Raw genomic sequence first — 288,358 nt, 5'->3', positions numbered from 1 at the left:
ATCTATTCAGCCAATATGAGGCTCTGCCTGGAATTTTAAGGTCAGGAGGAGAGAATTCAGGGTATTTATTCCTGCAGTTTATCCCTGATCTGTCAAGAGTTGGCTAAGGCTGTGTTCTTTGACCAAAACTTGAGCTTCTGTTAGATGGGTCTTTTCTATACTTGGAGGTCTTAAAAGGTTCCAGAACACATTCACCTTCTTTCAAGCCTGCAGGTGATGGCAGCTGCTTTGCAAGCTCTTTAGTATTTTACCATTCTTCATTAGTATTGTTTAAACCTGCCACATATTTGTAAAAAAACAAAACAAAACAAAACAACAACAACAACAAACAACCACCACAAACTGGTTTATTAAACTATTTCCAATAACCCCTAGGACCTTGCTTTTCCCTGCTAATTTCATGTCTGATACAGTAATTGATATCAGGTCTGGTCCCTGGAAAAATAAACACCTTCAAAATGTAATTCTGTAATTGAGTTGTTCTCATATTGGATGGCTAAACTAACCCTACTGTGGAGATGGGAGGATGGGCCTTATTGTTCCCAATGCTTCCTTTTCCTGCAATGGAATTATGCAACAACAATCTTGCATGGACTCAAGGTGGGCAGAGTAAAGTGCCTCGTTCCTTTATGGAAGTAGATGATGTTTCAAAAGCATGGGCCAAATGCCTCTGCGGCCACAGTGGTTTTGTGGGTTCCACGTCCATAATCTTTAGTCAAAGTAAGCACTACCCGAGGGCTTTCATCTCTATGGGTCTTTAGCCAACAGAATAATTAAACATCAATTCCGCAGAGCAAAAAATTAAAGAAATAAATGACTGCCTTTGCTCTAGGTGGAGAGTATCTAAATACTCAAAGCAAGTTGAAATTTTCCAATGACCAATTAGGTAAAAAATGTGAGTAAATTACTTGAGTTAGAAAGTGTTTGATGAAATATGTTTACCTTCTCTGGTAATGAGAGGGCAGTGATGTGAGGTGGGGAAAAGCTTTAAATCAGGCATAATGTGAACTTTGTTAGAATTTTCACCTTTATATTTAGTATAATTTTTGTTGAGCAGATCATTTAATCTGTGTTATGTCAATTTAGCATTTTAAAATGAGAGTTCAAGAGACCTCTAATTTTGCTTCAGCCTTTTAGTTCTTTTTGAAATGTCTGGCTTCCAAGAGGTCTTCCAAAGCCTCAGCAACTTAGTGAAGTCAATTGGGACTTTCAATACAGTGTTCCAAGTAGGAAATGGGATATAAACACAGACGGAGTGTCTCAGTGACCTTTCAAATAGTGGCACCGTGATGGTTGCAAAGTAGTATCATAGCCTAGCACTGTCAAAACCATGAAACAAACCATTTAAACTAAATGCCAACAAATTCAAAAAACAAAAAAAAGGAAAAGAAAAGAAAGAGTACCACTGAATAACCTCCTGCATGTCAATCCATTCAGAATCCACGTAGAAATTTTGGGTAGTTACAAACTTCTCATAAACAATTTAAATCTTATGTACAAGGGAAGTATGAGCAGTGTATTGGCAGGATTGGAGAACAGCAAAACATTTCCTCTAGCATCAAGTAGTTCCCAACATTATCTCCAGGCTAACAGAGAAAAGACTGCAAAAACATAAAAAAGGCTCACAGAGGTGTGCCAGGGCAGCTGGTGCTGGCCTTCCTTTGCTGGAGGATGTGCCAACCTCTCGCTTCAGGGGGAAGGTTTAGTGAGGGCAAGTGTGGTGGTCATCTGGGATCCTTCAGGGCTGGTATCGGGGTGGGTGCTTTCTTCCTCAAAGTTAAAATGCATGGAGTGGAGCTACCAAATGGGTTATTAACAGGAAAGGTGGCTTGAAATGAGTACTGGGTACCAATTATAGACAAAAACTGGGGCCAGAGACCCAGAAATACAGGAATGAAGAAGAGTAAGTTAAAATGGAGAATAGAGGTGGGCTTGGGGGAATGTGAATAAATACTGGATGGAGCAAAAGGGTCATTGTTTGGGATAGAACTTTTAGACACTGCCAACATATGTGTGTAGAATTCTGGGGTAAAAGAGGGATAAAGCAATAAATACCACATCTCTTCAATGTCCAGGTTCTGAACAAGTTGCGAGAAAAAAAATAGTAGTTATGGAGAGCAAATTATCACTTCTATTATTCAGTGGCTAGGTTGGAGGACTTTCACATGGGATATTGAAGTAGGATTACCACCATTGGAATCCTGAATTAGATAGACTTAGGCAGCCCACAGCAACCAGTGCTGGGCCAGAAGCAGAGGAGAACCTGTCTTATAAGCAGGCTTGGTTCCTGAGAGACAAGTGGAGCTGAGACAAGTCTGTCTAGTTACCCTACCCAAGTTTACACGGGCAGAGGGGGGAGATCTAGGTTTTATTGACTGAGTTCCATTCACAGAAAAGGAACATTAGGAATAGGGAATGGCTCATAGGAAATGGCTAAGTTTGATGGATTGCTAGGGTGGTGGTAAAAGCTCAGTATTATGGAAGGATTAGCCAGGGGAGGTAGAAGTCACAGTGCTGTGCTCCAGGACCTGAAAGGCAGGCAGTGCTCATCAAAACCCAACCTCCATGTAATTCAAACATTTTTAAGAGCCTTAAAAATTGAGTCAAGGTAAGAGGGTATTAATCAACCCCAAAATTTCATCATCACATTCCTGTATTTGTCTGTATACCCTGTAGTTGCTTAGCACTTTATATGTTTCAAAATTCTTCCATGTATTGTCATTTTGTTCACACTCATAATCATCCTTTTGGGGGAGATAAGACTATCATCATTATATCTATTTTACAGAAAAGTACAGAGGGCTAAGATGTCGTGTTCTTGGAAGATATTTAGTAGAACTAAAACAAGAACATAGAATCCCTAAAATTTTTATGATTAGACTATGAAACTTGACATACTTGATGACATAAGTAGAAGCTAAGAAAGAAAGTTATGATATGTTTCTTAACATATTGGCCTCATTCTCAGAATATAAAAATTCAAATACCTGGAGTTTCAGGCTGGGCCAGTTATCAGGAACCACCTTGTATAGAAATCTTTGACCCATTCAATCCATGAGCTAAAATTCTACACAGTACCATATAAAGAAAAATCAGTTGTGTATTTTTTAACAGATATCTTAAAGGTAGGTTTACAGATATCTTATTTCAAATTTCTTTTTTTCCTAAACTCATGGCAATACTGAAAAAAAACTTTCTAATCATTGTTTTTAGGGGAAAATGGGTACTTGTGTGTAAGCCAGTCATTTATTTACTTATGTTAAGTGCAAAATAAATGCTAGACTTTAGGTGCTTGTTTATACAAAGAAGAAAAATACATGTCTTTAGCTGAGTAGACTCAAGTCAGAGAAATAGACAAAAAGGTGAATATAATTACTTACTACAGCTGAAATGATAGGGAGATATAAAGCCTATACTAGTAAAGGAAGCAAAGATGATAAAATAGATAAATGATAAATTAAAGTCTAAACTTTTAGAACTTTTCTTACAGATTTTATATAATACATAAATTCTTTTCTACAAGAATTTTACTTCACAAATTGTATGGGAGCTGGATTTACCCTACTCAGCTTGTAAATACAAATGATTTATCTTTATGGTCTATAAAAATTTTTTTAAACGAAAGTATAAATGATTGATATTAATTATCATTGCATGAATAATCACATTAACATTTGCCTGGTTATCGTACTATCATGAGAGTAGGGATTAGGAGAGAAAAACAGTAGGATCCCAAAGCAGTCAGAATAATATAAGAACTGATCGCTATGTGTCTGAAAGAACCCGTTCCATTATTCTAGCTGAGAATAGTGACATGTCCCTATAGAATCTCTGGACTGACCTAGCAATAAACTAATGATTTAATGAATCCACAGAAAGAACCTACTTTTATGATTTTCTCTGTGCCTGCTGGGATATTTTTAATGAAACACAGTATACCCCTAATCACATAGGATCTTATGGAATGACTGAACCTGTGACTGAAATATCGAGCCATCTTTCAAAAAAATAGAAAATATTTATACGAGCATCCAACTTGTAAGAATCTTTATCTGTGAAAAGTTTTTTAGACAGGCATATCCTGGACAGGAAAGTGAGCCTGTGCTAGTTTGCCTGATAAAACCTTCTAAATCTGCCTTGTCCATTGAATAATTCATTCCATTCAAGTAGAGACGATCTCCTGGGGTCTTGTTAATCTTGGGATGGGAACATAAGCCATAGCTATGACACAACTGCCCTGCCTGAAGCACTCAGTTCTGAAATATTCACCTGTGTCATATTGACGGGTCTCATCTTAGAGGACATACCTGATATAATCATCCGCAGTTCAATAAGTAACTTCTTTGTCCAAATGGGTTTACACACCACCTTTATCTTTTTGAAATGAATAGCTCACCCATTTGTGTGTTTCTCAGAGACAACTGAGATACAAACCACAAATAATTCATCTATCTGATTTCCTGAGTTTAGTAAAATCCTGAGACAATCGCTGGCTTTGGTGCTAACAAATGTACTACAATAGAGGACATGGGAGTAGAGCAAGCCCCAGTGAAGTCATGGGTGGCCCCACAAAGCCTGCTAGGGAAATATCTGTGATACAAAGTCACTAGGCAGCATTTCTAGAAATGATAGGCATTTGTCATCTAGTGAGGAGTAAAACAGCATCAGTCCATAGGTGGGAAACTGGTAGCAGAAATGTAGAGGTCTCAGAGAGGGCAGATAGGGAGGTAAGAATTATGTCACAGACTTCATTTTGGACATTCGGGGACGTAGGAAATATGTCAGAGGCTTGATTTTGGACAGTCACTGACAGTCAGTTTCATAAGGTCAAGCTTCATAGTGCCCCAATAAAGGAAGCTAATAAGCAGACACTTAATCAATGTTAGTTGGTGATGATAATAGGCTTTGAGTCCGGAATCAGCCAAGAGCCTGAGCTAGATAGTATAGGTAAAAGCACTGTTCTAGAGATATTATTGAAGTTAGCACTGGCAGTCCCAATAATGAAATCTCTGAGTCAGGAGGAGGGTGAAGAACTAGATCAGCAAGTGTTACAGACTGCTAGTGATGTACTCTTCCCCGCACCCCGAAAATTCACATAATGAAGCCCTAACCACCAGCGTGGCTGTATGTTAAGTAAGGAATTAATTGAGGTTAAATGAGGTCACAGGATGGGGCCCTGATCCAATAGGATCAGTGAATTTATAAGAAGAGACAACAGAGAGTCTCCTCATGAAGACACTGAGAAAAAGCAATGTGAGCACACGGCAAGCCATGGAGAGAGCACCCCCCAAACACCAACACTGCTGGCACATTGACCGTGAACTGCCTGTCGCCAGAACTGTGAGAAAATAAACTTCTGTTGTTTAGGCCACTTGGTCCGTGATATTTTGTGATAGCAACCCAAGCAAACACATGTAGCGAGCATTGTCAGGCAAAGAACTTTGAAAAGGGAGTGACACCGTTTTAAGTTTTTAGTGGAACCTGTTGCATTGAGGAATCTGCTAGTACAGCATTAGATTTTATATTTTTCAATCGGATGTAAGCTGTAGGAAAGCAGCGACTTAGTCATTCACTGTAACATCGATAGAACACAACAGGTGTTCAATAAATACTGGCTGAATGAGTTTCGTCTTACCAAAATTGGCCAGAGACCTGCAAAAGAGGCAATTGGAAACAAAAGCAGAGAATAAAATAGCTCTCAATACAGCATTTTACACACAATAGACACTGGACTGACGTTATATCCAAAACGGAGCCAGTTGCAGAAGCCATTCACGATACCTTCTCCAAAGTTTCAGAGGAAAAGTCATTCTTTAGACTACTAAACAAACTCCTCTGGGTCAACTTTGTTGTCTTTGGAAAGGCAAGAGGGAGAAAACACTTGAAAGGCAGCACATTCAGAATGAGCATAACGGACTTCCTCATTTTTCTAAAAAAACAGCCAAAGACGGATCATGATCTAACACTGAAAACAACTTACAGAGGCCAAAAGTGTGTGTGTGAGTGTGTGTTTGTGTGTGTAAGTTTGAGTGCATGAAACATTTCATAATTTACATATTGCTCACTGATAAAGCAAATTCAAACAAAATACAGATTATTAACATTGTGGATGCCATATATTACATGGACAGGCATAGGAATGTTGTAGGGAAATGCTGGAGAGCTTAAGAGCAAGCCCCACAGTGTAAGCCCAATTTAAGCCATTGTTTATGTCATGTACACTTACCCATTAGTCAAAACAAATCATAAATTACATAAGCCCAAAGTCAAGGAATGAGGACATTCATTTTATACACCAAGAAGCTATGCAAGGATGCACATGTGTAGTTGTATCACAGAGGAATGAAATGTTAGAACCAACTATGCAATTTAACAGAATAGGTATTTTCTAATTTTAAAATTTTAAAAAATCTTTATGATTAGTACTGTTTTTGCTTTTATAGTATTATTTTGCTTATCCTTGATTATTAAAAGATTAAACATGGTATACTTTTGTCCAGGTATATTTCAGATTTTATGAGATGTAGGAAAGATATATATATATATATATATATATATATATATATATATATATATATCAACACTAATAAAAGAGAAAAATGGTAATTGGCGTACGAGCTACCCTTTTCATTGGCTAATCAGGGCTATATGCAAATTAACTGCCAACTAAGATTGGCAGTTAAGTGCCAACAAGATGGCGGTTAATTTGCACATGTAGGCACAATGCAGGGAGGTGAAAGGGAAAGCAGGAAGAGACCCCCTGACACTGACAGTGATTGGAAACCCAGGGGGGAGCTAAGAGCTGGGGGGCAGGGCAAAGGCAGCCCTGGGGCTGCCTTTGCCCTGCCCCCCAGCCATGATCGGAGAATCAGGGAGAATCAGGTGCCTTTTCTGCCCTGGCCAGTGATAGCAGGAAGTAGGGGTGGAGCCAGCGATGGGAGCTGGGCACGGTCGAAGCTGGCAGTCCCAGGAGCTAGGGGTCCCTTGCCTGGGCCTAAAGCGAAGCTCACGATCGTGGGGCCGCTGCAGCTGCGGCTCCCCGCTGCCCGGGCCGGACTCCTCAGCCAGAGGCATCCTGCAGGGGCAGGGGCGGAGCCCGCGCGATCGCGGCACCCCCCTGCCGCCACTGCAGGTCCCTGCTGCCCAGGCCGGATGCCTAGGCCAGAGGCGTCAGGCCTGGGCAAGGGGCCGATCCTGTGATTGGAGGGTGATGGGGGTCAACGCCTGAGGGCTGCCAGTATGTGAGAGAGGGCAGGCTGGGCTGAGGGACACTCCCCAACCCCCACACACACACACCCAGTGCACGAATTTCATGCACCGGGCCCCTAGTATATATATATTCCCAAATCAAGTTAATTGTCTATTATATGTTTTGTGAGTATCTTTTCTCACATCTTCTAAAGTGGCTTGTCTTCACTTTTTTCTAAAATTAGAGGACCAAAATATTTTATTTTAATGTAACTGAATTTATCTATCACTTCTATAGTGGGTGCTTTTCTATTTTTTTTTTAAGTCTTCCCTGCTTGGCCAGAATGGCTCAGTGGGTAAATATTGACCTATGAACCAGGAGGTCACCATTCGATTCCCAGTCAGGGCACATGCCCGGGCTGTGGGCTCAATCCCCTGATTTGGGGGTGTGCAGAAGGCAGCCAATCAATGATTCTCTCTCATAATTGATGTTTATATCTCTCTCTCCCTCTCCCTTCCTCTCTGAAATCAATAAAAATATTTTTAAAATATAAAGAAGTCTTACCTATTCAAAAACCTAAAATATTATTCTATATTAATTTTTTTAAATAGTAGTTTTGCCTTTAACAATCAAATCTTCAGTGCACCTGGGAATTTGGGGGTGGGGGATATAGTATGAGATAATAGTAGTCTAATTTCATATTTTTCCATATGGATTCCAACTGCACCAGCCCCTTTGATGAAGTCTACAATTCTCCACTGTTATGCCATCTTTCTCATATATTAAGTGTCCACATACACATGCAATATTTTCTGGGCAAATTGTTCTGCCCATTGTTCTATATGCCTGTTACTGAATCATGTTGTTTTACTTATTAGAAAGTAATAATAATCTTGATACTAGTTAAAAAAAGTCTACCTACTTTGGGAATAAGGCAAGTTAACATGTCAAAAAAAAAAAAAGCCAATCATCTTACTGAGATTCATCTGCTGTTCTTGACTAAATACTTCCCAGATTGCTGCAAGCCCTTGGTTAATTTCCATAATTCTGATAAGTTTAATTAGCAGAATTTCTGCTAGCGCTCTATTGTTTCTATGGGCAAAGGATTTCTGGAAGTCTTTTATTCTGCAACTTCTGCTGACATCACTCCAATAATGTTTAAAAATTTAATTGAATTTATATCCAACAACTTTCAACAAATCACCTTGTAATACTAAAAATCTATCAATATATTAAGAATGCAAGCTTTCCTGTCTTTTTAATAATCTCAAAGAAAAAACTTTGTTTTTGCTATTAAGTGTAATGTTATTATAGATATTTTTATATAAGCTATACCAGATTAAGAAACTTTGCTTTTTTCTTCAGTTTTCTAAAATTTCTACCTTATATAAATGTTGGGTTTTTCTGCATATATTGAAACAAAAATATAATTATTTTCCTTTAAACTCTTTTAATACATATTTTTATTGATTTCAGAGAGGAAGGGAAAGGGAGAGATAGAAACATCAATGATGAGAGAGAATCATTGATTGGCTGCCTCCTGCACACCGCACACAGGGGACTGAGCCCACAACCTGGGCATGTGCCCTGACTGGAAATAGAACCGTGACCTCCTGGTTCATAGGTCGATGCTCAACCACTGAGCATGTCTTAAATTCCAGTCATTTTTATCCTTTTGTATTTCCTTAAGTATAACTGCTAATATTTTGTTTAGGATTTTTGCATTTCTATTCATGATTGAAATTGGCCTACAATTTTCCTATTTTATTCTATCCTTTTCAAATAGTAGTGGCATCAATATTATACCACACTAAAAAAAAAAAAAAAAAAAAAGCTAGAAATGTTTTTTCAGATTATCTGGAAAATTTTGTATAAAATTGGAATACTTTCTTCCCTGAGAATTTGGTAATAGTCACCTGTGAAGTCACTGAAACTTTGATTCCACTTGTGGAAAAATTTTTGATTGCTAGTCTAATTCTTTAATTCAAATTCAGTTTTTTTTCTTCTTAGCTGGTTATAGTAGCTTATATTTTTCTAGAAATGTATTCACTCTGCCTAAAATTTCAAAATTATTGTATAAAGTTATCCGTAATACATTGTTAAAAGTTTTAATGTCTATATCATTTATAATGCTGTCACCTTTTTTATTCCTGATATTTGTGCCTCATTGTTTTAAATCAGTGTCAATGAAATTTTGCCAGTCATGTTTGTTTTTCTCAAAGAACCAACTTTTGTCCTCGCCGATCTATTCAATTGCATGTTTATTTTCTATTTTGTTAATTTCTTGTCTTAAGTTAATGTTCTTACTTTTAATATTTTAGTTTTTATCCTAACATCTTGAAAAAGACCTTAGTTCTTTAATTTTTAGCTCCTTTTTAATACTACATGCATCAAGGGCTATATTTTTCTTTAAATACTACCCCCAATGCATTTTTTAATCCTCACCAGAGGATATTTTTCCCATTGATTTTTTAGAGAGAGGGGAAGGAATAGAGAAGAAGGGGGAGAGAGAGGGGAGAGAGAGAGAGCGAGAGAGAGAGAGAGAGAGAGAGAGAGAGAGAGAGAGAAACATCAATTGATTGAGCCCCACACGCCCACACGTGCCCCAACAGGGGCCGGAGACAAACCTACAACCTAGGTACATGCCCTTGGCTGGGAATTGAACCTGTGACCCTACAAGTCCAGTCGTGGGTGATGCTCTAACCACTGAAAAACTGGCCAGAACCATTTAAAAATATACTTACATTTTATCCCATAGCCTGAGTCATTTTCAAACAGAGATCTAATATGAATAATGGGTCCAACATTTGCCAGAAGCAGAAGTCAATACTCCCTTTCTATTGATGAAAACACCACCTGTTCCTAGCTTGTCCCAGTCTTAAAAGCCTTAAATATATAGCATTCTATATCTTTCTCCAACTTGTCTTTATGTTTCCGAATTCTCCTTTAATTTCAATAATTTACTGTATTCTCTCTACAAAGTGAGCCTATTTTACTTCTCTCACTTTTTACAGTAAACTTCCCTCCTGATCAATTCTAACCAGCAGCATGATCATTTGGGATCATTGCATAAAGTTTAGAGGATACTTCTAGATTTCCTTGTACATTTAAATATCTTTAATATATACATATATTTCCAAATCCTTACATCTTTAATGTCATTTGTTCATTTCTTTATTGTAATATTTCATTTAATTTAAAGTATAGATCTTCCTAGATTCTTCTCATTCAGATTTTTCAAAATTTCAAAATTAAGATCTGTGTACTTTATTCCATGTTAACCATATCTCAATTTAAAAGAACTTCTTTGCTTTGGTCCCGTGTTTAAAATAGAGATTGAACCCTATCATTATTTTACTTTTGACATCTTCAATGATCTGATATTCCTCCTTTACTTAGCTTTCTCCCAATCCACTAGCTCTATAAATTTCTTCCCAAATGTGTTTTTCCCTCTCTATAAGCCTTTCCTAAAGCTCTCTGGAATACTGTCCTCCTTGACCTATCTAAATTCTGATCCCTCAAAGCCCAGTTCTACTCCCCCTTAAGTCTTGCCCATCTATTTTTGCCATTATTATTATTATTATTAACTACCATTTTTTGAGCATTTACATGTTATATGCTATGCTGTTTTGCTTGTCTAGTTATCTCTCATAACAACCTCATGGGATAGGTAATATTATCCCTACCCCTATACAAAAAACTAGGTTCAAAAGCAATCTGCAAAATATTAGACGTCTAGAAAGAAGCAGAGCCAAGATTCCCAACCAGGAAGACTAGGCCCTTAAGCCAGTCTACATTCAATATTGCATTCAATCGTGTGCTTTGTTTTGGTCAGTATGAGTAAGCACTTTAATACAGTGGGGGTTTTTGTTGTTGTTGTCACAGTCCCTGAAGAATAGATATCAGGGCTGTCATTTCTCTTACCCCTCCGAAAATACTTTACATATTATAGTCACATAGACAACTAAGGAATTAGTTGCTGATTGATTGAAAATAAAGTTATCTCCAAGTCTCTGAAGCTAGAGCTTTCCCTAGTAAATAAAGGAAGCAGTCACAATAATTATGGCTAAAATAATGAGAGCTTTGTTGACTTATGACTAAATTGTTGCCAATACCATCACTTGTCAGACACATCCTGCATAGGTTATACAATGGTAATGATTAAGGCCAACCTCTAGACCATTAACATGAATATAGGGACAGAGTTATTATCTGCACAAATATTTCGTATCCATTAGAGCTATGATGAAAGCAAAGCTGTCATTTGGGTAAAGAGCTTTGAACACAGAATTAAAGCTGGGGTGTTTTATTCTACTTCCATGTATTTCTAAGTGACAAGTGTTGCTTGCTGTAATCTGAGTTGTCTCTTACTAAATTAGTTAAGTGGCAATCCCTGACATCCTTCGTTTCTTTGCCTTTCTGAGCATCTCTAGGTGTTCTTATTTTATATATCAGTGAATGGTCCTGCCAAGTTTTCTCCACCCCCAGCACTTCTCATTTCAGTATTACGGGGAACTTCATTTATTTGTCTTTTCCTTGCCCTCTGACTCTCCAAGAAGGCATGGCCATTAGAAGGAAATAGCTAAAGATCAGAGGATAAAAGCAGGGTAAAATACAGGGTATTTCCATCCTTCATTCTCTACTTCTGTGACATCTCTGGCAGGGGTCACATATCCTTGTGGCTTTAACTTCCATCACACAGCCTTCCACCTGCCCCCATGATTCTAACTGCAGGGATAGATCTAGCTTCTGAGGCTCTGGCCAGGTAACTCGTTGGTTAGAGCATTTTCCCAATGCACCAAGGTTGTGGGCTGGATCCCCCATCAGGGCACATACAATAATCAACTAATTAAAGCAGGGGTCCTCAATCTTTTTAAACAGGGGGCCAGTTCACTGTCCCTCAGACCGTTGGAGGGCCGGACTATAGTTTAAAAAAAAACTGTGAACAAATTCCTATGCACACTGCACGTATCTTATTTTGAAGTAAAAAAACAAAACGGGAACAAATACAGTATTTGTATTTGCATGTGGCCCACGGGCCGTAGTTTGAGGACCCCTGAATTAAAGCATAAACAAGTGAAACAACAAATCTCTCTCTCTCTCTCTCTCTCTCTCTCTCTCTCTCAAAAGAAAATGAATTACAAAAAAGAAATACGTATCTAGCTTCTGAACTCTGTACTATCACCTCTTCATTTATTCCTCCAACACTGGGGGTTAGTGTACTCCTGCTGTTGCAACCATCCAGATTGCTTCACCTTCTGCTTTTTGGTGTCTCAGCTATTCTTACTATTTTTTTAAAAAAGGATAACCAAGTTCAAAGAATAGTTATCTACATCATTAAATCTCCCCTTTTTTGAAAGACCTGGAAAGGTGTCTGTGTGTGTGTGTGTGTGTTTTTCATTTGAACCTTGACTAATACATTAACCATTTTTTAAACTAATCAGTATGTCCCAGTGCCTGTATGTTACAGTAATATACTTTCAAAAACTTCAAAGGCAATAGAAAAAACTTCTCAGAAAAGTACATAATGTGTACATATCCTTTTATTTTCTGTCCTGCTCATTCAAGATGTGATGACAGCAATTAGCACTGTGGAGTCTCATTCTCCCTAGTTTTAGTGATAATATAGAGAGCCCAAAGTTGCACTGATAAGCGTAACACTAATTTCTCTGTTTTGGTTAGTGTTTTTTCCTTATTTGAATTAGTTAGGTATATTTCAATTTCTGATTGGCTTTGTAGGGACTTTAATTGATATGTTTAACATAATAAATTACCAATTTGTAGCCAGTAAATACAATGAAATAGATATATTTTCTTATAAGAAATGACAATCAAATAGTGCTTCAAAAGAGAAGTAGCCATATTTTTTAAAGATGAGTGCGCCTAACGCAATATCTTTTTTCCAATGGATTTATTAATAAAGTAGCAAGTTTAGTTAATTTTTTAAAGTTTGATATCACAAATGGATATTAAAAATTAATGTTTTTCTAAAGTAATGAATCATTGATCGGTCTTGAGATAAATCAGAACATATATTTTTAAATCAACTGAAATTCAGGACTCAATAAATAGGTCTACGAAGAGACTCACACCAAGATGAGCTCATAAGACAGATATCTGGAGCTACGGCGAGTGATGTTGTCCACTGGCCCTTTGATATACATCCCGGACACTCAGAATTGAAGCTTCCTATATTAGCAACAGCAAACTAAAAAGTGTTGTTTCTGCTTTTCCAGTGTGAATAGATGAGAGTAGGCACATGCCTCACCAAGGCCAGCACCCTCTTTGATAACCTCCCTGATGTATAGTAGTGTTGTTAACCCAAAATTAAGTTAAATGTCCACAAAGTGGGTCAGTCGAAAAAAGGCCTGCACTCACCACTGCTATCACTTTCTTGAACAACTCCACCAATGACCTCTATTGACAACACAAGAAAGGTAGCTTAGCATAGACATATGCGATGACTGGGAAAGCGGATTTACTAAAGTCACTCAAGTAACGTGTGATCTTGGAAAACACAGCTTCATCCACTAGATCTCAGTGTAGTCATCTATAAAGCAAAAAGTCTGTAACAGCTGATCTCCAAGTCCCTTTCACCTCATATCCCTTGTTCTGGAATCTCTCAACTCCCTGGGTCTGACAATATACTCTCTTTAGTAACTGACTACACATGTACAAAGGAATATGGGAAATACGACTCCCATAAGGCTGTGACACAGACAAAATTATGCATACTGTAAGTAAGCTTGAACTAATATCAGTGGAAAATTTAAAAGAAAAAAAAATGCTAACCCATCCAAAAAGGAAAAAAAATATCTACTATCAGGAAGTAAGTCTGGGAGGGGTGAACGTCAACGTTGGGTAGCTCAATTATAACAGAAGCAAGAAGAAAAGCACCAAATAGTAAACAACCAGTAAAACAAACAAACAGACACTAACGAAGTAATGATTTTCTTCTGTTCTCTCCTACTTACAAAGGGCAGTAAAGCACCCACTTCATATTCAGTCTTCTGAGAAGTGCACAGAAGACAATGATCTTTTAAGCTAAAATGTACAGTAGCCCCAACAATGTGGAAAATTCCTTTTCCTATTTAAAAAGTATATACCTCCAGCGAGGGAGCATTTTTTTTTCTTTTCAGCCTATTAGAAAGGAACTGCGTGAGCATCTGACAGGGTCGATCTCTAAAATATTTCCAAACTCCTTTCCCCTCAATTTTCATTTTTTTTTCTTATTCCCAGATAACTGGATGTTAACCAGGAGGAAAATCTATTCTCTTATGTAGTTTCATTTAAAAACAGTAAAGAGTTTATCAATCTGAGTGAGTTCCTTGGTTCATTTTTATTTTATAAACAATTTATTCCTGAGGAGTAATTAAGAAGTAAGTTAGGTGTCAGAATGTCACACAATAGAGACACATCTCTGTACTTGGAGAAGAATTTGTTTTGCAGTAATGAGGGAAAACTGAGTTGCTCAATACTGCAGTCAATGCATACAATTACAAAGGGTTTTACAAAAACACCCAATAGCATCTCACGGTTTAATCTGTAATGCTTTTTATGTATATTCAGAACTGGTTGCCACAGAGTTTGGAGTTTTTACCTTCTCATCATAAGATGGGGCATGACATCCAGTTCTTTTACACATAAACGGAGAACTCAAGACTTTGAAAATAAAGTGAAGCTCCAAGATTTGAGTGGTAAAATGTGACTCTCACCAAATGTGACCACAAAGACAATAGGAACATTATATAGAATAATTTGTTCTTCCCTCCCACCCCTCCCCCAGCTTTTAACCAATCTACTAATCCTGAAGGGAAAGTATCTGACACTTACCGTTCCAGTATCCGAGAGTCCTATAAGGTCAAAGATTGTCAATTCTAGACATGGTCACCAAAATAACAATAACAATACATATATACCAAAAAGCAATAATAACTGTAGTTGTCATAATATCAAACACTTATCTGTGGTCTTACCTGCATTATTACCTAACTTAATTTTCACAATTCTCTGAAGTAGAATTATGTTACACATTTTATAAATAAGGAAGGCAAGACTGGAGAAGTTATATCAAACAGCTTAATGGACATGGTTTACTCCTTTAGGCCTCATGACTGGTAATGCTACGATATTTTATCAATTATATTATGCTAAAAATTATTTTACATTTTTAATTTAATATTGTCTTTCAGAAGAAAATTTCTGAGACTATGGAGCAAATTCTGGATCATGTTTGGAATGATTCACAGAAGTTTCCGTAGGTGTTTATGGTGTTAAGCAAAATAATGCAGTATTTCCATTCCTATTGGTTCAGTTTATGCAAAAAAGTATTCACATTTTGTTTGAAAAAAGTGAGAGTTGTACTGGATATGTATGAATGGAGATATTCATCACTTACATAATGAAGATATTCATGACTTAGTCACCAACTGGCTTATAATTCAACTGAAAGATACCAGACACCACCGTGACTCCTTTTTATACAGCTGTGATTTATAGTTCACATACCATAGAGGTCACCTACTTCAAATGTACAATTTCAACATTTTTATTATATTCACAGGGTTGTGTGATGATTGTCTCAACCTATTTTAAAATACTTTGTCCCCCCTAAAAGAAAGCCCATGCTCATTAACAGTAAATAAACTCTCCAGTGCCCTCCCCATCTACACCAGGTCTGAGGAACCACTAATTTACTTTTTGTCTCATCCTTTTCCTATCTTGGACATTTCATATAGATGGAAATATATAATCCATGGTCTTTTGTGACTGGCTCTTTTTAACTAAGAATAATGCTTAAAGATTTACTTTTGTTGAATATGCAGCAATTCTTAATTTATTTTATTGCATAATAATATTCAATTGAATAGATATCTAGTGTTATATAAACCCATTCATCAGTTCATAAAGATTTGTATTGTTGCCACTTTTTTACTAAAACATATAGATAATCCAGTCAATAATTTTATATATAAAATCTGTGCATATCAAACAATTATACAATAAAATATTTTCATATATTTTCACAGTTCAACTATAATTATACTTCAATCTACATCCTAAAATTTATTCTATTTCTAAGAAAAACTAATAAATCCTTTTAATGTATTTTTCTAATATTTTTCTCCAAAAAAAAGAACTTAAACTAAACTAAAATCCTTTATTTTTTAGCAATATGAAATTAGGCTTTAAGGAAATAGTACTAATTTTTAGTTAAAAATATATATACATAAGCAGGTATAGCATGAATTTCATGCCACTCTGTTCCGAAATTATGTAATATATTTTAGACTTAAATATAAATTTTCCAAATCTTAATTTAAAAAATTTCCAACAGAGAAGAGTGATTTGAGATATATAATTATGATAGATATTTGGGATAAACTTTTCTAAATTTGAGAGGGTTGATTTATGGTATTAGACAATGTAAGCGTTATGGGAACAATCACATTCACAGGTTACTAAACATTATTATATCTAGGTTTTCTTTTCCTGTAAGTGACAAAATGTAATGAGTGGCGTCCTCTCCTTTTCATTCTTTCATGGAGTGTTCTTTTAAGAAATAAAGAAAATGACCCATAAGATATATATTACATGATCAGCCCAGGAATGATTCACATATATAGAGTTTCCATTTACTTTTAAATGGTGTTCTTTATCTTTGTATCCTTCTTTTCTGTATGTTTTCCTTAAAAACAGCACAATGGAGAATAGCAACAAGGCTGCCATTTCTCACTGAATTTGAATTGGGTAACTGAATTTCCACAATGCATGAAACCACTTTCCAAATTAATTTTAAAATCAGCTTCTGAGGTGATTCAATTTTTGTCTCAATAACTAACTATAAGATTATTTTATGCCCTGGAATCAAAGCTTTTTGTTTTCACCTTCATTAAGGAATAGGCTTAGCAGACACTTATGCCTGACCAAACTAAGTTGCTTTATATGTTTTTTGTATGATGCAGTAATGGCGATACTGAATTCTAATTCATTTGGTTGGTGTAACTGATTGAATGTTTGTGTCTCCCCAAAATTCATATGTTGAAAGCCCAATGCCCAAAGAGATAATATTAGGGGATAATATTGGGAGAGGACTAAATCATGGAGGCAGGGCCCAATAAATGGAATTAATGCTCTTATAAAAGAGGCCTGAGAGAGGTCCCCTGCCCTTCCACCATATGAGAACTCAGCTACACATCAGCAGTCTGCAACTCTAAAGTGGGCTTTCACCAGAACCTGACAGTGCCACAACAACCCCGATCGTGGAGTTTCCAGCCTCCAGAACTGTGGGAAATAAACTTTTGTTATTTATAAGCCACCCATTCTGTGGTATTTTGGTATGGAAGCCCAAGCAGGCTAGGACAATTGGAATATTCCCACATCAATTTTCCTTTTCATTTTTGCTCTGTAATGTCATTCTCTTTTCAATAGGTTAAGAAAGAATATTTTCTAAATATTCAGCAAAAACATCTTCTGAAATAGGAGAATCTTACTAATTAAATATCTCTAATAAGTACCATAAATGTAGTGGTCAGAAGCATGGGATTCTGTATTAGGCAGACCTGGGCTTCAAAGAGTTTTCCAATTAGTAGCAGTATCACCATGGAGACACTGCCTCTCTAAGCTTTACTTTCCTAATCTATTAAATAGACAAATTAGGGTGGTTGTAAGGACACATTAAATTATAAATAAGAAAATGAAAATGTACTTAGCAAAATGAATGAAGTGATAATTGTTAGTGTTTGACAAAGGTTAACTTTTCTTCTTAAAAATTATTATTATTTTTATTCTTTTTGTCAGGCCCTAATAATAATAATAATAATATATTTTTATTATTTGATAAACTATTGGAGGACAAAGATAAATTAAGACATCAGAAATGGTCTTGTGCAGTTCACAGCCTATTGGAAAAGACACATTAACAAATTATTATAATACAGTGAAATTATCTCTATCATAGTATGAACAATACACCATCATATTTCAAGGAAAGAAGATATTATAGATTAATTTTACCTCCAAGTGAGAAAAGGTAAAGGCTAACAACTGCTGGAAAGATGAAAGGAAAATCTCCATTAATATTATGACATTTAAGCTTCCTCATATTTCACAATGACTACTTCAGACTTTATCCCAAAGAACTGCATTTATAATGCCTCCTTTCCTCCCCACATTCTCAACAGATAACAATATTTCTTGGAGAAAAGAGAAGCCATTAGGCTGGAATGGCATTTATTTCCTTTTTCCTAATATGCAAACCTGTCAATATGAAAACCTATCTATGTCCCTTCATTCCTGTTAAATTAAGGATCTTAACCTCTGTATGTACTTTGGATGTCATCTCTTCCACCTTCTCAGGAAACTATGATACATATTCCTCCTTCTTTCTAATATGTTTACAATTCCTTTCAATTGGATCCTTCTAATTGGCTTTTAAATATGTTAAGTATTTCCTAAAGGAAAAAAGAAAACAAACACCTCCAGCCACCTCCTGATCTCTTCACAAGCCAACGTCTTTAGAGTTTTCTATACCTAGCATTTTCTTTCTTTCTTTTTTGTTTTTACATTTTTTTTTTATTATTTCAGAGAGGAAGGGAAAAGGAAACATCAAAGATGAGAATTATTGATCAGCTGCCGCTTGCACGCCCCCTACTGGGGATCGACCCTCTATGCATGTGCCCTGGGCATAGTTAGTGTTAATCCTCACCCAAGTATATTATTCCATTGATTTTTTTTTTTTTTAAGAGAGAGTGGAAGGGAGAGGGGAGAGAGAGAGAGAGCGAGACACTGATGCGAGAGAGACACATCAATTGGTTGCCTCCCACATGAGCCCTAACCAGGGCAGGGCACTGGGCCTGCAACCAAGGTATGTGCCCTTGACTGAAATTGAACACGGGACCCTTCAGTCTGCAGGCTGATGCTCTATCCGCTGAGCCAAACCAGCTAGAGCAAAAGACTTGTTTTCTTGGCTTCATGACACAGTGCTTCTTTTTCTTCCATAGAGATTGCCTTTCTGTCTCCCACGTGAGTTTACTGACCTCTACGTGGCCATTAAATGTTAAGATTCTTAAAGTTCCATCCTCTTTTCATGCCATACTCTCCACAGGTGATATAATTCATACCCATGGCTTTATTTATCACCAATACATCAATGACTCATAACCAATTGCTTACTTGGCATCTCCTGTTAATTTCCTCAATGGCACATCAAACTCTACACATGTAAAGCCCAATTCATGTTTTCCACCCCACACAACCACTTTATAATCCACTTAGCATGGAGGTCTTCCAATGTATGACAAACCATGAATCATGACAAACCAGACACCTGCTTTAACTAACCCATCTCCCTTGTCCCCCAATCTGTCACTAAGTCATATCAATTTGAGCTTCAGAATATCTTTTACTTCTGCCTATTTTTCCTCTATGTCCACTGCCGCCACCATAGTCCACACTATATTATCTCTCACTCCAATAACTACAATGTCCTCTGTATTCATTCCCTATTGTCCAATAACAAGTTATCACAAACTGAATGCCTTAAAACACCAATTTATAAATTCAAAAGCCCATCATGGGGCAGCCATAGCAAGGTTCTCTACTCAGGGCATCAAAAGGCTGAAACCAAGGTGTTAGGAAGGCTGAGTTCTTGTCTGTAGGCTCTGGAAGAAAATCTGTTTCTAAGCCCATTCTTGTTACTGGCATAATTAAGTTCCTTGTAGCTATAGGACTAAGGTCTCCATTTCTTTGCTGTCTGTCATCCAGGAACTGCTCTCGGAACCTAGAGGCTTTCTTCATTTCCTCTCTCCATCTTTAAGCCATCAGTGACATCCCAAATCTTTCTTGTGGTTTGAATCTCTGGCTTCCTGTTCTGTAATCTTCTAAAGAAAATTCTCTGTTTTTAAGTAATTTTAAGGTCAGGTCAGATCCACACAAATAATCTGCCTATCTTACATTTAACAGATTTGGGATCTTAATTCATCTGTAAAGTATCTTCAAAGGAGTACCAAGATTAGTATTTAATTGAACAAGTGCGAGAGGGTATTTGTACATCAAGAGAACAGGAGTCGTGGGGGCAATCTTAAAAATCCTGCCTATCATAGTCTCCAAACTTATTCTTTCCTCCTACAGTTAATTCATGCTTCAGCCAAAGTAATCCCATCCTTGACACTGAATACACTCCATGGCTTTTTTGTTGGCCTCTATATAAGATAAAATGGAAAGTAAATTATCGGGCTCTTTGAATAATTTTTATCAAAGAAGCATATCACGGAATTGGGTATAATCACCTAGTATAAGGATTATCAGCAACAAAGAACTGCATGGGGTCTAAATGAAAGAGCTTCAGATATTAGACAACTCCTTATTTTATAATGACATGATAGTTCAATGATCTCAATTATAAACCTGATTATGGAAACAGGCAGTTCTGGGAACTATCTTGGGGAACAGTTTGTATAGAAAACCCAATGAAAGCTGAATGAAAACATGGTAGAATAAAAAGGAAAACAAAGAGAGGCTTGAAGTTCTGTACAAGTATGAAAATCCAAACATACATATTTAGCACTCTGTAATACCATAGACCTATTTCTTCTCCCACTGACACTGTTGTCTCTGTCTGGGTAAATAAGTCATATGTTCATGGCTAAACAATAACCGATTGATATGTTTACAAAGACAGCTTTCTAGATGAGGAAATAAACAACAACAGAGTTTGCTTCCTTGGAAGAATAATGAATGGAAATGGGACTTTAGTGAAGTAGATAGCCAATAGATATAGAACAGCTCTGTTTCATTGTTACGGTGGCCAAGGACAGTAGGACTACCCGGCAAATGGGCTAGAAAAGATACTGTCAACAGAAATAGTGAAGATATGAATGTGTAACATATGGGAGAAACAGCAAACAGCTTGGGATAAACAGGGCGAGGGGAGAGGAGGAATATTGGGAGGCTAGAAGGCATATTGGAAGTATATGGTGAAGAATCTCCTTTTTCTTTAGTACTGCAAAGGATCTGATACTGGCTGAAACCAGTGGGCAGAAGTGCAATGGTTTCAAAGATTCTCCGTCTCTCAGCGTCCTATGGCATCCTTGGGAGGGCTCCCTGGGAACAAGGTGAAGCAGGACACACCAGGTTGCTGTGCTTTAGTAGAGAAACCACACCACTTCCTATGTGACAATTCCCACATTGACTGTTTTTCTTCTTACGGGGCTAGCTGAGCTAGTCTTTGCAGAGTTTGGGTTGAAATACATTGCTTTGTCATAAAAAAAAAAAGTCTGAGCATAAGTGACAACTGCTCAGAAAAGTACCAGAAAACCCAGCTGCCTACCACCTGGAGACACTGGCAGTCTCACTAGGAACAGGAGACCTTAGTCCTTTTGGCAACCTAGAAAGACCATCCAAGGTTACACATCAGAGAAATTCTGCCTGCATTTCCCTGCCATGCTAACCATTACACTTTATTCTCCAGGGTGGGAAAAGTGTCAAAAGTTTCCAAACAGATGACTGGCATGATCAGGTTGGTGCTTAAAAGGATGATTAGCAACAATGTAAGAGACGAATTTGGTAAGAAAATGTACACAAGAAGTAGAGACACCATTAAGAAAACTATAGAATAAGCCAGACCATGAAGTAGGCAGATATTCTGGGAAAAAGGGATGGATTCCAGTGACATTCGGATATCTGATAAAACTTTAACTCAATCATCCTGATTTTTACTAAACCACCACTGGATCACTCAGTAAGTTTTCCCTTATATTCTCTTTTTGTAACTACATTTAGGCTTGTTGCTAGGACATTAGTATCATCAAAGAACCAAGTAATCTTCTGGAGCTTTCTCAACCTTAATTTCTTAGATATCAACCTAGCCATGAAATAATTAAATGGAACATAGGTTTCATAGAAAATGAACCCCTAAACAAAATATGTATTAGTTAAAACATTTTGAAAACTGTAAGGTATTAAGCAAATATAACACATTCCTAATGCCTAACCTTCCTTAGGACGATTCAACCTCACTCCCATCTATCTGATCACCCAATTCTGAAAACCTCAGGGAATAAAATTAATCTACCCAGGTCTTTTAATCCGCCCAAGCCTTTGAGGCATCCCAGAATATCTCTACTGACTGATATCCTGATCAGGAGTCATGTCCTTTGGCCACTTCAACTTCCTCAATAATAGGGGCCTTCTCACTTTTTCTGATCTATTGGCAGCTTCTGAGGATACTACTAGTAGAATCATAGAATCATTTTATTTAATCCAAAGAATTTTTACTAAGCATTTACTATCTATGCAGCATGACACGGTAGACACTGTGAGAGAAATCAATGCAAGTACGCACCTATTATGATGCTCAAGTAGTCCATAATCCAGTAGGAAGATGGACATAATCAATTAATATGTAGCATCAAAAGTGAAAAATGAGGGTACATATAAAGTGCTATGGGGCATAGAGTGGATAGCAAATTGTTATGCTTTGTTTTTTTCCTATAGGATTTTGCAGGAACCTTACCAAAAACTGAAATCTGGATTGATTTTTAGCAACCCATATTGAAATTAAAAATATAGAAGAAAGTAGTGTAAGATCAGTTATTTCTAACATTATCAAAAACTAAAATTTCCAACTATCCCTATATGAGAATCATCTTTACTAGTAATCATACATTATTTAGAAGATTCAGAATAACAAGAAAAAACTTTTGCCTTTAGTTATAGGTCAATAAATCACAAATTAAATTTGACATATACCTATTAGGAAAAAATGCACTGTAAACATTTTTTTAATCACTAAGGAATTTTCCTTTAATTTAACAGACATTTAAAATTAATTATTTTAATATTGGTAAGCATAGGAGTACCTATATTTAAAAAATCAAAGTGCATACATATGAACCACTTTCAGTCCACAGAAAATATTTCATACCGTTAAGGACTTACAAGGACTTCAGGTTCTCAGAGATCTGAAGTACTTAATTTGAGAGTCACTTATACAGGTTATCTATAGCTCAGAAAAGGAATAAGAACAATCTGGATCTTTGGGGGCTGGAGAAAGAATTAGAAAGTGTGTGGAAGCTAGAATGGAACTAAGAATTGTCATAAGTGTTTTAAATTCAGTACATCCCTAATACAAAATATCAAAATTAGTAGGGTCATTAATGATTTTCTTTCTTGGTCCTTCTCATTTCACAATGAGGAAACAAACTCAGGGAAGTTAAAATACTGAATACCAAACAAATTATCAAAAGTAGGATCTAGGTTCTTGAATCTAAGTATATGATTTTATCTAATCCATTAAAGGAAAATACCTTAATGATTAAAAATATTTTTGCAGTGCATTTTTTATAAGTCATATGTAAAGATTGATTTGTGAATTCTTGACCAAGCTAAAGGATAATTTTGATATTAATTGCATACAGAAGATGACAGATAATAAAGAATATAAAATCTATATTGATAGTAATTTATATACAGGTATGTTTCATTGGAAATTTGAAAATACAAATGGACACAATTTCCTTTCCAAGAATGGGAACCAGAAATAAACCACAAACAACTTAAAGCTTATTTTCTGCAAAAAAGACTTGTGCCTGTAGCTCTTTGAGCATCCTAGGTCAGAATAATTATGTAGGAGAAGAAATATTAGACAATATATGGACTGGCACTTCATCACTATTCCTACAATAATTACTTGGCTTCATTTGCCAAAGTCTTAGATGAGGAGCTAATTTCCTTTTTGTTGTTCTGACTATAAATGAGATTGTCACTTGCTTCTGTTTAACTTTGATTAAAAGTAATAACCACTTATGTATGACTATTTAATCTAGTTTGGATCAAAACCACCTGTCACTACAAATAATAGAATTTAAAACATGTGTTATATATTTATTCAGAATTCTACTTGTCACTCAAACAAGGAAACAAGTCCTGCATGGTATCTCTTTAAAGAGCACTCAGATTCTTCTGCAGAGTGGACCAGTGCTGGGTTTTGTCACCAACAGGCTTGTAGCTCCAAGTCCAGGAAGGAACAAGGCTTTTGCATCATTCAAAGAAGGAAGTTAGAACTGAAGGCCCTGCATAAAGATGAATCACTTGTCACAACAACAGGGGATGAGACCTTCCCTCCAAAGCTATCAGACATTATAACTATTGAATCGAAATGGCAAAAAAAAATGTAAATTAAAGATATAAAATAAGAATTTGAAACAGAAAAATGTAACAAAATTTAAAACATAAAAAGTTAAACCACAAATAGATACAGCTAAAGTTTTACGAGTTATTAGATTGAAAGCTAGATATTGAATTAGTCAGGAATAGAACATATTTTTTAAAAGAGGAAGTATAGAATGTGTAAAAATAAAATCTATTACAAGTTAGTAGAAGTTCCCGAAGAAGAGAAATAAGAAAATGGCAGCAGAAAAAAGAAAGCACAACTTTACCAAGTAAAAGTTCCACAAATTAGAGTTCAGATCTGGGAAAGAAGCCGGAAGTATAGGGGGAAATTGTGGCAGTCTAAGAACCAAATAAAAGTGAAACCAAGATTCAGAGTATAAACTGACTATACTATGCATAGTGGGATACATCGTGGAGACACAGGGAAAATTCTAACAGAGACCACAAAGAAATCCGATCTTGGAAAGTAGAGAAATATAAAGCCATATTTGGAGTCTGGTGATTTTCTCTACTGATTTCAAGATCCGAGAACCTCAATCAACTCCAAGCAAGATTAAAATATAAAAATAAAAGCTCCTCTAGACACACCATACTCATTTAGGCTTCATCATGCTGCTGAAAGGCAAAAATAAAGAGAAAACCTTGAAAACAGCCAGAGAAAAATGGTATAATACATGTAGAATAACAAGATTAAATAATAGGTAACCTAGAAACTCTTCAAGCCACAGGACATTGAACTGCGTATTCATGAGACTGAAAGAAAAATGTTGTCAACTAAGAATTCTATATCCAGTGAACATATACTCCAAATATGAAAGTGAAATGAAGAAATTTTCATATACACAAAAATTAATGGAATGTATACCTCACAAAATTGCACTATAAGAAATACTAAAGAAAAACACTTTTAGAGGGCAACTTGAATCTATTGAAAGAAATTTAAAAAACTAAAATGGTAAAGATAGAAATATATATCAGTGCGACACAGAAAAATGACATTAATAACCTCATTAACCTAAATGGTAACTATGTTAGGTGATGGATATGTTAACTAACCTTATTGTGGTAATCATTCTGTAATATATAGAAATATCAAATTATCACACTGGCCCAACCTGGTTTGGCTCAGTAGATAGAGCGTTGGCCTGTGGACTGAAGGCTCCTGGGTTTGATTCTGGTCAAGGGCACATGCCCAGAGCTGTGGGCTCAATCCCCAGTGGCGGGGGGGCAGGGGGGGAGAGGGAGCTACAGGAGGCAGCCAATCAACGATTCTCTCATCATTGATGTTTCTATCTCTCTTTCCCTTTCCCCCTCTGAAATCAATAATATATATATATATATATATATATATATATATATATATATATATATATATTTAAAAAATTATCACACTGTATATCTTAAATTCAACAATATTATATGCCAATTATATCTACAAAAAGCTGGAAAAAATAACCACAGTAACTTTTTGCCAATGATAGAGCACTACACCCAACAACTGAAGATGCAGATTCTTTTTAAACACTTATAAAATATACATGAAGATAGACCATAAAACAAACCTTAAAAATATCTGAAAAGATTGAAATTTTACACAATATTTTCCCTTGACCAAAATGGAATTAAAATATAAATCACCAATATAATACATCTAGAAAAGCCCCAGATATCTGGAAATTCAACAACTTACACTTAAACAACTCATAGGTCAAAGAAGAAATCACAAAGAAAGTGACAAAATGTTTTTAACCATTGATAATAAAAAACACAACACATCAATATTTTTGGATGCAACTACAGCAGTACTTTGAAGGAATTTTCAGTCATTAAATGCTTATATAAGAAAAGAAGGCCGAAGCCGGTTTGGCTCAGTGGATAGAGCGTCGGCCTGCGGACTGAGGGGTCCCGGGTTCAATTCCGGTCAAGGGCATGTACCTGGGTTGCAGGCACATTCCCCAGTGGGGGATGTGCAGGAGGCAGCTGATCGATGTTTCTCTCTCATCGATGTTTCTAACTCTCTCTCTCCCTTCCTCTCTGTAAAAAATCAATAAAAATATATTTTAAAAAAAAAGAAAGAAAGAAAAGAAGGCCTCAAATCAAAGATCTAATCTTCTCCACTAGAAACCAGAAAAACAATAGCCAATTATACTCAAAGCAAGCAAAAGGAAGACAATAAAAAATGCAAAGGCAGAAATCAATAAAATTGAAAACAGAAAACCAATATAGAAAATCAATAAAACCAATGTTTGTTCTTTAAAAAGATCAATGAAATTAGAGATCTCTGAAGAGGAAAAATATACACAAATCTTAGCACCACACATGAAAGAAAGGAAGCCACTACAGACCTTACAGATGAATAACTTTATATCAATAAATTGGAAAACTTAGATTAATGAACAAATTCCTTGAAAAACACAAATTATTAAAGCTCACCTAAGGAAATATTAAAGTGGGAGAGAGAGTCTGTAAATCTATAAGAACAAAGTCAAACAACCAAATAGGAAAAAACAAGAACAAACAATTTTTCAGAAAAGCAAAACCTACTATTAAATAAACATAGAACAAAATGCTGGCCATCATGTAAATGTAAAATAAAACCATAATATGATACAATTTCACACACCTAAACTGGCAAAAAATAATAATAAAAAATATATATTTATACACATACATACACACACACAAAGAAAGTCTAATAATACCAAGTGTTGATGACATTGTTGAATAATAAAAACTCTTATATATGGCTGGAGAAAGTGTACGTTTGAGAACAATTTGGGAATATCTGATAAATTTGAAGATGCATTTCCTATGATCTAGTAATTCCCTGTTAGAGACCCTCTCACACATGTACACAAGGAGACATATATACAAATGCTCACTATAGCATTGTCTGTAATAGAGACAAATTATAAGCAACCTGCACCTCCTTCAACTGAAGGATGGATAAATGAATCTATGTAAGAGTTGCATCAATTCCATTTGAACAAAACAAATTATTAGAGGAAACACTGAGTATGAGACCATTTATTATAAAACAGGCAGAACAATATATGAAGTAAAAAAATGTATGTGGGAAGATAAACACAAAATTCTGGAGTATAGCTGGAGAAAGATAAATAGGAATGAGATCAGGATGGTACATGTAGGGATTTTCAGGAATAGTTTCTTTAAAAATAAAAAAATGAATATGACAAAATTTTTTTACTGACAAACCTAAAAGAAGGATGAATGATGATGTTTAGATAAAAAAGACAAAATTTATCATAATGTAAAAAATCATGAAATATTCTAAAAATGTATCTTCCAAACTTCTGCTAAGAATAATTTTTTAAATGGGAATATGTATAAAATTACCTGGCACACATTAGCTAATAGTCTTACTTTATTTTACTAAGCGAGGATAATCTATTATTACTAAGCTGTCAAAGTTCTATTAGGGGTCACTTGTTCCATCATAATTTCATGAGGAACAATTTTCTAACACTGGATCTATACCTAACCAAGGTACAGTTAAACCAGTCATTTCAACTCTCTTCAAGATCAATGCCAATCACTACAATATTGATTGGAATACAAGGCCAGATATAGATTGTGAAGCCGAAGAAAATGATTGGCTTAACCTGATTTTGTCACTAGTGTAGAGTGGCTAGAGGAAGTCAAATAGAAAAATCCCTTCAATGTGTCAGACTACATTATTTTTGAGGATTTCCTATACCCATTTTTCAAAGAGCAGGTCTGATCTATTTTGACAAGAGAGTAATGGGAATAGAACTTCCCCTGTGCCTAATTAAGAATCAGAATGTAAAATCCAGAGGAGGAAAATTTGGTAGACTCAACGTGTTACATGAGAGGGGACAAGATTATAATAAACTGAAATTTCTATAACATAACCCATAATATTACTATCTAATATACATATTCCTGAAAATTTTAGGCTCTTATGATAAATGGATACCCTGTCATATGAAAATGTTGGTTTACTTCCGTATGATTATGATCAATACTAGAATTACAATGCATCAACAGTATGACAGTGATATACGCATAGAGGCGAGAGAGAGCTTTTGTGGGCATTTAAAATGCAGTAGGTAAAGACATTATTCAGGTTTCCTTTATTACCTTCTTAAACCAGTTCCCATAAAGACATATTGGAATTATGGAATGCTGTAAAGTGTGGTCAGCTAAAGAGAGTAAAATAACATAATCTGGGTACTCAAAGTAGCAGCATTCTGAATATCCAGCAAAGCAACTATCTCTAATAATAATCTGCTTACAAGTAATTCCTTCCTGTTCATAAAGTAGAGTAATGCATAATAGCTGCTGCTAGATATAACATATAGCAAACCTTCAGAATAAGGAAGGGAAAATTCTATTTCAAACTTTTCCTCCCAAGTTAGGGGAAATATGTAGGAAAAAATATCCCTATAGAACGCTCAGCAGCTAAGCCTCCGCACAGCAGTGTGGGAGAGATAATCTAATGATGCCTGCAAAGGAAAAGATGTAGATCAAATTATTCATGGATACCACCTGCTGGTAGACATGCAGCGTTGCTACACAGAGAGGGGCACAGAGGGGAAATGTGTACACAGAGAAGTGGAAAAGACCAGACTATACTAAAGAGAGAAATACGACATTTTTAAAAGGGTGATGAAATCAGCAAAGCTTTATAACAAGCTGGTAACAACACCTCAATTTTTCCAAAACTTTTCTAACGAATTTCTGAGTTTTGACTTTGAAATGTCTGCAGTAGTAGTGACAAGTAGCAATTGACTCCACTTTATAACTTTGTCATTACTAATAATTGTACATAAACCCAAGATTTCTAGGCTACTGATTTTTATATCTAGAGCAAGATTCTCGCTGGGAATGATTTTGCCACACACACCTAGCCCCATTGGGAAATCTGTCAATGTCTGGGGACTATTTTAGTTGTCACTATGGGGGGGTACTGACATCTAGTGGGTAGAGGCCAAGGTGCTGCTAAGCATCCTGCACTATACAGGACAGCCCCACAACAAAGTATAATCCAGCCCCAGGTACAAATAGCGTCAAACTTGAGGAACTTTGACCTAGAGGAACCAATTCAAAGATGAAAATACACAAAATTAAAATTAAACCATGACACTTACTCCTTCTGGCTTTTATTTTATTTTATAAACACTTATGTAGTATTTACTATGTGTCCACTGCTCTTCTAAGACCTTTACAAACATTAACATGTTTCATTTTCATAACAACTCTAGGAGACATATATTGCCGGGAGCCGGTCCATCCTTGCTGTTTCAAGGGACCTGGCATATATGGCATACGGTTCTTAATATGTTTGCTCACCTTCTTGGCGCTGTGTTTTAACCAAGGTCACCTCTCCGAGAAAGGTTGAATCCCCAGGTAGGGATTTTCCCCTGAAGTTAGGGAGGGAATAAAACCCCTCAACTAAGTGCCAGGCGGGTAATTAATCCCTTTAACTATGAACAATCATGCTTAAACTACATAATCTTTTCTCCCTGGAATGGAGATAAGAAACGCCCTAACCTTTGTAATAGAGATTGATAGGATTGAATCAACTGGTATAAATACAGTTGTAACAAGACAGAAACACTCAGAACTCAGAACTCAGAACTTAGAACAGAATCAAGAAGACAGAACCTACACGGAGCCTAGAGACAGAAGAACTTTGCTGGAGAGAGCATGCCGGAGGATCCTGGAGAGGGACTGGCCTTGGAGCCTAGAGACAGAGCCTAGCGGGAGAACATGGCAAGGAATCCTGGACTGAACCTGACTACAGAGATTGGCAGGAGAACCTGACTGGAACCTGGACACTGAACCTGACTGGAGAGCCTGGACAGAACCTGGCTGGAGAACCTAGCGAGGGAACATGGCTACAGAACCTTGCTGGAGATCCGAAGCAGAACCTCTCTGGAGATCCAGACCAGAACTTGGCTGGAGATCTGGGCTAGAGATCCTGGCAAAGCTGCTGATCAACAGAACGCTGTCTCCCTGTCATTCCCTCTTTGCCGACTCCGTCTACACCTTTGGGGACCCCTGGACCCGCTGGGGCTGGACCCTGGCAATATATTATTAATAGCCCCATTTCAATAGCAGGAAAACTGAAACACGAAGAGGTTAAATAGCTTGCCTGAGGTGTTACAACTAGCAAGTGCTGGAGCCATGATTTGAACCGTGGAGCCAGGGAGACTGGCTCCATAATCCATTCCCTAAACTATGAAACTATGCTCATCACCTTTCTTGTCTATTTTTATTTTTTCCCATCACCATCTTTCAGTAGACATATTCTTTTAATCTAAGAATTTATCCAAAAGTAGGACTACCATTTCAATAATTTTTCTGCACAACTTAGCATCATCTTCTGCTAGAACCTGATGAAGTCAATGTAGTGTCAGTCGCTGCACTCTGGTATCCTTGCATCAAGATAGCAAGTTGGTATTGTGGGAAAAACAAAAACACTGGGTTTTAAATTTCAAAAGATATGAGCTCAAAAGCAACCAAATGGAAGAAGATATTTGCAAGCAATATCTCTGACAAGGGGCTATTATCCAAAATGTATAAAGGACTCAAGAAATAATAAGTGTTGGAAAGGATGTGACGAAAAGGGAAAGTTTTCACACTGCTAATGATAATGCAAATTGGTACAGCCAATATGGAAAACAGTACGGAGGCTCCACAAAAAAATTAAGAATAAGCTACCATATGACCCAGCAATTCCTCTTCTGGGCAACTAACCCCAAAATTTGAAAATACTTATTTATAAATATATATGTACCCCTATGTTCATGGTGCCTTTTGTCACAAATTGCCAACACATGGAAACAACCTAAGGGACCTTTGACGGATGACTGGGTAATGAAGACGGGTTATAGATATACAATGGAATACTACCTGGCCGTGAAAAAGATGAAATCTTGCCATTTGTGACACCATGGTTGGATCTTGAGAGTGTTATGCTAAGTGAAATAAGACAGACAGGAAAGGACAAGAACCATATGACTTCACTCATATGTGGAATATGAAACAAAAATTAACAAATGAACAAACAAACAAAAAATCAGGGGGGAAAAATAACCCTCATTGATACAACAGAATAGTGATTACCAGAGGGGAAGGAGGAGAGGGGACAGAGAGAGTAAAGGGGATCAAATACATGTGATGAAAGGAGACTACAGGAAGCAAGCACACAATAGAATGCAGGTCGTATTGTAAAGTTGTACACCTGAAACTTATATGACATTATAACCAATGTTACCTCCATAAATTTAATTAAAAAAATTTTAATGAAAGAGAAAAAAAATTTTAAAAAAGGTATGAGTTCAAACTCTATCCCTATTCTTTAACTCTGTGGCCTTTCTAAGTGTCGGTTTCTGTCTTATAAAATAGAGATATTAATACTTGAAGACTAGTTGCAAGGAATGAAGATAAGGTATGTTGTGGCCATACCACATAAAAGACATTGAAAATCATAATAGTCAATAAAAAATGGTCATTTGTTCCTACTTAACTGACTGGAATTTCTTACCAATACCCAATTGGTTCCATATTCCCTCTTCCTTGTACATCTCTACATCCCTTCCCATTTAAGTCTGAATATTTAGTTCTAGAACAATTCTGACTCTCCCCATTGGGCCCAGTAAATTAGGTTAGTTATTTCATTTTCCAGGCAATGTAATAAGTAAAATCACTAGGATAATAAATATAAAAATAAAAAATTTTGTGATTGTAGTTCAAGGATCTTGAAAAAAAATATTTACCCCTTTGGAGGCAATAGATTGAGTCTCATTGTTTCTTTGGGAGAGCCTTCCCATATTAATGAAGTGTTGCTTTATTCACCTCTTGCTATGTTGATTTATTTGTCTTAGCCAGTTCAGATATTAATTCATGTCTCCTATATTATTCCTTTATCTGAAGCAAGACAACTCCCTGGTCTCAGATAGAAAATAACACTATAAATGTTTCAGTTTTTGTTTACAATGTCAAATTTGACTCCTTAGCTTGGGAAGACCCACTCAAGCTTGGGAAGAAAATGAGTTTATGTGTTAAATTCATACCACTGGGAAATTTGAAAATGTTGCTAGGTCCTGAGGTTTCACGGAGGGCTAGACAGAAGATACTGTCTTTTTGGCCATATGTTTTCAGGGTTCATTTGTTTGGTTGTGTAGTTTTGTTTTTAGAACCTTCCCTGACATCTCTGGCTGAAATATCCCTAGAGCAGTGGTTCTCAACCTTCCTAATGTCGCGACCCTTTAATACAGTTCCTCATGTTGTGGTGACCCTCAACCATAAAATTATTTTCGTGGCTACTTCATAACTGTAATTTTGCTACTGTTATGAATCATAATGTAAATATCTGATATGCAGGATGTATTTTCATTGTTTGCAACCCACAGGTTGAGAACCGCTGCCTAGAGGCTCTGGTTAGCCATGACTAGGTCACATGCTCATCAATGAACAATCACAATGACCAGTGAGATAGGTTACCCTGACTTATCTGGCCTATACCATGTTCCCTGTTCCTCAGTGGCCAGAAAGAGGAGAGCTAGGCTCACTTATTCACACAAAGGAAGTCTCCAACAAGAAGGAAAAGTTTTATCAACAGAAGATATTGCAGACATGTGCTATCCACTACAGCCACCAAAGATACCAAGCTTTGATTATAAGGAAACAAGTTTTGGTTCCTTATTTGCGTGCAGTAGATGCCTAAATCATGGTTATTTTTATGGTTCTCATTCTCTTATTTTGAGAACGTATCTTGATCCAAAAGATTAAATGTTATATAGAAGTCCCCGAAGAATCATTACTGAGGAAAATATATGCAACCTGTAGGATAGGGCTAAAACTAATAGCAGGACTGGGAAAAACTGGAACCTAGTTATAGGGAAGGGAAGCCCAGCCAAGCAAAGCATAGGATTTGGGAAATATGATAATAGGTAAAAAGTTGTACTTAGATAAGCAGTTGCCTTCAATAAAACTAAACAAATCCAAAAAACTATTCCAGTCCTATAGTCTGAGCCACCAGGCTAAAGTAATAGAGGAGAAAAAAAGGAAGACCTATGTAATACTTCCAACAATAAAGATCTCTTAAAATTTTTTAAAAATTAAGTAATAGAGGGAAACCTATAGTACAGAGATCAAGGTTATAAAAGTTGGTTATAGAAGGGGCTTTTTGCAATGGAACCCAGTGCAGACTAGAAGACATTCTTTTAACTACAGACTACTCTTTTAACATACAAAGACTTCGGAGATGAGCTCCCTAAGAGAAGCTATCTTGTTAATGCTATAGCATCAGCTCTTTCATAAACACAATAAAGAAAGTAATGACAAGCCTTATTTCCAATACCAAAGGGATAATAGTCTTTCAGATTCCCCACTCTAACACAATGCCATCATGGAGGCTTCTGCTCCTCCTCCCTGTACTTTCAAGATCTGAAAACCCTCTCCATCCCCCAGTGGAGTCTGACTGTGTTGGAATATGACATTTGAACTTAAGGAAGGAAACTAGACATTCTTCAGGATCCTGTGCATATATTTATCTAAGAGTAAGGTGGTTTTATTATGAATTTGACTACCCTCGTCTTCTATAAGGGAACATAGATCTAGAATGACACATTCATTTGCAAAAGTTTATTGAAAACCTGGTATATAAATATGCCAGGATCTATGTCAGCATCGGGAATATAAAATTAGTGCAATATATTCCTGGCATAAGATAGTAATAGGCTCTGTTACAGTGGAATGAACAAAATTTCATGGAAACAAAGAAAGCGGGGATGAAACAGGACAGAGAGAGCCTGGAGATGGGTAACTGGAAAGTAAAACATGGACCTTATCCTTTCAGAGCTGGGAAAACTTTAAATAAAGGACTCAGGCAATTAAAAATAAAACAAGAATTTGTTTAAAGTCTAAGAACAAAGCAGAAGGCCAGGTACTGGAACTAAGGAGCCAGGGTCAAATCAGAACTGACAATAAATACTGATTTGATCTGTTGTGCCCCAGGCATAGATCTGTATTCCTGATATCTCTTCCTTCATAAGATGTCACAGATCTTAAAACCCTCAGATGCAGAATGGACCCATATTCAGGAGAAATAAAGTTGCAGAGACAGTTACTAAGAAGTCTATTATTATTAGAGAGTGAATAGATAGCCATTCACTTGGGTTCTTCTTTTTTGATACTTTGTATTTAGGATATCGAAAATTTTTTAAATATTAGCCCTGGCAATCATAAGAATGAAACTACTCAATTATTCAAATTCTTATTTTTCTTAAAATGTCATTCCAAAAGCGTTTCAATGGGAATAACAGAAATGGCAGAGAATATGAATAGACACAGGAATGGCCCAGCCCCGAGTGGCTGGCCTTAGGCATGAGAATTGTGCATTCCCATTAGTACTTATCCATAGTGATACTGTTGTGTTGTTATTAAAAGGTTTACTCCCAACACTTTAGTAACAGACATTACAAGAAGATGTACACTGTTTATCAAACAGCTATGGGTACTACAGGAATCCTGCCATATGTCACCAAGGAAACAGACTCAATTTGAAAAGCGCAGTTTAAGAGCGAAAGAAAAATGTTTTGATCTTCAGGAGAAATGGTGCAATGGCTAAATTTGCATAAAATTACTCCATGAGGCTCCCTCTTTCCCTCCCCCACCACCTGATACAAACACTCTTAATATTCTTTGGAAATCCATGTCATGTATAGTTGTACCGAATACTGACTGATTCCAGAAAAGACTTAAATCTATTCTGATAATAAGAAAAATCTTTCCTGTTAGTCATTTGGCAAATTTAAAGCATAACCCAGTAAAACAAACAAACAAACAAAACTATCATTTAATCTTGAAGGACACATGGTTTATGAAGACCATTTTTATGAGAAACGCTTTGAGGAAAAAATTTTCAAATGTGTTGCCAATCACTAATTTACAAAGCTGACTTCCATCTTGTATGTCAAACTATTGAAAGACTGTAACTGATACTCTGTAATCTCAAGGCACTTTGCCTCTAGCACCTAAATATACCATAATGTTTGGCGCTCAATGTCATGTTTATCATCAAGATTCCCAGAAGCCAAGAGAGGAGAACCATTTTGACAGATGCTGGGCTTTGTTTTAACAAATGTTCAATGGCATGTTCTCTCAAGGTGGTTCTACTGCTTGCAAAATTTGCCCTTCACTTTCTTGACTCTACATATTATTGGAGGCTAAGAGATAACAACAGATCTCTTAAATAATACCCACAAATGTTAATTGTGAAAAATTGCAAAGATATATTAAGCATGTAGCCATACTCTTATCAGCTTATTGTTTTTATTTATGAAACTTATCTCTCCAAGTAAAGATTCATGGATAGACTCCCTTAATAAAACAATCATATTATTATGAGTCCTGGTCATGAAGAAAGTTAGGACATGGAATCCATAATCTGATGAACTTTTCCTCACAATTTGTCACAGTTTTTCCCTTCCCCTACTTGCTTTAGAAATAAATACTCCTCTGTCAAAGATTCACAAGAAACAAAGATTAGCATTACAATTGTCATCAGATACCAGTATGATCAGTTTTCAGGTAGAATGCCTTCAATTAAGAGATCTATGAGCTTCTAGTTCAAGATGGTGACATAAGAGGATTCTAACTTGCCCCTCCTCCCACAAACACATAAAATCTCTAGGTACATAGAGAATACATTCCTCTAAGAAAACCTAAAACTAGCTGAGCCACTTCCAGCATCCGCCAAACAAGAGAGGGTGCACATTGAAGTGGGTAGGAGAGGCTGGGACACAATCTCGCCATAAATCACTCCCCACCCATGTGGAGACCCTGAAAGGGGAAAAAACTCAAAACCTGTGTCTTCCCCAATCTCATCAGCAGTCCTTGACTTCTTCATTGGCGCCATGTTGCAGTCACTGTCCACTTCATTTTCAGAATCTGTATGGATTTTTATCTTTTGGTATGGTATTGTAATTTTAAAATACAGTATTTGTTTTATAAAAGATCACTCTTTAAAATCTATGCACCTGGCTGGGTAGTTCTGTCGATTAGAGCATCATCCCCAAACCCCAAGGTTGTCGGTTTGATCCCCAGTCAGGGCACATACAAAAAAAATGCCTAAGATCTAACCATAAGCTCTACCAAACATGACATTAGATTCTACATATATGTCATGAATAACTTTCTGAATATCAGAGGTTAACCTCGTTGTGTTTCTTTTTTCTCCTTAAATCTTTCATAAACTGACTTTGCTAATCAGTGCCTGTCAAAAGAAATATTTTCCATTCTTCTTTTCCATTCATGCTTATTAAACTTCACAAATATAGTTAGTGGTTACCCATGATATGTTATTAAGACAAAACAATTAACTTGTCAAATTATTTTTTTAAAAAAACACAAATTTCTAACTTCAAAACCTCTGCATGCATTTACGATAACTATTAGAGGATCTTTTTAAAGCACCTTTTTAATCTTTTGAGTTCTTTCTCTAATTTACCAAATACAGTATTAATAAACTTCTCAATATGTAAATTAGACAAATTTGCTTAAATTTTAAAACAAGTTTCAATGTTTTATTTAAGAACTTTTAGAAATGTAAAATGATATTGGGCATACTTGAAAGTAAATTTTTTAAAAACTGACCTAATAAATTCTCTGATGCATGAACTTTGTATTAGTACTCATATAAATGCATACTACTACCTCTTCTATTACTGTAGGGCTTAATGATTATGGTCTTAGGGTGACATTAAAGATTTTCTTTAAGTAAGTAGTACCCGTATCTTTTGTGAATATTTAATTTTTCATTTTTTTTACTTGGAGGCAGAGTGAGGAATTGGTTACTCTGTGATCATTTACATCAGATTGGTTTAATGTGCATCCTTCCTTAAAGTAAATCAAACTTATCATTAAGTATTATTTTGTTTTTAATGCACTTTGTGGTCTTGACTATTTGAATTACACATATCCCATTATAGCACATTAGAAACCTCAAAAGAACAAAAATAATCTTCCATACTCCCACCAGCAATCTTTGACTTTTTCATTTATGCTATCCTTCAGTCCTTGTCCACATTAATTTTAAGTAGTTATAGAAGTGTGAGCATTTCAGGCTCTTATAGCAGAAATGTAAGGAACTCATATTCCATCTGATATCTTTGTGTCATTCTGCTCAAAGTTTATGAGTACATCACTTAATTATCTCTGTTTCTAATCTTGTTTTTACTTAGAGAAAATATGTTCCCATTAATGAAGCTTACCCAGCACAGGTTTCACCACTGGTTAACCTCTACCCATCCAATGGTGTCCTATTTTCCTGGCCCTGCATTTGACATCCTATTTAGATTTTGACCAAGTTCCTCTATAACTCTATGCTATGCCAGCCTTAAAAATCATATAGCTGAAGAAACTATCCCCTCAAAATTATTCAGACAAGATACAATCCTAAGAGTTGGTCACTAAAATACTTTCTTGGCATCTTGTCCCACATTTCTGAGGAATGGAAAGTTCAACCAGATGGGAAACAAAACAGAATATAATATTAAGTACTAGCTTAATTATTTCTCACATATTTAAACTTTACTGATATTCACAACAATCCAATGATGTAGATACTCTGGCTCCAGAGTCTGTGGGTTTAATCATTGATATATTGCTTCTTAATGTGATTAACGTTATCCACCTTCTTCTTGATTTTTAACTTACACATCCACTGGACTTAGCTGTATTTGAGAGTAGCTAAATATAGATAAGCAATTCCAACTTAAAATTTTCTAATAATCTTGAGCTCAAAAAAAATTCAAAAATTACAATCTTGATATTTTCTATTTAAAAAAGAATTTCAGGCAATTGTGATTCAACCTCAAAAGTATTTGAGAAAAGATCAAGGATATTGTTGAAGTATAGAATAACAATTTTCATTTAAATATAGACCTATATAATATGGTACAATAGACAAAGAATTAAACTAGGACCTAGAAGACCCAGCTCTAGTCTTGGCACTGCCTCTAGGTATGTTAGTTTAGATAAGTTACTTTCTTTTCAAATTAGTTTCTTCATCTGATTAAAAAAAAAAATCTTAAAAATATATGTTTTGCTTATCTCACTGAATTGTGTTAAATACAAATAGGATAATGGATTTGGGGTTTAGTGCAGACTCTAGTGTTTTTTCATATATACTCTCTAGCTATCTGGTCTTGGCCAAGTTCTTTAACCTCTCTAATATTCCATTTCCTTGACTATATACAGTGTTTATAAAGTGTGCAGTAATGTCCTAGGCTTTCACATTCACTCACCACTCAATCACTGGCCTACCAGAGCAACTTTCCAGTCCTGCAGGCTCCATTCTTGGTAAGTGCTTTATACGTGTATACCATTTTTTTATCTTTTATGCTGTATGTTTAACTACTTTTTCTATATTTAGATATATTGAGGAACACAAATACATGCCATTGTATTATAGCTGCCTACCGTATCCAGCACAGTGCTGTACAGACTTGTAACCTAAGAGCCATAGGCTTTATGATATAGCCTAAGTGTGTGGTTGGCTATGCCATCTAGGTTTGTGTAAGTTCACACAATGACAGAATCACCTAAGACACATTTCTCAGAACGTATCTTCATTATTAAGTGGTGTAGGATTGTATGTAATCTGACAGCACACTCCTGGTGCAAGGTTGTAAATGTCTATTTTCGTTCATCCCAAGTGAATGTGAAATTTTCTGATTATCTTTCTTGATTGGGTTTGAAAGGAACACTCTTGTGAGATTAACAGTCTCATATGTGCTGGAAATTTTATTGATCTGTATAATAAATATATCACATCTGGCATAGCAGCTGCAATTGGGGCTACCACTTTGTTAAGTTTTTGGAAGAGTACCCTTATCCACCATAGTCCATCTGGTTTTTGCCAGATGGCATATGCAGATGCAATATCTGTATTCTTTAGTTTTTTAAAGTGGCACTAATCTCTGCCACTCTACCTAGAATGCTCCTGATTCTACACCTATAGTTGTTTAGCATCCTAGCACTCACTACATTTCCCATATGATTGGCCACATTATTGATTCATACCACTAAGTTGTAGGGCCCTTAATCCACAGCTGCCTTCGCTTTGCCTATAGAAGAAGCAATGCCTGGAACTCTGTGGAGCCTCTGCTGAACTCCCCATGAGAATACCCACTTGCTATAACCAAGGGTGCATTGTTGATACCTGTAGAGGCAGTGATAGTTAGAAAAGGAGAAGTTCTCAGCATTGTATTTGGGAAGCAACAGACAATGGTGAAAACCATCTCTGTTTTTTGCTACCTTTCTGCTAACCAATATAACTAGTTATTAAAATTCTCCAGGTCCCACACCATGCTTGATATCTGAAAATGTGTTATATTGAGGAAATAAGTGTGTCAAACTTCTTATAATCCCATTCATTTCCATCACTACTGGTAGAGTATCTTTCAAATGAAATGTGAAGTGAAGACCCAGACTTTCTGTGGTTATTACAGATTTCATCACTTTCTTTGAGATTGACATTGCTAATCCCAGTGCCTTGCTCAATTCAAATGAAAGTAATTATATTTTCTCTCAGTCACCTTTTTGAATTTGTAAATCTCACACATTGGGCTATGATTTTGTGCACATTTAGAGTTACTAAGTTTGCCCATCACTTCAAATTTCATATAGAATTCCTGACTTAACCAAGAAAAGAGGGGGGGAAAGATGGGGAACACTGCTTTAATGTTAATGTTGCCAAATTACATCAACATATTCAGCACTGTGTTTTGTATGACTAGATGGATATTACAAGTCTCCACATCACCATAGAAATAATCATCAATATACAGTAAAGACGGCACATTTCACTGATACAGGAAAGTGGGAACATTAGGTCTGGCAGGTCCAGGCCAGATTTTCCTCCAATCAAAACAAAATTAAATCTCTGAAACAAAGTAACGTGGCTGGCAGAAGACAGATAATTTTTAACCAACTACTTCATGACTTACCTCATAATTTTTTAGGTCTGTCCAACTAGAAATGTCCTCTATTGAGAGGAAACTTCTTTCTGAGGAAGCAAAAGTCACTTTCAATATTACACATCAGATCATAATTTCGTTTTCTAATTTATGATCTATGACACACAAAGAAGAGATAAGTATGGAGATTGGATATAAAACACAGAAATTTTGCTTTTCTATGTCATTAAATTTACTTTTTATTTACATTATATTGAGAGGTCTTCTCTTTTCTCTGTTTCCTGAAAACCTTCCTGAGTGCAGAGCTGTTTAGGAATATAATTTGGTGATGGTTTTCTAAAAGTGGTTCTAGAGCTCTTGTAGAAGATATTGTAAATGTGCCTTACATGAATCAACTTATTTTTCAAAAAGTTTGTAGTGAGAATGAGAGCACAGTAAAGGAGGATAATGAAAATGTATGATAAGCAACACAGCTTGGGCTCTGACCAATCAGAATGAAATCACTAAGAACATTGGCCATAAATTAGTCCATCTATATCTATGCCTACTGCATTATTATACAATCTGAAGATAGGGGTTGCCAGCAGAAATTATAGGAATTCCTATAGAAATTCTATAGGAATATTATAGAAATTCTAGGAAAATGTAGGAATAATATGAAAGCATGTGTGTATTTTTTTTTAATAATAGGTACAGTGAAAGATATCATTCTCATTCTCTTGCCAAAAAGAAAAAACAAAACAGTGAAGAAATTTTAAGATAATAAGCCCCCTGACTGATTGGAATGTTTTGTAATTACTAACATGGATTAATGGTCACCATTTCTAGTTCTCTAAATTTATGTTAAAAATATTTTATTTTGTATGGAATGCATACACCAAATGAATTCATGTCCCATCAGTAGTCTTTTCTCTGTCAGATAATGGGGTTTACTTAGAGATGAGTTACAAGTGAAAACTGGTTTTGTTTTTTGCTAGCAATAGAGAATTTGGTGAGGTCTTCAACTGTGCAAAGGGCTTCCCACAATGAAAAGGACCCATTAATGCCCCCTGAACAGTGTGCAGGATGCTTAGTAATCCAATAAACTACCCACAGTTCAAAATGGGAAATACAGGGTGACTGTGGAGGAACAAGATATATTTTTAAGTTATTTCAAAGGAGTAAATGCCCTAAGTTTTATCTTGTATGCTCAAAATAGAAAGAATCTAAAGAATTGTTTAAGCTTTACATTATATAAAACCAAGTCATGAAATTGCAAATCAAAAATGAATAAGAAATGAAAATGGTCTCTCTGTGAATCCTCAAGCGGTTTAAATCCTTGTTTGAGAAAGTAACCACAATTTCTTATTTGACCTTCCATCACTCCCCATAACTCTCTAGACACCTACAAGGAGAGGATGTGTTTTGTCTAAAAAATAATTTCTCTTTGTGAGATCCCAAGAAACCCATACTGTATGTAATAGGCCTGTAGAAGACTATATTCTGAAATAACGGTGTATTTCCTTTTCTTCCCTTCCTGTTAACTTTTATTGCATCCTTTTGTGAACCAAACTCTTTACAAACAGGAAACTAATATTTACAACTATCTTGCGACTTAGGTATGTGTCTATCCAGTTAAGATGACAATTTTCTTGAGTTGGTTGAATCATAAAACCTTTCTAAAGTATAACATTTAAGAAACTTATTTTCACAGATCACTGTTTTTCAAGACTTTTTTCACCACACGTCAGTAAAAAACCATTTTTTCACCATGATCTGGTAAATACATTTATATGCTTGCATACATATGTCATAGAAACAAAGGTCCTTACTATCCAGCGAAAGCTAATAGTCTCTATTCTATTGTAGTTGAGTCACTCTTAAGCTGCTATGTAGTATGTTTTTATTGTTATTGCGTGTCTAGAGATCTACAAAATTGATACTACAATCCTTCTATCGCTTGTGTTTTTCAGTTTGGGAAACACTACTGTAAAGATCTCAAAAGATTGTCTAGACCTTTGTTACAAATGGGAAGAAGTCAAGAAAAGGTGCTCTGTCCTAGAGATGATGAGTTCTCTAAAATAAAAAAGCACTCTTCTCTGAGATAACATACAAAGCCAAGAGGGTAGGAATCTGTTTCAGGCACAAGGACTGGTCTAGCTCAATGCCTTTAAAGAATCTCTGAAGCTTGATGGCAAAAGTCCAGAACCTCACAACACAGTGGAAACGCCATAGTACTTGTGCTTGAATTCACCGGGCAGTCCCCCTTTATTTCACCCAGAGATAAAGTTATACATTAGATGTAGAAGGATCAAAAGAACATGTGGCATCTTAGGGGCTATAAAATGCCAATATGAACCTGATATTGTGACATGATTATCAACATTGTGCTATCAACACGAGTGTCAAATAGGATGGGTGTTACAATAGTTAGCTGATGCAGACAGGAACCACACAAAATGATCTCATGGTTATATAAGCCTATCAGAACATACTTAGTACTATCTTTTTGATATGACAAAACAGTACCTGAAGCATTTTCCTAGTGTTGAAAATTGTTTAACATTTATTTCATTTGAATTTGCCTTTGCTTCTTTTCTAATGTTCCACTGTATTCTTATACCACAAGATCCCAGGCATGCTTCCTCTCTCTGTGTGTGTGTGTATGTGTGTGTGTGTGTATTCTTATGTTTTACAAAATGTATATGTTCTTTTTTGTTAAAATTAAAGTTTTATGCCCCTTGAAGCCCTCCAAAAAAAACCATACACACCATGTTTTCCTTCTTTTCCTAAAGAGAAGGCAACAAAACAGCATGGCTGAAAGATTTTCCCACATATAATACAGTTTTTCTGAGAAAAGATATTATTTGTAGGGTCAGCAAAAGGGTTCAGTAGGATGAGTTACTCACTATGGTCCATTATCTGGCATTAAGCATTACCTGACTATGGACTATATTCTAGTAAAAAGAGAGTAAAAGGATCACTTTTTAGAACCACATTATCTTATTTGTGCTATTGAAGTGTTGGTGCATATTAAAGAGAAAGCTTTGGATCCCCAAAGGTTTAATGCACCCACATTAAATAAAAAAGAGAGTGTCTTCCTAGTAGGCTTAATGTGGAGAGAAGAAAGACCAGGAGATAAGAAAATTCAATAACACAAACTACACTGCATTTAATAGGAAAATGTTCAGTCATTCCAAACAAATACATTTTGATACACCTTATCATTATAATGAACTGAAAATAGCTATGCGAACACTAGGATCATTTTGTTGCACAACGTTTTATGTTCACTTGGACATACAATAGAAAAGTATGAAAAAGAAGGCATGTATAGTGATATCCCTATATGAATGTACCCTCATCTCTCAGCAAGATGCAGAAACAAACAGGTAATTTTGCTGGTTTTTTTAAACTATTTTAGTAGATTATCTCAGAATTATGGTTGACTTGCAATTAAATTTTTATATTTAAATAGGCTATAATTTGTTCAAATCAACCCAAAGCACCTTTTAAATAATTACTTATTCAACAAGTAACTTGCTCTTTATCTTATATCCTTTCACATCCAAATTTTTTTATACATTTGAATAAAAGCTACTTGTTATTATAGTAATATTGGGATTTTTAGATGTATAATTACTGCTTCTAGAAACAAAGACATAAGTAAAATTAATCTGGATAATAAAAATATGTATTTGATGTGACTTTATACTTTAAATTTATACCCATGGTTGCGTGTATGTGTGTGTGTGTGTGTGTGTGTGTGTGTGTGTGTGTGTGCGCGCGCACGCGTGCTTATAGTGGCACCATTAATTTCCTTTTTAGCATAAAATAGGCAATCTTTAGTTAAAGATAGCATTAGCAATTATTGCTGAAGTTAGATCTTCCCAATAGTAATATTGAGAGTCATAGAGTTAACTGGATATTGAAAACAAACTTAATTGCTTTAGTCTTAAAAGAGACCCTGCATCATTTCTCATATAGACATTTCAAGTCATGTGTGACTTGGTTCCAAATACTACAGGTCTATATTATTAATCTTTGAATGCCAGGGCAAAAATTAGAATTAAAAACCTCCCAACTGCAAAACTTTGCCTTTAATCATTAGCAAATATTTATGATATAAGCTTGATAGGATACCTGAGTTTGCTACTTGTTAAAATGGCTATTTTTAGTTTTATACGTTTTGCTCATTTTCCTAGTATCATGTAAAGGCATCCATTGAGAGGGCAGGAGGCATTAATATCCATGTGCCATTTGCCACAAATGATTCATGGTGAGCATCTCTATTCAGACACTTTCACGTGAACTCTAAGAAGGCCTGTTAGAATCTAGGAAAGTCCAAGTCAGTAGGTATTAGAGTAAATTCTAAGGCCTTATTTTGCCCAGAAGTTGTGGCTCAGTATTTGAGCATGGACCTATGAACCAGGAGGTCACGGTTTGATTCCCCGTCATGGCACATGCTCAGGTTACAGGCTCGATCCCCAGTAGTGGGCATGCAGAAGGCAGCCAATCAATGATTCTCTCTCTACATTGTTGTTTCTATCTCTCTGCCCCTCCTTTCCTCACTGAAAGCAATAAAAATATATTTTAAAAAAATAAAATTCTACTTTACCTGATTTGTCTTTTTTAGAGGCAGTAAGAGTGGCCATTCAGCACACCAGAGTGGTAAATTTTGGGGAGATGGAGGAAATGACTAAAATAGGACCCTTAGCCTGCTTTAGGTTGAAGCTATATGGCCAAAAGAATTAAGAAAAAGGACTCTTTCACACAGCACACCCAGAATTCTTGGATTTTGAGACAAAACCCCAGTTGATAAAAATATTGCATTACCTCGTTTGTCTCCTTTGCGCATGGATTTCTTTGGGAGCCAAATGCAGACTAGGGGTATTTGAACTAAAAATACTATGTTTTGCATTTGGCCTGACCATTATGCATCTGACATCGGTTCAGCAAGCTAGCAAGTAAAGGCTTAGGAATGGACATTTGGAGAACAAGTTACAATGTGGACAGAGTCCTGTATCAAATGCGGGCTCTTCCTTTAAAACCTCAAAATGAAAGTGCACTTTGCTATTAATGGCACCAGGGATCCAGAAAATTCTGGATAATCGATATAATGCTATTTAGAAACCTGCCGAATGAGAGTCCCCTGAAGGGAACAGGCATCTGGCCATGGCCAGAACTAAGATTTGTTTGGGTGAGTAGAGAAGACTTATTCTTAGGCCTCAGGCCAAAGGGAAAGACAGTCTTTCTTATGGCCTGAATCTCACAAGGAGTCAGCAGAGCTCTTGCTAAACCCTCAGTGGGTATCAAAGGCTGGAATTTGTTTCTATGACCAAGGAAGCCTCAATCCTAAATAGAGACATGGCCATTGACTGTCCCTATTTATTGGTATTTTTAAACCAAATCAGTAGTGAGAACTTTCATATCTATGCGTGGGAAGTCAGGCTGTGTTCCAATTAGAAGGAAAAAAAGATGTAGCAGAAAAATAATATTGTGTTCTAATAAAAACGGCTTCCTTTTATTTACTCAATAAATATTTATTGAGCACCTAGTATGTGCTAAAGTAGTGAAGCTCATTCACAGCCTACGAGGGCTGAAATGAGTTCAGGAAATGAGAAGGCAGGAGCTTAGGAGAGGTGAAGGAGTAGCATTACAGCATGAGGCCTGGGCAGAGGATACAATGCTTCTTATTTGCTCCTGAGGAGCCAGTCTCCTGAGGGCAGCAGCATCAGCAAGCACCTCTTCTGGCAGCGGGCACTTGACAAGCTCCGTTAGGGTTCCAAAAGATAGCAGGGAACGGAAGACTACCGCAAGGTTAACCTCTTCTTGTGAGATTTCTCTCATATGTCTCTTCACATTTAGAAGATTGAGTGATCATCTGGAAAAGCTGAAACCATGAGACTTCATCTCTCTCTCTATATATATTTTTCCCTCTGTATTTCCCCTGTCTACTTGTTTCCTCAAATAATGCTAATGCTCATTAGCTAGCATCTTCATCTGGACCTAGATTTTAATAAGAAATTATTTGGAGAACTTGCTTTGTTTGGGAATTATTATTGTCTAAGAGAGTCAGTATTTTTTTTTTAAATATATTTTATTGATTTTTTGCAGAGAGGAAGGGAGAGAGATAGAGAGTCAGAAACATCGATGAGAGAGAAACATCGATCAGTTGCCTCCTGCACATCCCCCACTGGGGATGTGCCCGCAACCCAGGTACATGCCCTTGACCGGAATCGAACCTGGGACCCTTCAGTCCGCAGGCCGACGCTCTATCCACTGAGCCAAACCGGTTTTGGCAAGAGAGTCAGTATTTTTAGTCTAAGTTGCTCCTTTTAGATTTGGGGGCCTTATTGGATTCTGGCAATATTTTTATTTATAGTCCCATAAGTATTATTCCAACGCTATAGTCCCGTGTTGTGTTGACATTCTGGAACCTCAAAAAGAATATATGAGAAACTGGTCACATTAGTTAACTATTGCTGCACAACCAACAAATCCCAAACAACTTCTATTTGCTCGTGACTTTGGCAGTCTAGGCAGGGCTCTCTGGGGCAGACAGCTTGTTTCTATTCCATGCAATGACAGCTGGCTCATTCATGTGTTTGTAGCCAGTCAGCAGGTGGGCCAAGATCTAGGTGGTCCCAGCTGGCCTCACTCACGTGTACAGCCGTTGGCCCGGGCTTCCAGTAGAGGCTCCTCAATTCTTTCACACATGACCTTTTCTTGTGTCTAATTCAGATGTTCTCACCCAGGGCCTAGGTTTTAAGATGTTATGGCCCAATGCACAAATGCTCCTCAAATCTCTGCTTGAAGTGCATATGCTGGTACTTAATGGATAAAGTAAGTCCCAAAGACAACCCCAGAATCAATATGGAGAGGGGCACACAGGGAGTGACTGGTTAAGAGGCATGACTCATTGGGAACCATCAACATAACAATACACTGCCTTTGTCTGAAGAATAATCCCTCTTTAGTAAAGAAAGCATACTAGTAGTTCTGTGCAAAATGACTTGGGCTAAACCCATAGTATGTGCACAAACACACACTCATTCACTTGAGTGAGAGAGACTCCTTTAGGCAGGGCCAAAAGGAATAAGAGAAATGTTAAATGGTAGACCTTTGAATTATCATTCTGTTGTAAGAAAAGACGCGATCCATTGGTGAGCAAATAATTTCACCTTAGCAGAAAAAAATGTAAGAAAGTTAATTTGCCCTTCTCTGTGGAAATAAGCATTTTTCTTGACCGTTAAGGAAATTGATTGCATTATTAGACTTATATTATCCATATCACAATGTATAACACTGTCTGGTGAGTGTGACTGAACAACAAGAAATTAGTCAAGATAGGAAATAAAAGAGATGGCAAATTCTTGACTTGATGGGACCTTAGAGTCACATAGCACTGTATTTGGACTGATTGCAGAAACTTCTGGAGGGATTATCAAGGCATTGAGGGTATAGTGGTTTTAGAATATGTCTACAAATTCTTCAATAGCACTTCCTTCAAGTGGCAGAGTCTCATTTCCCTCTTCCTGAGTATGGTCTGAATTCAGCGACTCACTTCTGACAGTGTGTGTCTTTGTGATGGACAAGAGCAGGACATAAAAGGCAATTTGGCTTCCTCTTGGATCACACACTTGAAGGAAGTTTCATGTCATAAGGACAATCAAGGAGCTCTATAGAAAGGTCCAAGGGATGCGAATTGAGCATTCAGCCAACAACTATGTGAGTGACCATCATGGAAGCAGATTCTCCCAGACCCCAGCAAGCCTTCAAATAACTATAGCCCCACCTGATACTTTGAGTGCAACCCTGGGAGAAACTCTGAACCAGAACCATCCAGTTTAGCCATTCCCAGATTCCGACCCCTCAGAAACTGTGTGAGATGATAAAAGTTTGTTGATTCGCACTGCTAAATTTTGAAGTAGTTTACTATACAAGAGAGTTCAGAGGAGCCGAACTACCTCCTCTATCATTAATCCCAGATGCACAAAACAGAGTCTGGAAAGTGCTCGGAAAAATCACCTTACTGATGCAGGTAGGGTTACTGATGTTTGCTGTCCTCTTCCCCCTCACCCTCAGCTGATCATAGACCTGACCTTTAACTCCAGGGGGTTAACAAAAGAACTAATACAAAGAAAGAAATGAAAACTCCTCCTCAACCCCTCTCCTCCTTACAATGGCTCAAGGATAGATAAGAATCAGGTGAAAACTACCAGCAAGAAAGAGCATTTGCTACACTGAATTTTGGGGGAAGGAGCCACTGGTTAACACATCTGGCACACAGAGTTGTGGCTCCATTTAGACTAGAGGATTCCATGACACCTAGGTGACAGAGTAAGGCCACACACACACTTCACTCATTCTTTCCATTCTTTTTCTCTTCTATCCACAAGGATGAGAGAAGCCCAGAACTTAGTGTCCCTCAAAACAAAAAACAAAAATGCTAGCTTTCTCTTTTTCTCTCCTCCCTCTCTTCTCCTTCCAACACCTGGAAACTAGCACAGGTGTTGCCATCAGAGGTGAAATACTAGATTCTGACGAGGTCTTGAGGGGAAATTGCCTAGTGTATATAGGGAAAAGGAGCTTTTTCCACTGCCTTCCAGAGCAAAGACCCCAGCTAAGAATGAAACAACGCTTTGCCTTCTTTGTGCTTCTTCATGCATATGTCTTTGAGGCTTTCAAGAAAGAAGGCAGGAGTAGGGTTCAGATGTTAGTTGGTTTAATTGACCACTGATTTAAAAAAAAATTAATATACAATTATTAAGGAAAATGTGGGAATTGTTTGCTTGCATTAATTGGGGGATCAAGTTAAAAAAGGAATACAATGACATCAGCCTGTCTGATTGTCAAATTGTCAGGCAAAAGTTCTGAGGGATGTGAGGAAATGCAGAATTACTCCGAGCAGGAATCGAGCACTGTCATAGCAAGCAAAATTCCAGAGTGTCAAGTTCACAGTAAGGCACATTGGAAATAGCAATTTAACATCCTTTGTCCTGGTTTTGTAGTTTCTGTACCCAACTCCCATTATTTCAGGAAGCAGTTTTGTCTGAGTATGAACTGTGGAACTGGATCACAGCTGATAAGCTGTGAAATAATTTAACCACTTGGAGAAGGAAGAATAAAAAAAGACCCAAGAGTTATCACTGTTGTGACAGCTTAACAAAATCTTCTGTTTGGTGTGAAAAGAACTTTAAAAAGCAAAAACTCTAGTCAGGCTAGAGAAGTGAATATTATATATTAAAATTATGCATTGAGTGTCTGCTATATGCCAAATTAATTATATGATTATCTCATTTAATTTTCATTAAAAATGCCTGTGAGGGCAGTACTATTATCATTCCTATTTTACAGATAAGAAAACAGAGGCTTAAAGAATTTAAATGTGTTGGTGATGATCACAAAAAAAAAAAAATGTGAGGAGGCAAATGTAGGTAGGCTAACACCAAAATGTTCAATCCCAACCACCTCACTATAGTATTTCCAACAGAAAAGAATCCTGAGAATAATGAAGCATTATTAAGTGCCACCAGCAAATTCTTTAGACCTGATGGCTACAAGGGAGAGAAATGAAGAATATTTACTTACTGTCTTTTCCTGGCTACCCAGTCTGGTAATATTATAGTCTCTCTGTCTGTCTGTCTGTCTCTTATTTTAACATTGTGGATAATGGGAACTTCCATTCTTTCTCTCTAATTCAAAGCTGAGTATACAGGAGAGATTCATTTTGTAGTTCAAAATTGCTACCTTCTTCACATTCAAAACACAGTACTGAGACCCAGTGCTCATTGTTCCAACAGCTCCGAGCTTCCTAGAGAACTCTATATGCTGCACCCATCGTAGTTGCCCAATGAAGCTATTCTGAAATGCTCTACTCCTACCTGCATCACTGAACAGATGATTTTCCTATTCACTGCAACTTTCCTGGAACTGAATTCACAAGATAATATTGTTCCAAGCCCTTGGTTTTGTACAGGAATATCAGCGACATCTGCTGTTTGACCATCTACATCAGTGGTTCTCAACCTTCCTAATGCCGCAACCCTTTAATACAGTTCCTCATGTTGTGGTGACCCCCAACCATAAAATTATTTTCGTTGCTACTTCATAACTGTAATTTTGCTACTGTTATGAATCGTCATGTAAATATCTGATATGCAGGATGTATTTTCATTGTTACAAATTGAATATAATTAAAGCATAGTGATTAATCACAAAAACAATATGTAATTATATATGCATTTTCCGATGGTCTTAGGCAACCCCTGTGAAAGGGTCATTCGACCCCCAAAGGGGTCGAGACCCACAGGTTGAGAACCGCTGATCTACATAATCTCTTCTTACTTTGGAACTCGATTGAGCCTGTGGGAGCTAGCTAGACCATCTGAGTATCACTTCACCATGACGAAATGAAAGGGTGCTTTCCTCATGTCATAAAAAATGGTGTGAAAATATTTCCCAGGCCTTCTGAGAATCGGGGAGCGCTGACTGGGGCTGGCTGTCAGCCCCCAGAGCGGGCACTTGTTTTATCTCCACTGGGCTCCTTGGTTCCTCAGGAGAATATCCTCTGGCTGGTCCACTAGCCAACCCTCAGGACATACCCATATAAACTATGACGCTGCGCGAAACAGAGTGTGTTATCCTAGCATCTGGACATGTCAGAAACTCATCATCAGTCAGCCACAGGATGGGCAGTATATTACAACCTACTCAAGTGTCCATTTTACAAACACATGTTCAAGCTTGGGATCAAATCGTGTGTGACAATACTGTTATGTATTTTATTTATGATTAAAGGAAAAGCATAACAATTCTGTATAAATTATAATTTTTATGTTTAGTAAAACTTCCAATTTCATTACTCTATGAAAATAGTATAGAAAATTACAATACTACTAGAGGCCCGATGCATGAAATTCATGCAAGAGTAGGCCTTCCTTCCCCTGGCTGCCAGCACCGGCTTCCCTCTGGCACCCGGGGCCTGGGCTTCCCTCGCAGCCCCAGCTTCGTCCGGAAGGACATCCGGTCTAATTAGCATATTATGCTTTTATTATTATAGATTATCAATGTATTTGTATGTCAAAAAAAGCATACATATTATGCCAGTTGAGGCCATGTGTAATTAAACTGGCAGCATTGATATGATCATGATAAGATCTTGGTTCTGAAAGAAGCCACTAGAACAAACCTTTGTTATGCAAACAAAAGGTTATAATTAGGCATATATTTGCAGGGCCAGTTTCTGTGGAAAAGGTGTAAAATAAATTTCTTTTAATCAATTCAGGCTGTCTTCTCTGACGTCCCTGGTATACAAAACTCACCAACACAAAGAATAAACAATAAACAGAAGAAATGAAAGAACTTGGGTGAGAATAACCTCTGCTCTCCAATAATCTAAATGAAGGCAACCTGGAAGAACAGCCTGAGGTGCTGTCTCTCAGGTCCACCTTCAGGAGTGAACTCCGAAGGTCCCCACAGGGAATGGACCAAGTGGGAAAGTGCAGTTTGGTTTGTTGACAGGGAGCCTCATGTTTACCGGCAACAAACAAGGGCTGGTTATAGTACAGTGAGTCTGGGACTGGAAGCACTTTGGGACCCGGCCAGCCTGCTTTGGGAAACAGTATCAATTATTCTGTTTGCTTGATACTGTGGTGACTATGGAGCTGGCAAGGGCATCTCTACAGAGTTGAGCTAGCATTCTTAGTCTTGCATGTAACCTATTTTCAACAATGCCATCAGGTGAACCAAGAAGCAGCAACAAAACTGATGTATGCCCTGTTATCTCTCAGTAAAAATAAAACTGAAATTTCACTCTGTTATTACTGTGTAAATCCTGGGGGTTTTAGGAAGATTTAAGGTAAAAGAATGCAAGAAACATCTAACAGACTTCCAGCAATTAAGAGCACTTGGAAGCATTACTTATTAATTCAATATATAATAAAATTATATATATTAATTGAAATATGTTGAGTTATTGACACAATGCCTAGCAGATATCCTCATCCTCATCCTCATCATTAATCATCAACTCAACATACAAAGTTTCAAAATACTCAAAGATAAAGCTAATATTTTTATTTTGTCAAAAAGAAGTGCATTTTTTTCAGAGCACTACCTCAGAATAGTAAAATGTAAAGTTATTCTTGCATATATCTTCTCCCAGAAAAACTTGAAGTCAAGTGTTATCATTCCAGTTGAGATTGATATAGATGTAATGACTTGCCTAAGGTCATACAGGCTGCAAGTTGCAGGACTCACATTTCAATCATGATTTCTTAATGCCAGTGTCATGTCTTGATCCACTAACCAGATATGCCCCTAAGTATCAGCATGGCCATGTACAAAAGGATATGTGAAGTAAGTTTCCTTCATACAGTAGCCATTCATGAAGAGCCTACTCAATTACCAGGAAGTCTTCTTGACTTCATAGAGGACACTGTCTTATATATGTCATTAAATCAGACATTGTACCTGCTCTGAAGGTGATCACAGCAATGACTGGGATAGGGAAGCACTGAACATTACAGTTCCTCATGATAGCTTGGTTAATTCTCTCAGCAACTCAGTTTCATTTTCCAAATTAAAAAAAATCTAGGGGCGAGAAATTAATCGACTTATCCATAGTCATTGCTAATTTTCTTCCTCAAAACCCCTTCTGTTCACTTGCCCTTAGTATCAGAACCCAATTTTATTTGGTTGACAATGTTATTAACTAAAAAAAAACGACATTTTACACTTTTTTGTGTGAAAAGGTATAGCTCAAATCAATGAGATGCTAAGCAGAAGACTTGTGAGACTTCTAAAAAAGTGTAGTTTGACTCTGAAGACTCTAAGGATGGCAGAGAAGCAAGATAAAGGGGGGCTGGATCCTTGATTATCTTAGAGTCTTCACAATAGCTATCTCTAGACTCCTTAATGAGGGAGTTAAGACTTTCCTTATATTTTAACCTCCTATGACTTTGGATTTTCCCATTTTATATGGCCAAATCTGATCCTAACCAATCTAGTACTAATTAGATTTAGGTTGTTGTTAAATGTTAGATTATCTTAAAGTAAATGACATGTAAATAATTCCAGTAATTTGAAACTTAATGGAGTTTGTAGCTGAGTTTGGCCCATGAGCATTAAATATAATTATCTGAAAGCTGATCTAAGAGAAATGACTCAAAGTTAATAATAGGAAAAAAAAATCACCTTTAATTTCTTCCACATTTCCAGTATTTCACACACAGAGCATAAGCAACAGGGACAATAAAGTGTTTGGGCTATTTCTATAAATAATTAATGTTCTTCTGCTAAAAGGAAAATTATCAACTCAACAGAAATGCAGGAATTCATGTTAATCTCCAATATTCCCTTAAGTATCTATACTTTTCCATTAAATTATGTTGTTGAAGAAAATGTGCTATTTTGAAAGGTAATATAATTCTTAAATATAAGTTAATGATAGTCCTATGTACATTACATTAATAATAAAAAATATAGCAGATTGGAAGAGTCATAAATATGCTTGCTAAAATCTCTTCCCAATTTTTCACTAAAATTGGCTATGACTTTTCTGGTTCATCATCTTTTTAGAGTTCTTCACTTTAATCAGCCTAATTCCAGACTGAGAGAAGACATCAGGAGGTACTGATCACAGGATAGGGGACTTTCAGAAGGCAGGAGAAGAGGGAAAAGGGGACCGCAGAATGACACTGAGTGGGACACCATACATACTTGAACACTTTTCTTGTTAACTGGGAGAATGAAAAAGGGATAATTAATGAGAGAGAGGATGTGACAATCAAGCCCAGTTTCTGTCCGGGAGTGATGATGGGAACTGCACAAGCAGTCTCCTTTCTTCAAAAGGAACAGGTCCATGGAAAGTTTCACACTCATCAGAAAGTGTCCCTTTCACCCTCATTTTATCTCATTTTACATCTTATTCCATAGTAATTTCTCTAGCCGCAAGACCCCCATCATTGCTTATTTACAGATGAATCCCCAATGTCTATATCAGGTCTCACTTCTGTCCTGAATTCCAGGTCTGAATACTGTCATTCTCATATGGACATCCAATAGTCATCAGTCACCAAAGACATTGAAAACTAAAAATAACTATTTTTCCCTGCCTTGCCCCCAATTCACATGTTCTTCGCCTTGGTTAATACCATTTACTTTACTACCCATTTTTACCTACACTCTCTCATCCCCAAAAGGACTTACCTCTGCAAGTTTCCTTTTATTTATCTCCTCCTTATTTTCTCTGCTAATGATCTAAACTAGCTACCAGTACCCACATCTTTCACTAGAACCACTGGACATCCTTCCAAGTGGTCTCCATCCTTCCTGTCCCTTTCTCCTTTAATTGAAGATGATTTATTTTCTAAAATTCATCTCTGAGGATACTTACGCTCTCCTTAAAAGCCTAACCACCTTTACAGTTTCACATCATGTCATTTATTTCCCTTGACCTTAGTCTCCAGTGACATGAAGCAATTCACCTTTCTTCGAACATGACAGGCACTTGGGGCCTGTATGCCTTTCCTGGTGCTCTTTCCTCCGCCTGAGATGCCCTCTTTACCTTCCTTCTCTGCCTGTGCATGTCACCTGTATGTGTACATCGTTGGCACCTTCTTTGTGCTTCCCTGTCAAAATAAATTGTTCTCTCTTCTTTGTGCTCTTAAAACATTTAGTACACACTTCTATTAAAGCAATTATATTTTGTGTGGTACTTAATTTTTTTACTTTCCTTCCCAACACTAGTCTTTTGAGTTCTTTGAGAAGAGAGATGATAATTTATCCATTTTTAAAAACATATTTAAATCAATTCTCTGTCTTTCTTCCCCCCATTGATCTTAGAAAGAGGAAGGGAGGAAGAGAGAGAGAGAGAGAGAGAGAGAGAGAGAGAGAGAGAGAGAGAGAGAGAGAGAGAGAGAGAAACATTGCCTTCCGCATGCCACTGACCTGGGTTTAAAGCCACAATCTCTGTATGTGCCCTGACTGAGAATCAAACCCACCACCTTTTTGGTGTATGGGATGACACTCCAATCAACGGAGCCACATCTGCCAGGGTTATTTACCCATTTTTCTATCCTTAATATATAACACCCTATCTTGTACATAGTGAGTGTTTGGTTTTTCTGAATTGATATAAAATGTACTATCACGTTACCCAAGTAAAGGTTGTTTTTTGTTTTATACATTCATCTTTCTCCCTGGAAAAAAATTTATCTATTTCTTTAGTTTTATTCTCAAAAGGTAATGACTTGAAATGCTCGGGGAATCAAACCAGGGAGGTACTGATACTCTATTGCCTTTACACAGCACATTGTAAGTGCACCATAGTGCTTAATAATCACCCTGACTGTTTATTAAAGTTTAACTCTCCCTTTCAGTTAATTAAATTTGCATTTGGTAAAGCTATCCAATCTTGGCAGATAAGCAGCTTTGTCTCTGTGTATGTATATGTGTTAAAGGCTGACTAGATCTGATTTTTAGAGCAGTAGAAGTTTTCAAATTTCTCTCCCTATTAAAACACATGGCAACATCACTTCTTTACTATCAGAAGGCTCTCCCAAAGAAACGATGAGACTCAATCTATTGCCTGCAAAGGGGTAAATCTTGAATAATTTAGAGAGTTATTTTTTTCCTTTACATGTCTACATGCTTACAGATTAAAAAGACCTCTTTTTAAAAGAAATAAATATTAGAAGAGTCTATAGCGTGGTTTTTGGTCTTCCTAAATAATGTATCCTACTATGAGTAAATGATCTGCATTTTGTGCCAACAAAACAATGCGGAGCCCTGATTACATCAGACATGCTCATCTCAAACGTGGGCCGATGCCAACCCAGCATGTTCTCGTTCTAGGAGACATTGGCCCTCCTCTCTGTTTTGGATGCAGGTGCTATTTTTGGAGAACAGAAGCAGAAGCAGACACATTTTACAGATGTGCACCAGCTCTGGAACTGCGCATACGACTCTGGAGTTTCAACCACAAAAACTATCACACTCCACCGATGGGAGTCACGCTGCTCCTGGCACCGCTCCCGCGGGGCTCCTCTTGGACATCCAAATTGGATCACACCAAAACTCGAGTACAACGTGCTCAAAGGGAGGGCTGTAATTGTTTCCCTTTAAACATATTTTTTGATTAATTAATTATCAAATATTTTAAACATACCAGAGAAATAGAGAAGATGACTTAACAGCCTTCCATATACCCATCACCCGGATTTGACAAGTGTGAATATTTTGTCACAATTTAATTCTGGATTTTTTAAAGAAATAAAACTATATCAATATTTCCTAAGTCTCACTTCCATCTTTCCTCCCTCCCTCTCATCTAAATGATAATACAAAGAGTAGTATATCTGATTTATGGGTGCACCTAAATATTACTAATAATATAAAGGGTTTCTTTTACCTAGGGACTTGACAATTACAAAATAAAGGATTCATTAAAATTTGTGAAACCATACTTTAAAACCTAGAGCAGAAATTGGAAAATTTTTAGAAAAGGCAAGATAGTAAATATTTGTAACTATTCAACCCTGCTTTTGCAGTGCAAAAGTGGCCATCCACAATATACAGATGAATGAGCATGGCTGTATTCCCATATAACTTTATTGACAAATACAGGCGGCATACCAGATTTGGCCCACAGGTTGTTGTTTGCTGAACCCTGTGCTACACAGTCTAGACTGAACTCTTTCTTTTATTAAAGAATTACCTGAAACACAATTATATATAGAACTAGGGGCCCAGTGCACGAAATTCGTGCACTGGGTGTGTGTGTGTGTGTGTGGGGGGAGTGTCCCTCAGCGCAGCCTGCCCCCTCTCACATACTGGGAGCCCTCAGGCGTTGACCCCCATCACCCTCCAATCGCAGGATCAGCCCCTTGCCCAGGCCTGACGCCTCTGGCCTAGGTGTCCGGCCCGGGCAGCGGGGACCTGCAGTGGCAGCGGGGGGCCTCCGCGATCGTGCGGGCTCCGCCCCTGCCCCTGCAGGATGCCTCTGGCCTAGGCGTCCGGCCCGGGCAGCGGGGACCCGCAGCTGCAGCGGCCCCACGATCATGGGCTTCGCTTTAGGCCCATGCAAGGGACCCCTAGCTCCTGGGACTGCCAGCTTCGACCGTGCCCAGCTCCCATCGCTGGCTCCACCCCTACTTCCTGCTATCACTGGCCAGGGCGGAAAAGGCACCTGATTCTCCGGTCATGGCTGGGGGGCAGGGCAAAGGCGGCCCCAGGGCCGCCTTTGCCCTGCCCCCCAGCTCTTAGCTCCCCCCTGGGTTTCCAATCACTGTCAGTGGCAGGGGGCTTCTTCCTGCTTTCCCTTTCACCTCCCTGCATTGTGCCTACATATGCAAATTAACCGCCATCTTGTTGGCAGTTAACTGCCAATCTTAGTTGGCAGTTAATTTGCATATAGCCCTGATTAGCCAATGAAAAGGGTAGCTCGCACGCCAATTACCATTTTTCTCTTTTATTAGTGTTGATAAGCTATAAAAAACTCATTGTGGTTCTTCTAAATAACTCTTCTAGAAAAGGTCAAAATTGTCCATCCATCCTCCCCTTCTTTTATATTGATACAATTTTTAGCACATGCCAGGCTGGCATAAAAATTGATTTTCCCATAATATTTTCACATACTCATTGTGCCAATGAGCTATAAGCACATTGGTCACTTGGCAGCTTCGGTGAACTTTCCTTAAAAGAAAGCTGGCACAAATCCTTTGATGCTTTATTCTTGCTTCCTGCATCCTGTTGTTTGCAATGTGGTTGCAGGCACTGGAACTCTGTCTTAGCTCACATGAGCCTCATTCTAGGAACGGAATAGCAACAAGATGGAAGGAGCCCAGGTCTTTAGGGACTTAGTAGGAACATATCCTATTAGCCATATTATTCCTCAAATGCCCATCTCAATCTTTTTCTTGACTAGAGACCTAAAGTTTAATATAATGAATTCACGGCTGTTTGGGTTCTTGCAGCCATACCTAATTCCTACTAATATAACTTGCAGGCCTACTCAGGAAGCAATAGGCAAAACCCTCAGGCCCACCTAGCATCAATATTCTTGTCCAACAGAGTCTCCTCCTTCCTCATTCAGATTCTGCATTGCTCACTTCTCTTCATCATGGAACGTGCTGGGGGAGGATCATCTTTACACACCTACATTAGGAAGTTACACAGTAGGTCCAGAAGTATCAATTGCCTCTCTACAACTGTTCAAAGCATAGACTTAAAATGCTGCACATACACTTTATCCCTTTCATTTACCTAATTTTGATTTATACTAATGCCAAAGCAGGTGCATGCAAATGCTAAAACTTTCAATGTGCTTTGTTCTAAATGTTTGTGCCTGTTTTTTAAAAAAATATATTTTTATTGATTTCAGAGAGGAAGGGAGAGGGAGAGAAAGATAGAAACATCAATGATCAGAGAGAAATCTTGATTAGCTGCCTCCTGCACGCCCCACATGGGGACTGAGCCCGCAACTTGGTCGACACTCAACCACTGAGCCATGCTGGCTGGGCTGTGCCTCTTACTCTGGATAACGAACTCTCTCTACTGCACTGACAAGCATTGTTTCTACACAGGCACCGCTGTAACGGTGGTTGATGTTATTTGTGCTGTTGTAGTTGTGCCTGGAAGAAAACAGATTCCAGGCTGGGTAAAAGCTGCAAAGAGTTTTCCTGATACATGAAAATCATGCAACCTATACCTCGAAATTCTTATCATATGCCCCCCTAAGTGTATGTGCAACTTACCTTTTCTAGGTTCCAGATGATGACTGACAGAGGTAGGTTGCAAAGAAAATTATAATCTCATTTAAATGTAATTTAAAATAGGAGAAAGATAAGAAGATACAATTAATATCTCTAACACGGCAAAACTGGAGAAGAAAAGAACCAGAATGTTAATGTTGCTTATCTCTGACTGGTGAAGTCATAGGTGATTTATTTCTTCCTTTTTGATTTCTAAATATTCTACAACAAATTTTACTTTTGGAAACTTAAAAACATATAATTCGAGTTCCCCAAAATCTCTATTAAATAAAGAAAACACAGAGAATGGAAAATATGAGGAAAATCAACATGGCACAGACATTAAAAGCAAATAATAGATCAACAGTTCTCATTTGTTTAAATTAAAAGAAGACAATGAAGATTTAGCTGCCCAAAACACAAATAACACACTGTTCAATTTCACTTTGGTTGGTTTTAGATCACCTGTGCAATTAACCTTCTAGTCTCTTCTCTGAGTCATTCTCTATCTCCTCCTCTGTGTAACTGTACCCATCCCACAGAGCTGCTGAGAGGACTGAAAATGGATGGGAAAGCACCTGGATTTCAATTTCTTGCAGATGAATAATCAATTCCTATCATTGTAATAGCAGATGTTCAATCAATTCATGAACTGCTATGTGAGTGCACACGGTGAGCATCAGCGCTGTGTGGGAAACAAAGATGAATGCGGAAGCCGCCCAGCACCCAAAGACATCACAACTGAGTTGGAGGGAAAAGACATACCCAGATCGTTACAATGCAATGTTCCTTGTCTGAGAAGAACAAAGTACAAGGAAGTTCAGAGGCAAGTTGAGAAAGGTTTTACAGGGTGGAGTATTCCAATGTAAAAATGTAGAAGAAGTGAAAATCCTGCATTCTAGAGCTGGCTGTCCCAGCAACTATGTGACACAGGACAGAGTTACAAAGCCTTATGAGTTTCAGATTCATCATTTTCCAATTAGGAGGATTTTCCCAGATGATCGCTAAGGTAACTTCTGCTTTTACGACAAATACTGATATAGTGTTTTGTGCAGGAACTGATTTAACTTCTTCATAGCCACAAAGATAAAGATTGTGTGTGTGTGTGTGTGTGTGTGTGTGTGTGTGAGAGAGAGAGAGAGAGAGAGAGAGAGAGAGAGAGAGAGAGAGAGAGAGAGAATATAAAGGCATACATATGGTTAATCACTCCCATTTTTCAGCTAAGGAACTGAAGTACAGAGAAAGAAAGTGAACTGCCTAACATCACAAGACTAGGACTCAAATTCAGGCACTCCCCAGTCAATACCATTTGGGTAGAGCCTTGAAAGATTTTTAGGATTTTATGAGCAATAACAATTTTCAAAAAGATAACTTTGCAGAATGGAAACTCACCAAGAACAAAAGCAGAGAAGCAGGTGAGCAAGAGAGTTTGAGGGAGGCTACACATGATCCTGCTAAGAGCAGGTCTTTGAATATAAATACAAGAGCTGAAACATTTATTTATTTTGTGACAGTGATAATTAAGAATAATAACATGCTCCTTTCAGGGTTAAAGTGAGATTAAATAAGATAGTGCATGTAAAAGGCTGCACACTGTCTGGCACGTGGTGGGTTCCTAACACATCGAAGCTATTACTCCCAATGGGAGAATAGCCTAGTTTGACACAAACATGTCATGCTGAGGTGATAACTGGACAATAATTGGCTACAAAGGTAGTTACAAGTTGGGAAGATCTTGAATACTTGGCCAGGAAGTTTGGACTTTTTTTTTTTACTTAAAGTTTTCAAAGAGGGAATTTTGTATGTCTACAGCCAATATTAAACTTGTTCACATTTTCTGATCACTCCCTTGGTGGACAGGAGGAGGATGGTACTGAAGGAAGATCCTGGATTAAAATATAAGAAAATGTATAGAAAATTACATATCCATTAATTAGAACACTGGCTCTAACCTCCCAGTTTATAGGATTGTTAAAGATATATTGGATGGAAAGATATATTGTTATATTCTAGAAGTGTCAATTTCTAAAAAGTTAAAATTATAGAGAGGAATTTTTAAGTAGGATATGATTGAACTGACTTTATTCACTTACCATCCAAAGTTTAATGTCAAATCTATGGCTTCTCATTCTGAGCAAATAAGGATGAGTTCAGGAAAGAAAGAAAGACAGAAAGAAAGCATAAACTAAATTAAAAAGTCTGCATTCAACCTAGCCGCACACTTACAAGTTAAGAATGAATTGACATCCTGGTGAGGGACGTTGCTGACGGAGGAGGCTATGTATGTGTGCAGGCAGGGAGTATATGGGAAATCTCTGAACCTTCCTCTCAATTTTGAATCTGAAAATGCTCTAAAAATGTAAAGACAATAAAAAAGCTTTAACAGTGAAATATAAGTTTACCTCTAAAAAAAGGAATGAATTAAAATCAGTTTTACCAATAAATACTCAAACACAGTTATTAAACAGCAGCTGTGTGCCTTACACTGTGTGAAGGGCTTCACATACTGTATTTCAATTGACCCTCACAGCATACTCATAGCTAAGCATTTTATCATCCCATTCTTCAAATGAGAAAACTGAGACTCAGAGACATTAAGGAAGCTGCCCAAGTCCACAGAGAGGTTAAATGGCTTGAACCAGGATCGAAACCAATCTTGGCAGCACAAACTGCTCAAACTACCATTACTACCACCTTTATCCACATGTCGACCGCCACCACGGTGCCACCAGAGCAACTAGTGCAACCACCCGCACTGTTCTGACTACCACACCTACCCCTCCCACACTATCATCACTGTCATAATTAGCACCACCACCAAATCACCCAGATACCGACACTACCGTCACCAGCATCACCCCTAACAACAAGCATTTCCACCACCGACACTCCCTTTGGCCTCGAAGGAAGACTAGTTTTCTTTAACCAACTATCCTTCCAGGAAAAATAACTGATGTGCATAAAATCCAAGAATAAAATTCTTTCCCAACTTCCTGCTACGCAAGGGGCATGTCTTCACGTCCCCATCAACAACAATTCCCCTCCCAGGACCACTGTCCTCAATATCTGCACCACTGACAATTGCTAAGATACTGTTGAGATCAAAAGGACCAGAATTCGTGGTCTTTCCCCTGGCCATGCAGTAATGCAGTTTATAGATAAAGTCTATTTCTAAATTTTAAAAGAATAATATTTATAAGATGAAGTACATATTTGAAGGAATGATTCTGCAAAATCATGCTCAAAAAGGAACTTGTTGGAAATGCAGAGTCCCAGGCCTTGCCCCTGATCAGATCCATCAGAATCTGCATTTAAATTCGATATTCAGGTGATCTGCAGCACTTTAAAATGTGAGAAGCAATGCTTTAAATCCTTTCATCAAATCTATCATTCTGCATAAACGCAGTGGGTGTTTGTTTGTCTACAGTTTTTTTTTTTTTTTTGAAGAGCTCGACTCCGACGCATAAGAAACAACATTTCCTGTTAAATAATAGTACGGAGCTGTTTTCAGAAATCTAAGAATCTGGCTGGTTCATCACTGAGCCACGGAAACAAAAACAGGTATTCTTTCCGAGAAAGCAGAAAGCAGGCTGCAATGGTAGGGGGAGAAATGCGGCGTAGATGGGAAAAGAATGTCAGAAAAAGGGTTAAAAATGAGGTGGAATATGAACAGACATTTGAAAGAAACAATAACAGAGTGAAAACATTCTTTAAATAGAACAGGAATAAAGAGGACATGGAAAAGTGCTGCCCCCCTTTGAGGTAGAGAGGGGAAAGCTGGTAAAAGCTGACGCTAAGTGGCAGAGGCTGTTAATGAAGTTCTAAAGATGTGTTTTCAGCCCCTCCCCTTCATATAGTAATCTGTAATCAATTTAGTCCTCCGCAGTCAATTTTTAAGAACCACAGTGACAAGAGGAATTTAAGCATCACCCCAGGGAGGAAACACCGGTCCCTCCTAGCCCCTTGCCCTCTTTCAATCCTCACCCCTACTCATGCTCTTTCCCTGTTTGCAGAAAGTCTCCTGTCCCTTGTCAGTTTCCCCTTGGAAACACATGTGCATCATCACCTTCCTCTCTGATGAACATACGCAATTAAAATCAATTTCTGAAGTACTGACAGATGCCCACCACGGGCCTGTCGTGTCATGGAGACTCACAGGATGTTAAGGAATTGGAGAAGCCTACCTTGAGAGCAGTCCGTCTGTATACTGGAGTCTCTGCTCGCTCCTTCTGTCTCCTCCCGACAGCCAAGATTAGTGCTGGTTGATTCCAAAGGCTACAAAAACATTTTCATGTGTGTAAGTCCTCAGTTTTAGCGCTGGGGTCAATTGCTTCTCTTCCTGTTTTTATTTTGCCTTTCAAATGTGTGTATGTGTTTTTTCTTTGTGTTTTCTACTTATTGCATTTTATTTCCCATCCTTGAAAGGCCCTGCCCATGAAACATTACCATCCAAATCATTTTTTTTTCTTTTTGCTTAAATTATGAACTGGAAACAATGTTATAAAGTGTTTAAAACACAATATCCAAAGGAAAGTTGTATGGACAATATATTCTACTGTTATACGATTTCATTCATGGTATATTTACCATGTAATTGAAAATGTCACCTCTTATTTTATGCTAAAAAAGGATAATTCTATTTCTGGGGCACGTAAAGCTCCACGTTTGTAACACTCGCCCACCCACACCAGAGTCTGTTAGTGCCAAAGTATTAGATTTCAGAGAGACGATAACTAGTAAAAACAAATCTCTTCCCAGGCAGAATTAATCCCCTCTCTTCTGAGCTCCCAGGGCACTGGAACACACTTCTGCTGTAGTTCTTTGAATTGTTATTAATTGTTTAAATGGTTTGACTCCTCCATTAGACTATTCTATGCCTGGCAGGTAAAAATTCACTGCAATTCGGATGACAAGGTGTTCAGTTTTTCGTTGGCTGAAACAGAAATTATTTTTTGAAAGATTTCTTTGGCTGTCATTTAGACATCCGTGAAACTGTATAGAAGTGCCAATGAAAATAATCTTACGCCTCACTATTTTTTGTCTATAATATATATATATATACATATACATATTTGTGCTGAGTAATTCCTGAACCAAGGTTCTTTACATATGTACACACACAGAGAATCTAAGAGGCAGCCTAATAATCTGGGCTTCTTTTCTGGTCATTTAACTCATTGAGCACCAGTCGCTGCCTCTTTGCAATAATAACCGTACCTACTTCATAGACTTACAATGAGATAATACATTAAAGTGCCTAGTATAATGCATAACATATAGTAGGTGATCGGAGTTCAATAAAGGCATTGATTTTTCATCAGAAAAGGGAAAACTGAGAGTCCTAGGTATTAAAGACAAGTTTTACATTAGTTCTGAGTAATGCTGTAAATTGTCTTGCATTTCAGCACTCTGCCATCATAGTCCGAGATAACCCAAGCCGAGAAGCTAATGCGATGTGAGCGTTCTCTCCTAATTTAACTGCACATGGACCAGAGTCCTTACAATTACCACTACCTGTCTCGCTTACTGCAAACCAAATACCTCCCCTCTCCCTGATTCCTGAGCACAGACTAAAGTGCAGAAAGCCTTGCACAAATACACACAATCGCAAAAAAGAGTAGGTACCTGAGCCAAGTGACATTTGTTTTCATGTAACGGTGGGTGAAGTGGCCCGGTAGGAGATTTTTACGAGGAAGCTCAGAACGGCTGGCTCCTTCTCATTCCCATCTCAGCTCCAGGGGGACCTTCCCCGAGCATCCTAGCACGGCACTACCCATGCCTGCCTGCCTCTCCGTCCTCTGTCCATGGTTGCATGTCACTGTCATTATCTGAGATTAACACCTTATTTTCTTACTATATTATCTGTTTCCATCCTCCCGGTAGAATGCAAACTTTGAAAACTCAGTCGTTATTTATTTCATGAATTAATAAATGAATGCATGCATCAATTTGCTCCTGCGTTTTTCTCCCGGCTCCTGGATTTTCACCTAGAATTCTCTCTAGGAGCTTAGGAAAATATCTGGATATTTCCCAATTTTATCAGAGAGGGAGCAATTAGTTTCCACTGCTACTTACCGGCATATGCCTCTGCCATCGCCTCCTGCCCGGACTTATTTTATTTATAAAGTTAGCAGTTAACCCAAGTGTCGTGTATGGACGTATAATCTGGAAGGACACTTGCTTGCTAGTTTAAGTGGAGTTTGTGGTTTTTTTTCCCCCTGCTAGGAGATATTCTGTAGAGAAACACAACTGTGTTACACGCTTTGAAAGATGATGAGAGAAGAGAGACCTACAAGTGCACCGGCCCCTATTTCTGTAAAAGAGGTGGAAAGTAGAAGCCGGAGACTACCCTCAGGAGAGCTTGATCTATCAGGTGGAAGTTCAAATTGTTTCAAGATGAAAATATTCATTTTTCACCACGGTGGATTATTATTCTCTCTGTCATGATGAGGTCTGTAAATCTGTGAAGGGTAATTATATACAGGATAATCACCAGCTGTTGTCTATTTGGAAGGAGGTTACAATAGGAAAAAAACAAATGTCCTCAAATAGATGGTGGGCTTCTTGAGGGTAGGGGCTGCATTTTAAATGTTTTGAGTCCCCTTTGGGGGGCTAGGACAGCTCAGGGTGACATAACGTAATGTGAAATATGCATTAAATTGCTAACAGATACGTACGAAGGACTGAGCTGAATTTCAATGTAAGGGAAACTTTGCTGATCGGGGAGTTAACTAAAGGTGGATATTGGCTTTTCTCTAAAATTGCTTTCCAAGGAAAGCAAGGTAACTCATTAAACCTGATAAATGATATTGTTTCTAAATAGAATTAAATGACTTTTTTTAGTCCCTCCAAAAGGTGACCTTCTTTTATATTATCATATATAACAAGCACAAGTTTTAGCAGAGTTCATTTTTAATAGCAGACAATTTTCCTTCCACTCACTGCAATTCAAAAAGTCACTGCATTCTAGCATCATAAATGGCATTAATATGAGATGGTCTAAATCCTGGTTTTGCAGATGTAAACCTTGCTCTGGAGAGTCGGAGCTGGGAGGTCACTCAACCTTCCTATTGTTAGTGGCAGAACTTCACATTCTCTTCCTCGGCCACGGGAACCAGGGTTTGAGCGTCGCAGTGGAGTTTGCATCAGAAGGCTGTGTTTTAGTAGCCAAATGTGGAAGACAAGATACACAATTCTCTTTAAATTAATATCTGCCCCAAGGCAACATTTTTAAAGATGAAAAGGGGCATAGTCTCCTAAAGACGGGGAATTTTTTCAGTCTCATAAGAAACCTGAAAATATCACAAATGTGTGATTGCCGCATGTTAAGATGCTTATCTTCTAAGGACCCCTTTGACCAACTAGTTTCATTCAAAGGTTTATTTGCAAATGCAAGGTATTCTACTTGAAGCGTGGCTTGTTATAACCGAGCTGTGTTGAGATACTTTTGATTGAGTCACAGAAAGAAATATACTGTACTGTTCATCTCGGTGCACGTCTATACCTACACCGCAGAAACACAAGTTCCAAGAAACCGGGCTCACAACTGTCACAAAAAATGAACTTTGCTATTTTCTATTCTACTCCACTCCACTTCACTTTTTTTTTTTGTAAGCGTAACCCGTATCCACCGAATTGATCGCAGAACCCACGGCTGGGTCTTCTGCGTTTCCAAACATGCTGCCGATTCCTCTTCCCAGACCATCCCCGAGGTCACTGCCCACGCCCCCGGGAGCAACCTGCAAGGCCGTTTCTACATAGACAATATTTTGACCATGTTCAGACAGCAAGAGTTAAATGTCTGCAAACGCCAAGTGCTTCTAACAGGTGCAAACCTCTTTCGTGTGCAATAAACCTCGACTGCTGGCAAAGTTCACCGAGCGACCAGAGAGCCGGTCCTCCATCCCACAGCCGGCCAGGATGTCACCTTCCCCGAAGCCTTTTGCCTCCCGAGATTTCCCTCCGATGTGATGTCTCTCACACAATTAGCACTTTCATCAGCCTGGGTCTCTCCTGCTTAAACACACACATTTAAGGTTTATCATACCCCCATGCCTGTGTGCTCCCTGATTTTGAAACTTTGTCTACATTAAGGTCAAGGGCTGAGTCCTCACACACCTTTAGTAGCTTTATGGAACCAAGTCCATCCTGCTCTCAGGTAACTGCTGGTCTGTCGGGGATGCAGGGTGCCCTAGGATTAACCTCCAACCAAAAAATCTCCCCCGGTGCTATTTCTACCACACCGTGCAGAGCACAGCAGCAACCTCCACCCGGCAAAAATCTCCCGGCTCAATGTTATGTCCATGATTTGGGGCTACAACCGGGAAATTCTCAATGTTTGACCCCAGCAGTTGACCCTAGGGAGGTACTCAAAGAACTTTAATAATTCTCTGCTTGTTTAGCCCCCAAAAGGGTAATTAATGTTCTGAAAGAGAATTCTTAAAAGAGAGCATGGTCAGGTGTCGGCTGGTCAGCAGCAGCTGAGAAGCCGGGAGCTATCGAACCCGGGACGGATGTCAAAGCCGAGTGAATATTCATATCTAAATCTTAGATGCTCCTAGAGGTTTCTCCTATAGATTTTGTGTGTGTGTGCCTTTGCAAGACCCCTTTCCTCCTTGCCCAGATTCCTTTCCTAGTCCCATTTTTTGCTGCTAATAACTACATTCCCGGGAATAACGGGGCTGGAGCATATTCCCCTGCAGTGGGGTAATGCCGTAGGGGTTGAATGCAGGGTGAGCCGATGCAGCCCTCTAAGTCACCAGACTGCAGGTGGCAGGAAAGGGGCAAGGGCTATGGAGGGGAGACAGAGCCGGAAAAACAAAACCCCTGCCTTTGCCCCTTGTCTGTCCTCTATTGGGTCCCCTGAAAGCCCCCAATCACACAAATTAGGGGGTCCCTGAGATCCCCCTGGGGTGGGGAGTGGGGAACTCCCCTTTGGGCAGACAGTCATGCACCTTTTGCCTCTATCGGTAATTTCTCTCTCCAGGGAAGCAGCAGAGACCCGATGGGTGCAAGTTGCAGTCCCGTTCACCGGGCACCTCTGTCTCCTGAGTGCCTAGGAGACACTCAGCCTGCCCGGGGAAGTGTGCTGTGCTGCCGTCTGCCTTTCTTCTCGTCCTATTATATTGTTATTATTAGTTCTCTTAACCCGCACACCATCAATCAAACAGCAGTTTTGATCATCTGGACGGTGGATAGCCACCTGGCAGTCCCGGGACGCGCGGGATGCTGCAATCTTAGCCCAACAGCCTTGGTACAGAGTTAGGGGAAAAGTGCCCACGGCTGCCTTGCTCTACCCAGCGGTGGGCTACAGGATGCTAAGGGCTGCGGGTCCTTGGAACCAACGTGCCCCCCTCCCAAGGTGCCACGCTCGCCCGGGCTGCACCTGGTCCGGATTCGGATCGTCCCGGGATGCACCAGGCATCCAAGGAATTTAGGCGGAAACAGGGAGATGTCTCGGTCCCCAACACAATTCTGGCACCCCAGACCCCCATCTTCCCAGCCGTCCGCACTGCAATCGCCCACCCTAAGCTCCTGTGCCCACCACCAGACCCCCTACATGGACGGCGCGCCGTTCCCCCAAATCCAGCCTGCGCCCCCAGCTCGGGACAGCTTGCCTAACTCCGGACACTCGCCCAGGGCTTGCTGGACCACCCGTGGCCGCTCTTCTTACCTCCAGCCTCCGGGATCCCTTTCTTGCCTCCTCTCAGCACCCAGCTCCTAGCCGAGCGCTTTCCCACCCATGCCCATCCCACTTTCTCTACCTTGCCCGCTCTTCGGAGGCTCCCAGGTGGTGCCGTCCCCGGAGGAGTGACTGCAGGAGCCAAGGTGGCACGGTCTCCCGGGCTGGGTTCTTTTGGAAACTCCCCTCCCTCTGGAATTGGCGTCCTCCGGAGAGGGGACAGGGCTCCCACAAAGCTGTTTCCGGGGACGGTACGAATCTCCCAGACCCCCGCCCACCCTTCGCGCGCTTACCCAAGCTCTAACTCGGGTCCCTCTCCTGCTTCCTGTGTTTTCGCTGCCTTTTGGTCTCCCGGACTGGTAGGGTGAGTCCCAGCCCGGACTGGAGCGAGACAGCAGTGGGTGCAGCCCCACTCGCGGGTCGGGGGGGGGAAGAGGGGCTGGCGCGGAGGCGCACAGAGCTCTCCTACTCGCCCCTCCCTCTCCTGGGACCGGAAAGGGCTGACGGGGGCGGAGGGGCTGGGGGGTGGGGGGGGCTGGCGCTCATCAATTCCGCATCCACCTCCTCTGCAGCAAGGGGGGGGAAGGGGGTGGAGGGAGGAGGCGGGAGGGGTGGGGCAAGAGTGCGGGCGAGGATTTAAAGACTCTTAAGTCTGGAGAACTTTGCGCACTGCTCACAGCAGAGCCAGGAAGGCTAGGCGCCTGGAAGGTGAGCCTTCAGGACTTTGGGGAGATAGAAAGACAGCACAGGGGGAAAGCAGTTGCCTTTTAGCCTTTAAGACCAGCTGGGACTCGGTGTAAAGTATCCCTTAAGGTAGAATTAAAGTGTCAGGGAATCGAGAGGGGGCCAGGAGAAGAAGGGCTGGAGACTAACGCCGTTTGCTTTCCTCTCCAACTAGGACAGGCAGCCCCCCACATTTTGGGTGGGCTGCGCCGCTTGGCCGAGGACCTGCCTGGGTTGGAGAGGTGCGCACCGTCGGCGCCTCGCCCAGCACCTGGCCTCCCCGGCAGCCGCTGAGCGCTGGAGTTCCAGAGTCTGGAGGCAGCACCTGAGCATCCCTGCCCTTCCGCCCAGCTGAGTCCAGCTGCCCAGCGAAAGCATGAAAGGTAAGGAAGGTCTGGGAATGGGCTTGGGGATGTTCCCAGGGTTGGTTAACAGCGGTGGGGTCCGAGATACCTTGTTTTGGGTGTTTTTTTGTTGCAAAACTGCTGTTTTTGATGGTGGTGTTTGAGGTTCTGATGATGTAGGGTCAGCTTGGTTTTCATCTGCGTCACTTCTTCACCTTGGTTAAAGAAAAGATGGTGGTCCTGGGAAACTTACGGTTTCCTATGGATGGTTTGTGGCTTCTATTATGTTGTGAATAGGATATTTTCCTCAAAAGTTTTGATCTCCAATTTATTGGGTATGAAAATTTTGAAGCTGAAAGTGATGGTGTTTATGAACTAACAGACAGTGTCGGCATCGATGTGATGTGTCATGGTTGTTCTGGATATTGGGAATGAGTACAGTGGTGAATGGAGTTGCTTGTTAAGTCATGTTTTACAGAGAATTATTTTCCAACAATCATTTATGCATAGCAGCCATTCTTCACACCTATTAGGAAAAATATGCTGTGTGCATAGTTTCCAAAAGGGTACTCTTTTTTTTTTCTCTCTTCATGATGCTCTTTCCAAGCTGGGGTGAGAGACATCAAGAAAAGCTATAACAAATTAATTCTTCCAAAAATATACATTTTGCTTGAAGTCTAAGAAAATCCAATCAGGATCAAAAATCAACAATGCCACCCAATTTTAGCCTATTACTCAGGCTTTATTTTGAAAATCTATTAAGTTCCATGTGAAAGCTTTAACCTGATATGTGGCATAGGGAAGGCAGGGGTCCACTATGGATCTTAAGGAGACCCTCACGATATCATGGCTGTTGTTAACCTGAACCAAGTCATCTATTCAAGGCTATTTCTTGAATTTATTGGGTGATTGAAAGTGAAATGTTCAAAATAAACCCAAGTGTGACCTTGTAGTTCCTGAAACTAATCTTTAAATAGCCGAATGTCCGAGTTTGAGTCTGTCTTGGGTGATAAGAGTAAGCAAATATTTTATGTACTTGGACCACTTTGGCTTACCATTAAAGACAAAGTAGGACTGAATGCATTTAGTGGTGTGGACTTTATAAAGTATAATTTGAATAGCATTTTGCTAGCCTACTATGTGCTTGGCTAAAGAACTCAGCTTTAAAAATTCAAAATTGCTGGTTTTCTTCCCTGGCCTTATGAGAGGAACCAAGGTGATTAGATTTGCAAAACATCTTTGCAGTTTCAGTGCTCTCGGGGGGCACTCATTCCTACTCAATATTTTAACATGGCTCAAAACATCCATTAGCCTGGATTTGCTTGAGTTCTATGCCTCTAATCTACTGTTAATTTTAGGAACTCTAGCTGCAAGAATAATACTGAGTCACATTGTAAAATGTTCTAAGATTATTTATTGACCACACCAGCATACTGAGCATAGTAAACATGAAACCCTTATTATAATTTACTCATAAGAACACATAAATAATCTCAGAGTTGTATTGTTTTATGATAATTAGAGTTGAAGAAAATTAGCCTATATAAATTTGACTTCTGTTCCCCATTTTCCTGTGTTTTTTGGAACTCTAGATAATGAATAGTGATGGGTAGATAAAGAGAATTTGCTGCAGTCGGTTACAGAAATGGAGGTATGACTTAGCATCGGAGTGCCGGGGCAACTCAGTTCTTGGTGAATGTCTCAGACTCTTTTCAATGTTGACATGAATGAAGATATTATCTATTGTTGGTTTTTATCAGAGGAAAAACAAAAGGGAAATAGGAGACCGGTGATATTTTAAATGATAGCCTAAACCAGTGTTCTCAACTCAGGCTGCAAATTGTAATCAATGAAGAACTAAAAAAAAAAAAAAAAAAAAAATAGGTGCCCAGACCCTACCTTATACCAATTAAATCAGAATATCTGAGGAAGGTGTCTATATTTTGATATTTTTTAAAATATGATTGTAATGTGCAGCCATGATTGGGACCCACTGGCTGATATGATTCCTATGGGATTTGGTAGATAGAGCCTGTTAAAGTCAGAGGGTCTTAGTGAAAATAAATGCAGTATGTTCTATTGCCGGTCTAATCTTTTCTTCTTTAAAAAAAATGTACAACTTGATTTCCCAATTAAAAGAAAGAGTTTTTTTCTTTTCCTTTTTTTGGTAGATATTTAAACCATAATAGCTTCTGGGGAAAAATTTGTTTTTTTCTCCAGAAAACAATCTATTGAGTTTGACTCTTATTTGTCTAGAAAATGCTTTAGTAAATTAAGTCTACCTATAGGAGATATAGGAATTAATGCTTTATGAAACACAGAACCTGACCTCATTTTGCTAAGGTCATGGTATGTAATGTGTAAATATGTACCCTTTTGAAAGGGGAGGAGGAAAAAAACAATACTATTCTCCTTGGCATACCAACTAACAGATCCCGGGTGCTGCGTATGTTCTAGAATGTTCACATAAATTATTTATTTAAAGCTTACAATAGCCTTGTGAGGTACCAGCTATTATTCTGATTTATGTATGAGGAAATTAAGGACCTATTCGGTTAATAGATTTGCTCAAAGCCACAAACCAAGTAAATTTAATATGTGTTTGAACCCAGTTCTTCTTGTTCTAAGTTCAATACTGTAATAAAATATATATTTACATACATAATTTATATATTTAAATTTAAGGACAGGAAAAAAAAAGCAGTTTTGGTTAAGAGCACAGATTCTGACATGGCTCTGCTTGGGTTTTATGCCCGGCTCCATCACTTTCTAAGAAGCTGTGGGATTTTGGGCAAATAATTTAACCTTTTTATGCCTTAATTTCCTTTGCAAAAAGAATTTTTCTAATGAGAATTATATGAGTTAATATTTGTGAGTCACTTTGGGTAGGTGCCTGGTACATAGTAGGTTCTATGTAAGTGTTATATTTTTTTAAAATGTCATTTATTCAGAAATATTTTTGATTGTTTATTATATGCCAAGAATTGCATCATGCCTGATGTTACATAAAAAAATAAGACATGTCCCAATCTTCAAGGATTTTGTGTCTAATAAAGAATGACCAATACATAAAAAGTCATTCCACTCAGGAATGATATTGTCTTCCATTTTAATTTTAATTAAAAGCATCATTTTGTGTGACAACTCTGTGCTCTTCAATACTAATATGATCTTACAGAGGTCCGTAAAATGAGGATTATAAAACCAATAATAACATGTCGTCACAATGGCATTAACTTGTTTTCAATTCTACTATCAATACACACATAATAACATTCAAATATATTTCGGGCTTTACTTTATGGGTTTAGAAAACTGGTAATATGAAAAGGTTTCAGGTCTTTAAAATGGTATTTTCAGGGTGAAGAATTTAGGGGAGGGGGGAGAGAATTGGTAGAAAATGTCATCGGAATCTATTCCCAAATGCAATTTCCTTGAATTGTTTTTTGAAAAGAGTATTGTCTAGAACATATTTTTGTAAAATAAAAAGCAAAATAATTTTAGGGTAAGAAGTGCCCATCAAGGAGTACAATTAAAGGTCTCTATTCAAGACTGACTCGGCAAAACTCCATCTCATAGGAGCTGGCTAGCTTCTTCCCCGAGCTGAGCTGCTGCCCGGCATTGCATCAGACCTCCAGGGTACCTGTGACACCTGAGGTACAAGATTCTGTCTTTGTTCAAATGAAAGCCTCTCATTATTAAAAATAGCAGAGGAATTGCTATCCTTTGTCAAAGAATAACACAGACACTCTAAACCTATGGAGCTGTTTTTTCAAAGAAATAAAGTACTTGGCTCGGTGAAATAGGTTCTGGTTTTGTAATCAATATTTAACCATTTTATTACCTTAAAATTTCTGTTTGCAAATGGATGTCTCTCTTTTCTCTTAGCAAGTCTCGAGGCTACTCCCAATTTTTCCCAAGGATGCTGCATTTTTCTTCCTCATCGTTCCATTGCCACCCCTCAAAACAAATACTTAAATATTCTCCAAATATTCGGTCACCTTCAGACTTCCTGTGCTGCATTGAGTGTTACATAACATGGTCAGACTTGTTTACCAAGCACCCATTTTGTTCACCATTCCTCGGTGATTCCTGGGGAACAGGAGATGAAAGCCACTCCTCAGCCTGGCATTAAAGATGCCCCTTGATATAATCCCATGTTATCTTTCTTATCTAAGTCAAATGACAAACTTCAACAGCTACCTAATTCCAGCTCTGCAGCCTCAGTGAAGCCATTAAAATGGACTCCAGGTTCGGAGTCCATCCTTCACTTTTAACCCTTATGCCCTTGCCTATCAGCCTCAGTTTGTGTTCCATTGCCTCCAAATGGAGGTCTGAGTGACCGGGGAGAGGGCTTTGCTCTAGCATCGGTTTCTTCCCGAAACCCTAATCCCAGCCCCTCCCTCTTATATGTCTGGGAGTTCAGAATTCAGCATTTCAAATCTTGCCTTCCTTTATCCCTCAAAATGTATTCATCATTCACCCATAACACATCCAACACATATCCATTCTTAGAGTTTTGCTCATATTTTAAAACTCAGTATTTACTAAATGCCGATCATGTCCTAGTCAGGGGGTAATGTGACGAATGACAGCGCCTGGCTTTATGAGGACGGGAGGAGAAGACAGACCACAGACAATTACACACCCGTGTGGTAAGTACTGCAGTAGAGAAACACCACGAATGCTCTAGAAGCAGGAACAGCACCTACCCGGGCATGGGGGGAGCTTTTCAGTGAAGGTGACCCTGAAGGGAACATGACTCAGCATTGCACCAACAAGACAGAAAGAGGAGGGGAAGAGATGACGTGTGTTCAGACTGGATACCAGTCTATCAGAAGCCCTGGGGGCTTGAAACAACAGGCTGATTTAGGGAAATAACAGATATTTTAGTTAGTCCCGGGGTCTACAAGGCACACGTTACAATGGGGTTTTCGTGCCTGCAGGGTTGAAGGGTTTGCATGTTATCAAGAAGACAACAGCGGTCCTAGAAGGAGTTAAAAGACGGGACTGATGCAATCATCAGGTCTGCCATCCTGGTAGATCACTGAAGGAAAATTGGGGGAAATCATAGTCTGAAAAAAGGATAGATACAAATGAATTGGAAGCCTGGAGCCTTTTGCAGTAACGGGGGGAAAAATTAGGATCACCTTATTGGAGATAGAAAAAGAAAAAAACATTATTGTTGGGAAATGGCTGATGCTATGATCAATTCCAGGTTTCTTTTACAGATAATAGGAGAGATGGATACCATTCAGATAATCCAGACAAGGAATATTTTAGGGAAGGAAGATAAAGAATTTAAATTTGTAACATGATGCATTTGACTTATTTATGTGAGGATGCCCGGAAGAAGTTGAGACAGAAAAGGTATGGGTCAAAGAAAGAATTCTGTACCAGAGATACAGATTTGGGAGTCGTAAGTGTGTAGGAATGGAGGATTTCACCTTTGAAGAAATAAAAAAAAAGAAAAGAAAACAAAGGCAGAATGTTACAAAGAAAAGAAAAACACCAATCTTTTTAAAGGAACAATTAGAAAACAAGCCTGCAAAAAAGGCAATGATGAAAAGCTAGATGAAAGGAAGAAACACAAGAGAAAGCAGTTTTATGGAGAAGAAAGTAGGCAACTAAACAGGACATTACAAGTAAATAAAGTAGGATAAGGAATAAACAATTTCAGTAGTGGGTTAGGTGCGGATTAAGGAATAAATAAGTGAAGAAATAGAGACACTGAAAGTACACAATCATTTCAATCACTTTGACAGGGACCCCTTATATTAGGTCCTCTTTTTGAAATCATACAATCCACTCAAGTTTAACTAACATGCTGCGTCCGTCTTTTAGCTTTACCTGCATAGCCAATGACCCCCCAAGCAAGAGGTAATACCACATCCTGATACCTCTTTCCTTAGAGCTTTCAGAAATCCATGCGTGCACACCTGTGTGTGTCTAAAGCATTCATCCCTTTTGTCATTCATTGAATTAGACTCTTAATCTCTTTAATAATAATATGGATTGGGGGGAAATATGTGTTTTATAAACCCCTACCTTCAAGGATTGCAATCTAGAAATCATAGTATTACAGCATCCAAATATTTCTCAAAATGTTTGTGCACTCAAAAGTTGCACGGCTGAATTTCAGGGAAACATGCCAGTTTGGGGATCATAAGTTATACCACTGTATACTTATCTTATGACACTATCTCCCCTTTTTGTTGTGGATATCTGTTAATTTTTATTTCCCTGCTAGAATAAAAAGGACAAAGTCATCCTTTCATTCCGTATTCCCCATCACACACAAGAGACCTGCTTAGTGAAATGAGTTAAACTTCCTTAAGTGTGGCCATACATATCATGCTTTTATTTTCCTTAAATTATTTTTGTCACATTCTGGCTTACATTTTCCCTCTTTTAAGATATCAACTAGCCGTGGCCCCAGAGATTTCAGCCCCTCCTCTCTGCTACTTCCTCTAAATCAATAATTCATTCACATTTCTTATTTCCAGTTTGAGTCGGTGTTGGCTTGAGGAGCCACCTCTGTTTTCTTTAGCAAGCATTTAAAACATAGCTTACATATTCAGAACGTAGCGCTCAGTTTAAGCACGCAGAACGATTCCATCAGCCCCTTGACACTTTCTTAATCACAAAGTATAGACCTCTTCTTCTCCCCGCTGCCTCTTGCACGAGGCTGAAGCTTCCTAGTGGAATTTACAGGCAGGAAAAGAACAAACAAACAGGATATTCCTTCTCATATCCTCAATATGGACCAGAGCCCTGAAAGCAGTTAATCCTAAATTGTTTGAATTACCAATAATCAGCTCAAGTTAATACTTCCTAGACTTTAGGAATGTAACTAAAATAATAACAAAAACTGCTACAGTTTGCCCTGGCCAGGTGGTTCAGTTGGTTGTTTTCCCATACACCAAAAGGTTGTGGGTTTGATTTCTAGTCAGGGCACATACCTAGGTTGCAGGTTTGCTCCCTAGTCGGGGGGTGCATACTGGAGGCAACTGATGGATGTTTTTCTCTCACATCACTGTTCCTCTCTATAAAAATAATAAACATGTCCTCTGGTGAAGATTTGATATCTACATATGTACATAGATACATACAAACAGCTACAATTCATTGAGCCCCTACTCTGTCCTGGATACAACGATGCTTAGTCACTTCTCATGAAACTCCTGTGGAATGTTATCAAGCCCATTCCACAGATGAAGAAACAGAGGCTCAGGAAGTCTATGTCACTCTCCAGGGTGCACACTGTCTCTGAAGCAATGAGCTAGAACTCAAATCTCATTTTTTCTGATGCCAAAGGGCTCTGCTCATTCCACCACTGCCGTCAAGTGACATTTCGGTAGTGACTTAGAGAAATTTTTATTATAATTAATACAGATTGTCTTGAATGATTTGAGCCTTTATTCACAGATGGAATTAGGGGCCCCTTTGCATCAATATTTCTGGGGGCTTTAAGCTCAGGTTTTCAACTCAGCTGTATGTCAAATCGACATTCTAGGTAGCTGTGTACAAAGCAGGAACTTTCTGCACAGCAATACAAAGGTAAAATGTGATAGAGTTCTTCTAGGCTTTCACATCTGACCCAAACCTATTTTTATTAAATAGATATAAAATGTATTTATTATAAACAGATAGGAATTTGGGGTCAGCCTAGTATGAAAACTATATTTATTCTTTCCTGGGACCTAAAAGTAACAGCACTTATCCCAGGACTATATGATGAAATAAAAAAAAATCTCTATTTTATAACAATAATTTTCCAAGGAAGGCTCTGCCATTTGAGGAAATGTCCTCTCTTGCAGGGTATTCACAAGTCAACTGGGGCAGCAGGGGGAAAAGAAAGGCAAAGTGCACTGAAGCCAAATTTAAATTTCAAATTGACTTGGCTCATACGTTAATTAACCCAGGCTTTGGCATAATTATTTGTTTCCAGCCTTCCGTCTTACAGACAGAATTATTACAAGCATGAAGGCATATTGTAGGAAATCTCGGTGTCTACAGACATTGATATGGATCGAATCTCTTTAGCCCAAGATTCAAAGATGTTCCTGGCACAGAGAGTGCAATAATGCAAATTGCTTTAGCACCTCGTTCCTTGAACCCACCACAGGGCTAAAAGGTCAAGACAATATTAGAACACTTTTTCATTTCTAACATCATATAGACCTTTAAAGGTGGCATCAGGCAAAACCCCAGCAAAGTGGAGAGCGATAGTTGCTCGGGGGCCAATTCAGGAAAAAAACAAGCATTTACTGAATTGCTTTGTTTCCCACTCAAAATGACAATAATTTTATTGTCTCCAATGATAAAATATATATCCTTGAAATGAGATATATTAATTTAGTGAATAGAAAGTTAATGAGAAAATTGGATTTTTCTGTTCTAGCTACTAAAATTTTAATAATCTGGGCAAATTTGGGAAGTAGCAGCTTGGAGTCGGCAGATCTCAAACTAGAAGTTATAGTGTCATGGAGCTGCACTTGAACTTGTTAAAGAGGCCTTCCTAGTATTTGAGATGGCGCCAGACATTTTCTAATATTTTACCCTGATTATTGATCAGGAGCCCTGTGCTTTCATTGAAGAGGAGATTGAAGCACAGACAACATATTTCGCTACCAGCAGGTGACAGTACTGCCCTAAGAATCCCAGCCTTCTGACTCCACGTCCAGTGCTCTCCCCTAAGACGGCAAAGTCTCAGGGAATCATGAGCATTTGCAGAGGAAGGCCTGCATGAATGTACTTGCAGATGACCCTGAGGAGAGTGAAACACGTAAATCAGAGCGGCCCTGAACTACATTGCATAAGAGGCAGGGCCTATCTCCGGTGCCTCTTCTTTTCTCTTAGCTTCCCTGCCACTCACAGTATTCCCATGTATTCCAGAATCCTGCTTTCCTGGGGGAAAGCCCCTTTGTTTGAGTCTTTCCATAATCCCCACCCCAACTCCCTTTGCCCACCAAAATCAACTGGGGTGTTTTTTTTGGTTGTTTTTTTTTCCAACACTATTGCTACAAACCCTGCTGTCTGCAAATAATGTGGTAGGGGAATGAGTCGTTATTCCCATCAGGGAAAAAATGTTTGCATTATCAGTGATTCAGGAGGTAATTCAACTACCTCTGCCACTCATTCTACCACACTAATGAGGCTCCATTCACTGAAACACACCACCTCCCACCCTCACAGAGCTCTTCCCTCTGTCATTTAATCTTGTCCTATCCACAGCACTTCTCAGTGCATGTGACCATAAGACCCTTTTATGCTACCCCAACTCTTAATATCCTACTGAAAATCTTTGGGAAATATGCCTTTTCTGAAATAAAGCTAAGTAACAACAGGAATTTTAAGTGCTGATGCAAGCATGCCATGCTGATAAATTGAAATATTCCCTGAGATGTAAGTTCACAGTGGGATTGACCTTCTGGTGTCATATCCACAAGTCTAAATAGGTCTAGTACCTGCTAAGGCAGAACTGCATCCAAGTTTACAACATCTGTATCATCCTTGAAGGATATGATCACAGTTGTCACTTAGTTGCCTTATTATCTATTCATGGAGGCAGGCATTTCTAAGTTAAATGCTAAAGAACTTTCCACAAACTACTTTGCTCATGGGACTTTTTAATAGGTATGTCAAGTTGCAATATGCAAAACTAACTGAAATAAGAAACACACCCCATCCTTAAAACCAACTGGTACATAGTAGGTCCCTAGAAATTAAGTTTCAATGTTGGGAGTGACGGGACCATAATCAAAATCGACCCAATTGTGAAACTTGGATCAATAGCTGTTCTCCAGCAAAGTGTCATGTCCAGTTTTTAAGAAAAGTATGTTTTCAAAACTTTTAAGGAAACTTGAATATAAAACAGATTCATTGAAATATTTCAATAATGATGACAATGATAATAATGGTAATAGTTGCAAACACTTACATAGAACTTACCATGAACTGGTAATGTCCTAAGCCTTGTATAGATTTTAATATATTTAATCCTCACAGCAACCTTCTCAGGTAGGTACTATTATTATCCACTTTACACGAGGAGGAAACTGAAGCACAAAGAGGTAAGTGACCTACGGAAGAGCACACAGCTAATCCACAGCAGATTCGGAAATGAAACCAAGAAGGACTGGCTCCAAAGAGTGAGTAAATTCTAAAAGGGAAATGTACTTATTATACATTTATGTTCAAATTCCAACAGCATTTATGATGATGTAAAATATTTTTCAGTTTTGCATTTTTGCAGGTCTCTCAACAGCAGATCCACGGATTTCTTTCTTTTTCTTAGAAAATAAGAGGAATTAACCAGCGGTTTTCCTTATTGTTCTAAATGTTAATCTCTACAGCTGTCATGGGATGCACCCGTGCTAATAGTATTCCACTCTGCTCTGTGGTTTACCAGAAGCGGAAATTGTGCTCCACCAAGCTGACACCCCATTCATAAAAAGCAGAGTCAAATACAAAATCTTAACCTGTTTCATTATTTTAAAGGTTGCACCTTCTACCTAAAAAAAAAAAGCAAAACACGGTGCTTTACAAAACATGGTTTTAATTAAATTTTAAAACTATATTTTGATTATTTACATGAAAATTAGTCAGAAACCAATGATATACATGGTTTTAATGACAAGAAAGAAAAAAAAGTGGTCTAAAAATGGCAAGTACAAATACATTGAATTTTAATTAGGCTAAAAATGGTCAAGTTTCCTATTTACTCACTTGGAGATGATAAACTTTCCAAGATCTATTTTGGAGCGTGGCAACTCTTTTCCATGGATTCTAAATGGTCTCACTTCCCTGTGCGGTGACTCGGTCAGTACTCTGTGTACTGTGCACCGGAGGGACCTGCTCACATACCCCAAGGAAAGTCTGTATGTACTTCCACATTCAAGCGCCTCAGCCTTTTTTTGCAAGTGATTTTTATTTACCATCTCTGGTACATTTTTAATTTATTTACTATTTCTGTGGTTCTTTTCTGATGTTAATTTTAGATATTTAGTTACTGTTTTAAATTTTTCATGCATTGTATTATATAATACTAGAGGCCTGGTGCACGAAATTTGTGTACGGTGGGGGGGGGTGTGTCCCTCAGCCTGGCCTGCACCCTCTCCAATCTGGGACTCCTTGGGGGACGTCCATCCCTCTCACAATCTGGGACTGCTGGCTCCTAACTGCTCCCCTAACCACTTCTGCCTGCCAGCGTGATCGCCCCCTAACTGCTCCCCTGCCAGCCTGATCGCCCCCTAACTGCTCCCCTGCCGGCCTGGTCACCCCCAACTGCCCTCCCCTGCTGGCCCAATTGCCCACAATTGCCCTCCCCTGCAAGCCTGATCACCCCCAACTATTCTTCCCTGCTGGCCTGATCTCACCCCCAACTGCCCTCCCCTGTAGGCCTGGTCACCCCCAACTGTTCTTCCCTGCTGGCCTGATCTTGCCCCCAACTGCCCTCCCCTGCAGGCCTGGTCGCCCACAACTGCCCTCCCCTGCCGGCCATCTTGTGGTGACCATCTTATGGCGGCCATCTGTGTGGTGGCCATCTTGTGATGACGTGAGGGCGGCCATCTTATGGCAATGTCACAGTGACCATCTTGTGATGATGTCGCACGACACCACCTAGGCTTTTATGATATAGGACGTCTTAAACTAAAGCTTTCATTTTTCTCCTCCACCATTACAGCTCACTTTATGAATAATGCAAAAAATAATGGACATTTCAAAGACTATTGACCTAGAGCCTGGCTGTTTTACAGTAGATTCTCCAATGTCCCTGTGAACCAGGTGATATTTCCAGCTGCAGGTTTCATTTTAGAGACAAGGAAATGGATGCGACACAAAGTGAGAGGATTTTATCCTCCAAAGTTGTATGAAAGTATAATCAAACTCATGGATAAAAAGAATGGAGGAAAAAATGTGTATACCATGCAAGGAAAAACTTTTATTTCAATCTAGCTGGAAAAGAAAATCTACTCTTACGATTTCTTCTGTCCACCTGGCATGATGCTATATTCTAAGTACTCAAGAAAAAAGTAGTTCAGCATAATCTCTGCCCTTTGTCAGTCTCAAAATACTACAGAATAATAACTATATTACCCTCGGTAATGCAAAATATTCATTTAGGACAGAAAAAAAAGCACTTGATCTTTAACAGAAACTCATCTTGAATGCTTTTTTTTTTTTTTTTAAAGATTGATCAGTGTTCTATTCAGTTTAGGTAACTCTTAAATAGGTAAATTAGTTAAATCAATTTAGCAGAAGCCCAAAGTTTTAAAAACATAGTGTTATACAATTCATTGAGACCCTGTCTAAATTTTCCTCTGCCAGAGAGCCAAAGAACAATGCTTTACTAACTTTGGAGGGATATGACTGTAAGCAGTCTCCCTCTGGGATAACATGTTGAACCTTGAAAGATGTTAGAGCCTACTGTCTTTGATACTTTTTTTATTTAAGAGGCAGGAATTTTTTAAGCAGTCTTTTGTTATTTGATAGGTGCCACCTCTTAGAGTAACAAGAAACACACATATAAGCTCCTCTTCATATTTATTATAAATCCCCACCTGAATGATTCAGGATAAAACCCCTAGATTTAATACACCAGGTTTTGTCAACAAAAGTTATCCCTCACCATCAATTTTACATATGCATATCCACTCCCAGCCTTCATTCAGATTCTTAAGTCCTAATATTAGTTTATGTTAGTCCATGATCTGCTTATATATTTGAGGAATTTTCAAAAGAATGTAGCATCTCCCTATCATATTCCCTCTCCTCTCAGTCACTTGTAAATCTTCTAGAACAACCTTTTACCTTTCTCCACTGCTTAATGCACACATTCTTATTGATGATTATAGCAGATCTTATGGGTCCTAATCCCACTCCTTCACCACATAGGTGAAGAAATAAAAGAGTTACGACTTCTTTAGTGTCATAGATACTTTCCCTTACTTCCTCAATCACATGTTTTGGGAAGAATAAGAGGGAAATACGATTTCAGTTCCATCCCATGGTGCAGCAGGCAACTTTACATGTAGATGTAGAGGTGAGTACTAGAAAAAAAAAATAGGACATTCTCCATTGAGGAGTGAAGATTATCATAACATAGGCTGAGTTTATTTCTCCTTTTGACTCCATGACTGTCCAGAATCTTCCAGCTAGCCACACTCCACTCCACATTAAATTTTAAAAAGGGGGGTTGCAATCCAGAGAGAACCTTCATGGTGACCAGTGGGCAGTAGGCTTAGAGATAAATGACACTTTGGGTGACTCCCTGAATTGTCCAGGCCGATGGACACCTGAAAATGTAGACTGAGGCAGGAGAGAAAGCAAGGTTACCTGGTCTTCCCATTACTCATTGTATCCAAGCTGGAATATTTTTGTTGTAACATCTTCATCTTTTTTTCTTTCCTCTTCACAATACTTTTAAGCAAAGCTCCAAAATAGATATTGCTGAGTTTTTAAGTGGTAAACATACATGTGTTTTGCTTTTAAGATTTCTCAGTGTGCTTGATGAAATAACATATAAAACTTTCTCAAGGTAATGTGTTGATGGAATTGCCTTCAGATGCATTTACACGGGACAGGTAAGTTTTCAGGACCATGAAAGAGGGATTGGCTGGAGCCTGGAACCGAGTTCGAAGTCAGGCATCAAATGAGATTATTTTCTTCCTTTTTCGGTTTGGGGAAACCAAGAGCAACTGACAACTGTGAATGCACTAGGGGAGTGGGGATGGGAAGTGTCACAAAAAAATAATGATGACTATTTTTAATTGGGCTTATATATGCCAAATTGTGTACAAACATGCATTATTTCATTTATCCTCCAAAACAACCCCGAAAGTTGGCTATTTTTATCTTCATTTTACAGATGGGAAAACTGAAAATCAACGAAGCTAAATAAATTAAAAAGAAGAAGAAATAGGAATAAAATAATTATAGTTAATAGTATGTTTTGTTAATTTACAAACTAACATTTTTGAGGGCTTATGTTGGTTCTTGGACAAAATATTATTCCATTTAATTCTCATAATAAGCACAGACATTATTTCTATACCCATTTTAGCCCCAAGGAATGGTGAGGCTTAGAGACTTAAAAGAAGATGATATAACTAACAGCAGAGGCAGGATTGAAATGTAAACAGCCTAACCACAGAGCCCATGGTGTGAATTGCTGCCCTGTACTACTAAGAGCAGAGAATGCATTCTCTCTCTGGTCTGTTTGCTGCTCAGTTCATGATTTTCCAGGGTCCCCCATGAACTTTAAAGTAGTAGTTCTCAAATTCGGTCTGATGACCCATGTTCATAGACAATAGGCATCGTCCTCTAAAACGCACATATAGAGAAGGATGGAGGCACGGTTAAATGGAGTTGCACTGTCTGTCCACTAAGATCAAAGACAATGTCAGCAGGTTCTCCTGCCCCTAATTTAAAGGCGTGTTCCATTGAAAAGATTGCACTTTGTATTTTTAAATATTTAAAAATTATAAATGTATCAACCCTATGCCCCCTACCTCACATTGGGGAGAATGAAAGAAGAATTGTATTTATTCATAAAGTTAAAAACATCTGGGCTCTTGAAAAAAAAGAGAGAGCGAGAGAGAGAAGAATGCTTTTAGCGAATGAGGGGTGGTACACAGGGCAAACTCGGCAAATTTGCCCAAGATTAACCTTTATGCCAGCAAGTACCACTTTGTAGTTTTTAAAAAATCTGCAAGGAAGCAGGTTAAATTTGAAAGAAAAAGTTTTCAGTGTATAAATATATTTTTACAGAGCAGCATTCTCCATTCACAAAACACCTATGCTTTGTAGCCTATGGGCACACAGTCTAGAAAGTTCTTCCACTTCTAGTATTTCATGCGACCTTCACCCCATACTCCCTGATGCCCTGCTGCTGTGGCCGGAAGGGGGTTGCCTTTCAAGTGCACAACAGGATATACCACTCATTAGTATTGTTTGACCACTCTTAGCTTCAGTTTCCTTTAAGGAAGGAATTATTCTAATTTAAAAGATTTTTTTTAATTTTATTTTTCAATTACAGTTTACATTCAGTATTATATTGTGTTAGTTCCAGGTGTCCAGCATTGTGGTTAGGCAATCATGTCCTTTACACAGACCTCCCCTGATACTTCTAGTTCCCATCTGGCTCATACATAGTTATCACAATATTACGGACTTTATATCCCTGCTTGTAACTGCCAATCTGTACTTCTTAATCCCTTCACCTTTCCCATGCAGCCTCCTCCCAAACTCCTCCCCCCGGCAACCATCAGGCTCTTCTCTGTATCTATGAGTCTGTTTTAAATAAAGGAAGAGAAGTGCTGAGCATGGTACAAGGCAGATAGCAGTCGATAACTGCTATCTGTTATAATAATGAGTATAATCCTCATTTTACAGCTCATAAAACTGTAACTCGGATTAAATCATGAGCTAAAGTAGCTCATCTAGTTAAGTGATGGAGTTGGGGCTTGAACCCCACTCTGTCATACTCAAAGCTTCTTTCGGCTGCCTCATCGCCCACAATTCTATGTGAATCCCAGACTTCCTTTTCACTGTCCATACCACAGGTTCAGTAAAGGTAAACACCTGAGCAATCCCATTGATTTAAATGTGCCTCCATCATTCTGTAGATGTGTGTTTTAGATGATGCTTGGCCATATGAGCACAGCACTTAAATTTCTCTGTAGGAAAATCAGATGGGGTTTTAAATAATTTATTGTGTATATATATACATATATGTATATGTGTGTGTGTATATATATATATATATATCAGTCCAATCAAAATAACATTAAAGCAAATAAAAATAGGAATGGAAGTTGTAAAGATCACCAGATGATATGAAAAGTAAGATTCTTCAGTGCATACAGGGGGCAGTCGCTGAAGATCCTCAGTTTAATGAGAAGATAAAAGTTGAAAGTGGACCCTTAATTTTCATATCTATTAAAGAGACCTGGTTGAGTGACTAGTGCATGCTAGCAGATATATTTACCTACATTAAAGACACTGATAGTGTCTTCTTTGTTTTGTTTTTTTAATTTAAATTTCTTGAATAGTGACTTCATCTCCTTAGGATGGAGGATTATAAGTGGAAGATTAGAAAAAGTGGTATATCACTGATTCCTTAGCCAAAGCTTTATTTTCATCATTATCCTGAAGAATAAGAAGTTTCTGTCTTTTTAAAGAGAAAAGAGAAGTATGACTATATTAGTCCTCACAGCGAGCAAATGAGGAAGGAAAGCCAATTTCTTTTCTTCCAGAGGGTTTTTTTCTAGATGGAGCATTCTAATTTAGAGCTCCATCTCTTGAGTTCATCAGAGATCTGGAGCTTAAATGGCTACTTATACTCAGAGACAAGTGTATACTCAGTGTTCGCTGTGCTGTGAGAGTGATTATCTTGAACTTCAAGAACTTAACAGTTAAGTTTCCTATCTTCCTGTGACTTAGGATGCAAGAGCTTGTTACATGGTGTGTCGGCCACCAGACAGGGAAGATAACAAGGGAGGGCCTCCCGAGGGAGGGTAAGAGTTAGGAAGGTAGCTATACACATTAATAGTTAGGCAGGGACAACAGTGAGAGTACTCAAGAGTGAGAGATACTGTTTGAGAATCTCACTTGCAATTTGTAAAAATGGCCTGAAAAATATTTATGTCCAAAGACCAACATATTTCTTCAAAGATTAACTTTGACCCATGAAAAACAGTGAGTAGAACTTTTCAAAATAGTTTTTGTCAAGTACCTAAGTGCCTTGGCAGCAACTCACCACCACTCCTAAAAGTGAGGCGGGGAGAGAGTCACGGCAGTTAGCTTTGGATTTATTTCAGGTAATGGTAATAGTAGGTGAAATAATCAACTGGACTTATAATACTTATAAATCATTTTGCTGAGCCACAAAAGGGCAAAGGCCTCGCTACATAACTCATGAGAGTGTGGAAGCTACTCCTTTCTTTGATTGATCCTAGGCTCATCACTTCTTTTAAACTATTATTTTCTGTAGTGAGAATGCTGAAGTTCCACTTAGCAAATTTCAAGTGTACAATACAGTATTATTCACTATAGTCACCGTGCTGCATATGGAAGGCACTTCTTAATAGGCGAGCTACAGAAAACCAGATCAGCCCAGTTTTGCTGGACAGCAGTCATGGGGACTGAGGGTAGAGATCAAAAAAGTCTTTGCTTACTAGTATCCAGTTAAGCAGGACTGCCCTATGGAGTGTGTGTGTGTGTGTGTGTGTGTGTGTGTGTGTGTGTGTGTATGCACACACACACATCTTGCTAAAAAAGAGGCAGAAACTTACCTACCACTTTTTAAAGTTTCTAGTCTTTCAATATTTTCTCAACTTCTCTCCTGTCCTTGTGACATGGAAGTTGATAGGGACAATGGTTTTATCAGATGTCAGATTTTTTTAACCTCCCACCTCCTCTCCTTACTGCAATGAAGCAGTTCTCAAACCTCAGCCAGCAATGGGATTACTTGGAGGGCTTGTCAAAACACATTGCTGGCCCCACCCCAGAGTTTCTGATTCAGTCTATGGTGGAGCTCCAAAATTGCATTTTTAGTAAGTTCCCAGATGGTCCTAATGCTTTTGGTCAATTATGAAGCTCAAAAATACCTCCTAGGTATCCCTTTCAACACACTCCCTTCCCCATCCCTTCCATAGCTCTCTTTATTTCAAATGGGATTCTTCTAGCTCACTGAAGGTGAAAATCCCAAGACATAGCTATTTTTTCTTCCTGAAACAAATGACAATGTAAATAATGTGCTTTTAAAAAGTACAAATACATTTCGTATTACTTGTCAAAATTACAAATGCTCATATGCTTTGGCACAGCATTTCTATTTATTATCTACCCTAAAGAAATGAGGGTGTTTTGTACTTGCAGTATTATTTGTAATACTTGAAAAATGGGCATCCCTTAAACACCAATCAACAGGGGAATATTTAAATGTATTATGGCATAACCACATTGTGAAGTACTATACAGCCAGGAAAAAGGAATGAAGTACATGTACTACATGGAAAAATGTTCATCACATATTAAGAAAAAGAAATTTTCAGGTGAATATATCTAGCTATCTGAATAGGTCCTGTTTGGTAAAATTATACATTCTATACACATCTATGTGCACAGAAAAATATAGAAACTGGTAAACCTCATTGGTAATGGTTTCTATTTCTGAGCAGTAATATTGAAGAAGTAAGATGGATATGAGGAATAATTTTAATATGTCATATAAAATAAATTATAAAATTCTCACCTGTTCAGATTTTATAATAAAAAAAATATGTATTTTGTCAAAGGCAACAAGAAAAAAATGCAATGGGAAATATTTTTAAAATAAATTTTAATTAAAAAAGTAAAGATCAAAAACATCTCAAATAAAACAGCTTGGACTGTTTTTTCTTGACTAGGATCTCTGAACACAAGAAAAATACTTCCCATTTATATCTGACTGAGGGATATCAATGCCCATGAGTGCCCAGATCTGCTTTATACTTTCCCAGTCCACTGACAATAGACGCCATCCAAATCCCACTTCCGTTTTCATCCCCCATCCCTGCTCTGCCATTTTAAAGCAAGAACTTGCCCTGGAAAAACAAATTCTAGTATCCCCACATGTCTTGGACAACCTTACTGGATTCAGGAGGGATCACATACCCATGTTCATTTTTGAACTGCAGGACATAGTATTTGGTAAGTTAAGCCATTCAGTGTGAAACATCTGCTCCATTCATTCGGCCATTTGACTTACCTCTGTATTACAGGTTAATTTAAATATTTTCACATAGTTGGTGAAAAGGACCTCGGTGGATATGGGACACTTTAATATGATTAAAGATTGAGCAAAAATACTTGTTCATTCATAAATGAGATAAACCTCATCTGCCTACCAGTCAGCTTCTAGTCTTATCTCTTTGCTGTCAAGTTTTTGATTATCAAGACCTGTTTTTAAAGGTATGGTTTCAGGTTAGGTGTTAGTTTGATGTTTTCACCTGTTTTAATCTTTGATCAGCTCATTGCTGTGCTTAATCTGAGCCATTTAGATATAGTCATTAACCCGCATCAGTAAACTATTAACAAGTTTGGAATTCAATGTCTCCCCTTTGATAAATGTCTGTCCCTTCAAAACAACTTGAAGGGAGGCAGCATTATAAATGCTTGCATTTAATCTGCCCCATCAGTGACTTTTTGCGGTTGAAATCATCCAGTTTACTTGGGGTTATCAGCTCTGGTCCCATCAGATGTTCCAAATGACCCCAGGAGCATGCAGACCTGCCATTTTCACAGCCAGTTTGAGGATAATGAGGCAGTCTTCCTCCAGCCCACCCTCTGTCCTAAGGCTCAGAGTTAACTGAGCCTGCACTGCTTTGGAGCACGGATGGGGTACTCCTGGACATGATCCGATCAAAATCCCCTCTATCACGCTCCCAATCTTCTCTTCACCCGGAAGTTTCTCCAGCCCATGCAGCATATTGACACCTGAGTAGTAGTTCTGTTTGATGTTCTCTGTCATTTGCCTACTTAAGAGTCCCCCTGGCCACTGAGCCCTGGGAGATGGCATCTGACAGTTACCCATAACCACAAGGACCCTCAGTAGAGTAGTTAACTACACACTCCGAAGTCAGAGATTCTAAGATTGATTATCTTGACTTTGCCAGTTACTGGCAACTTGGCCTGGGGCAAACAATTTAATCTCCCTATGCCTCCGTTTTCTTATTCATTCAAAAAGGATATTAGTTGCTACCTCTCAGAGTTAGTGTGTCAATAAAGATTAGTTGCTACCTTTCAGAGTTACTGTGTAAGTCTCTTAGCATAGTGCCGGGTGCAGAATAACTGCTCAAATATTAATGATATCTTGTAAAATATAAAATGGCATATACTATTCTATTCTATTATTCTATTTCATGATCTGTTCTATTCTATGTAGCCTGGCAATGGGATGGTTCGCTATCTCTGCCTTTAGAATCCTGCACATGTCCTCTCCCTGCAGCTGAGGCTTCCCTTTGGAACAGTGTTTAACTCAGACTAAAAACAACCTCCAGCTACTTGGTCTTAAACTTTCTGTGCTTCCCAATGAACTGTTGCTGAACTCTGTATCCTCATAGTTCTCTCACATCCCTTATTCCCCTAGGTTTCACTACCTTGTTATTAAAAAGGGTTGATGAGGAACATCAGCCCTTTTGGGAAAGAAGTTGTAACAGGGTCATCTTTAATAATTTAGGTCACTTGTGCTAACTTCTGTCTCCTTTATCTCTTTGCATATAGATGTCCTTTCTTTGAGGAAAGTTTGCATTTATAAAAGATGGCTTTTAATGTATATTCTAAAACCAACACTATACACTTCAAAATGAGAAGAAGGTTGTTAGGGTTTACATTTCTCTTCAGTGGCTAAAAAAGATGGCTGCTTCTGCCATTACCATAGAAACAGATTCTCTGTTTAGCCTACCCAATGAGTAAGAACTTCCCAAAGCGTGTCAGACATACTCCACGGACTGTGGTCCACCAGGTGCAGCTGGACACAGTAATCACTTATTTTGGTGATGAGGGTGCTCCAGGGGGAGGGAGGGAGCTCTACCTGAGCCCTCTTCTTATGATGGCCCTCAATCGCTTGTTGTTTGAGATTCACAGATAACAATCTATTAATGTTCTGTTCTTCATGTATGAAGATAATGCTAATTACCAAAGATGAATTTTTAAAAAGAATCTAGTTATGTCCTCCAGAGAGGATGGAAATGGGCCGAAGAGAGATTATTACAGAGATATGGTTGCATATAAAGGTTTAATATCAAACCTGATTCACCCATACTTCAGGCCACGGAACTGACTTTCTGAAGATTGATTGAATAAAATATGGCCAATCAATTGATTCACCAAGGTCAGGCCTTGACTTTGGTGTAGTTGAAGTCATACGCATATGCCCATTCATGTGCATGCATACCAATGGAGCGGAATCGTAGTTTCAAAATTACTTAAATGTGAACCCTGAAACTACGCCGCCTTAGAAAGCCCGTCACATCCACAGCCTGACACCAGGGTGCCCGGCCCAGCTGTGCCAACAGGTCTTGTGACTTTGAGGAAGATCAGAATATTTATTGAGCACCTGTTAGACTCTGAGAAACCAAGCTGAGTATTTTGTCTTATTTAAACCCCATCGCCACTTTTCAAATTATATAATACAGACGAGGACATTACAATTCTGAGAGGCTAATTAACAGTGGCCAAGATCACTCAGCTAGTAAATGACAAAGCAGGGGTTTGACACAAACTTTACTGTGCTTTAAACCGTTCCCATCACTTAACCCTCGGAGTCTTACTTTACTTCTTTGTAGAAGTGAGGTCCACATGCTCTCTACCTTTGTAACTTTTACATTCTCTGAGGTCAGTGTAAATATGTTAATTCATTGTCCCGTTCTATTATTATTATTAGTAGTAGTAGTAGTATCCATTATCCATTTCACTGACTGCTGGCAGACCTTTTTCTCAATGTGTGTTATCCATATCAAAGATTTCTCTCAGATTTACAGAGTAATGAAACCTCAACTTGCGTTGGCTTAACGTACCATATCACTGTGATTTAATTTTAGATTCGGTGTATATGTAAAATAAAGTTAAACATCACAGAATCTGGCTCCTGCCGTCTACAGCTACAGGTGTCCTTTGCTAAAAGTGGAGGTCCCAGCACCTCGTGTCCCTTCCATCTGGCGGATGCCACTCACAGGATGGTTTTCCCCAAGGGTAGGGGGATAGGAGTACCTGCACCCTTTTCATTTTTGCTGTCCCTTTTGGCCTAGTTCCTGCAAATAAAGTTGTTATTTCATATGTGAAAATGGACTCTAAACTACCTGGCACTAAAAACAAAACAAAACACTGAAGGACATTGTTGCTGGTGTTGTGTTATTGTTTGAACATTATAGGATTGATTCTCAGCCTGTGAATCATGTTAGCAAAGAGCCTCCCATAATAAATGGAGAAACAGCTTGTTGTCAAGTAAGTTGGAAAAGTTTGCCTGTATATATCCCAGGGCCTTATTCAAACTACCAAAGGCTCTTAGAAGCCTCCTGTTGAAATACACTTTTCAAGTTCTTGACCGCATTTCTTGGTAGTTGATGAGTTGTCCAGTAGGTGGCAGAGTGTTAACACTCTGTTAATGGCTTTTCCTGTTAGGAGGAATTTTCTTAAACTTGGTTGGAAAAGAATCTGAAGGGCTTGCTTTATATGGGCAGTGTTAAAACACACATGCAGCATATTTCATTTTTAGAAATATATGTTGAGATTAAGTAATTGTTGAGCTTTTATATCTCATTTGGGGTTTGTTAACTTTATACACATTCATTACGCCTTCTTCCTTCAAATATTTCTGTGAGACACTTCTACCTTTTTTTCTTAGAAATAAGTAGAAGCAGATACAGATTGAAAGTGGACTTTTCAGAATTACAAATATTTATTGGAAAGCTTCTTGAAAGTGAAAATTTGTAGAGTCAAATTAATGATTTAAGAATTGCTGGAAGCTGATACTGCTGTCACACACTTTGCAACTGAACTTAGTAGTGGCTGAGCAAAAAACAGGAAGGACATATCTACAAATTATGCAGATAATTCAGGCAAAGCATCAGTGCAGTCCAGTTATTTGAATACATCAAGTAGGTGTTTTGTCATCTTTAATCTATCCAGATATTGCAGCTGCCTAATACCCTTTTCCAATCGTCCCAGTTTCCCCACGGTGTCATTTTTCTCTCGTGTGTGTGTGTGTGTGTGTGTGTGTGTGTGTTTCACCTGATGGAAATTCTTCTTGGTTACAATAAGTTAAATTATAAAGATAATAAAATCTGCCAACTTTGATCATATTGACAAACGTCCCCACTAATTTCCCTTTAAGGGGCAAATAAAACCACCTCACACACTACGTAGTCAATGCTGTCTCACCAAGTCATTATTTTGAGAAGCAAAGCTGCTTAAGTGTTCTGTACTGGGGGGAAAAAAAAAGATTACACCTCACATTTTGACGTATTGTTGTATTTAAATAAAGTGCAATACATGATGAACTCTGTCACCGCGTTGTGAAGCAAATCATTGCATTTCATTATGTTGCCAGTCTGAACTCTCCGGAAGATAAGATTTTCAGTGATTTACACTGAATTGCCTAGCTGCACTGTTTAAAGCACTGCTCCATCAGCACACCTGGTAGTTGGGGATAGATAAGCTCCCGGATAGCCCCTCTTGAATGTACTTGCCATTGGAACCATATTTAAACACTGCTTGTGATCTTTACGTCTCAGGTGAGTTACAAAGATACAGAACTGCATTCGCTTCGCATCCCTCTACTTAATCAGGTCTTTGGCAAACCTTTAGTCTGCAGAGGTCAGATGGTCTGAATGAATTCTAAAGCCAACCTCATCTTTTTTTTTTTTTTTAATACGTTAATCTTTTCATCTTGATACCCTATCCACAAATCTTAACCTAAAATTATTTTCCTGGGAAACTTTCTATGAAAAATGAATACCTTCAGCCTCCAGAGTAATTGTTTTTATATTCTCTGATGCCAGCCCCCTAAGCTGGGTGTTTCAGGTGGTCCACAGTCTGAGGCTGCTCGGGAAACAAACTGGGAAATGCCATAGCTGAGAAGACCTCGTTCTATCCATTCTGCCAGATTTCCCCTTCTCCCTCTCCGCTTTCCCTAGTTAAAAGGGCATAATTGAGAATTTTGAGAATCACCTGAAAAATGTTATTGCCCTTCAATATTAAAAAAAAAAATCAGGATGCCTAAGAGTGCTTTATGATCATTCCATCTGTAACACTGACATAAACCTCCAGGCAAATCACAGTGCCCACATGGTGTGTGGTCTGGTCTCATTGTACGCTGGAGATGGAGAGAGCAGCATGCCTAGTGTGCCGCCTGGCACCTTGTTAGAACGAGCTATTAATATCCTCTTAATATTTCCTGAGGGTTTCTGCTCAAAATTTTTCTGAAAATATGCCATTCTCCTTCATGTTAGTGTTTTCAGAGTTTGTAAATTTGCGGCAGGTTTGTTTGTTTTTTTAATAAGGGGGAAGGCAAGGGTGTTCAGATGTTTCACTCATTTAGCCCTTTTATGCGAGGGAAACACCAGTATGGAGTGTAGCAAGGAGGCTCCTTGTGTGCGTCCCAGTCCCACCCCCTCTGATGATGAAAGCAGGGTGACATGAGGTCAGTCCCACAGTCGCAGCGGGACTAAAGTTTAACTTCAGGAAGCTGACAGCTACTTTTATTTAGATTTTTTTTTTTTTTTACAAATTAAAGGAACTGTGTCAAAAATCCACCAAAAGTAATTGGTAATAGAAGCAAAGAAATTCCAGCCTCAGAAGTCCCATGAAGTCATCTCTATACCTCTTGCCAGCAGAGGGTCTTTTCAAAACATGTTCTCAGGGTCCTGGCCAGCCTCGCATCAGCTGCCCCAGCGATGGGGCTTCCATCATTTCTCTGGCAAAACGTCACTGAAGCCCAGCAGGCAAGGTCTTCTGACCTGCATTTCCCAGTTCAGTACAATCCCAGGACTGGGAGGTAGCGCATTAACTTTCTATTAAGTGCAACTTCTCAGCCAACATTGGCTTCCTTTGAGCCTCTGCATCTAGAAGCAACATTTCCATGGCAAAGTTCAAATTCTTTTAATATTTACCATCAAAATTATCTTGCCTTTCCAAATCTAAATTTAGCAAAACCAGCACTCCACACTTGGTGGAAGGACAGGATTTTTAACGTACGTGGCATGAAAAGCAATGGCACACGTGAAAGTCACAATGTATTGAAGTGTCTAATAGGTTCCTTTTTCCCCCCCATAAGAATGTCAACAGGAATAGCATTTGTCTAGGGCAGCGGTTCTCAACCTGTGGGTCGCGACCCCTTTGGCGGTCGAACGACCCTTTCACAGGGGTCGCCTAAGACCATCCTGCATATCAGATATTGACATTACGATTCATAACAGTGGCAACATGACAGTTATGAAGTAGCAACGAAAATAATTTTATGGTTGGGTCACAACATGAGGAGCTGTACTTAAAGGGCCAGAAGGTTGAGACCCACTGGTCTAGGGCCTCCCCCTCTGCAGAGTAAGCCAAGATACATTACTTCATGGGTATTGAATTCTTTCCGTTCCACCAATTTAACACTCAGCAGGTCCAATCTCGGGCACCAAGCAGCCTAAGCAGAAAGCCCAGGCCGGAGTAGTGTGCAGCGTGTTCTCGGCCCTTCTCCCGCAGCCCCGGGAAAGGGTGGGGCCGCTCTCGAAAAGATGAGTTCATGTTCAGCCTGGGAAAGCTGCGCAGCAGCCTTTCCTGCCGCTCGGCATGAAATGAGCCATGAGCAGCATGAAATCTCTGACCACAGGTGTAGAGATTCGCAGTGACATAAATATCTGCTGTGCAGCAGTTGGAGGAGGGCTGTGGGAAGATTGGCCACAGGCTCCTCCCGGCCAAGTCTGCCTTTATAAAGAAATGCTCGTTTAGGCCATACTGTTGCCAGGGAGCGTGAGGAGGCTCATCTCAGCTCCCCATTAAAGGACCCACAGAGAAGAATTAGAGAAAGATAGGGGTGCATACTTATCTCAGGCCATTCTAAGGAAAAGAGTAAAAGAAAAAAATCATAACGCGCAAAACTGGTAGGTATGTTTGACCACAGACACTTAAAATCTTCTATGTGTTAAATTTTAAAAACACGCATAAAGTTTACAAAGACAGATAAAGGCAAAATTTTAATCTAGATGGCAAAGTATTAGCAATACAACTATATAAAATGTTTTAATTCTTTTAAAAAATGAGTTTAATTGATATGAAAATATGCGAAGAAAATGGGAAGCAAATCCCCAAAAGAGGGGTTAGGTCAGCCGTGGGCAAACTACGGCCCGCGCGGGCCGGATCCGGCCCGTTTGAAATGAATAAAACTAAACAAAAAAAAGACTGTACCCTTTTATGTAATGATGTTTACTTTGAATTTATATTAGTTCACACAAACACTCCATCCATGCTTTTGTTCCGGCCCTCCGGTCCAGTTTAAAAACCCATTGTGGCCCTCGAGTCAAAAAGTTTGCCCTCCCCTGGGTTAGGTCATAAAATACATGAAAAGTATTTAAATTCACTAATGAGCTATATGTAAATTAATGTAACAAATATACTGTGTTTACCTATGAAAATTGAAAACTTTTTTAAAAATGTCACATTCAGCCTTAGCTAGGATGTAGAAAGGGGACACCATCTGATTTCAGTTTAGTATCGGACCAAATTTTATTTACATATATTTTACTTATTCATGTTTTTGTACCATTTTGTTGGTTTCTTATCAATGTAAGCAGGATACAGTTGGATTTTTAACCAAATTAAAAGTCTTTTAATGGAAAATATATTCCAACTATGTTTATTGTCATATTGGCATGATTGAGCTTAAGTTTTGCTGTAAATTTTCTAGTTTTCCTTCATTCTGCATTTTTTATGAAGTCTATGCATTGCTTACTTTAATTTCTACTTAAATTTAAAATGTGGAAGTCCTATAGAAATTATTCTCACATATAAATATAATTACTAATCATAGTAATTATAAACAGACCATTACAGAAAAAATATACAAATAATAAGAAATCTTAACTACAGTAGAGTTTATCAGACTCTTCTATTGCCTGTAGCAGATTACAGGGATTATTTACAAATCCAAAAACCCAGTTTGCAGTGGATGGTCACAGGCCAAGCCCTTTAAGAAGGACGGCTAGTTCCAGCCACACGAGCTCCATATCCATCAATGGACAAATGAGGGGAATGGAACTTGACTTGGACTCTGCCAAACTGTTTTCATGATAACATACAAGTCACAACCTGGAGATGCCCTCGAGGCCATACATTGTCTGACATTTAGCAAAAGAACAAAACACTCCAGCAGCTGATTTTTTAATTATAAAAGTATTTGATGCATTGTTCTGAAGTCAAGACTTAATGGAAATGCAACAGCGAATGCATTTCCCCCTAGTTTCTATCACTTAATTTCTTTTCTGTTGCTCTTTATCTTAAAAAGAAGTCAGTACTCGGTTTCATGTTTCATTTGCAAAGCCGATGATTTTGTTACGTTAGAGTTTATAATCCAGTTTGTATCTACTGTTCAGCACAGTGGAGGGAATTTGCAGGGCCATCATAGGTTATAAATTATAAACTCAAAACACAACTGCAATGTTGCCATCTTTATAAGGACTCCTTGAGTTGTAATGCCAAATCATTTGTCATTTTGCTTAATCAAATTGAAATTTTGTTATCAACGACTCCTTCCCAATTGATTGTAAATGGGGAATGAGAAGGGTTGAATTAAGTTGATTTATAGAGCAATGCTAATGTTTACATATTCCCAGTCTCTATTATACCACTTAAATGTCATGAAGACATATATCCTTTCTTTAGAGGTGTCTTAAAGTTCGAGCATACTTTAAAAATAGGACAATTGGGAATAAAAGAATAAAACAATACAAACTGTTTAACAGGAACAAGAAGAAGCCGAGTTTATCACACATTTAAAATAAATTGATTACTACTGGGCACTAAATTTGCCTCCAGTTTTTCTATAAGTTAATGCTAATAAAGAAACATTGAGTTGCATAAAGATTAAAATAGCTAGGAAATGTGTCAGCAAGGATAGTTTTTACTGGATCTCATGCACATGACATCTTATCCCATGGTTCCATTTTATATAAAATCATGTTGAGCAGCAGCAAGAAATCCTTCCCACACAGTCTAACCGAAGGTAGGGCGACTGCACGCAAGTGGACAGTGTTTTATGTACCTGCCCTCCATACAAGAGAACCGAATCCTAACAATCAACTTTGTCCTACTCAGTGTACTCACGCAGCTCTTTCACACCTACGGAGCACTCCCCAAGTTCAACACTGAACTACCTGCCCCTCAAATCCTGCTGAATTAATCAGTGTTTTTGATTGCACACAACAGAAACTAATTTGTAGTTGCCTTAGCAACCCGTGTTTTGTTGGATGGCTCTTAGGGCAGCTTACAGAAGCTGAAGGCAGCTACTCTCTACCCCCTCTAGGGAACGGAACTAGACATTGAAAGTCTGCAAGAAGCCTGGCAGTACTTTCTTTCTAGCTGTTCTCTCCGCTGCTCCCTGATTACTGACTTCATTCCCTTGCAGGCCTGTGCCATCCATGTCAGAGGTAAATTGCCCCACAGACCCTTCTTTGACATGAGTCCTCTAGTTCAGGACATGCAAAGACATGAACGGCCTCTTCTTACTCTCAGGGCTTTTTTCAGTTCCCAGAGCACAACATGCTCGCTTCCCATCACAGTCTTTGCCATGGAATGCTCCCCCCTTCACACAGCCAGCATGCCTGTGCTTAAATTAGGTATTCCACTTAAAAGTCTTTTCTTCCAGGAGACCTTCCCTTAGTTCTTAGGTCATTCATTCATTCACTCATTCACTCAGCAAATATGAGCAGCAGTCACATGCAAAACCGGATATTGAATGAACACTGGTCCCTGTCTTCATGGAGCTTATAATCTATGATAAATAAATAGGTTTATATTATGTTCAATATGATAGAGGAAAGCAATAGAATGAAGAATAATAGGGGGAGCTCAGGATGGTCAGAGAAGGCCACTTACTTCAAATCATATCTCTGAAGGAAAAGGAGTCAGGATTCTAATCCAAGAAAGGAATCAGAATGTGCAGCAGCTCCATGGCACACTTGCAGGATTGAAGGGAGGCCAGTATCCCTGAAGATACTGAGAAGATGGACTAGAGTTTAGCCATCAAATAAAATGAGATCATTCCCCCCAAAAGATATGGAGCATAAGTAAATAATTAGTCATCTACACCCCAGATTTGGCTGCAGGCACCAAATCTGTTTGACTGATAGATTGATTAATCTTTTTAAAAAATTTTTAAAAATTAATATATTAGGTCGGCAACACCCTGCACTCCACACTTATATCAGGCCAGATTCAGACATTTATGTTGCTTGCTAGTTCCCAGAATTCCTTTGGGAAGGTACTATAAGCAAATTGTATTGCTGTTGCATGATCTGTTTCTGTGGTTATGTGGAAACACCTAATGAAAAGTTTGTAGTCTTTGAGGTTGCTAATATGGTGGAACTTGGAACAGAGTTTGAGAAAAATAAGTCCTTTTATTAGCACTTTTTGTTGCTTCACACTTTAATAAACATTTTAAGAGTACTCAATTAAAATTAATAAAATTATCTTACAACTTTTTTCTTAACATTAGTTTTCTTTTACTTATTTTCAGAGAATTTTATACTTACAGAAAAAGTCACAAAGAATAGTGAAAGGAATTCCCAGTTATACCAATTAATTTGCTTTATCATTTTTTATAATTTTGAGGCCATTTAGTAGTGAGTTGGAACACTGTGACTCTTTACGCTGAACTACTTCAGTGTGTATTTTCTAAGAATAAGTATATCCTCTTGCATAACCACAACTAAGTTCTCAAATTCAAGACATTAAACAGGGATACGACACTCTTATTTAATCCACAGTTCATAGTTAAATTCCATCTCTAATTTCTTATATCCAGTATGACCCAAAAGAAACTTCATAAAAAAAATACAAGAAAATTAATATCACCAAACATATAAAAGAAACAAAAAGCTTTCCTCTTGAGGGGGAAAAAATAAAAGACTATGCTCTCTGCTATTCTCTATAATTTTTAGAGATTTCATTTTTTCCATAATGTGAGAAGCGCTCAGTTTTCTGCAGGGTCTCTAGTTTTTCTTTCGAAAAGCAGTTAACAGGAACATTAACATTTCTTAAATAGAAGTAGCTGGCACAGTAAGGCAGACCCTTTAAGCTGATCAGTAGAGCTGGAACAAAATTAATGCCCGGGATTGGTGACAAAGTGTGGCATTTACTTCAATGAAATAGCATATGCCAGTCTGGGGGCAAAAAAGCATTTAGCAAAGAGAATAGCTACCGGGATTGACTTTGCATTTTAAAACTGCTCTTTACTTCCTCCACGCACTCTCAGTTTCAAATCAGTGACTAGAAGCGCGAAATAACTTTTCGAGAGCCTCACTAGTTAACAATCCCTTCTTCTGGGAGAGAATAGCAAAATATTAACCTGAATGGATTTCCTATCTTGGTACATGCACAAAAACACATGTGATGTTAAATAAATAGGTGAAATAACTCAATACAACAGAGTTTATGAAGGCACCTTGAGAGATTTGAGAGGACACAGATAACTACTAGTATGTCAAAGTTAAAAACATTTAAATTCTGTTTCTAACCACAGAACTTTAAATATCACATGTTAGCTGACACTGTTCAGTCTGGTCTGATAGTTCTGGGAATCACACACTGTGGTTCAGTCTGCTTCTAACTTAATAATTAAGTCAGAAGAAAAAAATGATCAACCTGCTTCTTAGACCAGGAGCATATACAGCCCTGAGAAAACAAGCCAAGACTATTTACTTCCAGTTTTCAGTATGGAATCCTTTTCATTTTGAAATTATTTGGCAATTTTCTATATATCTCAACTAAAAACTACTGTCTCTGAGAACATTCATTCATTCACACATTCAAAAGCTGTGAACTTGAATTTGATAGAAGCAGCAGCACAATAATAATCATTATCTATCTATATATATAAAAGGCTGATATGCAAAGTGTCCCCTCAGGAATTCGACCGGGAGACCCGGAGTTTGATTGCTGGCTACGATGAGCGCTAACCACCAGGGGGCAGCGTGGAATGAAAGACGGCCCCAGCCAGCAGCCAGGGAAGGAAGGCCCCGATTGACCCAGATCGCCAGCCAGGCCTAGGCACCCTACCCGTGCATGAATTTTGTGCACCGGGCCTCTGGTATTATAATGAAAAACTTAAGAAAGACTTTAGTAAACATGTCATCTAATCCTCATACCTACTTATGTAAGATAGAGGTTCTCAGTGTATCCATTTTACACGAAACTACTTAAGTGCTAAGGAGAATAAAATGTTCAATCAGACAGGCCTATCCACCTAAGAAATTTAGGCTTGCATGGTGAATTGCCCAGCTAGGTGGTGGTTGTTTTTTTTTAATATAAAGAATAAAATTTGAATTTCAGCTTCTTTGTTATAAATTATCCAATAGATTTCAGTTGTGTGATTACCAGGGTCGCCTAGAAGCCATGTCTTATGATTAGAAGAAATGCTGATTGCATTTGAATACATATAGCATAAACATAGAATTGAAAATCACAGGTCAACAGGATTCAATGACAGTGCAGCTTATGCTCACTTTGTGTTTTTCATGAGGAATTGTGGGAGAATGGTTAATAATATCCATAAAAAAAATCAGTAAATAATGTTAAGAGGCAATACAGTTTACTGAGTTAGGAAGATTAGCATCTATTACTGACTATTTTAGCGATACACAGGGCAAGTTTTTAATTCTCTGAGTCTTCATTTTCTCTTGTATGAGGTGAAGGTAGTAATCAGTCTCTTGGTTTTTATATAAGTTGAGACATTATACATAAAATACCTAGTGTCACTCAGTAAATGTCTTTTGCGTGAAAACTTGAATAGTTCTGTATGGGTTTTTATATATTTCTGAACACTGTAGGCTCTCTAGATGTGTGTCTGGGTAAATATTTCTTATAGCATCTGTGTCTCTCTTCAGTAAAGCCTTGTGATACAATGATTTTTTACTGCAAAATGGAGAAAAGGAAAATGTAATGAAAGTTTCACAAAAACTTTGTCCTCAGCTCTGCAACCAGCGTTACATGTGAGTCTAATAATCATTATCACTATCTTCCCAAGAATAGTTTCTTTTGACACCGTCATTAGTAAGACTTTGGAACTTTGTTGGAAGGGGTGCTAACAGTAGCAGAAACAGAAATAATATCTACCCACATTTACATCTTATTCAAAAGAATGGAAACTATTTTCGAACGAGTCAGCTTTGCAGCCGCTGAGCAAATGTGTGGGCCTGTGACCAGAAATCACATCTTAGGAGGCAGCATGGTGTAGTGGGAAGTGAATGGGCTTTGAAGGCAGCTTCTCCTAGTTTACACAGTCCAGCTTCTCCATTTACTCCCTGTGTGGTTTGGGTCATGCTTCTTAATCTTGCTCAGCTTTACGTTGTAATTTTCCAACAGGAATTACCAATACCCGCCCTTAGGGCTGTTGTATATATTAGAGATTATATGCAATACTTGCCAAACATTTGATAGGTATGTAGTAAATTATGTTTCTTAGTCATATATTTAGCTACTTTGACTCAAAATTTTATGACACTGACAAAAATGTTCTTAGATTCCTCCTTTAGATCATGCTTTTTAAAGCGGCATCTTCAAAATCATCCTTCTGTTAGAAAAGGGGATCTTTTGTTAACCAGTGGTGCTTGATTTGTCTTCCACTTTGAAAACGTGGGGTAGAGAGCTGCTCTCTAGGGTGATAACAGTACACAAACTGCTATAAAAAAAAAAAAGTCAGGGAGGTAAGAGCAAACTACTACTGAACTCTTGAGCAATGACCTCCAGATCTATTTCTCAGAGAAATAACGTTCATGGCAGAAAAATCCCAAGTACTTTCTGAATTTAATGGGCAAAGGACAAAAGACTCTAAAATGGTGATAGTGTACCTCTCTAAATCTACAACTGTTATTCCTTTGAAGGCCTTTATCCCACCATCTTTTTTTGGGCAGAAAAGTAATATTCAAAATTGGCAAAATGAACTAAGAGCGTGGATAGTTAGCCAGCTGGAAGCTATGATCACATTCTTTTTAAATTTAAGGCCAGCCCTAACTATAACCATAATTCAAACATGTCTTGGTTCTCTGTGGCTCCTGTGTATACCAGAGACATATGAAGGAAAGCTAGATCACTATTTTCCCTACTGGTTTGGCAGTACAGTAATCTTCTGCAAAACATATTAACCAAATAAGTTGATACTACATCTAGTGTGCCAAACATTTCTGCCTTGACCAAGAAATAAAAAGTTATCTTTCACATGAAAGACATTGCATACTCACATCTTTTTTGATATTTTTCTGCTTTGGACATGAGCGATCAAGACTTTCTGATGTAGATATGTATTGAATTCCTGTAGAGTCCTCTGGGCCTTTTGGCAAAAAAGCACCCCTGCCATTTTTATGCTAAAGAATTGCATCCATAGGCCACAATCTGTCCACTATTCCATATCCTAGCCAGATGGACTGTTCACGGGTCTGTTCTAATTTGGGAACCATTTCAGTTCTGAAATGAAGTGCCTTAATAATTTTGTTGCATGTGAATCAGCCATTGACTGAAGTTTTGGCCCACCACTAGGAGCAATTATATAGCTTTTTCATTACTATCATCATCCATCTGTAAAGTCCTGTCAATAAACCGCATTCTCGGCTGCTAGAGGATCTTTTTTCAACGTAGCCTCTTGCATCTGATTCTACTCTGCCTCAGGTAAAAGAGATGCAGCGAACAGCACATACAACAGAAGGGCTAATAAAGATAGATTAGTGACTAGTGCATAGTGGGGGCAAGTGTGCACCATCCCACTCTTGGAGCCAAACCCTCCTCCCCATACTGAATATAACTTAGTATGAATGTTAACCGCATTGGGAGCTTTGTTGATTTATGTATTCAGTATGCTAAATAGTCTTCAGCTATCATTTACAAACAACTTCTGTGATAAGTCCTTGATGACAAGTTCATGGTATTAAAATTTTAGCCACACATTGAATTTTGATGAAAACTCTGGCCACCAAATCTTTGGGTTGTTTCAATTACTCTAAAGCTTCTATTAGCAGTGGCTTTCACTGCTAACGTCACTCTTGACATGGAAACCAGTGTAAAGAATGACCAAAATGAAAGAAATAAGGATTCAACGTGTATTTATATAATTGTATGACCACATGTAGTCGTGTTTCCATGAAAGTCTTAAAATGCTTTGAAGAATAAACAAAATCAATAAAAATGAATATTTTTTTCAAATTCTCTCCCTAGATTGGTAATTTGCTAATTTCTCCATCGTGCAAGATGGTTTGTGATTTTCAGCTCTATTTTGTGATATGTAAAAGCAACGTATGATTGAAGGAGATATTCCTGAAGTCATAGGGCATGCACGTCGGACACGTGGAACACCAAAGGTGACAATTTAGCAGCTGAGGTCCTTGCCAGTATGCGAAGACTTTCACAGCAACTCAGCCTAAGTTCCCATACTTCATAATTTTCATTCCATCATTGACTAAAGCCAATTTTTCTTCATAGATGAAGTCACATTTGGCATTGATATAGTTATTGATTGAGTTATTAATTCAAATGCACTAATTCTAATAAATTCAAAGTAAAGAAATTAAAGATAAGAATTGAACATTTTGTCCATAACATAATTTATAATTTGGGTGTAATAATGCTTTTAACTTTTATATTCCACTGTGTTCTCTCTAGAGAGCCTTTTATCCAGGCACCTCCAGGTAGCTTACAGCCAAAGTTCTCAAATATTAGCTTTCGTGGGAATCCTCTGGGTTGTTTGTAAGAACACTGATTCCTGGGGTCACCAGCAGAGATTCCGGCTCATCAAGTCTGGGGTGAGACCAAAGGGTTTGCATTTCTAACAAGCTCCCAAGTTGCCAGTGCTGCTAGCCCAGGGACTACACTTGGAGAACCACTGGCTTCAAGGACCATCTATCCTGCTAGGATTGGATTTTCCATCAAGGGGCCGTTTTGGAATCTCTAAAATGAGCAAAGAATTTTTCTCCCCTGCTTTATTTAGATATAATGGGCCTATAACATATGTAAGTTTAAGGTGTACCGTGTGTTGATCAGTGAGCAAAGAATTTACATAAGAACACTAGAGTTTTGACAGGGAGATACTTTGAATATCATCTAATCTTACTGTTTATTCCTGGAAATTCAGATTCTTTTCATAGATGGTGCTGCTCTCCTTAGTCAAAGAAGTTAATCACATCAGCACCTGCATGACTAATTGCCATCTGTGCTCTCTGGAACCTTGCTAATAGGAGAGCATGTCAAAGGTCTTTAATGAATTTTAAAATGTTCCACTTATAGATGATTTTGAGCATTTTTATGTAAAGGAAATTATGGGCCTCCTGTCTAATATATTTCATTCCAAATAAATGAAATTGAGCCAACCCTTTTGTGTGATGTGGCATTAAAGTCGAATTAAAAGATGGAAATAAAGTCTATAGTTACATAATCTATATAGCTTCTAAAATGAAGAAGGAAAAAACTGGGCCACCAGCTGAGCCCCCAAATAGATCTACCTGTCAGGAAAGGACTAAGGAGTATTCTCCCCTGTCAGGAGCACACATATATAGCTCCCGTTCTTAAAAATTAACAGAATTAGCCATAGCTTAGGCCAAGCAAAAACCTGAATATTTTCATTTATGAACAGACAACCTCTGTCTGCCACTGACTTCCTATGAGGACCACTTAATCTCTCACTGTATTTCTCAGTTCCATAATAAGAGACAATTATGTGGACCTGGCCCCATCATTACATGAGAACACTATTAATGGAAAAGAGCTCTTTTAAGAACTTAACTTTCTGAAATACCAATAATGGTCCAAGCACTCATTAGTATATTTGGTTAACCAATGTACCTGAGAGTTCACAGGTATCCAACATGAGTCCTAATCGAGAGCAAGGAAAAAGAAAGAACTCTGTTTTACATATAGAAATGTAGCAATAGTGATATGTGTGAGGCATTTGGTTATTATAAGGGGAGAAGTATAAATTAAAGTGGTAATCTAAGTGCAGAGGACAATTTTGCCTTCACATATATTAACATTAATTTTATTGTACTTACCTTTTCAGTAACTACTATATTTTAGATTAGTAATCACTGACTTTGCTCAAACCTTAGTCATTTCCTATGCATTCATTCATTCATTCATTCACTCATTCAATGAACACTAATGCCTAGTGTTCTATTTGAACTGTGGCTGGTACTGCTCCTTGACCCTACATTTTAATAAAAGTCATGTAAGTCTCAGCTACAAGACATGCAAACATGAAGTTAAAATAAATAAAAACAACAAGTGAAAAGATGCCTGGCATTTATGGGATATGTGATTTAAAAATAAATGAAAATCCAAGTATCAAATATGCAGGCTTTCTGGTTCTTCAAATTGTTGTTTTACTTTTAAACTATATGAAATACATACTTATATCTCTATCATATGTTCACTTGTCAAATTTCATTCACTAATCGATTCATCCATGCATGTCACGGGCATGAAAATAAATTAATTTTGCAGTAATCATATTTCAGGACAGTGCTTACAGCTATAGAACACAGCATTACTCCAAGAAAAATTAAAGACCGAGGTTTCCTACAGAAATAAAACCAAATATTCCTCTTTCACAAAATCTCCAATAAAATTGGTTAAATAGTATACATATATAAGTTTCAGGCTAAATTAAGAACTTGAGTGATGGTAAATCAGAAGCCTTTTTCAAGTATTTTGGGACAAAACAGAACATTCGTATTATGGAACTTGGACCATAGGAAATTTCACAGTGGCTTCTCCTTTGTGTTTAATATTTTCTTTAAAAGCAAAATATGAATAAGATATATTTCTAATAATTTAAAGACTTTAAAAATTTATATTACATTTTAAATAAAATAATCACTTTTGATATATTTAAGTAGAGAATAATATTTTAGAGCTTATCTATATTATATCATAAAAATTTGAATTTCATAGCAATTATTGAAGGTGCACTTTGGACCAAATACTGTGCAAATCTCTGGTGGTGCAGAAATGGGTAGTCTAGAGGTTGACCTGAAAGAGTCGAGGTTAGTGTTCATCTTTGTTATTAGTGTACAGGATTTATTTAAACACAGACTTAACTTTTGGACTAATCAGTATCAGAGCATTTATTGAGCAGTTTTTGACTCTGATGAAAAAAGACTAATATTTCAGAGCAATAGACAATCGTATTGTATATTCTAGAACCTAAAATAAGCCATTAGATGAATATGCTTCTTTAATAAGCTTACTAAATTAAAATTTAAATGTTCACACTTTGAGACAATGAATAGCAAACACTTCATCTCTAATGAAAACTGAGCAGGTCTGTTTTCTCCAAAAATGCTTCAGTTTTAATTGTTTTAACCCTGAAGATAGCATTTCTTCTCCCACTACATCAAACCTATATGAAATAGCACAGAATTCTGCCCTCAAGAAATGGGCTTCTATTTAGGGAAGTGCTTCTGTTTTTTATACTTCTCTTTTATAATAGCTATGGGCCATTGTTTTGTCTCAGAAGCTTATCTGCAAAGCTCTTCCTAGACAATATTTTGAAGTGAGCAAAGTTCGTTTTGGATACTTTCTTTCAAAACCATTCAGTCACTTTTTGAAGATAACTATTTCAGTTGTTTGTCATTATTAATCATAGGGTATAAAAAATTTAAATAATCACTTTATTATTAAAAAATTACAAAAGGAAATAAGTATAAAACAAATTTAAATGATTAAATTTTCAAATTATATTTTATAAGCATATAGGGTTTATAGTTTGGGACTGATTAAAGTTTAAAACTATATGAAGATTTTGAGGACACCCTTTAACTATAGAAAAAGACAATATTTAGATATAAAATTTGAATATAAATATGTACTTTTAATGACTTAAATCTCTAGACTAAAATCTCCAGCCTTGATCTCAACGAGTATACTTTATGATGGTGCTGATAGCCAGAAGGGATAGATTACAACCTGACAAAGCAGACCCAAATTGAGTTCTTGGCTCATGGCTCCTTTTGCTTTGCATTTATCATACACACTATGACTTGCTCTACCTCATCTTCTGTTCTCAACCTTAATGTAAAAGCCTCTCTACCTTTGATGGGACAATTATTTCACTTATTAGTTTGAAAATAGTTCTGAGAAATCCAAACAGGTAGCTTCTGGGATAGCCTGCAAGTCCCTAGTAGCCTAGCAACTTCTATTATACTAAATCCAGATTTGTAAAAATTCAAATCCCTGGAGAAAATTACAGCAGGGAATCACTGTTAAAAGGTCATCTCTTAACATATATTTTGAATTGGTCAAATGAGAAGTTAGGAATATGGAGAACAGAGGAAAGATAGGATTGTTTAAGTGACTTCTAACAGATTATTATTGCAAAAAAATTTCAGCCTCAAGATTTCCCCAGTCATAGTAATTATAATGGACGTTTATAAAGCACCTTGTGTGTGTTCAGGCACTTCTCTATGTTGCTTTAATTCTCCAAACAACCTTATAAGGTACATATTTATATTACTCTTTTATTTTTAAAGATGAGGAGACTGACACTTGCAGAAGTCACATACCCTAAACATTTCAGTTTTATAGTAGAAACCAATAAGGACACAAACGACACTTTACAGCAGACTTTAGTATGAGTGTTTCTGGAATGAATTTTCTGAAAAGGTTGTAGGTCTCACTATTTACTTAGAGGGAAAGGGTTTAAAGATACAGATATTTATAAAAATTATGAACACACACAATTTTTATTTTATCTAGATCTAATGTTTTGATAATTCTGTGAAATCAATTGCATATGTGAGCTTCTTGTGAAAAGAGAACATAGTAACATGATCAATAAGTTTATGGAACAACTTGAAATTAAATCTACTTACTTTGGACTAGAAAGCATTCTTCTCCTTGAGCAGAAATAAAATAAATAAACAAATAAAATACATGAGATACAAGTTTGTAATTTGATTATAACTTGAAAGTGGAAATTATAGATATATGTACAAAATGTTGGAAAAAATAGACCAAAATATTAGAGGTGGTTGTGTTGGAGTCGTGGGACTATAGCCAATGTTCTTCTTCCTTCTACATATACTTTTCATTTTATTTGAGTGGTTATTACCTCTATGATGAAAAATATTGAAGTATGGAAATAGGAAACGTAATTACAGAGTGCCATAATCAGAGTCTTGGAGTTATAATTATATTATCTAGAATAAATTTCTATAAATTATGGGCATCCATTATTTAAAAAAAATTTTGGGCAGTAATATGCATATTTGTTAAATTTGAGAGCCTAGAAACTTACTATGTCAAAAGGAAACCTACCTAATTATCAAGTTTTATATATTAGAACTAGATATTGGATTTTTAATATCTACTTATTGGAAAGTTCTTTATATTAACCTAAATTTTATTTTACTATTCTGGCTTAAACTTAAAAACGCAGAATGATCTCTAGGTTTAAAAAAGAAATTAAAGGGAATGTTGTGCTCATTTGCTAGTAATTTTGAAGTGCTGTTTTATTCAGGGCACTCTGCTAAGCACTAACTGAGGCTTACCAAGACCAATAGAGTAAGTCCCAGAGAGCTCCCAGTCTGGTTGAAGACATGAAACATTTACTCAAATAATGGTTGGGTAACCAACTGAAGACATTAGAAAGAGAGACTGTAAAATGAGGGTGAAAATTAAATGAGGCAACATATATAAAGCACTTTGAACATTGCTAATACGCAGTCAATGTAATAATATTAGATATTATCACCATTGTTATTATTGTTATTTGCAAAACTTTTTCTTCAATGTTGATGAGATACCACTTTTTAAGGTGATATGGCTATTTACAGGGCACATGGAAAACTGACCAAATAACCTCAGTCTATCATTTTAGAGTATTTTAAAAGGCTAGTTTAAAATCTGAATAATTTTAAGATCCCATTGAATATTCCACTTTATAATTATAATGACAGAAGATAGTATAAAAGATCGATCATTTGTGTATGAACAGAGGGTGATGTGTAAAAGTTATAATCAGAAAAGGAAAAGACTTACTAAGAACACATAAGAACTATCCCATAAATGTGAATCTCTTCTAATAATCTTATTGCACAAAGAGATCAAGGATATTATCTTAATTCTGTAAGCTTTCTAAGGACATTCTACTTTCCTGACTGTATCTAGGTCCTTTCCCTGACCTATTAGGCTTTCTAGAGACCACAGTCTTAAATTCTAGTTTATCCTCAAGGAAAAATAGAACATGCTCAGCTCACAATAAAACAAGTGTCTGCATACTGAATGCTTATTGCATGTCCAATGCTTTATGAATCCAACCTCCTTGAAGTTCACATTAACACTTCGAGACAGGCATTATGATCCCTATTTTTCAAATGCGAAAATGGAGCCACAGAGAGATGGGTTGACTTCCCCAAGGTCAAGAAGCTCATAAATGCCATAGCAGGAACTCACACCTACCTTGGTCACATCATGACGCCGTGTGGAAAGTTGAAGAAGTTTTACTAAAAAATTAAAAAAAAACACAATATTTTAGGAAATACTACCTTTTAAAACATATATAGAAATTTCAAGAATAAAACATGAGAACAACTCACATGAATGGAATATAAAAGCAAAAGCAATATATTTTTTAACCAGCTTTTCTCTGAGAAACCAGTGGTTCTACTATATTGTATTCAACAGAATGTCTTAACAAATAAATACATATATACTTTTACTCTGAGGAGATGTTGTTAGTAAGATTGTTTTTTTCATTCTAACATTGATTTAACTTGACCTTCCTTGAAAATCATTTATTTCACACCCTCTGTGGCACATTTGAGACTTCTATTTGGGGATTGCTCATATCCCAGTTTTCTTGGAAGTCAGCATTACCTTGAGACCATCCTAGAAGCTCAGTGTCAGGAGGGGTAGTCAAGATTCACCAGCAGGTGAAGGCCCTATCTCTGACTTTACATTATGGGGGAGCACCTGTCTCTTGCAGCAGCTCTGTGTCTGGATTTAGAAATGAACATGTATTCAGCGAGTATTAATGGTCACTCCTGGCCTTCATGGGGCCTTTGGTTTGCCTTAAATATTTTGTTTCTTACATAGCAGTCTCTACTGCCTATTAACTTGATGCTGGTCCCTAAGGACAGTAATCCTACATTGGAAGGAAAGTGGTTTTTGTAAATATGTCAGTGTTTCCATTTAGGGAGGAAAAATAATTTGCTGAGTGCTCTTTAGAACCAGATAATTTCCCAGGGAACTGTCCAGTGCTGTTGTTGGTGTAAAGGGGCAGATGCCGCCAGACCACATGCAGCTCATCCAGGACCATCGAAGAGCCTCTTTCTCTGAATGAGAGCTGCTTTTTAATTAGACGTTTTAGGTGGTCTGTGTGAGTCATAGTAATTCATACTATCAAAAACACAATTATCTTAAATAGTTTAGGGTCTCCAGCTGGATTTAATTAAGCAGAAGGCCCCCCCCCCGTTTATACTCACCAAATGGTCGTTGATTTCATCTAAATTTTAAAAGTCCTGTGTTATATATGTTTTTAAGGTTCTGAATAACTTTTTTGTTTTTGTTTTTACAAATTCTGGTATAAAACAGAAGAAGTGCTTTTCTAAAATGAGAAGCCACTGTTAGTTACTGGGAAAATGAAAACATGGGCTGTAGAGTCAGAAATGCTTGGGCTTGAATTTAGTTGCTGCCTCTTTACTAAACAGATGACTTTGAATAAGTCTCTTACTCTCTCTGAGATGCCATTTACCAGAGGGTTGTTGGGAAGGTAAATAACAGGACGCCTGGCCATACCATGTCTCCAACTAATTTAAGAAGATTGTTAATCGTAGCCTACAAATCCTTCCCCACTCTCACTCCATTCCCTTCCCTTCCCACTCAGCAACAATTACTGTTATTCTAAAATTTCTAGTTATTATCTCCATGATTTTTAAGATTACATCTGTTTATGACCTTAAGCCAGTGATGGAGAACCTATGACACACGTGTCAGAGGTGACACGCGAACTCATTTTTTTGGTTGATTTTTCTTTGTTAAATGGCATTTAAATATATAAAATAAATATCAAAAATATGTCCTTGTTTTACTATGGTTGCAAATATCAAAAAATTTCTATATGTGACACGGCACCAGAGTTAAGTTAGGGTTTTTCAAAATGCTGAGATGCCGAGCTCAAAAGGTTCGCCATCACTGCCCTAAGCAATATACATACATCCTTTTATTCACCTTGTATAGTTTTACACTTATCTCTGTTCTTGGCTCCAGGTCACCTCCTCCATGGAGTCTTCCCCAATTCCCTAGGCTCCAGCTCCTTGACTGTCCCTGACTTTAGGATTGCTCTTCTCTAACCCTTTCCCCAAAAAGAATCCTGTCATTCTCCCAATTAACACTCTGGAGGTTCCCCAATTCTCCATAGATCAAGGTTTTATGAAAATTATACCTTACATTTCTCAATTTTATGTTAGACTTACCAATACATAAATCGATACAACTTACTCTTTTAGGCACACTGTGTAGATACTAACTCATACCTAACAATAAATATAGTTTTAGATGCCATTATAACTACTCATCCCTAGTTGAAATATTGTTTAAACACAAATCCCATTGATAAAAAAGAAACATATATATTTTTCATTTTTACTCCTTTATTATCTTATGTAAAACCAACTGCAGTCATGAAAACCTGTTAGGTCGGTTTCTGACTTTCATGGTCTTGAATTAAGAATGGTGACTTCATAGGTGACACAATCACTCATTGTTGTGGAAGAATTTTTTTTCTTAATAGCAACTTGAAGAAAAAAAGAGAAAAGCAACTTGAAGCTTAAAGAAAAAACACCATAGGAAAGAAAAATACTCAAGGCTCTAAATAAGACGCCTTAAGGAAAAGTTGGCCCTTTAATTACCTAGAAGGCATGGCTCTTAATCCTTTACAAGCCACAGATATTATTTGTTCATGCCCAACGAGCTGACTTCTCTATGGATGTTTCCATTGACATTTCCAGCAGTTATATTGATGCCACTTGTTAATTGAAGTCCACATTGATTGCTCTTGATTTCTCTGAATTCTTTGTTTTGGTCTTGATATGTACAGGTGGCTCCGGAGTGCCTTAAGGGGGACTTTAGACAGTCTTTTCTGGCTGACAGGAAGGGCAATGGTACATGCCGCTACAAGCATGCTGTTCTTACTTGGGGTGTTTTGGGACACTGATCCTCTTCTAGTCACATAGAAAGACAAGAGAAAGAAAGACTATACTCAGTAGTAAAGCCATATTAATTTAAATTTCTTTTTTTCTTTTTATACTTTCCTAGGAAATAAAAAATCGACTTCAAAAGTAACCATGCGGATCCCATATAGCACTCGCTGGTGCTTAATATTCTTCATCTTCATGAATGTAAGTAACACAAAATTATTCTAAGCTACGTTAATCAAGAATGCCAAAATATGGAAGAATGTTTTTGGTATGAGTGAATGGACATTAGTCAAAATAAACATTGCTCTCCAGAAGCCAAACTAAGTTCCTCAAAACTGTCATTTTCTTGAAATTTTGCCAAGAAATCTCCCCTCAGAACTTACACTGATTTAGTTTAGTGTTAGGTTTACCCAGAAATGTGAGCATTGTTGGTTTACAAAAATGTAGCATTAATTAGAGATACCTCTTTATTATCTTGGATATTAATATTGAAGATTAATGATGTTTTTGGATGAAATGTTTTTAATGTTAGATACGTGACTCTGAGTTACAGTGTCTGGGCTGCTGTCTTTTTAAAACATCTGAATTCTTTCCGTCTGTTTATTGATTCCCAAGTGTATTTCTTACCAAAAACTCACTCAGAGTTTTAAGTCTTGACATACCACTGTCATTCTATAACTCTCCAGCCTTTTAAATCATGTCCATTTTATGTAATTTGTATTGTTTTATTCCTAAATTATTTAGCAAGTAATCAGAACTATAATTGTCTTAGAAAACACTATCAATGCCTATTTTTTCTCAACTTTGTTAACCCACCATCACATAATTTTAATAGCACACAAAAGGGAGATGAGTAAATTTTATATAAATAAATTTGGAGTTGTCTTGATCCACATCAGAACAATAATGGCCAATTAATTATAGTTGACAGCAAATATCACTTAGTATCTGATACTCTTTGCATAGGGTTTCATGATTTCCATTGTCCTTTAATGTGTAGTCACTGGCTTACAGATTTGCATAAATTTCACATTACTCAAGGAAATATTACTAATATTCTACAAATGTGAATTTACTTTTTAAAGAGAATTTTTATTTTGTAATGTTATACATCAAATAAATGATTTATGGGGATAACTTAAAATAGCCCTTTTTGTACCTATTTGAATAATGAGTATAGTTTATTTTATTATGTAAGACTATCATATTATCTTAATCTTTAGATAAATTACAGTATAATCCAGTATTTAGAAATGCAGGTACTTTGATATCATTGGACATACAATAAAAAATATTTAACATTGTAGAAACAATCAGAATATTTTATTTCATCTGTAAATGCCCAAGTCTTATTGCTATTCTATAGATGCAGAAATATAGGTATATTGTTCATATATTGATATTGTTATTTTTCATAGATTGAGTGAAATCCTATCTGATCAACTATATATGAATATTTCTAAATAATTTCATTTCATAAAGCATATGATTATATTAGACATTGATACAAGGAAAGCTAAAGTAACTACTAGATAATAACAAGGAAGTTTGAGTATTATCCCATCACCTTTTTTTATTATGAAGGCTACAGATAATTTTTGGTGTTAAAAAACTGAAGCAGGGCACTTTTATTCAAAACTTTTACCGGATATATTATAAAATTCAAAGATTGTAAGAATCTCTTACATTTGCATGAGCCATGGACAGAAATGTCCTATGGTTTGTGGGCATCTCTTCACTAGCAAAACATAACTGCACAGGCCACTTCAGTGGTTTTGTGCTCTCTTTGCATACAGAAATTTCCTTCTCTATCTGAATTTGAATTCTATATTTTATTTGAAGGACTTGTCCATAAAACCTTTTTTACCCATCAATTTCCTTTCACAACACTTATTATATTCCACATTGATACTCCTTAGAGAAAAGTAAATTTTTTAAACAAAATGACATTGATTTTAATTACTCCAAAATACTTCACATTATTGTGAAAAAAAAACTGCCTGTATATTTATTGAATTCTACCAAACTGCTTCCAAATGGACCTTAAAGTATCAGTTTGAGTCGCAACATTCCATTAGCCTCATCTACATGAATCAAAACTGCCCACTCACTTCCTCTCCCTTATCTGCAGTAATGCAATAGGCTTAGGACAGTGCTTAGCACACAGTGAGTGCTCAAAAACATGCTAGTGATGATCATAATGACAACAACAATGATGAAAAGCATTTTGATGATGTTTCTTTAGCTGATCCCCCCGTTTGCTTTGAATTTATTACATATGCAGCAGTTTGGGTGTTTACTGCTTAAGTAGAAAGTACATAGGATATCAACCAGGCATCTGATCCCACCTCAAAGAACCAGGACTAATACTTTACAGCGTTCTATTTTATCCTTTGTTACTTTCAAAAGTATAAGTAACTGAAAATTGCCAATAATTCTTACACATACATTATTGCAAACAATTTCTCTGTTTGCAAACGGTTTCTATTCAGATGGCTTGCTAGCATTGCCAAAACAATTCTAAGAGGGAACTACCTTCTTCTTGGTAGTAAGGTTTTTCTTTCCCAACTTGTCTCCTTTCTCAGATCCCTACCAGATTTTTTTAGTAATATAAGATAAAATATCTGGCTATTTGACTAATACTATTCTCCATTTCTTATATTCAAATATGCCTTCATGTTTTTATTCTTTGAAAAAAAGCTGTGAGTTGCTCTTTCTTGTTCCATTATGAGATGATCTCTAACCCATACCTTCAGCTTCCTGGTTGGTCTCTCCCAACTAATCAATTGGACATCTGAAGCCTCCCACAAGAATTTTACCAACACTCTCCACTCACAACCTTCACTGATCAAAAAGCTACAAAATATATTTCATTATAATTGCAATAACATTAGCTAAAATGCATTGAGCCTCTCATGTCCCACCACTTCGTATTTGTTTTAGCCAGGTTCTTTAGTATCTAATTTTTTTTTACTCCACTTCTTACTATCAATACATTTTGGAAAACTTCAATGTTAGATTAATGAGAAAGAGAAAAGTCAAATAAAAGTATGTTTCAACAGATAGAGAGGCAAAGAGTATTCCTAACTTCTGAAGAAGAAAAGTCAGTGCAGGCTGAAGCTTGCAAGTCTTCTTAAAAAAAATCTCCATGCAGAGTTGAAACCGGTTTGGCTCAGTGGATAGAGCTCGGCCTGCGGACTGAAAGGTCCCGGGTTCGATTCCGGTCAAGGGCATGTACCTGGGTTGCGGGCACATCCCCAGTGGGAGATGTGCAGGAGGCAGCTGATCGATGTTTCTCTCTCATCGATGTTTCTAACTCTCTCTATCTCTCTCCCTTCCTCTCTGTAAAAAATCAATAAAAATATATTTAAAAAAAAATCTCCATGCAGAACCTAGATATGAAAAATCACAGATTCAAACACCACTAAAATGTCATAGCCACAAAAGAAATTGGCTACTCTAGGAACACAATTAGACAGTGATCTTTACACACACACACACACACACACACACACACACACACATATTTTGATAAACAATACCTAGGATGGTGATAAGGATTAATTGAGACTGACAAAACAAATGTCAGACTGTACCAAAAATGTAAAATATCTAAAAGTAATAATCAAGATCTACATTGATTTTCACCCATGCAAATGAATGACTCTGTATAGGTGATCTGTTGATTAAACCAATTAAAGGGATTAAGGCCAGTTATTCAAAGCAGAACATCTCAGAACAGATTTGTTTGTTCTATGTAATAAATAGAATCAATTTGTGGCAGTGTGCACAATATAAGCACAAATAAAAACCAGCTGAAGAAATCCAATAAAAAAGCTTATTTAGTGCACTAATATGTATATCTAGTTTAAATAATATGATTAATGATTCTTAAGAGTTCCAAAGACAACAAAGTTGATTTAATATTCGTATTTTTTGGAAATTAGGTTATTTTCTTTGTATACATCTAAACTTACAGTAGTAATATAATTTTTAAAATTTTGTATGATAAAGATGTGCATGAGTTTGTATGGCTGCTTTACATTTTCAATAGTGAATGGAATGAATGTTATAAAGCAAAAATATTCCACATGGAGATTATGTATAATTGTTTATAGGAGGAAAAATAAATGTTTTCAAATTTTTTATTGTTTCATTTATTTATGTAAACACACATTCATACTCTCTATAATTAACTGACTTTTTTTTTTAATACAGTTTCCAGCCCTTCTTTCCTCTGTTGAAAGCAAAATCACCGCTCCAAAAGCGGAGGACTCATTTCTGGTCAGATTAGGAAAATGGAAAATGCGGATTGCAGAGGCCAAATGCCTACACCGAATGGAAAAGCTGCCCCCATACCAAGGAGAAGGTAAAGAGAAGGATGTATGTAAATATGTGTTTCAAATATCATTGAAGGTTTATTTTCTTCCGTGAGTAAATATATATTGACTGATTTTAATTTAATACGCCAGCAGTTTTAACAGTGGTTTTCATACCATAGTATTTTTGTGCATTATATGCAGCAGACATGCCTAGTTTCTTTGCTCAAGTTCATCCAAAGACTCTCTGGCTAACATCTGCATTTAGGACAAAATTACTACAATAACAGTATTCACACCTAGCAAGCAGGAACAATACAGGACTAAGTGAAGGAAAGGAATTGGAAAATGACAAGAAGGGAATTGGAAAATGGTGGGCAGCAAATTTGCCTGAGGTGGGACCTGATAAAACCTGGTCTTATTTGGGTTAATTAGGCAGTGTCTTCCTTTACCTGTCAGTCAGTTCGTAACTCATGCTAGTCCTTCTCCCTTTCTACCTCCAGTTCCCAGATGAACTGGAAAAAGACATCTCCTAGGCAGAATTGTTTATCTAGCACCTTCTCTAAATGCTCTATGTGATTGCCCAAATATTCTCAGGGCCAAGCATATGCGATTAGCTATAGAGAGCCCACGGGAAAACAACAGGGAGAATGTAGATGGCCAAGCATGGCTACGTCCATTTAAATTCTCTCCCTTGTCCCCTAAATCATTTGAAAAAAGCCAACAAGATCTTGGACACCCTTGTATATTCTAAGACAACACTCTTTGTTAAATATACTCTATTACTAGACATGGTTTGTCTTCAGATAGCTAAAATTTTAATTTGTTTAAACAATAAACCAGGTCGGTTTTTCTGTCTGAAGTAGTTTCAGTATTTTTAAGAACCTGAAAAGGCATTAGATGCAACTCACCACCAAAAAGAAACCATTTCTCTGAATTAATGAGACAATAGAAACACAAAGATGGTATTTTCAGAGACCAAGTGAGTGCAGTCACCTTCACTTCTATCTTACTAGTAGTTACCTAGGGATTGTGCTTTTGATTATTATTTAAAACTTTTTATTTTAGAACTGCCTTTTATACTCACACAATACTCATTCTTTTGAATATCTGTGTAGAGATAAATCTTCATATTTTGGAGTAGATTTAATTTTTGAAAGCAGTGAGAAACCACTTGGAGGCAACATTGATGAATACAGAAAGTGATCAAACTGAGCATTATTTTAGCCATTAGTAAAGTGTTACTCTAAAGTAATAGGACTGTTTATATGTGATCCAACTGGATGCAAATGCATCTTCAGTTGGAATTTTGAACCATTTCATCACCCTTGAATTAGGAATAGAACCATCCAAGGAAACCACTTTGAAGATTAGTGGTTAGTAAGATTCATATGTTCCAAAGCCATATTGTTTTTTTCAAGGTAAGCTTATCCCAGGGCGATTGTGCATATACTTTCACAAAAGTTTTCTTATAGCACTTCCAAAGATGCTTTAAAGGAAAGAGTTTGGATGAAAGATTCCATACAGAAGACATGTGCCTTTTGATGAACAAATGGAGACAACACTACAAAAATGTAAATTCCATTAGTGGTCAGTAAAGTTAATACCATTATTTTGTGGCTACTGCTGCAACTGTTGTTTTTTTTAAATATAGTTCCAAAGTGAAAAGCCCCAGAAGAATTGTCTATGCACTATTAAACCTCACTAAGGCAATTTTTGACAATGGCAATGCTAATTTCTTTCTAAATGGCCAGGTCTGTATTGTGATCGCATGTGGGATGGATGGCTGTGCTGGGATGACACACCGGCTGGAAAAACAGTCACTAAGCAATGCCCAGATTATTTTCCCGACTTCGATACAACAGGTAGAATATTTATTTTTATATTATATTTTGCTATGAAGCTTTTAGAGTTTTCATGGTCCTCAAAAGAAAATCAGATATAAAATATACATACCTAGTCATAATCTACACAGTTTAGCATGTTCTGAAACATTTCCATAAATGAAATACTACCTGGTTGCACAAATCTAACAAGCTGTCCTTATTTTATATAGTTATTTGAATTTTTTTATTTTTAGAGAGAGGAAGGGAAAGGGACAGAGAGAGAGAAATTGGTATGCGAGTGAAACACCAATCTGCTACCTCCTGCATGCCCCCTACTGGGGATTGAGTCCACAACCGGGCAGTGTCCTGATCAGGAATCGAACTGGCAACCTTGTGCATGGGATGGTGCCCAGTCAACTATGCCAGCAAAAAGCTGTCCTTACTTTAAGTCACGTTACTGGTCAGTTGTGCACACTGGTCATAAATTCCATTACATTTTGAATAAAAATTCATTTTTATATCATTTAAATAACAAATATTAAATTTGAATTAAAAATTCAGTCACTTTTTCTAAAACTGTGATCCATTCTTAAAATGTATGGTTTCTAAAAATGTTTTCAGTTGTCTCACATTTTAGTGACTTATGCAAATGCTTGATCTAGCGTTTGTGAATACCAGGCTGGTATAACATGCCCAACAGAAATTTTATAGAATGATAAAAATTATATAAAACCATGATATATAAGGGAAAATAAGTCAGAAGGTGTTAACTATAGATACCAGATTTCTGTTCCAGCAGATTATTAAAATATGCTCAGATAATAAAACAAATACTGTTACAATGAATTGTACGAACACCCAGCTCTGTGTCCTACATAATATGAAGAGTCAACAAATGTATGTTTAGTAAAATAGTGACACCAAACTCACTTTAGTTATAAAAGTAATACAGGAACACTTTTCATTGATTATCACTTTTTTCCTTTTCAAAACATTTTCTTATATATGACAGTAATCCCCCCTCATCCGCATTTTTGCTTTCGTGTTTTCAGTTAACCGTGGTTATCCTTAGTCTGAAACTATTAAATGGAAAATTCCAGAAATAAACAATTCATAAATTTTCAATTGTGCAGCACTATTCTGTCCTGCCCAGGAAATTAATTATTTTGTTGTCCAGTGTATCCACTCTGTATACCATACACACCCTTTAACTCACTTAATAGTCATACTTAAGAGGCTATGGAAAATCAACTTTGACTTGAGTTGTTTGGTCAGAGTTTCTACCACATTTCAGGGTCAACCAGCTCATCTAGTTAGTCTCACTCATTGACTATGAACGGCAAGAAGTTACTGCCTGTTGACTAACAGTGAGGACATCAGTTAAGGCAGAAAACAACAGTCAGATGATAACTGTAAGCAGGAAAGTTTCTGGAATCCAGTTTAAAGTAGAGAAATTCATCTAACCTCAAGACAATGTTTGGGAGATGCTGTTTGTGCTTTCTTCAAAGATGAGGTCCTAAATTCTACTCCAGTAAGACATAAATAACGTAAATTAGAGGGGGAGGGGCATTTTTAAAACCAGTTCAGGTCAGCCACTTCTGGGAATTCTCATTTTGATGGAGAAGTTGGGATGTGAAGAGAGAAAGGGCTTAATCCTGGGCCCCATTAATCATTACATTCCTGCAAATTCTAACTAAATGCCATTTGATGGTAATCCTCCAGGTTTGTACTGACTCCTCCAGATAATGATGCTTCATTAATCTTGTTCGACAACTACATTATGGTAACTTGATTGGCACAAAAAGCTGTTCTGCAATTGAGGCTACAATGCCCGCTCCAAAGCAGCAATGAGCTCTTGCCAAAGTGGCTATAATTATTGACTAAAAGACAAGTTTTTGGTCAGCAGAACAGAGATTTCCAGGCATAGATCCATCTTTTCAGCCTGGTTTTTGGATAGAACTACCTCAGGTGGAGGACAAATCCATATCAGATATTTACATTATGATCATAACAGTAGCAAAATTACAGTTACGAAGTAGCAATGAAAATAATTTTATGGTTGGGGGTCACCACAACATGAGGAACTGTATTAAAAGGTCGTGGCATTAGGAAGGTTGAGAACCACTGATGTAGAGTGAGGGCAGTCCAAACTTAGAATATTTTAAAGGGAAATACCAATATATGCGTGTGCGCGCGCGCATACACATACACACACACACACACACACACACACACACGTGAGGAGACAGCAAGCTGTGTGGTGTGAGTAAATGGGGATGTTTGGTTAGAAAGGGATATCAAAATAGACATATTCTTTCTTCAGATATCAAAAACTTGCCAGGTGGAGGAGGACAAATTGTTGACAGCTGCAACAGTTAGAACAGGAAATGCCTATATCCAGACTTTAGTTAAATCAAAACAAAGCAATGATATTTCCTATAGTCCTGTCCATGATTGGAAGGTCTTCAAAACAGATACCTCTCCTCCATATAATGTATTTTGCCATGCATAGCTACATAACTTGGTTAAAACCAAAGTATGGTTATTTTAATAAAACAAAATACTATTTGCTGACAATAAAATGCTACATTACAAACTACTTTTTAAAATTACAAGTAAGCTTGGAATGGTCATCATTGACAAATAGTATTAACAAAACCACTGACCAATTTCCAGTGTCAATTTTTTTGTGCTGGTTAGTACTAACCTTTTTCAAACATTGTTGGTGTTCACTTCTTTACATAGTTTTGGTCCAGTGGCTTTCTCAGCACACAATTCAAAAATTTTCTATTTAACTTTGTAACACATTTATGTTAAGCAATGATGATTCTGGGTTGCTTGAAAACAACTTTGATTAAAAGTTTAAATAATTGTTAGAGTAGACACAGAAACAAATCTGCAATTTACAGATTAAATCTTGTGGTTAGTCTGGTAGAAAGTATTTCAGTAATACAAAGAAAAATGATAAATTTCATCTAAAAAATGCCAAAGATGAAAAGATTTTTATACTAACTTTCAGCATATGTACTGACTTACCAAAACTACTGATAGAAAACTATTTAAATATTATCAGATTTCAGTGAAATTTTTTAACACGAGTTGTTTCCTTAGCCTTTAAAACAATGTCAGTGTCCTCCAAATATTAGCATATGATTCTGACTTCCACATCTCTCTGCTAACAAACAAACAAAAAACCAAAAAGACAGTATAATAGAGCTATCTATATATGGGACAGATCTTTGCCTTTGTCAATGAAGAAAAATGCTTAAAAAATATTTTCCCTAAGAAATTATCAGAAATCAAAACTTGTCCAGAGTTCCAAATACATTGTTAAAATCTCTTTGCATATTATACCAATTCATGGTTGTTATATAATCCCTCAGGCAATAAATACATTGCAGAGGTACTTTCGAGAACTAAAGAAAATCTGAATAACTCAGATTAAATTTGACAAGTGCATTCATTTTAATGTTTACTTGTTTATTTATTTTATTTTATTCAGAATACTTTTTCTTCCAATTGTGTAGCTAATTAGGTTGGAATTTAAAAACTATCTTGTAGTCAACAAAATTATTTATGGTTCTTTGGGTCAGTGGAATGGAGTATACATAACCTTTCCACAGGACAGGACTAGAAGGTTAAATGCAGAGCTTACTAGCCCTGCCATAGCTTTGGAATTGAGTAGACCTGGATTTGATCCCTGGCCTCATATGTACAATGGGAAGGCTAATACCCCCTTTAAATGGTCATTATTAACATTTAGAAGATAATTCTGCAAAGTGCTTGTTAGCAGAGAACCTGCCCATTGCAAAGGTATAGATCTCTCATATGTCAATCCAGCTGAGTCAGCAAATTTCACTATCACATAGGAGATGATTTAAAAAGTCAATAGTGAAAGCTAAATCTATGAATCCCTAATATATTCTTTGTGGGACAAAGAGAGATGATTTCAGGAAAATTATTTTGAAGGGCATCAAAATGACTTCTTGATACATCCCCTAGTTTTGGGTTTCTTTGTTCTGTTGAATTTAGTCATATGAAATTGCCAATATTTGATCATTTGACCAACACAAATTGCAGTTTCATAAGTCAATAAATATTGCATATAAATGAAGAAAAGTATGTCTTGCTCTTCTCACAGTTCTATCAAGAATCATAAGTTTAATGTCTGTTAAAAAATAAAAATAAAAAATAAAAAAACAGGACATAAAGTGTAGGTAGCACTTTGGAGTCTGAAAGACCTGGTATTCAATCCTAGCTCACCCACTATCTACTACTGACTTTTTAAATTCATAACCTCTCTGTCTCTGTGCTGTTTGTAAAATGGAGGTATCAGTATCTGTTTTACAGCGCACTGCCAAAGCTAAAATGAGACACCGTATATTAAAACATTTTGTATAAAACATCCCAAAATCTAATAAGTTCATGGTAGGCTCCATATACTGGTACTCATATTCAAATTCTATTAAGTGATTAACACTTTGAAATGATTTTAAGCCTTAATTTATTATTTTTCCTTCTTCTTGTTTTGAAGTGGTAAGTAATAACTTATGTATCATTAACAGAGGTGGCTGTAAAACACTGTGAAATAAATGGAACTTGGGAACTAACTGCTGACATGAATGAAACCTTGACTAACTACAGTATGTGTTACGCTTTCTCTGATGAAAAAATGAAGGTAGGTTCTATTTCAAATTTCAGTATTTCCTGATAATGGATATATATATATATATATATATATATATATATATATATATATATATATATATGTATGTATGTATGTATATCTACACACACACCCACACACGTATGAATACATAACTGCAAAGTATCTGCTACCAAGCTGCTAAGTTATATTATAGAATAAAATCAGATAATAACATATATTTAATTCTTTTCCATTTAGAACATTCATTTCAGTGTTTTGTAAAGTGGATACTTAAACACCAATTTCCTTTTTTTTCCATGTTGATATTTGGCATGTATCTATATCCCGTTCTGTGGATAAACTACATTCACCAGTTGATGGACACTGGAGTTGTTCCCAGTGATTGGCTATTATGAATAATGCTGCTGTAAACCTTTGTGTTGACATACATTTTCATTTATCTTAGGGCTTCTTTCCTTGATCACTCTTTCCAGGGGGGATTTAAAATTAGTTTCTCTTTTAAGAACCAAATTTTCTTTGTTATTCCACTCAACTGTATATTCACGTTCTCTTTATCAGTACAATTTCTTTTACATTCTTTGAGCTTAATTCTTCTATAACTCCTGTAGTTGGAACTTTAGATCATTAATTTTCAACCTTCTTAATTTTCACACATGCCTTTTAGTCTTTAAATTCCCCTCTATGTACAGCTTCACCTGTATCTAAAAAGTCTTGACATGTCATTATGAGTTCTTTAATCCAATGGTCATTTAGAAATGTATGCTTAATTCTCAACAATATGATAGTATTTTTAAAGTTATCTTTTTATTAATGATTTTTAAACTATTCTGGTCAGCGAAGATGGTCTTTAAGATTTCAGTTATTGGAAATATGTTAAAATGTGCTTTACTGATTAGTGTATGGCATTTTGGATAAATATTCTCTGAATATTGAGTCAGCACCTGAAAAGAATGGTATTCTGCAGATGTTGGGTGCAGTGTTTATTATGTGAGTTAGTAAATTTTATTGATCATGTTATTGAAATCTTTACAGCTTGTTTTTTGCCTGTGTGTTTTATTGGTTACTAGGAGATATCAGTTTTTGCTTTGTTTCTATGGTTTGAGTTTATATTATTAGGTGCATAGAAATTTAAAATTATTATATCTTCCTAACTTAATATCTGCACCTATATGATATTATACCAGTTATGGCTAGGGTTAATCTGAGTCATCTTTTCCCATCCTTTTACATTCAATATTTCGATATCCCAGTATTTAAAGGTGTTTCTTATAAGCAGCATATAATCCCTTTAAAAATGATCTAGTCCAACCAAATTATTTTATAGGTGAGGACTACTGAGGTCTAGAGAGGTGAAGTGACTGACTTTATGAAAGTACACAAAGACTTAGTAATAATACTCTGAGTAAAGAACAGCTCAGATAAATCCAGTCTTGTGCTCTTCCCACAATATCATGCATATTCTTAATCTCATAATATTCAGTCTATTCATCCCGTTTATTATAATTCAATATAATTTAATTCTTTGAAATACTTGTTCTGATTTTAGTAGGTTATTTTAAAGGAGGGAAACAGTTGTTGATTTACACTGATATTTAAAAATAGAAACTACTTCCCCCTTCTATCATCATTTATTCACTCACAGCATTTGTGTTTGTAACTGTTTCTGTTGTTGCTGCCATTGTCATTCCAGCATGCTTACATGATGTTCTACTTGGCCGTTGTGGGACACTCTGTTTCTCTTCTCACCTTGACAAGTTCGCTGGGGGTTTTCCTGCGTTTCAGGTAAGCACCCTTATAGCATCTGCTTTTTCTTTCTTCTTTAAGATACTGAAATAAATGGAAAACTCTGTAAAAGTTGGGCAGGGTGGGGGATCTTCTGCAAATCATAAGAGATATATGGGAGTCATGAAGTAGCAAGAAAAATTATATTAATTATCACACTAAGAGTAAATAAGCAATTACATAGTATATAAGGTCCCTGAAGGCCAAAGCTATCTGTTTTGTTCATCTATCTATACCTAGAATCTACCAGAAGGTCTAAATTATAGCAGGTACACAGTAATGTATGTTGGATTATTGAATGAATTTTAATAAATTTTTAAAGTATCTTTAACTCATTTCAAAAAGTTCAGTGTAAACGTCATCAAGGAAATGCAAGAAAACTTTTAACAAATAGCAGAAATTATATTGAAATTACTCAGGGTGGTTCCAGTTCTCACAGGACATTGAACAGTAACCAGTCCTTTAAGTCAGTGTTGTACGTCAGCAGATGATCGAACTCTACCTGACTAACAGAAAACCAGGCCGGAGCTTAGCAGCACTGTGTGATGCCTTCATCCACACCCCTCGTGCTGGATGATGCCAGCTGTCATTGGTTTATGCCATGCCGAATCCAATAATGAGACCAGAGGTATTTGCCTCCCAGTGAGAATAATTATAAAATGCCATTATGACTGTAAGGGAAATGGCAAGTCACAGGTTTAACAGTGCAGTAGGGAGGAGTTTATGCAGTGTGAATGGGTATGATGTTTCATATAAAGCATTTTTTTTCTTTTTAAATCCTTAAATTTACAACCTACTTTTATAGCACTATTATAAAATCAATTAGGTTTGGTTTATTTAACAGACTTTTCTGCTGCTAAAGCAGTTCATGTTGGTGTGTGTGTGTGTGTGTGTGTGTGTGTGAGAGAGAGAGAGAGAGAGAGAGAGAGAGACAGAGTTCTCTAAACCCCATTCTGCATTCTACTCCTGATCAACAAGTGCCAAATTTTAAAATATTCTGTATTAACTATTTACTGATGCTTGTGCTTCCTGAAAATTTGAAAAATGTAGCTACAATAATCAAAATGTGCTCTAACACATGACCTCATTACTTAAACTTACTTTTTGCTACAGATAATTGAGTTAGAAACTACCCTCATATTTTATCTTTCATCAAAATTCTTGGGATTCTAACTTTATTCTATGAATAATTTTTAGGGGTAGTTACTATTATTAATCTTTAGCATCATTAACTTAATGCATTAGGTTTTCACATGATGCTACACATTTTTTAACTGAATCCAATATGGTAAATACAAGATTTACATTTATCTAACATAATCATCCCACTTTTGTTATAGCCATTCTATAGGCTCTCTTCATTTGCATCAAAAAGTGAAATAGGATATTTAATCATGCTTACTCATATGAACATTCACACCAATACATATTAAAAGTTTATGAAGGAACTTTTAAAAATCAAACAAATTGCTTAGCACCCAAAGGTGGGACATGGCTATGCCACAAGTATAGGTGTCGACAGTTCCAAACCACAGGATGCCTCATAATGAGGTCAAATTTGAGCCTATTTAAAATTCTTTGCCTGTGCCTGAGCTCCACCATCAGGAGGTTGTGGAAAGTAGGAACTACAAAGTTGATTCCAATTGGATTATGAGAGATAAAAAGACTGCAGAGCAAATGTCAAAAGAGAAGACGAAGGGAAACTTCATAAAGTCTGTGTATGTAAGGGTCAAGGCCATGGATACAGTGCTTTGTCACAGGCCACCTTCCTTCTAACTTCATGCTCTGTTATCCCACTTGCCGCACAGTTTCTGCCTGGTTACATCAATAAATAGTTGACTTTTCATCTGAAGCACATGCCAAACTATAACGGTTTCTCCTGTAAGAGTTCTTCTCTCAATTAATTTTGTGACATTTATTCTAATTAAAAGTGATTTTATCACCCACTCTTTCACTTGTTGGGCAAAGTCACCTGAAAACTGAAAGCTGTGGGAAAACTGTTTTTAAAACTCAGGAGTAAGAGGTCTTATAGATGGGACCAACCTCACTTGTTTCAATACATTCTCTCAACGATTGCTAAAGGGAATATTAAAAATACTGCCAAAATATTTTCCCACCAAGTATTTCAACATTTTAGCACTGGTTAATGCTGTTATTTTTCTTCTAGGAATCTTGCCTGCCAACGGGTTACCATGCATAAGCACATGTTTCTGACTTACATTCTGAATTCTATTGGTGTCCTCGTCCACCTAACCCAAGTGGTCCCCAAAATTGAGTACGTGAACTCGGATCCGGTGAGCACTGCCTTCTTTGTTTTTAATTCTATTTTTAAAGATGTAGCATTCATAAATAGTTAACATGGTGTTATTGTTTGTAAAACTAAATGATTTGAAATATTGTATTATTCTTGAAAAACTGACATTCTAGAAAACATTAGATTAAGGTTCTCCATAGCCAAGAAGAGTAGAGACAGCAAATAAAAACCCAAGAAAGGACCAAAAAAAAAAAAAAGTGCAAAACTTTTTTAGAAAGGGAAGTTGTTGGACACTTTCAATCTTCAAATATTAATTGAAATTGCAACTAACATGAAAAATTTAACTGCAATCCTAATTAAGGAAAAGCACATCTACAATCAGTTCATCTATCTGTGATTCAGGCATATGTCTACTTTGAAAAAACAATATATCATTTTAAAGACAATTTCTCTCCTAAGCAAATTAAAGACAGAGTTATGGATTATTTTTTCATTTTGACCCGATTCTCAGGTCTCAGAGTCAGCAAAAAGATATTCCTTCCCAGTGCCCAGGAGGATATGTTTTAAAAAGAAAGTTATTTCTTGTAAAATGTGGCTGCATCATTCCAACTGTTGTTGCACTACTTCTATTAGAGTACATTTTATTGGGGGCAAAATAAAACAGTGTTCTCACGTCCTCAGTGAGGAGTCCCCATGGGTTCATGGTCCCTCTCCCATCAGAGTAGTCAGTTTCTTTCCTTGGAAGTTTTTAGGTTAAGCAGGTTCTCTCCTGTAAAACCAAGTGTGAAAATTCTATTCCTTCGCATTTTTTTAAGTTAAACTCATAAGAACTCATGGCATAAATAAGGGCTGAATAGATCCTCAGTTTACTGAGTGATGTGAAAATTGCCCATTGTCATCCATGTCATTGGAGCATTTCATTTCCATAATATTTAAAATTTCATTTATTGCTCTCTCTGCTTATTTCTTCATGTGGAGAGTCAGGAGACAGAATTAAAAGTATTGTTCTTGCTACATCTAAAGGAAGTGGCATCCTTGTCACTTTCTGGAAAGAAATGTGTCTCTGAACTTTTTATCTGGCTCTGAAAGCTACAATACAGGGAGATTATTAGTTTTTACTGGGAACCTGAGTTTTTTGCACCTCAAAAGCCAAAACAATCAAGTCACATTTTCTGTAGCCTCCTGTATAAGAACTATCCCAAGTTCTGAAAAACAAAGTGAATTTCTTCTCATTCTCATTTGTTCGGGACACTTGAGCCACCAAACTCTGTTGGAACTTCATCCTAGTCATAAGATGATCTACTCAGAATGGATGCTTAGGGCTGAGGCAGGAGGGACCGATGAAACCCAGGAAGGAGAACGGACTCCTCCTGGCTAACCCAGAGGCCGCTGCTGCAAGGAATAGTATAGAAATGTGAGGGAGGGGACAGGGACAGCAGAGCGTTTGAGATGAGAGATCAGTGGCAGATAAAATTACATTGAAGTTATCCATTTTGTAGGCTCTGGAAGCAATGAGATTGGGAATGAAAACTGTAATGGATTTGAGGGACAGTGCAGAGAGACTATGCCAAAATGTGAGCATGGGATACAGTATCCCACTGTAGTCATTGATGCTACTTCATATTACTCCCATGTCAAAATCAATAAATGGTATTTCATTAAAGATCAGATGATGTGGAAAAATAGAGAGGGCTTCTTTATTCTCTTTAAATTGAATTACTTAAAAGTGGATTTGAAGAATTTATTATGGATTTTAAGAAGTTATTCCTAAAATGGCCAGAGGCATCAACCCAATTTCCAGTTTCTCTTATCTGGTCTATCTGGCTGGTGCCTCTACACAGATAAGCATAGCTCACAAGTGGTCTCTTGTGTCATGGTTTACGTGGCGAGCCCTCACCTCAACATTTGCATTTCCACTGCTTTTAAAAAGCTATTGTGAATTTAGCACAAAACTTCTTATAGATTTGCTTTCATTCCAGTTGAAGTACAAGGAGTTTCGTACACTCCTTTGGGGTATGTTGGTTTATTGGTAGAACGCAGCTACAGAGCAACAGTCAATCTGGTATTTGCTGTGCTTCGCTGGCTTGCTCCAAATACTGTAGCACTGTTGTTGCTTAACTATAGAATCTCAGATCCCAGCTCTTCTACTCCCTTCCAGATCATTCTGTAATCTTGAGCAAGTTACTGAACCTCACTGTGCCTCACTTTCCTAATGTGTAAAGTGGAGGCAGTAATAGCCCCTTCCTTATAGAGTTGTTTGTGAGGATTAAATAAACCAATACACCTAAAACCCCCAACAGGGTCTGGCACATAGCAACTCTCAATTGTTGCCTAGTATATTATTTATATTATAGTTATTACCATTGTCATTAGGCCTTAGGTTAAGGCTTAAGCCCTTGTCATTTTCTGTGACACCCACTTTCATTTCTGTGATACACAGCATAGGAGATGTGGAAACTCAGAGCATGTGTTAAATTCTGCTTCAATCCAAAAGGGCCTAAGTGTAAAAGCAGAATGCAGGGAATACTCAGAGTTTTGTAAATCACAAATAATCAAAAGGACTGTGGTCTGAAAATATAAACTAGATCAGTCATGGCCTGAGAATCCCCAGAGAAGAGTGATATAATATGCTCATTACATCATATAGAGCAGTGGTTCTCAACCTTCCTAATGCTGCGACCCTTTAATACAGTTCCTCATGTTGTGGTGACCCCCAACCATAAAATTTTTTTCATTGCTACTTCATAGCTGTAATTTTGCTACTGTTATGATCGTCATGTAAATATCTGATATGCAGGATGTATTTTCATTGTTACAAATTGAACATAATTAAAGCATAGTGATTAATCACAAAAACAATATGTAATTATATGTGTGTTTTCCGATGGTCTTAGGCGACCCCTGTGAAAGGGTCATTCGACCCCCAAAGGGGTCGTGACCCACTAGTTGAGAACCACTGATATAGAGAAAGACTCTTGAGCTTAGCAAGCTGTTAATTCTTATTCCCCTGCTGCATTGCCAGCAGACTTTCTTTTCCACTGTGTATCCTGCTTTTTTGTTGACTGTATTTTTGTTTGCTGAACATTTCCAGAATGCTTCCTTGGCTACTTCCTGGATTATCTTCCAATGTACTTATCTCAGATGGGACTTTTTTTCTCCAGAGCTTACCCCTTCGCCCAAACACACCAAATCATGTCTGCAGTTCCATAGACTCAATTCATTTTCTCTAAGGCTTTATCAGAAATCAGCTCAGGATTGCATGACACAGTCACATTTAATTAAAAATGTTATACCTTTAGATTCCTCTGGAGACACTTCAGTACTTCCCTACAAAATTAGTTAATGCTGACTTTCTGGGTGGGGGATTTTCCTCCTTCATTCAGCTAGCTTTAGAGAATGTTCACATTGACAGTTTTCAAGTTGACCGAACATTTTTGCCCCTTAGTTTACCGACTGCACTAACATCTTGATAGGAAGTTCTATAGTCCCTTCTCCTGAGGTTTTAGTGTATATATGGATCAAAGTCAGGAAGTTCCCATTGCATTGTGACTCTGCTGGAACAGGGAGCTTATGCTCTTGGATGATTAAGATTATCAGCACTAAAAGGCCAGCAAGTAACTAGAGCAGAAGTCATCAGTTGGGTTCAGCATAGCTCCTGGATCATATATGACAAATGCATCCCCTGGTTATCTCCTCTTTGTGCCTGAAGAGATATCACCAACATATCAATGAACTTCAGGAGCAGCATTAACCATTTCTGGGTTATTCACTTCACTGGCCATAGAAAAGGTGCTTTAAAAGTCATGTGACAGATCCTTGGCTGTTCTGGAAAATGATGGGTCTCAGACTCATTGAAGAAAAATAAATTTGTCTGATCCATGCAAGTCACCCAAGTGTAATAGAAAAAGAACAGTTTAGGGACTTGGCTTCCACTCCCCTAGATGGCTGTTTATATGTAGTGCAAATGACCTATGCACCATGACTCTGATTTGTGGATACAGAGGGTGGCATGTGTTAACAGATGCTCGGGGAAGCTGAATATGGGCAGAATGCAGATACTTTGACTCATTGTCACATGTACCCTCTGTTTACTGTCAAATCCTTGCCCGTGTCTTCCACTGAGTATCTCCATTTCTTTCTGACAGCTGAGCTGCAAGATTCTGAATTGTATCAACCATTACTTGATGTTATGCAATTATTTCTGGATGCTCTGTGAAGGGATCTATCTGCACAAACTCCTTGTGGTGAACGTGTTCAATGGGGAACAAAACATGAAGTGGTATTATCTCTTGGGCTGGGGTATGTATTTCCTCCATCTGAGTTTTGAGCCACTCTCACCTCTACCTATATATTTATAATGTTCTTGGACTCTTGGTCTGAGAGACTAGTCAGGGGCCCTGGTCCTTTGAGATGCTGGAAAGAGTTCAGTCTCCAAGAGAACTTGGCAGAATCCCTTTAACAAGTTTATACAGACTGTGATGAACATAGGGGTCAGTGCGGAAATGGGGGGATATGATTATGAACGTATTCAGGTAACCCAGCTAATGGATAGGCAAAAACCATACTCTGTTTGAGAGAAGATCTGAGTAGGCCCCCTTTCAGCTTTATTTTTCATCTGTTTGTAGAGCAAAGGAGAATTCCGCATTTTGAATGCTGTATGTCCTTCACCCTCACCCACATCCCTTCCTCAAGAACATTCCTTCCTGTCAACCCAACAGCAGGATTCCTCCAATGACAGGTCAAGAAGTGGAGTCTAGATGAGAAATAGATGTAGGCCTCCAAATAGAGCCTATCTGACATCATTGCACATGGTAATGGCTTTAAAATCCTATCCCTGGGTTGCTTCAGCTGTGACCGCTTCTGTAGATTGACTAAGGCAGGTGCTATGGTCCATGAGGACTCTTCAGAACTGTTCCCTTTCCCTCAGAGCTGCTAACAGCCTAGCTCACCCTGGTTAAAATGGAGCAGTTGGATGATGAGGTAGTGAGAGGGAAAAGGCTCTGGGACAAAAGCACATGCTGCTTTATTACCAAAAAAAAAAAAAAATCCCATGAAACTCCCTTACGAGAGGAGGATTCTTACTGGAGGGCCAAGGCCGCCTTTGCTCTCCCTTGATAAGATGACTGTGACTCGGAGCAGAGGCTGTGGCGTATTTTCAACTAAGCCTGCCCTTTAATGCCACATTTTGGGAAGCTCCTAAAAATGTGGATAAGAGAGAAAGTATTTACTGAGGATGGAGGATAATCCAAAAGCTTTCTAAGAACATCAACCTTAATATTTAAATCCCTGCGCAACAGACATTGTTACCAATTGTATAGAAGGTGTCTGGGAAATCATATAAGCAGATCAAACAAATATTGCCTAGGGACAGCTCTGGTATAGATTGTGAACTGGACGGCTCACCTTGTGGGCCACGCCACCCTGGGGAGTCGCAGCAGGAGCCCAGAATCCCGTTTCCTTAACCATCCAGTGGAATTAGAAATCAGGTTTCTGACTAATCTACTGGCCCCACCACAGGTGCTAGGTTCTCCTGTTCTTCTCTGTCCTCAAAACAACTCAGAATACAAAGATCAAAATGGGCTTTTATTGTTTTTTTCTTTTAGCTCCAGCCTTGCACAAGAGGTTGATCTTTCCTTCCCCTGCCCTTCTCAGCATCAAACACACCCTTTCAAGAATTTCTAATCTTCCAAAAACTGGCCATGCCAAGAATCAACTGGATATAATTTAAGCCTCCCAATAGCAATTCTGATCATCACAAGAGTAATGATTGGTGCTGGTCAGATACCTTTCAATTGAAGACCTGAAAATAACATCTCAACCAGGCCTGCCCCATGCACCCCCACTCAGAGAGACACCATTTCTGTCTGATCTATTTGACTTACTTCTTTTGAAATAAATGTACGGCATACTTCTTGTACCAGTTTTGACTATTTAAGAACACCCATCTGCCATACTCAACAATTTTTCATGGAAGAAAAGGATGTACATTGAGTCTTGCCTGTGACATTCAGCAGGGATGAGGGCACCCTGGAAGGAACAATTTATACTGCTCTTTCCATACGGTTACATTGTGAATTAGTTATAAAAGCTTTCCGCAGCAGCATCATAGACAATCAATGAAAACATATGCTTAACATGCATAAACAATTCAAAGGAGGAAAGGAACAAGTTGGTCAGCTGTATCAAAAAGAATGTAATGAGCTCTGGCCAGTTGGCTCAGTTGATTGGAGCATCGTTCCAGACAGCAAAAGATTGCAGGTTCAATTCCCAGTCAGGGCACATACCTAGGTTGCGGGTTTGAACCCTGGTTGGGGTATATATAGAAAGCAACCGATCGATGTTTCTCTCTCACATCGATGTTTCTCTCTTTCTCTCTCACTAAAGTCAATAAACATATTCTTGAGTGAGGATTTTTTTTTTAAGTGCAGAAAAAGAGGTAGCCTGTCTAGAGGAAGGCAAAGAGCCACAGGAATTAGCAGATTTGTGGCCGATACTCCTGTATGTAATATGTAAGAAACACATTTTCCTTTCTACAAAATGATGAGATGAGAGTGAAATCTCCATATGCCTCTCTTGTCTAATTAAAAGTATGTATTTCAGAATAAATCCAGGGAATGAATATCTCTAAACCCAAGTGGGGAAACAGTATGTTAGAACTGCTGTGGATACAACGCAATTATGTCTCATATAAATAGTCAAACTCAAAATTCTTTCAGGTCAAACATTTAATCGATGTTCCTATTAAATTATATGCTTCATGGGTTTAGAAGGTGAGGTGGTTCTCTGGTGAAAACTCAATATTTTCAGGCACTCTCTTTTTGCATATAATTCTCAGAAAATCAAAGTGTGTAAGTCTAATTTACTTCTGAGACACATTTCTTAGTCTGATAATTACTTAAAAACTCATTCAACAGATTTTTCAAACCAAATTAAGTCATACTCTATTGTACATGGGTACATCTGAGAAAAACAGATATATTTTTCTTACGAAAATGACAACTGTATTCTAGACAACCTGCAGAGAACGAATATTTATTTTTAAAAAGATGCAGCCTGGTAGGATGCATTGCCAGTAACTATCTCCATCATTCTGTTTATAAATTCAAAATTGTTTCCACTAGCACTTCAGGTGTAGGCGGAGAAGTCAATACTACACTGCCTTCACAAAGATTCTGCAGCCAGAACTTACACTGGCTCTTCCGAAGTGCTCTTCTTGGAAGAGAACAGGATCAGTGCACAGGACACAAACAGGAACACCAGCGGCCGAGAAGGAATCCTGCAAACACTAACAAGGCTTTCAGAGCAATCACACGGCCTCTTCCACCTGCTGTCCCAGGTCACACCCCTCCAGGGGGACCAGCTTCTCCCCATGAGAGAGCCCAGTTCACACACAATGGAAGGCTCTCTGGACTAAGTCATCATCATCACCATCATCAAGACAAAACAATGGTAGAACAGTCCTAGGGAGAGTAGACTAGTAGACTAGACCTACCATAATTATTTGGGTGCTCTTAACCAAACTCCCTGAAAGCACATGGTATTCTAACCAAGAACATATTTACCTGGTTTGACCAAAGATAATTTGTGCAAACACATCAGGGAAATATCTTGACAGAGATGTTAAATTTGCCACTATTTTTTTAAAGTAAACTACCATTTTCCATTCAGTTGTAGTTGTAACTTCTGACCAGAAAACCAGGTGTAATATATACCTATTTACATTTTTAGGGTTCCCGGTGGTGCCGACTATAACCCATGCTATTGCCAGGCTGAAGCGCTTCAATGACAGGTATTGTGGCAGTTTTTAGTTAAATAAATACATGTAAATAAAACGCATCTATATTGATATATTCTCCCCCCACCCTTTTTTTCAGCTGCTGGATGAGTGTGGAAACCTATCTGGTTTACATCATCCACGGCCCTATCATGGCAGCACTGACGGTGAGAACTGCTTTTTAAGTCTATTGCTAACAATGTTATCTCTGAGGATTTCTTTGACGATGGTTCTATATAGCATATATATTAAAATTTTTAAATGAAACTAATTAAGTGATGATCTATAATAAGAACAATTTGATATGAGAGTCTTTGGTTGAAAAAAATGTTGTATTTAATAAAATGGGGGGGGGGTGCATAAGCTCATTTCTATACCCCTACACCAAAGGTTAAGTTTTTTTAAAAAAAACAAAAACAAAACAATACTATAACCAAATTCTCTTAAAGGTAAAGAGCAAGGGCTGAGGAATGTTGAAGATGTTGCTGTTAAGAAAGTGAGGGACAGCAAAGTCCCTCTGCACTTTTCCCCCTGGGCTCTGCCCAGCAAAACTATCTTCCACTTTATCTTTGATACATGAGCCATCACCCTACCTACCAATGATCATGCACTTAAAGTATTTCATGCACTTCACATACATTCCCATGCTGTTTCTAACAGCAGCCCTTCAAAGGAGATACATCACCAGGATATTTTACTCATTAGGAAAACTAGGTCCAAAGACTCAAGTAAACTCACCCAGAATCACATGACTAGTAAGAAGTTGGGTTGGGGGAGAATATGCCCTTTTAGGCAGTCTCACGTCCTGTGTAAGTCATCTCTGCTCCCCACATTGAATAAAGAATGAAGGAAAGTGGGTGTCCTTCAGTGGTACTGATCTGGATGGTCTGCTCATTCATAACATCTTCTCTTTGCAGGTCAACTTCTTCTTTCTGCTCAACATCCTCCGTGTGCTCGTGAAGAAGATTAAGAATGACCGTCAGCATGACGGCAGACGGTATCTGAAGGCAGTGAAGGCCACTATGTTCCTGGTGCCCCTGCTGGGAATCCAGTTTGTGATCTTACCCTGGAGGCCTCACACCAAGATTCCTGCCCGAGTCTATGACTACGTGATGCACTTTCTGAGTCATTTCCAGGTAAGGAAGCCACGGGTGTGTTTATTACATACCTGCTCAGCTAGGTTACTATCAACATAGTCGCTCACACTTCGAAAACACAGAGCAGAGAAGCAGATGTTGTATCTGGATGAAATCCTTCCGCTGGACCCCGAGCTGGAAGCTGTATCCCTCTTAAACTGGAATCCAGTTTTTTTTCAGTTATTTCATTTGATTGCCTTGACCATGATTAGAGAGGTCAGGACCCTAGAATATCTATAAGGTCAGCCATTCCTGCAATGGTAGGCAGACTCCAGAGAATGGGCATATTCTCCCGCTTGGTAATTTGCAGAACCTCTTTTCATCAGTAAACATTGAATCAGTTTTGGGATGAGGTGTAATGAATCTGCACAGAGCCATTCATGGCTTCTGCTCTGTCACCCTCCATTGGTCACAGGGGTGTCAGGAATCCATCGGTCACGTTCAGTGACTGTAAAGGGAAGTGCATTCAGGTCTGTCCTCTTGTGGGAGAGAACAGGGTTGGGCTCTCAGGAACTTCGCCCGGTCTGCCACACAAAAATGGAGAATGGCTGTTTCCATTCACTCTGCCCCAGATCCACAGACACACTTGAAGACATAGTACTAGGTACTTTGAAAGCAGGTTGGGGCATGGAGGGTCCTCAGGCAGAGGTGAGTCTGCCACAGGCTCTTAGGCCAGAGTTTTGCTGTCTTAATTATAAATTTCAAAGTAATTATACTTGCTACTACTGGAGGTCAAAATTAATAGGGCTAAAAATAAAGTTTAGGGATTGTTTTAATAATTGCTTCTGCCATTTCTATTGATAATTAAAGCTTAAATGTAAGGGAACTTCTGAGTAGTGGCCAGGATCTCAGAGGTCACTTAGTCTGTGTCCTTCTTTGAGAGATGAACTTGGCTGTGGGTACAGTACTGCACTAGTTCACCGTGAAGACACGGGGCACAGTCAGGCCCACAGCCAGGCACTGTGACTCTCGTGCCTGCAAAAGTTTTCTTTACTAAACTCTACAAGGTCTCAGTTTTTTAAATTAAGTACAAAACATTCTTTTCAAATCCGCTCTAATCAGCATATTCTGCTATAAATCTTCATGTTAAAGGCAGCAGCAAATTAACCATACTGACCAGAGCTATCCTTTTAACTAAAGGACAGAATTCTTCTAACAAGAAAAATACATGGCATTTTCTGGTAGTGAAGCACTGAATATGAGTGGTAGTAACTGCTTTTCATCAAGCCTTGACTTGCTATCGCAACAGTAAAATGTTCCTCTCCAGAGTGACTAATTATATTGATGGCTAAACAGTGTAATGCACACAAAAGTAACTCCAGCTCTACCCTTCCTCCTCTTTACAGGGATTCTTCGTTTCGATGATTTACTGCTTCTACAACACCACCGTAAGCATGCCTTTCACATAATACCGCCACTCGCTTATAGAAAGCCAGTACTTCAGTTTCCAAAGGGCCTCTTTTCATGTGGCCTCACTTCTACAGTTTTCCTTACAGGGTACCATGACTAGCCAAGTTGTGTTTTTCTACCACTGAGTCTTTTCTATGCTCGTGTGGCACAATTGCAGATAGTATTCAGACGGGCAGCTAAGTCCTGATTTGCTTGGATTGCACCCTTGATGCTTCAGGAGCAACGAAAGTCTCCTTGTTGTTGTTTTTTGTTTTTTTGGGGGGTGTTTTGGGTTTGTTTTTTTTTCAGATTTAATGTCCTTATTCTTGGATCAAAGCAGCATCAGACTCAATCTGTGGTATTGTAGAAAATAATTGCCCTTATTAAAGTGTAATTATTGAAACCTAGCCGCTTAAGGCCCCATTCTAATATGTGTGGTTTACAAATTAACGCAGATTGTCATCTCCACACAAAAGGATAGGTTATAATTTTGGAATACAATGATAGAGGGCTGTGAACACGTCTATAGTAATAATTGTAAAAAATTAGACTTCAAACCCTTGGCCTCGTGCTGAGCTGGGTACTTAATATGCATGGCACTCCAATGGGATTATTTGAAAAGGGCAGGTGAGAAGAAGCAAAGACTTCCTGTTTTATTTCTGCTGGGTACTTTTACAAACTCATCTATACTGACTACTGTCTACCTTGGATACTTCCGATTATCTGTTTAAGTTTTATTTATAAGGACAGTGTTGGTATTTGAGAAATGCTGAATGGGTGGAAACTATCAGTTGCCTTTGTCTGGGGACATTGCTTCTCCAAAAATATGCTTAAACAATACGTTTCCTAAGTCCACAACAGCGCATTTGGTGGCTCCTAGATTATAAACCTGATTTTTAAGAACCCATGTTTAAAGGAAAGAACAACCCAAATAAAGTCATGCCAATTCTTGGCTAGTTCGAACAGGAAAATACATTGTAAAAATAAAAAATCTAAATCCTAAAGAGAATTGTTTATGTATTAGAAGTCTATCAATAGAAAGAGATAATTTTATCCTGAAAAGATTGTAACTCCGCTAACCAGAGTTCTATCTGGCCATATCAGATAAAGGAAAATCAGCAAAATTATAAAACCCAGAACTGTGCTATGATTTCCATATATATTTTCATGACCAATAATGTAGAGGTTCAGATGAAAGCTTCTGCCTTGTCAGAGATGGTAGCAGATAAAATGCTTCTCCCTAATATGATGTGTATGCCATATATTGAGTGTGAAACCAAATCAAATTTCACTCATTGGACTTAAGAGCAAAAGAAGAAACCTTTGCATAGTAGCAAGTAACCTTGCCCGTGATAGCTTAGACAAGTAACAAGTGCTCCAATTTGCAAATTCTTCTTCTCTGCACAGCCAGAGTATATACCATACAGTTCTTTAGATCAGATTTACAATTCAACCGACCACTTTGAACCTCTGATAAGTTCCAAGAATTGTGCTCCTAAAGTTGGCTTGGGTCATTTCTGACAATTATATGATAACAAGACTTTTTCTCTTCCAGGTCCAAGAAGCCCTGACACGCCGTTTGCAACTGTGCAAAATCCGCTGGGAGCAGCGCAACGGATACGCCAACCGCCGGCAGAAATACAATATTATGCTGGCAGCTCTGGCTGCAGCTGCGGCTGCAACCAATGCTGATCCTGGTGATATCCCCGTGTGCATCTGCCACCGAGAGCCGAGGAACCACGCAGCTGCCAACAACCTGGAGGGGAACAACAATGACGTCGAATACGAAGTTGAAGCCGAAATCAACCTGGGCGAGGAGATTCATGAGATCATCCCATTGGAAATCTTAGAGCAGGAGTCATGCGCTTAAATGTAAAGCAAATACAGCATCATGATCTCTGAGGCTTCACATCCTGGGAGAAAGTCCACCCATGCTTTTAAAGTGATCACCATCCTCCCAGGAGTCAGATATATCATTTGTGAAGAATTGTTAAGTGATTTTATCCATAGTGAATCTGAAGAATGTTCTTCTTGGTACTATTGCTATGGGAGACGGTCTAAGGAATGGAGTCTCCCACTGCCAACACTTGTAAATTCCATCTTTCATCTAGGACTGAAATGCAGGTGTAATGCAAGCAAGGTGTCCAAGGAAAACAATTAAATTGACCTAATTCAGATCCAGGGTGCTCATTGTAAAATCTTGAGCCATTTATACCTTTAAAAATCAAAATCACTGTCAATATTTTCACTTTTAACTCTAAAATTTGAATTAGAATATTTCTGTATTTGGCTATGGATCTAAACTTCTAATCTATTTCAATCAATTCCAATGTTACTCAGATGTTTTACCATCCACACCATGTAAACCACACAAATTACAACAGGACCTCCACAAGACAAAGAGGCTTTCTAATATAGAGATGACCAAGAATGTAGGGGAAAGATCTGTACTTGGCAGGAAGACGTAATGCTTTGAATGAAAAAAATTTTTTTTTAAGTCAATTTGCTCAAAACATTAGGTGGGCCGATTTATGAATTGGTTTGTTCAGATTGTATGCTCAGCCTGGTTTTGGATAATCCTGTCCACTGGGCAGCCCTCACTTTTGTAAGGAATTGGCCTTCATGTTGAATATGCTTTAGTTGCTGACATTTACAAATTGGGAGGTCACAAAGAACCCTTTGCTAAATTTTTCACAAAACTGCCAAAAATGTAATTCCTAATGGAAGAGAATATTCTCTTTAAAGAGAGTTCTCAACTTTCCTAAATTCTAAGATTTGTAAAGCAAACCATTCCAAATTTTATAAAGCCAATTACCTCACCCTTGGGTGCTATCTAGCAGTAAAAGATAATTCGAATTGATAACGCATCCTAAAAGTCTATTAACTGCCATCCACTCTGCTTCACAGCTTAATAAGATCCCAGTCTTTCCCAGGAAGACTCAATACGGCTGATTAGAAATCAGTTTCTGGTTGACCTCTGTTTGCAATGATTAGCCAAACCGGAGGAGGAAAAAGATATGTAACCACTACAAGTTTAACCATATTCAAATTTATTTAAAAATAAAAGTAGTTTCTCATTGAAGCCCAAAATTATATTCCCATATCTCTCTTTACATCCTCAGTATAAAATCTTCAAAAATCCCTGAGTAAATCAGTATCATTAATGGCACCTGAAATTGATACGTGAATTTGCCACAGTAATCAGAGTGATCATTATTCAATTGGTATGCTAATTGAGGAGATACATCGAAACCCTGCAAATTTCGTCTAATCTATGATATCTTATGCTACTGCCTAGAAGTGATTTAGTTGTGGTAAGACAAAAAAATTAATTTGTTTTGGTTACATATATAGTGAACCCCCATCCCCACCCCCCCAAAAAGTATATTCTTTCAGAAAAATATTTTGGATACTAAAGTAGCTAAGTCTCCTTTGCTGAAGGTAAGGGAGGAGTTATAAAGAGGGTATTTTTTCAATCACAGTGTTTATGTAGTAGTCTATTTTTGTTTACAGACATGGAAAGCAGTGTATTTCAGGCAGCTCTAGTACAACTGTGATAATATTTTGCTAAAATATTCTAGATGTTATTTAGCTAATACAGTAGGGGCTGACGAACAAAATAGCTTATTATAGAATTGCACATTGTGCCAAAATTGTGAAATGCTTATGCTATGTATATGTATAAATCAATACATCATCTGTGATAAGCAAAAAGGTGTGTATTTGCATATTTTCTAAAGAAATATATTATTTATCTTGTCATTCATTCATCTCCTGCTCATTCCATGTCCTTTTTCATTTCAGTCATGGGCTGCTAACATCTCATCTGGTTAACACTACAGCAGAAGTTAGAAAACCATGTGCAAAACCATTAAGGTTATTATCTTTGTCAGTTTAACCATCTTCGGCCTGCAATATGACTATAAACTCCGTGGCATATTTCTCATAACCTTGAGCACAATACAAACACCACATACAACCATCAATCTATATTGTATAAGTTTGGGAAGCACAGCAAAGAAATCTAGGGCAAGAAAGTATCATAGCCTTTCATTGTTCTTGGTTGTTTTGTTGTTGGTTTTCATTATTCTGGGACTAGTCCTGAACTGTCCAACATCACATCAGATGATTAGAATTGTTATAATCATTGATTTTTAATATAGTTTGAGACTGAGGCTGGATAAAAGGCAACTCATTAAATATCATTAAAATACATAAAGGCCACTATTGGAAAGATGTTCAGATCTGGAAAGCATTACATGTAAAAACTGATGTAACTCAGAACTGTGCTGGACTGACAAAAGGGAACAGGCAAATTTTGTACTTCTTCACATGCAATAGCATCTAAAATGGGTCTCGTGAGATCTGGAGAACTTTTTCAAAAAAAAAAAAAAAAAAACATAAGGGCTATGTCTTTCCCCTTATGTTTTAGTGGGTAACACACCCTTGTGATCTTGAAGAACAAAAGTAATTTCCCATCAGACTGTAAAATCGGACTCTTCAAGAGGGTAGCTTGAACTCAGATGGTCCGCTGTCCACCTGCTTGATCCCAACTATAAAGTGATCTAAAAAAGGCCTCTGGGTGCACATGCGTATCATGGGGTCCTGAGACAGGAAAGATGTTAACGAAGACATGGCAGAAAGGCCATCATCATGGAGCTCCGACCTGTCTCATTCGTTTCTTCATTCATTGTCATTGATGTTTCACGTACCTTTCATTCAGCTTTACAACAAATACATATTAATAGTAGTTACCATGGCAAACTTTCTTTGCAGTGATAACTGCTTCTCTGCTGAGTCAGTGGTAAAAATCAAAATCTGCTAAGTGAACCATTATCCTCAAACCATAACTGCTCATATTCTGGAGGGTGGAAAAACAAAGCAACGCCTGTGGTTGGATGTGATCTTTCCTCCTTGCTAGTGCCGGGTGGGACATCTTCAAGGTATAGGAAACATCCTCAGAACAGACCTCTGCACAAAGGCTTAGCAAGGGCTCGTTTTCTTGACAACGAGGTTTAAAACAGTGATTCTTTCATGGGCTACATTACAGCTCAACTACTATTCAAAGGAGTTAACATTCGAAGTTTGAAATAAGATTATTCATGGAGGGGGGATCAGAAGCCACATTTAGAAAAGCAATCAGGTAAACTCAGAAGCAAACTTTATTGGTTATTTTGAGCATGGAGGCACGCTGTCTCCCTCCTAACATAAGCTTACTGGTAGTAAAATTGGTTTTACCTGTGCAGAGTGTGGAGGTCGGGGAAACAAGACGTGAAAGCAGAAAGAAAAGGGATGATATGTGCGTGCAAGGACCAAGGACGAAGGTAGAAAGGCCACATTTGAAAATTAAGAACTAACTATATTTCTGATGATTTTTATTCCTCTGGACACAGAAGTAATCTCTTTAATATCAGAATAATATGAAACACTGAAGAAAAGAATACACAGCCATTGACACTGGAAACTAACTTAGGTCAAGACGATTTTCTACTCTGGTATCTTCCTCCATGGGGATTACCAGGCATCTCTGAAAGGTTTCAGAGGTTTTCCCCTTATCTTATGCATTGACCAGCCAGTCTCTTAGGTCCCTGATCAGTGTTCATTTTACTTGTACAGCAACTCCATGCCTTCTACCTACCTGTCCCAGAAACCCTCCCACTGAGATTCAAACTGTGTCCTCGCTCTTCTGCGACTGACCAGCAATGCCACTGCATGTCATCGCTGTCTCCTTTACCTAAGAGACTTATTGTCTTATTTTAATTTGGAGAAATTGCCTCCAAAATTGAAATGTCTTTAATGAAAACAAAAACACCAAAAACAACAACAAAAAAACCCAACACGCCAACATTCAAAATAGATCAGGAAATCTGTCTCTGTCTAACCATGCCAGACTGGCTGATGAAAGCGAGCACACCGGTCTCTCACACAGAGGCCTCCACCTAACCCCCCCCCCCCCCCCCCCCCAGCGAAGCCTCTGCACCCAGGGTGGGAGGTTAGCCTTTGAAAGGGCAGCAAGCCTTTCCCTAGACAGAGCAATCCTCCAATGCACCCAGGCCTCACAGCTTCTGTACGTTGTCATTCCCAAGAGGCATATCATGGGGCTTAAAGTTAGAGGGAACATCCCTTAAATAGAGATCATTTGAGAACAACAACAAAGGGACAGCAATGAAACACTGCAGTTAATACAGACCTAGAGACATTCATTAGCTTGCTTACTCATTATAGCAGCCCAAGCTAGTTTTATCCCCATTTCAGTGACGAGAAAACTAAGTGGAAGAGAAGAGGTACAATGCACCCACCAGTCACACAGTAAGTGGCTGAGCTAGGATTTGAAACAAGGGTGCCTGCAGCTGCTTTTTAAAAACAACAACAAAACAACACAAAAACCACACACACAAAAAAACAAACAACACACAAAACAACCGGGAAGTGTTTACACTTACACAGAGGGCCTCCTGGGTACCTGAGGCCATGGGGGCACTTGCCAGAAGGGCTCCTGTAGGACATGCAACAGCCTGCGGGTCTTCTGCGCCCCAGGCCCGGGCACAAGGCCGGCTCTCCCCCAGGCAGCGGTGAGCGGTCCCAGCGACCCCGAGAGCTCAGAGGGGTCTGACCCTCCGTGTTGTTGACTGACTTCACGGTAATAAGACATTCAGTCACCTGGCACACCAAGTCTGGCTCCCCCTTCGCCATCAGGAGGTCTGCCGCTCCCGCTGGCAGGTCTAGGCCTCCAGGTACCACCAGGGCGCATCTCCTGGAGCTGCTGAGGGTCCTTCGCGTCCACGGGGAGGCGCAGGGCCGCGGGCGGAGCCCTTCCCAGGGCCCTGCAGACACTGGGGAGGTTGCCCTTGGAGCAGCGGCTGAGGAACAGGGCGCAGGGGTACCAATCCAGCACATCGCCAAGTTCCCAGAGCACATTCATTGCACACAGACTTGAATACAGCGCGGGGTCGCCCCCCTGCCAGGGGCTCACAGTGATCCTGGTGGGTTCTGCTCCCAGTTGGGGCAGTTCTGGCCCCAGGTGGGTGTGCTCAGCCTCCCCTGCAGGCCCCGAGATGGCAAACTCAGCACAGGTTTGAGAGGCTGCTGGGGCCAGGTCTCTCCAAGGGGGGATGGCTCCCTGGACCTGAATAAGGGCCTGACCCCTGCAGGAGGGACCTCACCGCTGCCCAGTGTATGAGGAATTTCTTCCGGGGGGGGGGGGGGCGAGGGGGGAGAGAAGGCCCTGTGGGCTGCTGCACGACCTCTGCGTCCATCCTAAGGTTCTTCTGGGGCCTCCTCGCCCCCAAGATAGGGGGGAAAGACCCGAGGGGGGAGTCAAGGTGTCCCCTTCTACCTCCACCAGCAGGGCCCTCAGGTCTCTGCTTTTTAAATTGCCATCTTTTTAAATTGGCCCTACTCTACTATTCTGCCTCTCAAAGCAAAACCGTCCCCCCTCTTCACTCTAAGGATACCAGATAGCTGTCTCCTCATAGTTGAGAGGACAGGGGTTGTTTGCAATATGGATAATTTTCAGTCCCAAATTAAGTTAATTCATGACCCATGGGTTCCTTCAACTACGAGGCGTCTCCAGATGAAATCTTTCTTCCTATAGTAATGATTTCTTTTCAAAGCCAGCGAGTTCTTCACACACCGGGTTGCTTTGCAGCTTCTCCAATTCCAAGGGGGTCCTCAGGCAGATATTTGGGAGACAGAACACTTTGGAAAACATTTCATGGTCACGCCATGGACACACCTGCCCTAACCCAAGGCTTGATGAGGAGCTGGGTAAGAGTCGTGAGGGCTTTTCTTAGCACTGTTTTAGTAAGAGTTCCACACACTGGTTTTCAATAATTGAGTCCTGAATAGAAAAGACCGCTCAGCCAGTGTGGTTCAGTGGTTGAATGTCAACCTATGAACCAGGAGGTCACAATTCAGTTCCTGGTCAGGGCACATGCGGGGTTGTAGGATCAGTCCCCAGTGGGGGGCATGCAAGACACAGTCAATTAATGATTCTCTCTCATCACTGATGTTTCTATCCCTCTCTCCCTCTCCCTACCTCTCTGAAATCAATACAAATATATATATTTTAAAAGACCAACAAAATTAAATATTTGGTTCTTCAAAAAAAAATTTTTTAAAAAACTCCTCTAGTGAGACTGATCAAGGAAAAAAGAGATGCTTTAAAAAAAATGTAATAAAATGGAGAGTTTAAAAAATAAAATTATTATGATGTCCATATTTATATGTTATATGTACAATTATTCACTAATAAATTTGAAAACTTAAAAAAAACTAAATTTCTAGAAAAAATATGCAGTATGCAAAATGGACAAATTGGCCAAAAAAAAAAAAAATAGAGAACTTGAATTAACTAATTAGTCATAAACCACAGTCTTATACAGTGGGGCCTTGACTTACGAGTTTAATTCGTTCCAAGACCGAGCTCGTTAAGGAGCTCGTTAACTCAAATTACTCTGTCAACTCAATGCAAAAAATCGGCCAAGAGACAGCTAGTATCTCAAAAAACTGGTTAGTCAAGACATTCATAAGTCAAGGCCCCACTGTATGTTACTATACATAAGTTCTATCAAATTTATTGAGGAATAGTTAATTCATACCTTAAAATATTTTCCAGCTATACCCTGGTATGCAAGATTTTCCACAATATATAACAAAGGTGGTACCACAAATTGGGGAAGAATGATAAGTTGTTTAAGAGATGGTGTTGGAAAAATTGACTCAAAACATGGATAAAAATAAAACTGGATCAGAGGAAATATTTCTTAAACAAATTGCATAAACTAAAAGGCAAAGAAAATATGAATTCATTTACATTAAAATAGGGATAACTTATTAAAGAGATATCTTTTTAATAATTCTTTTTTGTTAAAAGTATTACATATGTCCCCTTATTTCCCCCACTGATCCCCTCCAGCCCCCTCCCCCGCTACCCTTACTCCAGGCCTTCAACACCCTATTGTCTGTGTCCATGGGTTATGCATATATGCATACAAGGTCTTTGGTTGATTACCTCCCACCCACCCACTCTCCCCCATCTTCTCTCTGAGATTCTGCACTCTGTTCCATGCTTCCTTGTCTAAAGAGATATCTTTAATTGACAAATGATAAAAATGGAAATTAAAACTGACAGTGAATGAACATCTAGAACCCAAAAAGAACTCCAGCAAATCAACGAGAAACAGTGGCATCAGATGTGCACAGGCAGGTTATAGAAGAGGTCATTCAAAGGTTGGAAGGCATATGAAGATACGCACAGACTTACTAGTTAGCAGATAAGTTTACTAGAACAATAAGGCTGCTATTAGACAGGAGAACAAGGCTATTTCCCGGGAGAACCACTAACATCTGTGCCTCATCTTGTGAGAGAGGGCAATCTGCAAAATGGGTAGTAGGTTTGTCTGGTTCAAAAGTTTCACAGAGTAGTATGTAATTTAAGAACAAACAGGTATGTTTATTTGGGGCAAAGCAACCCGTCCACAGTTCACTGGAAGACTAGAAAGAATAGAAGAAAATATTCTGAAAGTTCAGAAAGGAAGCAAAGCCCATGTTTGGAACTTAATGACTAGAAAAACACATGCGTGGCAGCTGTGTGGTCAGGGAAGGTGAAATTGAAGCATGTCATCAACAACAATTACAGCCAAAAACCTCAACAATCTAAAAGTCCATTAATAACAAGAAATAACCTGCCTGCACTGCACTTAGCATATGTGTTGAAATTATTGAACCAAAGAAGGCACTTCACACAATGATAAAGTGAGTAAATCTCTCTTCAACAGTGAGTGTGCTGATGCACTGATACACCAATTGCACCATCTCCATCCACACTACCATCTAAGAGAATCTGTCCCCTCTGTTTAGACCAGATGACCCCACTGTCTTTGCCAGTCTCTCTCAGAAATTTTAACTAAAGAGACATAGGAATTATTAATTATATGGTGATAACTTTGAAGATATAAGTCCACAAAGATTCTGAGTTTGCAGCCGTTTTTAGCCATATATACACTGATAAATGTGACAGGGAATCAGGAGAACAAAATAGACATGAGAAGAGAATAGAGACAAGAGACGATGAGAGGGTGAGGGAGAGAAATTAGCTGCCTGATTACTTTCCATCTCTCGAGACCTGTCTGTATTTCCAACAATTGGATTCTGTAATATTATCATATATTCTTACAATTAATCCCTCTTTTCTTGAAAAAATTTCAATGGATTTCTGTCCTAATATTACAATATGCCCTGACTAGGATAATTGGCTTCTTAGGGTATATGTCTAAGCCTTGAGCAAAAACTTGCCAAGGCTCATTAAATGCACCAGACACATTCTTCTTACTCCCAATGGAATAAATAGCAGTGTCATAAAAAATGTTCCCTGTCAGAGGGTTTTAGGTAAAAGAGCTGAGGGTCATGGAAGCACAGATGGTTTTCATCTCTTCTTCCAAATAAAGGTAGTAGTTTTGTCAGAGAAGGAAAATAGAATGAGAAGTGTTCAATCTGAGGATATCAGTGAAAAATAGAATTTGCTCTTCTGAATCTCATTACAACAGTACGTTAAGCCCCTCCTGAAGACTTGTCTGCCCATCCTAGGGGATGAAAGGATTCTATCAGGGAGAAAACGTACTGGTAAAATCAAGAAATCTTTGAACTGAAAAATTAGGAAAGGGGGATAATAGTACCCAGATACAGTTCCAAAACCCTCTCTGGAGGACCTCCACATGACTAATAAAGTAGAACCATAGAATAATAGAATATGTTTCATGGGAAGTTAATCTGGGAAGAAAGACAGAAAGTAATCATATCCTACAAAGATTATATAACCAAGTGAAGAGGTGTGAGAGTAACAGTGAATCAAATATCTTAACCCAAATAGAGAAGTACTGTCACGTGGATGTTACAGAAATCTGGAGAGACAACAGCAGTACAGAGAGCTGACACCTTATATAGTTTTTTAATTTATTTTTTTAAATATATATTTGTATTGATTCTAGAGAGGAAGGGAGAGGGAGAGAGAGATAGGAACATCAACGATGAGAATCATGGATCAGCTGCCTCCTGCATGCCCCCTATTGGGAATCAAGCCTGCAAACCGGGCACGTGCCCTAACTAGGAATTAAACTGTGACCTCCTGGTTCATAGGTCAACACTCAACCACTGAGCCAAGCCGGCCGGGATATATATTTAAAGCTTAGGTATTCAAGAAGTGGAAGACTAGCATAGTATACTGAGAGTGTATGGAAAAATCATTGATTAGCCTATAAAATCAATAGTGGGCCTGATGAGAGAAGAGCGTAGAGCATCTAGAGAAACCAGCCTGGAATCCATGAAGCTCTCTAAGCAAGAATACAGCATAATGTGAAGAAATATGCACAGCTGGAATTCCTATTCCTATTAGTAGTGGTTAGGTAAATTGGACTAATTCTTCCTCAGAAAACAGCTCTAAGTTTTCTATCCATACAGCCAACTTTTAGCTGTGACATGACATTGTCACTAAAGTGATATATGCCAGACAGATGCAATTTCTCTCTAAGTAAGGAAAAGAATGGACTACATTTTGAGCATTTTCTAGCAGATCCCGTCATCAATAAGTAAAACGAAATTGCATCAAGCCCAGACTCTATTAGTTGATATATACTCCTGATGAATGAAGTTATTTTCTGAAATCTCTAAAGAGAGAAAAACTCTATTGTCCTCTCTCTCCCGTAGTTCTCTGGACCAATTTATAGAGAACTAAGAATATGCGTGTCTTTCCCCACTTTAATAACTTCAAGTCAAAGTGGAGTTGTTTGGAGTGAGGAGGGGCGGGGACAATCTCAAAGATTCTAGGTCTGTCTGGAAACAATTGTTGATGTATGAATTCTGCAGAGTTTAATGGCTTTTCTGTCTGTACAATAGAGTTGGTTTTTTCTATGGGTCATGAGTGGTCCTGGCTGGCCTTAAAAGAAATGCAGTCCTTTCTGCGTGTGTAGAATGGAGTGCTATTTCTGGGGCAATGCTCCAGGGTCTAATTGTGGGAATTGATTTATTTCCTGGAAACCAGGAGAGGGCTGAAAGGGAAATGCATCTAGTCCCGTACCAGCCAGTCTTTTAGTCTCTAAGAGGAGGTGGTTTTCAAGTAGAAAATCAAGAATTGTTTTCACAAGTGACTTTTTGAAACTCAGAGCACAAAAAGCAATGCTCAGGTTCAGGTCCAAAGTGAGGCTCAAAATCGGAAGAAACCAACCCCATACAGACCACAGTGTGGCCCAGGTACAATGAGGATTACAGACAACATGGCACAGTTACCTACCTTAGGGTTTTGTCCTTTTAGCAATTGGAGGTGGTGATACTTTGGGCTGTTTTATAAGACAACATCCAGGAGGATTCCCCCATAAGGACATGGCCAAATGCAAGCGCTGTCTACAAAGCCAGCCTGATGACCAAAAGGCAAGGTGAGGGGCTCAGTGCTGAGAGAGCAGCCTCACCCTGCACAGGTGGTGGGTCACTTCTTGGGGGCAATTGTGTTGGGAACTGGTGGTTTGCATGACACATGAAAGAGCTACCAAATAGTGAGGTTGGGAACTTAATGTTAATTATCTCCCTATACCTACAAACTGATAGAAAGTGGATATTTTCCAATTATACATACTTGACCGTATATTTGATTTTATGTTAAATGAACCTGAAGTTACCAAATATTTGATTTGCAAAACATCTTTTAATCTGAGACCATTGTTATTGCGGTATCTAGTTAAAATTTCTTTAATTCAGTCCTCTCATCTTTGTGGTTTTCCAATGCCACCAAAATAAGCCTCTAGGTCAAGGGTGGGGAACCTTTTTTCTACCAAGGGCCATTTGGGTATTTATAACATCATTAACCAGCCATAGAAAATTATCAACTTAGAAATTAGCCAGCTATATTTGGTCAAACATGTAATTAACTCACCCCTAATTCTTTGGCAGGGCCAGACCAAATGATTTCATGGGCCTTATGTGGCCCGTGGGCGGGATGCTCCCCACCCCTGCTCTAGGTAAAAACCATTCTCCTTTGCAATGACTCTAACCAAACTTAAGATATACTCTGACTTCTCATTTCAGTTCTGGATATTACTGAAATTAAAAATAAAAATGTTTCCCACATTACAAAAAAACATACACATTTGAATAGAAACTTACATAAAGTTAAGTACAAATAGTCTCTATTTCTGTACTTATTAAAAGAAATCAGCAAATGTAGGAAGAAAGATTTCTAAGGAAAGAACTTGGTGTTTAATGTCTTGGTGCTAGGGTTTAGCCGTGTGCACTTTGATGGCAAAATCTGAAAAAATGTCACTGTTGCATTAATGTGGATACTGCCAAGTAGCTGGATCATTATCATGGAAACTCTTTGGGCTACTGGACGGGACCACCTCCTTACATATACCTTTATGATCCTGTCTCAGCAATTTCTCAGCAAACAGTTATCTTCAAGCCCTAGCGGTTTTGGCTCAGTAGATACAGTATCAGCCTGCAACTGAAGGGTCCCGAGTTCGGTTCAGGTCAAGGGCATGTACCTCTGTTGCAGGCTTGATTCCCAGCTCTGTTTGAGGTGCATGTGGAAGCAACCAATCAATGTTTCTCTCTCGCTGTCTCTCCCCCTTCCTTCCACTCTCTCTAAAAATCAATGGGAAAATATCCTCAGGTGAGGATTAATAAAAATAAAAAATAAGCAAACAAATAAATAAATAAAGTTATCTTCAAATTTCCTACTGCTTTCAAAGGAAAGCCTGACAAATATATTTTAGCAGTTTTAATGAATTAATGAAAGCCAATAAGGTTATTGGGTTGCTAATTCTATTTGGATTTCAGCTGCCAATAGGAAATGGTTAAATTTTTTGGCAAAGGTACATAGCAGAACTAGACAGCCCATCAATGGAAAGCAACTCTTTCTCCGTGGAACAGACGTCTCTGACATGCAGACTGGAAAAGGAGGAGGGGAAATTGTTCTTGACCATGAATTGAGGACGGACCAGAATTCAAAGAAAGCATTCAAAGTCTCCTGTAAGTCCTTGGAGTGCTCAGGTTTCCTTTGTCTTAGAACATAACCCTACCACCCTCCAGTCTGACCGCTCTATCTTCCTTATTCTTGCCTCCCTGGGCTCTGCGTTCCACTGACCCTACTCTCCCTGCTGGGTGTGGAGAACTCCCTTCAGTGTTCAGAAAAGTAGGTGTCATTATGGTGGGAATGCGGCTCTGGGAGAATGTGAGGGTAATACTTTAGCAAGGTGAGAAGCCGGAGCACAAGACCAGGTAATTTAAATGCAATGCTGCATCACACAACTGCTCCAGGGCAAAGAACATGTGCAAATTCCTTAACTACAAAGGGATAATAAATGGCAATACATATATTTACACACATATAGCTTATCAATTTCTGAACAATGGGCCAGATCAAGAAATGGGATTCTAAACGAAGAAACCAAAATCTAAGCTTGTAAATGCCTCAAAGTTACAAAATCAACCTGCGAAGGGCAACCAATAGCAAACAGCCAACTAGGCTTTAAACTGCGGCCAATCAAATAATTTCCTCTCTCTGCTGCCGCACTTTCCCCTGGTGTCTTTCCCGAATCCGTCCAGGAAGCGCCCCTAACCATGTGTGGTTTGGGAGCCGGCTGATTGGAATTGATTTGTGTTCAAATAAATTCATACATTGTTCAGCATGCCTCAGTTTATCCTTTAGCAATCCTGGACACGTGCGCGCGAGCTCATTTATGCAATTTTAATGGCTCTGTCTTGTGCTTTCCACAATCCCAGCGAGTTCCCATCCTGAGACAGAGCTGGCTCTCCCGCCGTTGTTTCCTGGAGCGGCTGCTGCCTCCTGTGACCCTGATTAGCCCCCCAGTGTCTGCTCAAACAGCTTGTCCAGCCTTTTCAAGCAGGCTGTCAGCCTTTCAATGTATCTTCCCCTGTGAATTAGATTTTCAAGGCCTTTGGTCATGTCTGCTACTTATCTCTGAACTCTTTTCATTTTGCCCACATTTCTCCTGAAATGAGATGGTCAGGACTGAATACATTACTCACCAGAGGAGAACTAGAGGAACATACTGCCTCCGAAAATTATGATAGAATTCCTTGGGCTATGCTTTTTAATAAGTCTTTAAAATCCACCTCCCATTTAAGATTTGAATGTAATTTTAGGTCTACTAATAACTTCAATTACATTTCTGCTCCCTGAGTTTTTCCTTCTAGTTCAAAAATTGTTTGTGAAAAGATTGCTCTGGATGGACTAGCTTCAGTTATTAATATTGGTATCATTTCAATCATCTTAATTCTTAAATGTTCGATTTTTAAAAAGTATTTTTTAATCTGAACATGACCATTATTTTGCATAAGTGAAAATTAAAAAGTGCTTTTAAAAAACTGAAATCTTTTAGGAAAATTGTTTTAAAATGGTCTTATTTAGAGAGTGCCAAGCTAAATCTATTTACATAAATTTCTGCAGATTGCTTTTTAAAAACAGGATGAAAAGGCATTAGAAGTAACCTTTTGCTTTGACAGCATCAAAATAACAAAGTGCTTTGCAATTTACAGTCTTTAATTTCGTCCTCAGGGGAAGCATGTTGCATGTTCTTAAGTGTACCAGAGCTAAGAGTGATTATTCTATTCCTATTTGAATTATGAAGTTCATATAATTTTAGAATTTTTGGCATTGTGAAGTAATCAATAAAAATATTTTTTCATCCCTGGCCAGTGTTGCTCAATGGGTTGAGCATTGTTCTGTGCACCAAAAGTTTGCCAGTTCAATTCCCTGTCAGGGCACATGCACAGGTTGCGGCTCCGTCCCCAGTAGGGGGCATGCAGGAGGCAGCCAACTAATGTTTCTCCCTCTCCTTTCCTCTCTTTCTAAAAATAAAAAATAAATAAATAAATAAAAATAAATAATTTTTCAAAGACTATAATGAGCTCAAGAGGGATTTGGTCTTAGTGATTTCTTTAAGAATAAGGAAACATTCCAGATGCCATAGTAAATATGAAAAAAGCTTCATTGGTTCTAGCAAAAAAACACAGTAACAACAAGAAAAACACAAGCAAACAAGCAAATAAATAAATACTTTCTTATCCATCCAGGCAGCATAGGAAGGCAGGGCAATGTCAGTCCACCCAAGAGCAAATGTTTTGCCAAAAGTAAGGAAACATACTTTCATTAAGAAAAGTCTTGTAACCACAAAAAGAACGATCAAAAACAAGAATCTGTGATGTGACCAAGAAAAATTATAATTGCTGGGCCTTAATTTTGAATAAGTTGTGCCTTTTGGATACTGAACATAATACTTAGTGAATGAGAACAGAAATTTTATTCACAAATGAGAGATTATATCAGACAAATGTCTGTCTAAATGGACCTGGCAGGAATTATTTTTCCTCTTAACAAAAAACAAAAACAAATCACAGGACTATCCAGTTCCTGCCAAAGAGAAACACTGATTGATTTCTCATAAATGAAGCATTGATTCATTTTTCACCTAAAAGATTTTAGAATATTCTGCTCATTCCAATGGTACATCAAGTATAATTAAAATGAATTAACACTAATCCTCCTAGGAAAGAACTAAATAGAAGGTGACAGAACTGATGTGCCTTTGACACAAAAGACATAGGTGGCAATTAGTTTATTCTTCCCACGGATGGTGTAAATAACACAATCTGATTTTAAGTGGCTTATTATTGCCACTCTTTCCAAGGAAGTTTCAAAATATTTCTGAAAAATGCAATCAATAATATTCCATGTCGATAGATTATAATCTATTTAAATCTGTGTTTCCACCTTTTGGTGACTCATCTTAAGACCTAACCAGCTTAAGAAAATTCCTAAATTTGTGTATGGGATAAAGGTATTTTGGGGCTTCCCTTCTCAATAACCTAATGCGTAATTAATGTAAGGCCAATTTCAGACGTGCCATTAACCAGTGATCTTAGCTGCAAGTTATAAAAAGCCACCACAAACCAATATGGGGGGCGGGGAGAGGGAGGGAAGCATTGGTTCAGATAGCTGAAAAAGCCAAGGCTGAACTGGGTTTGGGCATAGGAAGGTACAGAAGTTCAGGTATTTGGATTCAGTCTCCCTTTCTCCTCTGAGTTCCACTCTCTGTGTTAGCTTTTTGCACTGACAGGCCCTTTCCCTGGCATTTCCCGCTTCTCTTTCCTGCTAGTTCCAATCAAAACCCAGAAAACAAGTCTCACTGGCCATGCCTGGGTTATGATTTCGTGCTTGTGACCCGAAAGGTCTGTGTGACCCCATCTACATGGGCCAAAAGGAGGTGTGGTTCCCAAAAGGAAAAAGAAAGCACAGCTGCTGGAAACAGGAGAGATTGCTGCTGGGCGAGCAAAACCTACTGATGTCTATCAAACGTAGTCAGGACCCTCTGCCAACATGGAACAACCCCAACTCTAACTTACACAACAAAGATGAGAGACAATTCCCAAAAGGAGAGAGAAAGAAGGCAGGGCAAACTGAACAGCAGGTATCCACATTTGTAACGTGGCACACTATGAGGTCCTATTTTATCGTGGCCCCTCTAAATATACCTTCCACATCTCTGAAAGCACAAACAGGCAACGAATGAACCTATAAATAAACGACGTCACTGTATTCTAATGAAGACACTCTTAACAGTTTCGCCAGGTCCCATCGTCTGCGCTCGACCTGCCGGAAATAGGAGGGCAAGATGCTGGTGGAGGGTGGCTACTGAGACCAGATGCTGTGGAGGTCTCTGGGTCTGAGTCTTTGATTTGTAAAAAAGAATAGTAAGTAGGTTTTCTCTGGGTGAACCCAAGTGTGAGGACCCAAGAACATGGGAAGGAGTGGACTGCTGCAGCATCTGCAGTGGCAATGGCCACCTGGCCCTCACCCACTTTCCAGGAGCCATGAAAGGCCCTGTGACTTTTATATGGCCTTTCATATGGCCTGAAACAGAACTGAAATTGAACTTCTTCATATCTTGACAAGTGGCCACATAAACATTTAAAATTGACATACAATAAACTGCATTTGCAATTCCCTGATAGCCAATAAAGTTAAGCATCCTTCCATGTGCATATTGGCTACCTACATATCGTTTTTGGTGAAGTATATGTTCCTCTATTTTGTTCATTTTTTAAATTGGGTGTTTGGCCCCTAATTTTAGTGTTGAGCGTTCTTTAAATATTCTAGATTCCTTAGTCATAGTATATGTGATATGCAAATATTTTCTCTCAGTCCTTAGCTTGTCTCTTTTTCGCCTCTTAACAATGTCTTTCAAAAAGTGTTAAGTTCTCAATTTTTATGCAATCCTATATACAAATTTCTTTTATGTTTCATGCTTTTGGTTTTGAATTTAAGACATCTTTTCCTGATCCAAAGTCACAAACATTTTCATGTTTCTTTTTAGAAGTTTTCTTTTTAGAAGTTTTAAGATTTAGGTTTTATATATAGATCAAGGATCCATTTTGAGTTCAGTTTTATATATGACGCAAACTATAAATTCTTTATGATTTGATTGCATATAGATACTATCTAATGAGTCTAGCACCATTTGTGGAAAAGAGTATCTTTCTCCAATAAATTACCTTTGTACTTTGCTGAAAATCATAGAACTACATATATGTGTGTTTATTTCTAGAATTTCCATTATGTTCCATTGTCTCTGTCTATCTTGACAGCACTACCAAACCATCTTGATTACTGTAGCTTTATAATAAGGCTTGGAGTAAACGTGAAAAAGACTTGAGAGCAGACATCCTCGCTTTGTTCCCAGTCCTAGGGAGAAAGAATTCAGTCTGTAACTGTTAACTATAATGTTATTTGTAGCATTGTTGTACATACTCTTTATCAAGCTGAGTAAATTCTCTATTCCTTTCTCCGAGCACTTTTATCATGAATGGGTGATAAATTTTTTTTAAATGCCTTTTCTGCATTATTTTTTCTCCATTGAACTGACTCCACTGGAATCAATAAGAAAGAGGGAAATCTCCAAACATTTGGAAATGCAGTTCTAAATCAACACACTTCTAAATAATCTGTAGGTCAAAGAGGAAGCCTCAAGGAAAATGAAAAGATAAATCAAACTGAATGAAAATACATAATGTCAAAACTTGTGGGGAAAAGCTAACTCAGTGCTGAGAAGGAAAGTTACCGCACTCACTGCTTACATTAGAAAAGAGAAGTTCCAAATCAATAATCTAAGTGCCCACCACAAAAGGAGATCAAAAGAACCCCAAACAAGCAGGAAGAAGAAATAAAATGAGGGCAAAATCAATGAAACTGAAAACAGAAAAATAATAGAGAAAGTCAATGAAATAAAAAGCTGGCTCTTTGCAAAGATCAATAAAATGGACAAACCTCTATCAAGACTTAAAAGTGAAAAAAGATAAGACACAAATTATCAATAGCAAGAATGAAAACAGTGGGTTTCCCTACAGACCCTGCAGACACCAAAGGGATAATAAGAGAATATTACAAAGCATTCTATACAAATAACAGCTTACATGAAACAAAATAAATACTGGAAAAAAAAAAACCGCCTACTGTCACAACTCACTATGAAATAGATCATTTGAATAGCCTTATATCTATTAAGGAAAGTGCACTGGTAATTTAAAATCTCCCCCAAAAGAAATCTCCAGGCACAGATTGCTTCACTAAAGAATTAACAACAATTCTAAACAATCTTTTCCAGAAAGTAAAAGAGGAAGAAATATTTCCTAATTCATTCTATGATGTTATTACCCTGATATCAAAACTTTGCAAAGACAGTTCAAAAAGAAAACTACTCATTATCGGTGTATAAAAATGCCTTTGATTTCTGGACATTAATTTTGATTCCTGCTACTTTGCCAAATTAATTTATTAACTCTGGTTTTTTGGTGGGATCTTTAGGGTTTTCTATACACAATATCATGTCATCTGCAAATAATGACAGTTTCACTTCCTCCATTCTAGTTTGGATGCCTTTTGTTTTCTTCTTGTCTGAGCGCTTTGGCTAAGACTTCCAGTACTATGTGGAATAAAGTAGTGAAAGGGGATAGCCCTGTCTTGTTCCTGTTCTTAAGGGTAACACTTTTAGTTTTTGCCCATTGAGTATGATGTTGGCTGTAAATTTGTCATAAATGGTCTTTACTGTGTTGTGGCCTCTATTCCCACTTTGTTGAGAGGTTTTATAAAAAAATAAAGGCCTAATGCACGAAATTCATGCAAGGTGTTTGGCCCTCCCAGCCGCGGAGGCTTGCCTTGGCTCTTGCAGCTGCAGTTGCTTGCCTTGGCCCTCGCAGCCCTGGCTTTGTCCATCCGGAAGGTCGTCCAGAAGGTTGTTCGGCTGACCGGTCTAATTAGCATATTATGCTTTTATTATTATAGATGGGTGCTGGATTTTGTCAAATGCTTTTTCTGCACCTATTGATATGATCATATGATTTTGCTTATGTGATGTATCACATTTATTGATTTGTAAATATTGTACCAGCCTTGCATTCCTGGGATAAACCCCACTTGGTCATGAAACTTCCATTTGATGCAGTGATCCTACTTCTAGGACTATATCTTAGAATCCTGAAAACCAATCAGAAAGGATATATGCACCCTATATGCACCCCTATGTTCATAGCAGCATTATTTACAATAGCTAAGATCTGGAAAAGGCCCAAGTGCCTATCAATAGGTGAGTGGATAAAAAAGATATGGTATGTTTGCCCAATGAAATACTATCCACTGCAAAAAAGAAGGATCTCTTACCCTTTGAGACAGCATGGAGAGACATGCAGAATATGCTAAGCAAAATAAGCCAGTCAGAGAAAGACAAATATCACATGATCTCACTTATATGTATAATCTAATGAACAAAATAAACTGATGAACAAAATAGATCCAGAGACATAAAAGCAGAAGAGATTAAGCAAATAACTCATATGCATACATCATGTATAACCTATGAACAGACAATAGTGCAGTGAAGGCCTGGGGAGAGGGAAGGAGCAGGGTAGAGGGGGTCAATGGTGCAGAGGAGAGGGGAGAACATCTATACTTTCAACAATAAAGATAAAATTTAAAAAATTGCCTCAGGACAACTCTAGGGTTTTTACATATGTGTTCCAAGAAGGAAGGAAGAAAAGACATCACTCACTGCTTGAGGCTTGTGGAGTAATAGTAATTAGGTTTTCTGAAAAGAATGCTCATTACAATTAGAAAAACAAACACTATTAAGATAAATGAAAGTCAGAGAGAGAGATAACACTCCAGAAAGTAAAGACACACCTTTACAGGGGTATACACCTTCTTCCTGTGGTTATAAAGGAAGCAAGAACAGCAGAAATCCCCGTACAACTGTTTGAATGGAGGAGAGGTGTCTGAAGTCTGGAATTAACTTGTTGAGAGGAATTAGGCTTACCGCACAATCATCTGGGTGAGCTACCCATGGACTCGGCAGATTTCAAGAATAAAATGTTAAAAAAATAGCTGGTGAACACATAAAAATAAATGCTCATTATCAAAAGCCAGCACAGATTCAAGTCAGAAAAGAAAACCAAATTGTATCCACTTTCCATGTTGAGGGTGTTACTAGAATTTTATTCCCACCAAAGAATTTCACAAAATTTCGTATTATCTTTATAGTCAAATTAGAAAAACATGGGGAAAGTGAGAAAGTGTAGTGCATCACGGCCCTTATGCACCTATTCAGAGTTCTGATTACTGGAGTTGCCTGGTGCTGGGCCCACGAGCTCTTTCCTTGGTTCTATGCCACTTACAGTTTTGCCCATGAGTGAGGACATGCAAGCCACACATCCTTATCATGAGGGGAGCAAAGTAGCACAGGCTTCATATTCTTAACTGACAGAATCTGGAACCAACAAATTCTAGACAGGCTGCAACAAGGCCCAAAGTAAAACAATAGTTAGATGAAAATTATGTAAGATCTTGACTTGACACTAAAAACTATACCAATGCTGAAGAGGATAGGTTTTTAACAGCACTGAATGAGCTTAAGAGCTTCACTTGACTACAAGCTCAAAATGAGTCAAGACAGGTGTCCGCATTTCCCCTGATCAGAGAGCAAAACACAGGGCAAGAAATTCAGGCCCCATGGAATGCAGTTTCAGGTCCAGGAAGATCTCTGATCAGAGCCTGTGAGGAAGTTGAGTTTCCTGTGGCTGGCAATTCTCAGGAAGTAGCTGACCAGGTGGGAGTGCTATAAAGGATCTCCTGCCTTGGGGATGCCCAGAGATTACAGGCATCCGTAATTTACCTACCGGAAGCTTGCACTAGGTGACCTCTAAGTTTCCTACCAGCTTCAAAACTACTAGATTTTACTCTGGAAGCTTCCTATTAGCACCTTGTCATGTTGTCCCCTAGGCTACAGCCACACTGTGAGATCCCTGCTGCCGGGCCCATATGCTCCTCCCCAGCAGATTCACTGATCCCAATGAACTCTGGGTTGGCAAGGCTCCTGACACTGCCTGCCTACTTGTCACTCCCCTGCCTACAAGCAGAGTCACTGTGGGAAGAGATAAACGCTTGTCTTTTTTGTTACCCATTTTTACTAAAATTTTTACCCTCCAACTCTGCCTTGCCAGATGGGCAATTCTAGTGTGATGCTGTCATTGCTGTCTTCCCATTTCAAATACTACAATTATGCTATTTATATACTGCCCCTGAAACTTTGGGAACAGCAGCTCATGGCATCAACTGATCAATATCTGCCCACCCCAACCCCTGGCAGTCCTCCATGCCATCATCATTTTTATTAAATCATCATCTCTTTCCAAATTACCTCTTCATATTCTCCTGAAGATGAAGTCTAAGGGCTGAGAGAGCAAAAAGAATAGTCAAAAGAAAAAGAGGAAGAATTTGACCTTTGACAAGACAAAAAACTATTTTGGCTTAGAAAAACAACAATAAACCTAACAACAAAAAAACTAACAACAACAAAACCAAGATGCCTGAAACAAGAAGAGCTAAGTTCTTATGATAACGGTCAAACACCAGGTCAAACAACATTTCAAATTGCCAATATGCTGAAAACTACCCTGCTATACTCAACAAGACCAATGGAACTTAAATGGTAAAGATCATCTTGCCTTTTCTCTACAAGATGGTTAGAAAAGCATTTAAGCCAGCTTCCAACAAGTGAGCTTCTAAAGATTAAGACAAAATACTTACTGAAAAATGTATATCAGGTACAGCAAAATCTCAGTCCCTGCGTGTGTGCTAATTATCATCTCATTTAGAATTTTATTACTGACACACACTTAAATCTCAGGGACAAAACTGCTGTTAGTTTGCTTGCTACAAGTCCTGTCTCAAAGATTAATGACTCAGAAGAGATAACTGATAGACCTCAGCCCAAATAAATTTTAAAATAGCCATCCCATTAACTAAAGAAATAGATACTAGGCAGTGCTTTTGTTTAGTCAATGAAGCTGGGGGTGCAAGGAGAGGAAAATATTGGGTCTTTGTATTTATAAGTTTATAAACTACAAAGAATTCTATGAAAAGAACTGATACTATTCTCCCGACAACCTTAAGACATTGATAAATGGTAGGGTTATATCTCCATTAAGCCTCTGTTGGTTTTCTGTATGTTGGTAGAAAATGCCTGACTTCAAAGCAAAGTTTAAAAGAACAGTACACAGTTGCTGAGTTCCAAAGTTTATCATTGGCTAAACTCACATTATTTTACATCTGTCCTACAGAGCAGATATTTAAGAAAGTGAACACATGAACCTATACTTATGTTTGACTAACAGAGAGTTCTTTCCATGAGTCAGCTAAGCCAGGTTGTGCTGTCCTAAGACAAAAGTTGAATTCAAAGAGAACAAAGCTGATATCAAAAATCTCACTTTTTTAAAATCCCACAATCACCATTCTGTGTGCCATTCAGGTACTGAAAAGGTGTAACTAATGAAATTACTTTTCACCATTGGTTTCAGGATTTAAGATGACTAATATTAAAACATGCCAAGAAAATCCATTGTACTTTTATGAAATCTGCCTGCTGTGGAAAGATATCAAAAACAGTCTCATATAGGCTGGTCATGTTGGAGTGTACCATTTATTAAATTTTACCATGTATGATCACTATATCATAACCAATTTAAAACTCACAACTTTCACATTAGAAAACACAGAGAACATACTAATTTTTCAACCATTTTGCTTACATGTACTTCTCAGCGCTCATGCAGTGCTCATAATTAGGAGATACTGTACATTAACCCTCTAATATTATGCTAATTAATTAAAAACCAAGTCAGAGGGTAGAAAAATATCAACATAAATTCATTCTCCAAAAACTGCCCATGGACATATCATCACAGTTCCCTATAATTATATACTTACAGTCCATTCTTCTGTAAAATGCATAATGGTAATCATATAACAATAGTTATGACAAGGCAACGATATCATTTCAGGAAAGGAATATAACAAATGAGACTAAAAGTTGAAGAGAAGAGATCAGAGCATATGAAGGTCATTTCAGAACATCACACGGACTTCAGTGTTTTCCACTTTCCAGTTGGAAAGAACATGCACGGAGTATTCTTAGCAGCCTGCTGTCAGGAGGCATGAAAAATTGGCTTCCATTCCATAGATGTTGAGAGAAGATCAATGGCATTGAGGAAAGAGCATTGTGTTCATTATCTTTTGGGCCTGTCTATGTCATCTATAGCTGCTAGAAGTTTCTGTCTTGCTTTTTTATTGATATGGGATCCCAGGCAAACATTAACCAGATTGGTCAGCTGCTTCGTTGAATACTCCTGCTCAAAAAAAGAAGATCAAATTTAGTACATTGATCAATGGAAGGATGGGCAGACACTCAGGTCTCAGCGGACAGTTACAGAGCACTACAACCCAGAGGAAAGCAGTGAAAGTATAGTTCAGACATGAAAGACAAAGGGTTTACGATCTGTGATAATCGGAAATAAGGTACCACAGCATTCATTTGAAATAGGAAGGACTAGGATCTCTTTAATATGGCAGACAGTCTGACATGCCTATGCTTTTTAATATGTTTAAGAGCACACACTTTATGCCTGTTTCTGTGACAGTATTTGTTATTAAGTTATCAAATTACACTGACATTTCAAATTTTTAAAATGCTACTGAATAAGCATTTTCCAGCACTCCACATTTTGTAAACATTGTATATAAAAAAACAAAGATCTCCAATCACAGAACAACTTTTCCCAAATAGAATAAATGAATAAGGTAACATAGATCAGAAAGTTACTGGTTTTTAAACCCTCACATTGTAACTGGTAGCTAGTTAAGTAAAAAAAAAGTAAAATCATTAAGTATTTTCTGTTGTAGAAGTATTTGGTTTCTGAATTTGAGATTACAAGTTGCTAGAATGAGAAAGAATGGACCTCATCAGAAAGGTTTATACACTGACAGGTCTTGGAGGTTGACTAGCTAGAGTTCAGGCCAGGAGAGAGGGTTGTGTCTATCATCTACTAAGAACATGTCTTAACTGGAGGTAACCACTGAAGACAGTGCAATTTCAAAATATGAGAAAGAGTTCATTTTAAAAACTCAGCAAACTACTCAGAGCATCTGTAAACACCTGGCAAATTCTCTTAAGTAATCAATCAATACTTAGCGGACACAACTGTCATCAAGCACTGGACCAGACACCGCAGAACTGGGGTTCTCTTAAGACAGGGCAGGCCCTGTTGCTAGGAAATTTTCACCAAATTACAAATATCAGTTAGTCTGAGCTCTTCCAAAATACTAAGCTAAAAATGTCAGTCCACTACGCTAAAAGAGGAAAATGTAAAAGGGCACCATTCTTGCATCAAAGAATGGATATCTAAGAGCTGTGCTTTCTGTCCTCAGCTACTTGTAACCTTTCCCCAAGCTTCCTCCTCAGTACCAATCCCCAAGTGTTTACAGTTTACTTTACTAAATGGATCCTGGCAACACTCAGCATCCATCTGCACCTGGGTTAGCATTATGGTTCACAAATGTCAGAGGACAGTGGGACTAAAAATGGTGGCATTTTCCTCAATTCTGAAATCTTTGAAAATAGCATGTACATTTCTACTTTGCTCCCAGAGATGTGAAACTGACCTACAAATGGGCACATGCACAGAAAACTCAGGCTAATGGTCATTTCATTTCTCTCGAATACTGAAACCAGAAAGGATGAGCCTCATAAAGTACATGTAAGTAACTCCTGTGTCCTTACCTAGTCAAATGAGGTGTTTCCCTGGTCTTTACTGATGATGTTTATAGCACAAATAAATGCGAATGCTAGAGTCATTGAAGAAATGAGATTCGGTGCAATTTTAACACTTCCCACACTTTCATTAAATTTGTCTTCACATACTGCCTACCTAGACAAACGCTACAACAATCACACAGAAAAGCTCCCGTAATAAGCATGTTCTAGTGATATCTTGATTTGAACTGTGTCAAAAATTCAGCATCCTACATAACACTTCATAAATTGTATTTTTTTTCTCTACTTATCTATGAAGCCACACAAAAGAAAAATAATCTCATCTACACTTAAGGTAAAATCTAATGGAGGATGAAGTTACACTTAGCCATTTAATATTACCACATTCAATCATCATTACTACATGTCAGTGCGTTCAGAGGATGTCACTCATTCATTCATTGTTGAGGGCTACAAGGAGTTGTTTAAGACGAGCTAGTGACTGATTTCAGTGTGGCTGTATTCAATTTGTCTTGATGTTAACCCACTTCAGCCTTTTCCTACAACAGCAGGAGGATAAATATAGCTAACGTTCAGACTGTGGCTCTCTTTCTAGATAATTACTGTTACAGTGCACAAAGGTCTCGAGATTTGATTAGGCAAAGGGCATTGCACAGACACTGTGTGAACATGGTAAAGAAATGGCCTAAGTAGTCCACAGTAAAAAAGCAAATGTTTCTTTATGTTTCGTTCTCATGACTGAATTATATAATATACCAGACTAATACAGATGCAAGGAAAAGGAATAAAAACTTAATTATCCATTTTCCAGCTCTCACCCTGTGCTCCTTGATCCAGCGCTCCATGTCATTCTCAGTCAGGTAGTAGGCTTTAATGTAGGTTTCCACGAATTCTTTATCAGGAATGGGTCTAATATCTGTTAGTTTTTCAAGCTTCATTAAAAACTGTTGAAAATCCAATTGCATCAAGGCACGACCCTCATTACTACACTTCTTGACATTGGCATATCTAAGATACACAAAAATAAAAACACATAAATGATGGGATGACTAGAAAAAGAAACCTTTAGGTACTTAAACTATTCTCTAATCCAACACTGGACAAATTCCCCATTTACAGGGGGAAAAGCCCAGGAACATGAAGTCAGGAGGACCGGACTGTGTTCCGGCACTGTCACTCAGCAGCCCTTGTACCTATCTGGGCCTCAGGGTCCTCATTTGCAAAGCAAAGAGACCTGAGAGCATAGAAGGTTCTTTGCTGCTCTACAAGCTGTTCTCCATGTTCAGGTAACATGATCACCTACAAGAAAGTTAAACTGGTATTCCAGCTAATCTTGTTGCCAATAATTATTTTTTAATAAATCTTTATTGTTCAGATTATTACAGTTGTTCCTCTTTTCTCCCCCATAGCTCCCCTCCACCCGGTTCCCACCCTACCCCCTGCACTTACTCCCCCTCCATTGTCCACGTCCATAGGTTTACAATTTTTGTCCAGTCTCTTCCCATACCCCCCAAATCCCCTTCCCCCCGAGAATTGTCAGTCTACTCCCTTTCTATGCCCCTGATTCGATTCTATTCACCAGTTTATTCTGTTCATTGGATTTTTTATTGACTTCATTTTTTAGATTCACTTGTTGATAGATATGTATTTGTTGTCACTTTGTTGTTCATAATTTTTATCTTTTTCTTCTTCTTCCTCTTCTTCTTAAAGAATACACTTCAACATTTCATATAATACTGGTTTGGTGGTGATGAACTCCTTTAGCTTTTTCTTATCTGTGAAGCTCTTTATCTGACCTTCAATTCTAAATGATAGCTTTGCTGGGTAGAGTAATCTTGGTTGTAGGTTCTTGCTATTCATCACTTTAAATATTTCTTGCCACTCCCTTCTGGCCTGCAAAGTTTCTGTTGAGAAATCAGCTGACAGTCATATGGGTACTCCCTTGTAGGTAACTGTCTTTCTCTTCCTGCTTTTAATATTTTCTCTTTGTCTTTGCCCGTGGCATTTTAATTATGATGTGTCTTGGTGTGGCCTCTTTGGATTCCTTTTGTTTGGGGTTCTTTGCACTTCCTGGACTTGTAAGTCTATTTCTTTCACCAGGTAGGGTAAGTTTTCTGTCATTATTTCTTCAAATAGGTTTTCAATATCTTGCTCTCTCTCTTCTTCTGGCACCCCTATAATTCGGATATTGGTACACTTGAAGTTGTCCCAGAGGCTCCTTGCACTATCTTCATATTTTTGGATTCTTTTTTCCTTTTGCTTTTCCGGTTGGATGTTTTTTGCTTCTTTGTATTTCAAATCCTTGACTTGATTCTTGGGATCCTCTTGTCTGCTGTTGGATCTCTGTATATAATTCTTTATTTCAGTCAGTGTATGCTTAATTTCTAATTGGTCCTTTTTCATATCCTTGAGGGTCTCACTATATTTCTGAGGTTTCTAAATTCTTGAGTAACCTTATAACCATAGTTTTGAACTCTGTATCCAGTAGTTTGCTTTCCTCCATTTTTCATTTGTGACCTGTTTCTTTGTCTTCGCAGTTTGGCTGCTTCCCTGTGTTGATAGAATGGCTTTCTGTGTTAGGTGTCCTATAGGGCCCAGTGGCTCAGCCTCCGCAATTACCTGAGGTGGACACTCTTGGTGCACCCCTTTGTGGGCTGTGTGCACAGTCTTGTTGTAGGTAAGCCTTGACTGCTGTTGGTATCACTGGGAGGAATTGACCTCCAGACTAATTGGCTGTGAGGACCAGTTGTGTCTACAGTGGGAGAACCGCTGTGCTGGAGACACCCTTATGGGGCAGGACTTGCTTCAGTGGGTCTTCGGCACTCACTGAGTCTGCCCCCTGAGTGTGTCTCTTATGGATTTGAAGAGTTGTAATCTGGATGGTCTCACTCTGACCACTGCGTACACTGGCTCTTGGATCTACAAGGAGGTGCAAAGATAGCCTTTGCCTGAGGCCACCCAGCAGGAACTACAGAGAGATCTGCAGATTCCTCTTCTTTGTTTGGAGTCTGGAGGTGCCCAGATGAGGCACAGCTATGAAGCAATGCAGGCTGCTGATGAGCCTTAGGCCTTCTTTTGGAAGCTCTGGGGTTCTCTGACCCAGCTGCAGTTTGACAGGTTTTTAGGTGGAGAAAGGCTAGGCCATTCACATGCAAAAGCCTCTGCACACAGCTTGGGTGGGGTTGTAAATTGGGTGGGGCGGGGTCTCAGGGAATCACCAGGGCAGAGCAAACCACAATGGCTACCAGTCTGCTTTGCCTCGGAGAGGTCCTGGGGTCTGTGTCCTGCGGCCCCGTGCAGGAACAATGATCGCTGCGTGCACCTCTGAGAGAAAGCCGCCTTCACGTTCTGGCTGATGCCGGACAGTCCAGTTTCTCTCCGTATGAGTCTGGGTTCCCAGATTCTCACCAGGAACTGGAGTTCAGAGCAGTCGGGAGCTTGTATCTCCCTCCCGATTAAAAAAGACAACAGCGTACCCAGCTGCCAGCCCCTTTCTCGCGCACCTCTGTACCTCCACACTTCCACACCTCTGCACCTCCTACATGGCTCTTCCCTTCTAGTTGTAGAATTTCCACTCAGCCAGCCTTCCCGTGGTTCTGGATGATATTCGTTTTGTCTTTTAGCTGTAGTTTGAGTGTGGTTTTGTGTGGCAGCCAGTTCAGGTGTTTACCTATGCTGCCAACTTGGTTGTCCCAATAATTATTTCTAAACTAAAGCTATGGATACTCCAAAGTGATCTTTGTTTCATTAAAGTAGTTTCAATATTGTAGCTACTGGATACAGGGAAAACAAATGAAATAGGTTTCCAATGGGCATTCAGCAAACCTGAAAATGTGCACACATATAAGCCCAGAAAGTAGATACATATTTTTGATAATAAAACACTTAATAGACTTATTCTGAAATCTCACGTTACTGAAAACTGTGTGTTTTAAGGTTGAATAGTAATAAGATTAACAGATTAATCCTCACATATATTTTATTACTCAAAAGTCAGTGTCTCATTCTTTCAATCATACAAAGTGTGGAGATTCCAACCCTAGGGAATGAGGTACCTCCCCTAAGGAAATGTACAAGAAAATCAAAGCTTTCATTGTTTAACGTGACCAAGTGTTTTGTTGTTTCTTCTTAATTAAAAGTGTTTACACAGAACTTTAACATTTAATATTCCATTTTCCACTTTATTAAACAAATTTATTTCCAATTGTTTCAGTCGGGATGGTGGACACGGAGCCAGTGTGTGATGCATAGCATGGCTGGCTTCAGAGCAGAGTGCTAAGAATGTCGTCAGCTTGTCATCCTCACCTTCTCACTTTCTGATACATTCTTTCTTAGAACTAATAAGAACTGAAGAGAAATCAGATAAATGACAGTGTGCAAATTGAATTGATGTGCAATTCTAAATCACTGCACGCGCTCTGAAATGGCAGTTTGCTTTCAGGGACACTTTAAATGTACCACCGACTCTTATTTGTGTTCTGGGTGTTATGGGCACCGTGAGCGTGGTTTCTGAGCAAGGGGAACATTACTATTGAGAGACCTTTAAAGTCAACACATGAAAGCGTTATTCAGTTTACGGTGACATAATAATGATCGTATTAGCAGTGATGCTGTGGCCATGGGGACCGACTTGCCATCAGAAAATCAGGCGTGCATAGCCTTCTCTGTGTTTAAAAACTGTGAACTTGACAGGGGGATCGCTTTGTAAATTATATAAAAGTCTAACCACTATGCTCTATACCTGAGACTAACATGATATTGACTGTCAACTATCACTGAAAAAAAAAAGGGAAATAAACAAACAAACAAACAAACAGTGAACTTGGACAAGTTATTTAACCTCTTTAAGCCTCAATTTTGAGGCCGGGTTTTTTCACTGACATAGAATAACAGTACTATCTAAGTGTAGTTAGGATTTGACGATATAGCCCTGTGAAGTCCTGGTTCAATAAATGACAAAGTGCTCAATAAGTGTTATGAATCATCATCACAATAATTATTTTATTAGGTACTAATAATAATTACTTCTAGTTTAACTTTCAGAGAACCATTAGCTGCTGCACTGCTCCCTCTTCTATGAGCTGGTTCTAGGTCACCAGCCAGAAAAGTATCCATAGACAGAGGTGGTATAGTGAGGTTTAAGATTTCTTCTAATTACATTCTAAAGTCAAACCTAAATTATTATGGGATTATCTGCTATTTATCACTATCTCTACCTATCTCTCCATCCATTAGTGTTAATTATAATGTTATATATACATCGATTTATCATTGAGGAATCAGATAATGCTTTCACGAAAAACTTACCCTTCCACAATAGTTCTGTTAGCCAGTCGTATACAATGTTCCCAAAGTATATTAGACACGGGCAAGGGTATCCGAACTCTCTTAGAAACCTCATTTAACCTCCTGTTAAACTGTTCAAATTCCTAAGAAGACAAAAATCCCAGTTGTATGTGAATGTAATTATAATGCTGCATTGTTTTCCCATCTCAGTGTCAAAGAAGATTTAGGAGGACTCGGAATCAAACCAAGTAAAACCAAGAGATAATGCCTAATTTATTCAATTTGTTACACTTAGAAAAAAACCTAAATAATGTTTAAAATATGTTGTAATACAGAGTATGTACATTACATTTCATCTCAAAGGAAATAAGTGTCATCAACTGATTAAACAATGCTAAACATGTTCAAATGTTCTCACATCTCAATTTTTTCTATGACTGTCAGTATGGGTAAAAAGAGTTTGATAATCTATGTTTTTAAAATCCTTTAAAAGGCCCAGTTTTTAAAAAAAATGTTTTAAGAAGCTTTAAATTCAGAGTGAACTATTTGTAATTTGTGGCTATCTATATTCCTTAGAGAACAATCTGATAAATTATTCTCCTTCTTACATAGTTTTTAAAGTAAATAAATTATATAGCAAATGATTTGAAAGTCATGTAATAGCTGCAAATTTTTAGTAAGATGGATAAAATAAAACAAAATATTTTCAGTTATAAAAAACTGAATATTTTTGTTACTTATTAGTAACTTTTATAATACCACTCTACTAAAAATAAAAATTTGTGTAACCGATTTAGACAATTCCAGCTATATGAAAGCAGCAGATGGTTCACCCTTTAATAAGTGTATTTCTGGTTTCTTTATTGCCTAAATATGTTCATTTACAAAAGTAAATGCTGTTGACCCTTCCTTACAATATATTTCAAATAAATTTAAGGAGGCTTAAAATGGCATTTCTCTGCAATAGAGAAGTTACACAATGCTTAACAAGTCAAGATGGACATGTGTTCAAATTTTCTAATGACACACAGGGAGAAAAAAAATCTAATGTGATCATCACCAGTCAAGCTACCACATCATTACTATTATGTTATTCTTTGCTACTTCCTAAATCACAATTTTTTGAGGATTCATTTTGACAGTTAACTGCTTTTAATTATTTATTAAAAATGTGCATCTTTAACCTACTAAGCTTACTTTCGAAAATAAGAGTTAAATAAGTAATTGCTCTTTAATTTTTCATTTCATGAATCTAGTAGAGCAGTAGTATTTGCTATTGTGTTTAATGCTACTTTACAGTAAACTGTGCTTTGAATTTCAAGAGTTTTCATTAATACTTTAAAGTTAAAATTATATGCTTACTGTATAAATGGCATTCTATTCATTGCTAAATTCATGTGCAAGAGTGCTGTTGATAAATAAATAGTAGAACCATTTCTTTTACTGAGGATTCTTTTGAAACAACAATGCTAAGTGCTTTTTACCTCTAACAGTTTAGACTTGGAAAAATAATAGAACAAAATGTATCATAAAAGTTTATGAAAACTTTTAAGCTGATAAAAACTGGGTTCAGGTTAATAATGTGAATAGCACTGCTTCTTTCTTACATATAGTACTGATGCCCCAGCCCTGGGGAAGGGACCATACCCTGCTGGGCACTGGAGCACTAGAGGTAGTCCACTGCTATCTGCTTTGATCATTGGCTTTGCTGACTGGTTCTCAATGTCCCAGGCTATTATTTATTGCCTTGGAAGCAGATAAAAATGTTTGTGTAAGTAAATGAGATAAAAGTCAGGAGCTTAAGGACCAATTTTCTATTCACAGACATACAGGAAAAACAAAATTTTCCTGAAAGCTTGTTTTCATTTTTCAGGATGCTCTTTTCTCACCTCAGACATCCACATGGCTCATGTTCTCACTTCCTTCAGGTGCCTCCTCAATTCTCACCATTATTGGAGTCCTCTAACCACAAGTAAATGGTATTCCTCCCTACCCACCCCCTGCCCCTCTCTATCCCTCTTCTGCTGGCCATTTATTTTTTCACAGGACTGTTCCTCACCTGATACATCATATTTTAATTTATCGCTTTTCTACCGTCCCTCACTGGCATGTAAATTCCTTAATTCACAACTATATTGCCAGCACCTAGAGCAGTGCTTGCCACATGTCAGGTGATCTATAAATATCTCATGATGCATAATTTTTTTAAAAAAACGACTACAATTCTTTCCAGAAAACTTATAAACATAAATCATTAAATGCAAAGGTATTTGCAAGACACATTGCAAAGGTAATATGATTTCTGTAAAACACAACTTAGAATAATCGGGTGTATGGTCTCTTGCTAATATACATACAACTGTAGACATACGTTTTTGTCTCCACAGCCATGGCTATTGAGGTTACATAACATGAGAATCAGCCAAGTCATGCCAATCAAATTCTAAGTCCAGTGGAAAATTAGTGAGCAAAACGAAAGATCTACAAAGTATTTTTGGGTCTAAAAGAACACAAAATTCAGAAAATAAGCCTAATCTAATTCAGGGACTTTAATATCACGATGCTAGAAATGTGGTAATACTGTAACTATAACTCACTACTTTAGAGCAATTGCAATTATAAGAACAGTTCTCTTAGCAGAATCATCTCTAACAAAGACGTTTCCCAGAGTACTTGCCTTTAACAGTGCATCTACATATATGTTGTGCTGTGACATAATTTCCTTTACATCCCATTTCACGTTAGCCATCAGGAGCAGCATCTGTTCATAATCAATGGCTTTACCAGCTACGATCCAGTAGATTGGTTTGCGTAGTTCACTGGCAGTTGAGACTGTCTGAAGTAAATTGCACAGAAATGAAAACAAATGTTTTCTAAAGTATCAAATGTACAAAGAAAATTTTGCTCCTATTTCTAGGACACATCATATCTGAAAATAAGTCATTAATCATTTGGAGATTTGTATTATGAAAATAATTTAATTCCAGGGCAAAGGTCTCACTCAAAACATAATTTTGAGACATTAAGTAAACTTAAGGCTATAGACAGTAGTTTCTAAAAGAACTACAGATTTTCTTGGAGATAGCAAATACTTCTCAAATTCTTTCACTTCTTTGCATCTGGACTCCACTCTCCCCACCTCACAATTCCATCTGACTGCATTTCTGTAACTGCCCTCCAGCCGGTCGGTCTCCATGCCTCTAGGCTTGTCATCTAACGTCCACTCTTCACATTGCCTCCCAAGTACACTTTCTAAAACACACCTCTGACCATGCCACTCACCAGGGTCAAATCCTCCCGTAGCTTCCGAGTACCCTTGGAATAAAGTCCCACTTCTGGCTGAGAGCCCTGTACCTCGTGTGGCTCCTGCTTATCACTGTGCCATCTTTCCAGCCTGGCAGCTGGAGTGTCTCAGCTGCTCATGTGCATCATGCTCTCCCTCCCCTGCTGCCCTTGGTTAAGCCATCCCTTAATTTGGAATATACTCCCCACTCGCCTAGCTGGTCAGGTTTAAACATCACTTCCTCCAAACAGCCTTTCCAGACAACCTGCTTCCAACCACACCCCTTTCCTCCCGCAGTCAAGGTTAAGTACCCTGCCGCTGATTCTTTTCATCTTTTATATTTTAAATAACTGGCTTTCTCTCTCACTGGACTAAAAGTTATATGCATTGCCCAATAAGTATTTAATACGGCAATTCAGGGGTGAATAACCAAATATTTGAATCCAGCTTTCCTGGGATTTGGAGACTGATCACTAGTAAAAAAGGAAACCAAACCGAACCCCTAACTAACGTGTGACAGTCCTCTCTGGCTCCCAATTGAAATGACACATGAGACAGCCCATCTCTGACCTGAGAATAAAATTGCTGAAGGAAGGGCTTTTTGACTGCAGGCATCACAGCATCCAGATGCGGCTGAAGGAACTCAAATTGTTCAGCCAAGAACACCCTAAAGGGAACAAATAACCCGCCTTGTGAACACAGCACAGGATTGAGAGCCTGCCAGTGTTTTTGTAAAAAGTAGTCTTCAAGATCTCTAAGCAAAACTTTAACAATTAAAATTATTTTCCACTTTAGTGAACTACCTCTTGACATGCTCATTTACATTCTATATAAAAATGAAAGCTCAACTTATCACTGAATGTGAATTGAGGTGGAAGAACGGTGACTTCAAGGGAGCTGATTTGGACACAAAGGTGTAGTTATGCTGCTTTGCATGTTAAGATATGAGCACAGATAACACAAAACATTGGAGACAGATTTGAAAGGATTTCATTTAAAGATCCCATTTAATTACATACAACAGACCCCTGAATTCACAGATTTAACATCTGACACTTATCAGAAGTTACCCAACATTCATAACATGTAACAAACGAACTCGACTGAGACACACATGTGAGCTTCAGGTCCGGAGGCTGGGGTGTAGGAGCCGGAGGCACCAGGCTGGAAGACAGCTGGCAGCCTCACCGTTTTTCTCTATTTTTTGTTATGTACACAAAAATCCTTAAGTTAGAATTGACTATATTTCATGGGAGAAGTTATATGCTTCAGTTGTGTTAAAACCTGGGGGATTTATAAAGGTCAGGATGCACTCTTGCTGATGTCAAGAGTCGACTACATTTAACACTGAACTGACAATGTAACTGGTTTCTCCAGAACCATGATTCAATAGGAACTAGAAAGTACACAAGAACATTTTTTAAAGTTTTACTTAAAGCAAGGATCATGTTGCTAAAGATTGAAACTTAAAAGATTTCCCTCCTCCCATTTATGTAACCGAAAACCAAACATGCAGTTTTAAAAATCCATTGGTAATCTATTTTAGGGTATACTTCTCAGAAATACACATTGATATTTTGAAGTGGAAGATATATACAGCTAGAAGTCTAATTATACAAGGCTTACTTTAATAACCTTTCTTAAGTATTCAATGGCAAAGTAACTGTTTTTAACAACTTACAAGGATTCTGTGGCTACCACTCTTTCAGCCAACCCATATAATGTGTCCCCGGAGGTCAAAACCACTAGGTGACTTAGGTGTGGGCTTGGGACCTTCTCCTTTCGCTCTTCTGCTGCTGTGAGTGTGGCAGTAGGATCAGCTGCAACTTCCTGAAAATACAGCACATACATACGCAATCTGAAACAACAAATCTAATAGCAATAAACCATGTAATTTTACCAAACTGGAACTATAATTCAAACACTCTTAGGCATGCATTATTTACATTTAGTTCTTGCTCTCCATCCCCCTCTCCCCCGCCCTCTTTTTATATTTTCTAACTGCTGGAACATTCCTTTTTAACACTAAGTGAAAATGATCCAACTCTATATGCTATAATCTGTGCATGAACTACAGTTGGCCAACATAAGGAATCTTCATGAATCAAGAGATGTTTCAGAGAGACAACAGTGAGAGATGACCTTCAAGAACTTACAAATGAGGGAAAAGAACTAAGCTAAGTATCAAAATTATGGTGTGATTCACCATTTCACACCCTAGTCTAACCAAGGTAACTTTGAAATAATCTCAAGAAAGCAGGACTAGAATGTAGTTATAAACTGAAACAGAACCAATTGTCTGGGACAGATTATTGATGAGAAGGAAGATGATTACTGGGAAGAAAAGAAAGGGATGCCCCCAAAACAGGGAGTGTTGAGCTTTAAAGATCCTCAAAGAAAAAAATTAGACATACAAAAACATCTGAAGTGCAAATGTAAATCTAGATTACTTTTTAAAGCAATTACATAGTCACAAATTGCCGACATTTTCCTTATGAATAAAAGGGACATCAAATGCATAGGACTCTGGGAGTATAACTTAAGTATATAAATTTAGCAAAATGAAAATGAAACATTATAAAACCCTTCAAATTAGAAAATGGTTTAATTCTTCATTAGTTCTTTTTTATATCCTATCTTCTTCTAAAGATAATGTCTCTCTTCATCTCTAATTACTGAATTAGCATTTAAAAGTTATTTGGGAACAACTGTGCTTTCTCTAGAGAGAATCAGGATAAGGAAACTATGCAAGTTAATCAATGTTGCAGTTCCATTATTTATTTCCTTCTACTTAAAAGGAAAACAAGCACCCCACTCCTAAAAGAAAACACAACCCACAAAATCACATACTGTTTGGTACCAACTGGTTGCTTGTGTTATTTGGTGTAATTCTGGTGGATGCTTCCTCATCATCTTCCAGACCGTCCAAGTGCAGAACCCTGGAGTCATTCATGACCCCCTTCCTCCTCGCCTCCATCACCGCTAAACAAACACCTATCTTGTTTGTTTCTTCCTCATGTCACTACTTCATCAGGTCCAAGACCACAGCGTTCTTAACTGAACTATTCTAAATGCCCCTCATAGACACCTCTTCCACTAGCTTATCCTGTTTCTACTCCACTTTCCACAGGTTTAACTGGCTGTCTTTTCTATAATACAGAAGTGATATTTCTAAAATGCAGACATGATCATACCACTCCCTTGCTTAAAAGTCCTCATTCCGTACAGGCGAAAGCCTAATCTTGTGCCATGATATTATGCCTTTACAAATGACACCAGCTACCTGGCCAGCCTCATTTCCAGGTAATCTTCTCCGTCCTTCAGGTCTAGCCACACTGGCCTACTTGCTATATACCTGGCCTATAGACCCTCCTGTTGAACCAGCGCTCCCCCCTCACCCCCATCCCATATCTGCCTAGCTCTCTCCTCCGCAGTTTTTAACTCTGAGCTCGTATTCACCTCCTTCCTATAACGTTCTCAGTCTCCCAAGAATTAGTGCCCTAGCTGGTTTGGCTCAGTGGATAGAGCATCGGCCTGGGACCAAAGGGTCCTAGGTTTGATTTGGGTCAAGGACACGTACCTCAGTTGCAGGCTCCTCCCCAGCTCTGGCCCTGGTCAGGACAAGTACAGGAGGCAACCAATCGATGTGTTTCTCTCACATCGATGTTTCTCTCTGTCTTTCCCTCTCTCTTCCACTTTCTCTAAAAATCAATGGAAAAATATCCTCTGGTGAGGATTAAAAAAAAAAAAAAGAATTAGTATTTTACCTGTATCAGTGTTATCGCCACATACACATTTGTCTGTATGTGCCATAAATTACACTACATCAGTTACCCCTGCCTCACTGTGAGTTTTCAGAGGATAGGGACAGATTTCATCTTTGTCGCTCAAGACCTTGGCATGACTCCTGGCATTAGCAGGCCCTCATTCGTTTAATTAACAGAGATGATGATAACAGTGAGGATGATAAGAGTCTTCATTTCCTCTCCTTTTGTTCTCTTTCAAGCCCATTCCAATCAGGCTTTTGTCTGCCACCTTCAAAGAAATAGTTATGTTTCGCAGTGGCCTCCTTGTGGCCAAATCCAACAGTCTGTGCTGAATATCCCTGTCCTTTAACCCACTGCAGCATTTTACATGGCTGATCTTAAAAAACTTTCTTCCCTTAGTCTCCAGGTCACCACACCCTCCTGGTCTTTCTCCCACCACGGGCCACTCTGAAGACTCCTTTGCTAGTCTGTCCTCCTCTCCCTGACCTTCAAATAACAAAGAGCTTCACAGTTCAGTTCTTAGACTTCTCTCACTTACATCCTACTCCCCAGTTAATTTCATCCAGTCCCACAGTTCTAATGCCATCCACATACCAATAGCCCAAAATGTGCATACTAGTGCTGACTTCACTCTCACCTTTAGTACATTTAACATATGAACGTGAACTCTTGGTGTCCTCCTCAATTATGTCCCTTCTAAAAGTCTTATCCATTTCCAATAATGGCACCTCCATTCTCCAGAAGTTAGATGCCATCCTTGGCTCCTCTCAGTATCATACACCACTTATACATCAACAAATCTTGATGGGTCCAGATTCTAAGGTGTCACTACTTCCTCCACTACCTCTTTGGTACAAGTTACCTCATCTCTCTCTTTTACTGTTAGACACTGAAGCCAAGGTAATTTTCTTTTAAATAATTGATATGATGTCAATTCTGCTTAAAGCGCTTCAATGGCTTCCTGCCTTCCTTAAAGTAAAATCCAACGGCTCTACATAATCTAGGCTCTGGCTACCTCTCTGGTTTCATCTACCATGGACTCTCTTGCTTTCTTCATTCCCACTATACCGGCCTCTCTGCTATTCCTGAAATATGCCAATTATGGTCCTAACCATAACAAAACCTCAGGTTTTGTTATTCCCTCAACTAAAACATTCTTCCCCAAAACATCCTCTCCCTACTAGAAAATAAGCTGCACATGGGTAGGGAGTTTCATCTAGTGTCCCCCTCCCCACCAAAATTATACCCTTAACTCCCAGAACAGTGTCTTTCATCATGTTCAATAAATAGGCACTAAATTAATGTTTGCTGAATAAATGAATTTTCATCCAGGTAGCTCACTTCCCTATTTCTTCAGGGATCTATTTCAATGTTATCTTCTCAAAGGGGCCTCCTCTGTTTATCTAAATAAAATCACATGATTTTTCTCCTCTTTCTACCCTTTCCTAGTTCTTTGTAACTCTCAACACAATCTGACATTAAATGAGATATTCATCTATTCTTATTTGCCTCCTTCACTAGAGGGGACCATCAGTCTTCCACAAAGTACCCAGGAAATCAATATGAACAACAAATGAACAAACAAACTCACAGACACCAGTATGGTGGTTACCAGAGGCAAAAGGTGGTAGAGGGGTAGAAAAGGGTACAAGGGGTCAAATATATGGTATTGGAAGGAGATTTTACTTTGGGTGAAGACACAATACAATATACAGATGATGTATCATGAAATTGTCCAAAAAATAAAGAATAAAATGTGAAAGAAAAACAACAATAAATATAGCTATCCAACTATTGTGCATCCCCTGAGTCTTGTCCACTCATCAAAGAGCTCTTTGCCTTCTATTTTCAACACCTCCTATAGCACTCTATTTTTTCTTAGTTCAGAGTTGTGAACATTCACCTCAGAGCAAGTCAAAGAATGATAAGGAGACCTAAAACCTTGAAACAAGAAAAACTAATAAAGGAATTGGGGGAAGAGAAAATTCACCTGGCCCATATGACTAGGCTAGTCAAAGTGGCCCCAATGGGGTAAAAATAGTAATAACAGAAGATAACCCCAGCAAGATAGGTTTGGCTGCATCATACCAAAGTACATGGTGTCAAGCAGAAGTGTAAGGCAGGAAGGGCTGCTGGGGGTTGTTATGAGTTCCCAATGAAGGACAAATTCAGTCAGAAGCTGACAGCTACTCTGTATGTATGCATATTCTATAAGTTAAATGAGCACAGATAAGCTTTCTTTTGTGATTGTATGAGCGGAAATCTGGAGTATTATGCTCTACAAGTACAACAAAGTCTCCTTCTAAACATCGAACATACACTCTTTTAAATTATTTTGTAATTAAACTAACAAAAACTGATGTGAACTTTCTGCCAATATGCACCAGTTCAAACTCAAAATAGCTCCAGGGTAACCATGAATACCACACATTTATAACAGCAGAGTAACCTCTGAATTTCATTCTTTCAGGATCAGATATCGCTATCTATACAACATATTTATGAAGTTAAAAGGTCCTTTGAGTTTAGATACTACCTGGTTAACCTAGGATAGAAGAGGGAGATGGAACTAGAAGGTGATGGAAGGCAAAGAAAGGATATAATCTGAAGTCTGAGGGAAATGAAATTTGTATTTGGGTGCCACAGGAGAGATCAAAAACACTTACCAAACTACCTCCTGACCTCCCTCCAATTCTAATGTGTTGACTTCTACCTTTACTCACACAGCTCTTTCACATAAAACATTCTTGTAGAGATAATTGGAATTGTTCCCTCCAGTTCAAAAGGTTTCCATTAGGATGCCTTCCATTGCTCCCAGTTAACACTGGTATTTTAGGCATAAAAATGATGGTAATTATCTGCTTAAAGGCTAAAGCTCTATGTTTACATTTAGGGAAATAGTGCTTGAAGAGAGCAAGAGAATCACAAAAATGTCAAGCTGACATAAATAATGGTATAGTAAACGGATCAGTGTTTCAGTTATACCAATAAAATAAGGAAAGGATATAAAACCTATTGAAGACACTGAGAAATAAAACCTTAATCAATCTTTATTCTCACAGTGAAAGTCATATTTTTTTAGCCTTTCCTGCCACCAATTATTACTACTAAGACAATTCATATTTATGAACTTTTCTGGATGAATTTAAAATATATTTTTATTATCAAAGACTTAAAAGTTGGCCAAAGGTCTTAAGCAAACAATTTAGCATCACCAAGTGGACAAGGGGAAATTCACATTTCTGGTGCCATTATCACCTATACCAGCTCCCTTTCCTGCCTTTCCCTTATCAGACCCATTTTCTTAGACTTTTACTTGATTTGTCAAGCAAATTTTCTTAGTTTACATTGAATTTATATGATAAATGATTTCAGGTGGCATCTTTAATACCATAAGGGTTCCACTTGCTTTTTACAGCTAAGCAAAACTTAAAGATAAATATGGAGAAAATAAAATTACTAAAAAAGTGCTTATTAAAATTTTGACTAACGGAGAAATCTAAGGAAAAATACTGCTTCAATTTAGTGGTTCCATACTGACTAGGCTATATTTTAATAACAAACCAATGTATTGACTAACAAGAAATCAATTAATGTTCTCTACCAATCTAGATGCTACTTAATGAAGTGAAGAAAAATAATACACCAGCTTGTGAAAACCTGAGATCAAGGTCTAGTAAATGACAGATATATTTTCTAAAATAATAGACCAACGCTTATCAGTATGAGAAATAATTTAACATGTAAAACACTAGAAGCTAATGGAATATTTAAGAAAAGTGCCTAATATATTGCTGTAGAGCAACGATTTTCTATCGGTGTGCCACAAGAATTTTTAAGACACACAATACCTGGCTATTTAGTCAGAGGCACTGATCTCCTTTCCCTTAGAATGTCAAATAAATAGATGACAACAGCAACACAATAGCCGTCCAATGTGAATGAATCAAAGCTATACCTAAATTTTTGTCAGATCGGCAAGAAACATGTTTTTTTTGGTGTGCTGCAGAATTTCAGTAATGATTTTATGTGTGCCATGAGATGAAAAAGGTTGCAATTGCTGTTGTAGCGGCTTATCCTCCAAAGGAGTAAGGACCATGGAGAGGCCCAGTCAAAGAGCAGCTCGCCTTGCAAACTGGAACACTGTACAGTCTTGTGATTCAAGGTGCTGTCTTTAAGAGATGGGAAGAATAAGGACGTAAAGAAAAGGTATCTTTAAGAGACAAGATGCCAAAGGGAAAAACAGGCATATTTATTTATTGGGAAGAGAGGTGTAGCTGGTTTTTAAAAACACATTTCTGCCGAAACCGGTTTGGCTCAGTGGATAGAGCGTCGGCCTGCGGACTGAAAGGTCCCAGGTTCGATTCCGGTCAAGGGCATGTACTTGGGTTGCGGGCACATCCCCAGTAGGAGATGTGCAGGAGGCAGCTGATCGATGTTTCTCTCTCATCGATGTTTCTAACTCTCTATCTCTCTCCCTTCCTCTCTGTAAAAAATCAATAAAATATATTAAAAAAAAACAAACACATTTCTAAATCTGACTCCCAGTTCAGGAGAAAATTTATCCAATGAACATAGACAGATTCTACGGATACACTGTTATCAGCAGATGGGTGGCAGCTGGTCTCAAAGAAACCCTAATGTGGTCCCATTGTTTACATGGCCATGCTATTTCGTTATACACTGGATGGTGAAATTAGAAGCATTAAATCCATGCCTTAAGGTTCAAAGCTGGAACTGTGCTTTGACCATCAGAAGTTAGTCACTAGTGGAGATGACAGAAAAACATCAGAGTGAATGACTCTAATGGTAAATTACAGCCCATCAATCTTGAGGCACTTAGGAAGAAACAAGAAAAAGTTCAGCAACAGACTAAGATCCAATGGTAAAGGTTATACTAAGTATCAAACAAGAAGAAGCAAAATCAAAACATAGATAAAGGCTAATGGGGTTGAAAGCCAATGGACTGACTTTCAGAGAGAGAGAGTGAGAGTGAGAGTGAGAGTGAGAGTGAGAGTGAGAGAGAGAGAGAGAGAGAGAGAGAGAGAGAGAGAGAGAGAGAGAGAAAAGATGGCTGGGGTGCTTTGACTCTGAAAATGAAGATCAGGATTAAATGGATAAGGCCAAGAAAACAAGCCAGGAGACACAAAACTCACAAATTTGGAGTTTATTCCTTCCTTGGATGAAGGAACAAAGTAAAATTCGGGCAACCCTGAGGTTAATAATGTAAGTGCAAAGAAACATAGCGAACGGCAAAAATCTCTGGCTACAGTAACCAACCATAAGCAAAAGATATTCTTCTTTTAGATGCTTATGCTAGCTTAAACACTACAGAGCATCAGCCCTGTGTGGTGATCTAACCCATCTTCTTAAAACATGCATTTCATCCTGTTACACAGGCAAGAACCCAGACTTCCCACTGCCAGCCAATTAACGCACACTTGAATCTCAAGGCCGTTTAGAAAGCGGTCCTGAACACTGCAGCACCACTCTCGGCAGACACCCGTGCCCATCACAAAGACCTGCCAAGCTCTGGGCTTGCTCCCACCTCAAAGTCCTTGCTCAGACTCTGACCTTAATCTGAATGCCCTCCTTCTTTTTCCCACGCAGCCCATGCCTGTTCATCCAAGTCTAGCACAGGTCCCACTTCCTCCTTCAGTCATCCTGACATGACACATGCACATACACCTTTCCTCTCTTTGAACTTGTAGTGGAAGTATAGCCAATGTCATTTTCGTCTATGTGTACAAGTTTTCACTCTCCAATCAGACGATAGGAACTCTCCACTGGACTTCCTCTGAGTACTCAATATAAGTCTTGGGCACTCATTATACACATAGACATACATTTATATGCAGTGGATTAGATAGCTAATTTCTATTTTCTATAATCTCAAAGAATTGATTCCAAATGATCACTTACCATATCAATGAGGCTCTCTTGTATTCTGTTTAAAGTTGTTCTTAGTCTACTACTACTAAGGCCTAGTCCTGTTGATTCCAACTGGAAAAGAAGAGGAAAGGTATGTTAAATAGGTGTGGAGATAATCTCGCAAATGTCATAACTTCAAATTAACCAAAGTGAAGCATCTGATGAGTTTTCACTCAGATACTCAGCCTTTACCAGCAGTTCTCAACCTGTGGGTTGCGACCCCTTTGGCGGTCGAACGACCCTTTCACAGGGGTCGCCTAAAACCATCCTGCATATCAGATATTTACATTACGATTCATAACAGTAGCAACATTACAGTTATGAAGTAGCAACGAAAATAATTTTATGGTTGGGTCACAACATGAGGAACTGTATTTAAAGGGCCAGAAGGTTGAGAACCACTGCTTTAGAGGGTTTCCAAACTCCATTTAAAAATTCCAAAACATCAAGCAAAGAACTCAGACCTTAGCCCTTACAAATAAGAAACTGTTTATACATGTGCATTTATTTACAGGTCACAATAGCATCTATCAATCTAATGAATGTATCAGGATAGAGTTTACCAGAATTTATTTCCAAAAAGTTACTATTTTTGGTTAAAAATCTTTATATTTTAAACACTTAAAGACAGTACACTGTGCTGTATTTCTGAAGAAGCATACTAGTGTAGTGTTGCTAATTTATTTTTAACACAAATTAGAAACAGCCTAAATCTTCATTCAAACATTAATGAAATTTTCATTATGCTCAGTAAACATTTCACAGTATAGAATTCTCTTCACTACAACAAAACCAAAGCATTTATAAAAATCTTCACACAAGAACATAAATGAGAAGTGAGACTTGACTGTTAAGAAGTGAAAAGTTGGCTCCTTGAGTGTTGATTTGGTTGAATATAAATTTAATTTAAAGGTGATCATAGATACATGGAAAAATGTTAAGATATTCTATATGAGACAATAAACTTAAAATGTTATTAATAGTAATCTATAAAATACATTGTCTCAGTAATTGATTCATAAAAATTATGTGTGTGTGTGTGTGTATGTGTGTGTGTGTTGCCCTAGCTGGTTTGGCTCAGTGGATAGAGCATCGACCTGTGCACCACAGGGTCCTAGGTTCGATTATGGTCAAGGGCACGTACCTTGGTTGCAGGCTTCTCCCTGGCCTGGGCCCTGGTCAGGGCTCATATAGGAGGCAACCAATAGATGTGTTTCTCTCACACTGATGTTTCTCTCTGTCTTTCCCTCTCTCTTCCACTCTTCCTAAAATCAATGGAAAAGTATCCTCGAGTGAGGATTAACCAAAAAACAATTAATATATATATACACACACACACACACACACACACACACACACAGACACACACATTATTGTTCCTCACATCTTCCTGAGATACAAGAATGAGAAATTACTTACACAAGATATGTTAGAAAGCTTCTAGCCAAAATAGTTGTGTAATGGCATGGTGTAGTAAAACATGAACTAATTTTATATGGTAACTTTACAATACTTTATTTTTGCTAGGTATAACTTTAATTCATTTTCTTCTTTTTTCATTAGGTATTATATATAGTTAAATTCATCCATTTTTAGTAAAATTTGGTAACTGTATACAGCTTTGTAACCAGCACAATCAAGATATAGAAGAGTTCCCTCACCTTTAAAAATGTCCTCAAACCTTTTGCACTTCATCACCTCCCTTATCCTCTTACCCTTACTTAACCCCTGATCTGCTTTCTATCTTTGTAGTTTTGCCTTTTTTGAAATTCCATATAAAATCAGGCTATCAATCCCCAGAAGGAAAGTAGGGGAGGGCGGGGGTAAGGGGAAGAGAGCAACCGAAGGACTTGTATACATGTATATAAGCCAAACCAATGGACATGGACAACAGGGGGATGGGAGCATGAGTGTGTGGGGCGGGGGGGGGGGAAGGTTAGGGTTTAATGGGGGGGATGAGGACACATTTGTAATACCTTAACTAATAAAAAAAATTTTTTAAAGATTAGCAAAAAAAAAAAAATGGTTCAACTTAGTAACAGAAAAAAAAATGGAATCATACAGCATGTAGTCTTATGTTTAGCATGCTTTTGAGATTCATCCATGTTGCACGACTATTAGTATTTATTGCTCTTTTACTGCTTAATAGTATTCTACAATATGGACACAGCACAATCTGTTTACTTATTCACCAGTCAATGAATATTTGGGTGCCAGTTTGGACTACTTGAGTAATACCACTATGAATATTCATGTCTTGCCTTTGTGTAGACATACACTTGCAGTTCCTTTCATTTCTGGTTAATATGATATATTTTTAACTATACAAGGTACTGCCATACTGTTTTCCAAAGTGGCTGTACCATTTTATATTTTCACAAGCAATGTGTACAAATTCCAGATGCTCTATGTGATGGACGGAATGTCTATTGTTCCCTTCCACTCCCAATTCAAATATTCAAGCTCTAACCCCCAATGCAATGCTACTTGGAGATGGGGCCTTTGGGAGATAATTAGGTTCAGGTGAGGTGATGAGAGCGGGGCTCCCATGCTGGGATTAGTACCATCATGAGAAGAGACACCAAAGAGCTTGGTCTCTTTCCACAGGAACACAGAGAAAAGGCCATATGAGGATACAGTAGGGGGCAGCTGACTTTCTGTCTACCTATTTGATTAAGTACTGTATGGTGTGAAAATTGTCAGCTATCATTAAGTTTTTTCATTTTCTCTTTGAAATTTTTTTATTAATTGATTTGAGAGAGAGAGAGAGAGAGAGAGAGAGAGAGAGAGAGATTGATTTTTGTGGTTCCACTTATTTATTCATTCATTGGTTGATTCTTGTATGTGCCCTGACCCTCCAACAGATGACTGAGCTACCCAGACTGGGCCTTTCATTTTCTCTCGAATTCTGTCAATTATTGCTTCATCTATTTGAACCTCTGTTCTTAGGCACATTTATTATACACACTTATTATCATTATATCTTCCAGTTGAATAGTTGAATTGACCCTTAAATCATTATGAGTCCCTCTATCTGTGGTAATAAATTTTGTTTTCAAATTTATTTTATTTGATCATTACTGTTTACATGGCATATCCTTACAATTCACATGCTTTAACCTAGGTATGTTTTTTGTTAGAAAGTATAGGCTTTGTTTTTAATCCATTCTGACCATCTCTGCCTTTTGAGTGTTTAGTGCATTAACACTTAATGTGAATATTGGTTGTAGATACTATTATATGTAGATGTAAACACATACACCACACACCTCTTTTTAGTTTTTTGATTCCTCCTTTCCTGCCTTTTCTGATTATATAATTTTTTAAGTCATACTTTAATTTTCCTGTTGGCAAAACAGTTAAAGTACTTTGTATTATTTTTCATTGTTGTCCTATGGATTATAATATACATTCTTAACATTTCACAGACCATTTACTGTTTACAATGCACTGCTTTACATAATATATGTAAACCTTGCCTTCTTATAAGTCAATATCCTTTAATACTCTATTATAGTTGTTATATGTAATACCTTTATTATGAACTCCAGAAAACAATGTTAGAATTTCAGTTTAAACTATATGGTTTATAATGAAGTTAAATGGAAAAATAAAAAATATTTTTTAAAATATATTTTATTGACTTTACAGAGAGGAAGGGAGAGGGATAGAAACATCGATGAGAGAGAAACATCTATCAGCTGCCTCCTGCACACCTCCTACTGAGGATGTGCTGGCAACCAAGGTACATGCCCTTGACCGGAATCGAACCCGGGACCCTTCAGTCCGCAGGCTGACGCTCTACCCACTGAGCCAAACTGGTTAGGGCTAAAAAATATTTTTTTATATTTCCCCAAGTAGTTTCCATTACCAATGCTCTTCATTCTTTTCTGAGGACCCATGTTTTCATATTGTATCATTTTCCTTCGACCTGAAAAACTTCATCATTTCTAGTATTACATGTCTAGAAAGCTACCTCTAAAAGCATTTCGTTCCCCAAAGTTTCCAAAGGACGCCATTTTAATGCATCTGATAGATAAAGGATCTAGAACTTTTCTATCTGATATGACAGTCACTAGCCACGTGTGGCTATCTATAATAATAAAAGTGTAATATGCTAATTAGACCTGACGACCTTCCAGACAAAGTCGCGGCTGCGAGGGCCGAGCCCCTTGCATGAATTTCGTGCATTGGGCCTCCAGTTTACATATAAAGATAAAGTAGGGAAAATTAGAAACAACTTAAATTTCAGCTCCTCAGTCACACTAATCACATTTCAGGTACTCAATAGCCACATGTGGTTAGTGGCTACCATATTAGGCAGTGCAAATACAGAACATTCCATTAGGGCAACATTTCTCTTGGCCAGCACTACTGGCCAGCACAGCCCAGGTGACAGAGGGAGGCTCATCAAAAAGACAGAATGATTCTGACAATTAGCTAAAATTCTAGAATATATTTTTTTCTTTAATATTTATATACTGAGTTTCCAAAATCACAGTGAGGAAATAGTACATATTTTATAGTAACATAAATTCTTCATCAACACTTTGTCACTGATTATATTAGAATTCCTTCTAAGGAACATTTTGGAGAATTAAGATCACAGGAAATTCAGATGCCATATTAAAAGATTATATCATTTATATATTTATAATCACAGCAAAGATATGAACATTTATATGATGAATGTAGTTATTCATTAAAATTCACATTTTAAAAAGGTACAAAATAAAGTCTATTAAAAATATCATGATATGTTTATAGAACCAAACAGTATGCTTTTGCACAGAAAACTATCAAACATCTAGGTGAACCACATAATAATTCCCAAATATCAGGTCAATTACCTGCCAAATACTGCGTTGTTCTCCATAGAAATAGAAAAAGACAAACTCAATAAGAGCTTTGAAAACACAAAATGGAGGAGCAGAAACATTAGTTCTGTGGCAGGCAGATGGTTTAGTTCAAAAATTTTCAATTATTTTAATAAATATTTTCCATTATCTTCTGAATGTAGTAGTGTCTGCTAAGGCTGTTAGCCAATATTTAAAACATCTCATTTACTATGTGGTAATTATGCACTGGGCCAGATCTGAACCAGGCAACCTGCACATTTTTCATTGCCAAAATACGTCGAGGTTAGAAACAGATGCTGTATTTTTTCTGCCCAAAATCTGAATAACATACAATATGTTTATCATATCAAAGCTTAAAATTAACATATAAATAAGGCAATTAGGCAGGCAGAAAGCTGATATCAATAATTTTGTTGGGTTTTTGATGAATAATTTTCAAAATAATGCTATTTGTGTATTTTATACAGAGGGCATGAACAGAACTTTACATTTGAAAAATAAATAGATATTTAAAACAATCAGACTTCCCCTCAGAGGTTGACTTACTGAATCATTCCGACCAAAGAAGGTATACACTGCATATAAGTAATAATCAAATAGCTGAGACATGAAATGGATGACATCAAAGGCAATTGGCTTGAGAATGTTCATCATCTGCATATATTTACCTGGAAAGAAAAAGTAGATCAAAATTAAAATTGGTTATTTGTAATTATAAAGTGACAATAAAATTATTTACTAAAATATTTTTTAAAATAAAATATTATATTCCACAGTAGCCACATTTCAATTATTCAACAGTCATTTGTGGCTAGTGGCTACTATATTGGGCAGCAAGATACAAAACAGTCATATCATCTGGGAAAGTGCTATTGGACAGCACTGATATAAATAAAACCTACAAAGATGTTTTACATCATCATTTTTACGGTCTGTCAAATATTCATGGGAATCCTATACTGTTTACAAATCACACTGTGCAAACACACAACACAGTTCCTCATTTCTTAGAGATTCCACTTGAAATAACTGCTTCAAAAAGGTTTAGGTATAATAAAACAGAAGACAATGTATTTGAGAAAAAATGGTGTTTTTTGTTTTTGTTTTTTTAATAAGTGTATACACAACAGGAAAAGTAAAAAGGCAAGAAGGAAAAGGGAACATGGAAGGCACTTCCCATTCCCCTAAATCGTAGGCCTGTGAAATCTTATGTCAGAGGCCAGGAACACTACATCACTCAAGAGCTGGGTACTCTCAAAATGCCAAGAACATATATTCCTCACTCCTTCCTTTGGGAGATGCCAGGATTCCATTCTCCTTCCTCTCAACATAGATACAGTTACGGGGGGAAAAAATGTAAAAACCCAAATGTATGCATTTATAAACCTGTTAATGTATTTGAAGGGTGCATGGGAGAGGGGCTGAATCAAATAACAAATAATAACAAGTCCCTAACTGTTTCTTTTTTATGGAAAATAATAGGGAAAGAAGCATATCTATTAAGAATGTTGTTCTACAGAAGATGTTAAAACAGGCCATTTGCTTCCTTTCCAAATGAGTAAATAATTCAAGTGCTGGCTCCACTTTATGTCACTGCTGTAAATTTTAATTGGTACTATTGAAGATGCCATGACTCAAGAGAAAACACATTAATGGCAATAGAAAAGAATGACAAATTCACTCTAATAGAAATGTCTACTATCAAAACCATGTCTTTATTACCAAGAACTCAGTACATCTGTCTTAATTTACGAGATGATAAATAGTCAGATGGTCAGAAAGAGAAACACACACCACACATACATCGAAAAGTAAAAACCATTCAACTTAGATTTCATTCTTCCTCCTACCTGTCTTTTGTTTCAGAATCATCTTTGCAATTATGCCACAGACATTCTTTTATTAATCACAATTGAAAAATATTTGAAGTATATGCTCCTATGGATCACTATACAGATATTTCATTGACTACAATCATTCAGTTTATTAAACTATAACTATTTACAATAAAATAATAAGACACTGTGAAAAAAAATAAAAGGAAAAGTGTTATATTACATGACTTTAACCTGTAAAAGCAAAAGAGAGATGAATAGGTAGAATGAGGAAGAATGCCTATATCTGGGTTGGGACATATCCAGAATACAAAGCTTCTTTCCATTCCTAATAATAAGATTAAGCACTGTTAACATAATTAATTTTAAGGAAGAATATAAAAATAGTTATTAATAGGTAGAACATTTAAATGTGCATTCAGAAGGAAAGAAACTAGATGTTCCCCATTACTCTGAAAAAAAAAAACAAATTTAAAAAACTATATTCATTCATTCATTCATTCATTCATTCATTCAATTAATTCATATAACCAGCACTTTTGAAGGCTTACTATGTACTCTGGCCTTGTGTTAAGACCTAAGGAATTACAGAGTCCCTGCTCTCACACCTTAAATACATGGATGGCAGCCACCGATAAGCAAATGACCAGTGTATTAAAATGTATGAGAGTGAGGACTCTATCTTTCCAGTTCAAGAGAGCAGAGAAGTGTTTGGAGGCCTGCGGAAGCTTATGTACCTCCTCACTACTGAATTTAAAGAGAACTTCACCATGAATTAAGCCTATGTCTATGAAGAGATGAGAGTGAGGAGGTAAAGGTGGGTAGGTATGATTATCAGAAAATGAGAAATCTCAAAAAGTTTTTAGAGCAGGGGTTGGCAAAACTTTCCTTTAGAGACCACAGAGGAGAAAGGTTAGGCTCTGTGGTAACTCCTCTGCTCTGCGGCTCTCTTTTCAACTATCCCACTCTAACTTCCTGGCACAAAAGCAGCTATAGGCAAAATGCAACAAGGGAGCAGGGTGCATTCCGATAAAACTGTATTTACAAAAATAGGCAGCCAGACGATTTGGCCAGTAGGTTCTAGTTTCCCAACTGCTACACTAGATGACAGATAGTAAGTGGGGGCAGATTGATGGGAAAAAAACGCAAAGGCATTAGTAAAACATAAGAGGACCAAAAAGGGAGTGCCGGGGTCCAACCCCAGCAGGTCCCGGGGTTCCCAAAGGCGTAGATGGAGTCGGCGAAGAAGGAATGACACGGAGACAGCGTTCAGTTGATCAGCAGCCTAGCCAGGATCTCCAGCCAGGATCTCCAGCCAAGTTCTGGTCTGGATCTCCAGAGAGGTTCTGCCATTTATTGTCTTGTTACATCCGTATTTATACCAGTTGATTTTAATCCTGTCAATTTCTAAGGGTCCCTGTTCGGGCGCCAGATGCTGGGGTCCAGCCCCAGCGGGTCCAGGGGTCCCCAAAGGTGTGGACGGAGTCGGCGAAGAAGGAATGACACAGAGACAGCGTTCAGTTGATAAGCAGCCTATCCAGGATCTCCAGCCAGGGTCTCCAGCCAAGTTCTGGTCTGGATCTCCAGAGAGGTTCTGCTTCGGATCTCCAGCGAGGTTCTGTAGCCATGTTCCCTCGCTAGGTTCTCCAGCCAGGTTCAGTACTAGGTTCTCCAGCCAGGTTCAGTCACCAGGTTCTAGTCAGGTTCTCTTGCCAATTTCTGTAGTCAGGTTCAGTCCAGGATCTTTTGCCATGTTCTCTCGCTAGGTTCTGTCTCTAGGTTCTGAGGCCAGTTTCTGTCCAGGATCTTTTGCCATGTTCTCTCCAGCGAAGTTCTTCTGTCTCTAGAGAACGTTCTGTGTAGGCTCTGTGCCTAGGTTCTGTCTCCTAAGTTCTGTCTTCTGAATTCTGTCTTGTAAGTTCTGTGTCTTGCTGTCTTGTTACATCTGTATTTATACCAGTTGATTCAATCCTATCAATCTCTATTACAAAGGTTAGGGCGTTTCTTATCTCCATTCCAGGGAGTAAAGATTATGTAGCTTAAGCATGATTGTTCATAGTTAAAGTGATTAATTACCCACCTGGCACTTAGTTGAGGGGTTTTATTCCCTCCCTAACTTCAGGGGAAAATCCCTACCTGGGGAAACAACCTTTCTCGGAGAGGTGATCTTGGTTAAAACACATAGTGCCAAGAAGGTGAGCAAACATATTAAGAACAGTATGCCATATATGCCAGGTCCCTTGAAACAGCAAGCATGGACCGGCTCCCAGCAAGGGAGATATTAGCTAGGATGGTCACTGGTTGGAATCAGCAGGTACAGTAAGAGAACAGGAGAGAGAAATGGGGCTGAAAAATGAAAGGTTAACTGAAGGTCCACATACGGGACAAACTTACCTCTCATCCCCCTTTTCTGGACAATTACAATTAGAAGATAAACAGAAAGAGACCAAAAAAGTGTCTCCATTCGGGTGACAAGGAGTGATGGGGTGGGGACTGCCACTTTCATTACAAGCTCTTCTTTATTATTTAATGTGTTACTATGAGATGTACTGCCTTGATAAATATCTAAAAGCATGGCTCTGGTGTTAGTCTTCCCAGTTAAAAAATGTGGTTCAAGTGGTTCAGATGCACGCTGCCCTCCCTTTCTTCCTAATATCCCTTATGGGCCTCAGTGAGAGGGGTGGACACAGCAAGCTTTGGGAGCACTGAAGAAGGCTCTCTATTATATAGCCCAGATGACCAAGAAAGCCATCTCTTTCCAAATCATCAGCTGCAAGAAGTTCCTATTCCTGCCTCCAACATTATAATCTCTTTGAACATTGTCTGGGATCAGAATTCGTGTTCCTTTGCTCCCCCTGTGGCTGTGAAGCATGAAAGTTAAGAGCTTGCTGGCTCTAGGATCAGACACCTGGACTCTACCACTTACCAGCTGTGTGACCTAAGGGAAGTTATTTATCTCTGGACCTCAATTGTTTGGTGCATATAAATGAGGACTGTGAAGAATTCATAAGGAAATGCATGTGAAATATTTACACAGCATATAATAAGGGAGCAAGAAATGTAGCTATTGCTATTATTTTAAAGTCCTATATAATAAAAGGCTAATATGCAAATCGACCGAACAGGGAACAACTGGTTGCTATGATGCGCACTGACCACCAGGGGGCAGACGCTCAACGCAGGAGCTGCCCCCTGGTGGTCAGTGCGCTCCCACATGGGGAGCGCCACTCAGCCAGAAGTTGGGCTCACAGCTGGCTGGCTGGCTGGCGAGCGCAGCGGCGGTGGCAGGGGCCTTTCCCGCCTCTGTGGCAGTGCTAAGGACCTCTCGGGGGATGTCCGCCTGCCAGCTTAGGCCTGCTCCCCGCTAAGCTGGCAGGCAGACATCCCCCAAGGGGTCCCAGACTGCAAAAGGGTGCAGGCCGGGCTGAGGGACCCCCCACACCGCCAGTGCACAAATGTCGTGCACCAGGCCTCTAGTTATAATTATAATGAACACAATAAGGCAGGGGTCCTCGAACTTTTTAAAAAGGGGGCCAGTTCACTGTCCCTCAGACCATTGGAGGGCCAGACTATAGTTTCAAAAAACTATGAACAAATTCCTATGCACACTGCACATATCTTATTTTGAAGTAAAAAAACAAAACGGGAACAAATACAATATTTGTATTTGCATGTGGCCCGCGGGCCATAGTTTGAGGACCCCTGCAATAAGGGATAAGTATATAGTGTTACTTGAAGGGACCCTAACCTAATCTGGGGAAGAGGAAAAACTTTCCAGGGAAGCACTGTTTAAACTCTCTCATCCTAAATCTAGACCGTGAGTCCTGCATATGCATGGGGAGGATACACACAGAGGAACTGGCAAAGAACCCAACCAGTAGCAGCACGGACAAGGACCACAACCAAGAGGAGGAATCGTGGGCCTGCCTTAACCAGTTCATCAGTTGGGGGGCACAGAGAGAGGAGTATGGTTACCACAAGAATGGTGATCTAGGGAAGTTCAGTGAGCCACGACTCCTGTGCAGAGGAGGACATACAAAGATAAGGAGAAGGCAATGGAAGTATGTGCGTGTGTGTTGGGGAGCGGGGGATGATTTCTCCCATTCACAGTGGACTATGACAAGAGAGGAGGAAAAAGTGTTTCTCCAATGTTCAAGGTTTTTAAAATTAAGGTTTGTCACTCCAACATATATTGGGCACCATACAGTTTCAAAAACGAAAAGCACTTGGCTGGGAGCTCTATACACTGCAAACATACCCCAAACTCTCTTCATCTGTAAGAGCTGATAATCCGATGGGGCAAGAGCAAGAACAGACTCTGAGTTGGAAAGATGTTTGTTATTCTTACTGCAGTGCACTGAGTTGAAAGGTCAGCAATAGAGATAAATAGCACATAAAGGCCAACTTAAATGCTATAAATGAGGCACAAAGGAACGGAAGGAAAAGCTAGTGCAGCTTAAGCAATTTAGAAAAAGTGTATTGACCAATGAAGTGAAGATCCAAGTAAAAAATTAACAGGTCTGTTAGCTAAGTCCCTGGCTACCAGTTTTTATTCTGTTATTTGAATATTATATCTTAGCCCCCACTCCACCCCCCAAATTTCCAGTATCATTTTCTTATAACATGTACTGAGGGATGACACTTCTTGGATCATCCTTTCAAAATACCATGTTGTATATAAAGCTATCAACACAGAAAGTGTTTTGAAACTGTTTAAAAATATGAATTCATATACATAAGTATTTTTAGAGAAACAAATATTAGAATGTAGTCTAAATTAAACAATGATAAAATTTTCCTTAAAATTCACAGGTAAAAATATTAAGTTTCTTGAAAAACAACTTTCAATTCAATCATAAAACAAGATTTTAAAGTTTTAAAACAAAAAATATATTGTGGTACTTCTACATAAGATTGTACTTAGGATTTAATTGACCCTATAACTTGATCCCTAGTATTTGAAATAAGTATTTTGAAAACAATTGATACAATTACTTACATTCATAAAAAACCAAACTACCACTTAAACTGACTATTACTAGTATATAATCAAAAACTTCCCTGTTATTTAAACACACACTGTTTACATTTCAAATGGGACAACACAGAAAGGAACCAATGGTTCTCAAAGTCTGGTCCTTATATCAGCAGCACTAACATCACCTAGAAACTTGTTAAAAATTCACACTCTCAGGTTACATCCAACACCTACCAGATTAGATATTCTAGAGTAAAGTCCAACAACCTGTGGTAACAAGCCTTCCAGGGGGATTTTGACTCTAAGATTTAAGAGTCACTGGCTTAGATCATCATTAAAAAAATAAAGAAAGAAAGAAAGAAAGAAAGAAAGAGAGAGAGAGAGAGAGAGAGAGAGAGAGAGAGAGAGAGAGAGAGAGAGAAGCGAAAGAAAGAAAGAAAGAAAGAAAGGAAGAAAGAAAGAGAGAGAGAGAGAGAGAGAGAGAGAGAGAGAGAGAGAGAGAAAGAGAGAGAGAGAGAGAGAGAGAGAGAGAGAGAGAGAGAGAAAGAAAGAAAGAAAGAAAGAAAGAAAGAAAGAAAGAAAGAAAGAAAGAAAGAAAGAAAGAAAGAAAGAAAGAAAGAAAGAGAGAAAGAAAGAAAGAAAAGAAAAGAAAGAAAGAAAAAGAAAGCACGGTCTTCTTGATAGGCTTTTATCTCTTGGTTTTCAAGATCTCCTCTTTACTTTCTAACTTGTCTCCTGCCTCTACCATGCATTCCCAACCTCCTTCATGGGCTTCTGCCCGATGAGTTTATCCCCTATCAAGATAAACTCATCTATTACCAGAGTTTAACTCAGTTTATACCAAACATGTATCCTGACCATGTTTATTCCCCTGATCTCCAAATCTATCTATCCATACTGGTATGTCTATAGACTATTTCTATGTAAATGTCCCACAAGTATCTCCTGATGTCCAAAACCGAACATATCATCAGCTCCCAAACTTGGTCTCCCTCTCATCTTTCCTATTTTAGTTGATAGGATAACTGGCCATACAAATCTAAAATTTAAGAATGATCTGTCATCACAAATTCTCCAATCCTGCCCCAAATCTCTCAAATCTGTCTCTACTGCTCCATTACAATGGCCATTGCTTTAAGCAGACTGAAGTCCTCAACATCTCTCGCCTGGGAGATTTCAACAGCTTCCCAACTAGCCTTTGACCTTCCCCAGGTTCTCCTTTATTTACACTGTGGCCAGAGTGAAAAGGAAGAAGAAGGAAGAAGAAGGAAGAGGAAGGAGGAAGGAAAAAGGAAGAAGGAAGAAGGAAGAAGAAATAATCTGCTTGTGTTTCACCCGTTTAAAGCCCTTAATAAGTTCAGGTCCAGAGAACAGTACATAAGCTTAATGGGACATTATATAATGCAATCAGAAATCCAGTTCCTGTCTACCTTTCTTGCCACATCTCCCCTGCTTCTGTCCCCCACTTCCCATCATCTTCTCATATGCGGAAAACTAACCTGTATTATGTGACTACACCATGTGCTGCACATGTTATTCTTTTCACTTTGTCTAGAATGCCTTTAACAGGCAATAGAATCTATTCATCTTTCAAAGCCAGGCAGTGTGTGAGCTGTCCAGTGAGTTGGCCCTTTTATTTTGTATGTTATTTCCCATGTTGGGCTCTTTACACAGAATATGTCCTGTGCAGACTATATTCCCAACAGCCAGCAGAGTGCCTGAAACAAAGTAGTAGCTCAAAAGAAAATCTATTGGATTGAAAATGAGTGAATCAATACACATGGCAGAAAAAGACTAATTTCCTTAATATAGACATTAAACCATAAAAATATCTTTATTTAAAAATGGGCAATTAATATGAATAAGTAGTTCATAAAGAGAAATATCTTTTTAAGCATATTAAAAGATGATTAAACTCACTCAAATTAAATACATTTTGAATGAGATGTCATTTTTCCCATCAGACTGGCAAGCACCTGAAGTTGGATGACACACAGTACTGCTGAGAGACTGAGAGAAGATACTCTCCTATACTGTTGGATAAACTAACAGAACCTCTGCAGTAAGTTCTTTAGTAACTTCCTTGGTAAATTGAAAATGTGCATCAAAACTGAAAATGTATAAACTCTATGATCTAGCATGAGGAAACATTTGTAGGAATTTGTCCTACAGCTGTATCTGAACAGACAAAGATATTTCAAGGATATTTTCTGTGATGAGCATTGTTTGTAGCATCAAATGACTTGAAACAAATGTTAAAAAATAAAGGTCTTATCAATGGTACATCTATACAATAGGATCATAAAAAAGAATGGGCTCTATGCATACTAAGACATGCAATATCTTAAGATATTTTAACTGTAACCTTAAGAGAGTTGAAGTTCAAAAAGCCAGATGAAGAACACTATATATAGTGTGATCCAATTTTTGAAACAACAACAAAAGGAAAGGTGACTCGCATATTAAATAGACTTGTAAATGCATATTAATATTCCCCAAGGAAAACTGGAGGAACTGAGTGGTGCTCTCTGAGGAAGAAGACATGGGGGTCAGGGACTCTTTGTATCCTGAATTTTTAAATATTTTCATGCGTTACCGTGAGAAAATAACTAAAACTAATGCCCCACCTAAACGGCTATGCTAATGAAGGTGATGGATCTCTTCCCTCCTCTTTCTGTGTCCTCTCCGCCATACACACACTTCGGCCACACTATGCCTCAAAATTCCGCAGATGTACACATTCTGGTTAAATCCTGGTGCGTGTGCTGGTGTGCATTTTTCCCAGCTGCTAAAGTAATAATTTTGTTGTAAGGTATGTAGTTTTTACAAGCATGGATTTTGGCAACCTATCTCCTGCCACTCAGTCCTATTGTCCCCGGTCCGGTGAGAGCTGCCTCCAGGACACAGACCTTGAATACCACGGCTATTTCAGAGATGCCAGATTCCCTAAAATTGCTCAGCTTCTGTCAGCAAGAAACTGTCAGGCTTTTGGAATTGTCCTCGGTACTTGGGAAACACTCCCTGAGCTTTTCTAACAGAATTAGGTACCACCTGGGGCTGGGAAGCCCCGTTAACACTCTTTTGTTTAATCTCTCTTAATTATCTGCCAAATAAATACTCATTGAAAAGGACCTTTCGAATATGCCTTTAATGTTCAAAATGTGTCTCCCAACTGTAATTAGTTCTCTCATCTTCCCAGCACCAAAAATTAATCTATCTTATTTACACAACTGTACTTCTGACTTTGTAAAGAGATATTACCTTTGCCAGTTTATAATCTTTAAGCACCTTGTGCAATAACTACAGGGGGTAGAATAGTGCATTTACTAGTCAGAGACCCCTTAGTGAGTGATTCCCTTAAAATTCTGTTTTATGAATATGTACAAGCTGAGATAAAGACATCCCAGGGACAGAGAAAATGGCAGACATAAAAATCTACTAGGGAAATAATGGCAGCACCTAGTGGCAGCCCTAAATGGGAAGAAATGAAAGTTAAATGACCATACAAGGCATTTTCTAATTGCAACTCCAGTAAAAGTTCTGGTGGTGGAGAAGGCTGGAATTGCAATGGTCAGGTTCTCAGTTCACGAGTCAAGTTTTATTCAGGATTGCTCTGCTCTCCAGGGCTGACATACCAAAGGCACAGAGGAACACAGTTTTTCTGTTTCTATAAATCCACTGTCAGAAAACAGTGTCCACTATGTTGATCAGCAATCCTTACATAAGAACTGGTCATTACTGCCTTTTAAATTTAATCCCCGCAGCACATTTCTATCATCACGTTACCCTTTTCTTAGATAACGAGAATAGCAGAATGTGCTCCTTCTTCATTTCCGTACACCTACCAAGAACTGAGGATTTGCAGTTGTTGTTTGCATTTCACTAAGTGAAACATGATTTTTCCCCTCCTCAATTTTGTTTTAGACTTATATTTTATTTGACTCTACTGAATACGTCTTTTATAGTAAAAAACGTGACGCCCCATAGTCATTTTGAACTAGGAAAGTTAAAAAAAATATATATATAAACAACCACTTAAATGCATTTGATTATATTATTTCCCCCATAACATGGTTCAGCTCTTGCTCTTCTCTCCATTTCAGATTGGTGTTATTCTCTTAGCCCACATCTCAGAACGTAGACACACAAGGAGCAGAACTAAGATGTTTAGGAGCCAACTTAAACCTTCTGGTTGAAATCCACGGGTGTTAGGATGGTTAGTTACTTCAACATAACTAAGCAAAAGCTGCCTTAATTAAACTGCATCTCAAGCCGCGTGTTCAGACACTGAGAACTAGTGAGTCCAGGAGGCTCAGGAGGATGACAAGAATTTTGGAATATCTGTATCAGCACGGACCATGTAAGGGAATCGAGCACATTGATCCTGAAGAATGGACTGGAGAGGAGGGCATAAAAAAAGGAAAGAACAGTATAACTACCACCACACATATGAAAAGTGACCACATGGAAAAGTAGGAGAAAAAATATAGACTTACGCTTTTTGCTTTTAGAGACAGCATTAAGAAAACAAAATTACAGAGAGAGATATTTTGGTTTTATCCTAAGGAAGAGATTTCAATGAATTAAACCAGGAGTAGAATGAGTAGTCTTGCAAAATGATAGGTTTCCAGTTACTGTGAGACATAAAACCAAGGCTAGATGGCCACTACATATTAGAGGCATTATAGAAAGAAATCCTTATTTTATGGGAATTCATAATAGACAACCTCTCAGAACCCTTCCAATTCTGATTCCATATATCCTAGAGAGTACCTCATGACTCTATATTTGGTTAGCTCTCTTTGATAAAGAAGAAAAGCTAATTTCCCTGGCAATAATCATCCATAAAACAGCTTTTTAGAATCTGTCATTTTTCTTTGTCATGAAAATATATACCTTTTCTTTTCCTCTCAATTCATTATTACTTTTCCCCTATTTTCCCTAAAGGAAGTGGGACTTCTAAAAACCATTCTGTCTACTTGATCCTACTCATTAATGAAATGTAGAAATTATCTTCAAGAACACAGACCATTTTAGCAGTGCTAAGTATAATCAAACTAGGCAATAGGAAGTTTTCAACTCCATAAAAGGAATACAATGAATTTTATAGAAAACCACTAAAATTCCTCACTAGTATAGATGACTTAATTTTAGAAGACATCTCTATAACTTATTTGTCAAAAGTGCAGACCAATTTGTGAAATTTGAAGACTGAAATAGCATATAAAATGTTTAAATACTGACATTGAAAAAATTCACATCATCTTCAAAACCAAGTATTTTAAATATAGCATTTCTTTATACACAATTATCAATAAAGGTCTTATCTGTAATCAGGACTATACTTCCTATGGTGAGAATATTTAGCTTATACAACACTGTGTCTGAAAATGCCCGAGAATCACATTTCACTCTGCCTATCTGACTGGAAGATGGTGAAGATCAATGGAACAATTAAGTAAAAAATATTGTATCAATGTAAAACTGGAACTATCATCCTCCTATATGTACCTCTACCTCACATAGAGAATTTTTCATTACATTTCAATTAATTGAGGTATTTTAGAAAATGTGGAGACACAAATACTAAATAGCTAACTGAAACAAGAAAAACTAACAATAATATTAATTTACACTATTGGGAACAATTAAGAAAACATTGACATATGATCATCATAAATCCTTCACTGCAGTGGACACGAAAATATGCATAGCCCATGGACACAGACAGTGTGGTAAAGGCCTGGGGTGGGGCAGGGACTGGGTGGAGAGGAACAGAGGGTGAAAATGGGAGACATCTGTAATACTGTCAACAATATAAAATAAATACGTAAACAATTCAAACTTTTAAAAAGGCAAGTAAAAATCATTTGGTAACAAAAGCAGACTAATGTAACTGCTATAATAATTTTCTTTAAAAAGTGTTGCTACTTACCAACAAGTCTTATTACATTCAGTGTTGTATTCGTTAAGATGGGTGCATTTACTTTATTTAGACTATAATCTGATTTCTTCCTGCTCTTGAGGGTTTCTCGAGAAATGCTTAATATAGAGAAACAAAAGAGTTGCAATTAGGGTTGTCAAGTGGTAAGTCAGTAAGTTATCCAGCTTAGGATCTATCCTTTATTCACTAACTAGTTATTGAAAATCTTACCATGTATCAGGTGGGAATAAACTTGTAGAGATTATTAACTTCCTCCTTACAGAACTTAAAGTCCAGAGGGGAAAATAAATTAGTAAGCAAAATAATAAAGTACTATAATGTACTTCTTTGATTCTAAGACATTAATTACCAACCACATAGAAGCTATGTCTCTTTTAAAAGGAGATGTTCTAGGGAAATTACACATCCAAATGTACCTAGCATCCTGATTTCAGATATGTAAATATGAAAAAAATACCCTCCTTACAATCTGAAGTAAGTATAAGATATGATAGTCGAGTCTGGGGTTGGGAGGTGGAGTCTAGATTTAAAGTAGAAGTCATATGGCAAGTACAAAAAAAAGGGGGGATAACATGTACTAAGGCAGTGATGGTGAACCTTTTGAGCTCAGCATGTCAGCATTTTGAAAAACCCGAACTTAACTCTGGTGCCATGTCACATACAGAAATTTTTTGATATTTGCAACCATAGTAAAACAAAGACTTATATTTTTGACATTTATTTTACATATTTAAATGCCATTTAACAAAGAAAAATCAACCAAAAAATGAGTTCGCGTATCACCTCTGACACACGTGTCATAAGTTCGCCATCACTGTACTAAGGTCAAAGGTAAGAGAGACCAGAGCATGCTCAGAGAAGTACACAGATTTCACAAGACTAGCATCCTATCTAACAAAGAGGGAATATGCTAATTGACCTTCACACCATCACAAAGATGGCAGCACCCACAGCCAATAAGAAAATATGCTAATTGACTGCTCCACCCTCAAAAATGGCAGCACCCACAGCCACAAGATGGCTGGCAGGGGAGGGCAGTTATGGGCGATCAGGCCATCAGGGGGACCAGGCCTGCAGGAGAGGGCAGTTTGGGGTGACCGGGCCAGCAGGGGAGGGCAGTTAGGGGTGATCAGGCTGGCAGGGGAGGGTAGTTAGGGGTGACCGGGCCTGCAGGGGAAGGCAGTTAGGAGGGACCAGGCCAGCAGGGAGGGCAGTTAGGGGCGATCAGGCCGGCAGGGGAGTCATTAGGGGGTGACCAGGCCGGCAGCCAGAAGCGGTTAGGGGCAATCAGGCAGCAGACGCGCAGCTGGGAGCCAACAGTCCTGGATTGTGAGAGGGATGTCCTACTGCCAGTTTAGGCCTGATCCCACAGGGAGTCAGATATCCCCCAAGGGGTCCCAGATTGGAGAGGGTTCAGGCTGGGCTGAGGGACACCGCCCTCCCCCCCATGCACAAATTTCATGCACCGGGCCTCTAGTAGAAAATAAGTGGGCAGACGAAGTGACAAGAAAGGAGTTACATAATGGCCAGATCACCAAAAGCAATAAAGCCTAGTAAGTATGAACCTTATGTTGCATGCAGAGGGTGAGCCATTAAAATTTTAACCAGGTAAAGGACATGATAAAATTTGTATATAAGAAAAAAAAATCTAAATTTGTATCCAAGAATGGATTAGAAAGGTGGCAAGATTGGAGACTGGGAGCCAAGATAAGGGGACTGCTTCAATAATCTGGCACAGAGGTGATTTCTGCATGAACTAGGAGGCACAGTGAAACACAACGAATTCTGATAAATTTAAGAGACACTTAGTAGTTGGAATTGATAGTAACTGTTAACTGACTGACTGCAGTTAGTAGTTCACATTATTTATACTTCTCAGGCATAAGTTAGGATAGTGTAGGAGGCTGCATAACCCTACCAAAAATGCAAGTATATACACATATACTGGCAGACACTATCTATCTTACTTGTTCATTTCAATTTAATTAGAGCTTTCCTTCTGGATACAATATACCCCAAACATGCAACAGAATAGTTCATATGCAACATGCATTCAGTTCATAATAGATCATAAATGTAGATTATTTAAATATTACACATATGTGAAAACCAATGGAAACAAATTTTCCCAATTAAAATATTCACAACTACATGACTTGCTCACTTTTGAGGAGAGATATTTCAAATCAACTAAATATAACCAGGTACTCTGGGGGTAAAATGTAGAGAAGGGTATACTTAAACCTGTCATTTAAAATAAAGTATATATGTGGTTATTAAATGCTTGATGGTCATGAAATTAATTCACTTACATATCAGAATTAGGCCCACTTAATTGGGAGAAAGTGACAAAAAATATTATTTAATTCTTCAAGTTTTTAAAGAGGACAATTTATCATAAAGCAAAATTTAAGTACAAAAAGGGAGGCTAACAGAAGACTCAAACAGTGAACATAAATGACATGGAAAGATAGATGGAGACTTTTTATATTTAATAGACTGAGGCAGAAACTCCACAGACCAAAACAAGAAAAAGACTACTTTTCTCCCGGAGGTTTTCTGATCTGTGTGAAGCATAAATTGCCTCCAAAGGCAGCATTGATCGTATAAATCGAAGGTTTGTTTTTTTTCTGCAAATACCATTGATCTCTAAATTAAGAGCTTGTTGATTATGTCCAATATTAAAGAAAAAAAACTACATTTTTAGCCTTTTGAAAATCATTTTAAAAACATATTAACTTCTGTGACATATTATAATCAACATAAATTTTCAATTTTTGTTTTTTCTTACCCTTTAAAGGAAATCCTATGTGTTGAATGTGCAACATAAAATGCAAAATACCATTCAACCTGAGAGCAACTGTACCTTTTCACAGGAGCGTCGCCTGTCTGCTCATCCACATAATCGCGTTTTAGTTCCTCCGGAACATCACTGTCACTGTCATACTCCTGATACGCGCTTTTTTCCTGTTCATCAGATTCATACTGAAGAAAACACAGAATATTCAAAAATGAGAATGAAAAGCCAACCTTCATTGGAGTGTTTTAACACAATAAAAGTATCCAAATTTATAAGAAGTAGTTATAGAATAAAGTTCTTAATAACTTAGCTTCATTTTACCATCAAAAATAATTCTACTTTCTTCTTCATCATCCTACCTTAACCAGCTCAAAAAATAAATAAAATTCAAACATTTTACCTACTAAAGCTTGTAAATATGAAAAAAATCAAGTATGTACATAAAGAAAATAAACATCCTGCTAGGCCTTTGGAGAAAACAAAATGTTCACGTGATTTTTAAAAGTAATCTCTTCTTCCAAGTGGTTTCATCACAAGTTCTAACTTGCTAACTCATTGTAAAGAGGTTGAGTATACTTTCTGGCACACTGGACATGTTAATGCAGCTTAATAAACACGCACAACACACATGCTAATGTTCTATCTCATTATGATGAATGATTTACTTCCAAAGGCAACTTTAAAAATTAGGCTTAGCAACTAGGGAATACTGAGACGAAGAACAAAAATGGTGGATTTTTTAAAGAAAGGTACTCTCCTAACAGTTTCCCATCTTTATGGCACTATTGCCCTGTGCCAGCATAGGAGAGGAGTAGAGTCCATGCACAGCAAAGGAAGCAATGGTATCATCCTCCTCCTCCTCCTCCTCCTCCTCCTCCTCCTCCTCATCCTCATCCTCATCATCAAATATTGTGAGTAATATGAATAAATAATGGCTAACATTTATTAAGTTTTAACCAAATACTCTGCCAAGTGCTTTCATGAATTATCGCATTGAATTTTCAAAACAATTCTATTAAAAGGTTTCTCCCTATTTGCCAGTTCAGGAGATCAGTATAATGAGGACATAAGAAGAAGTTAACTTAATTCACCAATTGTTTTCTGAGTCTCTAAAGCATTATGACAGGCCATGTTAAGAGTGAATCCTGACTCTCAAGGACTTAACGCTATACCTCAAAGATTAGATCAATATTAATAACTATAGACGAGCATGACAGGTACACTCCACTACTTGTACATGAGTAGTCCTGATGACATTCAGGAAGGTGTTCTACACAAACTCTCCTGGTTATAACGACAGGGCTTCATGATTCCACGGTAAAACAGATCCTCAGTTTCAAGGATTCTATATTTGCAAATTTTCCTACTCATTAAAATTTATTTGTAATCCCAACAATAATTCTTCATGATACTTTCATGGTCATTCATGGATATTGTCAGAGTGGAGAAATTTGGGGGTTACTCAACATATACATTCCCAACTGAGGGCAAACAAAGTGTCACTCTTTCTTCTTGCATTAGCTCTCCTGCTGTAAACAAGTGTCCTTTTCATAGTCTAATTAGTGCCACATTTTTAAAAAGTTTTGCACTTTTTTCTGATGATTCTACTGCTTAGAATGGTCCCCCGCATAATACTAAATAAGTGTTACCTAGTGTTCCTAAGTGCAAGAGAACTGTAGTGTGCCTTACTGCAAAAACACTTGTGTTAGATAAACTTCATTCAGGCATGAGTTACAGTGCTGTTGGCCATGAGTTCAATGTTAATGAATTAACAGCATATATTAAATTAGGTGTCTTTAAGCAAAAACACACATAAACAACAATACATAAAATGATCAGTTAATGAAAATGTTATGACTAGAGGCTCACAGGTACCTAATCCCATATTTCCCATAGGAGCAGTGGTTCTGTATTTGCTAATTCAGGGTTCATGGTGACTCTAAAAAACACAAGTGCCACAAACAATGAGAATCAAATGCCATGTGAGATTTAAATTGAAAAAAATTAGCAATACAAAGGGATATTATTTCAAAAATATTGGCGTGACTTTTAAATCCTTTCAGTTTAGTCTACTTTACCAAGGCAAATTTACACAAAAAATCAATAAATTGTCATTTTAAATGTGAGTTACTATAAAATAACTTCTACTTCATGATAAAAAGTGATAATGGTACACTTTGATGGCAATATTTTTTTTAAAATTACATCTTCACTAAACACCAAAGGAAATGCCAAAACTAAAATATGCATAACTCAACAAATTTTTATCAAATTTGAAGAGTTTTCAATTTCAGCTTCATCAAACCTAAAATAAAAGTCATACTGTTACCCTAACCGGTTTGGCTCAGTAGATAGAGCGTCGGCCTGTGGACTAAAAGGTCCCAGATTCAATTCTGGTCAAGGGCATGTGCCTTGGTTGCGGGCACATCCCCAGTGGGAGGTGTGCAGGAGGAGGCTGATCGATGTTTCTCTCTCATCCATGTTTCTAACTCTTTATCCCTCTCCCTTCCTCCCTGTAAAAAATCAGTAAAATATATTAAAAAAAAAAAGTCATACTGTTTTCCTCTGGAAATTATGAATATCAGAAGGACCCATCTAAATGAAACATTGTGAAAACATCCTGTAGGTTACTATGAAGTAAGAATTCCCCCATTGTAATTATGGAGAAACTGAGAGTGAAGGGCCACAGAGCTGGTAGAAAGTTTGCCTTCAAACACTTTCCATAATCTCACACTACCTCTACTCTATATTGTTTTTTTGAGCTGCTCAAAGTGTTATTAAAACATCATACTTCCAAACCCAAAAACAATCCTGCCAGGTAAGACATTATCCTCTATCAGGAAAAGGACATAGAACAAAATGACACTCTTAGTTGCCCAAGAGTGGAGTTGAGAAAAAAGTACAGAAGATCTATTTCCTCATGCATCCATGTGTCCAACAAATCAGATAAATCCTATATAATAAAATCCTAATATGCTAAGTGTCTGGTCATCCGTTGAACCAATCAAAGCATAATATGCTAATGAATGCTAAGGCTGCTCAACTGCTTGCTATGACAAGCACTGACCACCAGGGTGCAGACGCCCCGAATGGTAGGTTAGCTTGCTGCTGGGGTCTGGCCGATCGGGACTGAGTGAGATGGGCCAGACATGCCTGGAGCCCTCCTGCATCTCTCCTGGTCCCTATCGTTCACGGGTGGGGTCCCTCAGCCTGGCCTGCAATCCGGTACCCCTTGGGGGATGTTGGAGAGCTGGTTTCAGCCTGATCCCGCAGGCCAGGCTGAGGGACCCCACTGGTACATGAATTCGTGCACCGGGCCTCTAGTGTGCAATAAAGAACCTATACTCCTACTCCACTAATAATCTGGTAGGAACATAAAGTAGTCTAATAAGAACACAAAGTAAACACATAGGCAAATGTTATCATTCAAAAGGACAAGGTCAAGAAAGCATACTGTAAAACCATTACCTGTACAAGTAGTATCACAGGAACAGAAGTAGTATATAGATAGGTAGGGATATGGGTGGTGAATGGGTAAGTAAATCTAGCCAATTACCTTGTTTAATGGGTAGAATACTCTTCAAAAAGAAAACCTCACTTAATGTTCCCCAATATGTTTTAAAAACACCACCTACCCCGTTAGAAGCCAGGACATCTTCTGTTTCTTCATCATTGTGGTTTGCATGGATTTCAAATGGATTCCCAACACTACAGTACTGCTCAAACAAGGTCTCTGTTTTTGAAGATGTTGAAGCTGGCTGCTTACTAGGTGAAACTGATGGGGAACGAGACTGTTCCATGAATTTAAATTCCTAGACATTAGAAAAGGAGCCATATATCTTTTAGAAACAATAAAATTCAAAAACATAAACATTCCATCATTGTAAATGTAGAGTTGGGGGAGGAGGGAATTAATTCTGATTCTTTAGATTGTTCTCTTTTAAATCCTACAAGTTGTCTCAAAGCACAAACTCAGAATTACATTAGTCAACGGTTTTCCTAAAGACAAATTCAGTTGCTAGTATCACTTACAACAGTGTTATCTGCATTAAGCTACTTTTGGCTTACTTTATGTAACTGCACAGGAAATTTTAAAAAATAATTTAAATTTGAATGATAACTCTAAAAATTTTAACATAGCAGCAAAAGCATTAATAGGATATGGTTTTAATCAATAGTTTTTGTTAAAATTAATTATTAAGTTAAACACCTTGCATACTTATTGTACCATTTAAGATGCTCTATACAAAGTCATCAAAAACAAAGCATGTAGATATATCTTTGTTATAATGTTGTCTATAAACTTCCTTTTTTTAAAAATTAAATTAAATTTAAATTAACTTTATTTTTTCAACACCATTTATCCCTTCATGCCCTCTTCCATCTCCATACCATCCCCGTCTATAAATTTTCATTTATCTTTCTTCATATGCCAAAAAGCAGATAGCACAAACACACATGTGAGGTCATCAGATGATAAATCTTATGGTCCTAGCTTGCCATTAGCCCATTCCATTCCATTAACTTCCTATATAATGTTGGGAATGTCACCTGGCTTCTGTGTGCCTCAATTTTCCCATCTATACAATAAGAGGGTTACCTAGAATGAGAGAATCACAAATGCTAAAGAGTTGTAGCTCCCAGTCTAAATCATGCATTTTCCAGATAAGGAAACTGAGACAGTCTGGAGAGATCCAGTGCAAAGTTGAAAATCATGCAGCTAATCAGAGGAAGATATTGCATAATCCTAAAGTTCCTCTGAATTGCAAAACTATTGGTTTGATTATTTTTAATAAAAGTGTACTATATATTTTTCTTTTACCTTTTAATTTTTAGTATTAATCCTAAATTTAAATTTTTTCATATTCAATGATAATCTTCTAAAAATTACATTGGCTTAAGTTTCAAATGATGTTTATTGTCTTTTAAAATTGCAAATACATATTAAATCAGATTAATTATACTGCTTAAAAATCATGCCATTATTTTTGTAATTCTAAACAAGAAGTGACTATAAATTAAGAGACAATTTAAAAAACCACACAAGTCTATAAGAATCCCTGTTTCAAGATAACCACGTTTTTTTGTGGTTAGAACACTTAACATGAGACCTATCCTGTTAAAAAAAAATATAAGTGCCCAAAAAGTATTGTTAACTATAGGCGAAATCTTGTAGTTGATCTCTAAAACTTGTTCATCTTGCATAACTGAAACTTCAAGGTAACTAACTACTTAAAGAAGGTAATGCTCACTTAGATGGACATGTTTCAATGTACCTTGTAAAATAAGTTGTCTTATAACTATACCAAGTGTGTGTGTACTGGTTAAACACAAATTCAAACAAAATTATTTAAATAGACATTCTAAAATCAATGTTAAAATTTTAAATAATGTTAAGGAATCAACGTAATATATGAATTCTAAAATAATTTTTAAATTAATGTTAATTTTCTTGTATTTGAAAGCAGTTATTAATCAACATGTTTCAGTTATTTAATATTTCTACATTAGGAAAGCAATATGATAGAACTGGATAACAAGTAAGCTATTATACAACATGAGCATAAAGATTATCCCTATAAAAAAACTGTTAGTACGTATTCTTTACATTTATCCAGAATAAGAAAATTGATTCTAGAAAGCCATTTCTTCCAAAGGCAAAAACTAAATGCACTAGACTTTCTAAATTTATACACAGTATCTTGACATTTGGTATTTGTAGTACAAAATCTATCACAAAAGGAATATTTATCTACAATGTGTTTCAACCAAGGGAAAAATCAGATCACTTAAAGATACTTCCACAGATTACAAATTCTATAAGGATTCCGGGATCAATTAACTAATAAAGAATAGTTAAGAGTGGTTTTTATATTTGCCTCTTTTATTTCTGAGGTATTTCCTCAATAGAGGCAAATTTATGAGTTGCAGCATAAATTAAGAACCTAGTAGTCCTTTGAAGAAATGACAAAAATTCTGTAAATATAAGCATTTTCATTAATGACCATCAAAATATAACTGTTTAAATTTCTGTGAAATTAGGTAAAGTTGATTTTTATGGAATCATAAGAAAAAAATTATTTTAATTGTGACTCTTCTTAAGCAAAAGAGCATTCTTGAAGTCAGTAAACTGAACTTGTAAAAATAGAGTTTGACATCCAAAAAGGATCCCTCTTATAAAAGAGGCTTGCTATTAATCACTTTTATGGAAGAAAAGACACTATTCTTTAATTTATTTTGTACATGCTCTCACATATTTGTGTTGGTTTTTTTTTAAGGATGACTAAATAAAAGACAGATTTATTTGTTTTTAAGAAACACTTACATGAAGTTGCAAAATGCTGAAATTTGACTTAACGGGACAAAGTTCCCAGGTCTCATTCTCTAGAAACATTCTCAGTTCATCAAGCCGTGTTCTTAAAAAACAACAACAACAAAAAAAACTCCCAAAAGTAAGAAGTATACTATACACAAGAATTAAAAAATGAAATAAAATATAAACAATTATAGAAGATCATCATGATCATAATCAACTTTGAGAACCCATTCAGACCAACATAACACATTTATTTTGTTAATGTTATCAACCTTAAAAGAAAAAAACTCTTATACTTACTAAATTATTTACTTAATTTTGAATATTTTTACTATATCACAAAAATAATAATATACAGAAAATGACATTTTTATTAAGGGACTAAACCAAAAGCTACTCACTAAATCATGTACTTAAAATATCCTCAGCTAATCATATATCAGTGCCAAAAAAATAACCCACAAAACACGGGGAAATAATTTACAGAATTCATGAAATCATAAATACTAATAAATGCTTTATACTAAACAGCATAGACCATAATCATGCTGAAGTGATGGTGCCCATACCTCACACCATATATAAAAATTAATTAAAATGGACCAGAGACCTAATGTAAGAACTAAAACTATAAAAATTTACAAGTCTTACAATTCAACAATAAAAAAAAATGCCATTAAAAAATAGGCAAAGGCTCTGAACACCATTTCAACAACAAAGATATACAAATGACAAATAAGTACATAACAAAATGCTAAACATTGTCACTCATTAGGGAAAAGTAAATCCAAAAGACAATGAGATACCACTTCATACCCACAGGATAGCTATAATCAAAGAGACAGACAAGTGTTAGCAAGGTTTTGGAGAAATTAGAATCCTTATACAGTACTTCTGGAAATGTAAAACAGTGTAGCCACTTTGGAAAAGTGTGGCAGTTCCTCAAAATGTTAAACATAGAGTTATCATATGACCCAGCAATTCCACTCTTCATTGGTTTCCAATGGCTGTAACAAATTACCTTAAATTAGGTGACCTAAAACAATAGAAACTTAATCTCTCACAGTTCTGGAGGCCAGAGGTTTGAAATCAAGATGTCAGCAGGGCTACATGATCTCTAGAGTAGGGAAAAATCTATTCCCTTTGCCCCTTCCAGCTTATGGTGGTTGCCACCATTACTTGGTTTATGGCCACAACATTACAATCTGCCTCTGTCTTCACATTACTTTCTCCTGTATGTGTGTATGTCTTTTTGACAATAAGTAAAGTAGAATAATGAAAGGAGACCATTAAAAAAGTCAGTTTTTCCACTGCACGCAGCTTGCAGTCAGTACCAAGAACACGAAAAGGTCTCCAGTTGCCTGCTGGATATAAACCAATTGTTTGGAAATGGACATCTGGAATGCCTTAGTTCTAACAGAGTCAGTACGGCTCCTGGCTACCTCAGAGTTCTCTGTCCTCTTCTATGTATGATTAAAAAGACACTCTTCTTTTGCACAGCAATGTGCAATGTGTACAAGCCAGGCCTTCTATTTTAGCAGGACTTAAGTTTTGACAAAAAAAGAAATTTATAATAAAGGCAGTGTTAGGGTTTCATGTTCCTTTAACACTGTTTTCCTGGGCTTAACCAATTAAAACTTTTATATTTAAACATTCTCCTCATTAAATTTATTTTCTTTCAAAACAAATATTTAAGTTTACAATTAACAGAGAACACTTGTACTTAAACATACTTAATAATTAATATATCAATGGTTTAATGTCTCATAATCTCTCTTCTAAATGGCAAATACAACTGTGATCAGATGTTGACTTCAAACAAAGAGAGAAAGCAGAATTTCAAATCCTGACTCTCCCTGCACCAAATAACAATAAAATCAAAACTGAACTTTAAAAAGTAAAAATCCTATCTAACAATAGACAAACATGGTAATTAACCATACCTTCGCTATGCTTCCCATTGGCTAATCAGGGTGATATGCAAATTAACTGCCAACAAAGATGGCAGTTAATTTGCATACGTAGGCGCAATGCTGGGAGGCGAAAGGGGAAGGACGGAAGAAGCCGCCAGCTGCTGACGGTGATCGGAAACCCAGGCCCCCTGGGGGGCCTCCTTTGCCATACCCCCCAGCCCATGATCAGAGAACCGGGGCCGCCTTTGCCCGGCCCCCTGCCGGTGATCGGAAAAGTACCTGTATTTTTAATAATTTCTTGACATGGTAAAAGAATTTTACATTATGATACAAGGGTGGTGGGGTGAGGAGAAGGAGCAGCAGAACAATCAAACAAAAAGGGAAACAGAAATGCATGGTGGAAGAGATTTGAAGGGTGGGTAGGGGCATTGCCCAACTAAAATGAAATTGGTTTGTTACTGAGTACTATTCATGGGAAGACAGCATCCTGACTCCTTCTCTATACAGCATATTGGGAGTAAAAATGATGAATCCAGGTGGAAATATGATTAGGGATTGGAAGGCAGACAGGGAAAGAATATGTCAGAAATAGACACTGAGAGAGTCACTGGCTGGCTGGCTACAAATACTGACACTCCATTAGTGATAGAATAAAAAAGTGGGGGATATCTCTGGAAGATTCAAGAGATAGGGGGCAACTCTTCTATGGTTTTGACTTGCCCAGCAGATTTCCACATACACACGTGTACATGCCTACGTTTGCATGCACACACATATACACATAACTGACTGCCCTCCCTGGAAGCACAGAAGAAGAAGAAGCCGCCCACCTTTGGTCCAGGCGCCAGCACCTACAGCTGGCTGCAGCCCAGGAGACGGACAAGCCGCCCGCCCGAGGTCCCAGGATGCAGCCACCCAGAGAAGCTGCCAGCCCTGTGGTCCAGGGCGCCAGCGCCTGTGGCCAGGGAAATAGGTTCCCTCTTCTCCTACTACAGTCATTACTTCAATATTCCCCTTCTGATTTCTCTCCTGTGCTGCAACCCAATTCCACTTTTCATCGGAAGGATACGGAACAGAGAGAGCAGTGTTAAAAGCTTACATTTCTAAGCCGGTAAGGTTGGTACTGAAACATATAAATGGAAAACTAGAGTTAAGGTAACAAAGGCTACAAAGGACAGGGCAACGCATGACCTATTATAGCCAGTAATCCATATGGGGACTGAAAACTTTGCAATGATGACAGTTAGTGAAGATATGAATCAACTAAAATAGTTGACAGGGACAATTCTTCCATCTTTGAAAATATCTACATCAAATCTGTTTAAATAGATTTTCATCTGCATGATATAACACATTCTGACAAGACCACCACCACCACCACCAATTTGGTCAGTGTTGTGCCAATAAATGTTTAATAACTGAAGGGTCCCCCCCCCCCCCCCCCCAGTGCACAAATTTTTGTGCACCGGGCTACTAGTACAGAATAAAAAGTAAGACTGAACTCAATTGAAACAATAAAATGTATGTAAGGGACACAGCACAGAGTCCAGCTACTACCAAGATCTAATATACAGAATGCCCCCCAAAAATATATACACACTTTAACAGCTAATAGCTCAATTTTGAAAATGAAATGTATTTTAATAAACACTGCGTATAAATTTTTTGGGGACACACTCTATGTTAGCTCTCTCATTTAATGCTGTTTTAAGTATACAATCACATTGCCATATGAACATTATTTCCCATCTTCCTCCCTTCCCAAAGCCATTCCTAATCACCCTCTGTAAAGTTAGTAGTGATTGTTTTGCAAAGTAATGTAGTAGATAATCTTCACTTTGCAGCTACACTCTGAATATTGTGCCCTCTTCTCTAGAAGCCTTCTTACTTCCAAAAGGCAGATGCTTTAAAGCACCCTCACTGAGTGCTGCCTCTACTGGTTTAACTTTCTTGCTAGCTCACACATATAGTCAGTCAGGCAAAGCACAGTGGCCAAATCTTCTGGTGAACCCTGATGCAATGATCATCTTTCACCCATACAGAAATCAGCTCAATAATTAGCTCAATATTTTGAGACTCTCAAGACAAAGATTATATTAAAACTGACAATGAATAAGTAATGAGATATTTTATAGGAGTTTTGGTAAAAAAAATCCTGAACCATCTAAAAAGAGCTATAAAGCACATACATATTCTTTCAAATTCAAAAGTAATTGTTTTAAACCAATTAATGTTAAAAGTTTAATTAGAAACAGACTAAGTACCCTCAATACCTAAATAAGGCTGTTCATATTTTATTAAAGTTCTTACCTGTGGTAGTTCTTAAAATAATTGACACTTTGCTTTCTAATAGACTCTTGCAAAACTTCAGATTTGCTACCACAAAATTCTTCTCCAACTTGCATCAACCTAGTTGGATAAGAAGATTTATATAAATTTCATCAACATCCTGATTATAGTAAAAAAAAAAAAAAGAAGTCCAGATTGTCTTTTCAAAGGTAACAAATAATGAAATTTGGATGTTTGAAGAAATTCTAAAGATCACAAAAACATTATGGTTTATAAACATCCAAAGGGTAGAAATATTTAAACAGATTCACATACAAACCCAGAAGAAAATAAATTATGAAAGCTCAATTATCTTCATTCCCCTGAAGAAGTTATACATGATAACTCACTGAAATCGTGATTTCTTTGATAATTATGATTTCTTTAATTATCATGGTTGAATGAATCAAAGAATAAGACAAGATCTCAAACACTACCTGCTGATTATATCCAAAACAAATATGAAGTCATCATATTTGAATATAGACAAATCAGTTCCAAGCAAGTAGGTCTTTACTTTTAGCTGAACATCCTGTAAAAAAAAAGAAATGTTTTCAAGTAAATGCACAATATTGAAAATAAGTTTTTCGAACTATTTATTCTATAGTTATACATTAAAATGAGACAGGAATACATACTTAATTGATAAAGAATATATATCTAGACCAGTGATGGCGAACCGGTGACACACGAACTCATTTTTTTGGTTGATTTTTCTTTGTTAAATGGCATTTAAATATATAAAATAAATATCAAAAATATAAATCTTTGTTTTACTATGTTTGCAAATATCAAAAAATTTCTATATGTGACACGGCACCAGAGTTAAGTTAGGGTTTTTCAAAATGCTGACATGCCGAGCTCAAGAGGTTCGCCATCACTGATCTAGACCTTAGGGTGATATCACAGAGACAATCCCATAAACATAAGATATAATAAGATAGTAATGATCATCACTATTTTACATACATCTGCACATGCAAGATAAGAATTATATCCTCATACAGAATATTAAAAATCATCATTATTTATAGGCTAGAAACCCCAAAATAATCTATTCAAAAATTATTAGAATGAATAAGACAACTATTGAAGTGATTATATACAATATATAAAAATTTGATAGTTTTCATGTATACCTGCTATAATAATTTGAAGTGGAGATTCCATTTAAAATAGATATTAAAATATACTTAGAAATAACTTTAATAATAAATATCATACCTATAAGAAAAACTAGCACTCTAGTGAGAAATTTATTTCAATAAATTTGAAATTTATTGAAAAGTCAAGGAATAGGACGGTGACTAAATAATGTTAAGATGTCAATTTGTCCAAATTAATGTAGAGGCTCAATAAAATTCTAATTCAAATCTACATCAAAACTTGTCTTCCAAATATTCTAAAATTCACTGGAAATAATAAACAGGCAATAACTGCTTTTAAAAAAATAAACTTTGAAAAGATGGAGTGAAAGTTATGAGCAATGTTAGAGGACTTGTACTATCTGAATTCCTGTATTAAATATATTAAAAACTTTTTTAAAAGAATGCTAACAATATACAGAGAAATCAATGTAATAGAACAAATAACTCAGAAATAGTGCTAATATGCCCTAACTGGTTTGGCTCAGTGGATAGAGCGTCGGCCTGCGGACTCAACGGTCCCAGGTTCGATTCAGGTCAAGGGCATGTGCCTGGGTTGCGGGCACATCCCCAGTAGGGGGCGTGCAAGAGGCAGCTGATTGATGTTTCTCTCTCATCGATGTTTCTAACTCTCTATTCCTCTCCCTTCCTCTCTGTAAAAAATCAATAAAATATATTTAAAAAAAAAAAAGAAATAGTGCTAATATATACACTAGAGCTTAATAAACAGCAGTAAAATTCACTGTTCTGATTATTTACATTGTTTCAATCATTATGATTAGAACCTTACATATGCATAATTGTTAATCCTAGGACAGCACTGTTGAGCAAGCATATATTATCCTCCTAAGAGGAGAAACTTAAGTGAATGACAAAGCTAAGATTTGAATTCAGGTCTATCTGCCTTCAAAGTCTCCTTTTTTCCCTGTACCCTGCTGCAAAGAATAGTAACAAATAAAGAGGGAAGAAAAAGATTATCCAGCAAGTAGCAAAGGAAAAAACTAACTAGATTGGGTGTCTGAGAGGGAACCGTCCTCTCTTTATATCAAAAGAAATATGAAATGTATTAAATAAATGTTTCGGATGTTTTAGAAGGATTAAAAATTAATACAATAAAGGAAAAATATAATCTGAGTACCTATTAAGTATTCTAGGTATTGGGATATTGCAAATAATCCAAAGTTTAGATAAATATATTTATAATTACCAGATGAATATTTATCTAAGCTTTACAAAGGAAACAACACTTTAAGAATAAATGTAACATAAATCACAAAAAACAGAGGTCAATAGTTGGAACTCTTAAAAATCTTAACTATCTGCATATTGAAACTATAAGTGAAAACAAATAAAGTATATACAAAGGATTACTCATTTCTTGCCTAAGCCAGCAGGTCGTTATCTCCCGAGGGGTCCCAGACTGCGAGAGGGCACAGGCTGGGCTGGAGGACCCCCCCCTTCCCCCCCGCCCCGTGCACAAATTTTTGTGCACGGGGCCTCTAGTCTATATATATAAAAGCCTAAGTGACCAGCTGACTGGCTGACAGTTATGATGTGCACTGACCACAAGGGCACAGACACTCAACACAGGAGCAAAAACCACAGGCATGGACACATGGAACAGACTGATGAATCTCAGAGGGAAGGGGGAAAGGGGGAGGGTGGGAAGAGGTTAACCAAAGATCTTATATGCATACGAGAGCAGCAGTTGCCAACCTTTCGAACCTCATGGACCACCATTGGTCCGCAGACCACCAATTGGCAACTGCTGTACTAGAGGCCCGGATTCATGCACCGGTGGGGTCCCTCAGCCTGGCCTGCTGGGATTGTGCTGAAACCTGCCTGGTGCAGGGATTCATGCACCAGTGGGTCCTTCAGCCTGGCCTATGCAGATTGGGCTGAAACTGGCTCTCTGACATCCCCCCAAGGAGTCCCAGGTTAATCTTCTTATGTTTTTCAATCATTTATCATTATCTCTATAATATATTTATGATGAATGTCTACAAATTGTCACATGACCACTTGTGCTTTACAATTTGGGATTTCAGAAGTTAGAAATGTATTATGATATGTATAGCATATATTATATAACACCCCGTGTGGGGTCTGGATAGTATACCAATATAAAACACATTAATATTCCCACAACATATGAATGTTCACTCTAATGCAGCGGTTCTCAACCTGTGGGTCGCGACCCCTTTGTGGTCGAACGACCCTTTCACAGGGGTCGCCTAAGACCATCCTGCATATCAGATATTTACATTATGATTCATAACAGTAGCAACATTACAGTTATGAAGTAGCAACGAAAATAATTTTATGGTTGGGTCACAACATGAGGAACTGTATTTAAAGGGCCAGAAGGTTGAGAACCACTGCTCTAATGGGATAAATAAATAATATAAAAAGCTTAATGATAATACTGGTCAGGTTCCACCAAAGTAATTCAATTCAGGTCAGATTTTGCCTGCTAAATATGTTTTAAAATTTGTTTTTCAGAGCTTTTGCTTTTTTTCAATTGCATTGAGTCTTGTGACTTCAATTTAAAAAATACTCAATGAATTCCTAAAGTATGCAAAGTCCTGTTCTAGAACTATTTGAGAATTGGGGCTAGTGATGCAAAAGGAACTTCAGAGTGATGGGATATGAAGACATTCTAAAGCTTGAAACCTATAACACAATAACCTATACTCAAAAGCATGATGACTTTTATAAAACTGGCCAAATGTTTAAATAAGAATAGCTTTAGAAACTATATATTAATAGATTTTTCTATATCAGGAATGACATCAGGTTGCCTGACTGAACGGAAACTGGCTATGTTAAATGCCAGGTCAATATCTCAAAGTACAATCAACTACCAGAAAATCTATAAATTCTACAATTTCAAATAAGTATAATTAGAGTCTATTAGGACACTAAATAAAAAAACAACTCATATTTGACTCTGGGAAAATACAGAATTTGAAGCTCTTAGAACTATCATATGAGTATACTTTAAATAATAAATTAAAAATTCAAATAGCATATCCAATGTAAATTTATCAAAAGTTGGAAGAGCACTAAATTATAGCTGCTTTGTGATTCTTGAGAAAATTTATGTTTGAGTTTATATAGAGTGGGGCAAAAGTAGGTCTAAGTTGTTAAAAATAATACAATAATAAATAATAATACTAGAATAAGCTCTATTTTATGCACTCATAACTGTAAGCCTACATTTGCCCCACCCTGTATTTGCCTAAATAATTTTTCAAAAGAAATCCTGCAAAAGATTGTCAAACTAAAAATCAGCCTCATTAGGAAACTAAAAAATATACTTTAAGAGACCAGCTCTACAGTCTTCTAAGCTTCAAAGAAATAAAAATTTTTTAAAAATTATACATTTTTATCTATGAAATAACAAACTTTAACAAATTAACAAATTTAATATCTGATAACAATAACTGAGCTACTAAACTGCAAAAGAAACACTGAAGAAGATATACATTTAGCAATAAACATGTAAGATTCCCTCAAGGCACAAAAATCATTGAATCAGAAAAAAGTTCTTCATTCTATATTAGATTCCAACCCAAGTACATCACCTATTTATTTATCCTTTTAATTTAGTTCAAAATTAAAAGGAAAGAAAACACAAATAAATAAAATAAAAATAAACAGTATCTCAATAAAAAAGCAATTTCTTTAAGAAAACATACATTTGCTAGAACACTAAAAGCAATTATGCAATTAAGGAAAAGAGAAATATTTCTAATGGTGATTTTTAAATTAAAAAACTTTTTCTACTGCCATGTATAATAAAATAGAATTTCCAACTAAATTATAAAAATTAAATTAAATGATTGACTTATTCCAAAGAAAAACTAAATATGATTAAATATGCAATAAATACAATACAGAAAATTTAAGCACTGAATTTCTAAAACAACTTTGACATAAAGATTTCTGTAGCTTTTGTAAAAAAAAAATTTTTTAAACCAAACCTGCCATATTCGTGTAAGTCCATGTTCTAATTTCTTTTTAATGTAGCCACGATCAAAATTAGTTTCTTCAGTGCTCATATTACTCCCTTCTGAAAATAAAAAATGGTATATGTTTTTTTATTTGCTCAGTAACATTTTTGTTAAAAAAAAAATATCATTTGGGTTCTCATATATTATAAGCCTATATAAATATAGAAAATATGTTCAATATTTATACAACCAAAACAAAGTCAAAAAATAGTTATTAGTGTTAAATCTATTTAAGATAGATAAACTTAGAAGCTGAAATGTTAAGTACTTTACACCTAAGGTCACTTAGCTCATGTGTGATTGGAGCTGGGATTGCAAGTTGAGGAGTGTGATCCCAGACACCAAGTTCTCAATGACCCAGATACTCCCTAATACCACGGCACTACAGAACCAATTAGCCCCATTATGAATTAATCTGCATATTAACAAGATTACAGATTGCAGAACCACTCACACAGTGAGGTAATGATACAAACATTTATAATTTTCAGAATAATTTTATCCACTCCAGATAAATAATCTAACAATGTCCAATTCAACATGTAAGACCAATGATCTGCTTCAAACAAATTTTCCCCTAAAAGCAACTGAAAATACACATTTATATTAAAAAGATTCTGCCTTGGTGAGAATGAACTGTGCAGAATAACAAAACTGTGATGTTGTCATCTCATCTGGGCTAGCAGGGTATCCACTAGTAACCAACAAAAGGCCTTTGATGAGCCAGGCCCCAATGCATGCCTGATATACCTTTAACCACTCCCACAGCTTAAGCCTTATTAAATGTAAGGTCTGGCTACTAGGGGCCCAGCAGCTCAGGGCGGTGCACCTAAAGACAGCTTCGGAGTTTCATTTAGAATGGGAAAGTGTCCCGATACCAGTGGAGTCGCAGGAGCTACAGCAGATGAACTCTCAAGACCCTTTCAGTTCTATGAAGTTCTGTGAAGAATAAATCTCAAACTACTGAATCCTAACATTTTATTCCTTAATGTGAATATGAAAGGGATGCTTTCAGATGAACAAGTGACTTTTTAGAATCCTAGATACTGTCAGCTGACTGCCAGACTAATCAGAGTCCTGGACAGTCTTAACATATACACATTAGGGTCAAGCAATTTCTAAAAAAGAGGATGAAGTAGTATATTAAGACTCAGATAGAGTTTTAAGTATTGACTCTATACCTCATGAAAACACACACATGTAAACATATAGTTGCCACTTGGACACAAGGGTTATTGCAGTCGAAAAATTCAGATATAATTTTGACTCTCCAAGTTTTAACTACTAATAGCCTACTGTTGAACAGATGCCTTAGTGATGACATAAGTCGACTAAAACATAGTTTGTATGTTGTATGTATTATATACTGTATTCTTACAATAAAGAGAAATGTTATTAAGAAAATCATAAGGAAGAGAAAATACATTTACAGTACAATATCATTTATTGAAAAATATTCGTGTATCAGTGGACCCAGGCAGTTCAAACACATGTTGTTCAAGGATCAACTATACATGTAAACTATTAGGCGTTGCCATGCTGAATATATATGTATACACAGTCCCCTAAACTCTTCTCTTACATCTAAGTATGTGTTAATTTTGTTCCAAACTTCTCCTTCGGTCTCTCCTTAATAATGTTATAGAAAAGGGAAAAGAGGTGCTGAAATGTCTTAACAGTTTCCACATCTAGAAAAAAAACAAAGGTTGCCAAAACAGGATATAACTTGTAGAAAATTGGTATCCTGGAATTCCCTAAGTAAACTGATATTTTTTTAAGGCCTATGCACATTTCATTATTACTTCTTGATCCATTTTCTTTGATGATATTAACAACAAACAGTGTAAGCACTTTACCTTTTCTCTAAGTTTTACAGCAGGCCCTGACCGGTTTGGCTCATTTAAAGTATCCTCAGATATGCCAAGGCTGTGGATTCACTCCCGGTCAGGACACATACAAGAATTAACACACCCCATGAATACATAAATAAGTGGAACAACAAATCTATGTCTGTCTGTCTGTCTGTCTGTCTGTCTGTCTCTCTCTCTCTCTCTCTCTCAAACAATAAATTAATAAATAATAAATTTTAGCCCTAACTGGTTTGGCTCAGTGGATAGAGCGTTGGCTTGCAGACTCAAGGGTCCCAGGTCAAGGGCATGTACTTTGGTTGCGGGCACATCCCCAGTAGGGAGTGTGCAGGAGGCAGCTGATCGATGTTTCTCTCTCGTTGATGTTTCTAACTCTGTATCCCTCTCCCTTCCTCTCTGCAAAAAATCAATAAAATGTATTTTTTAAAAATAATAATAATAAATTTTACCCTATGGGACTTTTTGTTTTGTTTTTGAACCTATTATTCTAAGTTTACTCAGCAAACTGAGACCTGGAGAAGATGAAGTAATTTCTTTACGCTCTCACTTTTAGTAAATGGCAGGAAAAATTTTGAAACCAAGTATCTGATTACAAAGCTCATTCATTGCTCCAAGATAGCACAGGGATAAGAGTTCAGGAATTAGTTATAAACAGACTGATCAAGAACCTTGGGTCAGTACTCACTCCTTTTCTCTCTTTTCTCTTTTCCTTCCTTCATCCCCCATATCCGACAATATTTCTAAGAGGATGAAAATGCTTCCATAGAATTTTCCTCTTACTTTTTGCTATCTATATTTATGAGCTTCTCATGAGTCAAGACAAATATTAAACTTACATATTCTATACTACCAAAATCATATGTTTAATCAAGCAATAAGATTTGGTGTTCCTCCACCCACCCAACAACAAAAATCAATCACCTCAGAAATTAGGAATTCCTAAAATAACTTGACAGACTACCTACATTAAATTGTATGTAATATAAAAAACTAGTGCACTATAATTTATTTTGCCCCTATTAAAAAATGCTGATAAAATCATTTATTATTTTTTAAAGTTTTTTGAACATTTAATCTTAGTTATTATTTAAGCATAATCATTTAAGATATATAACTATAAAAATAAAATAATTTAAATATAATACTATAATTTCTCAAAGATTTGTTCTTTATTTATCTGACTATTGCACATTTAAAGTTGGATTTTCCATTTAAAGGCAAACATTTTATTTTATTTTATTTTATTTTTTTTAAATATACTTTATTGATTTTTTACAGAGAGGAAGGGAGAGAGAGAGAGAGAGAGTTAGAAACATCGATGAGAGAGAAACATCGATCAGCTGCCTCCTGCACATCTCCTACTGGGGATGTGCCCACAACCCAGGTACATGCCCTTGACCGGAATCGAACCTGGGACCTTTCAGTCCGCAGGCCGACGCTCTATCCACTGAGCCAAACCGGTTTCGGCAAGACAAACATTTTAAAAAATAATTTTTAATGAAAATTTTAATTTCTGCTATATTTTCAGGAAGAAAAGTATCAGTATAATTGTTAAGTCATAGAATGTAGCTTTATTAGTATAATTTGAAAATTAGCAAAATCGAGTTAAAACTGAACATTTAGCATTAATTTTATAGTAAATTTGGACAGATCAATGTCTTATCTAGTTTACAACTAAATATATATATCCTTTAAAGCCCTTTCTTAATAATTCAGTCCTATAGCTATTAGCACATATCCCTGGAAACTGGTACTATTTGTCACTTAAGAAGTCCTTTAGCCCAGTTAATTCCTAAAGGTAAAGGAGCTTTCATAGTAGCTGAATCACTTTCTTTGGTAAACATTTAACATATGTTCACTGGAATTCTCAAAGAATGCTGTTCTTTTTCTTTCACCTTGCTCCAGAAATATGGCATAGTTACAATGTAATTTTTTTAAAAATCAAAGTAATTTCCTACCAGAAGCAGAAGTGGTATCCTCATTATCATGTTTTTCATGCCATTCCATAGTCCTATAATAGCTGAGCATAACTTCCCACAGTGCTTTGCACAGGTCAGCAAGGCATGGAATATAGCTGTCTGATGTAATGTGCTGAAGAAAATGAGAAGAGTCAACTTTCAAATTATTACATCTACTTTAACACAAAATAAATCAAAATAAACTGTTATGTTATTAATAAAATTTATTTAAGAATTAGACATGATTAAGAAAATTTCTTCCATTGGCATATATAAAGAGAAAGTTCAATGGAAAGAAAATATTGTTGAAGTAATTCTAATTTCAACATAGCTGTTAGTATTCGGAAGGGATATCAGTTCATTCAAATTATAATCAGTGAATCAGAGTATAAAAATTATTGAATTGACAAGTGTTCTCAAAGGTGGCAATGTAAACTTTCCCAAATGTATTTTTTCAAGGACCTTGTTCTGAGCATGCAAACACAGCTTTATATTCATCCTTGGAGCTGAGTAACAACTTAAAAAAAGAGGTCAGATTTACAATTCAATCACTGCATTTGTATAAATTAAGCAAATACCTTTGACAATTTCTAAATTCTCTAAATAACATATAGATATTCCCATATCTGACAATAACATTTTCATTATGTGGTCCCAAATCTTCTCCCTAATAAAAAGACATGAATGTTACCTACTCTATGCTTTATATATTTTATTGATTTTTTACAGAGAGGAAGGGAGAGGGATAGAGAGTTAGAAACATCGATGAGAGAGAAACATCGATCAGCTGCCTCCTGCACACCCCCTCCAGGGGATGTGCCCGCAACCAAGGTACATGCCCTTGACTGGAATCGAACCTGGGACCCTTCAGTCCGCAGGCCGACGCTTTATCCACTGAGCCAAACCAGTCAGGGCAACTCTTTGCTTATAAAAGCATCAGTTGTCACTCTGCCTTTTTCCCCTTGCAGGTAGAATGATGTCTCCATTCTATTTTGCAGACTTCCTATCTGTTATAATGCAGCATTTGCTCCATCATTTGAGATTTTGTAGCATTTCTTGTTTGTAATCAGCCCATCACCACTAATCATGCTGACAGAACACCAAAAGGTTAAGACTCTGGTGTACGCCCTCCAAGGTAAATAGCAAGGAGAAATAAGCTATATATAGCAAGTACAGGGACAGTGTGATTGATGCTCAGGATATCACAGCTGGTAATGATCCTCTCCCTTTCAAAAGTTTTTTTAATCTCCACAATGACCTTTCCCTCCTCTAAACTCACCTAGCAATTACTAAAAATACTAACTTGTATGACTCACTATACTTTTGTGTAAGCATAGCAAATCTCTGAAACTCAACTAGGAAGTAGTAAAATAAAGAAATTGTTAAGCTCTGGAGTCAGATTGCCTCAGTGGGGTACATGCCAAGAATGGTAATTCAATCTTATAAAATCTGTTAATATAATTTGCCATATTAATCGGTCTAAAGAAAACTTCTGACAAAAGTCAACAGCCATTACTAATAACAACTCATCAGAAAATAAAAATGATAGATATTTCCTTAAATGAGGAAACTCCATAAGGCAAACCCACTGTGGTCAGAACAAGACAAAAATATCCTCTATCTCCACTAATATTTAACAATGTACTAAAGGTACTACCAGTGCAATTAGACTAAAGAAAAGAATTAGTAGGAAAAGAAAAAATACAATTTCTATCTGCACATGACCTAATAATACTGAAAATCCCTAGGAAATCAATTATACAGCTAACTCAAACAATAAAAATATCCAGCAAGGTAGCAGGATATATTTATCATGCAAACAAATAGCATTCATATACACAAATAATAACCATTTAGAAGACACACTGAATGAGAAATCTCCATTTACAATAACAAAAAATAAAAAATGTTTAGAAATAAGCTTAACAAGAAATGATCCAAAACTCTATAAAGAAAGCTGAAAGACATAAAGTAGATTTGAAAATAGAAAGATATTCCTTATTCTTGGTTGTGATGTCTCAACATCATCAAGATGTCAGTTCTGCCTGAGATAAATTTGAATTTCCTGAGATATAAATTAAAAAGTCCAGAAATAGATCCAACCTGATGTAAAAATCCTATCTAATAAGAGAGAAACATGGTAATTGGCGTACGACCGCTACCCTTCCCACTGGCTAATCAGGGCGATATGCAAATTAACTGCCAGCCAAGATGGCGGCTGGCAGCCAGGCAGCTTGCAACTAACATGAGGCTTGCTTGCTTCCGTGACGGAGGACTCCAACATTCCCCGTTCCCCGCCTGCCGCTGCAGGCCTCTGAGCTGCAACTCTAAGCAACTATGTAACAAATATAGAAGCTAAACAAAACCCAAGAAACCTGCTTTAGTCCGCCAGGCTTCAGCCAGCAGGATCGCAACACTGTAAGCAAAGGCCAGAAACCTACTTTCAGCAGCGGAGGCCTAAGAGCTGGAGCCAAGCCTCAAAGCTAAAGCTGGCCCAGAATAAAAAAAAGAAAAAGAAAAAAAGGAGCAGTTGGGACCTTCAGTCACCCCCAGCCTGAAAACAGCCATCATCCCCTCACCCAGGCTGGCCAGGCACCCCAGTGGGGACCCCCACCCTGAAGGGTGTGTGACCAGCTGCAAACAGCCATCATCCCCTCACCCAGGCTGGCCAGGCACCCCAGTGGGGACCCCCACCCTGAAGGATGTGTGACCAGCTGCAAATAGTCATCATCCCCTCACCCAGGCTGGCCAGGCACCCCCATGGGGACCCCCACCCTGATCCAGGACACCCTTCAGGGCAAACCAGCCGGCCCCCACCCGTGCACCAGGCCTCTACCCTATATAGTAAAAGGGTAATATGCCTCCCAGCACCGGGATGAGCGGAGCCGCGAGGCCTCCCGGCAACGGGATCAGCGTGACAGGGGGCAGCGCCCAAACCCCCTGATTGCCCTGTGGCTCTGTGTGTGACAGGGGGTGGAGCCACAACCTCCCTATCCACCCTGCTCTGTTCGTGACAGGGGAAGGCACCCCAATCCCCTGATCAGCCCTGCTCTGTGCCTGATAGGGGGGAGTTCCCCAACCCCCTGATCGCCCTGCGGCTCTGTGTGTGACAGGGCGCGGCGCCCCAACCCCCTGATCAGCCCTGCTCTGTGTGTGACAGGGTGCGGCGCCCCAACCCTCCCCCCCCCCCACGGGCCCTGCTCTGTGTGTGACGGGGTAGAGCCATAACCTCCCTATTGGCCCTGCCCTGAGTGTGAGAGTGGCGGCGCTCCAACCTCCTGATTGGCCCTGCTCTGTGCGTGACAGGGGGCAGCACCCCAAACCCCTGATTGGCCCTGCTCTGTGTGTGACAGGGTACAGAGCCCCAACCCCCGTGATGGGCCCTGCTCTATGAGTGACAGGGGGCAGTGCCCCAACCCCGATTGGCCCTGCCCTGTGTGTGACAGGGGGTGGCGCCGCAAACTCCCCATCAACCCTGCCTTGAGTGTGACAGGGGATGGTGCCCCAACCCCCCAATCGGCCCTACCCTGAGCATGACTGAGGGTGGCATCACAACCTCACGATCCACCCTGCTCTGTGCATGACAGAGGGCGGCGCCCCAACTCCCCAATCGGCCCTGCTCTGAGCCCAACCAGGGGCTGCACGTAGGGATTGGGCCTGCCCTCTGCCACCCGGGAGCAGGTCTAAGCCAGCAGGTCGTTATCTCCCGAGGGGTCCCAGACTGCGAGAGGGCACAGGCCGGGCTGAGGGACCCCCCTTCCCCCCGAGTGCACAAATTTTTGTGCACCGGGCCTCTAGTATAGCATATAATAAAGACAGCACATCACTTCACTTAGGTGAAGATAGTCTTGTCATAAATAGTGTTGGGACAACTGCAATAAGACAAATGTAAACTAAACTATAATGATACTAATTCTCACCCATAAGGTTGGTAAACACTGTAAAGATGACCACTGACAAAGATTCTGTCCTTGACCAAACTCTAGCCAGGCTCCTCTGAGCCCTCTTCTCTATTAGGCCTCAATCTTGGTCTATAAAGATTTGAACAAAATACGAATATAGTCTCCTAACGGCTCAGGAGGCATCCCTAGGATGCCCCTAGTCCAGCCATGGGCAAACTACGGCCCGCGGGCCGGATCCGGCCCCTTTGAAATGAATAAAACTAAAAAAAAAAAAGACCGTACCCTTTTATGTAATGATGTTTACTTTGAATTGATATTAGTTCACACAAACACTCCATCCATGCTTTTGTTCTGGCCCTCCGGTCCAGTTTAAGAACCCATTGTGGCCCTCGAGTCAAAAAGTGTGCCCACCCCGGCCTAGTCCCTTTAAACTGCCTGCCTGAGAAAATTCAAGGCTGCCAAAAGAATGTGCTATTTGTTCCAGCTAACACGGGAAGATAGGGCCCCTGTCCTCCAGCCTTGGAGGGTGGGAGCCTAACTTCAATAAGCCCCAGTTAGCAAAACCCAGTTGGTTTCACATGGACCAACCACCCCTTCCAGCTTTTTGTAATTTTCGCTTCCTTGACTCTACTGAGCCTCCACTCACTCACTCACTCCCTATTCCCTCATTCTCTTTAAAATGCCCAGTCACCTCAGTACAAATGGAACTTGAGTTCTGCCAGACTCTTTTCCTTACTCCAATAATATATACTGACTAAAATCTGTTCTTACCACTTTAATTAGTATGTGTCCAGCTTTGCTTATCTTTGATAACATATATACTCTGTTGGCAAGGCTGTGAAAAACATAGGTACTATCATTCATATATTGCTGGTGTGAATGCAAAATGGCACAACTCTATGGAGGAGAATTTGGCACTAACAAAACTACATAATTTCCCTTCAACCCAACAATCCCACTTCTAGGAATTAACCCTTAAGATGTATCTTAAACAATGTGAAAATATATAACATGAAGTTACTCATTACAAGAATATGTGTAATTGCAAAATATCTGAATCTATCTAAATGTCCAAATATAATAGACTGGTCAAATAAACTACCATTCATATACAAAAGAGCACTGTACAACTGTGAAAAATAATTATAAACAAACATGCATTTTCTTAATTTTTATAATTTAAAAAATCCCTTTCATATGACATATATCCATGAAAGGGAATTTTTTTTTTTAGTCTCCTAATTGCACTAATTTTTTTTTATTAGTTAAGGTATTACAAATGTGTCCTCATCCCCCCCATTAACCCCTAACCTCCCCCTCCTGCCCCCCCCCCTGCCCCACACACTCATGCTCCCATCCCCCTGTTGTCCATGTCCATTGGTTTGGCTTATATACATGTATACATGTCCTTCGGTTGATCTCTTCCCCTTACCCCCGCCCTCCCCTACTTTCCTTCTGGGGATTGATAGCCTGATCGCTGTTTTGCAGTCTTTAGATCTGTCCATGAAAGGGAATTTTTAAAAATTTTTATATATATGTAATGAGAAACAGAAAAAATTTCATGCACATAGCTTCTTATCATCACTAAAAGAAACAGGGAAAATAAACAACAAAGCATTAAAGTTAGTGACCTACAAGAGGTGGAGTGAGATGAAATGGAAGGAACATGGGAAGGAGTGACACTTCTCTGAGTATACAAATTGGATGTAGGTATCTATTTACAGAAGAATTAGAATGGCTATCCAGATTTACAAATAGCTTGCAGAGAGCAATATAAAATATTTTTTGCATACTTATGCCATAAATTTGGGGTAATTTTTATCTTTACTTTTTCACCTCTGTTTTTATAATTACTAATGATACAATAAACCAGTCTTGAATTTTTTCCCTTGATTTATCTTTACCATACAATTACACCTAATATATCTCTTACATAACATACATGCAATACACCGATACTGATGAGGAAGAAGCTAAAAGCAGAAGGCAAAGAAAAGCAGAAATCACAAATAAGCCTGGTCACGGTGGCTCAGTGGTTGAGCGTCAACCTATGAAACAGGAGGTCATGGTTCAATTCCAGGTCAGGGAACATGCCTGGGTTGTGGGCCCAATCCCCAGTACGGGGCTTGCAAGGAGGCAGCTGGTCAATGATTCTCTCTCATCACTGATTTTTCTATCTCTCTCTCCTTCTCCTTTCCTCTCTGAAATAAACAAAAATATATAGTTCTTAAAAATCACAAATAAGTTCTGGGCTGCAACTCAGCAATCATTTCACCTGAATAAAGGTACTCTTCTATTAAGTCAACTTTTTAACTTTCATAAACTCAACTTTGCATAAATTTGTATTTATAGCATGTAAACAAATATAATCTAATTATATCCCAACAGATTTTCTGGTAGATAAAAGGAAGGCATGCACTCCGTAGGCACTCACTAGTTCCAGAATACATTAGAAACATCCTAACCATAACCCTAACCATATGTTGTCTTCCTCTCATGCCATTGTTCATGGTATTTCCTCTCTACCCATGGACCCAGCTACATACATTGTGCTTGTTGAAATCCAAGACCAAATTCAAATGTTGTAGAATCCTCTTAACAGTAAGATAGTTTTGACTTCCTTAGATTCCTTAAAGAACTATGTTGATACCACTTTATGTTGTTTGACCTTTTCTTATTCTACCTCTGATCGTAATTAATGTGATCTTTCTATGTTATAAGCTCTTTAAAGCCTTATTTATCCTTGCTGAGCTGAACTGATTACCTGACTAACAAGAGCTAAGTAATGACAACTTAGCAAGTCAACGTGCTAAGAAAATGGAGTCTGTCTTCTACTAGCATTCATGAAATGGTAACAGACTAGCTTATTAGTGTGCAAGCAGGATAAAATTTCAGACCCCAAAAGTTCTTCACAATCCAGAGAGTAAATGGCAGGAAAAAATGAAGAGATGGATAAACTTCCCTTCATTATCTTTTGATCATTAAATTTTGAATATTAAAAATTGCCATAAACTACTTTTAATATTTCTTAAACATTTAGAAATCAATACATAATAACAAAATCAGTTGGGTGCTACATATATGTGATAATAAACCTGATATTTGAATTCTTAAAGTGTTCTGAAACTGACCTGGTAAAGCACTCAAGTAAATAATATTATTCCTTTAATTAAAAAGTTTTCTCTCTTTGACCAAATGTTCAAATTTGTAGCCTCCAGTAAGAAAGGAAAGGTACATTCACCTATCCAACCAAATTAACCTCAACAGTTAATGAACTGTCCCAGTTTAACTGCCTTCACATCCTAACTACGCCTGAATGATATACAAATTATTTCTGATATGCTACTTTCTGGTATCTGATAAGCTCTTAAATACAAAATAACCATAATGTGTACAGAGAGAGGGATAAATGCAGACACTACAGATGAGGAGTATAAACTGAAACCCACTTTCTAGAGGGCAATTTTGGAAACACACCAAAAGCCTTAAAAATGTAAAGCCTGACAACGCAATTTTATTTCTTGTTACTTATCCTAATGAAATAACTAAAAGGTGCAAAGATTTAGCTTTAAGAGTATTTATTCATGACAAAAGCTGGTAATAACATAAATATCTATGAATAGGAAATCAGTTCACTAATCCACAGAACGTCAGACCAAATAAAAGGTATGTGGGTAGTGAAACAGAAAACTGTTTATAATATAACAAGTAGAGAAAATGTTATAAAACTGTATGTACAGCATAATCCTACTTTTAAAAGTTATTTGCTTTATACACATTAAAAGAACCATCCTTTCATGCAGAAATATTAATTTTATTTTCTTCTTTTTATCTGTAATTTCCTACATTTAATATGTTTCATCTGCATATTAAAAATATGTACATTTTTAAGAAAAAACATCATATTAATGATTTCTTAATTTGAGCAACTATTTATATAATCTATATTCTGTCTATCTCTATAAGTACTGTGATGAAAAAAACAGAAATAACGGACTGGTTTAAGTCAGAGAAAAAGGACAAAGAGATAGGTAATTCTAAGGAGAACCTAAAACAAGATGATTAATACACATGAACACTAAATTTATCTCTGAACTTCCTGGCAACTTTTCATCTGTAGTAAAGAGAATCTATACTATCACACCATTTGATAATAGCAGATATATTAATTTTTCACAACAGAAAGTGCCCTGAGAATTTAGAAACAGAAACATGTTTTTAACTCAAAAGAGGAATTTGTCTTTACTTTTCTATATGAACATCAAACTAAAGTATATCTTCAACGGAGGCCTTACTAAAGATATTTATTGTCCTTCAAAAATGACATTGAATTACAATTCATTATGAAGAGATATTATTTATAAAAATGAAGATTTAAAACCTAGAACACTAAACTAGCCTTTAAGTTTGTCTATCTATCTTTATGCATATAAAGCACTTGTAAAAGTTCATGACACAGAGAAGGTGTTGCACGTTGGTTTATTTCCTTCCACTAATCAAATTTGAAATGTGTCAACACCATACCAGTTAGAAACAAAGAGGACAGTCCAATTTACTCAAGAAACATTTACTAAACACCTTCAATGTGCCAGACTCTGAGAAAACAAATAATGAAATGATTTCAGAAAGGTTTTTCAAAAGAAGCACTATATTTTCCCCCACAATATTACAACATTATCAAATTCATTTCAAAAATAGAACTCAAAGCTCATTAAGATCATTTGGTTGGAAATGAACAATTGAAAAGTAGCTGGGAAAACTTCAGCCAGCTTAGCCAGCTTTGTTATCATAAATTAATCACTAACAGCCTAATTAACATCTTGAGATAAGCTCCCTAGGGACATCCATCAGGCTGCCTAAAAACTTCGGTAAAAAAATTTTTTCAACTGATACATACTTCATAAACTTTCAAATAACCTACAATGGTTTCTCTACAAGATTACTACTTGGTGTCTTTAAATCTCTCCACAAACTGGGGCAAACATGCAAAGTATACAGAAATGGAAATGCAATCAAAAACTAAAATTGTAAAGCACAAAAAACGACCACTATGCCTCTTTTCATTGGCCCTTTCCAGAAATGAATGAGGTTTAATTCTCATTGGAAAAGTTTGCTGGTAAGTATTAGTCATTCCTAATCTAACAACTGTAAGTCAATACATTCAAGAAAAACAGAGAAACCAGACTAAAAGATAACATCTAAAAAGGAACACTGTGCTTCCAATTAAATCATCTAGAAAACATGGTTTAGTAAAGAAAAGGAAAATAAGGACATTCAGTTGCAAAATGACTTCAAAAACCTCAAAGCCAACTAGATTTTTAAACCCAGAGCAGCAGTGACAGGACACAAATTGCAGAAATTTCATAAAAGGACAGGAAGCTGCTGGCCTTAAGAACTTTGAAGTTCTCTGCTTACCAGAGTAAATAAAGACAGAACACACATTTTGCCCCAGATTTATTTATAAAGGGATATAAAAATTAGTTCAATTTCATGCTAGCCCATCTATATAATAAAAGCCTAAGTGTCCATTATGGCGGAACGACCAGAAGACCGGTCGCTATGGTGAGTACTTACCACGAGGGGGCAGATGCTCAATGCAGGCGCTGCCCCCTGGTGGTCAGTGAGCTCCCACAGGGGGAGCGCCGCTCAGCCTGAAGCTGGGCTCATGGCTGGAGAGCGTAGCAGCGGTGGCCGGTGGCCGGAACCTCTCCTGGAACCTCTCCCGCCTCGGCCGGCCGCAGCACTAAGGAGCAGGGAGCAGGCGAGCAGTAAGGACCTAGGGGTCCTGGACTGCAAGAGGGCAGTTAATGGTTTAAAATATCTGATATCTGTTGATGGCTTAAAATAATACTATGAAAAAGAGCAAGCAGATGATTATCTCTTTTCATTTCCAATCTCTCTCCAGTTAAAGGAAACTCAATTTTTCCATTTACAGAAACTCTATCCCTCTCTAAACTCTGTTCAGTGTGCCATCTCATTTATTTCATTTTTTAATGTTCTATTTAAACTCTATCTATAATTAAGGACTTCCTTAAAAATATTGCTACTGAACAGAGGACAACTACCCAAGTGCCTTGGCTGTTTCTTCTAACTTCTAAAATCTGCCAGTCAATATCCTATGCCAGTGATTTTTCATCTGGTGTGCCTCCAGGACTTCTAAAACCTGCAATACCTAACTATTTATTCAGGGGTGCTGACCTCTTTTCCCTTAGATTGTCAAATTTTAAAATGACAACAGCCAACACAACAATAGCTGTCTAGTGTGAACGAATCAAAATTATACCAAAATGAATCAAAATTTTGAAAGAATAAAAATTATATCTAATTATATAATTAGACCTCTTTCCCCTTAAATTGTCAAATAAAAAATAAATGACAAAAGCAACACAACAATAGCTGACTGGTATGAATGATTCAAAATTATACCTTTTTTTTTTTTTTGTCAGATTGGCAAAAAATGTAATATATTTTTTGGTGTGTCGCAAAATTTTAGTAATTAGTTAATATGTGCCATGAGATGAAAAAGGTTGAAAATCCTGCCCTATACATATTTCCTGAGGCCGCTGTTGTTTTTTTCTTACCTGACACTCCACTGCCACATACATTCTTGCACTAGTACTTCCTTAATAATTATTATCAGTTGCTTCCATGCAGAGCTAAAAGGACTCCCAATGGCCACATCTTGAAAAATTAAGAACTTTACATTTTAATACAAGGATCCTTCCTGAATTGTCTCCCTGGCCTGAGTTATGCCATTCTAAGAACCTGGATATGTGTTCTCATCAAGAAAACACTTTAAACTTTCCTTTTATCGGCTTATTTATTATACTTTTAAAGATTCCCTCCACTTTTCCTCCCTGAGCTAACTATCTTCATTTATAGAACTCAGTTGCTAAAAGTTTACATCTTTTCATCAAACTAACTAAATAAATAAATATGTGAAATAATTTATTCCTAATCCTACCTGGTTTAAGCATGTCAAATATGACTCAAGATTATAAAATAACTTAAAACTTAATTAGGTTTCAAAGAGATGTCCCCCATCCTGTCTGCCGATAGTAGCACTGGCTTGAATCCTTTATAAGAGGCCTGGGGTAATTCCTGAGTTTCCATGAATTTTTATGGAGATAATACCAAAGAAAATGGGCCACCTTAAAATGTATCACATTCTTCATCTCATTATTCAGCTCCTCTAAGTCTATTCTTTCAACGTAAAGATCCTGCCATAGCTAATTCTGTTAAATCCAGTCCTCAAAAGGAATTCCTCCAGGAAGCCATCATTAACATTTGCTACTATTCTCACCACTTCAAACTAAAAAATCTTCAATAGCTTGAATATAAACCAGACTACAACTGTGTTGAATGAATAATAATATATGTACCTCTGTTGGGGGGCTGGGGGGGGGGCTTTGACTAAGCTCTAGTACACTAATGAATCACTTGTTTCCTTAATGTCATTACATAATCTTACACACACACACACACACACACACACACACACCTCCGTACTATATCACACATATATGGATAGTTTTATAAAGAAGTATACTAGGTACTTCTTGGGAGTAATTTTAACAAGCATTTACTCAAGACGAAATAAGATCTTTGTTATCTGATAATTTAAATACATTCAGCTACTTAAATAGGTTATTTTACAGTAAGCTTTAAGAAAAAAGTGAAAGGAATTTTTAAAAAAGTAATAATAATGTCATGATAAACACCTTTAGCACAATTTTTATTCATAAAAATTTATATGCTAAGTACAACTTTCAGCTTTATATTTATATAAAGGCACAGAGAACCTTCTCAGGAAGCATGAACAAAAATATGTCCTTGACTTTATTTAAGCATATAAAAGTTTAATGGTAACAAAATATACTATACAAATATACAAACACATCATATTTAACCAAAGTCAAAAAGATTGAAGGACAGCCCTAGCTGGTTTAGCTCACTGGATAGAGCATCGGCCTGCAAACTGAAAGGTCCCAGGTTTGATTCCGGTAAAGGGCACATGCCTGGGTTGTGGGCTCAATCTCCGGTGGGGGACTTGCAGGAGGCAGCCGATCCATGATTCTCTCTCATCATGGATGTTTCTATCTCTCTCTCCCTCTTCCTTCCTCTATGAAGTCAATAAAAAAAAAAAGTATATATATATAAAAGACTGAAGGACAAAAATCTTCATTGGATCTCCCTACATCTGCCTCTTAGCATAACCACTATTATCTGTCTCATTCTAATATATTTATTTCTAGTCTGCAGATGTGGAATGAAGAGTCTTAAAAGGACTCAAGCCCTACAGACAGCATACACTTTTCAAGATTTATTAAGAAAACAAAAAAAGGGAGATGTGGGAAGCCACTGCTTGCCAACACTGTAGTGCACACCTTGGGCATAAGCACCAATTGGATAGCGGTGGCTCAAGGCAATTCCCTAACCTGATAATCCTTTTACTGTTTACCAAACTTTACCTTTGATATGCCTGCATGCATTGCTAAAGAGCAAATGTGTATTCAAGTAAATAAATAGTGAACCAGGCCAGAAGTCGGAGTGACTCTTCAAGAAAGAAGTCTCCACCTGGCCCCCAATGCCTTCTAAATTTGAAATAAACAAACAAACCAATAAATAAAATAAATGTTTATTTTAATATTAAAAGTTATTTTTGCTTTAACAGAAAAGTCACTAACTTGAATTAAATTGCTTTACCATTTAAATAATTTATTAGTGACAGTATCATCTATTCGTGACAATAACACTAATAGAATTAAAAATAAAATTGACTGTTTAGATATTTAATTTAAAATACTTTATCAACCTACAAAAAATGAATAAGAAAATAACACATTCAGCCTTAGCTGCTTTGGCTCAGTGGATACAGCGTCAACCTGCAGACTGAAGGATCCCAGGTTCAATTCCAGACAAGAGCACATGCCTGGGTGACGGGCTTGATCCCCAGTGGAGGGCGTGTAGGAGGCAGCCGATTAATAATTCTCTCTCATCATTGATGTTTCTATCTCTCACTCCCTCTCCCTTCCTCTCTGAAATCAATAAAAATATTTTTTAAAAAAGAAAATAACATACTGAAAATCACCAAAATGTTATCAAGTGATGACTGTACTTAAAACTGGGTATTTAAAAATGTAAATATGTAACTATTTCACACTTTAAGTTAATAATCATAAAATTTATAAAATAAGTCCTCCTGATTTTAAAAAGATATTTTTATCTATATTAACAACTATCCACTATCATCATTAACTTAATCCTTAATCTACCATATATTATTACATTCTTCTTGAATAGTTGTTGTAGCTCAAGTAAGAATATTTTTCCAGTTCCCAAAAGACAGAACCTGAACTTTTGACAAATAAACTCACTGAAGAATAAAGATTAGCTTAATTTCATGTGAATTCCTGGACATAATTAGAATAGAGAATTGATGTCTACTTCCTAGAATTTTTATTTTCTGATTTGACATTAGAGAAAACTTATGAAAGTCTCCAGTGAGAGACCTGGGGCTAGAATTAGAGATCAACATTAACAATGACCTCCACATTGTCAAAGCAAGCAGTCAATTCTGTGATACCACCTTATCCAGACTCTCAGAAGCATTAGAGATGGTTTACAGTCAATTCTTCTTGAAACACTTCCTTCTGTGGGCTGTTGTGATACCACCATCTCCTACTCTTCTTCCTGCCCAGCTAGCTGCTCTTGCTCCGAATCTTCTACCAGTCTTTTCTCCCCTGAATGTTTAAAGCCCAGGGACATCATGAATTTTCTATCTATACCTGTTCCCCCAATCTTCTCATCTTAGTATCATGGCTTTAAATGCAATTCTATGCTAAAGACTCCCAAATCAATAACTTCAATTCTGACCTCCTTAGGCTCTCTTCAACAAGTCCGCTTGAATATTAATAGAGATCAATCAAACAGAACTCATGAATTTCCACTACAGACGTCAGTCTTCCTTGTAAAAGCAAATGACACCACCATTCTCCCAGAGTTCATCATTCTCTTTTCCTCACACTCTACATCAATCCACTATAGGATCCACTATAGGATCAATTCTAAAACAGAGCCCAACTCAGTTCACTTCTCACCCACAGACCTATGTTTCTTTAAGAATAAAAAACCACACACACACACAAAAAAAACTCGTAACAGATGCAACAGAAACAGCATTTATTCACCCAAAAAGACTGAATCAAAGTGTGTATGAAAAACCAGCACAGATGATGGCTTAGAAGCACCTCAAATGCAATCATGGAAGAGAATTAAGAGCCTGACAAAGCAGAGTGTAAGGAGTTATGAGAGGGTAGAAAGTCCACTTAAAAGCAACTGCACTCCACAAATCTGTACTATCTCATCAACCTTCCCCATTTCTGTGACTGTGACTGAATCTTCCAGTTACTCTATGAGGAAAAGAACACAGGAGAAAAATATATTTGGCAAACATATTTGTTTCTATTGTAGTAGCATCTTCAAATAATAGGTGCTAATAAGAAGGGGATGTGAATTTAAAAACTAAGAGAGACATATGAAAAGCAATTAAGTTACTACATACTGTACAGAGATCCTTGTATTGCAGCTTTTGGAATTTTGTATCTGTGTTTCCTGCACATAGTTCCACATAACCAAGAACAACTTGAAACACAGTATTATGAATGGCTTGGGTGAAGTGCATATGAAGTTGATCCATTGCTGTCTATGGAAAGAAAACACACAACATAATTACATGTTATTAAAATAAAAAATTTCAACAGTTTTGAAAAACTCAGGAAAAAATCTTTACAGATTATAGCTATAGCACAAAGATCACTATTATATATAGAATTATAATTGTAATGTTGATTATTTGCAAGTAACCCATTAAATAACCACAACACCATACAACTAAAGATAAATCTGAATCGAGAGCACTACTCTGTTGGTCTGCATTTATGATTGGTAGCCATCCTGTTCTTTGTCAAATATGTCTTACATAAACACACCTTTGGATCCCCTCTGCCATCATTTCCTTGAATTGTTCAGGATGCTTCTCAAGGGTCACCTTTTCAGAGAAGCCTATCCTGACCATCTTATATAAATCAGTACTTTACATCACCCTATCCACTTACTCTGATATATATTTCTTTATAGCACTTGTTTTCTCCTGACATCATATTCATTTATTTTTTAATGTCTGTCTTCCTCACTAGAAGAGAAGATACATGATGGCCTATATCCTCACATGAGGTGCCTGAAGCAATGAACAAAAGTAGGTACCAACAGATATTTCATGGGTGAATAACTTTCTCTAATGGGGAAAATTAGAAGTTATAATCATATTTTCAAAGGTCTTATAAGCCTCAAAACTACCAAGTATTTTCTTTCTTATGTTTTTTGTAGGTATAGCGTAGGACATGAAAATTAATAAAGTACATTAAAAATTTATTTGCTCAGATTTAAAAATGTAAGTACAGTTTAAATGACTTAGTAAGATCTTAAATTTCTTTCTAAGAAACCATTTAATGGAAGAAAGCATTTCATCTATCATGTTTAGATGTTCTGTAGATACTATATAACCCTACACACCCCTTTTTCAAGTTTTTCAAGGAAGACATTGAGCAGTAAAAGTATGCAAAGCCAAGAAGCATAGAGGGAGTATGAGGACATTCTGGGGATAAGAAAATCCTTTGAAAAAAATCTGATAAATGCAATTTATCTGCTTTACAGACAAATGTGCATAGTGCATGAAAGTGTATACACCACCCCGAGGGAGTCATGCAAGCCCACCTAGGAACCACGGAGCTCCCAATAAAGAAGTTCTCTTTCAGGACCAAAAGGTGAAGTAAAAGAAACTACATATCCTCCCCCACAGAGTTAGCTTATACTACACTTGTTTTAAAACCTACATGAAATTGTGAAAATATTAAACCTGACAAACACTTCACATTTCAAAACAAACTTCTGTAATGTTTTAATCACACTACATATACTCTGAGCCTACGTGAACAACCATGTTACTACTGTGAAGACAGCTAAAAAATTTACTTTGTCAAATAAAACTTTAAGGACACACCGTTAATAATATTCAGACTTAAGCAATGATGAGTATCAGCAGATGCCTAATATTAAAAAAGCAACCTTTCAAGACTGACCTGTGTTTTTCCAAGAAGTCGATAAGCTTGTTGAACCTTGGTATAATGATTAATGTCAAAATTCTTGCAGATTTTAGAAAGAGCCACATCCAACTGTTCCTATGTAAGTAAAAGAGGAGGCAAGAGGCGGTGAATTAGATTTTCAAATCAATGGGAAAATATTAAAACTAACTTATCACTTTTAATTAATATTTAAAGCCATTTCCTATCACAATGATCTAATAGTCAAAAGCAAATTTAAATAAAAATATAAAGAAATTATAATTCTCATTTGTTACTAATTATAATCAAATTTTACCAAGATGTTATTAATATGTTTAAAAACAACAACACATGTCTAGTGTTTCAAGAGACACAAAATCTGTGTAACAGCTACCAAAAAAATTTTACTTTTGTAATTTTTACTTAACTCTGTTACCTCATCTACTAAAATCTTATAACTATATGAACTGAATTTGTGTAACTATTAAAAAATAATGAAACAATCCTATTGTAATCACTGAAAAATAATTCTCAACAAAACTACATTGACCTTAAAATACGTATCTTTTATATCTAAATTCAACAACTTTACGGATTTCTATATCAATTATTTCATTTTAAAAAAATGACTTTTCTACATACATACAGAAACTATTGCATATTAAGAGTGAATAAATACAGAGCTCTCAAAAGAAATTCCTCGTTAAAATTTTAAGTGATTACATACTTAAAAGATTTTCAAAGCAGTTATCTTTAGATTTATCAAATAGTCATTCTTACAATTAGTAAATAATTGCATTTATTAACAAAAACTACTTTCACAAAACCATTTGAAAGTCCAGTCTAAATTTTTATAACAACCCTTATTGGAAAACAATAAAATATAAGAAACCAAATAATTCTTATTAAATTTATAAAAACGAATACCCTGCTTTGCAAAGATTGCCAAGGAAAGAGATGAACTCTGAATAAGTGATGGAGGAAAAGCAAAACCTCATTTATGCTAATAATGACATATTTTTTCCTTTCCAGTTCTTAGATTTTGTTGAATTATAGGAAATATTATTGAGGTTAGGAATTTAGGAGTGTTTTCATCAGCCAATAATCATTCTTAAATAAATTAACTCACTAAACTAAAATGTAGTAATGGATGATAAAAAAAAATTAACATGGTAAGTATTTTGGCTATAATTTACATGAGAATATACCTATGACTAAAATTTGGGGATCTTGCTGGATATAATGATATTTTCAAATACCGTTTTTAGATCCTATAATTTCAAAAGTAATCTGCTTGCATTTACAAATAGATTAACATTTACTTGACCATGTACAGATATTCCAAATGCAAAACAAATATAGCATAGTGATCTAGAAACACTGGTAAAAACACAAAAGTCAAAACATACAATGCATCTATGCTATTCAAAAACTGCTGAAAAAAAGCCAATTAATTTCTGATGTAATCCTTCTTACCTCAATTTGTTCTAAAGTATCTTGCAGCTTTGAATTCAGTTCACTATTAAATAAAACAGAGAGTTAGATGTGCCTACCTTTAAAAGAGAAAAACTAAGTACTAAATACATGTTAGCTGAATAAATAATCAATAAGTTCACAGATCAATAGCATGAGTAGGAAGTTGTGCTACTGGTTCTATAACAAGGCAAAAAAAAAAAAAAAGAAAAGAAAAAAAGATTATGAAGAAACTAGAGGCCCAGTGCACGAAATTTGTGCATGGGTAAGGTCCCTAGTGGCTTCCAGCTGCCAGCCGGGGCCTCCCTTCGCACCCGCCTTGGCCTGGTGCTGCCCACTCACCTGCTCCACCATCCCACCATGGTCCTGCTCTTGTCGGGCCCATTGGGGCCAGCAGTGTCTCCGCTGCTGCCCACTGCCAGCGCCATGTCACCAACATGCACCATATTCTGCACCGCCCCCTGGTGGTCAGCACACATCTAACTCCTGGTTAGTTGAACTCCCGCCCATGGGGACAATTTGCATATTAGCCTTTTATCATATAGGATATATATAATAAAAGGGTAATATGCATATTGACCCTAACAGCAGAGCAACTGGGAATCACTGGTCACTATGACACACACTGACCACCTGGGGGCAGATGGTCAATGCAGGAGCTGCCCCCTGGTGGTCAGTGCACTCCCACAGGGGGAGCTCTGCTCAGCCACAAGCCAGGCTGATGGCTGCCAGTACAGCGGTGGTGGTGGGAGCCTCTCCCGCCTCCTCAGCAGCACTAAGGATGTCCGATTGCAGCTAGGCCTGCTCCCTGCTGGCAAGTGGACATCCCCCAAGGGCTCCCAGGCTGCCAGAGGGATGTCTGACTGCCAGCTTAGGCCCAATCCCCCCGGGGAGCGGGCCTAAGCTAACAGGTGGTCATCCCCCAAGGGGTCCCAGGCTGCGAGAGGGCACAGTCCGGGCTGAGGGACCCTCCCAAGTGCACAAATTTTTGTGCACCAGGCCTCTAGTATAGGGATAAAAGTCATTTCTAACAGCAACAGGATTTTGTAAGTAAAAAATACTAAAGACTCTATAGATAAAATTAAGAATTTAAGAATTAAAAGTTGATAAAGTTAATACCAAGTTTAAAGATAAAAAGTATAATACAGGTAAAAAAGTAGAATTTTTAAAATAAGATGAATCCTATATAATAAAAGCCTAATATGCAAACTGTCCCCTCAACCAGGAGTTTGACTGCTTGCTATGACGTGCGCTAACCATCAGGAGGTGGCATGGAACATGGTGGGCATCGGCGATGCAGCGTTGGCAGCGGACGGCAGTGGAGGCGCTGCCAGCCTTGACAAGAGCAGGACTGTAGCGGAATGGTGTAGCAGGTGAGCGGGTGGTGCCTGGCTAAGGCAGGTGCGAGGAAGGCGGGCGGGGGGCCCAGCTCTGATCAATTGCCCTGCAGATGGCAACCAGTGACCGGCAAGCCCTGATCGCCCTATCTGGGCTGGGCCCCAGGCTAGGATGGGGAACTAGGGGTGGGTGGCAGTGACCAACCTCCCGCGGCACCCAGGCGGGGGGGGCGGGGGGGGGAGCGCTGCAACCTCTCGCCAGCTACCTGAGGGTGGGGGTGACAGGGACAGAGGTGCGGTGAGAATGTGGGGTGTCTGCCGAGCTCTCTCACTCCCCCTGCTACCCTTCCCCCGGATGCTAGGGCTCGCGTGCCAAGGAAGCCCCCCGCCCGCGAGGAGCCCGCCCCACACCCACGCGGCCTCTTCCAGGTGAGTCGGGCTGCAGCTGCTGAGACTGCCGGGGATGGTGGGCTCCCTGTGGGTTCACGCAAGAGCTGGTCTGCAAAGCTGGCCAGGAGAGAGCGCACTGCTCTCCTGGCTTCCGTGTGGCACCACTGGAGGGCTCAATGGCACACACTGCACCCCAGACCATAGCGTCCGGCCACGCTCACCCCATCTCTGCATGGGGACTCAGGGGCATGACTCAGGCAGAGGAGCCGCACACGAGGGTCTGGGGCCCAGGTGCTGCTCAGGGCCCAGAGGTCAGCTAGGACCTGCCCTTCCATGCCAGATGCTCGTGCTTCGATTGCTGGCCAGGCCTAGGGACTGCACCCATGCATAATTTTCGTGCACCAGGCCTCTAGTTTCTATATATTAAAAGGAATAAGACAATAAAAAATTTTAAATCCCATTTCAGTAAAACAATACCTAAAATAAAGGAGACTTGCCTGGCCAGCGTGTCTCGGTGGTTGAGCGTCAACCAATGAACCAAGAAGTCATGGTTTGATTCCCAGTCAGGGCACATGCTGGGTTTCAGGCTTAATCCCCAGTGTGGGGCATGCAGGAGGCAGCCGATCAATGATTCTCTCTCATCACTGATGTTTCTATCTCTCTCTCCCTCTCCCTTCCTCTCTGAAGTCAATAAAAATACATTTTTTAAAAAGAAGACTTAACTATATTAAGGTATATACCATGAAAAAGACTAAAACCTTTAATACAGTTACCAGTTCTCACAAAATGATTTCCTAGAATAAGTGAATTTTTAATCAAAGTTCCAGCAGCATTTGTTTGTTCTGTTTGTTTTTTTACTTTACTGAATCTGACAAACTGTTTCTAATATTTATGTGGAAATTGAAAGGGCTATGAATAGTTAAGAATATTTTGAAGAGTAATGCTGGAAGACATATATTAAAGCTTATATAGTTACAGCAATAAGACGGTGACAACATAAGTATACATAAATAAATCAACAGAACAGAATACAAATAAAGGACAAAATGCTTGAACAGATACTTGACAAAGGAGATATCCAATTGGCCAATAAATATTAATAGCCACTTCAATTAGGCATTCAGGAAATGCAAATTAAAACTACAATAAGACAACTTAATAAGAATCAGAATGGCTAAAGAAATTTTCAAAAAATTTAAAAATTACATCAACAAATGTTGCCAAAATGTAGAGCAAATGAAACACCAATTCTGTACTGGTGGAAGGGGAAATTGACACCTCTTTGGAAAACTGTATCATCTACTGAAACTCAACACACACTCTGTATCCCATGAATCCTAGATATGCATCTAACGGAAATGCATACATAATTGTTAAGCACCACATGTAAGAGGAAAAAATACTGAAACAACACAATTATCTATGAACAATTAAGTCATTGATGGTGAACCTATGACACACGTGTCAGAGGTGACATGCAAACTCATTTTTTTTGGTTGATTTTTCTTTGTTAAATGGCATTTAAATATATAAAATAAATATAAAAAATATAAGTCTTTGTTTTACTATGGTTGCAAATATCAAAAAATTTCTATATGTAACACGGCACCAGAGTTAAATTAGGGTTTTTCAAAATGCTGACACGCCAAGCTCAAAAGGTTCGCCATCACTGAATTAAGTGGATAAAGTGTGATATAATTATACAATGAAATACTATAGCAATAAAAATGTATCACCTGCATTTCAAAAGCATGATATTGGACAAAAAAACTCAGTTAAAAAAAAAGTACATAACATATGATTCCATTTACATAAAGTTCAAAATAGATAAAACTAACTTTAGTGACAAACAGAACAGTAATTACTGTGGGAAAATAATGACTGGGATGGGCATGAAGGAAGTTTCTGGGGTACTAGAAATGTTCGGTTTCTAGGAGGTAATTACACAACTAAGTTCCCTTTGTAAAAATTAATTAAGTTATACACTTGGGATATGTGACTGAAAATGATTTTGTCCCCTTTAATTCTCCCTAGGTTAGTTAAAAACAAACAAAAGAGAGAGAACTATCATTATTTGAATTATAATATCTCAGTACTAAAAAAGATCTTTGATATATAACAAAATAAATACAATCACAGAGAAAACATTTTAATAAAAAGGTTAAGAGCGAAGTAAAATAAAATAGTAAGAACAGGTGAAAGATGTACTTTGATATAGCAAAATTAGACAGGGTTTTTTACAACTGTTACCTGATCATAAATTTGATTCTCAAAGTCTAGCAACAAAGCACACAGGGTCACAGCATACAGTCAGTGTCTGTGATATCAACACAAACTCAAGGTGGGGGTGGGCACAAATCCCCTTTTCTGGCATGAAGCTCTGAGAGAAAGTTTGGCCAGTCTTGATAAGGAGACAATAACCTTTACTCTGAAGGCACAATACTCTTGGCAAAACCTTACAGAAAATACAATAATGGATTTAAGGATTCCATTTGCTTCTTACAGAGCCTTTTAATACTAGCAGAGGAGATAATGCCAAAGTGATGTGATATATGTAAATACAGACAGATATAAAGCAATTTGTCAGAAAAGTAAAACCAATAATATAGAGAGATTATATTCTCTAGTGATAACTAAGAGTGAGCAAAACTATATTCTTTGACAACCAATAATGTAGGATTGATACCATATTAGAAAAACTAAGTTCTCTAAACAAAATTTATGCCTGAAAAAATAGCCACACCACAGATATTAATAGGTTAAGGGAATTCTTGCAGACAGAACTGAGATTTTCCTTAAAAATATGGTTATGGGACAATTTCTGTGATACCTCCTAAAAAAGAATAAATGAATGAAGATAAAAATGAGTGCTAAAGGCACCAAAGTAATATTCCTAAAAAGATAGTCATGTTAGTGCCTTAGAATAACAAAGAATTAAATTAAATAATTCCTCACCCCGCCTCTTAAAAAATCAGCATCTTTCCCCTGAGTCCCTTGTCCCATGTTCACAGCACAGTGTACATTATAGTTAAGGAATATCTGTGACTCTCTCTCTAAGCACAGACTGTGGCTTATTGCCCACTGACCTCCCAGGACTAAATAAACTCACACCTGACTCAAAGCAGATAAAAAAAAATATCTGCTGAGTCAAATCTGCAATTCAAACAAAATGGTAAAATTTTACTATATAATGGCATATATCATGCCATTAGCCCTACTTTCTACCTCAATAAAGAAACCTATAGAGATGAGTAAAAAAAGGAAAGTGGTTTAGAAGGAAAAGAACAACACTAGACTCTAAGTCTACAGGTGCCTTAACAAGAGGAAAAAAGAGATAAGCAGAGCTAAAACAAGTTCTACTCCTCTATCATATGGGGCTCAAAAGTCCACCTAAGGCTAAAGATAGACACAGGTTGGAGAGGCAAGAATACCTGGAACAGTAAGTAGGTCAGAACCTGTAAACATATCCTTTTAGGGAATTATTTTGAGCTTGAAGAGAAAAGAAATATACCTAAATTCACTAATAGGTGAGAGTAATAATTTCTTTAGCTTCTAAGTTGAAAAAAAAATGGGCTCTAGTGTTTATAAAATTATTACAAACCTAGATGTGTTTGTTGCTTCTATTGTATATGGTTACAATGATTCTATATACTGTGTATTAAGAATTCATGCAAGCCCTGCCCAGGTGGATCAGTTGGTTAGAGCCTCATCCCAATACGCCAAGGTTGCAGGTTCGGTCCCCAGTCAGGGCACATGTAAGAATCAACCAATGAATGCATAAATAAGTGGAACAACAAATCATTCTCTCTCTCTCTCTCTCTTTCTCTCCCCCTCTCCCTCTATCTTCCCACCCTCCCTCCCCCTTCCTCTCTCTTTAAAATCGATAAATAAAAAATTTTTTAAAAAGGGTTAATACAAACATGGTAATGAAAATAATATGAACAAGATGTTAAATATAAAATATATAAATTAAACATTTGGGTTTTATTAAAAATGCTTTCAAAAGTGACAACTCCAGTTTGACAACAATTTACTACTAATTATAAATACATATATAAAAATTATGTGATTAAGGAGTGGACATCTTAACTGCACAGCCTTTAGAGAAGCCCTTCACCACACTTGGAAACATAAATTCAAGTCATTTAAATCAATTAATCAAAGTATGTTAAAAGGATCTATTCAGAAACATTTGGGTAAATAAAAGCTACATTACTGTCAAAAAAATTAGTAGTTCTAAGATGGAAGGCTAAAAGCTATTAAAGGCTATTTACAAGCTTAATGGAATGAATCAAACAATTTTGGGGGCATTTTTACCATCACTGCAGAAAATATTAAAGATAACATGTCCATAAATAACTAATTTTGTTCCTTTGTACAGCTGATCTAGGACACACACTTACAAAACGAGTCTTAAAAAGGTTGCACATAAATCCAAATTTTGTACAAATCTGACCGTACAAGAAGACAAGATGGTATGAAGGTAATTAGCTTCTTAATGATCTTTCCTCGCTATGTTATTAATGAGCCATGTGATTTAAGTCTAGTCCCTTAATATCGCTGAGCATCAGTTTCCTATACAAAAGTGGGCTAGACCTAAAGATTGCTACCATCTCTAACGTTTCCAGATTCTATTACATTGTGAACACCAGTTACCCAGTTTTCACATCTTTGAATATGATTAGATAAGGTGCTAAAACTGTTAGAATAAACTTAAGTAAAATACTTGTAAGTTTATAGGGCATGTTCATGGCCCATGAAAATTCCAGTCTTTTTAGATCAGATTTATTCCAGTGGTTTCAATCTGTTCACAGCTGGCAGAGGATCTATCAAGAGACCTCAAGAGAAAATTTGATTTTAAACATTTTGAAGCCAGACTAACAACCTTGGGGTATAATGAAGTGTCCAAATGATCCTCCAAACCATAAGCAGACTGTGAAATAACTCCTAAGATCACTTTGAATCTAGCCAGCAGATCTCTGTTCTGGCTCTGTTCAGAAATCCCTGACTAACCCAGAACGCAATCATTCACCACATAAAAAGCTCAGAGTCGTTGTTAAGGATACTAAAGATATCAAAACATCTCCAACTTGAATTGTAATTCTAGAGCAGAGATCAGGCCAAGGAACCAAATCTAGCCAACAGCCTATGTTTCTAAATAAAGTTTTATTGAAGCACAGCCACATAAATTTGTTACATATAACTATGGCTGCCTTCCTGCTACAAGGGCAGGGCTGAATAGTTGTAACCAAAGCTTAAAATATTATTATACATCCCTTTAAAGACAAAATTTGCCAAACCAGTGCTAGAGTTCAGTGGAAGACATTTTGGTTGGTCAACTGATCAAAGTTAAAACAGAAATATATACATGTGAATACCATATAATTGTATTTACTGGTACACTGTCATTTTAACTAAAACTGTATTTAAATGTACTTCACGCAGTCATTTCTGATTTAAAGCCATAGTCTTTTCATTTGATTTGAGTTTTAACTTCTTAGTCTCATATAAGCCAAATCACAAATAAATTGTATGTCATTTCAAGTTTCAGTTTTCTAAGGTGAAATAGAAATTTAGAGACAAATGAAAATCAATCCGAATGCCAAATTATATTTAGTTACTTTATATCCCACCATTTTTATATGTTGTCTCATCTTCAATAAATTAAAAAAGAAATTTATTTTTAAAAATATGGTTTGTTTATCCAATGCATTCAATTTAACTTTCAAACAATATGTTTTGTTTTTCCAATGCATTCAACTTAACTGCTTCATTTCATTATTTTACTTACTTAACATTAATAACGGTAACAAATACAACTGGCAGAAACAGGTCTAGGAAAATAATACAATTAACTACTGAAGCAGAATAATAAAAACTGGCTTACTAGCCATGAGCTTCCCACTGTATACAGTAGCCATACATTATTAGACAGTACAGTGCAGTAGTGGTTAAAGCAACAAGCTCTGCATTCTAACAGACCTACATTTAAATCCTGGCTCTGCCACTTATTTTACAAAGCATCAATTCTTCATCTATAAAACAGAGACAATAACAACAACTCCGGAGGAATATTTTATCAATACTAAGTATGAAAAGTAAAGAAAATGACTAGTACAGAGCTTGACACATAGTAAAGGCCAAACAGCTTCCAATAGTATTATCATAACCATCATCATGATTCAACTTTTAAAAGCTAAAAAATAAAGCTCTAGTGAGGAAACCTTAATAAAATCTAATTTAGAATGACCGTACAGTCAGTGCTGCCTTAAGCTAACGACGCCTAGCCTCCACTGCTGCTCCTATAAATGTCAATATTTTCCATTCCTGCAGGGTATAAGAAGTGAGCCATTCACAGCATGACCGTCTCTGATGCTCTTTGTTTGTGTACTCTGTGCTCTTAACTAGAATATTATCCCTCAGTCCAGCCTTTTAACTGCCTGTTATTTTAAACTCCTAGAGAACAAATAAATTGCAAAAGCTCTTGGCGTAACAAGTAACAGCACCTCACGCAGATAAACATTAAATAATACTTCATGCTTGCCTCATTATCTAGGAGTAAAGAGTCTGACATAGATGACTTTTCTAGGCAACCAGTGAAATTTAGAACATCAAGTAAAAAGAGGAAAATTCTAAAAATATCTAAAAGAAAGAGACCCTTTATGATGAAATGAGAATAACATATGATGCTATCCACAAAATGGGAGGCTAGAAAATAACTTAGCAATGCCTTCTATTTTTTTACAAAAAAATAATTTTTCTTTCATTCATGTGTGTGGACAAAATTAAGATCATTTCAAAATCTAAAAATTTACCTCCCATGTATCCCATAAAAAAAACAACAACAATTCTTAGAGGTAACTGTAACAAAACAATATACAAAAAAAAAATTATAAAAATGTAAACAACTATTTACAATGATAAGCCAGAAAAAAAGATATCTTAATGTATTATTTTATGTTATAATTAAAACTACTAGGAAAATTCATCAGCTGTAAAATTAATTAATAAGCTGTGGTTTACTCCAGGGAATAGGAAAGGAAAGGAATGGGGCAGAGAGAAAATCCTTTCCCTTTCCCTTTTGTTTAAAACAGTATGTTTTTGCCATGTGATTTACTTAACATTATTTTTTAAATGGTGCGGCGTGCGGGAAGGAGGCAGAGTAAAAAAGTTAAAATAAAAAGGAGTTGAGGTAGTGTCAGAATAGCACAGTATCGATAATTTGGCCCAAGCAGAGAGGGCAGGTACATCTTGCTAGAAAGGAATCAAGGGCAACAGGAGAAGAATAGTCCCTAGTACTGCTGAATTTGTACCTAAAAGCTGTGTTCATTATTCTATAATTTAAAGAAGTATCACAACCTATAATTTTCATTCAACTGCCAAGATTATAATAATGGGGGAAGGGGAGGATATTGTAATGATTATGAGAATTAAGTACAGTCATTCCTTGATACCCATGGAGGTTTGGTTCCAGGAATCCTGCAGACAAAACACCTGTGGATACTCAAGTCCCCTATGTAAAACTAGAGTGCAAAATTCGTGCACTTGGGGCGGGGGGAGGTGTCCCTCAGCCCAGCCTGCGCCCTCTTGCAGTCCTGGAGCCCTCAAGGGATATCCAATTGACAGCTTAGGACCCATCGGTCAGACATCCTTAGTGCTGCTGCTGTGCTCGCCAGCCATGAGCCCAGCTTAGGGCTTCTGGCTGAGCGGTGCTCCCCCTGCACTGACCAGCAGGGGCAGCTCCTATGTTGAGTGTCTGCCCCCTTGTGGTCAGTGCGCATCATAGTGACCGGTCGTTCTACCATTCAGTCGATTTGCATAGTACCCTTTATTATATAGGATGGTGTAATAGCTGCACATAACATATTTGCATATAGGCTATAGTAGGGGTATGTCTACACATCACTTCATTTGGGTGAATTCAGCATAGTACTCAGTGTGTGGCAAATTCAAATTTTGCTTTTTGGAACTCTCTGGATTTTTTTTCCAATATTTTCGATCCATGGTTGGTTGAATCCACAGATGCAGAACCCACAGATATGGAGGGCTGATTGTACATCTGTCTATGTTAAAGTACAATACTCAACAAAGGATATGCAAACTTTTCAGTGCATAATCCATAATATGCTCAGGTTCACTCAACTAGTTTCTTTCAAATGAAATTAAAAAATAATAAAGAAGTTATGACTTTTAAGAATAACTGTTCTTGAAACTAATTTAGATAAATTTCAAAAAATAAATTATATGCTTCATTCAGATGTACTTGAACATAAACACACTCTGATTCTTATTCCTAGCAAATCCCAACTGTATGTCCTTCAATCAATCAACTCAAAAAATGTCATAAAATATAAAAATTTTCCCTGTCAGTTATAAAAGTGAAAAAAACTTGTGTCACAGTGTCTTAATTAAATATGCTGAAACAATAAATAAATAAATATGCTGAAACACAGAACATCTCAAGGAAGATACAAGGTACTAAATAAGGACCTGTTTTCTTTCATTTTTCAGTCAACAGCTTCCATCATTATCTTGGTATTTCATGTATTAAACTATATAGTCATATAACCTGAGACTTAGTAGGTATACAATCAATGGCTCTTTGTACAGAAGCAAATATGTGAATTCTGTTTTTCCTCCTTTCCGAATCATGTAATCTATTCCTAAGGCTACAGGGTCCCTTCCTTCTAACAAAAATTTTATTTCCAATAAAGGAGCAATGTGACTAGGAAAGAAAGGAGGAATATAGAATCCACCAAGGAAAATTAAGAAGTAGACAAGCAGGTTCACTATACATATGAACTTGCCAACAATATATTTTTTAAAAAATCACACCAAAATTCAAAACTGCTCTAACTCATAGTTTTCTTAAAGGACATTTCTAAAGGAAATGTATTTCATAATTCTCTAGTCATCCACAGGAATGAAAATAAATATGTTAACGAAAATGAAAGTGTAAATTCAGTAGGAAATTAATTACTATTCCCATAATTACCAGAGTGTCAAATGATCTTTCACTCTGATTCACTCAGGTCCAAGCAAAGACTAAATCTTTGCTTTGGCTAAATTCCACAGCTCCAGGTAAATGAAAGGAATAAAGTGTTGATGAATCATGTCTGAAGAGACCAAGAACAGGTTCAATATTGTATTTAGGAGACCAGGGGGGAAAAGTGCAAAAGAAAATAAATGTGTACAATAAAAAGGTGCATCTAATTAATAACTAATTAATAAAGGCAAAAATAAGAAGAAATTGTAATAAAATTCCTGCCATTTTCATGGACTCAACTTGTTGACATATCAAATTATTCTACCTGTATATCCCATGTCATATATCTACAAGAAGTGAACAAACCTCTCATGTTCTCCCAACTAGGATCAAAAGGGTGAAATAAGAGGCAAAGGGGAAAGAGGACTGGGGTAGGCAGGATGAATGGTAGCCAGCAAAGGCAACAGTGCTGGTATGTGGGGGGGAGACTTCTTGGTGGAGGGGCTGTCATATCCACCAAACAACTCCAACTAGCACCTCTGTTTCCTGAGTCACCCTGACGTTGTCACTAACTCACCAAGTTAAAAACACAACTCAACCAGTTTTCCCAGGAAACCCATTACAATAAATTCCTTGGCCATCAATATTTTTTGTGCATGTATTTTTTACCTATTTTCAGAAAATATGAAAAACTATTCTTATTACGTGGATGACTCACATATGTAAACACAGCACAGTTCTTATATATTGTATTATCTAAAATAAAACAATTATTACTTTAAATCATCATTACAGATCTTTTCAGTTTCAAAATTTGACCAGGTCAGATAGCTGTCATCACACCTCCTCCACATACCACTATATACATTAATTAAAAAGTACTTATAAGCTACTTCATGCTGACTCTAAAAAGCCCAAATGAGAATTTCTTTCAAAAACATTACATATAACTAACTCTGGTCCAGTAAGACATTTACTTTAGCACAGCTAAAATAAAATTTCTATTTAACAGAAAAAATACACCAGTCACCTACTCCCTCAATTTCCTTCCACCAAATTTCCATACCCATCTCTTCCTACTACAATCCCTGCAAAGTCTTAATATATTATGTACTCCATTTTGTTTTCAACCTCTCACTCTTTCCCATCAATTTTCAATTATTCAAGTTTCTCCCTTTCAATTGCACATGTCTCCTCTTTATAAAATTTCCTCATTCTATACTTATACATCAACCAAATCCGTCCCCAACAGGTCAATTCTGACTTCTTTGTTATTATAAAGCCAATCCTCACTTTGCTTGCTATCTCTGCAACAAACTTCATCATGACACCTATAATCTCATATCCACAACCCCTCAGATCTTGTTTAGCTCAACTCCTGCACCCGCTTCAAGTCCTCCTTTGTCTTGACCCCCTAAGAAAAGTGAGATCCCAATACTTCCACCAGGGGTCCTCAAACTTTTTAAACAGGGGGCCAGTTCACTGTCCCTCAGACCGTTGGAGGGCCGGACTATAGTTTAAAAAAAATTAGTTGGCTGCTAAGCAACAGGCAGCGGCAGCAAAAACACCCAGTGGGCCAGACATATGTTTTCGGCGGGCTGCATGTGGCCGTAGTTTGAGGACTCCTGACACTGTGTGTTCAACTTCCTTCTTCCTAACGCCCCATCCCACTTGTGCCTTCTTCAGTTCAAGTCCTTCTTTATGGATTACGTTCTCTAGAGATATTGTTTTCATTATGTAATCAATCCAAAGCAGAGCACCTGGCATATAATAAACAATAAATATATAACTGCCTGAATTACATTCACTTGCTCATAAATAAGCTGTTCTCACTCTAACGAATTTATCACCGCAAAATGAACTAAACGTGTGCTACCCTTTTCCAGCACCCCCGGTACTACCCAATTATGTATTTCCTAATCCAATAAAAGTGTGTTGTTTCAATATGCATGATCCTAAAGAAAAAAATACCATAAATATTTAAAGAGCATCTTTAGGGGGGAAATAGCTAGCCCTTACCCTACACTCAGCAGAGACCTATGATGTCAGAGTATATTTAAAAAAATTCAATTCAAAGGTGTATTAATGTTTTGGTCTACCGTAATCTTTTTATTTTTAAAATACTTGCAATCAAGATCTATAATATCAGTGAGTCATGCTCACTGACCATCTGACAGAATTTCTATACAGGAGAAACTAAGGGGCTGTATTCGACGATAGGTATGAATTTAATTTGAAACTGGATTTGCTTGGCAAGAACACTATTTTACTTAGAGTGTTATGTTTAGTTGTGATGGTTTTAGAGCAATGATGGGAATTACACCTGGGGATTAGAACTTTCCCAAGGTACTGGCATCAGTAATATAAAACCTTCTCTTTAAGCCAACCAAACATTCATTAATAAAGTTAGAACTAGTAGCAAAGGATGTAGCAGCCATTTTTACATTGTACATTTTATAAGTAACTAACCAAAAGGTGTAACACATTAAATAGTCACTTAAATATTACAAGCATGACTATGACAAAAAGTAAGTTCCACAAAAATTATTATCAGGATGAGCTAAACACTAGAACCATCTGGGTCTGAAAAACAAACTACAATAACACGCTCAATATTTATAAACTGGGCAAAGTTAAGGAGAAAGAATTCCCAAGAAAAGCAATGGGGACATGAAGAGAGAAATGTATTCTCTACTTTCCTATAAAAATAAAAATCAATGAGACTGGAAAGAACATGAGTGTCTATGAGGTGAAAAGAAAGGGTATCTGATCTTTCACACCTTAAGATTTATTATTTGTAATGTTATTGTACTGCCCATTTATGAACAAGAATGCTAAAGAACAGAGCAATTAATATTTATGTTTAATGTTTATTGATATTGTTGAGAACACAATTCCTACATTAAAAACAGGCAACAGAGTCAGCTTTAAAATTTCTGTATTACTTTACCTTATGCAACTGTAATGTTTAAAAGTGCTGGCAGCTTTCTGACATTCCAGGCACAACTGAATAGCTCCTGGGTAGTCTTCCTCCTTAAGATAACAACAGAAGTCATTAGACTAGAGACATTTTTCTTAAAGCCCCTGCAGAAATCTCTGTTTGTCCTCTATGCAAAAGTTACAGAACCAGAAAAGTTTAATTTCTTTTATGTAAGGATTTGAATACCAATAACAAATAATAAAATAGAGAGAGGCAAGTAGGTCCAGACCTAAAACATTTAAAATGCATGCATAGAAAAAAATATTCTGTTTCTTCAAATATACAGTCACAGCTCTCTATGACCATGACATGCGTATAAAACCTATATAGGATTGATTACAAGCTGCTTCACAGGGAATGTTTACATAAAACGTTCCAAAACAATTATACACTCTACCTGTAATCAACATTCAACAGTTCTACCACAGCACTCAACAGTTCTACCACCAAGAAATCAATAAATATTTTTAAAACAAATAAATTTGGAAAAAAGTAAAATATTCATTAATAGCCTCAGACTATTTTATCACCTAAACATTAATTTAATGTCAAAAGAATTTTTCATATGGATGTCCCAAACCCTAGTTTAATCATAGTAGTTTAGAAGTAATACAGTGATTACACAGAAAACCCTAAAAAAATTTCTTTCCTTTAGGTCATACCTAAGTTCAACAATGCAATTCAAACCACAGGGGATGCTGAGATAAAGTTCCTACCCTAAGGAGCCTCAGTGGTAATAGGGAAGCATAGAAGATTAGGCTTTTGTGAACCTTGTAACAGAAGTAGACTGAGAATGCTAGGAAACCGTGAAAGAGAAAACACACAGCTCACTCAGAAAACCAATTAACATGAGATACCAAACATAACTAATACGTGAAACATATCCTAAATTACTTCTATATGTTAGATGAAAAAGACAATTTTATTATTATTTGAGTGCAAATACAATCAAAAGATACTGATGTTCACATTCCCATGTTGCTACAAACTAAATATTTATCCAAATAAATTTTTCTAAATGAAGCACATTATGTCAATAGAAAAATGCTCTAGAGCGAGTACCTTTGCCTGTCTAAAAGGGTTCTTTATACCATCTACCAATTTGAGAAAAATGCCCATCTGAATTTTTTCACTATAACTTTTCTATTTAATATTATCGAGAGCACCAAATTTCCAAGCCTTCTCAACTTACCTCTAGCATTTCACTCAAGCGCACATCTGTCCTTTGCTGGAAAAAAAAAAAAAAATCAAAGGTAAAACCTGTCTCAACCATAAAATTAAGTTTTAATTTTTAAAAAGTAACGTGTATATACCAATGTTTTTATAGTCCTCAGAGATTTCAGAAGTCCAATCAGCAACTGACGTTTCCTTTGATTTGCAAGAAGGCCTAAACTAGCTTGAGTAAAACCTTCCTTTGCAATATTCAAGTGTCTGCAAAAGTGAACAATAAATAGTTAAATTTTTCTAGCATAAAAAGAATACTATCCACACAGAACAATAGGTCACTAATAAGGCAGTATCCTTGATTACTCTTAAAACTAGGCATTACGACTACTATCACAAATTTATGTGACAAATTTATTCAACGGCTCAATCTAAGCCAGCATTACTCAAAGTGTGGTGGGTGGACTAGTGCCAATCCTCAAACTGTCACTGGCCCATCAGAAAAAAAGTACAAAGAAACTGAAAATAAGCATTTAAAAACATTTAGGGAGAAGGCTGACATAATAATTTTATGTTTCATGAATAAATAATACAAAAATTGGGACTGTACTTTGTATGTCTTTGGTTTGTTTGTTTTTTCCCATTTCCCTAGTACTTTGTTTTTATTGCACTTACAAAAATAACACCCTGTAACAAGTTAGAAATTTAAAAAGAAAAAAATAACTGGTCCTTCACCATAGATAGATTGAGAAGCACTAATCTAAGCAAATACAAAAACAGTAATGTTTTTATACCATAACTAGGTGTACAGACATTTCTCACATACCTTCTTAGTATAGTTTTTAGATCATAATATATATTGTTACTAAGTGGTATTCTAGAAATTAGAGTAATAACAAAAAATCAATTATCAATGATAGTTTCATAGTTTTCCTTGAAATGTTTTCCAGTTTAAAGAAGAAAATATCATCAACTGCAATACCTTCTCCCATTTGTGCAGATAACCGCAGCTAACTGAAGACCTGTCTGTAATGAAGTAACTCTTTCAAGTTCCTATGGAAAGATTAGGTACAGGTTATTATTTGAGGCATTTTATTTTTCTTTCCTATTCATATGGTACTCTAACAAAACCTTTAGTGGGTTTCTAAGAAAAGCCTACTTGGAAAACAATGTAGCAAAAATAAGTACCTGAACCTGAAAACTGTTGGTATATATTTCAATAAAATTATTTAAAATGACAATCTTCAATTGAGTTTCACAACAACATATGACAAAATATTTAGTTAGTATTGCTTATAAGGAAATCTAGACCCAACCTGCTTTATACAGGCATAAATAAAGACTAATATATCCACTTAAATGTTTCTACCCAACAGAATTTCACAAGGTAATCAAGAATATGACAAATATGATTTCTGTTTGCTAAGATGCTTTGACAATGAATGCTTTCTTTTGAACACTAGTAGATAGTTCAATGGATTAAGTCTCTAATTTTTCTAATGAAAAGATAGATTCTGCTGCATAATTCCAATTTTATCATATTTTAAAGACCAATTGTTATACTGCCATTGAGCGTTCATTATTAATAATCTACATGTTACAGAGAATATGAAAGCAATTTTCATTGGCTATTCTACAGTTTGGAAAACCAAAGATATTACTTTAGAATCAGTTATAAAAACTCTTTCATTTCTTCAGTTTGGCAAATACCCCCAAATGAGAATACACACACACACACACACACACACACACACACAGAGTGAATATGTTGCTACAAAACTATAGACAAAAGAATAAATTAAAATACTTCAACAGTTTCAGGACTAAATCACTCATTTTTAAAATTTCACTATAATAATATATTATATTATAACAAACAACAGTATTTTCGTCTAGCATAAAAAGAATAATATCCACACAGAATAGGTCACTAATAAGGCAGTATCCTTGATTTAACAAAATATAACAAATATTTTGATGTTCACATTCCCACGTTGAACAAATAACATATTTTATTTTAACAAATAAATAACAAATATTACTTTACCTTTACATAAGCAGGCTGCTTCTCAAGGATTAAATCTGCTACTTTTTTAGACACCTATAAGAACATACCATCAAACAAAGAAAGTAAGAAAACAAACTCATACTTCCTATTACATTTTATATTTTTTAAATTTCCAAGAATATTCTACAGGTCTTCCCTATAAATTTTTCAGTATGCTATGATCACACATATTTCTCTGGGCTATGAAATTAGTAAGAGGTATATAGCACAGAGCACAGTACTCAACAAATGTTCATTATAACTGTTGAGTATCATTATCTGATTTGACTAACATACACAAAAGTTTAATCATCTTTAAGAGTTCAGGATTTGCATTAAAAGATGAACTTGTTAAGATAAATAAGTGTTTAATCAACTGAATTTATGAAGACAATATCTGGGAAACAGAGAAGGTCCTTGCACCCTGCAGATCCTTTTGTACCACATAATGGCATTTTGGTCCCTTTCTTCTGAAGAACTGAGAACATGTGTTTTTTGGAATGCTATGGAGATATTTCAGGTTTTCTGAGCCAATTCCATGAATAATGCTAATGCATGCAAGTTAGTTATAATGATTTTAAACATGAGACTCTTATTTCACAATTTCAGGGGCCTCTGTCAGATTACACTATGAGATACCATGGCACACTGAAGGTATTTAGTGAATGTTTGCTCAGGAAACACGATTGGTTCCCCACACCCCCAGGCCAACTGCGAACCAAACATTATTCACACACACACTTACGAATGGCATTAATCTTTGCATGTTTTCTTAATCTGCGTTGAAATTATACATACATGTATAGATGTGTATAGATATGAATTTGTATAGATGTACCCAGACAAAAACCCACCTAATTTTACCAAATTGAGTTTATTTTTAAAAAACAGACAATGTAGCCCTGGCTGGGGTGGCTCAGTTGGTTGAGCGTCATCCATGCACCAAGAGGTGACCATTTTGATTCCCGGTCATGGTATATGTCTGGGTTGTGGACTCAATCCCCAGTAGGGGGTGTGCAAGAGGCAGCCAATCAAAATTTCACTGTCACATCAATGTTTCTCTCTCTCTCTCCATCTGCCCTCCTCTCTGTTTAAAATCAATAAAAACATACTTTTTAAAAATAGGCAATGTAGTTATTGTTATTTTGCACTGTGCTAGGCAGTGTACTAAGTGATTTCCCTACATTATCTCAATTAGCACTCACGTCAATCTATAGAAATGGGTTACATGTTTCCTCGTTTTCCAGATGAGTAATCTTAAACATAATAGTAACTACATATAGACTGAATTTTATAAAAGTAGTTCAGCCTAACGTGAGGAAATACAGAATTATAGAATTTTATGGCACTAAAGAAAATTCCCATCACTTCACAGATAAAACAAAACAGATTTATTTACCAATGCTAAGTGATTACAATTAAACTTTTCTGAATCCTACACCTGTATTCTCTTTGGACATATTTTAACAAGAAATGGGAATCTCTTATTCTGAGATAAAACAAACAAACAAACAAACAAAAACTCCATAACAAAACTGTGAGTAGTTTTGCATGACAAGGAGCGTACAGGTACTTAGTAATCTGTAAAAAAAGAAAAGTTCAAAATTCTTTCATTACATTTAGAATTCCAGAGAAAAAACTTCCAGTTCTGAACAGGCATTAAATTTTAATATAAATGTATCAGTTGAGGAAAAAGTCATGTTAAGTATGATTTGTTTAGTATGTTACTATATTAGTTAAACCATAACACCTGAAAACATTACACCTTTATGCTGTGTTTCATTTACGGTTTTGTCACAAAGAAATGTGTTTTTTACTCACTGCAGCTTGCTGTTGTTTCAATTTGTCTCTGTACTCCTCTAATTCTTGCAAATTGAGAACAGGAGGGAGCTTCTAAAAGACAAATCCATTTGAGAAACGTAAAATAAGTTGTTTAGTTTGGTGTCATTTACCTGTACACCTCTGACTTATGAACTGTGCATACAAAACAGTGTCACATCTCAATCATGCTCATTCCTCCTGCCCTTCCTACTTCCCCTACTAGACTCCAGACACAAAAGCCTACACATCTTTGTTACCCTACCCTCTGTGCTCCTTGCCCAGCCCACCATCTCCACTACAGCTGCCTCCCACCTCCAGGAAATCCCACTACCACTGGGACCCATGACTCCAACGCTAGGAGACACTGCTTTCATGATCTGTGACAGGAGAATTCACCACGCTACCAGCACAGGTATATTCCTACTTCTCTATGACAGAATTCAAGGCGTATTTCCCCCCTGAAATGCCATGAGTAGTAAGTAAGCACCTCAGGGTGACAGTGACAGCTGTTGGAGTACATGATTATAGATTGGCTTTCGAAGGACAGCATGGGAAACTACCAAAAGTGTAGACCACTGTGTAGGTGCGAAACTCCAACTTAGACTCCAAGTCTCAGTCAACTGATTGATGAAACCTCAGAATGAGATGGGGAATGCCTTCATATGTATTGCATATAAAGTATGTATATGCACATTGTGCTTGGTTTTGTCTAAAAACAAATTTTACTATTCTGGCTTTTTTGGGAAGTTCTTATAAATTTAAAATGCCAATAATGTAAACATTATGGCATAGGGATACTTATCATGACTACACAATTATGCAGATATATATCCATGATTAAAAATCCTAGAGCTTTTCTAAACATATTTAACATAAAATAAAATAGAGGCAGCATATTAACATACTGTGTGTTAACAGCTAAAAAACAAAAATACAGAAATGTTTCCTGGACAAATATTCTACAGCATATTAACATACTGTGTGTTAACAGCTAAAAAACAAAAATACAGAAATGTTTCCTGGACAAATATTCTACTCCTGCACTTAAGTTTACATTTTTTAAAATAATTTCACCTTTAAACAATGCAGACAGTTCAGTGAATCACAATATGGTCATTACAGACCAATTCTGGTATCAAAAAATATAACATCCCTAAAAAGCATTAAAATCTCACAAATGTAATCATGGGGGGGGGGGGGATGAGGGGGAAGGGCTTTAGACAGGTTTTAACGAATTTTAATTTTATTTTTTACCTCCAGCTCATATTTAACAATATCAAATGAGTCTGTAGAAAAATATATTTGTTCAATACTATTGATTAGTTCTTGTTCAGCTTGAGGATCACTAGGCTGTTCTCGCAGTTCTCGGAATTCCTCCTTTAAGGGAAAAAAAAATCACAATTACAGTACTTGTAGCTGTTACAGTTCTATCTACACAGAAATAAACAATCATCTTTCTTAATAATCACAAATCCAGGGAATCATTCTGACAAAGGAGACAAACTGATAGAAAACAGGAAAGTTCAAGAAAATAGCCAAACACTAAAAACTATTCATCTATTGAAGAAAAAACAGCCAGTTTGATAATTCAGATTTGATTTTCAATTCCTTGTGTGCCAACTAGTAGTTGACAGAACTAAAATGTTTAATGAAAGGAAAAAAAAACAACCACCTAGTACCTGTCATACATATATACCACATGTAGACACGTTTTCATCATTTTACAACATTCTAAAATCTGCCTCGCAGATAAACAGGGAACAACATCTCAGTGACATCTGAGTCACAATCGGCACTGGACCCCTGAGAAGCTGGCATCCTTCCTTCTGCTGAAAAATCTCACTGCTCAGCTAAGAAACACTGGCTCCAGAAAAGCTCTACAAGTTTAGCTCTGCAATCCATGAGACTTCCTTCCAAGCCTACTAATACTGCAACTAATGATATGATTATGAAACCAGTGTTCTACATCAGATAAAATGCTCCTTCCTAATAATACACAGTGGGACTGCTATGACTTTATGTAACTAAAAAGAGTTTGACAGACAAATCCTACCCGTAATGTCAGCATCCTTACCTATGCAATTTCATTGCTTAATTGAATAAACCCTCAGTTAACTGGGAAATTTCAGTAATCCCAATACCCTCTTTTAACCACACTAATTAATCAAGACATTATTATAGATATATACCAATTTAGTCATTTGATCATACATTTAAGTACACAAAATGAAACTAGTATTTTAAATCATTTTATAGTCATTAAAATAATACTTTGAAATTCTTAATGAATTCTCACTAAGTAAATACACAAAAATTATATGGTCAATTAGAGGACATTATTTGCCAAATAGAAGTACTCTAGATTATTTTATTGCAGGGCACAGTTTTCAATAAAAAGAAAGCCTCATTTTAAAAAAAAAAAGCCTTATAACATATATCTGTTAGGCTTTGATTGATATTTTACATGTGTAAACCTATTAAACATAAAATTATCTCCTCTGGATAGATCTAAGCTAAAATATTAGAGCAATAAATCTGAAGATCAAGAGAATATTTAATTGTTTAAGTTTAAAATTCCAGTAAATTTCAAAGAGAAGGCAAAGTAAGTGCATGAAAAAGAAAATGCCTCTTTAGTACCAAAGCTCAACTTACAAAATACACTAACAAAAAAAGGTCAGCGATACAGCCATCACCAATTCAATATGCAATTAGATACTATGAGTATGGTAAGAAATCAGTGAGGGCTGTATTTGGGGGCGAAGATTTACCTACAGCACACTAATCTGTGCAGTACCCTGGACAGTGGTGCTGAAGAACAGACTTGGGTTATACCTACACCACTTGCAAGCCTACCCACAGGCAACCTCCCTGCATACAAATGTAAAATGACATTGACATAGAAAATGGGGGAAAAGATCAAAAATTTCTGGCAATCTCCCTTCCTAAAAGTCCACAGGCATTTTGAAATACCAGCTTCAAATGCTGCAAGCTAAGGCTAGAAATAAGGTCCAAATAAGGATATGGTAATGTTGCCTCCCTAGGAATTCCACAGCACAAGTAGCAAATAAATGTACTTGGTACCACTCAAAACAAAACAAAACAAAACAAAAACAAACAAACAAAAACCTGAAGATTACAAAAATTACTAAGATTGGAAAACAATAGGCATGAATCTAAACTAAAAATTGAAAGAGACTGCAATGAATGAGCACTATACCTTAAATGTATAAATGTCAATGACATGTAACTACATGCTAAAGTTATCCATATATCATCTAAACAATTGATCTAAAGGTAAAGACATTTGGGTTTTAGTTGCAACTCTGCTAATAACCTTGGACAATTTACTTCGTTTCTCTATACCTAGTTTTTGTCACCTACAAAGGACACACACACACACACACACACACACACTCAAAATGACAGTGAAACAAATATCCAAAGTTATAAGAATGCCAAAGGAAAAACCTGATTTCATTTATAAATATCTCATAAGTGTACATTTCACAAATGTGATGAATCTGGGGGAAAAAAGTACAATCGGTGTATGTATATAAAAGGTCAAATGTCATATCTTCCTGGAGAACTGAGCAATTATATCACAGAGAGCAGGCAAACTTGTATAATTTTAGAGAACTGACATGTAACATTTGCCACGGTAAGTAACTTGGAATAAGGAAAGGGAAAAAACCAAGAAAGGCAGAAAAAGAAACACAGCACCTAAAATAGGATTCAATCAAAAACAAATGCCCACCACTATATTCCTATAAAATACCCTCTCCTTTCACACAACTTAGTGGCTCCTGTGTGAAAACATAAATCTAATCTCATTCAAACTCCACTCTATTTAGAATCCCGAACACCTTTTTATCCCACTGCACTTGTAGCTATAAGACTGTTTCTCCTAATCGTCTCCAAAGGCTTCCTCGCCCTGAGTTCTGCCTGCTCGATTGGATTACACACTTGAGAACTGAGATTTCTCCTTGCTACTCCATCACTCTGCCCTGCAGCGCCAAGTCACACTGTAGATAATAATCACTGAACAAACTGAAATTAATTGCACAGTAAGTTATATTTTTAAAAAGAAATATAAAAGAACAAAAGAAAGGAAAAACAACGTATTCTTGTTTTGATAGGCAAATTTTCCCACAAACTCTGCATGAAAGATTTATGTCTTCTAACTAGAAATAACAATAAATGTTAAATGATTTTAGGGATATTTTATGCATGTAAATGAGGAAAAAAACAAAGCATCTAGATTGCATATTCTTACCACAATTACTCAATAATTTTGCCATTATGTAACTGGTTTCCTAGGATTGGAGATATACCAAAAAGCCTAATTCTTCACCTAAATCAAAACCAAATTTGCAAGCCAATATATACGTATGAGGTAAATTTTTATGCAAATAAAATAAACAAAAGATTTCCTACAAAAAAAAATTAAAAGGCAAAATCAGGAGAACAGAACAAATGAAACTCCTTATACCATATTAAAATACAACACTTTTTTTAAAGGTACAGTAATATTAGATATTTAAGGTAGGTACTATTTCTAAAAATTTTAAAGGACTTTATTTTTTATAGTAAATTTTATGTCACATATAGTAACTAAAAAATCCATATTATCATGAATAGTGGAAGAAAGATTCTGAAAAACTTGAAATTTCAAAAATAATTTGTCAATAACTACAGACCATCAACTACGCCACAGCTTGCCTGCAATGGTAATCAACTACACCTAAAATAAAGAAAAAGTACATCAATGTCACCCCAGAATTAAAGCTGGAGTAAAACTATAATTAAAGTAATAAACTAAATTGTAAAGGACTAAAAACAAAAGTTCCTTCTGGAAAAATAAAATAAAATCTCTTTCACATACAATCAGGAGGAAATAATCTGCCTACTTTCAAAGCTCTATACCTTTCCCACTCAAGTCATATATTTCAATTTAACTTTTTTTAAAATTCCCACAATGTAAAAATCCTCAACACTAGGTCATACACAAAGACAGCTTTCCTCTCAAATAGTTGCTAAAGTAATAGGATGAAGATGAATAAACAATAATGATGCAAGGCAGAAGTAAGGAAAGCAAGAGGAGGGAGATGAATAACAATAAGGATGCAGAGCAGAACAGAAAGGAGATAGAGAGGAAACAAAGGGCATCCAGGAAGAGTGAGTTCATATCTGATGCAAGGCTGGTGCTTAGAGAATGTGAGAAGAGGTAAAATTTCAAATTTGAGTAGTTCTGGGGATAAGGTGATAAATATAAAGCAAAGCACATGTAAAATCAGTGTAGTATAAAGCATACAACAAGTTAAGCAACAGAAGGTGGCTTCCACAGGGTAGAAAAATGCCCCGGGGAGAATGTGCATGTACACCAAGAGGCAATAAAATGCAACAATTAAGACTTTAAAAAAATTAAATATATTTTAATATATACTAGAACCATATTTTTCCCTTAATAGAAATCAAATATATTCAACACATATATCACTGTGCCAAGTGCTATCTCAAAAAAGCATACATATTCAGTATTTTCTTAGCATAATAAACTAAGCAGGATTATTTTAGGAAAGTGGTAGACAACAAAGAAGTTATTTGATATTTTAGAGTCTCTCTTCTAGCAGTTACAATACACTATAAGGTTGCATATAATATTACCTAGCCTATTTTTCTATTTATATCATCTTTGAGATAAAGCTACATGAACATACATATAAAAAATACACACCATAAATATAACTCTATGAAAAATAATCAGAAATTTAAGTCAACATTTTAGCCAAGCCATTATTCCTCTCAACATAACAACAAAAGGTTTTATAAGAGGATTCAAGTCTACAAAACAAGTGGAGCCCTCAAGTGTAAGGTGTTATAAAACATTTCCAATGTATTTATGGTTTCTAAGGAAGTAGGCTATAAATTTACAAAGCAATTTCTCACTTAAGGATTCATCTCTTAAGGGACCATATTCAAGTTTAGGAGGGAAAAAGAAAAGATTACAAATTTTGCATTTAACCACTACTTTCAAATTATACAAAATACCACATTAATTAGAAATTCAAACCCAAGTTCAGGACTTTCAATTCTATTCGCTTTCATATGTGTAAAAAGTTATAAACAACTTAATGGTTCTCCTTACCTTATTAAATAAAATACTCTCTTTTATTTTGAAAAACAATTTAGCCTAATTTTTAAGCCCACAGAACAGCTTGGAAGCTTATAATCCTCAGCAGCAGGTTTTTATTCAAACTAAAAGATGAATACAAAATCTTCATTTCACAGATGAGGTTTCAAAACCCCACAGAAAAATTGTAAAGTGGAATATGAAGTGCAAACCAACCTCAGTGTTGCACTTAGCCTGTTAGACCACAGTTCACATCACATACCTGAATGGCAGGACACACTGTGCAGGGAGGGTGTAGGGAGGAAAGGGAGAACTTTTAGCCTTGAATAGTATGAATTTGGGTTCCCCAAGATATAGCTTATCCAAGGCTATTTTTTAACTGTTTGTACTGTTCATCAGTCAACCATAAGAAAGCTATTCTGTTATAATCAATTCTAAAAATGGAAGTCATAGTCTCATCAGAATTAATATCACATTAGAGCTCTAATTCAGAGCAAAAGAATAGTTTAGCTATCACAATCTAAAAGGAAGAACAAATGCATAAATTTTTAATATTCAATCAGCATTATAAAAATCACCACTCACTGAACAAAAATGGGTTTTCCGTTTCCAAATGAAATAGGATTCAAGATCACAGATACCCTACAACCATACATATATCATATAAATTTGTAATGAATTGCCAGATGTCTGATTATGTGGGGAAATGGCATATTTTCTTAAAATCCCACTAGAACGACAATAATAATCCATCAAGGCAGCGGTTCATCAGTTTGTATTTGTGTGTTTTAAATAAAACATAGCTTTTAAAGCCTAGCCCGTTTTTCTTCAGTCTTTCAGTGCCCTCTAGTGGAAGACTAGTGAGGTTACAATTTGAAAGGAGGTTTCAGCAAAATGAGTTTTTTTATAAAAGGTTATAAGAATAAGCGGCATTATTTTAATCCTACTTTATACCATACATAACTGATAAAAATAATGTATTTTAATCACTTTCTATGCAATAATGGCATTCTAAATATACACTAATTTGTTTCTAGAGATATTTCTTTAAAATGTCTTTAAAAGATATTGATATAGATTATGAAATAAAATTGATTTTATTCATAGAATTGTACTGAGTTATTAACATGCACAGAAAATTAGAAAGCAAAACTTTCATATTTGATACTCTGCCAAATATTTTTATTTACTTCTCTTATTCAATAATTATATTTTAACAAGTATTTTCTAAATTTATTCATATGGAAAGAAAAACATTAAAGACAATAGATTTAGAGACAGCAATATTTTTAAGCGATATTTAAATTTCTCAGCTTCTGTGAACATCATCAAGCTATCTGCCACATGCCTGTCTGTCTGGAGTTAATACTGAAGACAAGACACATTACAAATTGAGAGAAAAAATCCACTGTACAACTCTTAATTTTGTTTTCATTCAGATTTCAAACATCTTTTCAGAGCCTCTCTAAAAGAACTACTATCAGCCTGGCTTTATGCCTTAGTGGGTGAGCGTCAACCTATGAACCAGGAGGTCACTCCCCTTCAGGGCACATGCCAGGGTTGCAGACTAGATCCCCAGCAGGAGGTGTGTGAACGGCCGCCGACTGATGGATGATTCTCTCATCATTTTTGTTTCTATGTCTTTCTCCCTCTCCCTTCCTCTCTGAAATCAATAAAAATATTTTTTTTCTTAAAACAAGAATTGCTCTCTATTCTGAGAAAAGACATCACAGCAGCTTCAATCCGTGTCCGAAAACCTCAGTGCTTCCAATTCCTTCACATTCATTCCACATCCAATAAAGTCATCACTCCTAAATTCTGCTTTTTAAATCTCTCAAATTTAATGCTTCTCTTTTTCTAAACCTTCTTTTTAATCAGTACCCTAGTGTCCAGGATTTCCACTAAAAATTCACCTACACACTAGTTATCCTTCTAAAATAAATTCATTGCCAACTCTAGCAGATCCTACATTAACTTCTACCTACTCAAATCCTCTCCTGCCTGTGCTCCCACTGTGCATATTCTAATACAGACCTTAACTGTCCGTCCACTATTCAGCAATTACCTATTTTTGCTTGTTTCTCCCACACAGACTGAAGTAGGAACAGTCTTATACCTCTTTGCATCTTCAAAACTTAGGGACCGTGGCTCAATAAATGATTGCCAAATGCACTGTGTGAATGATCTTTTATGATTTGCTATAAAAGAAGGGTTAAAATATCAAAGCTTTTGAAAGCCAGAGGAGACTCATCTCATTAGTGGTTTAAAACAACACAGCTAAGTATTGTTAGCCATGAGTGCCTAAGAAAAACTCTAAATGATTTTGCAGAAGCATGGTTAGAGTCCCTTGGTACCACTTGCAAGATACCTGTTTTAAATTATATGTAATCCTAAATTAAAAGTTTCTATCCCAATCACTAAAGCTAAAAAAGTCCCCTAGTCATAAACTTCAACACTTATCTTGTCTATTACAGATACAAATATACTCATCTTCCAAAAAATTGCTCAGTGCATTCTTTTGAATATGTATTTTTATATATCTCATACAAATATTACAATATAGAAAATAGAAAATATCAGAGCTAAAAAAGCTCTTGAAAATCATCTAGCCTAATCACATCTTTTCACAGATGAGGACACTGAATCAGAAAGCAATTAAAATGACTTCCCTTTAATAAGTTGAATGTTTAACTCACTATGTGAATCCAGCTCTCTTGGCTCTTAATTCAGCACACTTTTCTTATTCGTGGTAAAGTGCTGAAAACAAAGCTCTGTAATTATAATTAGTGTGTGATTTTAAGGCTCTTTTTCATAGATACTAAGCAGGCAAATCCATTTATCTTACTTCACAGAAGTATTTTAAATGCTAGGAAACACATTCTGCCCGAACTCCCAGAATGCTAAAAAATAGAAACACTACAGAGTAGGCAGGTATTAAATAAATAGTTGTGGGATGGATTAAGCATACAAACAAAAACACTTTATTTTATTTAGACAAATATATTTCAAGTTTTAACTACAACAGATATTTCTTTTGTCCCCTTGCCTTATATTTTTCTTAAATGAAAAAAATCAAAGACATAGTTAATAGTAAACATAGCTTCAGTCCTATTTGTATTTATAAGTTAGTGAAATCAAGGCCTTAAACAAACCTTATCTTTAAAGAATATCAGAAAGAAATATTTCAGTAAAAATGCATAAAATAATGTTAATATTAGTACTCTTTTTCACATTGATGATATGTAACCATTATGGAAGTGATATGGAAAGTATTTAAAATTTAGATGTAGATTTAAAAAGTTCTGAATAGTGATATTTTATTTTTTAATCAGTATTTAACAAATAATACTGTCAAATATAGTCCTAATAAATTCTATAACTGCTAACCATGTAGCTATTATGATTATAGATTCTAATAAATTTGTTCATAATTATTATAACCAAATAAATAGAAACCTTTCACATAATTCAAAAAGTATAAATTTCTTTAAATGATTGACAAATTTAGTCAGTAAATAATGTATAAATTAATTTCTTGTATGCTTACTATTGCATGAAAATCCCATTAATTTGAAATAACTTCATTTTTTTAAGAATACGTCCCCTTAATCCATTCTCATTATTAATTCTTTGGTCAATGGTTCCTAAACTTAGCTCCACATCTGAATCACCAGGGATTCTTAAACATTCCTGACACCCATCTCCACCCAGACTGTGAACTAACTGGAATGGGGCACCTGGCTCCACCCCAGACCCTGAATTAACTGGGAAGGGGAACGGCCTGGGTGCTGCTAATTCTAATGTGCAGCAATTTGGACACCACTGGCTCTGAACTATTTAAGCTACAATTTTTGAAGTCTGTCATAAAGTTTCCTTTCCTAAAGCAACTTCTATAAGCAATCCTAATTTTTTTTAACTTTTCTATATTATTCTCTCCACCAAAGTTCCAAATTTCCAGTATATGGATTATTTGACTCACATCTCCTCTTAAAATGGGATAGAGTGTCATTGTGTCTACAAACTGCAGAAACTGTACCTCATGATTTCTAAGGTTTCTCCCCACTTAGAATTTATATAGTTCTCAAAAAAAAAAAAAAAAAAATCAATCGTACTTTCTGGATTACCAAGCACACCTAATGCCCTTCTTCAGTTTTCCTTCTAGCTTCCTTTTTCCAGTGAGTTCAACCATAGGAAATTTGCCAATTAGACCATTTTAAACCTAAACAGACATTTCATATGATCCATCTGAATATCTTCCTCCTACTTATCCTTTATACTAGAAACTTTAATGTAATACAACCCAAGCTAACCTATTTCTTTCTGGAAAACCCCACTAAAATCAAAATTCCTTGTTACAACTTAGAAAGACATTATGACAAGAAAAGGAAATAGAAATGGATTTATTCCTAAAGACCAAGAATGCCTTTTTTATGTCCTACCTATACTTGAGTAAGGTTGAGCTATTAAATGAAGTTAATCTTTAAAAGTTTCTCTAGCCCTGGCCATACTGCTCAGTTGGTTAGAGCATGAATCCAATATGCCAAGGTTGCAGGTTTGATCCCTAATCAGGGTACATACATTAATGCATAAATAAGTAGAATAAATCGATGTCTCTCTTTCTCTCTCTCAAAATAATCAATACATTATTTAAAAATTAAAAGTTTCTCTATATAAGTATTTATACATTGACTACTTAAAAAGCTTAAACTGTTTTTCTTGTTACTTCTTGCACTAGAATATCAGGGGAACTCAAGCTAAGATAATGTTCTATTTTCTTATTGAAGTATTACTGATAATACATTATATTCCTTTCAGATATACAACATAATAACTTGATATTTGTAAATACTATGAAATGATCATCACAATGAGTCTAGTTAACATCCATCACCATACATAGTTACAGAATTTTTTTCTTGCTTTACTATAGGTACCATGCTATACATTACATCCCCTTAACTTATTTTATAGCTAGAAGTTTATACCTTTTGACTCCCTTCACCTGTATCCCATTTTGCCCACCTTCTGTTCTCCACCTCTGCAAACCACCAATCTGTCTCTTTATATATGAGCTGATGTGTGTGTGTGTGAGTGTGTGTGTGTTGTTGTTATATTCCACATAAAAGTGAGATCATAGAGTATTTGTCTTTCTCTGTATGACTTATTTCACTTAGCACAATGCCCTCGAGGCCTAGCCATGTTGTCCCAAATGGCAAAATTTCATTCATTTTTATGGCTGAATAATGTTCCATTGTGTATATTTTTAATCTGCTCATCCAATAATGGATACTTATATTGTTTCCATATCTTGCCTATTGTAAAATACTACAATGAACGTGGGAATGTAGTGTTTTCATTTCCTTCAGATAAATACCTAGAAGTGGAATTGCTGGATCATATGGTAGTCCTCTTTTTAATTTTAGAGGAACCACCATAATGTTTTTTAACAGTGGCTGCACCAAGTTACATTCCAACCAACAGTGCACAAGGTTTCCTATTCTCCACATCCTCACCAACACTTGTTATTCCCTGTGTTTTTGTTAACAGCCATTATAACAGGTATAAATTATTATTAAGTTAAAAAAAATACCTTACCTAAGCTTCACTACTGGGTAGCTTGCGTTTTAAACCTATATATACTACTATAATATAAGGTAAGCATTTTTTTTTGCAATACATTTTATTGTTTAAAACCCAAGCTCCAAAATATTGTATAATACCATTTTTTAAACAAAAAAGGGGGTTCTTCCTACCCTGACTACTTCATGCAAAATAACCCCCAGCTTCATGAAATTTATCTCATCACCCTATTTTCTTCATAGAATTTGTCACAATTTGCAATCTCTGTGTTTACTCTTTTCCCTCTACTTGAACCTAAGTAAGCTCTCTGACAACATAAGACTTTTGTTTTCTGGAAAAGACTGCTTGCTATTGGCAGTCCCTAGGGAATAGAACGCATAGTAAATGCTCAACTAATTTACTGAATATGCACAGGGAAAACACCAGAAGGCGATGTTAACCTTGACTGTTAACACTGGTGACTTTCTTTTTGGTGCTTTTTCTGATTACCATGTTCTCTGTTCACACTACATATTAATTTTTTATTAAATAAAAATTTTATTTTAAAATAGTCATTTCAAATTAATATTTTATATTTTGTTGCAGTGCTTTTAATAATTTGAAACTTTAAAGATCTTTTTTAAGCCAATAAAGTTCAGATCATCAAGAACCAGAACATTAATTTTAAAGAAATTATATAAAAATAAATTTTTTAACATGTATATCATCACTAATCATCAGGGAAATGCAAATCAAAACCACAAACAAACAGCACTTAACACTTATTAGAATGGCTATTATAAAAAAGACAAGAGATAAATGCTGGCCGGGTGTGAAGAAAAGGGAACCCTGTACACTGTTGGTGGGGTTACAGACTGGTGCAGCCGCCGTGGAAAACAGTATAGAGGCTCCTCAAAATATTAAAAATGGAATATCATACTAGCCAGCAATGCCATTTCTGGATATACAATAGAAAATAAATAAAAACAGGATCTTGAAGAGATACCTGCAGTCCCATTTTCACTGCAGCATTATTCACAATAGCCAAGATAGAGAAATAACCTAAGTTTAAGTCAATGGATGAATGGATTAAAATATGTTACACACACACACACACACACACACACACACACACACACACAGAAATAGTAAAATTCAGCCATGAGAAAGAAAGAAATCCTGCCATTTGCCACATGGATGGAGAATGCATTATGCTAATTGAAATAAGTCAGAGAAAGACAAATACTGTATCATATCACCCATGTGTGGAATCTAAAAAAGCAAAACTTATAGAAACAGAGTCCAGAAGGTAAATAAATTAGGGGATTCATTAAAAATTTTATATATATATATATTCTCCTACTTATAAGGTAACATCTAAGTTATGAAAAATACTCAACATTCAAGTTATACCAAGCTATTGAGAGGAGCAGAGTTTGCCACCCTAAAACATGCCTTTTTGGGATACTGATTACTTTAAGTTCGTTACTTTTAAGAAAATGAAAGAGTCAGAAAGACACTTTGACCCTCCCCCTAACTGCTCAAAAGAATGTAAATAGAGGACCTGCTTAAGGAAGGGAGCTATCATTACAGATGACTGAGTTTAATATGAACAAAGTGTAATATACAGGGAGGAACCTAGCAAGATCCATTTGACCACAGTCCTCTCTGTGTCCCATTGTTAAACGTGGCCCAGCAAACATTTCTTTACCAAACATTTGCTTTGCTATCCCAACGTGAATTACCTTCCTGTCCTTTGATGTCCCAACCACTACTCCCCCTTTCTCCTTAGCTCAAGATGTCATGTAAGCTCCAACTGCCCCATGTGTCCTCTAGTCCCATATTCTTAAGATATCCAATAACTTAATAAATGTTATAGTTTCCTCCTGTTAATCTGTCTCATGTCAATTTGATTAGACCTGCCAGAAGAACTGAGAAGGAAAAGGGGAAAATTTCCCCTAGCCCACACTATGCTGTGTAGGAAATTTCTGAACATGAGTCCTTTTAACTTTAATTTCAGAACTGACTGCCAACTGCACCTATATCAAACTTAGTCTATTAACTAGAGCTCTGCCACTCTATAATTCTGACGTTCTCAAAAGTACCCAGAGTAGAAGGCAGCAGTTGGCTCACCCTGCAGCACTTGTGATGTTTCAGGAGAGAACAAACAGGCACAAGAAGCGTATAAGGCTTTCTTAGTGTAAGGCCAAACTTAAGCTTAGAGCATTAATACTGATTTTACTATTAACTTTTACAATTTAACTAACTTAGCTTCTTAGTAGGTGTCAATGAGACTAATTCCCAGGCTTTACAGTTGTTGACCTTGTGATCCCAGACTTGTCTCTCTACCCAGCGCCAGTCATCTGAAAAGTACACACCACTGGTCACTGAGGGGGCTAATGGTGGGAACTCAGTAAGAAGGCCATGTAGTAAGAGCATCATAAATTCACTTCCTGCCAAAACCGGTTTAGCTCGGTGGATAGAGCGTCGGCCTGCGGACTGGAGGGTCCCAGGTTCGATTCCGGTCAAGGGCATGTACCTTGGTTGCGGGCACATCCCCAGTAGAGGGTGTGCAGGAGGCGGCTGGTCGATGTTTCTCTCTCATCGATGTTTCTAACTCTCTATCTCTCTCCCTTCCTCTCTGTAAAAAAATCAATAAAAATATATTTTAAAAAATAAATAAATAAATTCACTTCCTATTACTACTGGAAGAATATCATGGCTCATGTTTTAAAGACAACAGAAAGTTCTTAGGCAATACAGTTATGTGCTTTAAAAAAAAAGAGGCTCAGTTATCAATTTTGCATTAATTATGAAATATCTAAGGCAATCTAATTCAAAGTATGCTCATAATGCATGATAATCTTTATTTCTTAGGTCAAAGAAATAAAGAGAATTATTTGTCTATTAGGATTTACAGTTTATCTCTTAGTTCCCAATGTTACATTACAAAAAACTATTCAAAATGCCTCTTTAAGGTTTTTGTCTGAGCCATTTAATGGAAAAAGGTTGGCTAGAATGTTATTATATTTGGAGAGTTAGTTTGGGTCAGACCTAAAATAAAGACTAAGCAGTAAATACAAAATTCACTTTGGGAGGTAAAGCACCTCAAAGAGCTGGGGGATTATCCTCGTAAGCAGCTGACACTGAGGTGTGACAAGAGGCCTTCTGACTGCCAAAGCCAGCCACAGAAAACAAACCATCGTTTCAAATACGTATGATCCACAAATTGAAAATCACAAGAGCGCACATTCAGAAGAACAAGCTTTAATCTGTGATGGTGCTGCTATTCAAGGAGGCAGCTCCAAGTGGCAAGGACCCAGAGAGAACCCGCAGGGATTTATTTACTTAACAATGGTTAATAAATCTCCTGAGGGGAAGCCAGCGAGCCTTCAAAAACACCTACAGAATTTATAAATTGAGCAGCTCACATGAGTATCAGGGGACTAAATTCTAAGATATCTATACTTTGGTATAAGTTATGCTTTAGTTACTTATTCAAAACTCTCTCCTCCGTAACAAAAACATAATTAACTATGATTTTTGGCTCAGAGTGTTATAGCACAGACATATATTATTTCATTTTATTTCTCCAAATTACAGCAGATAAATCAATAAGATATATATATCCAATAACTTAATAAATGGTATTAACTATATATATATCCCCACACTTACACACACATACACACACACACATAACTGCTTTCAGGCTAAGAATTTAATATAATAGTGAACTCTAAATTTGTCAACTTCGCATTTGCTGCTTAACTATAATGAATTATACTTCATCCCAATGAGTAACAGAAGCAAAAATGAGCTCCAAGGCTCCTGTACTATATATAAAATGTACCTAGCTTACTATAACCATCATCTGACTGTGAGAAGGAAAAGCATCTGTGAATCAATTATTACCCAAAGACCATAATATTCTTTTAAGGAAGCAAAAAGTCATGCTCACACATGTAGATCGATACCTTTCCAGGGACGCGGAGACTCTCAATGGCACCAAGATCACTGAGGCTCTCTGGAGGGCTTTTCAGACCCTTAAAAAAATAAGATGAGAAGAATCTCAATTGTGCAGCAGAATATAATATGAAAGATTATACCTATTAAAATAGAAATCACCACCTTAATAGAAATTTTCTTGCTTTGAAATATATAGAACAGATGTTCTAAAAACATGCCATTTAATACATATAGTACTATTATTAAGTCAAGTAAAGATGTACTTTTGGTAGTTTGAAATAATAGTATCACATGCCACCTCAAAACTAATGGTTGACATATAATTTAACCATGATTTTAAAATAACAACAAAAAACACTTGAGTAACAAAAAGAATTCTCTAAATGCACTTATCTATTAATTATTACCAAATTAACCTGGTAAAATGGTCAAAAATCCACAAGTTTAATATATCAACCAAATGAGCAAATAAAAGATTTTAAAATAATACTAACTGCTTAATTAATATATAAGTAACCCCTTGAATTCACCTATTTCTCACCGATGCACCCAATTTGTATTGCATAATTGAGACTTAAATCGCCTGTCTCACTGCTTTCTACAACTTTTTACCTCTGGTATCTGGTACTTTCCGTATTCCCATCAACTGAGGTATTCTGAAAGTCTCATTTGTGCCAGGAAAAATGATCAAGATGGAAAGACGTTAGCAATTTCAATTTTCTTTAAAAATCTCTTTTTAAGAATAGGCTATTCAAAGCAGATACCTAAAGTCCAGAAAGTTAGTCTCAAGCAAATTATGCTGGTACATGAATTTGAGGAGAGATTTATATTACAGCCTAGTTGTTGTCCTTTAGATGTCTTATATTGGCCCTTTGATGTCCTTAGTAATCAAAATATAGGGAACATTTAGGTTGACTATTTGAGACTTAGAGCAGAACTTGCTTATTTTTAAATATTAGAGGTGTGTTTTCTATGTCCTTTATTGTAAAATACTACCAGTCGTGTACAATTTTTATGACAAGGTGGTCTGCCTCACTCCCAAGTCTTCCATTACCCCCAGAATACTCCATGTAGCCTTCTCTCTCTCTTTGTCTTTTCCTCCCCTCCCCTCCCCTCCCCTCTCCTCCCCTCCCTTTCTCTCTCTCTCTCTCTCTCTCTCTCTCTCTCTCTCTCTCTCTCTCTCTCACACACACACACACACACACACACACACACACACACTCCATTTTCTGATGAAACTAAAGAAACCAATACCCTCTTTCAGAATTAACTCCTCTATGCAGTCTTCCTAACTCTCTATGCTTTAAAGAACACACTATTTCTGGGTATTATCCGTGGATCACTTCCATCAACACCATCCAGGGATTAAAAAAAAAAAAGGAGTACTGGCCCTACCACAGATCTAATGAATAGGTATTTCTGATTTAGCACCAGGCACTGTACTTTAACAAGCAACCCAGGTGATTCATAGAATCACTAATACTTTAGAAACCCCACTAGACATTTCTCAGTACAACACTTCTGCCAAAGTAGTGAATATTAAATACATCTCTTTCTCTCCCAGACTGGAGTCCCAAGAGAAGGGAGACACCAAGTGTTATTTGCCTCTATAGCCCTGTGGCTAGCAAAGTTCCAGGAACAGAGTAAACACCCGAGTAAATTATTCAGCAAAAGTCCTTGGTCAGACTCCACTCACCAACTAATTAGAACATTGTTTCCATGGGAACATGCAGTTGACTTTAAAATGAAGTTTCCAGGGAACTTTGCTGGACTAGAAGCATACTACAATTTACTGCCTTAAAATGAGAGAGGAAATAAAAAACAGGTAACTACTTCTATGTGTTTGTTTGCTCTCCTTGTCCCAATTTCTCACCAATAGTCATCATGACAGCAAGGCTCCACCTTAAAACCCTTAGGACTGAGAAGCAAGCCCTCCCGCCCAGGCACTGTACCATGAGCTTCCTCACTCCCAAGCTCCAAAGGCCCTTCCTTTACCTCCATAACTCCTTTCTTAAGCCCATTTCTTGTAGGAATTACTTCTTCTACCTCTGTGATTTACCAAATAAATCTTCTCTTACCAAAAAAAAAAAAAAACAGTATTAGAGAAGGCAAGGTTGGGCTATTGAACTAAATATATATATATATATATATATATATATATATATATATATATATATACACACACACACACACATATAGTATTACATACATGCACATATATACATAGCCTATATACATGCACATGTAGAAAATAAAACTTCCTAATTTGATTCAAAATCACAATCACCCTTAAAATATATTTTTAAAAAATATAATTGTCATGCCTTTTACACTAACATTTTTAAAAGAACAGATTTGTCTAATCAATCTAACAGAAATCCTTGGGGGGATATGTCACATTTTCTCTTTGCCCAGAGCTACTCAGTAAAGAAACCAGTGCCTAAAATATAAACAAGTGACTTAAACCAATAGTTTCTAAAAGGCCTTACTTCCAAATTAGTCAGCACACACAATAATTTGCCACTAATACATGACAACTTTCCACCAAATGTACAAAATAAAAATAATAAAAGCTGTCAACCCTATGCACATATTGCAATGCAGGGGAGTGCAGTGACTCAGGGGATGGGCTCTGTGGCCTTGAATAACTTACATAACCTACCTGTTTTTTATTTTATTTTATTTTTAAATATATTTTATTGATTTTTTACGGAGAGGAAGGGAGAGAGATAGAGAGTTAGAAACATCGATGAGAGAGAAACATCGATCAGCTGCCTCCTGCACATCTCCTACTGGGGATATGCCCGCAACCCAGGTACATGCCCTTGACCGGAATCGAACCTGGGACCTTTCAGTCCGCAGGCCGACACTCTATCCACTGAGCCAAACCGGTTTCGGCACTACCTGTTTTTTATTCTAATGTTGGTGACAATAACTTGTATGTTAAAAGTAGTAAAGGAGGCGCTATATGTGAAAAGCCAAAGACAGTGTCTGGTACATGGCAAGCATTCTGTAAATTGTTAATTATTCTAAATATTATTGTCATCAGATAGGAATACTTTTATTTTATCAAAACAGAAAAAATAATTATTCAAAGCACAACATCTCACTCTCACTTTACTTTAGGATTATAGATCTTGAACCCTTTAATTTGCAGTTTTATAGTTTCTATTAACAGATATAAAGTCATCATTTGTATTTTATCTTCGACTCTCTGAAGCAGGAAGTGATGATTATAACTGTAATACTCTGCCTTTATTAAACTGAAACTTTCACTATAGTCATTAACTCTTATTTGATTTTCTTTCATATTTGGTTTTTGTTTTGATAAATTTCCCCGATTTAAGTTTAAACAGAATGCAGCACAGATAACACCTGCCTCTGCTTTCCCACCACTTCACAAAAAGTGATGTTGTCCCATTACCGATGACCTCCATGCTGCCCAGTCCCAAGGCTGATTCTCATTTTCACTTTAAGTGGCCCATCTGCAACATTTATAATCCAGCTGATCACTCCCTCCTCTTTTAAATTCTTCACTTGGCCTCCAGGACTCACTCTTTATCCAATATTCATCCAACAAATATTTATCAAGCATCAGTTATGGACAGGTGCTCATTGGGATGTTGAAAACTTCTTACCTCACTGGCTGCTCCTTTGCAATCTGATCTATCTTTACCTTGTAACACTAAATTCTCAAAAGCTCTACCTGTGGACTCTTGTTTTATATCTACACTCACTCTGTTGGTGATTTGGGCCAGTTTATATACCCTCTATATGCTCATAACGCCCAAGCTTTCATCAATACCCTGATTTCTCCTCAGAAATTCAGACTCTTTCAGCCAACTGAGGCAGGTGTTATCTATGCTGCATTTTAATTCTCCACTGAAATACTAAGAGGCTTTCAAATGAATGAGTCTCAATTCTCCCTTCCCTCAATCTTCTCCTTCATCAGCCTCATCCATCTCATTAAATGTCAATTCCATTCTTCTAATTGCTGGGACCAAACCATTTGGAGTCAACCTTGATGTTTCTCTTTCTCTCACAAACCCAATCTGCCAAGAAATCCTATCAACTCTACATTTACAACATATCCACAATCCAACCTTCTCTCAACACTTCCACCACTAGCACCTGGTTAAGGCTCACACCCTCTCTGTTGGATTACTGCAATAGCATACTTATTGGTCTCCCTGTTTTTTGCTCTTTTGTCCCTTTCGATCTATATTCATATCTTAGACCACCACAATAAAGTGAGAATCACAATAAAGTGAGTCGCAATCTTTTTGCTGGTGAAAGGTCTTGCCTTCAATTTGTAAAAAAACACAACATCTGTGCCATAAAGCCAAGTGTAATAAAATGAGGCCTGTATTCTTAAAACATAGGCCAGAAAGATCTCTCTGAAGTATATGTAAAATTACAACCCTCCTCTGCTTGCTATTTCAATCAGAATAGAAGTTGTGAGTGAGGAGAAATGGAGGAGGAGACAAGGTCAGGGTGAGGTTCTATGTGAACCAGATTCCTGCTCTCAGTTCTCTGATATCATCCTGCTGCTTTTCTCCTCACTCTCCTAACTCCACCCACACTACCTCTTGCTGTTCCTGCCTCGGGCCTCTGCATTCCTTCCGCCCGGAGCGCTCCTTCCAGACGTGGTTTACTTCCTCACGTCCTTCAGGTTTGGCTCAAATGTGACCTTCTCAGGGAGGCCTTCCAAAACACCCTTTCTAACATCATAAATGGACCAAATTGCCAACCACGCCCAGGACTCCCTGTCCTCTTTCTCTCCAGAGCAGTTATCACCATGTCAGCCTTTGTCTGTTTTGCTCACTGCTGCATCCTCCAGACTCAGAACAGTGCCTGGCACGCAGCGCTCAATAAACATTTGTTGAGTGAACTGAACAGAAGCCAGCTTAATGGAGAAAGCTGACCAGCAGATCTTGTCTAAATAGATTTCTTAAAAAGCCGCCTTTCCCACTCCGTCCCACACCAAGATCCTAGGAGAGCTGAAATGCCCAAAAGCCCAAGTTTCATAGATCTTAATTTCACATCTCTTCCCCTTAACAATGTTCCTATCAAGTTCTGTAGCTTCACAAAAAAGAGACAGTTTTATGTATATTTATTTGTAATATTAATCTATTTAGTCCAATAATGAACAGTACTAAGTAAAATCCCCAGTGTAACTCTAGGTAGCATCCTACTTCTTTATACCTCATAGGCTCATGAACTGTGTATTAATAATGATCAAATATGTGGAACCCAAGCATTAAACATACATAATTCGGATGACTTTAAAATTCTAATTTTACCTCACTTTTTACATAGGATAGTTGTAGCTTTTCCTGTGTGTTCTCTAGGTTGTTTTTTTGTTTGTTTGTTTTTGTTTTCCATGCTAGGAACAGATTCCATCTGGTCATGTCTAAGAAGCAACTACATTTCAGAGTCACAAACTTATTATTACTGATTCCTGGACTTTCATATTTTCTCTCCCCCTTATTATTACAAAATATGGTTAAAAAACAATAAAAAACAGTTGATGTACAACAACGTTGACTACAATTAACTGTATAGCAAGCAACATGAGAGAGCAGAGAACTTAGCTAATGCACAAAAATCCAAATTTAGCATTTCAAGGCAGTTTAGGAGTATTAGTAATATAATGTATGAAAGTGTGTATCCTGGCCAGTTTGGTTCAATGGATGGAGCATCGGCCCTTAGACTGAAGGGTCGAGATTTGTTTGATTCTGGTCACGGGCATGTACCTTGGTTGGAGGCTCCATCCCCATGTTAACGTTTCTCTCTCTGTCTCTCCCCCTCCTTTTCACTCTCTCTAAAAATCAATGGAAAAATCTCCTCATGTGAGGATTGACAACAAAATAAAGGAAAAGAAAGTGTGTATTGTTTTAAAAACTTGCCAAAGTCATCTGAAATCGTCTACTGTTTAAATTACTACAACAGCCTGCTTCCCGTCAACAGTACAGTGCAGCCACTTCATCAAGCACCTCCTTGATAAGGCCCAGGATGCTGAATAACTCCTTTATTTATCTCTTTACGTTTATCATGTCATGTAAACATCACCACCAAGCTAATCCCATGAGGTACACATTGTAATTCCAATTTTAAAGATGTGGAAACAGATGATCCAAAAAGTTGGGTGACTTGCTCAAGGTCACAAAGCTACTACAGAATGGAGCAGGACCTGAACTCATGCTCAAGTAAGAAATGGTATGAAGCATAATCCCAGTACTCAACAAATGTGAAGGATTGACAAATGTCATTACCTGCTCACTTAAATCTTGTTATTTGTAGAACTTTTTTATTTTCTGCTTATGACATTAACAATATTATTTGACAGGAGTAACCACGTAGGATTCATGTATTGTTTGCCAGAAATCTACACATTGTAACCTGTTTAGATGTCTTTCAAATTCTAAATCCTCAAATGAGAATTTAATCTGGACTTTGCATTCTTTTTTTATTCAACAACAACAACAACAACAAACTCACACAAGAGCCTTTCAATAAATAATTATCCTCCACATTCTCCAGAGTTCTCAAAACCACATTGATTGAAACCTCTAATCTGAATTATCCTTCTCTCATATTAAAATAATAAAGAATGGCAAGTTCTAGTGAAACATTAGAGTTGAAATAAGTAAAGCTAACTAAAACCAAGCCATGATCAATAAGAAAGGGAAATTTCTCCCACTACTTGCTTGAAGGAAGCTAAGGCATTATTAGAAAGTCCCCAACCTTTATGAGATGGGATAGAAAATAGCCAGTTTTAATTCATGAATTATCATTATGGCAAAAAATAAGACTATTATTTTGCCAGGACAATGATGAAAAGTAGGGCACTTCACAAAGAATGTTCACATATGTTAGCTTACTGATGACCCTCATAACAGAACCGTGAGAGGGAATTAACAAACAAAACAAAAAATCATCCTCATTTCCAGAAACGTAAGCTACAAGATTTGGGGACTTGCCAAAAGTCATAAAGCTACCAATTCCGGTTATCAGATTACCCGCCGTTTTCGCTCTTCCCAGGTCATCTCTATTGTACAGACCTCACCCCCCAACCGGACCACCGGCTCCAAGACGACAGCCAGCGTGGCCGGGGCACCTGGAGGGCAGCTGGGGCTGTCAGCGGGGAAAATGGTTTTTAGGGGGAGAAGGAGACAGAGGTAGCACCGATTCCTTCATTGACTTCTTCTTTTAATAATGATTCTGGGAGACTCCGCTATCTGCTCGAGCAGGGCTGTCATCTAGGGGGGCTCAGGTGAGGTTTTCAGGGTGTGCACCGGCTTCCGGTACCCCAGACACCTGCCACCACCTATAACTTAGGTCTCCACACGCCGCGGCCCAGACACAGAACATCTCAGCCCCTCTCTCATCGGAGGTGAAGGAGGCCTTGGCTCCAGCCTCCGCGACTTACCTGTCGGGTCATAAGAGATTTGATTTTCTGCATGTCGAAATCGGGAGAGAGGTACCTGCCGCAAAGAACTAACAAATCACTCCAAACCACCGGACGGCTGGCCCCGGCAGAGGGAAGCCATAGTGGGTGGTCACGTGAAGCCTCCGAGCTTTCCTTTCGCTGGGCATGCTGGGAATTGTAGTCTTCCGCCTGCCCCGCACTCTCAATAGGGGGCGAGGACAGTCCAGGTACCACGTGTCCCAGGAAGCAAAACAGCCGGCGCTTCCGATTAACCCAGCAAATCTCCCTTCCAGCGACCCTGGCGGTAGCGGGTGTTTATAGAAGTGCTTGCTCTCGGTAGCTCTGCTCGGGCGAGGCGAAAACCTCACTCACAGGTGACCAGGCAGAACAGACATTGAGAAGTCGTGTATAAACCAGGCTGGCCGATACCTCCAGGCGTGCCACCTGCTCTAGAGGGGCGTGCTGGGAGAACGTGAGACTGATCCGAAGCTGCAGGAACTCACTCCAAGAGGTGACCGGAGAACTTGGGACTCCCCAGGTGGCGCTGGGCTTGGCAGGGAAAGGAAAGGTGTGGTCCAAGTTGTTCAGGCGGATGGCCAAGGTTAGGACTGTCAAGTCCTTAGCCTTGCAACAAGCCCTAAACTAAAAGATTTAACCCCCACTTCTCCTTTTACTACCAGCATAGTCTAAGACAAGTCAAGAAGGAAAATATAACAATAACAAGTATAAATGTCACTTTAAAGTCCTCTTGTCAACTTTTAGCAGTTGAGTTAAATTGGGGAAAGAGATAGGGAAGTTGTTGGAGGCTTAATTGAAGAAAAAACTTTCCAATTATGAGAATACCAGAAAAAAAAAAAAGCGACCCAGCACTAACAATTACTAAAAACTAACAGTTATTGAAAGCTTTGTACATGTTAAGAACTCTGCTAATAGCTTTACATGTAGTATCTGATTTGTCCACACAAGCATCCAATGGGGTTGGTAACTGTTATCCCCATTTTGAAGATGAGTTCAATGAAATATGGAGAAATTAAGTAACTTGCCTAATATTACTGCAGATGTGCCTGCAGAAACTGAAGGTCTGGCTAGCCATATGTTTTAAGTAAAGGTTTTATGGATAGGGTTGTAGAGTGAGTTTTAAAGTATGTGTGGCCAAAAAAGGGGCCACATACTAAACCTGACAAGCTCGAGGGAGGCCTGCATGGCAGGCCCCACAAACTCAGAGACTGAAAGTAACTACATGGGATGGTCTGAACATAAAAAATCCTAATTAAAAATAGATCATGGCCCTGTGGCTTCCTTGACAAAGGTCAATCTTTACCTTAACTGAGGCTATTGTCCTTCTGCATCTAAGATAACATACCTTTGGAATGTCAGAGTAAACTCCTTTTCCAGACCCCTCAGGGCACACCCATCACACCAGAGCATCAGACCACAGAACCCATCAGGTCTTTGTGCTTTAAATATTGTTAACTATCCTGTACCCACCAATGTAAAGAAATATGTGTCTCTCCATGTTACTATTAATCTATTCTCAGAGATTTCACTGATTTGCTTTCTCCCATCCCTGTAATCTGCCACAAATGGATTTCATATAACCTCACTTAGGAGACATCTCCTTCTCTGATTCTAATGCAGCTGTGGGCAAACTACGGCCCATGGGCCGAATCCGGCCCGTTTGAAATGAATAAAACTAAAAAAAAAAAAAAAAAAGACCGTATCCTTTTATGTAATGATGTTTACTTTGAATTTATATTAGTTCACACAAACACTCCATCCATGCTTTTGTTCTGGCCTTCCGGTCCAGTTTAAGAACCCATTGTGGCCCTCGAGTCAAAAAGTTTGCCCACCCCTGTTAATGTATAAAATAAGCTGTAAAACTGCCATCCTTCGAAGCATTTTCTCAGTTCTTTGAGATTTTGTCTCCTGGCAATTGTCATCAGCTTGGCTCAAATAAACTCCTAAAAATTCTCTATAGGTTTAGATGTTTCTTACCTGGACACATGGTACCAATGATTTTTTTAAAAAAATATTTTATTGATTTTTTATAGAAAGGAAGGGAGATGGATAGAGAGTTAGAAAAATCGATGAGAGAGAAACATCGATCAGCTGCCTCCTGCATACTCCCTACTGGGGATGTGCCCACAACCAAGGTACATGCCCTTGACTGGAATCGAACCTGGGACCCTTGAGTCCTCAGGCTGACACTCTATCCACTGAGTCAAACCAGTTAGGGCTATTTTTTATTTCATTTATTTATATTTAGTGTTTATTAGGGGGCCAAACCAGACCCATGATTTCAAAACTATTTTCTCTTTTTTTTTTTCATCCATTTTATTTTATTTTGTCATGTGCTCCCAACCTCTCCTCTCCCTTCCCTAGCAGGTCACAGATAAATTAAAAATAAAATCTAGCCCTGACCGGTTTGGCTCAGTGGATAGAGCGTTGGCCTGCAAACTGAAGGGTTCCAGGTTCAATTCGTGTCAAGGGCATGTACCTTGGTTGCGGGCACATCCCCAGTAGGGGGTGTGCAGGAGGCAGCTGATCGATGTTTCTCTTTCATAGATGTTTCTGGCTCTCTATCCCTCTCCCTTCATCTCTGTAAAAAAAAATCAATAAAATATATTTTTTTAAAAAATAAATACATAAAAATAAAATCTGCAAGGAAAATAATTTATAAAAGCACTCCCAGGCTCATGCCTTCTATCCCTACTGCTCAATTAATGTGTTACCCTTCCCGCAAAGTGGGGAGAACCAGCATTTCCCCCATTCAACTCCTGCTAGTCCCGATTGTACCCCAGAACCAGACAAGGAGGGGGAGGGGCAGCAGTAAAAACTATTTCTTAAGACAACTAAAAAAACGTTAAAGTGTGACACACAAATGAAAAATATTAGGTAAACAACAGTATGAATTGGTAATCAGTTATGGCAGAAATAATAAAAGTAGTTTGGAAATGACTGACGGTTGGGAACACTAATATAATCAACTCTGAAAATGTATTATTTGACCTCTCAGAGTCTTGTCTGATTAGTTTTTACTAATGAAGTAATTACTTGATCTAGGGTTTTGTAAGGATAAAGACAAGGCAAGTAAATGCAATTTATAAATTGTAAAGCACCTGACAAGTATGAGATACTAGAGTCATAATTCTGCCTGGTTCTCTGCTCCAACAGGATTACCCTGTGCTGAAAAATTCCTTTTGAAATGTTTTCTTTACCTATATCCTCTCTGACTGTTATTGCTAACCCATATAAAAAATTTCCAGTCATTTAGGGTAGTGCTAGTTTCTTTGTTTTTGTTTTCGTTTTTTTTACCTGCTCTAATCTTAATTGCCAGACAGTTCTCAGTGTGTGAAACTCTAAGATTTAGAAGTTCCTGAAAGCATAAAAAGAAACAGAAATTGCTCATCATATTAGCATATAAACTAAAACTCAGTTCATAAACATTTGTTGATCGTTGGGAACCAGGCAGAAGGATACAAAGCATTTTAATAAGATACAGTTGGGTTCTCAAGGAGATTATGATTTTGTTGAAAAAGAATACGTTAGGGGTGATCCAAATCCAATAGTTTTCAAGCCTGAATGTTTATATTCACCTGAGAAGTGTGCTGTTGTTCTTGTTATTGATCTCTTTTGGATTCTGTGTTTTAAAAAGTCAGTGATAGGCAGCCAGCTCTCATCTTTCAAATCCATTCTTTATGAGATGGGAAAATTTATCCACATAAGCTGTGGAGGGCACACATTTTATTAGAGATTGATCCAGGACTAGAATGCAAATCCACACCCAGATCCAAATAAAAAAGAAGTTTTTTAATTCAGTGTGGGTTTCCCCCCCCCCCATAAGCCAAATGTGGGGAAATGAGTATTTTCTGTATCTATTTGATCCTGAAAAGGCAAGAAAGCTTTTAAGACCTTGTTTTACTCTAATACTGCACATTTCATTTCTTATAAATTAAAAAGAAGTGAATAACTTAGGCTTCTGAAAGTTCAAAGGCTGTGACTGTAATATTGAAAAAAATGTAAAGTAAATCAGTGCTGCTATCTAAATTATATTTTCTAATTCGACATACCCTAACACTATAGAAAATAATTAAGCTATACATAATGCATTTTAAGGGCAAAAAAAAAACAAAACACAACAACAACAAATCTACAGCCTTAAAGAGCATTTTTTAAAAGGTGAAGCATGTTATTTCATTTCCACTTTTCAAATATATATATGACTTATTTAGGACTCGCACATTTGCCTAAAGGCTGTTAGTGGTAAGCTAGAGCATAGTAGTGGGAAGTATGGCTGGCCTGCCAACAAGTCTCAAGGAAAGCTTGCTGGATGATAGTCATTTTATAAAGAAGTGCTCACCCCGTTTCTACAGATTGGGACATCAGGTCTAAGAGCTAATTGGATCTGACTTGGGACAATAGCATTAGCAGTAAAATAGGATAAGGATATATTTATGATGGTCCAAATGGGAGGAGCCTCTAGAACAGTGGTTCTCAACCTTCCTAATGCCACGACCCTTTAATACAGTTCCTCATGTTGTGGTGACCCCCAATTTCATTCTTACAAATTGAACATAATTAAAGCATAGTGATTAACCACAAAAACAATATGTAATTATATATGTGTTTTCCGATGGCCTTAGGCGACCCCTGTGAAGGGGTCGTTCGACCCCCAAAGGGGTCGTGACCCCACAGGTTGAGAACTGCTGCTCTAGGAGCTTAAATTAAAGCTGAGATCTTGGTTTGATTAAGAAGATACATTTCTAGCCCTAACCAGTTTGGCTCAGTGGATAGAGCGTCAGCCTGAGGGCTCAAGGGTCCCAGGTTTGATTCCAGTCAAGGGCATGTACCTTGGTTGTGGGCACATCCCCAGTAGGAGGTGTGCAGGAGGCAGCTGATCGATGTTTCTCTCTCGTCGATGTTTCTAGCTCACTATCCCTCTCCCTTCCTCTCTGTAAAAAATCAGTAAGATTATATATATGAAGATACATTTCTAATCATCCTCTAAACATCAAAGCAGTGGAAAGATGTGACATCTCCAAGATGGTGTAACTGCACCCCCTAAGCAAGCAGGAGCAGAAAACAGAAACCTTGCTGCAGAGTTATCAGTATACCTAGGATTCTGGGAGGCAGCACTGTAGACATACTAGTAACTATAGAGAAGTGAGCACCAGCACAGGCATTGGCAGGTGTGATGGCCTCCTCTAGCAGCCAGCTCTTCCTGTAAACTATAATCTTTCCTAGGATCTAGCTATAACATAAGACAGTGCTTCCTTTTTCCCAGTTCTTCCTAGTCCCCACTGTTCTACATTAACCTGGTCATTTCACTACCTCTCCCTCCCAGTTGTTCCCATTGCAAAATACTCATATGCTACTAGTAAATAATGTGGCTGTTTGGAATGAATGTAGCAGACTGTTTGCTTTATAAAGCAAAACCAGACTTACAATTGATTAAAATCTTCCCATTAAACACCATCTCTCCCCCCAGCCTTTTTCTCTCTCTCTTACACACACACACACACACACACACACACACACACACACACACCAGTGACTTCTTGCATTGCTTGAAATTTAATCATCATGAATACTGATTGTTTTAAATTCATCAATTTTTTCATTGTAAATGCACATATAACTAAGATCAATAAACAGGCTCCTGAATAGAATGGTAGAGCAGCGCTCCCCAGTGGGTTACAAGTGAAATGTGAGATATTGGTGGTGGGACATTTCTTATAAAACACTTTAACCCATTTTTAACAATCATGTAGGAATTTACAACAGTTGAAGTTATATGTTAACATTACCTGTAAGGCTTCCTGTGTAAACATCCTGAATTCAGAAATTAGTCCTGCTGCTAGAGGGCGCTCTGCCATAGTTACACCAGGCAGCACTTTATGAGTTGTGTCATACAGGTATTGTTATTTTTTAATATTTGCTATGATGTGGAAGATCACAACTATGATTAATTTTGGCATTTATTTGACAATTATTTATTGGTAATATTATTTATAATTTATTTACATAGCCTCTGTTACCCTCTATGTCAGAAAAGAACGGATATTTTTAAATATAACCCAAAAGAAACAAACAAACAAAAACAGTAAATATTAATCCTTTAAATCAAGTAAATTTAACATTAGGAAAAACTCACTACATTGTCTTTATTTTTCTCATTTTTGTAGGACCGAAGAATTTCATCCTGAGCCAGCACTGGGTTTGAAACTGCAAAGAGCTTATTTAACAAAGGCAATTGCAGATTAATATTGATTTAAAAGATATGAGGTATAGTCCATGTGAAATCTATATAACTTCCATTTTGTATTTTATGCAATCCAATATTAAAATTTATATACGTTTCTTAAGCATGAACTGAGAATCAGAAGACATGGGCTAAAGAGCATCTGGAACAACTTAACAAAAATACTAGCTAAGCACTATGCTAGGTGCTAAGGATTCATAAATAAATAAGACTGATCTGTATGAAAGGGAAAATAAACATGCCATAAAATTAATTGAGGTTAAGGAGATAAGTGCTGCAATAGCCATGTACAAGCACAGAGAAAGTTGTGGTATAGTAGTTACCTGGGGTTGGGGGGAGCTCTTGTCATTTTTCCGAAGCATGGAGAGATCACAAAGTGACCTCCAAAGAGGCTTCTGGTTTCCAACAGGCACTCCCTTTCTTTGCCTATAGGAGCACTTCTGGAAGAGTTGGGAGCCTTAATGCAAAAAGTGTTTCCAACCTTGAATTCCAAAAT

The 288,358-nt window shown here is 37.4% G+C and overlaps 2 protein-coding genes across 3 annotated transcripts; one reads left to right on the top strand and one right to left on the bottom strand.

Annotated features, from left to right (window-relative positions):
* The first annotated feature begins 102,343 nt into the window (after positions 1–102,343).
* CALCR (calcitonin receptor) lies at positions 102,344–139,918 on the top strand. Its single transcript, XM_059656036.1, has 13 exons — positions 102,344–102,485; positions 112,866–112,948; positions 116,966–117,116; positions 118,821–118,931; positions 123,458–123,570; positions 125,252–125,343; positions 127,511–127,637; positions 131,743–131,896; positions 135,326–135,386; positions 135,472–135,538; positions 136,289–136,507; positions 137,854–137,895; positions 139,452–139,918. The coding sequence occupies exons 1-13, from the start codon at positions 102,344–102,346 to the stop codon at positions 139,764–139,766; spliced, it is 1,677 nt and encodes a 558-aa protein (XP_059512019.1). The 3' UTR covers positions 139,767–139,918.
* Positions 139,919–161,904: 21,986 nt separating this feature from the next.
* On the bottom strand, positions 161,905–281,961 carry VPS50 (VPS50 subunit of EARP/GARPII complex). Of its 2 annotated transcripts, XM_059712325.1 has the most exons (28): positions 281,601–281,956; positions 274,177–274,245; positions 259,765–259,887; positions 258,511–258,582; positions 256,690–256,743; positions 255,625–255,695; positions 254,792–254,909; positions 254,671–254,706; positions 253,449–253,531; positions 239,789–239,831; positions 238,331–238,429; positions 236,755–236,895; positions 222,289–222,421; positions 218,433–218,521; positions 213,739–213,833; positions 213,284–213,382; positions 209,070–209,160; positions 206,380–206,556; positions 202,811–202,929; positions 199,936–200,042; positions 187,734–187,855; positions 182,320–182,400; positions 174,312–174,460; positions 173,201–173,297; positions 172,025–172,183; positions 169,369–169,490; positions 164,880–165,069; positions 161,905–162,637 (listed from the first exon to the last, which is right to left on the bottom strand). In XM_059712325.1, the coding sequence occupies exons 1-28, from the start codon at positions 281,631–281,633 to the stop codon at positions 162,518–162,520; spliced, it is 2,892 nt and encodes a 963-aa protein (XP_059568308.1). In that variant the 5' UTR covers positions 281,634–281,956; the 3' UTR covers positions 161,905–162,517. The 2 variants fall into 2 exon arrangements, 1 of the variants encoding a protein (XP_059568308.1); XR_009454742.1 differs by lacking the exons at positions 161,905–162,637; positions 164,880–165,069; positions 169,369–169,490; ... (7 more) ...; positions 206,380–206,556; positions 209,070–209,160 and having other exon boundaries at positions 218,437–218,521; positions 281,601–281,961.
* Between the last annotated feature and the right edge of the window lie 6,397 nt (positions 281,962–288,358).

Source organism: Myotis daubentonii, chromosome 10 (genome assembly GCF_963259705.1).
Source record: "Myotis daubentonii chromosome 10, mMyoDau2.1, whole genome shotgun sequence".
Taxonomy (NCBI): Eukaryota; Metazoa; Chordata; class Mammalia; order Chiroptera; family Vespertilionidae; genus Myotis; species Myotis daubentonii.
The sequence above is the reverse complement of the archived record's forward strand: the minus strand, read 5'-3'. Positions and strand labels throughout refer to the sequence as shown.

Excerpts from the sequence above, each read along its gene's own strand:
- CALCR (XM_059656036.1), top strand. The coding sequence starts at position 102,344 with ATGGCAGAAAAATCCCAAGTACTTTCTGAATTTAATGGGCAAAGGACA. Across the intron at positions 127,638-131,742 it reads AGTACGTGAACTCGGATCCG|CTGAGCTGCAAGATTCTGAA; the intron begins GTGAGCACTGCC and ends TCTTTCTGACAG. Across the intron at positions 135,387-135,471 it reads CTGAAGCGCTTCAATGACAG|CTGCTGGATGAGTGTGGAAA; the intron begins GTATTGTGGCAG and ends CCTTTTTTTCAG.
- VPS50 (XM_059712325.1), bottom strand. The coding sequence starts at position 281,633 with ATGCAGAAAATCAAATCTCTTATGACCCGACAG. Across the intron at positions 274,246-281,600 it reads AATCTCTTATGACCCGACAG|GGTCTGAAAAGCCCTCCAGA; the intron begins GTAAGTCGCGGA and ends TATTTTTTTAAG. Across the intron at positions 258,583-259,764 it reads TTGTTAAATATGAGCTGGAG|AAGCTCCCTCCTGTTCTCAA; the intron begins GTAAAAAATAAA and ends TTTGTCTTTTAG.